The sequence below is a fragment of the Rutilus rutilus genome (genome assembly GCF_951802725.1).
Source record: "Rutilus rutilus genome assembly, chromosome: 25".
Lineage (NCBI taxonomy): Eukaryota > Metazoa > Chordata > Actinopteri > Cypriniformes > Leuciscidae > Rutilus > Rutilus rutilus.
In genome coordinates, this window is record NC_140229.1 from 21605931 (window position 1) to 21815378 (window position 209448).

General features: G+C 38.4%; 4 protein-coding genes across 10 annotated transcripts; all 4 read left to right on the forward strand.

The window, feature by feature from the left end:
- Positions 1-41516: 41516 nt before the first annotated feature.
- Positions 41517-53626, forward strand: LOC311285085 (keratin, type I cytoskeletal 18). Its single transcript, XM_084400530.1, has 9 exons — positions 41517-41557; positions 43025-43422; positions 44622-44704; positions 44787-44943; positions 46231-46395; positions 47836-47961; positions 49413-49630; positions 51075-51106; positions 53128-53626. The coding sequence occupies exons 2-9, from the start codon at positions 43030-43032 to the stop codon at positions 53241-53243; spliced, it is 1290 nt and encodes a 429-aa protein (XP_084256656.1). The 5' UTR covers positions 41517-41557; positions 43025-43029; the 3' UTR covers positions 53244-53626.
- A 14606-nt stretch (positions 53627-68232) lies between these two features.
- Positions 68233-94655, forward strand: rc3h2 (ring finger and CCCH-type domains 2). Of its 6 annotated transcripts, none has more exons than XM_084400526.1 (19): positions 68233-68505; positions 73761-74064; positions 74653-74770; positions 76706-76939; positions 79280-79455; positions 79854-80054; positions 80842-80974; positions 81065-81183; positions 82577-82689; positions 82935-83150; positions 83792-83952; positions 84031-84413; positions 85804-85968; positions 86344-86496; positions 87870-88083; positions 88167-88251; positions 89203-89380; positions 89468-89604; positions 90842-94655. In XM_084400526.1, exons 2-19 carry the CDS (start codon positions 73834-73836, stop codon positions 90960-90962), a joined length of 3138 nt encoding a protein of 1045 aa, XP_084256652.1. In that variant the 5' UTR covers positions 68233-68505; positions 73761-73833; the 3' UTR covers positions 90963-94655. The 6 variants fall into 6 exon arrangements, with proteins under 6 accessions (XP_084256652.1, XP_084256655.1, XP_084256650.1 ...); XM_084400529.1 differs by having other exon boundaries at positions 85804-85938; XM_084400524.1 differs by having other exon boundaries at positions 68367-68505; positions 73761-74073.
- A 1523-nt stretch (positions 94656-96178) lies between these two features.
- On the forward strand, positions 96179-202650 carry rabgap1 (RAB GTPase activating protein 1). 2 transcript variants are annotated; one of them, XM_084400521.1, is made up of 27 exons: positions 96179-96316; positions 118311-118516; positions 121730-121759; positions 124243-124471; positions 124976-125183; positions 125273-125447; positions 126757-126914; positions 129482-129592; positions 129970-130036; positions 132645-132747; positions 133820-133989; positions 134242-134401; positions 134540-134633; positions 143238-143388; positions 172239-172352; positions 176248-176322; positions 176555-176680; positions 178276-178419; positions 179173-179214; positions 179582-179710; positions 183928-184020; positions 188566-188676; positions 188822-188926; positions 191533-191616; positions 196973-197044; positions 199727-199924; positions 201374-202650. In XM_084400521.1, the coding sequence occupies exons 2-27, from the start codon at positions 118367-118369 to the stop codon at positions 201494-201496; spliced, it is 3222 nt and encodes a 1073-aa protein (XP_084256647.1). In that variant the 5' UTR covers positions 96179-96316; positions 118311-118366; the 3' UTR covers positions 201497-202650. The 2 variants fall into 2 exon arrangements, with proteins under 2 accessions (XP_084256647.1, XP_084256648.1); XM_084400522.1 differs by lacking the exon at positions 121730-121759 and having other exon boundaries at positions 96221-96316.
- On the forward strand, positions 157216-158401 carry LOC311285087 (putative G-protein coupled receptor 21). Its single transcript, XM_084400535.1, has one exon. The coding sequence runs from the start codon at positions 157302-157304 to the stop codon at positions 158325-158327; it is 1026 nt and encodes a 341-aa protein (XP_084256661.1). The 5' UTR covers positions 157216-157301; the 3' UTR covers positions 158328-158401.
- Positions 202651-209448: the final 6798 nt, after the last annotated feature.

Sequence of the window (209448 nt, forward strand, 5' to 3'; positions counted from 1 at the left end):
CACGTTTGAGCTTCAGCAAGAACCAATGAGGTTCATTCTCGTGTTACGCAGCGCGTTTGAGCTTCAGCAAGAACCATTGAGGTTCATTCTCGTGTTACGCAGCGCGTTTGAGCTTCAGCAAGAACCATTGAGGTTCATTCTCGTGTTACGCAGCACGTTTGAGCTTCAGCAAGAACCAATGAGGTTCATTCTCGTGTTACGCAGCACGTTTGAGCTTCAGCAAGAACCAATAAGGTTCATTCTCGTGTTACGCAGCACGTTTGAGCTTCAGCAAGAACCAATGAGGTTCATTCTCGTGTTACGCAGCACGTTTGAGCTTCAGCAAGAACCAATAAGGTTCATTCTCGTGTTACGCAGCACGTTTGAGCTTCAGCAAGAACCAATGAGGTTCATTCTCGTGTTATGGGCCTTTCACACAGGACGCGGTATGCGCGGCGCTGCGCTATAAAACCCATTAATTTCAATGGCCTGCGCCGCGCAAGGACGTTTTGTTGCTGCGTCGACCAAAGCGCAAGCGCAGCGGTGCGCATCATTGGCGTGCTCACGCGCACGCCGCGGTCAAAGTTCAAAATAGTTCAACTTTTGCCGCTGCGCTCTGTGACGATTACCAGCGCGGCCAATAGAATCGGGGGATCCAAACAAGCACGGAAATCAAAATGGATGAACGGTTAGTACTGTGTATATATATAATTTGTTTTTTAGTTTCAGGTTTAATGTTTGAATAAATGTTTTATTCTAAAAAAGAGCTGACTTCATGATTCTTGCTTGATTCAGATATTAAAGTATAAAATCGCGTTGTATCTGAAGGGCAACGCTGAACCCAGCAGCAAGCGCCGCGCATACCGCGTCCTGTGTGAAAGGCCCATTACGCAGCACGTTTGAGCTTCAGCAAGAACCATTGAGGTTCATTCTCGTCTTACGCAGCACGTTTGAGCTTCAGCAAGAACCATTGAGGTTCATTCTCGTCTTACGCAGCACGTTTGAGCTTCTGTTTATATTCACTGATCAATGTTTATATGTGAATAAAAGCCTAAATTAAATTTGTTTGTATAAATTAATAGCCATGTTAATTAAGTATATCAATAAAAATAAGCTTTTTAATAATTACATTAGATATACAAAATAATCTGCGTATATGGAGGGGTTGTTTTACAAATATTGTGTTGGAGAACATAATATCCTTCGAGCCAAAAATGTTGAGACCCCACTGTTCTAGGGAAATTATTTTGTTTCTGTTTTTCTGTGGTGAAAGTTTGCTCCATGTAAACAGCTATTTGTTATGACTGTTTAGGCTATTATTAAAGATGTTTTAAATATTTTTTATATATTGAATAAAGATTGAGAAAAATAAATAGATTTAAAAAAAAAAAAAGATATAGTTTACCATACATTTTCTTCAAATTGAAAATAGCCACAGAAGGCATGTTGTAAATTATTTTTTTATTTTTATTTTTTTACAAAAATATTAGCAGTCAAAACTGTTTTCATTATTATTATTGTTATATAATTTTACAATTTTACTGTTTTTTGGATTAGATAAATGCAGCCTTGGTGTGCAGAAGAGACTTCTTTCAAAAATATGAAATGTTTTTGACAGGTACTGTATATCGGCAGATATTGTAAAATTTTGCATATTTATTCCAGTGTGATGCCTGTACCCACAGACTTCCATTAGGTCCATTACTCTCAAAATCTGTTGGTTTATAAACTGACAGATGATTCTGTTCTAATCGACAGCATGCCACAAAAAGCATAAACTTTAATTGATTCTGGAGATTAAACACAATTATGAATTTACCCCTAGCTTCCACAGTATGTGCGTGTGTTTTTGCTCTGTGTTCACCCTTAAAGCTTGTTATAAAGGTGCTTTCTTTCATTCACCTGGGCTGCTGTTCTGGCCAGACACCACCTCCTGTCTAAGTCCAGCAGTATGGTGTGTGTTTTAAAACCAGATTGTGGCTGTGTAGTGTCATGGACCTCAGGGGCTGGAGACTCGGCCCCCTTGGGTAAAGGCCAATTTCCCCCAGAGCTCCCTCCTCACTTCCTTACCAGCCCCCGGAGCAGGACTGTCTGAACAACACGACAAGTTCAAAGAGTCAGTAGTGCACTGCCACAGAGCAGCACAGGTCAATTGGCCCTACAGGCAACAGCACTGCAGCCTTAAGAAAATAAACCTGTGTGCAAAGCTCCATTTTTCAGAATATTTTTATAACAAGTTTTCATGTTAACCTTTATGACATGCAGGTAAAAGGCCCTTACTGTCCCGGTAAAATGATGCTCATTTTCTATAAACTAATGTGGAGAGTTTTCTGGGGGGTCCCACATGTGAAATTTAATCAAACTGTGGAACTAAATCTGTTCTTTTTTCCCCCCTCCCTCATATGTGCAAATTTACTCAAGAGTCCTCTTGCCCCATACAAGTCAAACGTCATTCTGGATGAAACTCGTACTCTTTCAAGAACAAAAGTAAACTGATGTCAGATTGCAGCCTGAGAGGCAAAGCTGAATTTGCTCTGACGTTTTCTTGGCTAGAAAGTCCGAATAGAGCAGAGCCAGTTTTGTGCCAGTTACAGAGGAATTATGGGATAGGAGCCCTGCGGGTATCAGATCAAGGGATATATGACACATACTAAGAGTACCAGTTTAAACACTGTGGCAAAACAATAACTATACTGATAATAACAAGATTTGTAAGCTATAAAACAATGTCGCCTTGAAAATGTTCAAATTACAGCAGGGTCGTCGCTAAAATTACCAGGGCCTGGGATCAATTTTAATGGGGTCTTCCTTGCTCATCAGAGATGACCCCACTTTACAGTAAAGCTTGATTTGAGATGAAATAAAACAAACCATGAGAGGTCATCCAATACAGTGATCTAACTGCACATGGAAAGCCTGATGTGAAAAACTCTACACACAATTTTACATAAAATATTGTTAATTGGCCTAATTGTAGAATTCCTGGTTGCAAGGCATCATATTAATTTGGGATTATAAGTATCTCGTCTGTGTATATCAGCTGTTTACGGCTTCAGTGACACAATCCAATCAGAATAGAGAGTTGAAACTGTCACTTTTAAATATAAAAGTCTTCTCTTTGGTAAATGTAGATGGAAACACAAGCTATTTCTTTTGAATTTTTTTTTTTTTTTTTTTGGTTAATATGTGACATTGATTCACTTAGTGGAAAATATTTGACATTTAACTGGACTGCTGTACCATGCCGGAAGATTTCACCCGAGAACGCAGTGATAGATGTAAGAACTGAGAAATGATTTAAAACTTCACCCTTATAACCAGAGCTGCAAAAGCAAAAAGACAAAATATTCATCCTGGCAGTCATAATTTTTATGCTTAGCCAGCGAAGGCCAACTTTTTCCTCTTGGACTCACAATTAGGCCAAATGCATGTCAATCATTATTTGCAAGCATTACTAAACTGCTGCTCAAACTAAGGGTTAGTGATTTGATAATTACAAATCATACAACTTAAGTAGAGCTTCAGATTCAAATGTAGTGTACATTAAAAACCACTCTAAAACCAAGACCAGCTTGGCCAGTCTGCAGTTTTTTTATTTAAAATTTTTTTGGCTTGGTATTTTGTTTAAATCCATAAGTAAGCATTTTCCTCTGAACATTTATTTGTAATACTGCACTGTAAAAAATTATATGATTAATAACTTATGACAACATATGTTTTTACATTGCTTTAACTCATCAAAAGAAGTTAAGCAATTTTCAACTAAATTATACAAGATACATTTTTTAAAAGTCAGTTTGATGTAATTTAATTTGAAGTGACTTAAACACCCAAGTTGACTCAAAGTACTCAAAAATGTAAGGCATTTTATTTTTACGGTGTGTTTACTACTTAAGGGATATTCTGAAGAACATTATGATGCAAACAACATTGGACCCCATTGACTTTAATTGTATGGACCAAAAAAAAAAAAAAAAAAAGACTGAATATCCAATATAATATCCAATAATTTGGATATTTTCCAAAATATCTTTTTTTTATGTTACACATAAGTCATACAGATTTTATGGAATGACATTTTTTGCTGAACTACCCCTTTAAAGACTAGCAAGTCAAGCACCATTGTTGTCATAGAGCCAAAAGTGTCTTAACTGCAAAATTTCCTCTAGATATCCTAAGGTGCGGTCCGATCCACAGACTCCCTCAGGAAACCTCACCAGCGGTGACGGTGACCCGGGCCGCTTCGCAGGTCCGCGCAGGGAGGCCTGAGTCTGGAGGCAGGGTCCGGGGGCTCGTGGCAGCGCTAGTTCAGACCTCAACAAAGGAAATGGAGGTCAGTGTTGGTCGACTCGGCCCCGGCGCAGGAAGCATGCTTTGGCAGCGGAAAGAAATACAATACTGGACTTTCACAAAGCAACAGCCCGCACGGGAGTCCACGGTGCTAAAACACTCAAACAAACTAGCTCATTCTCGTCCCTAAACTGTCAATATTCCTATTGTTCGCCACAGACTTTGACAGGATCGGATAAATATTTGAGGCGGTGATGTGCACAAACCGCTTGTTGCCTAGCGTAACCTTATCATCCAGTCATCGGGCCACATGTATGCGAGCCAGGGGACATGATGTTATGAAGCGTGAGCTGTGACCTGTTCTGAGGCCTCACAGAACCAGGACCTGCCGCCTGTGTGATATGTTGAAACAACCTATCGATTGTGGTTTTGTCTTGGTGTATGCGGCTAACTGTAGTTTTAACTCCTTGTTGCGTCTGTTTTGCAGCAAGACCGCATGTTATATGTTTACTTGAAGCTTTCTCCTTGTCTCTGATTTGGCGTGTTGAGAGGCGCTTTCATGTTTCCACTTAAAATGGCCTCTCACTCGAGTGGCTTTGAACTCACATGCAGGTCTAAGTAAAATACACAGGCTGCCACAGTCTGTAGACTAGCGCTCCAGATGTCACTGTGTGGAACAATACATGCATATTGCAGGATAACGCACCACTTGATCCATACCATAACTATAATGGGCCCTGCTTTTTAATGGGATTAATGTCATGTGTTTGACAAGGCAGAGTGATTTTACTCATGAACACATGCAAAACTCAAATGGCAGTTGGCAGAATACAAGAAACACACTGAACACCTTGACAGTCTCCAACAAAAAAAGGACTGTTTGTAATAAGGTACAACAGTAAGATGCTCATACAATGGTACCAGACGATTACCGAAGTCACACAGCATGGTATTTAGGCTACATGGTACTTTAATTGTACACTAAACAATAAAGGTAACATGGTGATACCGTGGATTTTTGGATATCTACAATAGTACCAGCATAGTATTCTTTTGAAATACCATGTACATATCATGGTACATGATGGAGGGGAACGGGATATTGTGGCCACAAGTTGTTAACGAATTAGTACAACGTGGTTAGTACCACGATTGATCTAAAACCAGGGAATTCATTTATAAGCATGGCTGCAAATTAATAATTTGTGGGAATTCATCTTAAATTGTGGCTATGATATCTATCTGTTATGTATCTGTCTGCTTTTCTTCAGAGCACCCATTTTACATTGCAGATCCATCAAGACACCATTTCTTTTTATACTTTGTGCCCTATCAGTGGTGTTCTGAAATGAGGAAGCAAAGTTAATTAAATGTAAATTCATGTCCCAGTTACACTTCATTTTGTTGTAATGATTTGGTTGTGAGACAGCATTCACCAGACAGAGTGAGAATCCAATCGCAGTTTATTAACAAATGTAATCCAAGGTCATAGTCCATACCAGGCAGAGGGTCAAGCACATGTAAACAGTCCTAAATACAAATCCAATCCACAGAGGAAGACAGGAACATGAAATCCAAAAACACAGAAAAAAATTAATATAAAGACCCCAAGAACTGCTCAAAATGCTGACAGAGTGTGAACTCAAACAAGACTTCATAATGAATGAAGGCAAAAGGCATTTAAATAGACAGGGTGATGATCAAATGAAACAAGACACAGCTGAAACAGATAAACTAATAATGAGCAGAAGATTCTGGGAAATGAAGTCCAGGAATAATGGAAATGGTAAGGGACTAGACTGCCATCAGTTGACACATGATGGCACCTGCAGCTGACAGATGTAACAGTTGTCATATTTTCCAGGTTAAAAGGAAAAACCAAATACAAATCTATTTTGTATTTTTAAATTGACTATGTATGTTCTATTTATTAAAACCAAGTATAGATCTCATTAACAGTAGCAATTTAAACAATATATTTTATTTGTGAACTGATTTTCGGCTGTTCTTTTTAATAGTCAACTCATTTTTGGAAAACCAGTCATCAAGCTCCGTATCTGTAATTTCACCAGCTGATTGCTCACTAAAAAACCCCACAGTCATCATGTTTTCAGGTCATTTCAAGTTTAATTTTGAGTGACATAAAGCGGTGATATCTAAGTGGGTGAGTTGTTTACTTATAGGCCTAATTCATGTTCATTCAGATTGATTCGCAAATGCGCACGAAAACAAGAGTCGGGATTTATCACATGAACCAATCATATCCAATCATAGCTCGATGGAGGCATTGCCTCCTCTCACTTGACTTCCCCCCCATTCATTCTCAATTACCCCCCACCAAACCCAGGGACTGCATTAGGGGATCTGTTAAAAGTCAATGGACTCAGGGGAGGCAAGAGAGATGCGGACACCTGCTGTAACTTTACCTGCTGGTGTCGCTGTTGGACAGTGTTGCTTCAGACATGTAGGGATTTATACAGTGATTTATAAAAAAATTTAAATGTTTTTTTAAAGTTTAAAAGTTGTAGTCCCCAGTTATTGTAATTGAATGGGAATTTCATTCTGAAGTTTCTTCAAAATTTCTCCTATTGTGTTTCACCGAAGAAGAAAAAAGATGTGAAAGAAAGAGGTGAGTAAATAATGACAAAATTGAGATTTTTTTGGGTGTACTGTCCCTTTAAGATGCTCTTCTACTCTATGGATGAATATTCTCTTCTACTATATGGATGGATATTTACATTGTAGAAAAAATATTGTGGTTAGAATGATTAAGATATTAAATAGATTCATTAATGTAAAATAAGAGAATGTAGTAGGATAGTGCTTGTTTAACAAGCAAATTCCACCCAGCTTTAACCTCAGCTGACTGACACATTTGTGTTCGCGCACCATCCCTTGTCCTCCAGTGGTGGTCTGATGTAACTGATGTCTACTTAGCTCGTTGCATTCCAAACGGCAGGTTTTTCTGTTTAGAAAAGGCTCGTGACAGCCTCGATTGAGCTATCCACTTAGGAGGTTTTTCTTTTTTTCTTTCTTTTTTATACAACCAAAATTGGTGCTAAAACCTGGACAAGACAGCACAGGTGTGTACCATTTTTGACCACACCTGAGCAACGGTAGAAAACGCTCATATTTTGCTTGTTTATTAATCGCGCGCACTGCCGCACTCGTAACCGTTATGTTGGCGCGAACAAGCGCGTTTTGAAATGAAAAGGTGTCAGTTTATGACCGCTTGTTTATTTTCTGAATTGGCTGCATAATGCGACATTGCGCGGGGCTGTTAACGTTTTTGGAAAGTGTGTCAGTGCGTCTCAAATCTTTTGTAAACCGATACTGAAGTAGGCCTATGTGATGACACGCGAGTCGTATAAACGCATCCCGACCTTCCTGCAGGTGTCGCCACACTTTTCCAGAAATAGTTGCAGAGCGGGTTGCACCCTAACATGACCGTTTTTACATGGCAACTGCGCTGAGTCCTCTGGAGTGTACGCATGCTTTGAATGCAACAAGCCTGGCTGGAGGCTCCATACTTGACTTCATATTGTATATAGATAGATAAACAAATAGTGGAGTGATTGATTGCTCATTAAAAGAGGTTCCAGTGAATGACAGGCCCAGCTGTTGACAGCTGAGGGGATGTGGAGTAGGGCAGCAGATGAGGGCATGGGGCTCAGGATTTGAAAAGGAGGAAAACGGGCCCAGCAGTGCAGATCCTCTTGGGCCAGCCCTGTGTTTGTTTTGGCTCGTGACCAGCCTCCCATTTCTCCTTCTGAGATACAGCTTTCAGGACTATTTACAGCCCTGGTTCGTGCAAGCACCAAATCCTTTTCTCTTTTTTTTCTCTCTCACTCCTTACCCTCATTTCTTGTCAGAAGGGCAGTGTTATATACGGCATTGTTTGTTGAAACTTCAACCTCGATTCATTGGTTTCGCTCAATGAAGGGAGAATAATCACGGTATCCCATGGGCAAGACTTGGCCGATGATGAACTGAGATGTTCAGGGGATAGTTCATCCAGAAATTAAACTCCTTGTCATCATTTATTCACCCTCATGTCATTGCTGTTTTTTCTCGGAGCTATTTCTTTCCCAGTTCACTTTTTCACATAACGACAGTTCACAGTGACCACAAAAAAAAAAAGGAAAGTGCTTCAAAAAGAAAAAAGCCAAGAACAAAGTTGTTCTTGTGCACTATATTCCAAGTCTTCTGAAGTCATACATCATTATGTGAGAAATTGAGTTAGTTATTTAATGAAAATCCTCCCCTCCCCCTCCAAACACAAAGGAAATTGTTAAAATGTCAGAGCAGCTTCTTTTCCATTCAACAAAAAATGCTTGCTAATCAGGTGTCAATTAAAAACCACAACCACGTGGCGCATTACACCACTGTGAAAAGATTTTAAATACAGTGCACATGTAAAATTTTATGGTGCTTTAAAGGTATTTTTCTCCGTCTTTTTAGGTTACACAAGAAAATAATAACATCATACAGGTTTGGAACGACATGGTGGTTAAATAATGATAACATAAATTATTTTTAGATGCATTGCAATTAAACTCGCCATACTCTTGAGAGAATCCTGTGGACTATCTTTCCATCCACTCCTTTGATTTTTCTTTTTCTTTCTGAGATGGAGTTACATCATTCAGGCTCTCCAGCCAATGCATGCAATCATCAAACCAGCCTCTGCAGTTTTTTTATTCAAACTATTCACTGTCTTTTTGTCCATGCCGACACATTCCTGGAGGGTTATTTCCTTGATTTCTCCAAACATCTTGGCACCGTCTTGCAAGCAACAGCATATATTTGCTTCTCCCAAGCAAACGGGATCTCATGTCAGCTCACTGGTTGGCACTCCACCGAATGCTTCCTGAAGGCAGTTGCTCATTTCCCATACGTATCTGCCTACATGTCATTTTAATGCATTTGTGTATGTGGTTTCAGGGCTTTTGGAGAGAGCGTGAAGGGGAGGAGGTGCAGGATGGAGACATTCTTCTTCTGTGCGCTCATCTAAACAGATTGAGTTAAAAGCCGTACTGAGCGGTGCGGCCGAGCTCCTTTGGTGGTACGTATCTGACTCTGCTCGGAGCTGGGCTTGAGTTTCCTATGGATGTCAAGGTGTGTTAAGCTTTCCCTTCAACTCGAGTTTCTTGGGCCGTGGTGGGCCGTCAGTCACTGTGGACCACCTCCCACTCCAACCCTGGATCTGATCCACACGCTGCTGAGCTCTGGGAGTCCCAGACCCTTCACCTTCTATTGTCCATTTTCATGACTTTCTTTATCTAATGTTTCAATAGTTGACCATGGTCCCAATCCATCTCTCCACCTACAAATACTGTATGTATGCGTCAAACTGATTCATGTAAGATATATGGACATGGTTTTAGATGTTTTGCAATTACACTCTTAAAAATATATATACATGGTTCCATGTTGCGCCACTGTCACTTCTTTACTGCACTGTTAAATAATAAGAAAAACTTTATTTTAAATAATGAATCAATTAATAAATCTTAGACTTAATTACATCTGAAGTTAGAATTTCTGAAAATCTTTTTTTGTTGAATTCATTTTAAATGAATTTTTTTTTCAGCATGGTTTGAACCTTAACAAGCTTGCCATTTATTTTTAAAGAAACACATTCAAATTAATTAAAATAAACAAATAAATATATAACACATTTTTAAATAAAGTTCCACCCTGATGAAAACAGCAAAATAATAAAGAAAGAAAGAAAGAAAGAAAGAAAGAAAGAAAGAAAGAAAGAAAGAAAGAAAGAACACTTATTAAAAGAAATATGCATAGTTGGTGGCCAGCATCCTACCCATCCAAAGTTCCTTGGTTAACCAGTTTCACCAGATAGACCATGCTGGTCAACCAACTAGACCAGCACTGAACCAGACCATAATAAAGTTCTTGCATGAATTCTGTAGTCAATAATTTGTTCCTGTAAATCTCATTGTTGATCCCCAAAATAACACATTTAAACGTTTTTTCTTTTGAAAAATGTCTTCATGCCTTCAAATAGCTTGAATGTAACTCTACACCCTTGCCACATTTAGTATACATGGTTCTATGAATATGCAAATGAGCCCCGCCTCCACTCACTCACACCTGGGCTGCGTTCAGCCCCGACAAAACGTTGCACAACGTTTTTTAAACAGAAACGGTGATGCGTTGAACACACTGTTCTGATGACGCAAGAGTTGCAACTATGGCAGCTGAGAAGGCCATTCTTTGTGTTCTTTGTAAATAATTTTCTGAGCCTGATGAAGTCGGTATAAATATGTGTTTAATACTACAAAATATGCCCGATGTCACAGTTACTGCATTGCCGCCCAGAACAAAAGAGAATATCCCAATCGAGTGAAGGGATTGCTGAAACTGAAATGGAAGCACACATCTTACCTAATTCAGACTAAAACACATCTATTTAGCCTCACATACTGACTTTATTTGTAGTTCATACTGTTTTAATACCCTGTATTTTCTTTCTCATTTTTAGGAAAAGCACTTAATTACCATTGTTTATTTCTATACCAAATGTCATACACTTGCAATGAAGCTAAAAATATAAACAACTACATCATTATGTTGATATCCTATATTTTTTACAATAAAACTTACGACAAACATGTCTTCTAATATCCTCAGTTGTTGCGTATACCGAGCTGCATCGAACACATTTGTAAATGACTTTCCTTGAACCCATTGTGCGAGTTCACTTTAATACCGCGTGCTTTATATACATGTTGCTGCTGATTGGACTGCAGTTCTGACACACCCACCAAACAAGAGAAAACGTATCTCAAACCCCGTTGCACACCGGTGCACGCCGTTTCCAGGAAACATGCCGTTCAACCCGGAAACCGTAGCAAAACGTTGCGCACCGTTTTGAACTTGAACGTGCCCCAGCTCAGAGATCCACTCGTTGACGATCACACATTGACCTGATTGGTTACAAGGTAGTTTGTGACATCAGAAACACCAGCGATTTCAAACCGCGTTTTTTAGACTGTCTTTGATTCACTGCAGTTTTAAGGAGAAAATGCTCAGCAATGCTGTTGACTTATGAATTTGCACATGGTTTGTCTTAAAGCATATTAAAAACACCACATAGACATATAAACAACGTTAAAAACATGATTTTTTTTTTTACCACAGGAGGACTTTTTTTTTTTAACCTTCTCATGTGTTTACACCTTGTCATCATTTTCTTTTTTGTACCTTCCTATAACTTCCAGGTTTTATTGACTCATACGGTCTTGACCGCCACGTCATTCATTGCTTCTGTGGAGTTTTCCAGCTGTATTGGCTCTGCGACATTATTTAGTGGTTCTTCCATTCAACAGAACCGTCGTGTTTCCGCGTGCTGCCTGGACGTCCAAGTAAAGCCACGAGTCAAAGGAGGTGTGTTTGTTCCAGGGAACCACAGGATAGTGTGCGTCGGAAGAATCCTGTTTACTGCTGAAAGCCACACTGCTGCAGCTGCTCACTGGGAACAAGCGGCAAATCCAGGGAAGTCAAGCGCTTAGTCACTGGTTGGACGACACAATAGTCTTGGCGCTTGACATGAGAATGCGAAAGGATCTGGATTCTCCAGCGCATTGTCTGGAGAGACCTCTGCACACTGTAATGAAGTATGAATTCCTCTGTTTATGATGGATTCACTCAGCCATCCTGGAAATCAAAAGAAGGATGTGAGGATCGGTTCATGATCTCGCTGTGTGTCGGTGTGTTAAAGGTTCAGATTATATTTACACTGCAGACCTCATCCAGTGACAGGAAGGCTGGAAGTGTTTAGCTGGTAGAAGGATCCTGAATCCAATTCAGTTTTGTCACTCAATGTAAAGGTCAGTGCTTTTGACATGATTACAACCATATTCATCAGGTCTCATGACTTCATTCTTGTTTACCGTGACCTTCCTACCCTTTCCACTTCCACCGGCTATTTAGATTAACGCCGAATGACAACAGATCTTATTGCGATCTTTGCCGTAACAACTAACAGAACTTGACTTGCAAATGGCGGTCGACCCATATGGGTTTCTCATAAACATAATTGCTGAAACTAAATGAACGTTTATTTGACTCAAATTCATTCAAGAATATTCAAGGGGGGAAAACGGCAGACTTCTATATTCCATCATAAAGTAAAGACAAACCTCTCCTTTTAATTCACAAGTAAGTATTTGAATTGGCCACACCCCACAGGAATTTTCCCATTTCTTCTTTGTCTTGAAAAACTTTTCTAGTTCAAAATTGCACTCGTATGAATGACTTTCAATTCATCTTAATGCTTCTTGCAGGATTGTCACTAATAAATGGTGGGACTACTTGTTGGGGACGAACGCGGCCCCTCCTCTCCCCTCCACACCCAGTACAACAGAGAAAAAGGTGCCCAATAGCAACATAAATTCACGGACCGAGAATTCCCAGCAATGGCCGTGAATCCTTACATTTGAATTCAAATCACAATTCTGCTTCCTGTTTACTACTTCCATACAATTCTGGATGTCTTACAGCCTTGTTAAGTGTAGTTTGATGGTTCATGGGGCATGATTAAATGTTCATTTAAAATTATTGTCTTAACTTGTTCAATTGTCAGCCCTGGTCTATACATTAAAGTCATTAAAGTCTAGTTATTTTTATAGTAATGCCGACAGAAGAAAGAACAAGTGCATTGTTAACCCTCTGGTGGTCTTCACGTGTCAGTCAAAAATTACCGAATTGTTTTTTATTTCAATGAAATGAATGTACTATATTTTAGTCTGATAATGTTTTTTTATTTAATATTTTGTATTTTTAGGGGATTTTATGGTACTAAATTATATAATATGCTGTAGTTATAATCCATTTATTCACTTTTTTTTGGGGGGGTGATTTTTGCCTTTATTGTGATAGGATAGTATAGAGTGGACAGGAAGCGAGGTGGGAGAGAGACGGGGGACGGGCTCGGGAAAGGTCCACGAGCCGGGATTCGAACTCGGGTCGCCCGAAGCACAACGGCGCCATATGTCAGCACGCTGCCCATGAGGCTATCGGTGCAGATATTTATTCACTTTTTGAGCATAAACCTGAAAATGAAATTTCCAACTTAAACTGTCGTAAATCTTGAATGCTTTAGAGCACAGACTTAAGTTTGATCTATTTTCAAAGACAACACTTGGCATATTATTGCTGAAAACTTAAAAGTTACAGAATTTGACGTTTATTGTTATGAAAAATGCACAAAACTACTATTTGCAATTTTGATATGAAATGTATATTTTCAAAAACACGTTTTACTCTAAAACTGCAAGAAAAGCAAAACCATAAATCTAAATCAGTTGTGTTCTAAATTTAAGCTTGATATCTCAAAGACATTAGCATTCAGTAAGATTTTATTTGGCCGCAGTACCAAAAGTTTTCACTAGATGAAATTCATCTCTCATTCATTTCCAATGCGGTCATTTTTGACCATTTAACCTTTTTGAATCATGTCCATGATTTTTTTATTGTGTTCACATAGCAAGTGCCAAAACCGTTCGTACAAGTCAAAAATTTGAACAAAAAACAAAACGTATACATTTTTGGTAAAAAATGACTGAAAAGCACCCATATGTAGAATTCAGAAACCCTGGATGTTAGCAACACCGGTGGCCGTTAAGTGAACTGCAGCCGACAACTTACTGCTCATCTTCTCACACGGTGCACACATAACATACAAGAGACTCAATGTCCCGATATACTCACAGCTGTTGTTGTTGTTATTGAAGTTGGAAATAACTTTGCAGTGATATACTTTTGTTTTAACAAACATCCAGAAATCATCCACACTGCTGAGAGCGACGTTTATATGAATGTAAATGCTGCACGCTTTCCTCTAATATATAGATATTAGGAGATATCAGACTCAAGAGAGAGATGAATGAGCACAATGCTTTATTGAACTGTGTCCAGAGCAGTCTAGTATATAGACAACAAACTATGAGAAATGCAAGTATAATTCTTCAGTTCTGAGGATTGCAGGTGAAGATAGAGGAGGTGGCTTCAACTGGTAAGTATATTTTAGTCCCAGACAGCAACATAGTGTAGTTGGCCCTGATCCTGCCCACATCTGGTACACATGGATTCCACACGGCCCAGACGTGGGCCGGATCTGGGCCGACACTATGTTGCTGTCCGGTGTTGCCGTTAGAGTGAATGAATAACAATCAATGTCTTTGTCTTACAGGATTGCAGGAACGCCGGCGGGACGCTGGAGGTGGAGAACAGACGAGGGAACTAGTAGACAGGATCTTGGAGAAATCTTAGAGGATAACTATCTCAGGTGGACCAGACAATAAGTGTGACTGAGGTGTGTGCTCAAATACTGTGCGCTGATCAAGTGCAGGAGGAATGCTGGGAATTGTAGTTTTGAGTGATATGGCCATGTGTGTGTGAATGGAGTATGGAGTGCATGAGGGAACCGCAGACAGGTGAAGTCCCTTTAAATAAGTCATATTTTTAATATAATCATTTGAATATTTTACAGTGATAGTTTCTAAAAAATTAGTATTTTTGTTTTCCGTGCTTTGTCCCAGTGGGTTTGGTTAAGCATTTTCAATTAAGTGCATCACTATCGGGCATCTAGCCAATGCAATCAATGACTATATAAAATTTGCTGTCAAACACTTCTGAGGTGAGATTAGTTCACCAGTGTATGGACATGAGCGGCACAGACAGTAGCTGAGGTTTGAAGCAGACCCGCACATTGAAAGCGAGTCCCCGGTTCATGCCAGGCAACTGTGTGGTTCGGGTGTTTTGTGTGAACACTGATGTGATGTGATGTGAATGAGAGATGAAGTCCAGTCCACCCGTCCAACTTCCTGAACACAAATAAGCACCTCACTTCCACGTTTGCCTTGCCTGTTAGTGTCCAGCCGTACACAACCCAATTACAACCACCATGGCTTTAATTGTGTATGCGGTGAGTTTGCGAATACTAAGTAAAATAACTTTTTGCAAAGAAAAATAAACGACAGGGGATTTTTCCTGGGAGGAAACCTTTAGTTTACTATATGACATGTTTCTTAATAGTGCTAAAGTGTTCTGTGTTCTTTAAATAAACAATGGGGAGTTTTGCATAGAGGGGCATGAAAGAATGCAGGATTTCACTGCTCCTCGCACACATGTCAGCAATTTGGCTGCCTTGTGTATTTTGGATGTTAAAAAAAAAAGCAGCATTTCAAAGTAAACGAAAGAGGGAGAGTCTTATCCGCCTGGCAGCTGCGCTCGGTACCAAATTGCTTTCAGCTGATACTCTGCTGCTCAAACTTGCTTGGGTAATGTCAAGTGATGCATTGCAATACTGAGAAAACAACACAGACAAAAATAAATAAGGGGAGAGAAAATGGTGGAAAGTTCCTATGCTTATCCTTGGGCTTCACCTCTGAGACCCCTGTTGTGCATTGTCCATCTAGACAAGCAGTAGACGAAAAGACAACCTTAGACCTGGACAGGAGTACGAGGCATTTCTTTTGCAATGACAGTGATGCACTTTAAAAATGGCACATGCAAATATATATTTGCAAACATTTTAGTAAACAGATTGTGTAATTTATGACATAAAAATACAGTTGACATTTTTTTTTTAGTTTGTAGTGATATCATTAAAGGCACACTATGCAAGATTTGTACCTTAATATAACAGCTGGCAGAACCAGCAATGCAGGTTTGAGAGGTGGCGCCCCGACAAATCTCGCGAGAATCACGACTTGCCTTACGGCACGACGTCACATACATCAACAACATATCAAGCAGCCTCTATGGAAGACACTAGCACGCATTTCAGACGTGAATCATGGCAGAGTCGACGAAGAAAATGAAGAAAGTGCGGTCGGACGAGTGCAGAGACGGCTCTGCGTGAGTGATATAACAGTAACGTTAAATACAAGTACTCCAGTTTGAGAAAAACGGAAACTGCATAGTGTGCCTTTAACATTTCAATAACAGATAAGTTCGATACCAGTGTCACTCAGGTAAATACCTAATTTTGTGGATTAATGTTATATACAATGTCAATCTTCAGTCATTTTTCTAAATAAAAAATATAGTAGCTTGATTTTATCATTTTTTTTCCAGACACCCCTTTGTTTGTAAATTACAAATTTTAATTAATAATAATTACTGTTCTAAAGTCTGGAATAATTCAAATATATTTATTATTTATAAGATCAAAAGTACTGTAAAAAAAAAAAAAAAAAAACATAATATTGTAACATTATTATATTATAAAATAATCGTTTTTTATTTAAATATATTTTAAAATGTATTTTATATCTGTGATGTCAAAGCTGAATTTTTAGGATCTTTACTGCAGTCTTCAGTGTCACGTGATCCCTCAGAAATCATATATATATATATATATATATATATATAATTGATAAATATGATCTCGTCAATTCATAAAATTAGAACCACTGGAGTCACATGGACTATTTTAACGATGTCTTGGTGACCTTTCTGGGCCTTGAAAGTGGTAATAATGTAACAGTTTATAGGGCAGGGGTGTCAAACTCTCCTGAAGGGCCACAACCCTGCAGAGTTTAGCTCCAACCCTAATTAAACACACTTGATCCAGCTAATCAAGGTCTTCAGGATTACTAGAAACTTCCAGGCAGGTGTTTTTGGAGCTGGTTGGAGCTAAACTCTGCAGGACAGTGGCCCTCCAGGAACTGAGTTTGACACCCCTGCTATAGGGGATCAGAAAGCTCTTGGATTTCATCAAAAATATCTTCATTTGTGTTCCGAAGATGAACGAATGTCTGACTGGCTCGGAACGTCATGAGGGGGAGTAGGCTAATGACAGAATTTTTGGGTGAACTGAACCTTTAACATATGCTTACTATAGTAAGGTAGGTTACTACTCTGGAAGGTGCTATACCACCCCACAGTTGGGTTATTCGTTGGGTTATTTTTAACCCAACATTTTTAAGTGAGTACTGAGATCAACATCAAGTAAGAAACGAGAAGTGGGCCCCTTTAATGTTGGTCTATGGGATTCTCTCCCCTGTTTTATCATTCGCCAGGTGATACTCGTAAGTGGTGATGTTCATTGCACAAGTCACCCCTGCCCATAGGCCCATATTACCTCATTATGAGCTCTTCAAAGCTCTGAAGTAAAGCTCCTTTGCAATTAGTAATTGTTTTTGCACAATTATAAAAAGGACTACATGTTTTCTTTCAGCTCTGATATCTCCATATTCTTCCAGTTCCTGTATTCCCACCCACAAAAGACCTTGAAATGTATCCTTTGGAGTGAAGCCACCCACCATGCAACATGCTTTTGGAAAATCATCGAATCAACTTAGTTTCTCCTTCAAACCTGACAAGCATTGGTTAGGAAAATGGATTCAGCAAATTTGCACCCTCATCGTTCTACTAACTTCCAGTCTGACACAGTGTGCAAAGTCCTTCCCAGTGTGCTGTTGTTTATACTGTCAGAGCCGAGGAATCTGGAAGCATTTGGTGGGTTCGCTCGCTGGGAACTATCAGACGATTTCTTTTTAAACTATTTTGATATCAGCTCTGTGGAGAGTTGACTTGCGCATGAGAAACGAGACCTTCTGGGCTCTAAGGCCTGGCTGCGCTGCAAGAATAAACACAACAACAGGATGAAACCACAGCCGGACTGGGACTTTCAAGAGAGGGAACGCGTCACACAGCTGTTACGTAGTTTCATCATCCATCACTGTGGGTGTTACGTACAGGACTGGTGGATCGGGATGGCACTGCGTTTGTGGTGATATCTTGGTTTCAATTATCCAAGCCATAAAGGTCCAATGGCAATCAGGATATTGGAAGGTCCTCTGGCCTACGGCAATTACGACTGCTTAACTTCGAACTCCGCCACACGCTCAGACACGTAACGGTCCTAAAACGAGCAAGTCTGTTCCTTGTGACCTATTACCCAAATGTGTTTATTCTGGGAGCCGCCATTGCCCTGGCCACGATCCCACTTTGGAGCTAATGGGTGAAATTCCCTGCATAAGTTTTTGTGAAATAATTGATCACATGTGAGTGTGCCGGTGCGTGTTTCCTCCATTTTGAAGGTGATATCATGCGGTCAGAGTTTTCCTGTGATACTGTGATTGCTTCCTTGGCCGTGGCCAGGGCATTGAGATGGCGGCATTACGCCACGGCACTGGATCGCTCTTATCAAAGTGTGCCGTTATCACTAGCGCAAACTGCCCTGGACTGTGGCCACATGGATTCAGCAAGTATGCAGTGTCTGCCATCAACATTACGTGGCAGGGAAATTTGACTACAATTAAGTTTGAAGGCCTGCAAGATGTTTTCAAGACAAAAATCAAGGGGGAAAATTTCGAGTAGGGACGTCCAGCTGTTGCTCTTGCGCACGTGTTGGCTCTTTCAAATGAACACAGTGTTGCTTTATACAAGTAAACTTTTCTCCGAGCCAAAGAAATCACAACTTGATAAATACTATGGAGACTTCAAAGGGTTTGCTTCAGAAGGAATCACTTCTTTGGTCGAAGCGGCAAGTCAAGTTCCTGGCTAAGTTTCTGGCTGTATTCACTCAGTACTCCGTCCAAACAGTTATTTGAATCGGATTTTTTCGTCCATCTTCATCTGTTCATCTTGTTTTGTATACATCTAGTAAAACCACGGAGTACTACAGCACAATCTTGACTCCTCTCCAACACTGAGTGAAGGACCTTCTGCATTAATCTAACTGCTTTATTTTTCGTATTTTGACAAATTTGTGTTTCCAGGAAGTGGCTGAGGTCAGCGCAGCATCTGTTGCTACTTATGTCCAAGATGCATGCGTTGCTTTGTGTTGGTTGCCAGGGAAACCATGTCTGCACAATCACCTCTGAATGGTCACATCTTCAAAGACCTCATGAGACCGTCAAGCCGGATGATTCTTTCTGACCAAACAGCAGTACTAAGGGTATGTTAATGTAACTGTCTGATTTCACTGCATATTTACTAATCAAGAGATCATTTGAAAATTGTATTCACCCTCATTCATTCAAAGAAAGAATGCTTTTTTTAATCTATACAATGAAAGCCATAGGGCTCCAGTGTTGTTTTGGACTCCATTGACTTTGAGTGTATAAAAAAATAAACCTTCTCAAACATTCTTCAAAGTATCTCCTTTTGTGCTCCACAGATGAAAGAAAGTCATTGTTTGGAACATGAGGGTGAATATTTTAAGGTCAACTTCCTTAGTTATCTTGTTTTACAAAAAATGGGTAAAAAGACATCATGATTGAAAAAAGAAAACATGACATACAATTATGAAATAGGAATTCCAAGACGAAAGAAAAAAAAAGTGCCTGTGGATGGCACAGTTAAAGTTTTACTGTTTTCTTGTGAGAAACTTCTGTGAGAAATGAATACAGGATGAATTGAATTTTTTATTCAATGTTAAGGGAAACATTGCTTTTTTACTAATATACAGTCAAGCTCAAAAGTTTACATACACCTTCCAGAATCTGGAAAATGTTAATAATTTTCACAAAAAAGAGGGATCATACAAAATGATAAATGTTTTTTTTTTTTTTTTAGTACTTTCCTGAATAAGATATTTTACATAAAATATGTTTACATATAGTTCACAAGACAAATAAAAGTTGAATTTATAAAAATGACCCTGTTCAAAAGTTTACATACCCTTGATTCTTAATACTTGTTTGTCCCTTGTTTGTCCTGAGCAGTTAAACTGCCCAACGTTCTTCAGAAAAATCATCCAGGTCCTGCAAAGTTTTCCAGCATCTTTTGCATATTTGAACCCTTTCCAGGGACTCGAAAATAACTATTAAAAAAGGTTCAAACATTCACTGATGCTACAGAAGGAAACACTATGCATTAAGAGCCGGGGGGTGAAAACTTGTAAGTATCTTCTGTTGCTTCCGAAGGGCAGTACTACTTTTTATATATATATATATATATATATATATATATATATATATATATATGTATTTAAACAAAATAAGAAAAATTTGGACACATATTTATCCTGTTCATAAGTTTTCACACTTTTGTGTGAAACAAAAGTTTCGTGGACTATGTAAACATCTTTTATGTAAAATATCTTATTAAGAACAGTACTAAATAAAACATAACATGCATTTTGTATGATCCCTCTTATTTTGTTCAAATAATTTACATTTTGCAGATTCTGCAAGGGGTATGTAAACTTTTGAGCATGACTATACATATACATCCCATTTAAAGGTTTTAAAAAATTTTTTTGTTATGCTGGTTGAAAGTCTCCTCATATATAGCAATCACTCTGTTAAGCGGTCTAAATGTAATTTTTTTACTTTTAGTAGCACTGTGGTGGCAGGTTTGCACAACATTTACATGTCCTGGTTGTATTAACCATTTCAACAACATCACAGACTGATCCCGTCTAAAAGAACGAGTTGTTTTATAGAGGCTCATTTTATGGCTCTATCGACAGGCTAATGAATTCAAGATCTGTGCTTGACAACACTGGCTCACTCAGCTGATGCCTCAGTTAGCTTATTAATTTACTTTTTGGCAGGATCCACAAACTGTGCTTTCGTCTTTCCACTCTTGAACTGAAATGTATGCACTTCCACACAGGAAACCCTTCTGGGCTCTGCCAGTACTTGTCACCAAGGGAACATCTCGAAAACCGATTTATCAGTTTTGGCAGATCGGTCTGTCTCAAGGATGTACATCTGTGGTTTCCTACTGGCACGGTCCATTCTGTATCCTGATGAAGGCTAATGAACTAATGAATCAATGTTACAGGCATTCCATTGATTAGTGCAGCGAACTGAAAGACGCTTTTGAATCTGATCTGGGTTCTTCTCTGGAAGGAGAACCCATATTCAGGAAGATGCTAACGCTAGGTTTGCGTTCTGGGGGCGGACATAGCAATGTGTTGTGCTAACAGGGCATTCTCCTTGTTGTGAGAGGACCACCCCTACACTAGTTTCCCCCAAAACTCAACCAGATGTGTAATGAGCTTCGCTACGCTAGTAGTAGTAATTATTTTCACCTGTCCTATGACAGTCTCCCGTGTAGATGCTAATATGTGCAGCCCCACCGCGGCCCTCTGTTGCTCCTCAGAGACCGCATGAACCTCGCAAACTTCGCTCTCATTTCCTTGTGTGTCATTGGCCCAGAGCTACGCCTCTTTTGAGAGACAAGCTGAGAAAAGTCGGTCACCAACGTGAGCTCAGTCCTGCCAACTGCCTACATCAGATTCTTTTTTCTGACTCTCTTTTTTTTTTTTTTTTGCAGTGCTATTTTCCATCTCCATTCGACAACATGAGGATTTGATTTACCCTTTCCTTCTAAGCCCCCATCTTGCTCATTTTTACCTTACAGCTGTTGTTTTGGATTAGCGAAATAGCTGCTGTCAAACAGGACAATCTTTCTCCAGCGCCACCCACTAAGCCACTGGAATTGACAGGCGAATGTCAAGACACGTCAAGGGTTCCTGCAGTGACCGTGGACACCAGTGTCCTATTCATTGCCAGGTAGCGGATCGAAGCTGGTGTGCTGTTCACACCTTCCTGTGGTTTGTTACACACTGTGAGGAATGTCGTAAATTCTGTGCTTTCTTCCTCACCTCTTGTACCTCCTGCGCACACCCTGTTTTCCTGTCCCATAGACTGAGGATAACAACTGAGTTTCGACAGCTTTAATTCCTTTGTCATTGACGTACAAGCCTACATGCTATTTTTGTGTGGTATTTAAAAAAAAGAAAAGATTTTTCCAAAAAGCATTCCAGTTACTGGGACAAAAACAATGAATTAACATCCATTTCAATTTGAAGTGTGACTAATGTCATCAAATTTACATGGTTGTAAAGTGCCTAATATAAAATGCCTCATTCATTCATTCAAATATAATAGCAATTTCCTCCAAGTCATACCTCCGTGCTTTCGTTATTACGACATTGTCACACAGATCAAAAACATAACAGAAATTTAGGAACCGTAAACCCAAATGTCTACATATGAATTCAAAATAATGAAAAATATCCATTTCTATCACAACTAAATATTTTGTTACATAAATGATGTACTACAAGAAAGCTGTATGATTGACTTTACATTTCACTACAAACTTGCTTTTTGCTTACTGAGCTCTAGATTATAGATATATAATATTATAGTGTCTATTAAAGAACAGTAATTCCACCATGTTTCAAAAATCGACACGCCCCTTCCAACATCACTCGCAACTCGTGCATCGTCAAGAATTCCAAGTTTCCTACTTGTAAATAAGACTTCATTGAGCCACTTGTAAATATGATATAACTCCACTTGAAGGGCAAATAATACCTAACAGGTTTCCTTAATACTCCCTTCATCTTCCATTGGTCAGAAAAACTGATGGCCCCATCCCAAACTCACGCCATTGGTTGGACCACTGTTGCTATGCTAATGCGCAAACAAATGGAGCAATGTTTTAAAAGTGAGTAATGAGCTGCTTCCCAGACCCAGTACCAAATTGAACCTTAAGCCCTTGTGATCTTCCTCTGAAGCCACACTTTCGTGACGTAATGCCGTTTTGACTGCCGGGTAGAAGTTTGGCTCGGCAAAAGTGCGCATCAAGGGCGCATATCGGCCGCAAAGGGACGCTCGCGAGCACCCTTCTGAAACCTAAAATGGCAAATGGGACACCCTGTGGTCTTGTGGATTTAACGAACACACGCAAGGCAGCAGCCATTGTAAGTCTACAAGACCTCAAGTGCACATGAACGAAGGCCGTCCCAATTCAAAGGCTTCTTTGAACGCAGCCTACAAATGTGTCCCTTGTTTCTGGGGCTGCGAATGATAGAACAAGTGGATCCTTCACAGTTATAGCCTATCCCAAGATTCACTATACGCCAGTGATGACTGGATTTTTTTGAGAGAGAAAATTCTGGATACCAACATACAAATGGCTTACTTATTGTTGTCTTTGGGATAGGAAAAAGGTATTTTAAAATGAAAAAATTCAACAATGTTTAATGATGTAATTAAACAACTTTAAACATAGTTTATTTTTTTCGCTATTACCGAAGTGAGATCATAACATTACAACCAGCAGCTTGATGGCAAAGTAATAGTTTTCATTAAACACGAAGTCTGTTTCACATGTGCAAAACTGCAAACAGTATGCACATTTACCACATTTTCAAACTAAAATAAACACGTGTGCAAAGATTGTAGCTTTAATCAATGAAATAGTGAGTGTAATGATGTTTCTGTTGACCAGCTTCTCTTTTTTTTAATCTGTTGCAGATTAACGTACAGTTGGAAGACGTCACAGATGAGTGGACATTGGAGCTAATTATTTTTAGGGTAGCTACTGCAGACATTACTGGTTGATGGTTGATATCCAGTATGTTTGCTTATTCTTCATGGTGACCCTAATACAACAGAGTGACATTGAACAAAGCATGATGAATGGCCCCTGCTGATGGCTTCCAGAGTTGAGCTGTGATTGGATCAAGAGTTTCGCCAGGTGTTAAAGGGATTCTTTGCCTAAAAGTGAAAACTCTGTCATCATTTACTCACTGTCATTTTGTTCCAAAAGGATAAGAATATATATATTTTTACGAATGTTTCAGCTGTTTTGTTCATGTTATGAAAGTCAATGGGACCCAAAGCTCCAAGGACATAAAGATAGTATGGAAATATATAACTCAACTCACAGTAAAAGTTATTTTCATGATTTTTTGTCACAACTTTATATCTTTTGTCAAATCAACTTAGATAATTAATGTGGTTCAGATAACATCATATTTTGAGTTTCTATTTATTAAACCAATCTCCCTCATTGTATTAACGTAAACTTTTAATTTCAATGAACTCAAAACTTTAAGGCGACCAGGTAACTTCCTTTTTTAAGTTAAACCAACAAAAATAAATTAGTGTATCGCTGTAGAAAAAAAAAAGTTGCTTCCTTAAATTAAGTACAATCAACTTGGATTTTTAAGTCATTTCAACTTAAATTACATTAAACTTAACTTATTTTGATGAGTTAAAGCAATGTAAAACATGTTATCATAACTTATTGATAATATCATTTTTTACAGTCTTTATTCACTCTCAAGTCAAATCAAAACATGCAACAAATGCACACAAAGACGATTCAAAAATTCAATGTCAATTATCGTTAAACCACTTTGGTTCTCACACATTGTGCATTTGAGGTTTGCATTGCCATATTTGATGTAGTCTGTGTAACCATGTGTTGAACAATTTATGGAGTTTGACACTTGGTCATTATGTTCTTTCATTGTATGGAAGTTTCCTTTAGTTTTACACTGAATTAAGAAAGTCAAACAGGTTTGGAATGCCATGAGGGCGAGTAAATGCTACTCTTTTTGTTATCATAGTTGCTGTTGCTCTTGCAAACATCTGCAGATCTTCCCTCCTGTCCTCTTTCTTCTGCTGCCCCTGTGGCCCCTGGATGGAGTGAAGACGTAGCCAGGCCTCACTTGCGCGCAGGTTTCCTTTAAGAGACAATGGGAGGGACGTTCCAGGGCTGAGGGGGCAGATTTATTGCAGAGGAAACAGAAACGGGTGTCAGAGAGAACAATAGGGGATTCACACAGCAGTGGTGTCCCTAGAACAGACACTTACTTTTAACCAGGACTCTTTCCCCTTAGCCAGGAACTCCCTTCCTCGAACAGCCAGTCAGAGAGAGCAGGAGGGACCCAGAGAAAAGAGAGATCAACATCTGACAGGGGGTCTGCCGCAGACCTGACAGCACACGCCTGTAGGTCATCACACACTGATATATGGGTTCAGCAGCCCCCCCGTGGAGACAGTGGGGTTCCTGTCTGTACTGGCCTGCTGCCCATTTCTTGATATTGAGATGCACCGCCCATCTCAGTTACTGCAATGTGTCTGATTGCACTCAAGAGCGCCCCTGCTGTCAGATATCAGAACTGACTGGCACACACAAAGACATATACATGTCCCCCAAAAAGTAAGCAATTGTCAAAAATGTATTCGTCACTGCATTAGATAATGAAGAATCAAACTTTTTTTCTTTTTTTTTTGTGGATAATCTTAATGCACTTTTTCAAGTCAAACATTTCACAAAAAGTTTAGGTTTAAATGATAAAACATCACTGTTCAAAATAAAAATTGTGTGGACAGCTCATGCAATGTGGTTACACTAATAGGACGCCTGTGATGTCCACTTAAACTCACTGCAACACAGCTGCTTAAAAGTAACAGCAAAAAGTGAAGCTCTAGCATTACTTGTTTGTAGATGGCACTTGGTTTGATAGTTACTGATACAAAATAAAAAGTGTGATATTATAAATTATGTGGTTCTTTTTTAATTTTGGTGTATTTAAAACTTAAAAAAAAAATTTTTCCATTAACGTTAATTAAATACATAAGTTAACATGAACTATTAATTAAAATATATATTTTTTTAAATAACATTTATTAATCTTAGTTAATGTTAATTTCAACATGCACAATTATTAAAATCCAAAGTTGTATCTGTTAACTATTTAAAGGGGTGGTTGATTATGATTCACTTTTCTAACTTTAGTTAGTGTGTAATGTTGCTGTTTGAGCATAAACAACATCTGCAAAGTTACAACGCTCAAAGTTCAAAGCAAAGGAAGATATTTGCTTTTAAAGAAACGGCTGGTAGGGACTACACGAGATTCCTCCCGGGTTAGTCACATCACCAAGCTTAAAATTTACATAACCTCGCCTCCAGGAACGCAGTTCATGTTGAGAAGAGGAAGAGTTGTTGTAGTCGAGCACATTTGTGAGTCTGCTCAAGCTGTCGCATCCGTCTTTTCACATGCAATATAGTACATAACACAAATGCAATAGCATGTCACTATAGGCATCTTACAACAGTTCCCACACGAGCGATTGTATAGATTATAATGACAGAATATGCTAATTGAAGATAGTTAACTCCACATCAGCAACATAAAATCATCAACTAACCATTCAGAAACATCCTGTTGCATTCTACATGTTGTCACTTCTTCTTGAGTCTCTCCATAATCGTCCGACTCCAGTTTAAACATAAAAGGCGGAACATTTTCTGACATTTTAGTGCTTGTCTGTGAGGTAATACACACAAGCTCTTGAAGCTCCGCCCTCTGTGCTGGGAGTAGCGGCTCATTTGCATTTAAAGGGACAAACACGAAACTACACGTTTTTACTGACCCTCAAAAAGGAACAAATTTAACATGCTGTAAAAAATTATCTGTGGGGTATTTTGAGCTAAAACTTAACATACACACTCTGGGGACAAAAGAGACTTATTTTACTTATTGTAAAAAGGGGCATTATACCACTCCTTTAATGGACAATAACAGCTGCATTTTTAAATATTGTTAATAAAGAATAATAAATACTGTAGCAAATGTATTGCTCACTGTTAGTTAATTTTAGTTGAAGGCACACTGAAGTGCTTTGAAACGCGCAGCATTATTCGATGTGTTGACGCAATCTCCACTAAACAGGAATACAGGGCGGGACATATTGAACAGCTCCTCCCCTTTAAAAAAAATGTGTTAATATCATTTAGTTTATATCACAGCTCGACCAGAGCCGTTGAGCTCGGTAAAGCCACAGTTTCTTTCTAATCTCTAACCGTTTCTCCTCCTAATCTCCCTTAAAATTCAGCATTCTGTGCAGAATTCAAATGTGTCCGATACGTTTTCTGGTCTGCGCGACTCGACTTCAAACCAGACTTCATTCGCCCCAATGAAAAGCATATTTACACTGCCTGAATCGTTCCCTATCCCCTATATAGTGCACTATGTGCCATTCTCTATAGAAAATAGTAATAGTGTGAACTAGTGAACGATTTCAGCCGCAGCTTCAGCATCTATTTATAACGAAGGGGGCGGGACACTATAGATTCCAGAGAGCATTTGATTGGACAGAAAATCTGATGAGAAGCTGAAGTGCAGAGTGATGTCATCAAAATCATTTATCCATATTGGCGGAAGTGAGACTGTAAGATGTGAATGCTTATGTCTTAGCTATATGCAAATTGTGCCATTGTTTTGGAGCACACTAACTTATATATAACATATTCATACTAAAAGCCAAAAAACTTTTGATTTCATGGGGACTTTAATGCAGTAACTATGGCATGGGATCATAATATTGTAAAGTGTACCATTATGCCATTCATGTAGAAAGATGCACAGCATTTAATCACATTTAAAGCAAAAAAATATTAAAAAAATGTCAGTGCTAAATTTGTATGTCTAAAAGTGAATATAGTTCTTCCTAATTGTAGCCTATTTCTATATAATTTTAACCATTAAATATAGCCTATATGTTTTTGGGGTGAGTTGAGGGGGTGCCAAAGGGCAAGAAGCGACACAAGTCCATCCTTCTCACAAGCTGCAGGAATTGCATAGACCGTAGCGCCTACTATAGCTTTCCATCTGACATTTTTCATATTCCCATTATGACGGAGAGGTAATTGTTGTTCTCCACGCGAGACAAGCGGCTTCTAACGAGCACGCGCCCGCCGAGGGAAAAAGGTGATATAAATGCATAAGATTATGTTGTTTCATTAAGTTCGTCTCCCTTCTCTTTCACAATGCGTTAACAGCCATTCAGAGCATAAAGCGGCGTAAATATAGTGTTTAGTGTTGTTGGCTGGTAATTGAAACTTTTTTTATTCGGCTTTTGTGTCTGCGGCGGTGATTGGCAGACTCGAGTGCGCGCGGATGAAACGGCTGCAGTGTTAATGAATAGCGCGCTGATTGCAGGATCCCGAGCTGTAAATTAGCAGTGCCGCCACGCTGACGTGCAATTACCGGCCCCCCTTCATGCATATTCATCACCCTCTTTTGCATATTGATCAACAACTTCAGCTCTCCCCACCAACAGCTAGAAAGGACTTGAAGAATTCTTTGGTCGGAAGTCGAAGGTATTTCTCCTGGGGTTCATAATTGGTGGTAACAAGACTTTTGCATCCCACAAAGCCTGTTTCATGCGACATTTAAGTTCCAGCTCTTTTCCATACGCTTCTAATGAGCACATTACAGGTCACTGTGAAGAAATATTTCGGAAGCGCACCACAATTATTTCAGTCCAAATATGCTCGCACAATAACCTGGCATTTGTATTACGAGTTTAAATATAAAACATTTATAACCCAAATGATGCTCTTATCACAATTAGCCTGCATTCAGTTACAATTAGGCCTAGCCTACATAATTTTGGCAGCAGTTAATTATTTTATTTACTAAATAAAGTTGACAACAGCAAATGTGGTTTATAGTTGACGCATAATACAATTAAAAAGCAACTATGGGTGCACATTTATCTTCAGAACTGTATCTTACCAACTAATGCGTTTTAAAAATGGCGCGCAAAAAGAAATCATTTGGATGTATTTTACATATACCATAATGCTATTTTTGACTTTGCTACTCTAGGCTTTGCATTAATAAGTAGAAATGTTGTTTTCTCATTTAAACTATGAATAGGCATAATCATTTCCTCTGCAGGCCGATTTAAAATTGATTAAAACCAAGAAAAAATGGTTAATCTCTATATGATTGTGTTATCACACACCACTTAGGCCTAGTCACTGAAAGTCATACATTCAATCTGAAAATGGGAAAGAATAGATCGAGGAAACATTTAGTAATAGTGGGAAAATAGAAATTCTGCCAAGAGCCGTATTGTGCAATCTAGAAGAGTCAGAATCAGTGGCCTTCTGTAGGTTGGGAACAGGCTTTAAAACAATGTGGTTGGTTATAATTACAGTTATCATAATGGGATTTTTTTTTTTTTTTTCTGCATTCATACATTCATCATCACACCCAGTGTTTCCTGCATCGACGAATCTCCATGCACACAGCAAAAGAAATCCCATTTTACCCGAATTGTGAGCTTAAGTAGTCAGTCCGATTCACTCAAGTATATGAATCGTTCAAAAAGAATCGCATACTCGCGGCTTACCTGTCAGGTTGAATCAGTCTGACAAATCCTTCACTGAATGACTCACTCGATTAGAGCGGTTCCTGAAACAACATCTGGGTCAAAGTCCAAGTGCATTATTTCCTTTTAAAATAATTTGATAAATTCATGACAAATATCAATCTATTCTATAAAATCTATTTAGTTTGAATTCATTTTTAGTACATTTAAATAACCTACATATTATTTTATGTTTTATTATCTTAAACCTCCAAAATGTCAGGTGGTGCAACAGTCCGAACAAATGAACGGATTAAGAAAACTATTTAAAATGGTGTTTTAATAATATAAATTAGATTTGAAACTTTTAATATAAACAAATTTTATAAATATCAGTAGCCTATACTGTAAAAAAAAGTTGCTGCCTTAAATTTTTAAGTACAATCAACTTGGATGTTTAAGTCATTCCAACTTAAATTACATTAAACAGACTTAAGAGTTGAATCTTATATAACTTATAAAAATTTAAAGCAATGTAAAAATATATGTTGTCAACTTTTTTTAAATTTTATTTTTAAAAACTGTAGAGATAATTTGAAAACCTTTTGTCCAGCAATTTGTATATTCTCAAATGTCAGATTGGCACAAATGCAAACACTGCTCTTTTATTATGAATTTAATAACAGTAAAGAGGATAATGCATCATCCAGAGGAGCCCAACTGATCCTTGTGGCAGAGTGAAAAGGTTTGTATATCTCTCTCAAATACTGGTAAAAGCTGCTGATTTCATGTAAGTATATGGTACACTTTCCATGTCAGGTGGTACAACTATATACAACTATTTGGTTGTACCGCCTGACATAAAAACAGTAATACAAATGATTTAAACACTTTGAAATGTTATTTAACAACTGAAACTTGTTTAAGCACATTGTTCATGACTCAAAGATATGCATTACATCAGTTTTAAGCTTTATTTGTCAATCACCCATCTACATTTTCTTGTAAAACTAATATTTAAAAAACATTACAGTCTAATTTTGTATTGATATCACACATCTATTTAAAAGTGTATTTAATGAAAATAAAAGCACTTCTTCTATGTTTCCACAGTAATATATTAGCATTTAAAAAAATATTTGTTCTGAAGTATAACAGAAACATTGTTCACTGTGTCATGTTAAAGAGTGATTTTTAATGTTATATTGCCAATTTCTGTAAAAAATATTTCTGCAATTAGTTATAACAACTTATAATTTGTTGAGATAACTTCAATATCCACCTTAACTAAACTTAATATTTTAATTCAAGCACAAACACATACTTTTTTTAAGTTGAAACAACATATTATTTCTTATTCTGTTGTTAAATTTTAAGTTGTGATAAATAATCGCAAAAATCATTTTTATACAGTGTTCTAAAGGCAGCGTGAATATAGGTGTCATTTTTCACAAATATTTGGAAATGAAAGAAATAACCAGCTCTAAATATAATGCTATTGTCATTTGCTCATTAAATTCTTATCTGAAACAACAAACATGCCATCTGCAAAACTAAGCATGAGCCTTTGGAAGCTTACAAGAATAACTTGGCCAGGCCGTATCACACTAAAAATCCTACGATTAACCATAGCCTCATATTTTAAGCAACTCAAATTTTTCTCCTTTTGACTTTAGGCCATTTTTGAAGGCATACTTCTCCTTGATTATCTCTCTCAGTCTTTTAACAATTTCCCAAAGCTTTTCACTATCGCCTGTGCGGTTTTTTTTTTAATACCCAGGGTTCACATCGCTCGAAGGATGGAAAATGATATTAAAAGCAGTGGTTTTAAAAGCCGCTGTAAGCTGGCCAGCGGTTAAAGTGTTCACACACTCTCTAGATAGCGATCTCTCCCTCAGACATGTCCATTCACATTTCGACTGCCTCTGTTGGGCCTTTTGAAGCACAAAAGCAACCTGTGCTTTGGGAGAGGAAACACAAACTTGCATGAAAAGAAGAAGAAAAAAAAAAGTAATGAGCGAAAGGCAAATGCAGGTGCTGACCCCCAGTGTAATACACATCTGTTCGTATCTGTTTGCAATTTCACCACTGGTGATCTTTATCATTGATTCAATTGAGCTATGAACTGCAGTCTCTGGCTCAGGCTTTCCTGGCCGATCGCACTGGCAGCTATTCAAAGGACCTGAACTGTGTTCTGAGCCTGTGAAAACGTTTCCACTTCCCCCTCGATGGGCTCTGGATATCAGCAGACTAATTCTGCTAAGTGGTCACTGTGTGCAGTTTGGAAGACAAACAGTAAACACCCTGGCAGCATCTGTGCGCGTAAACACTGGGTAAGCGTAAGCGCTGCAGCCGGTCAAACAGGAAAGAATGACTTAAGATAAAATGAGGGGAAAGATAAGAAAAAATGCACTAACTACAACAGTTTGGCCACGAAATTGAGAGTGGAAGAGAGGCTGATAATGCTTTCCATGTATAGGGTCCAAAAGCCTGAGACCTCTAGTGAAAGTGCCTCTATTTTGCCTTTTGCGTCAGATTATGTCAACTTGTAGTATATTAAAAATGTACAATCCTTGTATTTTTCTTTTAATTCAGTCAAGAGGTCAGGCAGTGAGGTATTGATCTTCTATTGGTCACACGTCTTCACGTGTCCATGAGACCGTAGGGTGTCCCATTTGTCATTTTAGGATTCAGAAGGGTGCTCGAGAGCGCCCCCTTTGTGGCCGATAAGCACCCTCGATGGGCACTGAAGCGAGCTCCCCTCTTCCCGACAGTCAAAGCGGCATTACGTTACGAAAGTGCAAACTCAAAGGGTGTTTAAGGTCCCATTTGGGACAGGGTGTACATCAGATATAGAACGGGACATCAGTCTATTGTCGGGAATTCGTCATGTCGCTTTAGGTCACTGCATCCAGTGTAAACAGCATCACTGATTATAATGGGTTTGCTTTTGTCATGTCATGCCACTCGCGTCTGGTGTTCGGAATCGCCCCCTATACCCTCATTCACTCTTCCCTACATTTGTCCATTAATATAGTCCACTTGAAGGAGTGAATGAAAACGAGTGAGTGAATTTAGACACTGAGTGCGCCGGAAGGGCGGCCTCTTTTGCATAGTTTGTGCTGTTTAATAATCATTTGAAACTTAGCCAACTGGAAGCTCCAGTAGTAATGAAAAGATGAATCTTGAACTCTGCCATGGAAACTAGCATGTATAAACCTTAATTAAACAAATTAATAATCCATTTAAACCCGTATAATATTACGCTGTAGCCACATTGAACCAGTGGTTTGTAAAACAGATGGATGGATGATTCAGCTTCGGGCGCCATCTTCTGGTCAGATGCAGGAATTTATTCAACGCTGACTCTCACAGTGCATTATGGGTATTTTCTAGCTGTTGAGCATACATCGGTTGTACACTTGTTGCGGTGCATTGTGGGATTGAATGAGTGCACTCTATAGCGTCCACTATGGTTGCGGACACCAATTGGCTGTCCCCGCAAATAGGGTCCTATTAATAGAGAATATTATCCAGAATATCAGCACATCTGAAAGATTTGTTTGAGCTGCGCCACAGGCGTGAATTCGCATTTCCTTCAACGTTTTGTCGTTAAAAAACAAACAAGCAAGCCCAGCCCAGGTTAGAAAAAGTAACGCAAAAAAGTAACATAAGGCATTACTTTCCATAAAAAGTAACTAGTTACTCAATTAGTTACTTTTTAGCATTACTGCATTACTTTTATAAGTAACTTTCCTGTTCGTAACTATTTAACATTTTGGCAAATTGGTGGTAAATTCATACAATCTATCCAATCCAGTCTCATGATCTATTTTGCGAGTTGGTGTAAATATTTGATAAGATTTACAATCTGCTTTCATAGGAAAACGTAACTGTCACGAGGTGGCGATTTCATATGAATTCGTACAATATACAAACCGCTAGATTGTACGAAAACGTACGGATGAGATTGTACGGATTCATACGAGTTAGGTTTAAAGACCTAGAAATAATGTAGAATCATAAACATTTCATATTCATGCTGCATCATAAGTTATAACGTTTCTTATTTTTGATGTTCAAAACCTCAAAGCTTTCATCTTTAAATGTAAAAGAATCATTTGCACTAAACCGTACGTCCAAACTTTTCAAGAGCATCTTAGTCCTGTGAATCATCATTCAAGTTTCATCACTATCCGTGGCCAGTCTCTTGATTTGAAGTAAAACACTGTTATTGGTCAGAGGGGAAAGTGAGAGGGAGGCTGCAGGGGTCTGTCCGGGCTAATCAAGTGTGACAGAGGTCAGCAGAGGTCAAGTGGGGTCAAAGGCTGCATCCTGACTTTGCACTGACGGATCAGTCTATTATTGATTTAGCTGATTTCACTGACCTCACACTGATGCACTTTTATATATTTGATGTGTCCACTTTTCTTTTTTTTAGGTGGCATTATTTGACACGACCTGCCAGGAATAATGCTTCATGCTTTGGGGTTTTTAGCGTTCCTATGGAAACATCACAATCTAATGGCAATTCATAACTATTTGATGTTTTGATGAATTCGTACGATCTCACTGTTAAGTTTTCGCACGATCTGTTCACACCCCGGTGACGGATATGTTTAGAGGTGGGGTTAAGGGGTGGTCCTTCATCATTACTCTTTTTCTAAAAATCATCTTACAAATTTATACTTACAAGTTTTTCTGTGAGATCAGGTTGAAACTACTCTTAGTGGACATACCGTATTCCCACTTAAAGGGATAGTTCATCCAAAAATGAAAATTCTGTCATCAATTACTCACCGTCAGGTTGTCCCAAACCTGTATGAATTTTGAACACAAAAGAAGAGATTTTGAAGAATATGGGTAATCAAACAGTTGATGGACCCCACTGACTTCCATAGTATGGAAAAGGATACTATGGAAGTCAATGGGGTCCATCAGCTGTCTGGTTACCCACATTCTTCAGAATATCTTCTTTTGTGTTCAATATGCACACAACCTGACGGTGAGTAAATGATGACAGAATTTTCATTTTTGGGTGAACTATCCCTTTAAATCACAGTCACACTTAGCATTATCTAAATGTCATTGCATTATAAATATGGAAAGTATTCACTGCAAACCAATGATTTTTCTAGTCGTTTTTGCAATGACTTTTAATCGGCTGTTGTCAAGGTGATTTTTAGTGGATGTCTGAAGTCAGTTCTCCTCAAGGTCATGTTATGGTTCATAGTTCCTCACATTAACTATGAACATAATCCACGAATATCCAACAACCTGATTTTTTCACAGAATTTTTAACCGTTTTTCAATTGTTTTATCGTTTGAAACCAAGCAAACCAAAGTGTGCTTGTGCTGTCTTCCTAAAAATAAATTATTTTTATTTTTTGCCGGAAGAGAGCAGATCAGACAAAAATATGAACTGTATGACTGTTGAACAGTCGATTATAGAGAATGAAGTGATGCTGGATCAGCACAAAGGACAGATACATGAACACAGTGAGTGTCTTTAGCTGCAGGACTGAAGCTCGTGAGGGACCCCTGCTGGTTCTGCTTGGGCATTGACTTTTTTTGTAGTAGTAGTAGGCTTATAAAACACAGTGTAAGTGCTTTTTCAGCACAATACATGCCATGCCTACTTATCAAGATATGGATTTTTAAAACAACATCAATCACAATGTATCATAATTACAACTAATCAATTTCCTGAAAGCTAGAGCTATAGAATATATATACAATACAATATACAATATATATATAAGAAAGTTAAATAGAACAAAGCACACTAATAATTGTACACTTTCATGCTTTTTATGAATTATCTTAAAGGATTAGTCCACCCAAAAATGTAAATGATCCCATAATTTACTCGCCCTCAAGCCATCCCAGGTGTATATGACTTTCTTCTTTCAGGCGACACAATTCTGAGTTATATTAAACATATCCTGGCTCTTCCAAGCTTTATAATGGGAGTGAATTTAGATTTTGAATCCCAAAAAGCACATCCATCCATCATAAAAGTAATCCATACAGCTCCAGGGGGTTATTAAAGGCCTTCTGAAGTGAAGTGATGTGTTTTTGTTAAAAAATATCCGTATTTAAAACTGTATAAACTATAATCACTGGCTTCAGGTAACAGCCGTACGCGAGTCGAGTTCCGGCAGAAGAGTGACCGCTGACCATATACACCTTGGATGGCTTGAGGGTGAGTAAATTATGGGATCATTTTGGGGATAATACTGGAATAATTCATTTTTGGTGAACTAACCCTTAATTCATAAACAGTCTTGATCTTACTATGCAAATTTAGGCGTGAGCCATAACCAATCATCATTGTGTCTTTGAGTAAAGCACTTTTAAACAAAACCAAACATATCTGCTTTCTGTACATGAAGGGGATTATAATATAAAACAAACAAACAGTGAATGAATGAGTATGTGAAGATATAATAATTTATTAGGCTAGTAAAGATTAAAGATGTTACTCATAAAATTACTCAAAAAAGAGGACAAACCAGTATCAAACAGTTGTAGTTTTTCTAAAATAAACAAAATTAAATGATCTAAAATGAATTACTAAATTAAATTAAATAATATTTAAACTTCTCAAAACGAGCCCACCAAATCAGACTGTTGTTGATATATCAGAAATGCACTATTTCTTTCATCCACAAGGTGGCGTTGTTGTCCTGAGCATTTCTTCCCAGTTCAATTTATGTTTCTACACGCAAATTTATATTATATTAGATTATATTCTTCTACTGAATACTATACACAACTCCATTACCCATTCACATTGTATAATATCTTGAAATGCCTATCTTAAAATTAAAGTTGTTGGCTGCCAAAAGCACAGTCTCCTGTTTCCTTTTATACAATAACCTGATGCCTGCGACATTCAAAGTGACTAGTGTAGTATGACTTCTTGCCAGATATTTAACACTGGATACAGGCACAGTAGCAAAGCAAGGTGATCTTTGACTTCTCTACTCCCTCTATGGTAAACTTACCCCGTTCGCCTTCAGCTGAGACTTAAAACATAAAGCGTTTTGCTTCAACAGTTCACCACTCCTCAACCTACCCACATCATTTACGTTTTCTCTTGTACTTCACTGATAAACATGTAAATGTGAGGTGTGGACAGACAGTTCATAACTCAACACTGAGCGCTCAATATATCAGTATAAAACATGTCCTTTTTCAGAGAAATGTGAAATGTGTGCCCAAAATGTGAGGCAAATATAACAGGAACATGCCTAAAAAGAAGTGCAGACAGACACAGAGTGGTTTTATTTGCGTGTGTGTGTTCAGACTGACTCCTCTTTATGGCACCTCTGTATTGAGTTTGCTTTATCTTGTCTCTCGCATGTTTGTCTTTAACCTGTCATCATAAGCCGTGTCCCATCTCTTGTTGAGATACCGTGAGTGAATTATGTGCTAAAGGATTAGCTCATCCTGAAAATGACAATTCTGCAGTTATTTACTCATGCTTGTGCCGTTCCGTGCCGTTTCTTTTTTTTCCGTGGAACACAAAAGGTGAATCTCGGAAGAAATTCTTGGGAACTCTTTTCCATATAATGAAAGAGGATGGAGACTGGAGCTTTCAAGCTTCACAAAGACAGAAAGCACCATAAACATACCAAGAAATTCAATTCAAGTTTTCTGAAGTTATTCAATTGCTTTGTCTGAGGAACAAACTGGAATATAAGTCGCTTTTACTCATAGTCTTCCCCTCCAGTTGTTAACAGCTGCTCCTGGATCAATGAGTCTGTGAGTTGAACTCGAGAACTGGATCAATTTAATTCAAGAACGAATTGTTCAGACCAGTTTTGCTTCATTGAAAAGATATTATTCCTTCAGTAATTGAAAATTGAGGGTTTGTTTACATGACAACAATGTACTAAAAGGAAAAGTTTTTCCTTTGAGTTTTCCGCATACAGACGACAATGTTGTCAAAACGATCCCCATTCAGACGGATCTGCGAAAAACAACTAAAAACCCTGTATTATTCATGCCAGGCCAGTTGGTGGCGATGTCACTTTCTAAATAAATACTACACCAGAGCCCGTCTACGGAGAGCCTGCCCACTCCCTATTAAGTCCTATTGTACCGTATTTTGGTTGTAGTTCCACCAGAGTTCCACTGGGGGCGATCGCCATGAGTGCAAAATGAATGGGAGTCTATGGGGCTAGACGGCTAAATTTGTCTCTTTCACCCGATTGCCGTTGAGAAATCTCAGATCTGATTGTAGATTTTGCAAGTTCAACATGGGTTATAGGTCGAAAGTTGAATGAACGAGTACTTATGTCCTTTTGATTTCTTACAGGTTGAGTTGTTGTTGCCCATAACACGCTAGCATTCTGCTAATGAACGCTGATTGGTCAGTGAAGGACTGATTACGACCAGAGATACCGCTTGATGGCATCGTGTCATCCGCAGCGGGACCAGAAACAAACAAAACAAAAACTCTTCTAGCACGTGTGTTTACCTGTGTCAGCTGTGTTGTTGATGCCTCGAGTGAAAAGAAAGTGCAGAGCGCGAAAGCACCAAAGTGACTGAAGGATTGCCGTTAAGCAGTATCTCTGGTCGTACATGTGTATGACGTCATTGACACTTTAAAAGACTTTTTAAAGCAAATAAGTGACTCAAAAAAATCTAACACCCAGCAATGTGTAATTTATTTGCATCTCCTTTCGAATACAATATTCAAATTACTAGACAAAAAATTATATCCTGAGAAAAGTGGATTTTTATTGGTATAACGCCATAGACCTCCATTCATTCTGCACTCGTCCTGTGAGCGCCCTCATATGGAATCAGAGAGGAACTGCAACCAGTTCAGAAGCCGGAAGTGTACTGAGAGTGAAACTTCTCGCCATATTAGACATTCTCTGACTACACGCAGACTGAACACGTAACACGCATGCGCATGACGTCAGCGTTTTCACACATACATGTTTTTGTAGTCTACGCCGGGACTTTATCGTTTTCAAAAACTTGCACTTTGAGGCGCTGTTTACACGACACCGTTTTGAACTAAAACTTTATGCGTTTTGGCCGTTCGTTTACACGACAGCGGTGTTTTGGGTGCCTGAAAACGCAAACTTTTGAAAACGGGTTTCAAAGAGCAAGTTTTTGAGAACGGTCTCCGTGTAAACAACGAAAACCCGAATCTCTGAAGACGATGACGTCTTGCACACGCGTATTACGTGTTCAGTCTATAGTGTTTCATCGCCATCTACTGGCCTGGAAGCAGAATACAGCGGCTTCAGTAGTTTTCGCGGATCCGTGTGAACGGGGATCGTTTTGACAGTGTCGCCTGTACGCGGAAAACTCAAAGGAAAAACATCTCCGTTTTAAGAAGATCGTTGTCGTGTAAACGTACCCTGAAACGCGTTTTCAAAAGTGTTTTCAGGCCCCCAAAACACCATTGTCGTGTAAATGAATGGCCAAAACGAATTTTTTTTTTCTTCTGTTTTTAGTTTTTAGTGTCGTGTAAACAGCCCCTGAGTTAAGATCAACTAAAACTATTAAATATAATTTCTGTCAAATTAAATAGATGAAATAAATACAATAAAATAAATAGGCTATTAGATGAAAAACTTAACCTTTGCAAACCAGTCAAATCTGAAGTACTAAATGGCTAAAACTAAAATTTAATTAAATAAAAAATAATAATAAAAGTACCACATAACAATATTACTAAAGCTAAAATTATAATGAAAACTGAAACAAGTAAAAAGATTGCTAACACTTTATTTCAATGGTAACTTTGCAACATGCCATTTAACTCCCATTAGAGTATTAGTAGAGTATTAATAGACTGTTAGGGTTAGGGTTGGGGTTCGGGTTAGTAGAATAAGTGTATTTGCAAAGTTATTAGTTAGTAGAATGTATGTAGTTGTAGTAGTAGAATGTCTGAAGTGGACCATTGAGTGTTACCAATGTTTTACCAAAAGATCATTCAAAATATTAATACATATTATAACAACTGGATAACATGAATATCAAAATTTTCAGTGTATCACAACTTCAATTTTGGTCCGTTCCTTGCACAAAACTTTCAGAAGACAGAAGCAAAATATACTTTGTGGTGGGTTTTATTTTTTTGGAGCCTGACAGACACCTTTACTTTCATCATGTGGAGAAAAGTGGCCAGAATATTCTTCAAAAATGCATGTAACTTTTATTTTTGTGTGAGCCGTTCCTTTAAGGACTGTCAAAACTCTTTTCGTTGTAGTACTGAAATGTTGTACTCCAGTAAAAGTTGTAGGAAGGGATTCAATATGACAAATAAGTCATGCTCCTGGCATTACAGAACAAAGACTCTGGGATGAATGTGAGCCAAACATATGTTGAGTAATTACTCCGACAGAAAGAACCCGTGATCTACCTGAGCTGCTCGAAAAGCTCGTATACTGTATGAATTGCTCCTAATTTGTCTTTCTTTTCCATCCCTTGCAATGTCTCCATGCTGCGGATCCATTCGCCCACCCATGGTGCCGTAAAAGAGCAAGAGAGATGATCAAATAGTGAATTCCCTATATAAGAAATTTAGTCAGTAAAATTGGATCAGTTTTAATCACTTAAAAATATTATGAAAATATTTTGTTTTCGTGTTTTTTATGGATTACATGAAGTCAATTTTAATAAATGCATGAAGATCAATTATAATATAATAAATAATGTATAGCCTAATAAAATATTATAAATAAAACTAAATTATTATAATTAAATTATAGGCGAGTTTTGCATCGACAAGCATTTTCTTTTCTCAAGACCATGCAGTGTTGGGTAAGTTACTCTAAAAAAGTATTACTATACTAATTACTCTCTCTGAAAAGTATTGGATTATTACGAATTATTTTCTAAATCCATATCAACCTCGACCAGTTGAACAATACACAGGAAAGTACACTTTAATTTTTTTTTTTATATACATCTGCATAAATTATCCTTCAACTGACCAAAGTATTTCTAAGGGAGAAGGTTACATCAAAAACACACATATTTACATTAAATTTTGATGTTAAATCCACTGTAGTTTTATATAAATTGTTTTGTAGTCTAGCAGTATTTAATGCAATTACACAAGTAATCCCTTACTATACTGTTTAAGGGGAAAGTAATTAAATTACAGTAATACTTAGCAATTAATTACACCCAACACTGCTTAAGATAATGTAAAAATCTCTACTGTACTGAACCAAATCTTTATATACTCTTTCACCATTGCTCATACTTAGAAACCCTGAACCTCAGTGTGAGAGAGAGGATCAGGAATGTCACTGCGGTGAGCGTCCATGTCAGAATGTGTGTTTACAGGCACGTAGGAAATGGACTAGGCAACATGTAACCTGAAACACACATGGATGTGTGAATCGAATCAATCGTGGTGCCATCTGAGAGTTCAGAGAGTCCAGAGATCTGGATACTTATTGTGTTTAGAGCTGACACAAAAGATCTCTGTTTGCTACTCAGCTCCTGTTCCCAGGACACAGTTTGAGAGAAGGATTACACCAGTGTTGTGCACATTTAAAAGGTGTTAACCAGAGCAGCTTGACTTAATCGGACTGTGCGTATCATATAGCCTATATTTATTGCAAACTTTAAGAAAAGGCGAATGGTTCTTCCCTGCTGGAAAATAGCTTTGTTTTGGAATATGATATAGCTGTTCAAAGCTTGATTTTTAACCACGATTCCTGTTCAAAACTTGCAGGTTTGTAATAATGTAATGTGCTTTTTTTTAAGCAGTGGAAGTCAATGGTAACCAAAATGGTTTGATTACCAACTTTCTTCAAAATATCTTCTATGTTTCCACAGAAGGTATAAAGTCATACAGCTTTGAAACATCAAGACGGTGAATAAATGATGACAGAATTTTTATTTTATTTTTTTTATTTTTTATTAAGCACATAAATACAGGACAGCCATATTCAGTCTCTGTGTGAACGTAGCCTCTGTAAATTAGGCCAGGCCACCATCATTTTTGTTCAGTAGAGCACAGTTTGATAAGCAAACTACTGAAAAGATAGGCTATCCTTCAGATCTAGTTCAGAGAGATAAGCATAGTATAATATAGTATAGTAGACATTGTTCTGGCTCATAGATCTTGTCCTGCAGGCACATAGAGCAGCCTTTGTTTTTTCATTCTCTTTGTTCACGTTACATCAGAAACCTGTTGAATATTTAAAGCCATGATCTCTGGTGTCTTGAGTAACAGCGATGTGAAGAACTGCAGATAGAGAGAGAGTCAGGTTGACTCCGCCCACAGGTGTTCAGGTGCTGTAAGCCCCGCCCCCTGTCCTGAGCTCTATATGAGGACACCGTTAAGAACTGACCACAGCTTAACGCTGTACACATCCCTCACCACAGGAGCCCTTCAACAGGTATGAATCATCTTAAACTTATTCTCTTGTAAAAAATAACCACATATAAATCAACTTTTAATTTTAATATTATACATTTGGACTTTGGAATTATACAGTAGTCAACATTTGAAGTGGATGTTCCTAAGACAAGAACGGGTATTGTTCAAAATTCATGTATAATATTGATGAAAGGTTTTGATCCACTTCAAATGTTGACTACTTGTATATGTTATGATTCACATTAAATGTGGTACTTTTATTAATATTCACTTACATAGATTTAAATTGAAGAAATTATAAGTGACTATGTAATTCTAAATTCTTGGGTGCATGGTTTGAGAAAAAGTTTCCTTTTTAATTGATATCTATGAGTTATACAAACCTCACATTTGGTTCATTGTTTGATGTGCCAACATAAAATAACAGTAGAGTGTCCATTTACATGTCATGTGATCTTTATCGTTCAGTTAAGTTTTGTGCATTGCTTGATGCCCTTAATATTTCACTAAGTAGAAAACATAAACAGTTAAATGTTTGTTCAAGCATTTCAACAGAAGTATTATAAAACAACTGATGTCTATTGCTATAGTTGGACTGGGTAAGACTTGTTTCCTCAGCATTGGTTCAGTTTCTGCTACTGATCTGAGATCTATTTCACCCCCCAAAAAACCCTTATATGATTTGAACATTACTTATTTGAAAAAATAAATACATAAAATTATATATATGTATCTCATTACTGGGACTTCAAATGTGGTTAATTGTCATGCTAATAATGTCACATTGCAAAATGGTCTTATATTTTATATATATGCACACATTATTTTTATTTTTTTTATATAACCGGACATTACTTTGTCAGATTCACCCCTGACATTACTGAGTTGGGATTCTGGTCCCAGATCAGCATGAAAAACTCAGCCCAGAGCTCTTTTACAGAAGCAAGCTGTCAGACGGTTATCACTTTATGGCAGGAGATAAATGGATTAGGAAGGTGTGAACCAACTCTCTTAAGCAGCCCAGAGTTGAGAAGTCATTTTTTACTGAGTTTGGACGTTTACTTCTAGATGTAAAATCCAGCGTGGGGGAGCAATGGAAAATTCTTGGTTTGAAAAGTCCATTTGTATGAAGAGCATTTTTAAGCTGGGAGTCTTGAGGTTAGGTGGAGATGTGTGATGTTCTTCTACACCACATATGATTTTCTTTGCATAATGTTGTTACTAGTTTTTTTCAGCAAAAGGTTTCTGGCTATGATGGAGGTTTTAGGCTTATTTTTATTCTAAAAGCACACATTACATTTACGGTTGTATACCTTAGTGTACATTTTGATATAGTGTTAGTATATATTTAAATTAAACAATGTTGTGCAATCCATTTCTTATATGGTGATATTTTACAAGGATATTATTCAACTTTTTGGTGATAGACATTCATCAAAAACACTGAGCATTCATGTGTGACATACTGTAATACTTCTCCTTTCAGAGGTCATGGCGTCCAGTTTCTCAGTACGGAGTTTCTCTCTGGGCCGGCAGCCCTCTTTCTCCAGCATGTCTCTGAGGGACAGCGGACGAGCCCGGTCCAAAGCCTCCGTCTCGTTCGCTGCCTCCAAGCCCCTGTCTCGCTCGTCCTCATTGAGCATGTCAGATCTGAACGGTCTGAGCAACCTGTCCCACAACGGCCTTCATGGTAACAGCACCAATGAGAAAGAGGCCATGCAAAGCCTCAACAGCCGACTGGCCAACTACCTAGACAAGGTTCGCACTCTGGAGAAGTCCAACGCTGACCTGGAGCTGAGGATCAAACAGCTGATGCTGGACCGTGTGCCGAAAGGCCACGATATTGATTCCATGATGGCCCAAGCCCATGCCCTTGAACAGGAAGTATGTGGACAATGTCCTTAAGGCCTTTTGAACATAAAAACATGCATGACTCATACTGTGTAGGTATACACATGCTCTGAAAGTCTGCTCTGCAATGTTTCTGATCATTGGCCATAACAGACAGACATAGTTAAATGATTACCTACCGTCAGACTAAACAGTTACCTTTTAACAAAGCAGGAAAGTACCTAATACTTAAATCTGAATAAATAGCTTTGTAAAAGGGGTCGTCTAATGGTTGAAACACTCGGCCGGTTCCCCAATGGTACTACTGTAAGTTCAAACAGCACCACGAACTGGTGAATTAAGTTCACCTCACCATTGTGTCCCTTTAGAAAAGCAACATAATCCTGAGATCCTCCATGTGTGGCGTCTATGACAGGACTGTCCAATCCTGCTCCTGGACGGGAACCTTCCCCCAGGGTTTTGTTTCTACCTGCTCCAACACACATGCCCGAAGGTTTTGAGTGATCATAAAGACCTTGATTAGCTGGTTCGGCTGTGTTTAATTAGGGGTGGAGACGAGGGGTGCTTCTCATTTCTTATCCTCACTTCCTTTCCTCACTTCCTAACTCCACTCCCCTTGGAATGCAAGGAAAGGAAATGAGGACGGATTAATTGAAGGAAAGCCTATTTGTATATTGGAATATTCTTGATCACTCAAGCGTCACTTCAAAGCGTCATCAGCTGTGCTCAAGGGATCTGCACTTTCTTTTGTTAATGTTTGGTTTAGAAATTCATAATAAATAATACCATAATAAAGCAAGATGCCCTGTTGAAATATGTGAGATGTAGCTTTATATTATCTGCAAAGGTAAAACATCAATTAAAATTATTGGGACAGATGTGAAAGGGGAGGAGAAATCGTTACTCTGTAGTTACTCTGGAAGCTTCCTCACTCCTCGTTCCTCGCTTTCTTGCGGTGCAATTGGAGAATTAAGATGTCCTTCAAGTTGACTAACTTTGATTGGTTTCCGGGTCACAGGCTAGACCAAGGAAACACGGAAGCATCCATTTGAATATTGAGAAGCACCCAAACCCTGCATGAAGCTGACTTTCCAGGAGCAGGATTGGATACCCCTAGTTGTAATTATGCCAGGCGTAATAATTAATTACACTCTCACTATAATAATTTGATTTGTGCTTTCAATAATGTGTTTGAGATGAAGGCATTCATCTTCTCATGCTGTACCTTACAGTTAAGGAAGAAGACCCTGGAGAACGCTCGGATCATGCTTGAGATCGATAATGCCAAGCTGGCTGCAGATGATTTCAGAATCAAGTGAGTGCGCGCACCTCTCGAAACCTCTTCTAAACATCTGTTGAGGAACTTTAGGAGGCATGTACTGGATGTGTGCTTGCAGATGGGAGACGGAGAGCGCGATGTGTCAGTCGGTGGAGCGCGACTGTGTGGCCCTGAAGAAAGCCAAGTCAGACCATGACCAGATCATCGCCTCGCTCCGTGGAGACCTGGACAGCCTGAAAGAGGAACTCTACTTCCTGAAGAAGAATCATGAGGAGGTAAGGACGTGGAAACAGAGTGATGAATCCTGCACCTTATAGAGAAGCAACTGCCTCTCCACAGTGCAAAATTCCCTCAGTCTACAAACTTGTTAGACTAGGGGTAGCATGTTAGTGTACATTAAGAGTAGGACGTGAACCAGTCCAGAGTTCAATGGTTTTCCATTCCTTCCAACTTTCTGTTAATGTAATGCCCCTTTTCTGCATACATTCATGGAATGGATGGTTACCTCTGTGACAGGCTTGTCTCAAACCCTTGAAGAGTGTCAAGCGGTGACCTCTGTTGGCTTTGATAGACAAGGACAAGGAATCACTTGTAACCCAATCCATGTCGTTCTTTTGTCAAATGAAATCTAAGATGTCCCTCGTAGCTAACCTCCTGGCATGAAGTCAAATGCTGAAACTTGCTTTACACAAATACACAAAGATGCAAATGCTTGGCCAACAAATTCCAAGTGCAAAGAAGCAGTACAAATACTAATACTTGAATTCTTGTGTTACTTTGAAAGTAACAAGTCCCAGTACTTAAGAGGGAAATAGAGTTACCATTAAAGATCTGTGCCATTACACCAGATTAAGGTATTCAGGTAGCTAGCTATAAACATGTCTAGTTTAACTAACTTGCTCAGCAAGATTCTCTTCAAACTGCAGCTCTGAAATGACAATAGTTGACGTGAAAAAGACAAGTACTTAATAACAGTCTGTGATAATGGCCATTATGTTTTGTTGTGAATTGCATTGGAAAATAATACAGTATGTGTTTGTTGGACTTGCAATTGTTGCTGGCGCATTGACATAGAAAATAAATAATGTTCAGGAAGTACAGTACCATTCTCATACTTTCTCACGCATACTGTACACTCAGGGTATATTTGGACAGAAGGGCGTGGTGTCACGGTTGTAGAATATTCAAAATATATCTGGAGTGTTTGTCTGTTTTTGTGAGAGGCACATTGCATGCTCCCTTTGTGAGTAACATAAGATAAACTCTATTAAATATTCATTGAGAAGACCTTAATAATGAAGTAACTTCCACCCACCGTGTGCCACCACGTGGTATCAAATTCCCAAAATTCACTCTGCAGTCTCATATCACCACACAAACCACAACCCAATGTTCAAACACAAAATTCACACACATTTACCAGACACAAACTTAAATGTCTCATTAGTCCAAGACTAACAGTTGTTATTAGTTCCACAGAATATTATCACACAATTAGTTTAGTCTCGTGCCACATCCTTGTCTCTATGATTCTCTCATTAGTTTTTCCACTGTCTCTGCAGGAATTGGACAGCCTGAGGGCCCGGGTTGCTCAAGAGGAAGTCAGTGTGGAGGTGGATGCGGCCCGTGGGCCAGAGCTGGGGACGGTTCTTTCTGACCTCAGGTTTCAGTATGAAGGCATTGTCCAGAAGAACAAGGAAGACGCTGAGAACTGGTACCGTAAAAAGGTTGGTGCTCCCATGGGAACAGGGTCATAAACAGTACCTTGTCTGCCAGCCCCCATTTAGAGTTTCCTATAGACCCAGATGACATTTCACCTGGTACAACCATGTGCTTTTGACCAGTTTTAATGGTATATGGTATTTTTGTACACTAAAGCATGGTATTTACATGTTACTCCAAAGTATTTTAAAGTACTATGACATTACCATGGTAATATGATGATATTTTTGGAAAGTGAAGGTAAGGTACTTATGCAAAAAAATACTTTATCTAGAGGCCAAATGCAAAGACAAAATCTTTTCGATTCACATCGTCGTCAGAGTTGAAGGGAAGGTACTTCGAAAATACTGTGGTATTATTACCATGTTTTTCGAATATGGAGCCACTTTAATATCATGTTTTTTTTTTTTTTTGTAAGCTAAAGCATGGTATTTATATATAGTACTTCAAGGTACTTCCCCAAAATACTTTTGGACATTAAACTATTGCAATACCATGGTATTTTTGGTATATGTAACCATAGTATTTACGTATGGTGTTTAAAAAATACTTATTACCATGTTTTTTAATATGGAACCAAAATAATGTTGTTGGTTTTAATACATGTTGGCTATGGTATTTACGAGTTATTTTAAGGTACTTCAAAAATACTGTGATATTACCATGTTTTTTTATATTTTTTTATATGGAGACACTTTAATATCATGGTTTTTATAGCATGGTATTTATATGGTACTTCAAGGTACTTCCAAAATACTTTTGGACATGAAACTATTTTAATATACCATGGTATTTTTGGTGCGTGTAACCATAGTATTTACATATGGTGCTTTAAACATACTGTGTTATTACCATGGTTTTTTTTTTTATATGGAATTTTCACATACATGTGAACTATGGTACAGTATATAGCCTACTGTATAGTTATTTCAAGGTACTTCAAAAATACTGTGGTATTAACATGTTTTTTGGACATAAAAACCGTACCATGATATATTTTTTTTGTGTATGAAACCAAGGTATTTACATGGTACTCCAAGGTATTTAAAAAATACCTTTGGACACAGAACCATGGTAATACCATGGTATTGTTGGTAATTGAAACCATGAAATTTCCGTACAGTAGTTTAGAAATACAGTGGTATTACTATGTTTTTATGACATGGTAGCTTGGCATTTTTAGTATGTTTAACCAAGATATTTATATTAAGTACTTCAAAAATACTTTTGGATATGGAACCATGGTTTCATTTGAATGTATTTCATAAAATTTGAAAATGAATATGGTAATCATCTTTATGGTAAATGGTACCATGTTATTATAACTGAATTGGTGCTGCAGTGCAACAAACCTCCAGCAGGATAGATCACTTTGGACTGTTGCATGGTGGTCTTGTATGCAGAACACTTTTGTAACCCATTTCCCTGTATATGTGTGTGTTTAGCTGGAGATGGTGCATATGCAGGTGCGTGAGAGTAATGAAGCGCTGAGAGGGTCTCAGAGTGAACTTACCGAGAGGCAGCGCTTTCTGCAGACACTGGAAGTGGAACTGGAGAGCCTTCACAAACAGGTCAGAACCAGGCAGGAGGAACCTTTTAAGTACCATTTCTGTTCCCTGAGTGAACCTCTAGAGCCGTGGCCAATGCAGATACAGTTACAGCTTACCACTGGAAAGTGAAACCCTGCCCTTTATGTCGAGACTATTTGAATGACCCAGGCCATAAATGCTCCATCACATGCCATTACTTGCTTTCACGAGTCAAATGTGCGATGCAAGAAGCACAGACACAGTTTGTTGTTGGATTATGTCGAAACCCTACTTAAAGTAAATCTCCAAAGAGGAACTCTTCCATCAGAACGTTCAATCAGAAACAGGTTTGCTTGTTTTCATGACCTTTGAGTCTCTTGCCAGTCCAGGATCACTCCCAGCATCTCAGATGTAGTAGCTATCAACAGGTCACGCTTGTGTAAATAAGCCAAGATGTGAGTTCACATGGGGGTTGTTTTGTAGTTTCTCTGCTGGTACTGTTATATTTTAAGGGTGAAAGTAGGTGCATTAAGCCATTGTACCTTTTAATGCCCTAATTCTGTCATCTGCCCTCAATTCTGTCCAAACCTGGATGACTTTCTTTCCCCTGTGGAACACAAAAGGACAATGAAAGCAGATAGTGCATTAAAGTTTTGCAGGAATAGTGGCCTGTAAGTGTATAAACGGTTTCCTCCTCATCAGCATGTGAGCAGTAGTTAAATAAGCCTCATTGTCTGGACGGTTCACCTTATCACTACCTGGTGGTTGGCAGTTTAAACATGATTACATGTAAAATAAATAGTATCGATGTATTTATTTACTTATGGAATAGCTTAATTTCCATGGTAATTATTCACCAAACACACACCCACATTTACATGTATTTTGGGATGTAACAGTTTATATCATGCAACGATTCCTTTTGAAACCAAGCATTAATATATGTATATATTAACACATTAAATCAACAGCCATATCAGGGCAAAAATGCCCCGTACGAGTTTCATATATTTATATATGATATGATAAGAAATATCGTACGAGTAAAGAGTGCAACATCATATGAGTGCTGTTTTTGTCCCGAATAGCAAATGTCATACTGATTTTACACAACAGTTTAATAAATAAGAAGTTAAGATTGTGTTTTAGACACAATATTGTCTGCTTTTGCTAAATTTTCCAACGGAAATATTACCTATAATTCCAGAGCAGAACTGTTGAATGGAAGCTTGTTTCTGCCACAGAATAAACAATTGTTATCTTTTTATCTCACAATTCTGACTTTTTTTTTATCACAATTTTTCTTCAGAATTGGGGGATATAAACTCGTAATTGCCGGTTATAAAGGGAGGACAGAAAATGTTTGGGAAAAGAGATGGAAACAGGATTCCAATTTAAACTTGAATCTCCCACTTGACCACCACTGCTCCATGTGTTAATGTGTGTGCTAACCAACGAAGTGTTAGGCTTCAACTAACAAATTCCCCTGACAGGTGTCGGCTCTGGAGGGTAACCTGGGTGAGACGGGGCAGAAGTACACCATAGAGATGGAGCGACTGCAGGCGACCCTGGCCCAGCTGGAGGAAAACCTGTCGCAGCTGCGCCTGGACATGCAGCGCAACAAGACGGACTACGAGCAGCTCCTGCGCATCAAGCAGAACCTGGAGATGGAGATCGCCACCTACAGGAGGCTGCTGGAGGGGGAGGAAACGTGAGCGCAACGGCTTCTGTTAGCTTAACTTGTAGTGCTGTCAATCGATTAAAATAAATCATTAATCACACATTTTCTGTTATTTATTACGATTAATCGCGTATAAATACAATATTTTTATATTGTAATAACTTCACATTAAATTTCCCAATTAATGTAGAAACAACATTGTTTAATGGCATCTATTCCTATGTACTATGAATGAAGGCCAGTATCACTGATATCACTGAGCTACTGATGTCTCTATTAAATGTATTTTTTCATTAGTTTTAGCTATTCAACATTAAAGCTGAAAGCCATAATTTTTTACATTTAATAGACTTTAAAAAAAAATAGTTTTTGATTTAAGAGAACGTAAAACAATCTTCACATAAACTATACATTGTAGGCTATATGCATAAACTATCAATTAAAAATTATCCTTATTAAAGCTACTAAAGTTATTTAGCCAAGAGCAGCGAGTGATTTTCTCTTTGTCTTTTGTTCTTTGATTAACATTAACGACACAGACAGCAGCAGGTTTATTAGGCTGCTGTCACTTTAAGAGCTGACGCACATGACGCAGATCTGACACGCATCCTATTCCCTCACAACTCTTTATGCTCAGTTAAGACTTTTGAAACTAATTTAAGGCTGTACTCTCCAAAAGATGAGGGCAAAGATACTGACCAAAAACTGACATTTTGACATAATCAAACCAAGCGGCAACCTTCCAGTTTCTCTCTTGAATCCAACACAGTGACTTAAACTGCAATTCATCGACTGGCCACTAGAGACAGGCTCCAAAAGAGAGTCAATCCCATAGACCCCCCATGTTAATATGCCCTACTTTACAGCAGAAAAAAAAATGTTTACAGCCTGGTATAAAAAGTGGTTTTGGTCTATATAGCTAATTTTGCTCTTCATGAAACCTGTGAGAGGGGTGAATTATTTTATAACTCATCCGTTTAAATTATATTAAGCCTTAAAGTTCTGCATAATTAAGGGCGTGGCCACTTGAGTGACAGGTGGATTGCTCTGCTGTCACTACTAGCCGTCACCTCAGCTAAGCCGCCTCTTTGCCCATTTTCGATTATCCGTTTCGATTGTCTGTATTATTTTACAGTCTATGGTTCAAACGCGAAAAAGAGCTGTTTCGGGTGAGTGAACCCAGTGAGCCGCCAGTAGTGATTTAAGTTCTCTTTCGCGTTTTAATGGTTTAATAGCATTTGAATGAATGATAGCGTGACTATATAATGCAACGCAGCCAAAGGATGCCAGGGAAAAACGGATGTTGCATTAATTGTGTTAAAAATTTCATTGCGCTAAAAATAATCGCAAAATGAACAAAATTGTCATTATTTACTCACCGTAATGTCAGCTGCTGGTATGTTTTGTGACACTGATTTTTGCAGCTTAATGATTGTTTTGATACTTAATTCATGTTTCTTGTTTTATTTCACAGGGTTAAAGAGATTCCTCCTCCACCCCCCAAGAGTGAGTCCTGTCACACGCTACATTCAGCAAACACTACTACAAATATGCACAAACTAATCTTGCATTCAACAAACATTTGAGAAAATTTGCATAGCTCTAACAAATATTGGCATAATAAAATTGTTATAAGCAATATCACACTCGCAATAGTGCTGTTGTTCCTGCCGCCTCATGCCTACTACAGACAAAACACAGAAATGGATGTCTTTTCCTCAAGTCATAAAACTACAAAGTGTTGTTTACAATAGAAAATGATGGTAACAGGATGACATATTATTACGATTTTTTTCTACTGACAAACATCACAAAACATAAGATAAGGGATAAAAAGGGGAGACCTTTGGATGATGGTATTATTATGAAGGGGAAAAAACATACAGAAAAAAAGAAAGAAAAATATGAGCTTTTATTTACACACACATACACATGCACTACCTTTTAAAAGTTTGGGGTCAGTAAGATATTTTTTTTATCGTCTTGAAAGAAGTCTCTCATGTTCACCAATGCTTCATTTATTTGATTAAAAAAACAGTAAAAACAGTAATATTGTGAAACATTACAATTCAAAATAATAATTCAAAATTATTAAAAACTAATTTCCATTTTAATAATGATTTATTTCTTATTATTTTCAAAGTCGAAAACAGGTGTGCCTCTTAACATTTTTGTGGAAAATGTGATGCATTTTTCCAGGATTCTTTGATGAATAGAAAGTTCAAAAGAACAGCATTTATTTGAAAAAGAAATACATTTTTATCAATTTAATGTGGACTTGCAGAAGTAATAATTTCTTTAAAACATAAATCTTACTAACCCCAAAACTTTAGAACAGTAGTGTATTTGTTTTCATCAAAATGTGCATATTTTTTAGTTAAATAAAATAAAGCAGCAGTAAAGAAAATAATTTTTCGTTTAAAAACGGCTATAATAACAAATAAAAGTCTGCATCATCTATTTACTGTTAATGTTTTTTTCTGTATTTATATGAGACACACAAATGTGTGGAAGCTTGTTTTTGCCACGGAATAAAAACATTTTCCTTTTTTCCTCGTAATTCAGACTTTTATTTTGCAATTCTGACTCTTTTTTTCTCGCAATTCTGACTTTTTTCTCGCAATAGTGATTTTTTTCCTCGTAATTCTGACTGTTATTTTGCAATTCTGACTTTTTTCCTCGTAATTCGGACTTTTATTTTGCAATTCTGACTCTTTTTTTCTCGCAATTCTGACTTTTTTCTCGCAAGTGATTTTTTTTCCTCGTAATTCTGACTTTTATTTTGCAATTCTGACTTTTTTCCTCTAATTCTGACTTTTATTTTGCAATTCTGACTCTTTTTTTCTCGCAATTCTGACTTTTTTCTCGCAATAGTGATTTTTTTCCTCGTAATTCTGACTGTTATTTTGCAATTCTGACTTTTTTCCTCGTAATTCGGACTTTTATTTTGCAATTCTGACTCTTTTTTTCTCGCAATTCTGACTTTTTTCTCGCAAGTGATTTTTTTTCCTCGTAATTCTGACTTTTATTTTGCAATTCTGACTTTTTTCCTCTAATTCTGACTTTTATTTTGTAATTCTGACTTTTTTTCTCGCAATTCTGACTTTTTTTCTCGTAATTCTGACTTTTTTTCTTGCAACTGCGTGTTATAAAGTCAGAATTGCGAGAATAAAAAGTTGCAATTACGTTTTTTATTTTTTATTCAGTGGCGGAAACAAGCTTCCATACTTTCAGCAGAAAGACTGATATTCGGCAGCAGTGTGAAAGCGAGCCTGCTGCTCAAGTATACTTTAAGCTATCTTGAACTGTTGGGTAAACATTCATCAGATATCCGAGCGTGGCTCTGGAATGTTCTGGGAGTGCGTTTGTCCTCTCACCTGGGCTCCACAGCGGCTGTGACTGAAAACTAATGACACATTAAACACTGCCAAACAGAGCAGCCTCTCATAACAGAGCCGTCCACAGCAACACAGAGCGAAAGGAATCTGACATATCGCTAACATCTCTCTCTGTCTTTCTATCCACAGAGGAGCCTGACGTTCGTACCCGTAAGATAGTGAAGGTGGTAACGCAAACCATGATCAATGGTAAAGTGGTGGACGAATCCAGTGAAGTTGAACAGATTGAAGAGACAAAGAAGTAAAACAAGAACAAGACCGTCTGTGTGATTCTCCGTATAAAAGCCTCTATTGTCCATTTAGGAGCCACATTACCTTTGGGCCCCACGGGGCCCCTGAGTTTTGTTTCATTCCCAGTCTTTCAAAGAGATCGTCTTTCCTTTCTCAAGCAACAAAAGAGCTGAAATTACTAGGAAAGCCATCAGAATAAGAGCTGAAACTGAGGATGAAACAAGTGCTCCTGTTATTGCTTTTAGGAACTTATCAGACCAAAACACTTTATTCTTTCTGCATGCAATATTTATTTCTAAATAGACTAGAGTGAGGAGGAAGTTATCACCTTAAGAGTTTGCTTATCTGTCATTTCTTTCACTCTTTATCCATAATAAAACTATTACATGCAAACTGCGTTTGTTGTGCCATTTATGACTTTCACAAGACTTGTATCCAAAGCATACAGTGGGAATTGAACCCATTTATTCACATATATAAACACCAGATAATAATATTTCAAAATTAAATGTATTGTATCATATTTATTTGCATCCATTTTCAGGATACAGTTATTTGCAGAAACACTATTAATATTCATTTACATAATATGTAAAGTTACCATATCATTGGCAATGATTTCAACTTTTCAACATGTTCTGAGAAGTTATCTTTAGATGGACTGGTTTTTATCAGCTTCTATAACACAGACTCATTTTTCAATTTCCCTTTTTACCATTTTGAATTCATTTATTCTTCATTTGTTTAAATTCTGTCAAATTAGTGCAAGGTTCTCATGTTTCAGCTGCTCAAAAAAAGTAGTAGGCTAATAATAATAATATCTGTCACAACAAGCGTGGCCAGCTTAATCCGTATATAGATCAAGAATGAGATGCATGACGGATAATCAATAAACACGAGTTTTAATAAAAAAAATATTACTCCTTATGCAGTCCTGCTGCACTCATTCAGTTCAATATAATCAGTTATTGAGTTCACTTAACTTTTTTCTATTAAGTACAAGGACCTTTCAGTAATATTTGAGTGAAATAAACTCATTTCATTTGGTTAATTGCACTGTTCGGGTTTACAGCGAGGGCAACGTTAAGAAAACACAAGGGTGAAATGTCTCATTCAAATCCTCTTTGGTCATCTTCCTCTTTTTGTCTTCTGTAGGATATATAAAAAGTATGGATTTGCATGGCAGGGAAGGAAAAAAATAATTTAGGCAAATACAAAATACTGTACTGTGACAACAAGTATGATGGAACTAGAAAATAATACCTTGATGTAGAAATACTTGCTGTATGCAGTATACAGGGGAACTTTTGAATTGTGATTTGAATGTAAAACCTTGCAAACCTGTAAATCAAGTAGTTGGTTCACATCAGGACAACAAAGCTATTCATTTCGGCCTATCAAAGTTTACTGTACTGGACTTGACATTTGCTCTTGTGCTATTACTATAGAGATTTTTAAGTAATGATCTCAGAGGGACACAGCTAGAAATAAAATGGCTGTAGGCTTCTTATTCTTTCACATGGCACAATTTGAGAATTATGGTAAATTGGATCTGTGGAAACCCCTTCCTGATTGGTGACGCCATCCTGCTTGTCCTCAGCTTCACCTAAATGGACTCATTCAGATGATTTGATCTGTTGGCCAGTGAACGCAGCGGCGGATAGGCTGGTGAGGATTGAAGAGCGGTTTGGCATTCGGGGCCGTCTAGAGACTTCGGCAATGTGAACTGATCCCTGCAATGATCTGTCAGTGCAGAACAACAGGATGTTCACTAAGAAGCCTGTCCTGAATCCATTTAGGAGTCTATACTGGAACGCTCTGTTTAATGCCTTATAGGTCCATGAGGGTTTGATTATAGATTTTTTTCTCGTTTTTTTGTTTGTTTTTACTTCTGTTTATACTTTTACTTGATTAATGTTATTTATATTACTGCAATTATTGTTATTTATGTTAAATATTATTTAAATATATATTTTTTTAAGTTTAATTTTATTCACAATATTTACTTTAATTATAAAAAATAATAAAATAAAATAAAATAAAATAAAATCCTGGTTCTTTTGGCCAGTAAGCAACAACCTGTTTTTTACTTTTATTATTTTATTCCTGCTTTTTTACTTTTTACTTCTTGTTTTTATTATTTTTTAGTGCTGTCAATTAATTGCATATAACAAAAAAGTTTGATGCTGAAAATTCAGCTTTGCATCACAGAAATAAATGATAATTTAAAGTATAATAAATTGAAAACCAATTATTTTAAATTGTAACAATATATCACAATATTACATTATTTTCTGTATTTTTGATCAAATAAATGCAGGCTTGATGAGCAGAAGAAACTTCTTTCAAAAACATAAAAAATAGTAATGTTTCCAAACTTTTGGCCTGTACTGTATATATACTTTTTGTTTTTATTTCACTAGCAATGCTTGCTTTTTCTCAGTTTTTTCCAGTTCTTTTGACAGTAAGCAATCACCTAGCAACCACACAGCAATGGTCAAAACCATTTCGAACACCTTAGAAACCACATAGAAACCCTTGCAAACACTCAGAACACCCTATAGCATTGTGGTGATGAATTTGGCATGGGAAAACACCACTCATTTTTTTTTGTAAGTGAAGATAATTTTCTTAAATGTTTTGCATCATAATAACGCTCTAAAAAACCTTTTCTTGGACAGGAACCCCTGTTGTTAGCCAAAAGTTGGGAAAAATGATGGCTGAGAACATGTATTTCACTAACCACTTCCAACTCAAAGCAATTTTGCTGTTGCCCACACTGACACTGTCTCTATGGATACTAAACAGGGTCAAAAATGATCAGTGCAATCATGATGTTTCTTTTGAAGAAACATCCACTGAAACATGATTCTTCAAGAGGGGATTTGTAGGAATAAAGTGAATGTACTTTCCCTTACACACCCTGATCCTAAAACATACAAACTGACACGCATGATGCCTCAAAAGCTGACTTACACATCTGTCAAACTCCTCCATCTCCAATAGCTTCACACAGCTTGTCAGTTCCCTATATGCTGGGATTTTTGTAGGTGCGCTGTTGAATCTGACTTTTTCATGTTGTCTCTTGAAACTGTCCTGCTTGGACTGATGTATCTGTATTCTAACGCTCATTATTGATGAGAGCTGCCGCAAAGTCTCCATCTCAATGCCAGAATTTCTGGATTTAGTTCAGCGATATCTTAAGGGCACAACTGGATTCCAAAACTTGGGGGGAAAAGTGCAAATGCAAAAATGTTAAGCATGAAAACATAATAAACAGGTACATGCCTAATAATACAGCTGCAAGCAGCAATTACAGGGCCAAGCACATCAATGAATGCACATTATGGGTTGAGTACATGTTTATGGTCACAGCACTTGATTATGATTTGAGGAAAAGGCTATGAACAGATTCATCATTATTTAAAGGTCCCATTCCATGGATTATTTTTATTATTTTATAATGTTTCCAGGGGTGCCCTTATAATGTTAGTATGTTTTTTAGATCAAAAATTGTTATAATTTAGAAATAAAAGGCATATTTCCTAGCCTGATTTCATTCCCTGGTTTGAACGCTCTGTTTGAAGGGGCGTGTCTGCTGTGAGACTTCAGTGTAAACGCCCTCTGCTGTGATTGGCTGACATGCTTGCATATGAAATATCTGGCATTACATGTGGAACTATCTGGAAAACTTTTACTATTACAGCTATTATACGTTTCTACTATTACAGCTATCTGGATTAACGAATCGTGAGAAGTTTTTTAAGTATTTAGATCTATTCCCATCACATAAAAGTTTGCAGTGATGAGCACTGAGCAGATGACAGTCTGTTGATCGCGTGAAAGATCTTATCATTGCAACGCAGTTTCTGCACTCTCACTAATGATTTCACCAATGCAAACATGAGGTATATAAATACAGTAAGAGCTTCGTTGTGCAGTGTAACAGCGTCATTGATTTCATAACGAGTTTTGGCAAGTGTCCAGATAAACTCGCGCTGTGTGATTGATAGCTTGGGCGATTGGAAAGGGATTGTTCTTTGATCGCTTTCTGTATATTAATCACAATTTAAGTAAGATTATTTTCATCCTACTAAGAGAAACGAACGATGTGAAGAGTGATCGCTACTTCCATATTAAATCACTACTTACCGCTTGCTGGAATATAGTTGAAATAGTCCCCTTCGTCAGTATGAAACGCTGAGAGAAGCCTGCTTGATATTATTCCAGGTTAGAAAAACAGTCCGTGGTGAAATGGACAGAGCAAACTAACAACTTCGAATTAAACTTTTGCAGTATCCGATTATAGATAAACATCAACCACGTCTGTTGACATTTCGCCATCAATACGCCTGTGTTCCTGTGGGCGGAGGTTACGGTTCTAGTGACATCATTAAAGCAGGATGTAGAGGGGTGTAGTCCAATCCAGCCGTTTTTTGTAGTCAACTTCTGTTAAATAAAATATCTCGCTTGGCACTGAACTTTGAGCTTTATAATTTTACAGATATTATTTATACTCTAACAACAACATTACACACTAACTAAAGTTTGAAACATGGGATCACATAGAACGGGACCTTTAAGGCTACGTTTACGCGGAAACGATCTGAAGAGAAAACGCAAAAGTGATCACTTTTTATTCTGCGTTTAGACGAGCGTTATGGGGTGGAAATCTGCGTGCATATGGTGACGCAAAAGTGTGTGAAATTCAATGTAGTATGCACTCCAGGCGGCTAGGTGGCAATGTGAAGCACTGATCGTGCCTTCACTGTCTAGCAGACTTTTGCGGTTTTACCGTTTAGACGGAAACGCGACGGTGGAGCGTTTTTAAGATTTCCACTCTGGAGGGTGGTTTCACTTTTTTGCGTTTTTAAGCCCCAAAAACGCTGTCGCCGTCTAAACGAAAGGCACATCTGATAAAATATTTTTACGTTTTCACCCGCGAGCGTTCTCGTGTAAACAGGGCCTAAAACTCACTGTAATATAATTTTGGGGTTTAAATTTTTGATTGTATATACTCCCATTCAAAAGTTTCAAATAATTTAATTAGAAAATAGAATAGTATAGAAAATGAACATTCAAAAGAACAGTAAATAGAATCATCTATAGAATCAATTTACTGAATCCTTGCTGAATAAAATTATAAAAAAAAAAATTAAACACCTTTTACTGACCCCAAACTTTTGAAAGTTTGTCAATATGTAAAGCGTTGTCTTAGATATTGCCTCAATTCTTGTTTGCCGTCTTTGTCAGAAAATGTATTAATTAAGATTCAGCGTCAAACACTAAAAATTCATTAGGTGAATTTTTTGTGAGTCTGAATATAATGAGAGTCCATTTTAATGAAGATTCAGTCACCATGTTGTCACAGAAAAATGGTAAACAAATCCATTCAAGAAAAACATTGCAAGCTTAAAAAATGTGTTTCAGCAAACCCACAGATATACAGTACGCCTACATGAAACGAAGAAACCTGACTAAGATTGTGGTCCTTGTTTTATGTTCCTGTTTGATGTAATCACCATATTCATTGATGTTATCTCGTTAACTTATGTTTTCACATCAGGAGATTGGGGTTGGGTGCGTTTGAAGCCAGTCTGTTTCCTTAAAATGTGCCTTCATACTAAAACGCCGTCTGTTTAGCTTTTGATTGACTCTGTAAAGTCTGACTTGAACAATAGTAATAACAGGGCTGCGACTCACGCAATTGACACTGTCTCACGCAACACGTCCATTTTCTCACGCAGTGAATAATCTCAAAGCAAAGAGGAAACTGACACTGATGGACAATAACAGAGCAGGTTACTTTTGAAATGAAACAAAGTCCAAAAAAAAAAAAAAAAAAAATTATTACGAAATTTAAACAATAAATTTAGTTTTGGCGCACTTTAATGTGACGTGCCAGATCGCTAGCAAGCGGCACGTGAACTGATTATCTCTAAACTCTTTAATACTACAGCACCAAATAAACATTAATGAACATTTAGAAGGAATGCTGAAAAATACAGTAAAACTTACCGAAATGTATCATGTAATCGATAAATAAGTCGGTGTTTTTCAACCGCGGAAAGGTCAATAAAACACCTGGAAAAAAAGATAACATTTACCTCAGGAAAAGCCATTTAATGCGCATAGCATGTTAGTTAGCTAGAAAAAATAACTAGAGAGAAGTGTTTTGCTCAATATATGCACTATATTGCATATTTATTATATTTTTATTCATATCATTACAAAATTGCCTATAATGATGTTAGGCCTATTATAAAATACCACATTTTTAATTTGAGTTGTTAATTTTAACCTTTAATAATAATACCAGCTGACATGCCACATGTTTACAGCATTATTAGGTGAGATTTTTTTCCTTGAGAAAAATTAACATGTATCCACTGTACCTGATATTTATCCAATTGAATCATATTGAATCAAGATCAGAATCAAATCGAAAGCTTGTGAATTGAAATCGTGAAATTTGTGTCAAGGACTAATAAAAACAGTAGGCTACCAATCATAGTACGATGTAAACATTGTAACATGTTGTCACTAAACTTAATGAAATTCTGTTTACCAAATGTTTTGACAATCACAATACACTTATTGTGAAGCAATTTTTTTTTTTTTTTGCAAATTCCCCCCTCCCTCCCTCCATAATTCTCACTCCAAGCTAAACTCAAAAGTTGGCAACCCTGGTAATAATAATTCTAAACGGCACTCATCTTTCTTAAGTCATCTTGTTTAGTACAATGCGCTTGTATGAACTTCTGCCAATATGCTATATGACAATTTTTTTAATATGATATGCAAGAGTGAGGGAGACATTTAGTTTAGCATGTGAGCACAGCTGCAAAGTTCATATGAAAGCTAAATGACGCACGCTAACCAGTGAAGCAAACATAATTAATATGCGTTAAATAAAATCACTTACCGTGACACAAGCAAGCATGTACCGGTGAGATGCAACAGGTACTGTAATCATTTACTCTCCTGCGGCCCTGAAATGAGACAATAACAGTGTTTGTCAAGGCTATTACGGTTTGCTAATGGAAAGTGCTGAACTTTATGAGGGAAATACCCAACATCTATCCATATTGCCCTGTCAAAACAACACTTAGAATAAGGACTATAATACAAAAAACCCACAAATTACTGTTGCTAAAGAGCTTTAAGCCTTTAAAAACCACTGGAGTTGTTAGCTCCACCACTAAGATTAGCACAGGCTTACGCTATGATAACAGTCTTACATAAGCACAGTCTAGACAGATGTGCAGGATAAACCATTATTTCATGTTTTTCTGAAAATTGTAGGTCCACTCTGTAACTCTGTTCCAAAAGTTACCTCAGCTTTTCAAAGCATGTAGGTGAAGTAGGCCTACACACTGCAAAGGTTTGGGAATGACAACCACATTTTATGAAGTGAATCCAGCCGCAACAATGTTTAGGTGTCTCATTGTAAACAAGACAGATGAATGCCAACAGTTTAACCTCAGTTTAACAGTTTTTTTGTTGACAGAAATATTATACGCCATAGTCCAAAAGACACTAGAAATATATGGTGAAAATAGTAAGAGTAGCATGCTAGTATGCTGTTCTGAATTCAGCCATACTTTTTTAACAGTAGCAAATGCGTTTCTTAGCAAATACCTACTAGACTGTATTTGATTTTCTAGCCAGTTTCCCTCTGAAATTTCTCATGGGTTTGTCACATAGGCTAGTAGTTTTAGATTTTTGAGTAAAAATGATCATTAGCCTTTTTAGCAACCACAGCAACATAGCGACATTAGCTATCTGAGGAGATTACTGACTAAATTTACCACACACATGTGAGTTTACATGCTTGATTAATGTATAGAAACTTATTACCAACATGTTTTTTTACTTATTACCAACAAGTGTGTAAGTTTATTTTTTTTTATTGACTACTATTTTGTATGACATTCATGGGGTGTATCTTCCCCAAAAGTGTAAACATTGAGCACCATGAATTTCTTTCTTCATGCTGAACAAAAAAGATATATATATACAGTGCCCTCCACAATTATTGGCACCCCTGTTTAAGATGTGGTCGTGGACTTCTAAAAATTCTCCTTTTTTTTAAACAACATAGAACCCAAATGCAAAGAAAGAGAAAAATCCAACCTTTCATTTAAGTACATTACTTTGGTGGTAAAAAAAAATCACACATTTAGAAAGAAAAAAACCTTGAAATCATGTGTCCCACAATTATTGGCACCCCTAACAATTCCGCTGAAAAATTTAATTGATTTTTTTTTAAATATATTTTTCTGTAATTGCTAAAGTTGGTCAGGGTATCTAGGAACTTTTAATCAGTAATTCATGACTTCCTGTTTCCCTGGGGTATAAATATGACGTGACACAGAGGCCTAATTCTCTTACCCATTTGTCAACATGGCAAAGACAAGAGAACACACCATTCAAGTAAGGCAGATGTGTGTCAACCTTCATAAGTCAGACAATGGCTGCAAGAAAATAGCATCTCGCCTTAACTTGCCCGTATCTACAGCCAGAGGAATCATTAAGAAGTTTAAAACAACTGGAACAGTGACAAACAAGGCTGGAAGAGGTCCCAAGTTTATCTTGCCACAATGCACATTGAGGAGGATGGTAAGAGAAGTAAAAAAAAAGTCCTAAGCTCACTGTCACAGAATTGCATCAAAGAGTGGCATCTTGGGGTCACAAAGTCTCCAAAACAACCATCAGACGCTCTCTACATGCCAACAAGCTGTTTGGGAGGCATGCAAGGAAAAAGCCTTTTCTCACTAACACTCACAAACTTAAACGTCTGGAGTTTGCTAAGCGGCACTGGGACTTCAACTGGGATCGTGTGCTTTGGTCAGATGAGACTAAGATTGAGCTTTTTGGCAACAAACACTCTAAGTGGGTCTGGCGTAAAACAAAAGATGAGTATGCCGAAAAGCACCTCATGCCCACCGTGAAGTATGGTGGAGGATCTGTGATGCTGTGGACCTGTTTCTCTTCCAAAGGCCCTGGGAACCTTGTTAGTGTGCATGGCATTATGAACGCTTGAACTACCAGGACATTTTAACTAAAAACCTGATGGCCTCTGCCAGAAAGCTGAAGATGGGTCGTCATTGGGTCTTTCAGCAGGATAATGATCCAAAACATGTGGCGAAATCTACACAAAAATGGTTCAGCAGTCACAAACTCAAGGTCCTCCCATGGCCATCTCAGTCCCCAGACCTCAACCCAATCGAAAACCTGTGGGGCGAGCTAAAGAGGAGAGAGCATAAGAGAGGACCCAGGACACTGGATGATCTAGAAAGATTGTGCAAAGAAGAATGGTCAAAGATCCCTCTCTCTGTGTTCTCCAATCTTGTGAAATGTTATAGGAGGAGATTAAGTGCTGTCTTGTTGGCAAAAGGGGGTTGTACAAAGTATTAACACACTGTAAAAAGTGAACAGTTGGATCAACTTAAAAAAATTACTTCAATTGGTAACACCTAAAGAAATTAAGTTTTCTCAACTTAAATTATCACGTTTTTCACGATAAAACGTGATAATTTAAGTTGATCCAACTGTTCACTTTTTACAGTGCATCAGGGGTGCCAATAATTGTGGGACACATGATTTCAATGTTTTTTTTTTTTCTAAATGTGTTTTTTTTTAACCACCAAAGTAATGTACTTAAATAAAAGGTTGGATTTTTCTCTTTTTTTGCATTTGGGTTCTATGTTGTTTAAAAAAAAGGAGAATTTTTAGAAGTCCACGACCACATCTTGGGGGTGCCAATATTTGTGGAGGGCACTGTATATATATATATATAAAGATACCCCACTGACTTCCAAACTGTGACTATGGAAGTCAATGGGGCCCATTAACCGACCTTCATTCTTCAAAATATCTTCTTTTGTGTTCAGCGGAAGAAAGAAATTCATACAGGTTTGAAACAGCTTGAAGGTGAGTAGGCTTAATGATGACAGAATTAACATTTTTGGGCGAACTATCCCTTTAAATCAGAGGTATCATTTATTTTGTGAACAAAACGTGCAAGGAAATAGGGGTGTAACGATACCCTAATTTCACGATTCGATACATATCACGATACTGAACTCACGATACGATATTATTGCGAAACTCCAAGACATATAATAAAAGGTTAAGAAAAAATGTACTGTTGATTAAATACTAAATTTGATATAACATTGTGGGTGTAAATGAACAGGCTTGGACAACGGTGACACCAGAATAAATATATTCATGATTCTGAACCTGAAAATACAGAATTATTTTAGACGAATATGCTTGAACTCTGTCACTGGCTAGATATATTTAAAATAATGTAGGCCACTTACTGGTAACATAAGACTTATAACATAAGCATTATCAGGACCCACTAATATTCCCCCATTATTATACATTATATTCAACATAATATGTTATAGTTTAATGTAGTACTGACTCTGAAAACTTCAATTTTTTCTCACAGGGTAATTTTTATTTTGGGTGAACTATCCACGATACATGATGCTAACCCTAACACTAACCCTAACGATATATTGTTACACCCCTAACCTTATTTTAACCCAAAACCACTGCACAAACTTATTGGAACTAACAGAGAATTAACTTACAAAAACACATCATAACTGAACAGCTGTCGTTCTTCTCACATTTAATAAAATAAAAGGGGCAGCGACTATTCATAGCTCTGATTTCTCTGCACACTGTATGTCTCTTATGAGTTCCTGAATGTTTCCCCACCTGAAAAACCAGTCCTGAAGGGCTTAATGGAAATCAAGAAAACCAGTGGCCCTCGCATGATCACACAAAGGACCACTAATAGCAACTAGAGTCTCTTCACCGTGAAGTTTAAAAGAGAAAGATCTCTTAGCAATCCATCAGATACATGCAAGGGATTAGAGAGATTTGCTCTAATGATTTACCTATGGCAGTGCACATCCTTCAAGCACAAGACAACAAATGCAAAGGTGTGTTCTCTGTCAAATCGGGTATAGGTAACACTAAACTCCTCAAAGCGATTGTCTTCAAACGCGGTAGATGTGTGTCATTAGCGTTCCAGTGACATTCTGTTCTCCACCTGATTTGAGTGGCCCTATAATTATCTCTTGTCCAGCTGTGAATGCCTTTGCTTAGCTAATGACACATTGTCACTGAAATCTTATTCCAGATGAATAATGGGTTTGGAAAGTGGTCGTGGACACGTGAGGCACTCACAGAAAAACAAAGTCTTTTTACTTGCCTATTAAGTTTCAGATCTTACACTGAAATGTAGTTTTCTCTGATGCTTTTAAATCTGAGCCCAGAATGTTTTCTGAAAAACAGTTTTTAGAAAAACAAGTAGATAAACTTTAATGATAATGCAAAATGTGGAGTATAACACCTCCAGAGTTAATAGATGATTTCTTATGTTTTTGAATCTGAATATTATAGGATGATAGGATGAAAAAATAGATGACTGGATGTCCCATTGCAGTACAAAACCAACGTAGTTGTAAACTAGTGTACTCAAAGTTGACTATTTAAAAATACTTAAAAGTATACTTTTACATAGGCTAAAAAGTTGGCATAAGTATTGAAGAAGTACATTTACAATTACAAGTATTCTTCTAGTACATATATTCTATGTTATATATGTAATATATCGTTCTATATTAGGATGCTTACTACATAAAGTATTGTTCACCATAAAGTAAGGTCACCATAGTCGAAGAGCGCCCTCTTGTGTTTAAATAAAACATCTCTCAAACTTTTCTAAAATATTATATGGGTAATTCCTGGGATTTGATGATATTTTAACTTGGATTTTTTATTTTTTTTTATTAATTTTCTAAATACCCCACATCATTAAGCACATATCAAACCTCCAAACAGATCATATTTTTCCACCTCAGGCATTAAATACCTTATTATTTTTTATTTTAGATTTTAAAACCTTTTATTCTCAACCCTGTAACGGACTAAATGGAATTGGTTTAAAAACGATTTTACACAAAACATCTTCCTACTGCTCATGTGTCGCTCATAACAATTTAATAATTACAAATGTAACATTTGTGATCATTTTCACATTTAATGGGACTGAGGTTAAAAAATTGTAATCGTCTTCTCAATTTCTCTCCAAAAAATGAACGTGACAAGGATAGTGTGACGGTGTTGAAGACATGTTTGAAGGGAGAATGTGCCTTCAATTTTATATTTTATATTTTGTCTCTCTATCATATTGTGCCCTTCTTTCAGTGTTTCTTTTCATAGTGTCGGCCCAGATCTGGCCCACATCTGGTACACATGGATTCCAGTTGTCGTGATTTTAGTAAGTATATTTTTACTAAAACCATGACTATTTAATCTTTTTTGTAAGAAAATTTCTCAAAAATAAAGTGAAAAACTCCCTGTCACAAGTTTTCAACCCCGAAACAATGAGAAATATCAATACAGTGACAGGGTTGAGTGTGACGGGGTTGAGGTTTTCTACTCAAAATGCCCACTGCTCCTCATGCAGTGTAGGAGAGTTGACCACATATGGCAGCAATGAAATACATTATATATACAGTACTTATGGATTAAAATACAATTTTGAAAAATAATAATGTTCCATCTTAATTTTGATGGGGTTGAGTTCTTAAGCTTTGCAGCACCCTCCCTGACTATAATACGCCTCAAATATATAAATAAAAAGTATGAAACTACTTATCATCTGCACCACTGTTAAAGAGACCTGAATGATGTAATTTCTGGTAAATGATGTCACATATGGGTGGAATCTAAATTAGAATGTTTGGTTTGAAGGGACTGAGGGACATAAAATTATAGTCTGTTCTTATAAAATATGTTGCCAATTTTTTAAATAATATTTTTCACAAGAAAGTTACACAATATTGTTAAAAATTACACACAGTGTACATTTTGTTAAATATTTTCTGATAAATGACATGAGAAAATACTTAGTGTACGATAGAAATAAGACATTATGGTAAAAAATATTTAAAAGCAATAATTATTTTTATCCATTATAACTGACATATTATATATATATATGTTTGATAGAAAATAAGAAAAATAAAATAGCTCGTAAAATTTTAGGCTTGACCTCTTGAGGTGTAGGATCAAATATTTATTTCCTAAGCCTCGTTTCATTGACTATAATGTTAAAATTTTTACGAATTTTTTGTGGAAAAAGAGTTTCATTATTGCAAATCAGTAGTAGAAGTATAGGAAACTAAAAGACGCATGCTAGATTTAGCTAAAATTATGAACGACAAAATAATCTACACTACAGTAATTGATTAATTGACAATATTTAAATTTTTGGGTGAACTATCCCTTTAAATGCGGTAATTAATCAACATGACCGTAGTGTCTTTTTCTGGCCAGACGGTGTCGCCCAACGTCCTTATCAATAATGTCTCCCTCACTTGGGCTTTTCTGTAATACAAATGAAAAGTGAGTGAATGGGGGTAAACGTGTTAACATGGTGACTGTCTTGAAGACCGAACTGTTTTTCTTTTCACAAAATATGAATATCCTCAACTAGAACAGTAATGCAAAATACATGTGGGTTCAGGAGAGACCATTCCGCTAGGCTGTTTGCTTAAAAAAAGACCATTACTTTTGTCAGGGTTTTATAAAATAGAACATAAATTATTTATAGCATACATTTGCATCACATATCTCCCCAGTATTGTGTATGCCATGTCGCGTTGTAGGCTATAAATGGGGTCTATTTGCTATCTCTGTGAGCTATCAACATCGAACTCAATCTATAGTGATCTCAAATCAGCAGTGAAGCAGGTTCAGAAAGTGTGCATGAAAAAGAGTCAAGGATTCTTTCATTTGCAAAAGTCGAGGAAGACCATAGGCTACAGTAGATTCCCATGAAGAGGATGCTCTTTATATTGAGGCATATTAACCATTTCAAGAATATTTTCGAGTTTACTAATATGTCCAATGCTCATTACATTTCTTATTTCACCAAGAGACATATAAGGTGCATGAACAAACAGATTCGCATGATCTACTGACGTTCAACTAAAGCATTTCTGTCTCTTTAAAATACATGCAGCCTACGCCTCGAAAAGCGGCTCGTTCCGGCTTTGCCCCTTTACATCTTTATCCTTGCCCCTTACATGAAAATAGTACCGTGTAGCCTACAATAATCAACAGCAACATCCAGTAGCACATTCTGTTGAAAACCAGCACTGTTTCAGGATCTAACCGAGTCATTTTATGTTTAAACGTGCACATCCACAGCTCAATCCATGATGCGAGCATCTGTGGCGGAGTGATATCGATTCTGAATCTCACTGCTCGACGGTTCTTTGAAATTGCGAATCCTACTATGGCGAAGGCTTGGCTAATGAATATTAATTAGGAAATAAGAAGGTTGCTTGGTAACTTTGGAGAGTAAAGCTGGGAATCGTAAGGAATGTATAAGGATTCTGGTTCCATTCATGATTATTTTATTACCTTTGAGGGGGGAAAAGGACATTGCAATTGTTATATCTGCTGCACTCAGTCCATCCAAATGGAAATATTTCAGATTTCAGCAGACGAGATATGATTTCCCAGACTTTTTAGAGGTAGCATACATTCAAAATATGTATTTAAAACAAATGCTAAACAAACAAACAACGTGGATACATATTTATATATTTAAAATAATAGCCTAGCCTACTGATTAGCCTACGACGAAATATATCTTGAACTAGGCCTACACCTTTCTCATATTGTACAACCAATAAACAATACTGATTTCAATCTCACGACCTCAAGTATCACTTCACGTAAGCCTACAAGTTTCAGTAACATTACATTATTCATTTCGAGTAGGAAATGACGAACGTATTAAGCTTATGGTCCAATAGTTGAGTAAGAAAAATGTGTTCCCCCCCAACCCTATAGCGGAGGGCTTGGCTCATGAATATTGATTAGATAACGCAGACGTCATGCTGTTGTGTTCCAATGGCACAGGCCTGGCTTTTTAATATTAAAAAGGAACACTTCGTCATAGTAGTTTTGGTATATTCGCTGACGGTCATGGGAGTGTACCTGCTCATGCCGAACATGTCGCGCTGTCAGGGAATGCGCTCCCAAATCTCTGGAAATTAAATATGTTATTTTATGTGATGTCTGGACGGAACAAAAGGACGCCCAAAAAAAAAATTCGGGAAAACTAGTTCGGCTCAGCTGTGAATAATTTAATGCGATGAAGAATTTGGGCTTGATGGCGAAGTGCACATAAACTATGGACGATTATGATGATACTCTGTATCGCCTACGGTAAGTCGCGCGACTTTTTATTGGGAAGTATATAATTGAGGATCGCTGCTGGTGTGGCGCGCGCTGCTTTCGAGATGCGCGCGAAATGCTTATGCAACATCATCCCTATAATAAAATTATTTTCAAACTTTTTTTTCTATGAAAGCAAATAGGCAGTGATTCATGAGCAACAGCATGCCAATGTTGCCTTGTTTTAAGTTTGTTGCACAGCTAGTTATTTGCTCAAGAAGTTTCGCGAATGCCTTTTGCGTTTGGAGTGATGCGCATTGCATATCATATTAGATATAATTTCATTCGTTTATTTCAACGTCTAATCGAATGCTTGGTCAAGGATATGAATTACAGATCATTGATTTGCATGATGGTTTTGTGAACCAGATGATCAAGATAGAGTGTATCTGCTCTAGCCTAGTATAAGTTCTATAGGTGCACAGATGTCAGTAAAGTTGTAGGCTACAACACCATCAAGCACAATTCGCGCTCAAAAATACTTCCGCGTCTTGCAGAACAATTGATTCTTCCACGTTTCATTCATCCGATCCACCCAAAGTATTAGATCATGTTCATTTTCCATTGAAACTAATAACGATGCTCGCATTTCTTCACGTTTATAAAATACAGTATACAGAAACACATTTCAGACAATAGACAGTAGGCTAAACGTAGTTTCAGTTTCATTATTCAATGTAAGAGCCGCAAATGCACTCTCAATTATGACCGATACGTTTTCTACATGATTCAATTCTTAGAAAGTAATATTAAACAATAATAATTTATTGACTTGAATAAAACTAGTTGATGTAATTCCATATTTTACAGTGATGGTCATTTGCAGGCATATGCATGGCTAACAGTCAATATGAATAAAAAATAAATATGATATATTTCAGCTGGAGGCATGAGACCACAGGTAATGAAACAAGTGAGTTAGACAACAATAACAGTTATGGAGAACTCTCACTGAGAAGTTGACTCATCTCATTGCAACTTAATTGTTCAGTCGGATGTGTGGTTGTCCGAGGGGGAAAACTGTACGTGCAGAAGTATGAAGTATCGGGGGTGACAAGGATAGGATGTTCCCACTTTGAGATCCCAAGATATACTGGTGCGCACATTTGCACCCATTACTCCCCAGCATTCCTGGGGTCAGGTTCTGAGCCTGCATGTCGATATATTAGAGCAAGTGCTTTCCACGAAGCACAAGGGACCATCCATCAAGGGACTAGTACACCAGGTGCAAATTGGCTTGATGGAAGTGATCATTTTATGGGCTGAGTTGTGGTCTATCTATTACGGTGATGTTGGTTGAGATGTGGGTTAAATCAGAGGGTTGGAATAACTCTAAATATTTATAACTTTGCATATGATATACACGTATATAGCTGACAATTTAGGAGTTCAGCAGTGTGCAGTTTTACTTCCCCTTAACTTTTAGCCCACGATGAATAGGCTAATATATAATATATTGTGTTTTACAGTACAGTAGTAAATAACTTTCAAACGGTTTCCTGTTTGAGGTCAGATTTTCTATTTTCTTCAGCCCCCGCGCGTCACATGGTCACAAGACAGTGAAGTTGTTTCCTGTTTATGGCTTTTTCAACATGTTCCACACACGACGTGCTCTGTTCAAACAAACCCATTTTAGCCTGTATTATTTTAAAATGTAGTAGGCTATTTTAACGTCACTGCTGCGTCATTTTGGCCTCATTACATATAAGAATCGAGTCGCCAAATTATTGATATGTAATTATTTTGTAATTATAAAGGTAACGTGTAACGCGCGCACAATGCAAATTGTGTCGATGATGTTCCCTCGCGCGGTTGGGGTGTCTGTGTGGGCGCGCGTAGCTAAATAACAGAATTCCCTCGTGCAGATGCTCCCCGTGACCATGAATCACTGAATCACGCCCCGAAACCCTCCACCGCAACTATATTCAGAACCCACGGACACGTTTTGTCACACGCGTGAAACCCAGAGACGTTAAATTCAGCAGCAGCGTGGAAACATGACTCGCGCGAGCAGATTCAAGCTACGCTGTGGATGTTTCGCGCGCGCGGTCACTTACATGGTGCGTAATTGAATTCATTTTTTAATGTAGCCTATTTATGTACGCCTACTTACTATCTTAAAGTGTTACTTTATTCATCGTATTTATTTTCTAATGTTGCATATGAATTGTTCACAATATTGTTTAAATGTAATGCAGTATACATTGCATTTTCTATTAGGATATTGCTTTGTGTTTAATGATTCACTTCACATAACTAAGTTTCTAATAATATTTGTGACGATTTCCTTTTACCTTACAGTTTATACAGTTTATAAAAAAATGTCATGCCTTTAGATTATCTATGGCTGTTGTTGTTTTTTGTACTTTTAAGAGTGTGATGAATAAAATGTACTGAAAGAGAGGAGTGCCCACATGGCCACATGCACGAGTCTCTCTCTGACAAATGATTGATTCTCAACAGCAGTGGGGGCCCTTGCATAATTTTGCATGACATGGTAGTCCTGACTCCTGACAGGGTGTGGAGTGTCACCGACGCTTTTCTTGGAGGAACAGACATCAACTGAGGGGCTTCGTCCATGTAGCAGGTGCTAGAACAGCAGTTACGTGACAGCTGAAGCTCTGTCCCAGCCAACAAAAATATACTCTAAGAACGTTTAGCTAACATTCCCTCGAACCCTCTGGTAGTCTTCACGTGTCAGTCAAAAATTAGCCTACCTTTTTTATTATTTCAACTAAATGATTGTAGGCCTACTATATTTTAGTTCGATAATGTTTTTTATTTAATATTTTGTTTTGTTTTTAGGGGATTTTATGGTACTAAATTATATTTATGCAGTAGTTATAATCTATTTATTCACTTTTTTGAGCATGGACATGAAAATTAAATTTCCAACTTCCAACTGTCATAAATCTTGAGTGCACAGACCAAGTTAGGTTTCTTTTTAAAGACGACACTTGGCAGATTATTGCTGAACTTGAAAAAAGTTATAAAGTTTTACATTTATTGTTATGAAAAATGCACAAAAATACAATTTTCAATTTTTATATGAAGTATATATTTCCAAAACATGTTTTACTCTGAAACCGTGAGAAAATCAAAGCCATAAATCTAAGTTGATATCTCAAAAAATTAGCTTTCAGTAAGATTTTGTTTGGGCGCAGTACCAAAAGTTTCCAATAGATGAAATTCGTCTCCCATTAGTTTCCTATGCGGTCATTTTTTACCGCGAACGATACATGTACAAGACCATTTAACCTTTTCGAATCATGTCCATGATTTTTTTGTGTGTGTGTGTTTACACAGCAAGTGCCAAACACTTTGCCAAGTTTCCAGCAGTTCCATATTAATAACATCATAAAGAAGTTCAGAGAACATTCTAAGAATGTTTCCTCTCTACATCACGTTAACATATATCACATATTAACAGTAATAAGAATGTTCCATAAACATTATTTTAAGAACGTTATGCCCAAACATTTACACAGCCTTTAAAAAACGTTAAAGGAAAGTATGGGAAAGTTCCCTGTAAGCCGGGGTTAGAGCTGCACGATTAATCATTAAAAGATCGCGATCGCGATCCAAACACCCACATGATCTTATTCCTAAATGATCACGATTCGCCTGCATCTATTAAACCTTAAAATTCTGTTCTTTCTTCGCTGATCCAGAGAGAGCAGTTATCCACAGAAGTACTGATAAAAGTTTATACTTTGGATATAAACACTGATGTCAAAATAGAGCAAATCACCTTTTGAGAGTAACTTGACGCTTCAAATAACAATTGTATCGTTACATTGTTACACCAGTAGGTGGCGACAAGTGACTGTTAAAAAAATGATTTGTCACTGAATCATTTATTCAAAAGATTTGTTCAAAAACTCTGATTCATCCACTGATGAAACAAGTTGTCTTTATGAGTCATTGAATCATTAATTTAATCCTTTTTTTTTTTAAATAATTCATTCAAATTAATTCATGCAACATTTTTAAACAGCCATTCACTGTAGCAATTAACATTTTGTCAGAACCTCTAGGAAGTTGCTTGTTATTTTGTTTAGTTGTCTGTTCAGAATGGTGAGAGAATCGTGATCTCTTAAAAAAAAAAAAGAAAAAAAAAAAGGGATTCTCAATTTTCCCAGAATTGTGCCGCTCTAGCTGGAGTGTAGTGTCCAAGTAGGGGAATGAATGATTTATTTTACCTCTGTAATTTTACACCTTCCGACAAGAGCCATCCATGAGCAGCTGGTGAAGATAAAGTCAATTTTCAACTGTCCTTTTTATATGTTCCCCTCCCTGACATTTTGCCCGGTGTTTGTGAAATGTGTTTAATGTGGAGTTTTAATCAACGGCTGATGGCTGTTTGTAAATCACTCTTATCTGCTCCACCTTCTGTCCTTCAGGAAGTCCCTGAAAAGCAGCAAAGTCTGAGAGAAGTTCAGAAACACATAGAGGGATCCAGAAAAAGAGTGAGAGAGGGCTTGAGTGAATGGAGATGTGAAGAACGTGAAAGAGTCTGAGAGCAAGACAGTTTTTTCCTGCAGTGCAGCTGACAGGTGATGGCAATGAGAAATGACATCAGGGAAGGGGGAAGTGAGAGCGAAAGATCATTTTTAAAGAGAAAATTAGTGCCATAATGCTATGGTGTTGCTAAGTGGTTGCTAATGGTGTTCTGGGTGGTTGCTATGTGGTTGCTAAGATGTTTTGAGTGGTTGCTTACTGGAACAGGTAAAATACACGGGTATTTTACGAGTGAGTCATTGAATCGTTCATTCAAACCGATTCTTTGAAATAATTAATTCAGATTTATTAAACATTTTAAATAGACTGCAGTAATTAACATTTTGTCAGAACCTCTTGTAAATTACATGTTATTTTGTTTAGATGTCTGTTCAGACTTGTGGGAGAATCGTGATCTCTGTTTGAATCGTAGTACGAATTGTACATAACGTAAAAAAGTTCTTTACACCAATTTCATGCACGATTAGTGAATGAAGGTACACTAATGAAGGTGAAGGTTCACGCCATGTCGTAAGTACCATATCCAACGGGAAAAGAGCGCAATTACAACTTGTAAACTGGGAATTTTCAGAGAGCTCCTACACCACGTGACTGCTGTACCAGCTGACTAGGCGTTGATGGTGTTGCTCAGAGTGCAACATCACGGGTGTTGTCATCTCGAAATCACGGTAATTACGACATGGCGTGAAAGCATCATGAGACCCGATGTGTTCTTCTCTCTGCAGGTGTGTTTAAGGCGCTGGGGCGTGGCAGCATGCGATCTCCCCGAGCGTGATAGTTCCCCCTGGAGGTCACAGGATGCCGGTGCAGGCAGCTCAATGGACTGAGTTTCTATCCTGCCCCATCTGCTACAATGAGTTTGACGCCTGCAGCCACAAGCCCATCAGCCTGGGCTGCTCGCACACCGTCTGCAAGACCTGCCTGCACAAACTGCACCGCAAGGCCTGTCCTTTTGACCAGACGGCCATTAGCACTGACATTGATGTGCTGCCTGTCAACTGTGCCCTCCTGCAGCTGGTGGGGGCGCCGGTGAGTGAGGCATGTTGGGAGATTGATAGGATTGCTGTTGAGTTTTTGTGTAGATCAGGTCAATCCAGTGTTGTTGTCTTTCAGGGCTGTGAAGCTTAAAATCAATTTTTTATCGTTTTATTTTCAGTGTCTTTAATGGGCATGAAGTTTTAAAAAATACATACATACATACCAGTCAAAAGGTTTGGATCAGTAAGATTTTTAATGTTTTTAAAAGAAGTCTCTTCTGCTCACCAAGGCTGGATTTATTTGATCAAAAATACAATAACAATACAGTAAAAAATATTACAATTTAAAATAACTGTTTTCTATCATAATATATTTTAAAATGTAATTTATTCCTGTGATTCAGCATCATTACTCCAGTCTTCAGTGTCACATGATCCTTCAGAAATCAATCATATATATATATATATATCAAATCCCCATGAATTTCTTATGTTTTATTTTTACAATGCAATATTTTAATTTAGCTTCAGGTCATTTTCACCAGTGGTCAGAAAAGTTATGCTTTTTACAGTGACATAGACACACAGTAGAAATCTACTGGCAGGGCTTCATATCTGCCAATGTTTATTTTCCCTGCAGGTTCCAGAGGGAGAGATCGTAAGTGTCGGCAGTGCTGAAGACACGAGACATTATGAAGTGTGCAGGATGTGTGTGGAGGAGCTGGCGCTGTATCTCAAACCAATCAGTGGAGGAAAAGGTGAGAGTGTGGAGAGAATGAAACAGGTACGATGTCAAGAACAACCCCTGTGAGGGCTGCATTATTGTTTAGGTTTGCGGCTGAATGAGCTCAGATTAGAACAGCGCAACGTTTCCTGTTGTTCAGCGGGTACGTGTGCTCGATCTGTCTGTGGTTGGTGATATTTGCGTCAGTGGGAAAAACAAAACAAAAAAAACAGTGAAACCCAAAAGGCCACTTCTTAAACAAAAGAAAAACATGCCGCTATTTTATTTGTTTACAGTATACACATATGCTTAGCAATTCTTAACAAAAGCAGTAAACAGTAAAAACACACCCAGTGCATTTTTACATATCAGTCACTTATGTTTCACTGAGTAATTTCACGCTGTGTTGACTGTTGAACACTAGAACGGCTCTTTGTGGGCCAATAAAACACTTCGTGAGCAGTAAAGCTTCAGGAAACTGGTGGAAAAGTCTGTTTCAGGGCTCAATTGACTGTTTTATTTGAGTAACAATAAAAGTTACTCCTCACAGCAGACTAGTGGGGCGCCAAAGGCTAAAGCTCTTATACTCCTCATTGACGAGCTTTGAGCTCATATCAGAGCTCCTCTGCCAAGCCTCCACTATATTACTGTGTGCTGTAGTCATAAGACTCTCGGGATGTTTAGCAGCTCCTGGAAGTAAGAATAGTAGTAGATATTGTTGTAGATAGCGCATTAGTTGTAGATTAACTAAAAAACTATAAACTGAAAGGCGGTGCTGAGTAACTGATTACATGTAAACTGGATTACGTAAGTACTTGTAATTAGATTAAATTACATTATACTGGGAATCAGAACACAGTAACTTTTCTATTGATTACATGATTACATGTTATTCTTACAATGACAGTAAATTATTCATAATTCATTGATTCTACTTCTTCGTTATATTTAAAGTTTTCCTTTCTATAAAAGTCTACTGCTTATATACGCTCGGAAGGTCTTCCAGGTGTGTGAGAATAATTGCACACATATTTTGTCTTTCAAACACATAAAAATGTACAAATTTACATAATTTCATATTTACATGCAATGCAGAGATTCCCCAACTTTTTTTTGTCAGCTGAACCTCTTTTCCCTGAAATATTTACTTGAAGGGCTTCAAGTATTTAGATAATTTTTTTGTAATTTATTTATTTTGATTGTTTGATTGTTACATTACCCTGACGTAATGTAATATTTAATGCACTTCATGTTGTTGATAACAAAGAATGGAATTTTTCTCTTTGTATTCTTATATCAATATGGTACCAGATTACCCTATTCAAATCAATGTGATAAACGAGTTATGTCAGAAGTAATCTAAAAAGTAATCAAAAAGTAGTCAGAATACATGACCTAAAATAAGTAATCTGATTACTTTACTAACTACAAATTTTGTCGTGTAATTTGGAATCATTAACTGACTACACTAAGTAATCTACCCAGCAATTGAATTGCCATTTAATTGCATCAAGGATATTTTGACTTCAGACCAACATGCATATGTATATGTATATGATTATGTATTAAAAATCATGCAGGTATTTTATATGCAATAAATGCAATGAAATTCACTGAAAAATAGTAAATGTTTACAACATACACAAATGTTTAGCAATGCTTAATTAAAAACAGTAAAATGATTTCAAACAAAAGAAATAGAGCAAAGAGCATACAAATAGTACATTATACATACATATATATATATATATACACACACACAAATACATACTTAAAATACTTTAAACAAGAAATTACTTGAATACATTTTTAAGTTTAATGTAACTTATTTAAAGTTAAATATGCATGTTACAGCCGCACAGAATACTTGATATTTATGGACTGTGGATTGACTTCTTGATAAGATCATAAATATATAGCTTTGAGTCATGCATATAAAAGTAAGTGTGTGTTTTTCTGTCCCACACAGGTGTAGTGACCCTCAGTCAGAGCGCGCTCAGTAGACCCATGCAGAGGAAGCTGGTGACCCTGGTGAACTGTCAGCTGGTCGAGGAGGAGGGGCGTATGCGTGCGGTGCGGGCGTGCAGGTCTCTGGGAGAGCGCACTGTCACTGAACTGATCCTGCAGCACCAGAACCCACAGCAGCTCTCCGCCAACCTATGGGCCGCCGTGCGGGCACGCGGCTGCCAGTTCCTCGGACCTGGTGAGTTCTGTGTTACCACGTGTGTAACATCTCTAGCCCTGCTTCATTTTATTATTCCTCATTAAAAGGGTCATGACATTAAAAATCAAATTTGCCTCGATCTTTTGACATATAAGAGGTCTTGTACCATTAAACATCCTGCAAGTTTCGTAGCTTAAAACATCCTTATTGTAAACAAAGCATTTATTTAATCAAGCTCCAAAAATGATGTTTTATTAACAAAGTTTGAGCAAGTTCAGATAATCTACTCAGTCAGCGCAATGAGGCCTATATATAAAACACTGACTCACCTCTGTTCCACAACAGTTGCGTCAAAAGCAAATAGAGCCTTTATAATAACTGACGCTGTGTACACTGGATACAGTATACAGATGCGAGTTCAGTTTCTGATGGACTTCACACACTTGAGTCTGCCGACAACAGGACAAATGGAAGAGTGAAAGAACAATCGCTTTGACGCGTCCAGTTTAAACAGATTGTTTGTGTCTCTGTACAGACTCGAGAAGGAGTAAGCAACACAAGTGTATTGTTTATCTTGATGGCGTCCCGGATCGTGTCGAATGATTATATGTTTGTTCAGAGCATTTTCTTTTGTAAATGAGGCACAATGTAATGGAGAGTTCGCAAAGAAGCTTTAGTTGAAAGATGAAGCAGCAACTGTGTTGAATCTGACAGCAGCTGCATCACAAACCATAAGTAAATGATTTCATAATGCTTTGTCTGGAAATTACGGTTATATATGGATAAGGTTTTCAAAACACTTACTCGCGTTCGATAGTGAGTGTGCGTTGATACTATTTCCTATGCAATGACGTTAGCCAATCATAACAGTAGCCGTTTACTGAAAAAAAATGACAAAAACATCCCTTAAAAACATATCATTTCAGACAAAGGGTTGAAAATAATCATTTTTCCAAATGAGTGTAAAAAAAAAAAAAACGTATTAACATATTACGTAAGTGAACCTCAAGGAACATATAAAAAACATCAAGTCATGACCCCTTTAAAGATATATCATTAAAGATACAGACCTGGTTATTTTTGGCATATTTCGGGTTATCTACAACTTAGTGCAAATTTATATCCAATATTACAATTTATGACATGACCAGAAAAAAGTAAATCTGATTCCTTTAATTCATTTATCTCTAAGAGGATACTGTGAAGTTGAATTAGACATCTTCACATTATCTTTATGGCTGTCTGGGTCGACTTTGTTTTTCAAAGGCCAATGCTGATAGTTATGTCTAGAGAGTAAAGTATAATGCAGATAACGCATAGTAAAATCCAATGACAGTGAATCAGATTTACACATCTCAGAAAAACAGATATGGTTTATTATTCATTGACAAGTCTATCGGTAGGTTAGTAAGCTAAGGGGAAAATGTCTATTTGTCCCATTTTCCCCAAGTTGTTATAGTGTATTAATAGTTTTTATGTAGTTTTTTAAAATAATGTGATATATACACTACCAATGAAAAGTTTGGGGTCAGAAAGATTTTTTTTGTTGAGAAATTAATAATTGTATTCAATAAGGATGCATTAAATTGATCAAAAGTGACAGTAAAGACATGCATAATGTTGCAAAAGATTTATATTTCAAATGAATGCTGGTCTTTTGAACTTTCTATCCTCAAAAGAATCAAAGAATCCTCATGGTTTCCAAAAAATATTAAGCAGCACAACTGTGTCCAACATTAATAATAATAATAATAAATCTTTCTTGATTATCAAATCAGCATATTAGAATGATTTCTGAAGGATCATGTGACACTGAAGAGTAATAATGTGGAAAATTCAGCTTTGATCACAGGAATAAATGACATTTTACCATATGTTAAAATAAAAAAACGATTATTTTAATCAAATCAAATAAATGTAGCCTTGATGAGCATAAAAAAAAAAAACATTAAAATATCAAACCGACCTCAAACTTTTGATTGGTGCTGTATATATATAAATATACTGTATATATATATTTTTTTTTTTTTTACATTTTAATTTTAATTAGGCGATTCTAATAATCTCAAAATGCCCATATATGGTTTGGTTAATCAGCCTGCTGATAATGCAGTCTGTCACTAGATGCAAAAAAGTTGTAAATAACCCAAAATATTCCTTTAATGTATGTGAAGGGAATGTCCACATATGCATTTGTGCTTGGCTGTCAATGATGATTACTCATAGGGCAGATTCTGAATGTGAAAACATGTGATCTCCATTTGAGTTTTCTAGTCTGAGAACATCCAAGGCATAAATCCATTCCTTTGACATGACCAAGCACGCACTGATCACAGCACTAACTATCTGTCTTTGTCCATATATGTATATGTATATCAGCCATGCAGGAGGACGCTTTGAAGCTGGTGCTGCTGGCTCTGGAGGACGGCTCGGCTCTCTCCAGGAAGGTTCTGGTGCTGTTTGTGGTGCAGAAACTGGAAGCGCGGTTCCCTCAGGCGTCTAAGACCAGCATTGGTCACGTGGTTCAGCTGTTGTACCGTGCCTCCTGCTTTAAGGTCAGAGCTAAAATCAGCTTCACGCAGCGATTGCGCTAAAACCGCTGATCACTTAACAGCCATTACTCTCAGTATGAAGCCCCTGACGGCATGAATAGAGCGGAAAAGAGTTATCTAATGTGTTAAGCCTGACGTAACTTGATATTATGTGGATATAAAGTGCTTGGCAATGGGAATATCTAATTCAGTCTTGATATGCATCTAAACAGCTTGATGTTTGTAAATGAGCTGGAATATTTCACTGAGGCTTGATTTACTGTGGCACCTTATGAAATAAATCATCTTAATGAGATCATTTACATCGAACATCAATCAGTGTTGCTTATTTGGAGAATTCGAGTGTGTTAATTATAGGGGCTTGTACACAAACAGCCATTCCTCTTTATTTTTTCTTTCAGGTGACCAAACGTGATGAAGACTCCTCACTCATGCAGCTCAAAGAGGAGTTTCGCACTTACGAAGCCCTGCGCCGCGAGCACGACGCTCAGATCGTTCACATCGCCATGGAAGCGGGACTGCGTATCTCACCCGAGCAGTGGTCGTCTCTGCTGTACGGGGATCTCATGCACAAATCTCACATGCAGTCCATCATAGACAAGGTACTGCTTGTATATTGCACAAATCATCAAAATAATAATATAACAATCAAATATGTAATATAATATAATATTATAATATATTATAATATTTACTGGAGTAATACCCATTATTCCAATCTTCAGTGTCACATGATCCTTCAGAAATCATTCTAATATGATGATTTGATGTTCAAGAAACATTTCTGATTATTATCATAAATGTTAAAACCAGTTGTGCTGCTTCATATTTTTGTGGAAACCACAATAAAAAAACAATAATTCAGGATTATTTTATGAATAGGAAGTTCAATGAACAGTATTTTTTCGAAATATAAATCTTTTGTAACAATATAAATGTATTCACTTTTGATCAATTTAATGTGTCCTTGTTGAGTAAAAGTATTCATTTCTTTCTTTTTTCTACAATCTTTCACAAAAAGTATTTTCAATCATAATAATATTTCACAATATTACCATATTTTGATCAGATAAATGCAGCCTTGTTGAGAGACTTCAAAAACATTAAAGAAACGTAAATATTCGAAATTTTTGACTTTTGAATCGTATTAAATAATAATAATAATAACAAATATTAATAGATAATATAGTACAGAAAACTGGAATTTATAGAATATATATTTATGTATTTGTATTTTTTATATACTACTATTTATATATAATTAGTTGGTATAAATGTTAATAAATAATTCTCTTTTTGGTTTAGCTATATATATATATAGCTATAGGCACTTTTGTCTCTTTGGTGCAAATCTGAATTCATTTGTCCTTTTCCACCCCAACGCCACAGCTTCAATCCCCAGAATCCTTTGCAAAGAGCGTGCAGGAGCTCACCATAATCCTGCAGAGAACAGGAGACCCAGCCAACCTCAACAGCCTCAGAGCTCCTCTCGAGCGGCTGGCCGGCATCGACCACAACCCTGGTGAGGACTCGCACTCGCACTTCCACAGGGGTGCAAACACAATCAGATTACAGAGCAATAACCTGTGTGTGTGTGTGTGTGTTTGTGTAGATGCGGCCGCTCCATCCTGGGCAGAGCTGGAGAGCGTGTTATTGGCCGTGAAGGTTGTTGTCCACGGGCTGGTGGAATTCATCCAAAACTTCAGCAAGAAGAGCAATGAAAGCCCTCAGGTACGGCCTGATCTCTCATTACACTGTTTCAGGGTGGATTCTGCTCAATACATTTATTCTACATCACTTTAAAGGCACAGTATGTAAGTTTCGCCGATAGAGGTCACTTATTTAAAACAATAACAAAGGCGTACGTTGATGACGCCGCGAATGAGCATGAAATCATGGGAGTTGTCGTCTTCACCTCCACAGCCAATGGGAATACATCCGATGGGACTCATGTTCATGGATGAGCTAATGTATTCAAGTTTTATTAATGTTACTGTGGTATGAAGCAGGGCGGGGCCGAGAGCCGTGGGAGCGGAACGATGCCGGTGGAGCGAATGCTAATGAGAGACAGATACCTGCGCGACACACCAGTCTCGCGCCACATGGGCTCTGGAGGTTTTTTATGCTTACATGCCGCAGCCGCCCACTGCCGCTCCTTTCGTTTTGTTGTTTATGTTTATTTTACGATTAAAGTTTAACTTTTGCCGGTTCCCGCCTCATTCTTCCCTGAACTTGAACTTTGTTACAATTGCGTTTGATCACTTAAAATCACATTATTTTATTTTATTTTAATGAAAGAGCCTACGGAAGTAAAACTGGAAATCGAGGGTAACGTGGATATGACGTCATTGACAGGTGATGCAATGATACTGTATTTAAACACTGCTGGAAACATTTGGGAAAAAGTACAGAAGTCAACAAATCATATAACATTGTTCAAGTGGTTTTGGGATATTTTAATCCAAAAATCTCTCGTATTGTGTCTTTAAGTACAGCTTCCCGAAATGCAAAAAGCTTTGAAATTATGTCAATGTAATCAGGAAATTCAAACATTAAATGTGGTTTCAATACGGTTTAATGTAGTGGATGATAGATATACCTGTCATACCGCTATAGAGGTTTTGTTAAAAGATAACGTAACGCTTACCAAAATGTAAACATTTAGATCTGTCAAAAATAATGTGTTAATTTCTGCAATTAATATTTTCTGTTTAACGCGATAAAAAATGAATTCATTAGCACAGCATCAGTTTTTACCTTCCTTGCATCCTTTGACTGGTTTTACAGTAAAAACATGAATAATTTCATGTATTGAATGTATTTTAGAAATGTATGTTCATGTATAAATGTATTTCTGGGTCTCCAAATGATGGAGCAGGTCACAAATTATCACAGCCATAATTTAATATCTCTATACTTATACAGTACGTCAACAGTTGACCCATTTATATCTATTATTATTTCACCAAAGGCATTCTGAAAGAAGCTTCTGACACAATTTTGATACTTGAATAAATCAAATCCATTAAGTTTCCTGAGCTATTAAAGAGCAATCTATTACCAGTTTATTGTTTACATTTTTTGGCTGATCCTGGAAGTTTTCTATGCTGTTCTCTTTGTCCAGGCTCAACCCAACAGCAAGTACAAGACGAGTATGTGCAGGGACTTACGGCAGCAGGGCGGCTGTCCGAGGGGGGCCAGTTGCACTTTTGCCCACACGCAGGAAGAGCTTGAGAAGTGAGAACACACACACACGCACAAACGCACACACACACACGTTGGGTTTTCATGATTTTTATACTGTAAAAACTGTATATTATATTCCCTAACCTCACCCAAAGACCTGTTCCTCATTCTTATTCAAGCTCACCCACACAATCCCATCAACACAACAGCACACTTTGCAGAATTCTGGCATGACTGTGCCTGGATCTGCCTTCCCTCCTTCCCTTCCTCACGTTCTCTCTACATCTTTCTTTTAGGCACAGAATGAGGAATAGGAAAGCCAGTGGGGTGGTGAGGCCCTTCCTGTCAGTTCCAGCAGTTATGCCAAAAGCCAGCACCAAAGGGTCAGAGGTGAAGAGCCATGAGAAAGAGGACGCGTCTCCCACTCAGCTCATCCCGAGAGGAGGAGACCACCAGGAGGACAAAATGCTGCTCAATGGTGCTAACGGACTGCCTGCGATCAGCCTAGAACAGTAAGTTCTGTTTGCCAAGGCAAGCCTCACTGTTACTAAAGCTCATACTTACCGCAACAGATTTGAACAAACTTTGGTGCTTAACGCCGGCAGCATTTGTGCTACAGCCTTGAATGATGACTCAAATCATTGTTGAGGAGAGGTGTACTATTACTTTACAACGCGGCCGTCAAACTTTTTGGCGAAAATCACACTTTTGATGCCAAAATAAGGAATGTGTGTCATTTGTGTAGATCATTTGTAATCTGCTATTCTGCAATACATTCAGGTCTTCCTGGAGTTTTGCGCCACAATAAATAGCGCTATGGTTTAACGTTTAAAAGCAATTAAGACCGTCATAAATGTTAGTATTGTTGTAATTTTACTGTAAACATCGTCTGTAAAATTATTATTATTATAAATACTTAAAATCACAGTACTATAATATTATTAATCGAGTAATATATTTATGTATTGCTTTATTTAAATGTATAATTGAATATAATAATAATAATGATATTTAGTTTCCTTTTTTAAAAAGGAACTGAATGTGTTAACATGCTAACGATGAAAAATGAAAAAAAGAAGTAGTATTGAATTGAGAGCCAAAATGTATTTCTTTGTCCATCTTTGATTCTTATGGAAGCTGTTTCTTTTCCCAGAAATCCCATCAATCACAGCCAGTCTTCTGTGAAAGCTTTGGTAAGAGAGGTAGAGGAAGGTCTCCTCAAACACGGTCCTGTCCTCACGAGAGCTCACCCTGAGATTTACCACTCTCAGGACCAGAGAACATACGACCTGTCACCCTACCACCAAACTGCCAGTAAGCGACAAACCCTGTATCTCTCTTGTGGCATAATATCCTCCATTACACTCCCTCACTTCTGTTTTTCCTCCACAGTTCCTCCTCATAGGTCGTGCAGTGCTCGCTTCCGTCGTTCCAGCAACGTGCCTGAGTCCATGTTACCCCCTTCAATGGGCCCTCTGTACTCAGATCAGCACCCCTCTATTCCTCCTCCGGACAGATTAGGCCCCGGCCCTTATGGGCCCCCCTCCACCTACACCTCTATGTCCCCCGCTCACGCACACGGCATGTACACCCCCGTCTACGACAGCAGGCGCGCGTGGAGGCCGGCGCTGTATCCCAGGGAGGGAGGGAGAAGTAACTCTCTCCCTCCTGAGGTTTTCCATTCCACCGTCTACCAGGCCCCGCTCCGGGAGCGCTACAACTCGCTGGACAGCCCCTACAGCAGCACAGCGGAGCAGAGAGCGGCAATGCACAGGGCACGTTTCATTATCTCATGTCTTATGGGCAGTGTTGGGGGTAGTAACGCATTACAAGTAACGTGAGTTACATAATCAGATTACTTTTTTCAGGTAACGAGTAAAGTAACGCATTACTTTTAAATTTACAGCAAATATCGGACTTTTTCAAATAGGTTACGCAAGTTACTTCGTTTTCTCATTTATTGACTGGCACCTCTCCTGTCCCCATGTTGAGAGAAATCAGGAGCAAGTGTAGAGGCGTTGTGTGCGCTGTGTAAACATACAAAGTTCTGTCATGAAACTCTAGATGGTCCTTATCTCAATCTGCTTGCAATCACATCATTCTCTATAGGGCACAGCTGATTGGTTCCTGCTGTATCAGTAGCCAATGAGCTGCTCAAACTTTAAATACTTGGTCAGCATTTGCTGTAGCAGTTGCAGCGTGCTTTCAGAAACTCTCCACCTTCCCCAGCTCCACCTGTATAGATCTGCTACTGGTAATTCATGTACGCTATTGTACAGTAGCAGTGTGTCGTGTGTGTATTGGCAGTAGCAAGTCCCACCAAGACCAAACATATCAACATTACCATCCATTACCATGCCAAACACTCATAGAGTTATCATGACAGAAATAATGGTTATTGTTGTTCTAGACTAAATGTGAGCATGCATTTACTCATCTCACTTGCACATACAATAGACAGTTAAATGCAAACTCAGAATATATAACAAACACCTGCAGTAATTCGATATGTTAAACAACACAAATATGCTTTATGTAATTAATCTCATTACCTTTGATGATCAAATTCAACCATTGAATAAGCAAAAATGACTTTTTTTTGTTTATTTTATCGCTGAAGTAAGAGTGTTGAACTTTCTACTACTGCGTCATTTCACTTTTGGTGTGAAAGAGCCTTTACATTTGGAAAAAACATTGAACAAATTTTTTTTTTTTATTAAAAAACAAACAAGCAAGCAAGCTCAGCCCAGGTGAGAAAGAGTAACGCAAAAGTAACGTAACACATTTCTTTCCATAAAAAGTTACTAAGTAATGCAATTAGTAACTTCTATAGGGAGTAACTTAATATTGTAATGCATTACTTTTATAAGTAACTTTCCCCAACACTGTTTATTGGCTCTTTTATGTAAAAAGAGTGTCAGGTGGAATTTTTACTTCCATGTTAATTTGAGCTGTAACCAATGGCACCCGTCAGCAGCTGAGTGTGACAAGACATCTTGTCGGTCACTCGGTTTCTGTTGTGATAGGTTTAGAAAAAAAACAACAACAACATTATTTGCATACCGCTGGTTGCTCAAAAATTACACCCTTCACTTTTAAATGTAAAGTAGGTTTCATCATGAGAATAGAGAAGTTTAAAACTTATTTTCTGTCTTTTGTATATAGGACGCATATGCCCGTGTTCCGCTTGGCTATGAGGAACTCTATCGCCATAAACAGGAACAGTGGGCACATCACCACGGCAACATGAACAGGCCCTCCCAGTCCTCTCCGGTTTTCACTGTGGATGTGTGTCCAGAGGTACGGCCCAGTGATATGGTGTTTTTAGAGGTGTGTATCCTGGGAAAACTACAACACATGTCTGCACCGTGCTAAAGTGGTGTTAAATCAGATTTGCTGTTTCTTCAAATAATAACTTTGGCAATAAAGCTGCAGTCGCCCCTTCTGAGGTGTGTTAAGCTATTTTAAGTGGGTCTGTTGCTCAGCAACTGATAAATCCAAAGCAAGAAGCAGTTCTGTCCTGAAAATTGTGTGTGCGCACAAGCGCTTTGAAACGCATGAACTCTCAGAGAAAGATTTGGCACCACAGAGGCTGAGTCACTTTGCATTGTTTCTTTCCACCCCCATTTTTTAATTTTGGCAGCCTGTTGCACACGGGTGGGTGTGAGATAGAATGTTGTCATCTCTCTCTTTCTCCTCCTTTAGCATCCTGAGGGTGTAGGTGGTGGGCGTATGACTTGTAAGTGTCATGGTGGAGAAGAGAGTCTTGCCCACTATTCGCCCTGGTCGTGCAGCAGCATCAGCCCGTTTGAGTCAGTGCCCCACCATTTGTCAACCCACTCCTGTTCCAAACAGCTAGTAAGTGGTCGCTTTAGAACACATTTACTTTTACATTTGCTTACTCAATAACACATTTCTGTTGTTTCCTTTAAAGTGCATCAAACTGAATATAAAACAGGTACGAGAGGAGTCACTTCAGATCACATTTACAAATATATTAGTATATAATGAAATACTTTTAAATTTGCTTTAACAAATCCCTTTTGATTCCCTCAAAGTGAATTAAAAATGAATGTGTAGAGAGTAGAGTACTACTGGAGTCACTTCAGATCGCATTCACACTGATTCATTCTTAAATTAGCTTACCGGTAACACTTTCCTATTGTTTCCATCAAACTTTATCAACATAAATGTGTGGCATAAGTGGAGTCACTTTAGATTCACACTGATATACTTTTAAATTTGCTTACCATATAAGTTACTAATAATTCTCTCAAACTGAATTAAAAATGAACGTGTAGAGAGCACAACTGGAGTCACTTCAGATCACATTCACACTGATTCATTCTTAAATTAGCTTACTCTGTAACATTTCTCTATTGTTTCCATCAAACTGAATCAACATAAATGTGTTGCATAAGTGGAGTCACTTTAGATTCACACTGATTTACTTATAAATGGACTTACTTAAAAATGAACATGTACTGTAGCAGGTACAAGAGGAGTCACTTTAGATAATATTCACATTGCTTTATTTCTAATTTTACATACTCTACAACACTTGCCTATTGATTAACACAATCTGAACTAAAAACGAATTAGCAGATACAAATGGAGTCACTTCAAATAACATTCACACTGATTTACTCTTAAAATGTTCTTACCCAGTAACACATTCCTGTTAATTCCCTCAAACTGAATCAATATTCCTTCAAACTGAATTAAAATACTATGAATGTGTAACAGGTGTAAGTGGAGTCACTTCAGATCACATTTGCACTGATTTACACTTAAATATGCTTACCATATAATACATTTACATTTTCTCAAACTGAATTAAAAATGAATATGAAACAGGCACAAGTGGAGTCACTGCACATCACATTCACACTGAATTAAAAATGAATGTGTAGCAGATATAAATGGAGTCACTGCACATCACACTGAATCACTCTTCGATTACTCTGCAACACATTTCTGTCGATTCACTTAAACTGATTCAGAAATAAATGTGCTGCAGGTAAATTTACACATTTGGCAAACACTTTTATACAAAGTGCTACATACCCTTTTGTAAAATTAAATAACGTATTTCACATTTTTGCTGTGATAATTGTAAATAAATGGTCAGTTTCAGAAATGACCTCTATATCATGACACTACACGAAGCAGTGCTTCATAAATGTGATGGTGATATGGCTCCTAATGGATATCTAATTATCTGTCCTCAGGACGAGGAGAGTGGTGGCAAGCGGTGGCTGCACATGTTCGAACCCTACAGGCGACTGAAAGAAGAAGATCCCATCATTCCTTTTGGAGAGGGGCCCATCATCTCTAAATGGGGAGCCATCTCCCGAGCTTCCCGCACTGGCTTTCACACCACTGACCCGGTCCAGGCCACCGCATCGCAGGGGTGCGCCGGCACCACATCAATCAACTTCAGAGGTTAGACCTTTTTTGGTTTGCTATGCTATTGACTCTGAATTCCTTTGGCTTTGAGAGTGATTTGTGTTTTCCTTTCTTTACAGACTATGGCTGCCATATTGGTCACAGTGACCTCAGATGGGGCCCCCGTGGTTCTGATTCCTCTAGTCACTCCAGCTTTCTAGAGAGGTACCAAACTAAAAATCTCATAGATTTGCATTGAAGGAGGCACCTGAGCCATATATAGAGACTTGGGAGTGGGTTCTTTAGACTTGGTCCAGTGAACAACCACATAGCAATGTCATGCATGTATAAATTATTATTAGTGTCCTTTGTACATTCATTTTACTGTATTGTTGGGAACATTGTACAAGTAGTCTTCAAAGTGTTTCCCAGTTTTCACCCCCATCCCACCCCGCCGTAGTCGTCTCACTGTACCATTCTAAAAATAGAGCAGCAGCCGGAACACAGCTCCACTCGTTTAGTGTTTGCAAAGCTCTTACACACAGCAGTGAGGACTTATATTTAATAGTGTCTCCTTAAGTAAGTCCTTATCCAGGGCCATATTGTAGCATTTAATTTTTTTTCCAATGAAATCAACTTAGTTAGTCAATGTCTTTTGCACCACTACTTTAGCCGTGCATTTCCCTGAAAATAATTGCACACCTTAGAATGTTAGTCAACCAATCAGATTCAAGCATTCAACAGCCCCGTAGTATAAGACATTATAAATGTCACTTTTAATTGATTTGATGCATCCTTGCTGAATAAAAATGTATTTCTTTACAAAAACCTGAATCTTACTGATATAAACTTTTGAACAGTAGTGTATATGCAATTATTGATAAAAAATAAAACATGCATTTCACACTTTCATTTTATACCTTATAGATGAATCTACCTTTCATTTCCAAAGAAATAAATCCTGTTTTTCCTCTGATATGTCCTCTAATAATTTAACATTGTTTTTTGGTGTCAATGATGATTACTCATAGGGCAGATTCTGAGTGGGAGAACACCTCTCACCTGATCTCAAAATTGAGTTTCTAGTCTGAGAACACCAAACAACAGAGCCGACTGATTTGTGTGCTGAAGTGTAGGTATGTTTCAGAGCTCAGTGTGTGTGTTTGTCTCTCTCAGCGATCAGCTGGCCGTGTCCGGGCTGCATGTAAGGCGTAATTCCTTCAGCAGCGGGTCAAAGCAGGGCATAGATCTGCTGGAGAAGGATGGGACGGAGAGTGAGCCTGACAGAGACATCGAGCTGGAGCTTTCCGCGCTGGACATGGAGGACACTGAGACACAGGACTGCAACTCTGAGGTAACATTTAGACTCAGACTTGAAAGCCTACATTGCATTTGGCGGTTTTTGTTTTGTTTAGTGTTTAACTGCTTGTATAATCTAAAGGACTCAATTGAAACGCAAAGCCGCTCCCAGAACACCCACCTCTCTGCTGTCTTCGGTGATCCAGCATCCAGTTCTCAGTTGGAAAACAATCTGCCTGAAAGAATGGACAACCACCTTATGAAGAAGATGGCATTCAGGTAAGCAGAGCTTTGTTGACACTGCACACAAATCTGATTCGGTTTTCAAATCCCTATTTTTAGGGCTGACTGTTTGCTTGTCATTTTTCAAGTAATGAAATCGGATCAGTTTGATTGTAGTCAATATCCAGTGCATCTATTGGTTGCTGTTGTAATGATGTAAGGATTCTTTCGCATACACCAACTCTCAGCACTGTCATTTTATTGTCATTTTATCTTCACTTTTTCCCAGTTATGTTATAGTTTTTATTGTTATTTTAGAATTAGTTTTAGTTTGATGTGACTGGCTGAGGAACACACCACAAATGAACATGTTTTTGAACAAGTTTCGGATTAATGATCTGTTCACACCAAGTCTGAATTTTTGACACAAAAAACATTAAATGTATTATTATTACTGCATAGACCTAACAGTATGCAAATTAATTAACTCTTTCCCCACCAGCATTTTTGAAAAAAGTTGCCAGCCAGCACCAGCATTTTTGATCATTTTGATGAAAGTTTTATGGCCCCCAGAATATTTAGTTGTATGAATATCTGAATATGCTATATCAAAAGAAAGAACAGACCCTGTGCTTTTAAACAAACAACTGTTTTATTCTAGCTTCATGCATTCTTTTTTTATCAACACTTTTATCAACACTATCAAGCAACATTTTGAGCAAAAAGCTGAGAAAATCGTGTTTTTGTCAAAGACTACATCCTGACCGGATTCAGAACGATGATCAAAACATAGATTGAGTTCATCAACACCCCTAATGCTTGCACAGTCCTTTAGCTCGTCCTGGATTGACATTTAATTCGGCAGCATTAGGCAGTTTTGATTTATATGCTGTTTAATGTTGATGATCCGTTTATTTTACATATGCATATGATTACATATGCAATCGCTTGTTTCTGTTTCTTCAGCTGTTTTTTGATCAGGAGATTCTGTACTCTTTCAGAAGATGCCTAATAGCGCCCCCTGTCGTATAACAGTGAAACCACAGAAACCCGGGAAAATTCCGTCAATGGCGGGGAAACGTTGTTTAATAAATGACAGAAAATTGCGTCAATGGCAGGAAAAGAGTTAACATGACTGAGGCTAAAAAGGAAAATGTATAATTGTGTGAATGCAAAAACCTTTGAGATCAACAACATATAATTGTGGGAAGCATTTTCTCTTCCCTTTTAATAGTTGATAATTTATTTGTATTAATAAGAGCTATAATTTATTATTTCTCTTATGCCATTACAGAAAGACCCTCTCTCCTGGAGGCCTCAATATGGGGAAGATGCAGATGAGGACGTGCTCGCCCAGGCCCGGAGACCCCCCGCGACCCAGTCCAGGACCTGAGATGCTGCTAAACGGGAACTGAGGCCGGCTGGACACACCAGCCCTCCTCATGTTCTAATTCCATGGGGTCATGCCAAGAATCCACCATCCTCCTTAGGTAGAAGGTAGAGTTGCCCTTATAGGAGTCAATCGAGGCAGCAAGACGCAGCCGAAAGCCTTCTGTATTCATGTGTTCTCTTCATAAGAGCTAGCTATGCCCTGTAATTGTAATCACTCATCATCCGTTCAGAGTCAGTTTGTTTTTCTTAATCACTGCTTGTGGATGAATGTTCACTTTGAGTCACAACTCCACCTCAGGTAACTCTTGATGTCAGCCAATCAGAACCCTCTCCAAGCCAGGAAACCAATTACCCATGTCCCGTAACTCTGTACAGAAGTGACGGTTCTCACTAGCTTTTAGCTCACTGTGGAAACCATAATCTGCTGTATAAAAACTATATAGTGGACTCTTCCAGTATATCAAGAATAACCAAGGTGCTTGGAATCTATAGTACTTGCATTATTAATATTATTGCAGTGTTAGCCACTGAAATGTTATGTGCATGAATTATTTGTTGGGCATCATTGTTTGAAACCACCGTTCATTGATCATTGGTTAAATGTATGTATAGATTGTGGTATAGGTCTGATATCTCTAAGAGACATTTCATAGGCAATCAGTCAATATTTTGTACTACTACTAAAAAGAACAGTTCACCCAAAAACGAAAATTCTTTCATTCTGTCATAATTTACTCACCTTTATATCGTTCCAAACCTGTAGGATTCAAATAATGTATTTTTCATATAATGAAAGGAAATGGAAACAGGCTCTCCAAATTCAGGTGTTATTCTACTTTCAAATTCAGTGCATCAAGATGTGTCTCACCAGCTTTGACAATGTCGATTGGTCACGAGAACTCTGGCGGAAAAAAACACTTTGCAGTGTTGTAGACTAAACCAGCTCATTTGAGTCTGAGTCCAGGCCAAGACCTGAGTAGATTGAGTCCGTGTCAAGAGCAAGACTAGAAGAGGCTAGAGTTTTAGTCAAGACAGAGACCAGAAGAGACTCAAGTCTTAATCAAGACCCTGACCACAAAAGGGTCAAGCCCGAGTCAAGAGAGAGACCAGAAGAGGGATGAGTCCAAGTCGAGACAGAGACCACAAAAGGGTCAAGATTGAGACCAGAACAGGGTCGAGTGTGAGTCAAGAACGAGTCCAGGAGAGGGTTGAGTCTGAGTCAAGACAGAGACCAGAAGAGGGATGAGTCCAAGTTGAGACAGAGACCACAAAAGGGTCAAGATTGTAACCGGAACAGGGTTGAGTCTGAATCAAGACAGAGACCAGAAGAGGGATGAGTCCAAATAAAGACAGAGACCACAAAAGGGTCAAGCCCGAGACAAGACCAAGAGAGTTAAGTCTGAGTCAAGAGAGAGACCACAAAAGCGAGACTGAGTCAAGACTGAGATCACAAAAGGAACGAGTCTGAGCCAAGAAGAGACCACAGTCAGTGCACAAACATATAGCACCGCTGCGCTTCAGGCGACCTGAGTTCGAGTCCCGGCTCGTGGACCTTTCCTGCTCCTGTCCCCCTCTCTCGCTTGCCCACTTCGCTTCCTGTCTACTTACTGTCCTATCATTATAAAGGCAAAAATTGCAAAAAAAAGAGAGCAAAAAAGACAGAGACCACAAAAGGTCTGAGTCAAGACCGAGACCAGAAGAGGGTCTAGTCTGAGTCAAGACCAAGAACAGGACAGGCTCACGTTAGAGTCCAGACACCAGAAGTGGGTTGAGTCCAAGCCAATACTTTAATGCTGAATTTTGATCATTTTTGGGTGAACTGTTCCTTTAATAGCTACAAGCAACAAACAGCACAATAGAATTTTAGAGTTCAGTCTCGTTTGAAGATGTGAGATTGTGTTTAGTGTGTACGAAATGCTGATTACAGTGACAGGTCCCATTTGTTGTTTACAGTGGTCCAAAAGTAACCTCATTTTCATTGCTTCTGTTTCTGTTTCGTCAGACAATTAGACTTAGTTTAAATCCCCCCCCCAAAGTTCCTGTTTTCCTTTATTTGATTTCAAAACATTGCTAACTTCCATGAAGTTGTTGTTGGAATATTTTGTATCCTTTTTTAATTGTTTGGTCAGCATTTTGAAAGTACTATCAACCCAACCCAATGCTGGTGTTTTGTGCACTATAGTGCTCCTGAAAGGAGATGAAAACTGTGTTACATCACTTAGAAAAATCTCTCCTGTAAACAGCATTTATTTGATTCAGTGTCTAATTTATGACGGGATTGTTTTGTTGAATGTTTTTCTCCCTTCACTGACTTCTCCTTTGTTAAATGTATTGCCTGGACCAGTTAAGTGTACATGTATATGTTTGTATTTGTGTACGAATGTGCACATGTCTTTGTTAAGCCTGAACAAAATATGAATATGAATGCATTATCACTTAAGACTGTTAATCACGGTTTTACTTATGTGATATATTAGTGTTTTTCCACTGAAACGAGTAATGAGGAGTGAAATCTTCCTGGTCATTAAATCTCATTTTGCCTCCTGCCGTCGAAGTGTTTTTCAACAGGGGATGTTACAGCTGCACCTTCCAGCAAAGATATTGTTTTTTTGTTGCAAAAAAAGAAATTTGTTAATTTTCTGTCCTAGCAAGCGCAACATCTTGTTGGTTTAGTGTTCATGTAGAGAAATTTGCCTTTATTTTTTATGTTTGGCCTCATCTGATATGAGAGTTTAAAAAAATGGTGCTGGGTTGGTAACGATACGAGTTTTAATCCGTTTTAATTTCCTCGCTAGTTGTCAAAAACATGACTTTTTCCTTTTTTATCACCCGTTTGCGACGCAGCAAAGCCTTATTAGTACACGTTTGACTCGTTTATCTGCCCAGCTCAGCCCTGTATCGTGCATGTTGCCTTTGGCAAAGAGGTTCTTTGGCAAAGGAAGTATGATTGTGTAGTTGTGTCACACAACATCCCAGCGCTGTGAGTGTCCTGCACTGTATCTTACATTACGCTCACTTCCTCTAGCGCTTACTGTCTGCTCTTATGGATTAATATCAGGATTATGATTGTTGTTTTATATCCATAGTTCTGTAGTTTTTTTTCCCTTGGAAATGTCATTTTTGTTTGCATTTAAATTTTAAAAATTTGCTTAGCTGTAATAATGGGGCAGGACGTGTTTGGTTGTGATGATGCTTGATTTTGTCCTGTGCGCAACTGCAAAAACGAACTGATGTGTTGGATATTTTTACGTCTGTATTAGACATTTTCTTTGCAAATCTATTGTTCGATTCAATTGTAAATGAATAGAAGATGGGCATCCGTCATTTTATACAACCAGAGCCATCATTCGATGGACATACTGCACATTTTTATGATGTATAATCAGATATATGAGGCTGTTTATGGTCACAGAGAGAAAGATTCTAAAAGTCAGGAATATCTTTTGATGAAATAATAGTAGAGATTATTTATATTGCATTTGTTTCTTTTTAAAGACCACCGGGCAAGGATTTCCCTTTTGCTTGTGGCAATGCAAGAAAGAATATATAGAAATGTAGCCAACGCACAGTGGATTCTTACTGTTTGGGTTGTTTGTTTGTTATTGCTCTTGTATCTTGGCTAAGCTTTGCTCTGATATATAGGGCAAGCTGCTGAGATGAATCTAAAGGCCATGACATGTAGTTGCATGCCAAGATAATAAACAGTTACATCATCACTTGAGTGTTCAGACTCTTTCTTACCTCGAGGATGCAGTTTTATGAATTAGCATGACATCTGCTGGTGTGCTGTGGTACGACGTGTTATGGTTGGCCTCTTGACTGCAATATCCTGAACAAGCTTAAGAGTCTGAAATAGTCATTGGTTTTTTAAAGATTAAGATTTTTTTTTTTTTTTTTTTTTTTTATGTACACTTGTACACACATGTAATTATGTAATGTAATCCCACTTCACTTTGGTGTATTTGTGTTCTGTGTTTATTTGACAAACATAAAAAAGTATCGATTTTTTCATTTCCCCATTCATCCAATTATATATATATATATTTATTTATATATAAAAAAAAAAAAAAATACCTGAAGACCCCGAACATCCTGAGAGGGACTTTTTTTCATGCCAACATACAATATCATTCCAATTTATTTTAGTTTTTGTTTGTAGAACTATAGCAAGTGTCAACCCTGACGACATGAAGTCATATGCCATTTAGATGAAGGGAACATTCATTTTACTTTTTTTTTTTACTTTTCAGCAAATGTAATTTGGGGTCAAAAAGATATAGCTTATAAGGGTCAAAGGTGTGAAAATGAAAAGGCGTCACAATGCTCTGAACTTTAAAATAGATTTCCTTGTAGTTTGTAGCAATGGGGAAAAAAACCTGTTCATTTCAGTTAAATATCTGGTTGATTATGAAAGTAAAATTAAAGCTTCCTAGGTTGTGAAACAAAACAAATGGTAGAGGAACTTCTCTTAAAGAGGAAGGAAAGTTGATCCAAGCCAATGTTGAAACATCACAACCTGGGAGAGTTGAAAGGAACAGCCTTGCACATTCATATTCGGCTATAGTTTTTGCAGCTAATATGTTACTATTGTTAAACTTTCAAAATCAAATGAATATAGGCTATATTAAATTTAGGAAATATAAGTAGGAAAGTAGGAAATATGCACTTTCAGCACTTATATCTGCATGATCCATGCATTTTATACACAAGATATAGATGTAGATAAAATGTAGGCTACTTTTTCAAAATGTACTTGTACAACTTTTTGTGATAGGCTATAGATGCTATGTTTAGAATAGCATTGTAACATTCAAGGCTACTGCACAGTATGCACATTTTCTGCATACTTATGCATAGAGTACCCGGATGAGCTACTACATTAAAATGTGCAGTATGCAACAAAGCACACTGCATGCAAACTTGAATCCCACAATGTAACGTGCTGCTCAATTTGCATTTAATATCACATCAGCTTTGATTTTGTTTTTGACTCATTGCTTAATTTGACAGCCAAATGTTTCGATATTTTATGCACATTAAAAATGTAAAACGGTTATTTTCTAAATGATAAACGGACTCTACTCAGTCAGGTAAACATAATAACACAAAGCGACTTCATTTGACAGCAATGTAGCATGTTGAAATGTTTACTTTTCTTCCAAAACCTTTTATATAGGCTACTATTATTAAATACCATAATGCAGAATTCCTTGGATACGCTGAGATTCGACTCCATCCCGAACATTGCCGAAGCGTGCGGCAGCGCATGCGCAGTTCTAGCGGGGTTTGGTTTGTGTTTACAGCAGCACTGTTGCTGGCTAATGTTCAGCGCTGTTATGTCAAGACTCTCTGGAATAAAAAGCTTTTGTGGAAACAGGTAGGATGAGTGGCAGCGATGCTCACCACCGTGCTTTTATCTACTCTACACGTCCGTTTCTTTATTCAGCAGTTTTGTCTTTTTAAGAGGAAAATATTACACCATATATGCAGATTATGATTTGATGCTAGCATGCTACAGTGTGTTAGCCCGTTAAAGGCCGTGTGCTGATGCATGACACAAAACCTGCAAAGATCTGCTGTCTGCACAGCTCACATACCCACCTTTGTGACAGATTCAGTTTTATACGAAGAACAATAGAAAATCAAGGACATTGTTTGTGCATTTATGTCGAAGCCATAAAAGATTTAATTTTAGGAGTTGTTCGCCTTCTCACAGTAGAAATGCATCATTTGCGATAGATGCAAACATTGATGTATTTCTAAGTTTTAGGGCATTTGAGAATGCAATTGTTCTGAATTTAGTTGGATGTGCTTTGATGATCATGTGTTTGATTGCAGTAGCTGTTGATGGGGAATTTGATTCAGATTCATTGTTATCCATTCACCAAAAAGATCTTTCACTGTTCAGTGGCTCTTTTTGTATTCCGCCAGTAGGTGGCGACAGTTGACTGTCTTTCCGTGTGTAATAAGCAAGTCATTGAATCATGCACTCAAGTGATTCCTTCGTTCATGACCGAAACACGTTTTATTATTATCCTTTATTTAGGGATGCACAGTATATCTGTCACCATATCGGTATCAACGATAGATGTTCATTTTTAATGTAATCGTTGTCGACCCGATAAGTAAATTAGGCCGATATATTAAATCCGATAGATAATGGATTATTTCGTTCAGGTGAGACTCTTCAGACGCACACTGTTCAACATGATGGTTTGAATTGCTCTAAATATGATTGGAATCACTTTGAAAAGGAAAATACAGTAAAGTGCTACATGTGCAGTGCAAGTCTGTCATATAGGCTACATAAAATTATAATGACAACACGACTGTTAAAAGAATGTTGTGAATTCCTTGTTTGTCCTTGTTTTAGTGCGTGTTACGGGAAGAGCGCATTCAAACCTTCATGATTAGCACAGTCAAGGTCGCTTGTGCATTGCAATTTGTAATGTTATGTTTAATTTGTAATGTGTGTGTATATATATACAGTATATGATTTATCTCATAGGCCTATACTAGGATGCGTTTTAAGTTAATAAACGCTGTAGTAAAGCTCTCCAGTCTGGTGACCATCTTTAGCTTCAGTGCATGCAGCTCAAATGGCAATGCACAACATTAATAATGATGATTGGGACTGTTGTGTACATAACATTATAATGAGAACACTATTGTAATATTGCATTGTGCCTGTTTCAGGGAAGAGCACGTCCACAACAGGAGTTACACAATCTGACTGACACATAACTTAGTTCAAGTTCACTTGTGTATTCGCATAATTTTGTGCAGATATAAGTTGTAATATTTTGTTGCATAAATAACTGATTTATCTCATATAGGTTTCATTGAGTTAATTAACCCACTGACAGAAGCGATCATTATCACTTCAGCTTCATCGTGTGCTGTTATTTGAAACAGTGATATTAATTTAAGATGTTTCCTTTTCAAAAAACAAACAAACATTGATGCATTATTAATAATAACTCATACTTTTTTCTCGTATTATTTTTATAAACAATATGTTTTAATTAAAACCATTTCATTATTGTCTGGGCGTAGTCTAGGCTATTCCATTTTATTTATCTATAGGCACATGCATTTTTATTTTTTAAATGTGTTGTCCAATGACTTATTTGCATTATTTAGGATTTGCATTATTTTATTTCTTTGTAAGGTAATTTTTTTTTTTTATAAAGAAATTTGGGACATGGCTTTTAATGGTGAGATTTTTGCTTTTGTTATTAGGCTCTCAAAAAAGTATATAAAAATTTGGATTTAGATTTATCGGCCAATATATTAGTTCTGTCAGGATCACTATCGTCAAATACGATTGACAATTAGCATACAGTTAGGATTGGCTGTATGGTTCTGTTCTGGGCAAGAACTCCATGCGCATCCATGCAGCCTAGCGTGGATAAGAGCAGGGAGAGCAGCAATAACCCCCTCTTAGGGTAAACAGAACAGAACCAACATGTATTACAGATATCATTAATTTTAATGTACAACACAATTAGAGAATTTTAGTCTGATTCAGGGGGAATCAGAATGCCAAATCCTGACTGACGAGAGGAGGAGCTGGGGATGGAGGAGGGTAATTAGCTCCTGAGAAACGCGATAGTAGCTGATAATACTGAAGGAGCTTACAGTGATAGGCATCGTATTCCTATAGGTAGACATGGATCAGCTGAGGGTCAGCTGATGCGAGCTTGACTATCGTGACCTGCCAGAACTGACGCTACGCTTAATTTAACGGCTTTCAAATATAAAGAATTATCGGTATCGGCCAAAATGTTCATATCGGTGCATCCCTACCGTTATCATGACAACAAAACTGCCTAGCAGGACTAAGAGCATTTGTTAATGTCAATAAGTAGCCTACTTGTTCAGTGCTGCTCCAAGTCTTATTTAGACTTACTTTGACGTTCAGTGTTCGTTTTAAAATTATACTCATGACAATTCTTTGTTTTCATTCTTCAAAAAGAAGTTTGAAGACACTTTCAGTTAGAATTGCAACTTCAGTGTCTACTATAAAGCAGCTCTCCAGTGTGTTCATGGTTTTACTCTAGTCTCAAATTTACTTTGGCAGGAATAAGAGATTAATTTTCAATTTTATGAAAGCTTCAAAAGGGAAGGATGAGCCAGTGGACTCCAGACTAACAATGGCACCGGTGCCACAAGTTCTACAGATGGTGGCATCAGCACCTGATTTGGTACCACTAGGGTGGTGGTGGAGGGGGTTTTGTCAATATTTAAAGGGTTAATTCACCCAAAAATGTAAATTCTGTCATCATTTATTCACCCTTATGTCGTTCCAAATTCGTAAGACTTTCGTTCATCTTCGCAACACGAATGAAGATATTTTTAATGAAATATGAGAAATATTAGAAATATCTGAAATTTTCCTCATTGGTTCTTGCAGAAGCTCAACAGTGCTGCGTAACACGAGAATGAACCTCATTGGTTCTTACAGAAGCTCAAACGGTGCTGCGTAACACGAGAATGAACCTCATTGGTTCTTACAGAAGCTCAAACGTGCTGCGTAACACGAGAATGAACCTCATTGGTTCTTACAGAAGCTCAAACGGTGCTGCGTAACACGAGAATGAACCTCATTGGTTCTTGCAGAAGCTCAAACGTGCTGCGTAACACGAGAATGAACCTCATTGGTTCTTGCAGAAGCTCAAACGGTGCTGCGTAACACGAGAATGAACCTCATTGGTTCTTGCAGAAGCTCAAACGTGCTGCGTAACACGAGAATGAACCTCATTGGTTCTTACAGAAGCTCAAACGGTGCTGCGTAACACAAGAATGAACCTCATTGGTTCTTACAGAAGCTCAAACGTGCTGTGTAACACGAGAATGAACCTCATTGGTTCTTGCAGAAGCTCAAACGTGCTGCGTAACACGAGAATGAACCTCATTGGTTCTTGCAGAAGCTCAACGGTGCTGCGTAACACAAGAATGAACCTCATTGGTTCTTACAGAAGCTCAAACGTGCTGTGTAACACGAGAATGAACCTCATTGGTTCTTGCAGAAGCTCAAACGTGCTGCGTAACACGAGAATGAACCTCATTGGTTCTTGCAGAAGCTCAACGGTGCTGCGTAACACGAGAATGAACCTCATTGGTTCTTACAGAAGCTCAAACGGTGCTGCGTAACACGAGAATGAACCTCATTGGTTCTTGCAGAAGCTCAACGGTGCTGCGTAACACGAGAATGAACCTCATTGGTTCTTGCAGAAGCTCAAACGTGCTGCGTAACACGAGAATGAACCTCATTGGTTCTTGCAGAAGCTCAAACGTGCTGCGTAACACGAGAATGAACCTCATTGGTTCTTGCAGAAGCTCAAACGGTGCTGCATAACACGAGAATGAACCTCATTGGTTCTTGCAGAAGCTCAAACGGTGCTGCTTAACACGAGAATGAACCTCATTGGTTCTTTCTGAAGCTCAAACGGTGCTGCGTAACACGAGAATGAACCTCATTGGTTCTTGCAGAAGCTCAAACGGTGCTGCGTAACACGAGAATGAACCTCATTGGTTCTTGCAGAAGCTCAAACGGTGCTGCTTAACACGAGAATGAACCTCATTGGTTCTTGCAGAAGCTCAAACGTGCTGCGTAACACGAGAATGAACCTCATTGGTTCTTGCTGAAGCTCAAACGTGCTGCGTAACACGAGAATGAACCTCATTGGTTCTTGCTAAAGCTCAAACGTGCTGCGTAACATGAGAATGAACCTCATTGGTTCTTGCTGAAGCTCAAACGGTGCTGCTTAACACGAGAATGAACCTCATTGGTTCTTGCAGAAGCTCAAACGGTGCTGCGTAACACGAGAATGAACCTCATTGGTTCTTGCAGAAGCTCAAACGGTGCTGCGTAACACGAGAATGAACCTCATTGGTTCTTGCAGAAGCTCAAACGGTGCTGCTTAACACGAGAATGAACCTCATTGGTTCTTGCTGAAGCTCAAACGGTGCTGCTTAACACGAGAATGAACCTCATTGGTTCTTTCTGAAGCTCAAACGGTGCTGCGTAACACGAGAATGAACCTCATTGGTTCTTGCAGAAGCTCAAACGGTGCTGCGTAACACGAGAATGAACCTCATTGGTTCTTGCAGAAGCTCAAACGGTGCTGCTTAACACGAGAATGAACCTCATTGGTTCTTGCAGAAGCTCAAACGTGCTGCGTAACACGAGAATGAACCTCATTGGTTCTTGCTGAAGCTCAAACGTGCTGCGTAACACGAGAATGAACCTCATTGGTTCTTGCTAAAGCTCAAACGTGCTGCGTAACATGAGAATGAACCTCATTGGTTCTTGCAGAAGCTCAAACGTGCTGCGTAACACGAGAATGAACCTCATTGGTTCTTGCTAAAGCTCAAACGTGCTGCGTAACACGAGAATGAACCTCATTGGTTCTTGCTGAAGCTCAAACGGTGCTGCGTAACACGAGAATGAACCTCATTGGTTCTTGCTAAAGCTCAAACGTGCTGCGTAACACGAGAATGAACCTCATTGGTTCTTGCTGAAGCTCAAACGGTGCTGCGTAACACGAGAATGAACCTCATTGGTTCTTGCAGAAGTTCAAACGTGCTGCGTAACACGAGAATGAACCTCATTGGTTCTTGCTGAAGCTCAAACGGTGCTGCTTAACACGAGAATGAACCTCATTGGTTCTTGCTAAAGCTCAAACGTGCTGCGTAACACGAGAATGAACCTCATTGGTTCTTGCTGAAGCTCAAACGTGCTGCGTAACACGAGAATGAACCTCATTGGTTCTTGCTGAAGTTCAAACGTGCTGCGTAACACGAGAATGAACCTCATTGGTTCTTGCTGAAGCTCAAACGGTGCTGCTTAACACGAGAATGAACCTCATTGGTTCTTGCTAAAGCTCAAACGTGCTGCGTAACACGAGAATGAACCTCATTGGTTCTTGCTAAAGCTCAAACGTGCTGCGTAACACGAGAATGAACCTTATTGGTTCTTGCTGAAGCTCAAACGTGCTGCGTAACACGAGAATGAACCTCATTGGTTCTTGCTAAAGCTCAAACGTGCTGCGTAACACGAGAATGAACCTCATTGGTTCTTGCAGAAGCTCAAACGTGCTGCGTAACACGAGAATGAACCTCATTGGTTCTTGCTAAAGCTCAAACGTGCTGCGTAACACGAGAATGAACCTCATTGGTTCTTGCTGAAGCTCAAACGTGCTGCGTAACACGAGAATGAACCTCATTGGTTCTTGCTAAAGCTCAAACGTGCTGCGTAACATGAGAATGAACCTCATTGGTTCTTGCTGAAGCTCAAACGTGCTGCGTAACACGAGAATGAACCTCATTGGTTCTTGCTAAAGCTCAAACGTGCTGCGTAACATGAGAATGAACCTCATTGGTTCTTGCTGAAGCTCAAACGGTGCTGCTTAACACGAGAATGAACCTCATTGGTTCTTGCAGAAGCTCAAACGTGCTGCGTAACACGAGAATGAACCTCATTGGTTCTTGCTAAAGCTCAAACGTGCTGCGTAACACGAGAATGAACCTCATTGGTTCTTGCTGAAGCTCAAACGGTGCTGCGTAACACGAGAATGAACCTCATCGGTTCTTGCAGAAGCTCAAACGTGCTGCGTAACACGAGAATGAACCTCATTGGTTCTTGCAGAAGCTCAAACGTGCTGCGTAACACGAGAATGAACCTCATTGGTTCTTGCAGAAGCTCAAACGTGCTGCGTAACACGAGAATGAACCTCATTGGTTCTTGCAGAAGCTCAAACGTGCTGCGTAACACGAGAATGAACCTCATTGGTTCTTGCAGAAGCTCAAACGTGCTGCGTAACACGAGAATGAACCTCATTGGTTCTTGCTGAAGCTCAAACGTGCTGCGTAACGCGAGAATGAACCTCATTGGTTCTTACACGTCAAGCAACCATGCTCAAGCTGCCGTTTACCATATCTGATGTGTGCTTTGATGAATGTTTAAATGTGAATAAAAGGCTCATTTAAGCCTCTTCATCATATAATGCAATTGTATCTCTTCAGAAAATTCAGACTAAACTATTCAATTCATATGGATTAGTTTTACAATCTTTTTATGAACTTTTTGAAGCGTCAAAGTGGTAGTTGCGTAGACTGTCAATGGAGGGACAGAAATCTCAGATTTCTTCAAAAATATCTTCATTTGTGTTCTGAAGATGAACAAAAGTCTTGCAGGTCTGGACCGACATGAGGGTGAGTAAAGGATGACATAATTTTCATTTTTGGGGTGAACTATACCTTCAACAAAAACAGCTGCATTTAACAATGAACGACTTCAAGGCAATATTTTGTTCATACAGTTCAATAGTTAGTTCATACAGCTGAATGAACATATTCAAGCAACTATTTTAATCTCCTGAAGGAACAAAACATTTCAGGATTCACACGTGTAAGCAATTGCTGCTGTAAAAAGTCCCAAAAAGAACCATAGTAAACACCTTTTCTTATTAGGCCTACGCTGCATAAACTTTATCTTTTGTGATAAATAATATCATTAGGTAAAAGTTCATAGATATATTAGTTATGGTTATTATTTTTTGGTTAAAATTAGATCAGTTGATTAATCGGAAAAAGAATCGATTGAAAAAATAATCATTAGTTCCAGCCCTAAATGTGACCATTTAGTCTCAGTCTGGAGCCCTGGCAACAATTTGTTGATTCAAAAGTTTCTCTCAAAAACACTTATTTAGTCATTAAGAATAAATCGTATTAAGTGACATCAGTAATTGTAACACAACAACATTTCTCCACCCAGAGGCAGACCTGTTTCTTACCGACAGCAGTTAGTTCAGATATCATAACAGTGCCAACATTAATTCAGGTTGCATAACATTAGCCTTGTTGTCTTAGGAGGAACTGTCTGTCTAGTACGAAAGAGCCTCCAGCCACACCTTATGATTTAAACCCAGATTGGTGTTTCATCAACATGTTTTCATCCGCTCATTCTCGAGCCACACAACTTATAAACGTTCTGCTCAAGAATCATTTTATATTCTTAATACATTATAATTCCCAGTGTACTTGTGTTCCTCAATAATAAACATCCCCCTCAGTGGATGTTATGTTGCCAAGGCAGCATTTGCGAGTCGCTCAAGGGTCTATGCCTTCATATGGGAAAAATATCTGACTTGCAGCACCACTGCTTCCATGATCACATATTCGACATCAAGTAGAACAGTATCCTAAATCACAAGGTTAGTGTGCGTGGGGAAGTCGGTCAGGTGTGAGCGGAGGACTGGGGGGAAAAAACCCAGTTGATGACCATGTGTCTAACGGCACAATGACAGATGCTTCTCATCTCTTGAGAATGTGAGACAGCTGGCTCGTGTGCAACCGCACCCTGACTCAATATCAGTGACAGGCTCGTGCTTCATTTGGACATCTGAACTATCCATTACAAACCCATCTTGATGGGCGTTTCTTTTTGTTTTGTTTATTAAGTAACTGTTCAGTGCAGTTTTATAGGCAAATATCCTCATACTATTAGTTATCGGTTATTAGTGCAAACTCGAAAGCAACACTTACTGCTCACTTAATATGGATCACTAGCTGTTTCCTTGTATTATTCCCCTCTTTCTCTTTCATTCTGCCTCTCCCTATTTTGTTTTGTCTTTTACTTTTTTCCTCCAGAGTCTGTCAACAAAGTTTTATTCACGTGACTATAAAGGATTACAGTATTGCTAAAGCGTTTGACCATACCTTAATAGCACAGGCTTGGCAAATAGGTGGATCTCATTTTTCACACCCCTAATCTACGGTTTCATCAGCTAAGATTACTGATCTTACCTGCTTCCCTCTCCTGTATTTTTCTCTCCATATGGGAAGTGAATTGGTGTTTAGCAGCCACAGGGCTTACAGCAAGATCACTCTGCTTAATGATACAGTGTGGCTCTATACTGCATCTGTTCTTTGCCTTTTAATTCCCTTCTTATTCTCAGTACATCGCAGAGGAGAGTACAGTGCAGTACAAGGAGAGGACAGGAAATGATTGGGAGTAGGGAAAAATAATGTGTGAAATCTGACACCAAGCAGAGAAATACAGACTACTGTCCTGGCACTGTAGACAGCCTCAGTGATTATTACAATTGATTTATTATGAAATGGCTTTTTTTTTTTTTTAACCATGAAATGCCCTTACTTTGACTTGATTAAGTGTTTCCTGTTTGGTTTGTAGTCCAGCAGTAAGAGTTCAAACTGCTGGCATGCTTTTGACCAGGTAGGTGTGCGGTTGCTATGGTGAACGAACACTTTCTCAGAATAGACGACGACTTCTGAGAGAAACCCCACTGCCTCCCTCAGTCTACCTGTCTCTCTCTCTGCCTCAGTCTACCTGTCTCTCTCTCTGCCTCAGTCTACCTGTCTCTCTCTCTGCCTCAGTCTACCTGTCTCTCTGCCTCCCTCAGTCTTACCTGTCTCTCTCTCTGCCTCAGTCTACCTGTCTCTCTCTCTGCCTCAGTCTACCTGTCTCTCTCTCTGCCTCAGTCTACCTGTCTCTCTGCCTCCCTCAGTCTTACCTGTCTCTCTCTCTGCCTCAGTCTACCTGTCTCTCTCTCTGCCTCCCTCAGTCTCACCTGTCTCTCTCTCTGCCTCAGTCCACCTGTCTCTCTGCCTCCCTCAGTCTCACCTGTCTCTCTCTCTGCCTCAGTCTACCTGTCTCTCTCTCTGCCTCAGTCTACCTGTCTCTCTGCCTCCCTCAGTCTTACCTGTCTCTCTCTCTGCCTCAGTCTACCTGTCTCTCTCTCTGCCTCCCTCAGTCTCACCTGTCTCTCTCTCTGCCTCAGTCCACCTGTCTCTCTGCCTCCCTCAGTCTCACCTGTCTCTCTCTCTGCCTCAGTCTACCTGTCTCTCTCTCTGCCTCAGTCTACCTGTCTCTCTCTCTGCCTCAGTCTACCTGTCTCTCTGCCTCCCTCAGTCTTACCTGTCTCTCTCTCTGCCTCAGTCTACCTGTCTCTCTCTCTGCCTCCCTCAGTCTCACCTGTCTCTCTCTCTGCCTCAGTCCACCTGTCTCTCTGCCTCCCTCAGTCTCACCTGTCTCTCTGCCTCCCTCAGTCTCACCTGTCTCTCTGCCTCCCTCAGTCCACCTGTCTCTCTGCCTCCCTCAGTCTTACCTGTCTCTCTCTCTGCCTCAGTCTACCTGTCTCTCTCTCTGCCTCAGTCTACCTGTCTCTCTCTCTGCCTCAGTCTACCTGTCTCTCTGCCTCCCTCAGTCTTACCTGTCTCTCTCTCTGCCTCAGTCTACCTGTCTCTCTCTCTGCCTCAGTCTACCTGTCTCTCTGCCTCCCTCAGTCTTACCTGTCTCTCTCTCTGCCTCAGTCTACCTGTCTCTCTCTCTGCCTCCCTCAGTCTCACCTGTCTCTCTCTCTGCCTCAGTCCACCTGTCTCTCTGCCTCCCTCAGTCTCACCTGTCTCTCTCTCTGCCTCAGTCTACCTGTCTCTCTCTCTGCCTCAGTCTACCTGTCTCTCTCTCTGCCTCAGTCCACCTGTCTCTCTGCCTCCCTCAGTCTCACCTGTCTCTCTCTCTGCCTCAGTCTCACCTGTCTCTCCCTCTGCCTCAGTCTACCTGTCTCTCCCTCTGCCTCAGTCTACCTGTCTCTCCCTCTGCCTCAGTCTACCTGTCTCTCCCTCTGCCTCAGTCTACCTGTCTCTCTCTCTGCCTCAGTCTACCTGTCTCTCCCTCTGCCTCAGTCTACCTGTCTCTCTCTCTGCCTCAGTCTGCCTGTCTCTCCCTCTGCCTCAGTCTACCTGTCTCTCTCTCTGCCTCAGTCTACCTGTCTCTCTCTCTGCCTCAGTCTGCCTGTCTCTCTCTCTGCCTCAGTCTAACTTTCTCTCTCTCTGCCTCAGTCTCGCCTGTCTCTCTCTCTGTCTACCTGTCTCTCTCTCTGCCTCAGTCTGCCTGTCTCTCTCTCTGCCTCAGTCTAACTTTCTCTCTCTCTGCTTCAGTCTCGCCTGTCTCTCTCTCTGCCTCAGTCTACCTGTCTCTCTCTCTGCCTCAGTCTACCTGTCTCTCTCTCTGCCTCAGTCTCACCTGTCTCTCTCTCTGCCTCAGTCTCTCACCTGTCTCTCTGCCTGCCTCAGTCTACCTGTCTCTCTCTCTGCCTCAGTCTCACCTGTCTCTCTCTCTGCCTCAGTCTCACCTGTCTCTCCCTGCCTCAGTCTCACCTGTCTCTCTCTCTGCCTCAGTCTACCTGTCTCTCTCTCTGCCTCAGTCTCAGAAGTGCTCTTTTGGTTTTCAACTGTGATAACTAATGTGGACGGCATGGTAGCACACCGGTTCGAGCCCCGGCTGAGGTGGAGTTTGCATGTTCTCCCTGTGTCAGCGTGGGTCTCCTCCAGGTGCTCCGGTTTCCGACGTAAAACGTGTGCCAAATCGTGTGTGTGAAGCTGACCCTTCAAATGAGCGGGAAAGAGAGAGAGAACTGTGGAAACGAATGCGCTTACTAGGCATGTCAATTTTCACAAATTCCCATGATCGATCGTCGGCTAAATTAACGATTAATTAATTGATTAATTGTTAGCCTTAATACTAGGGCTGCACGATACTGGGAAAATATGCGATATGCGATATTGTTGTTGAGTATTGCGATAACGATATTTCTTGCCATATAATATTTCCCTAGAGAAATGCTATTTTTATTAAGTTTTTTTTATCATTTATATGTAATGATCATACTAAAATAAACAGGTAGGCTAATAGATATTCTTCTGGTCTTCAGAAGTATATCTCAGTTATTTCATAAGGAGTTAAACGTTACACATGCAACACTTTGATTAATGGTTGTCTGTAGCTGCGTTTACATGGACACTTATAATTGGATTGACGGTTCAATCAGACTAAAAAACCTTCATGTAAACACCTTAATCGATCCGATTGAGCTCGATCCGAATGAAATTTCGATCCGATTGAAAGGGTTGGTTTATTCCTTTTGTAATCCGATCGAGAGAACATGTAAACACTTGATCGGATTGAAAACCGAAACTGAAAGGACTGCGCATGTGCAATGACGATAAATAGCGTAATGACGTATGACGCGCGGAACGAGCTGTTCTTCCTGTTGAATAAAGTGTCATATAAATAAGTGTCCCATCATTCTAAAATTCTCATTTCACTCAGCGTCTGTGAAGTGAAGCAGGACAACGTCCCACCAGTCCTTGTTTTGGATTCTTGTTTGGGAGGGGCATTTTTACTGCGTGATAAATATATAAGCAGCACGACACAATGTTTTATTACAATATTGTTCTCTTTATAATGTTATGTAATATGACAGTCCCAATCATAGTCATTATTAGTCGTGCATTGCCGTTTTAGCTGCGCACGCTGAAGCTGATCACAGCACGTTTTACTAGATCGTTAATTCTTAACCAAATGCATCCTATATGAGTTAAATCAGATATAGATAGGCCTACACAAAATAAACACAATATTACAACTTACATTTGCACAAAACAAAAGACTGCGAATGCACACGCAAACTTAGTCATGATGGTGTAAAATGGTCCCGAACATAGCTCCGGCATGAAACTACTTAATCGACCATCAATAAGTTTGATCGATTTAATGCATTATCGACAATTAATCGATTGTCGATTAATCGTTAACATCCCTAGCGCTCACTCAAAGAACCATTTGGTTCGCTGTTCTGTTGAGTTTCACACCTCAAGCGAACCACCCCAGAGTTTGTTTGCAATCTGGCCGAGACCACCTCGTTCAGGCGGTCTCAGAGCGATTGTTTTGGTGCGGATCCGAGCGCGATTGCCGTGTTCACACATGCCTAAACTGACCAAACCAAGAGAGAAAACACCAGATTCTGAAACAAACTCTCAGGTGTGAAATCTTCCTTAAGGCTGATTTATACTTCTGCGCCGGACCTACGCCGTAGGCAACGCGTTGGTTTTAATTTATACTTCTGCGTCGTTGTCCGCGATGACGCGCAATTACTCATGCAGAGGGAGCACGAGGGAGGGGTTCTAGCAGACCAATCACAGCGCTTGCGTCCGCGTAGAATTGAGGTGCACGTCAGGGTACACTGAAGAGTACGCGCGTAACACACAGCCTACGACGTAGCTACGGCGTGAGTTCGACGCAGAAGTATAAATTGGGCTTTAGTCTCACCTGTCTCTCAGTCTGCCTCACTCTCTGCCTCGATCTTCCTGTCTCTCAGTCTGTCGGTCTTTCTCTCAGTGCCTCATTCTGACTATCTCTGCCACAGTCTACCTTTTTATCACCATGTCTCCTCCTGTCTATCTCTCCCTGCCCCTCTCTGTCTTACTCTTAGACTCCGACTTTGTGTGTCTCTTTCTCTCATTGCCTCAGTCCACTTGTCTTTTTCTGCCTCCGTGTGACCATCATTCTCTTTCAGCCACAAGCTGGTCTCAGACTACAGGACTGGAGTTTTTAAATCTTAACCAATTTTGAAATCTGGTTGCATCTCACACACAAGAGAATCTTCACAGATTTTCTTCTTTAAAATCTCAAACCCGCACACACTACAAGATTTGAAAATCTCCAAGATATTCTTAAGATTATCAAGCCAGATTTACGGGTAAGCGGATGTAAACAAAATGGATACTGTGTCGCGGCAACTTGCTAGACATTATACGAGGAGGCAGTCGTGGTGTTGCCACATTTCGACCAGCCGTTCCTGCATCTCTGTTGTCCACTGGACCTGGACCTGCTTGTTGTTTCGTGGTCGCCATTTCAAAAGTTCCTTCACTTATGCCTCCTTGTCCCGAATGTCGGGAGCCTGGATTTCAGTCTCTCTGCCTCAGTCAGTTCACCTCCCTCTCTCTGTGCATCAATTTGCCTCTGTTTATCTCTCCTCCTCTTTTCTTTTTCCTCTTTGTTTTGCCCCAAGAGAGTCTAAAACACCATATTGTGTTTCACTCCTCATTTGGCTGTTTCGTCCTGAGGCAGAGAGAGAGAGAAGGGAAGACAGACAAGGCATCCATTATAACAGCGCGAGAACAGACCATCAGTGTGAAGGAGCATCCTGTGTGTCTGCTCCACACAAATCCACGCAGATATCAGCGAACATGGCTATGAAGTCAGTCGTCTGTGTGTGTAAGGAGCCACTCTTCTATCTTAACCAGTAGCACAAATCCACACGACTCTTTGTAGGAGCTCTTTGAGGCTTGTGTACTGCTGGTTTCTGGTCATTGCTCCCCAGGGTGTATCACTGAGCCTGGTCTCCATTAGGACAGAGCACAATGTGCCCAGTCAGGAAGACCAAAGCTTCACAAAGGAACAACCTGCCATTCAATGTCCTCTCTTACAGTATCCCTGCAGGCTGAACCCACTGACCTGTGAATCAACGCACATCTCTCCTGCTACATTTTGTGTAAAGGAATAGTTCACCTACAAATACTGTCATTTACTCACCCTCATAATTTACTCAACACAGAAGGAGTTATTCAGCTGAATGTACAATCTGCTCTTTTTCATACATACATACTACTACTACTACTACTACTACTACTAATAATACAATGATATACAATAACGATTACAATACAATAACACTGCAATGTCCAGAAATCAATTCAAATAGTAGATTGTCTAATTTTAGTCATGTTTAACATGTAAGTTTCATTCTTACATCTACTATTATACAATATTATTAGTCCTGACTCCTGAGATTCTTCACATCAGTGAATAAATGCTATAGATTCGCATAGAATGCCCGTGTGCCTTAAAGCAACGGATCGTAGTTGAACTGTGATCTTTACAGATCAAGCCACACGGTTCGGCACGCATGTGATTTGCAGATTAATCTAAGTTTAACCATCATAGATTTTAAACCATTCCAGCGCAAGAAGCAGCGAAAAAAAAAACGTGCGCTGTTATCTGTCCACACAGCCGCACAAACAGATAGTGTGCTAACAACGAATTGATTCCTCTTTCGCGTCTCTTTGCGCTTTTTGTTGTCAAAATATCCGTCTCTGCAAGTATTCTCGTAAACGCAGTCGGTTATGTCTTAAGTGAACGTAAACAGTTGAGAAAGAAATCAGATATCATTATATTGGATCAGTGCATTCTGTCTGAAAGTGACAGCAGCCTATAAATACCTGCTGCGGTCTATTTCATAAATGTTATTCAAACAACAAAACAACTTTAGCAAAGATTGATCTATATTTAATTTACAGTGTTATTTTACATTTAATTATTACATTTCTGTACCTGAATAATACTGTTAGCTCTTTTAGATTGTATGCTTGTAATTAGTGAATTTGTTCTTGGTTTATTACTGACTGTTCACTTGTCTTTAATAATATTTGAACTTATTTGTTAGGCTAGTTTTTTTTGTGTGTGCTGTGGTATCTAAGTACTTAAAGTGTGCTTTAAATAATAAATGGAGAGCAAAATTACATTTGCCCTATGTTTTTTTTTTGTTTTTTTTTGCTAATATGAAAAATGAGCCGATCCGTGACTCAATATGAGTCCGAACCGTAACATAACCCGAACGGTGAGTTCTGTGATCTGTTGCACCACTAGTTGTGTTGCAGTATCCTCTGTGATTCCCGCTGGTACTGAACAGGCTTTCAGTTTCATTTCAGTTTGCATAAGTTGGTATTGACGAGTGATCAACAGAGCCAATTATACAACAGCAAAAACAAACTTTTGTTACATGCAAATGCATGTTGAGTCAGTCAAACTGCCAAGTCAGAGCTGAGCACAAGTTGTTTCAGTTTGTTTAACTCACCCGAACTGGGCAAGAATTTTCAAAATGTCATTATTTGCCTGGCATTCTGGTGGTGAAAGCTTATAGTGGCTTATTACATTTGAAGTAACATTTTTCAAACATTTCTTTGACTTAGGTTAAGTAAAATGGCTGGATCTCTTTAGTTTCCTATTGAGTATAACTGTCAAAACCGGTGTGCCCAAAAAGTTCCCTGGCTTCAAAGAATGGATTTTTATTTTTCCACATTCATCACTAACAATGGATTACATAATTAGCAGTATCAGCTTATATATATATATATATGGAAGAAAATTTTTTTTTTGGTGACAACTACGTTAAATTCGTAGTTTTTACAATTCCAAATGTTTAGGTGACACTTGACAATAAGGATATTTTTCTCAACCTTATGCAAAAGCTCACATAAAATAGTAATATAAGTTTTTCTATTTTTGGACATATGGGTCAAACATTTATAGTTTAACATTAACATTAAAAGGATAGTTCACCCAAAAACGAAATTTCTGTCATCATTTACTCACTGTTACGAGCCCTCTTAAAAGTCTAGGGGTTAAAGAAGGCAGGTAACAAAAAGTTAAGGAGAGAACACAGACACACTCCCATTTCCAGGTCCCAGTTCAACAAACAAGTCCACAAGAGCTTAGCGGAAATTTTTTTTTGTTTTTCAAAATCATAAGTGGGGATAGCATAAAGCTTCGGGAAGGGAACAAGGCCAAAATAACAAACAAAAGATCAATCTTTCTAGAAGGAGGTTAGAAATAACTTACCTGGAAAAGATAAGAAACCCAAAATAAAATACAGTATACTTCCCTTACTCCCTTACTGTCTAATAAACAGGAGAAAACGGGTATATTCACGAACAAAATTGGCGTCTACCACCCTAGCAAAGATACATTCCACAAAAAAGATATATATAACAGGTTTTAATATGAGAACACTTAGTGTGAGCCACTAACCCACTTTCACTATACACTTCAACAAACTAGAGGGATCAACGACTCTCTGGGGATCTGGAGACAGGTGATCTCTGTGTGGAGGAAATATCTCTCCAAGAGAAGGTACTGCAGGTCTTTAGGGTGTGTTCACACTTGGCATGTTTGGTTCGTTTAAAACGAACCCTGGAGCGATTGCTCTGTTTGTGCGGTTTATTTGAATAAGTGTGAACGCTGCCACCTGAACCCTGGTGAACACCAAACAAGAGGACTGAAATCGCTAAAAGAATGAGTCTCGGTCCGCTTCCAAATGAACTCTGATGCGGTTCGAATGAAATATGAATGCCAGACAGACCAAAGACATGAAAATGAACCAAAAATGGGACATGATGTCACAAGATAAGACCCTTAAAATGTTAAAGCATGCCGTTTTTTTTTTCTCGCCATAGTCATCACGACTATGCCCATCACATGGGACGTTGCTCATCACAGTTCAGTTCAGGCGTCTCCTCGCAGCAGATCTTCATTTGAGTGACGGAGGGATTCCTGACGCTGCTTTGACTCCTTTACACATTTTATAAGCTCTTCACGAGTTCTCAGCTGCTCAAAATACCATCATATGTAGCTACGCACACACAGCAAGCATTTAGCCCAGAACACAGCATTGTTTTGGATGTTCCGTAAGTTCTCGAAATATATATGTAATAAAAGATGACCAATCAGGTTGTGAATGCCTTTAAGTTCGGTATCTTTAGTTTCGGTGTATAAATGCCACTGTGAACGCTAAGTGGACCAGGACTACAGGTTTTTTTTTTTTTTTTTGGCCCAGACCAAATGAACCAAGCGAACTGAACTACAAGTGTGAACACACCCCTAAACTCCAGCACTCCTCAACAGAGCCAATCAGAGCGGTCAGAGCCAGTCACGCACATCTCACACAAACAAAAACGAATAAACAATATGACTCAAAGTTGTTCCAAACCTGTATGAATTTCTTATGCTGAACACAAATGAATATGGGTAACCAAACAGGCCCAGGGCCTAGGGCTGCAACAAACGATTATTTTGATAATCGAATAATCTAACGATTATTAGAACGATTAATCGACTATTCATCGATTATTTCGCCGACTAATCAGTACGTTTGGAACGATTATTCAGCCTTTTCAATTAGTTAAAACACGGAATTATACATATTCTAACTATAATATAAAAAAAGAAAATCACTTCAGCTTTTGAAATGGTTGTTTTAATGAACTTCGAGCAACTAAACAGGTCATTCTCTTTAAGTTTTCAGATTTCTGTCCAACTCAAATCACACACAAATGCTCTCTAAGCATTGTTTAAATATTCTGTTCTCTTTCAATAGAAAAAAAATAAACAAAAAAAATTATCAGCTGCATTACAGACACACTTAAACTGCAAACAATTATTATAAGAATCGTTTTTTTTTTTAATTGATATGACAATTGAGCTGAGCTGAGCTGACACAGACATTCTCATTCACCTTTTAATTTACAGTATAAAAAATGAGCTGACATGATATTCTTCATAACATCTCCTTTTGTAAGTCTTCATGAATATGTAACAAAATACAGGCAAGGGATAAGACTGTAATAACGTTACCTAATAGAGCTACAATAATAAAAACAGCCCCGACTCCTAAGCTCGATCAAGCTTTATTCTATGCAAAAATGAATCATCACATTACTGTAATTATATTATTATTGTTAATATTATTGCTATTATTAGTAGTATTGCATTCTCTAAAAAGAGATTTACTGCTAGTTATTTAGCTTCAGCTGGAGAATATTCATCTCTCACCGGCTCGTCTCGTGCCGGGTTTTTCCTCTTTAAGTGTTTTAACATGCATGTTGTGCTCCCGTGAAAAGCAAGTTCCGCCTTGCATGTATTGCATACGACAGCATTCTTGGTTTGCAGTTTTGTGAAACTTTACACACCTTACTAGTTCGGATTCGTTTGCACTCCGTCATAATTCGCGCTGTGTTTTCTTCTACCGCAATAGCATTTGTAACGGCTGCATTACACTCTAGCGCTACAGCGCCGTAGCGGTCAAATCGCGATATTGCAGGCCCTTACATTAGGTCACGTGGGATCAAACGACTACTCGACAACAAAGATATTTGTCGACAATTTTTTATTGTCGACGTTGTCGACAATGTCGACTAATCGTTTCAGCCCTACCAGGGCCTATAGTATTTTTTTCCATTCTGTGGCCCATCAACTGTTTTGTTATCCATATTCTTCAAAATATCTTTCCTCCATGCTGGTGGAATGCTCTCCCCACCCTCATCCGGAATGCAGAATCCCTGGCAACATTCAAAAGACAGCTGAAAACCCATCTCTTCCGTGAGCACTTAAAAAAAAAAAAACTTTCCTTTTCCTTTAAATCCTCGCTTATCGGGCTTATGCTACTCTGACCAATGCCTGACCTTCGTATTTTGAGCTTTTCTTGCGTTGTTTTTGCCTCTCCACGATGACTAATTTGCCTAATTTGTAAGTCGCTTTGGACAAAAGCGTCTGCTAAATGACTAAATGTAAATGTGTTCAGCATATAATTATTGTTAATAATTAGCTCTGAATAGGCTATACACTGCTGTTCGAAAGTTTGGGGTCAGTCAGATTTTGTTTTTGAAAGGAATTAAAGGGATAGTTCACCCAAAAATGAAAATTCTGTCATCATTTACTCACCCTCAAGTTGTTCCAAACCTGTATGAGTTTCTTTGTTCTGCTGAACACAAAGGAAGATAATTGGAAGAACGTTTGTAATCAACAGATCTCGGTCCCCATTGACTACCATAGTAGGAAAAAAATATACTATGGTTGTCAATGGGGACCGAGATCTGTTTGGTCACAAACATTCTTCCAAATATCTTCCTTTGTGTTCAGCAGAACAAAGAAACTCATACAGGTTTGGAACAACTTGAGGGTGAGTAAACAATGATAGAATTTTCATTTTTGGGTAAACTATCCCTTTAATACTCGTTTTCAACAAGGATGCATTTATTGATCAAATGTTACAGTAAATATTTTTTATAATGTTACAAAAATTCTTTTGAGCTTCTTGATGAACATAAGAGACTTCTCAAATACATTCAACAACCTTAACTTTTGAACGGTAGGCTAGTGTAACTCTGAACAGTAAGATGTATACACCCAAAGCCTTTCATGAACACAAATGGCATTTTTTTTAAACGTGGCTTTACTTTATGGAGCAATATGAGCATTGTTTTTTTGAGAAGCATTGGTCTCCTGAATTATTTCTAGCTGTAGCCTAAATTCTCTTGAGACGGCCCCATTGAATGTCTTCAGGAGAACTGCCTGTTATCTGCAGATCTTGAAACACTTGCCACAGGCCTGTAACTCACTGTTGTGACTCGAATTTGTTTCAACATCTCCTTTGTGCAGGACTTCTGGGATTGTATCACATTGGAGCACATTGTATGTGTGTGTCTGTGTGAATCACACAGAGGTTCGACACTTCCTCCAAATGGCGCAGCTGCTTTTGTTCGTGTTTTCATGTCTGGACCTGTACGGTCCCATTATTTCCCTTCCATATCCAAATATAGTTCAGCGCTGACCCTCTGCCAAACCCTCTCAGCTTGTCCAGATATACACACAGGTACAGATCTCATAAACACAACTGTTTTTTCAATAGCCTTCTCTTCTTTTGCAGTTGAACTGTAAAGTTTGCTGCTATTTCTTTGGAATTTAAAACGTTTGCATAACGATAATGCCAATCTTAGATCTTGCGTTTGTTTTGACCAAAAGTTTTGTACCCGGTCACATGCGTGGTAATGTAAACAGCACTTGGCGTTGGGCGGCGCCACCGTTTACAATCCACAGCAGCACCAACTTTGTTTGCCATTTGACTGTTGCCGTGGAGATAACATGGATTTTTGCATTTTGTGTACAGTTGGCTGCTGTAGAACAGAGCCACGACTGTTTCCATCATAACACTGACTAATAAACTTTTGGCAGATATACACGTTTAAAATGCTTTATTTTTTTAGGAAAATGGATTAAAAACACTAATGGCTCATGTTAATGAGATAATATCACTAATACCAAAGTTTTTTTTTCTCCATTTCAGTCACCTGATGGAGTTTGGGTTCCTTGTTGCTTAGTTCAGACGAGACCACTTTGGCAAGTTTACTTGAGTTTATTGAACACAATTTATCTTTGGCGGTATGGTTCCTTATTGGGGTTCGTAATGATATGACGTAACGCCTGAAAATAGTCCCCAGCTCAGTAACTTCCAACATGACCGGGACTAAGTTTGTCTAACCTATTAGACCTATTTTCAGGTGCTGCGTCATATCATTACGCCTGCTGGACTCATGGTACGGCAGCAAAGTTTCTTGATTATTACGCAGGAATGAGAGTATAGTTCCTAGCCATATCAGCCTAGAAAATCGCAACTTTTCATTTTCCGTCGGTCTTAGTACACGATGTAACTACAGAAGAGTCAAGTTTTAAATAGGAAAAATATAGAAACTCTTTGGTCATTTTTTTTGAGAGAGATGCTAATGGTCCTGTCCGATTCAATGATCTATGCTAAGCTATGCTAAAAGTGGTACCGCCAGACCCGGAGATCGGCTGAATGGATTCGAAAATGGGAAAACTCAACTGTTTAACTCTGGGGGAGTTGTAAAATGAGCCTATTTCCAAAAAAAGTGGAGTATCCCTATAAGGCCCCGATATACTTAAAGCGAAATCGAAGTACGAACTGATGTGGCGTCATTTCGAACAAAATCAGGTCAAAACAAACATCGTTTTGCAAGTTCAAAACAGCTTGCCAAAGCGAACTTTTCGGAAAGTTTGCTAAGACTGGTAAACACATTTGTGCTACCATTGGTCCGTGGCGATTATGTAATAGGCAGGTGTGCGCGGAGGCTCCGCCTTCTCTCACGTGGAATGTTTTCTGCTTCGTTTCTCCTTTTTAAGCCGCCGAGGTCAGTTGTTCGCGAGTAAAAACATGAACACACTGGAGAGCTGCTTTATAGTCGAAAATGAAGTTGTACTTGTAAACGAACTACTCAAACGTACTAAAAATGTAAAACGTACTGCTCAAACGAGACAGACACAGTTGTTCATGTTTAATATGGTAAAGCTTCTTGATTTTAAATAATCTATTGTATAAAGTGTTATATAAATAAACGTGACGTGACTTTACTAGAGTGACGAATTGCAGAGCTCGTGCAAACATATCCACGTTGGCAAGATGCTTTTCTTATGCTTTAAAAAAAAACAGCAAGTATTTTAATAATAAGACAAATCATTTACAAGTTTGACTAAACGCACATATAGCGCTGCAGTTTCTAATAACAGGTGATTTTATTTTCTTGCCGGTTGGTTTGGTGACTGTTCGTTTTGGACCTTTGCTGTATCCCCATAATATGAGTACCTATTTCCATTTACCAAACTTTATCTGCCATTTCTTTATCATTTTACAATATTTTCCTCGCACACATCTCTGCCTTTAGCCAACCTTTTTGTAAAGGTTTTGAGTTTAATTTGCTTTGCAGACACCATGTGTCCATAAATAGCTTTGCATGGGAATGCTGCCATTTGTAGAACAGTTTGAGATGATTGAAACTTGAAGCGTGAAGAACCACAAACTTTATTTGTAGTTCAAGCTCCTCTCATGTTTTTTTTTTTCCTTTCCTCATTGCTTTTTCATCTCTTTGTTTTCCAGGTAATTTTGCTCATTAAACCGCCATTCATGAGCGCGTCTGGCTTGATTTAGCAGTCATGGATGACAAGGCCTCGGTGGGGAAAATTAGCGTGTCCTCCGACTCTGTGTCCACCCTCAACAGTGAGGACTTTGTCCTGGTGTCCCGCCTGGGGGATGACACCCCCTCCACTAATAATGGTAGCGATGATGAAAAGACAGGACTGAAGGTAAGAGTAGACAGAAAATGGAGAGGGAGATCTTCTACTTTGGGAACTATTGATGTGTGATTCTTCAATTAAGGGTTGATTGGTGTGATGGAAATTAGATCAGTATTGGGGATTTTTCACAAAAGTAGAGAAATGATAGAAAATTAAGAGAAATTATAGAAAACTGTAACACTCTTAACCTCTGGTGGTCTTCGCGTGTCAGTCAAAAATGTCTGTCAAAATTAATTTCAATGCAATGAATGTACTATATTTTAGTTCGATAATGTTTTTTATTTAATATTTTATGAATTTTTTGGTACTAAATTATATTTATGCTGTAGTTATAATTAGGGATGGGCATTTTTCAAAAATATTGCATTCGAATATTCGGGCTCATAAAATTCGAATATTCGAATATTCGTTTATTTAAATTACGTTTCACGAAAAAGACGTTATTTTTTAAGTTTTTTTTTTTTTTTTTTTTTTTTACCATTTCTGAAGAAGCTTACGATTAGGCAATATACACAACAAGCTTACAATATGTTACAAGTTTTCTTTTAATTGAAAACATTAAACAGTAGGAAAATGTGTAAACAAAAAAATATAAAGAACAAAAGGATGCTCAAGCAGCGCGAACGGAAAAAAACGCCTAATAAAGCAGAGAAAAGCAGATTGCGCCAGTTATCGTACAGAACGTACACATACACTCGAGTCAGCATATGATTATCGTGTTTATATTGTTTCACGTTTATGTTGAGAAAAACAATAATATCCACATGCAGGCGCGGCGCCAGCAATTTCTGCTCGAGTGAGAAAACGCGCTGCGCTGACAGACGTTTCAGAGAAACAAAGATAACGGTCTTCTAGTTCTAACAGCACGAAACTTAAAGGAAGAATATTTCTCAAAATCATTTTGCTATTAGATAAGTTATCATCTCGGATCACTCGCACTACAGCTGCGCTTACCTGCAGTAGTGATGCAGTGATGGACAGCTGTCTTTCCTCAGTCGACTGCTGTTTGGGTTTCATGTGATTTCTCATTGTGGTGATGATATTATAACTCCAGATTAATTAATTAATTTGATCAAAAGTAATTCCATTTTGTAAAATCATTTAGTAACCTCATTTTCGACTAGTAATTCCAAACTTCGCGAGGCAGACGACGACATTATGATCAAATACAAACAACTTGTTAAACACGCGCCACAGTGCCATCCAGTGCATTTAATTATAACTGCGAGTTAGTGCTTGGGGATTTATCAGGGATTCACTGCATTTACGACCCGCAAAGTATTACGGCTTCAAAAAAAATAAAAAATAAAAAATAAAAAAATAACGGCTTCATAAATTCGATAAAATTCGAATAGTATTTTATTTTTCGAATAATAATTACAGATCGAATATTCGAAAATTCGAATATTCGTGCACATCCCTAGTTATAATCCATTTATTCACTTTTTGAGCATAGACCTGAAAATGATATTTCCAACTTAAAACTGTCGTAAATCTTGAATGCTTTAGAGCACAGACGTAAGTTTGATCTTTTTTCAAAGACGACACTTGGCAGATTATTGCGGAAATGAAAAAAGTTTTAAAAAGTGAACTTAAAAAAAGTTACAGAATTGTACATTTATTGTTATGAAAAATGCATAAAAATGCTATTTTCAATTTTTATATGAAATATATATTTTCAAAAACACATTTTACTCTAAAACTGCAAGAAAATCAAAGTCATAATTCTAAACGAGCTGTTTTCTAAGTTTGAGCTTGATATCTCAACAAATTAGCTTTGGCCGCAGTACCAAAAGTTTCCACTAGCTGAAATTCATCTTCCATTGCGGTCATTTATTGACTGTGTGACTATTATTTTCAAGCCCATTTAACCTTTATGAATCATGTCTATGATTTTCTTTGTGTTCACACAACAAGTGCCAAAACCTTTACCAAGAAAACAAAAAAAAAACAAAAAAATCTGAAAAATCTAAACTTTTTTTTTTTTTTTTTACAGACGAACACCAGAGGGAATGAGAAATTAGTCAATTAAACTGACAATAAAAAATGAAAGCTATTAACTATCCTTAGAAGTTGTATGATTTTTTAAAATCATCTTAGGGGACAGAAAAGTTCCCCTGATTGAAGAATCACCTCATTAAGGTAATTAGCGAGTAAAGTTTGCACCACCTGTCTAGTTCAAAGGTGCTGATGAGATTTTAAATGTTCACATCTATCCTGACAGTCACTGTCAAGAGGACAGGCACACTACACACTTTATCTTGTCACCCTCATTCCATGTTTTTCTGCTTAGCCTATTCCCTGACTCCATTTCTCACATTACGCCACACCACACGAATGCCGCCGAGACTTACGTCCAGCTCTCCAGTATCTCTTGATTTTTTTTTTTTCTTCAAACACAACAGAGTGTTCTTTGGCCACCTCTCACTTTCTACACATGCACTTTCAGCCATATGTACAAACGTTCAATTCCTTAATTCCATAGTGCCATGGTGGCCCACAGTAGGATGTTGCATCCATACAGGTCTCATTCATTCATGGACCAGAATTCAACTACGGCGCTCCAGTCTCTTCCCTCTTTTCAGATCTTGCGGTCATGATGCTTGTATGTTCATTGCACCGTCACTCCTTTGCTTTCTGCTTTAATGGATTTGTTTATTTCAAGTCTGTTCAGTCATATTTGCATTTGATCATGGCTATGGACCAGCCAACTTCTAAAATGTTGTTCTTTTTCCTATTGTGCTTGTCTTCATTTGTCACATTCAGTATTTAAGGAATGGTTCACACAAAATTAGCACTTCAACATTTACAACCTGTTTACAGTAATTATTTTTTCACTATAAAAAAAAAAAACCCTACCAAGAAATAGTTACTTAAAGGAGTTTAAAATGCATGGAAAAGAGCAGTGTGAGTATTCTTCAAAATCATTCTGTGTGTGTGTGTGTTCCTTGGTAGAAAGAAAAGTCAAATTGGTTTGGAATGACATGAGGGTGGGTATATTTGGCTGAAACATTTGCTATTGCCACAAGAGGGCATCATCACTTTTTATGTAGCAATGTTCCTATTCTGTGGCAGGTAAAAGCGAAGACGTTTCTTCTGGTTGTCATTTTCTTTTATAATCTGTCGGTCATGATGTGGAGAACGTTCTCTCTCAGTTAACCCATTCATCACCATTCTCTCACCCCTGTGGGCATCTCTTAAAACACTCTGTTTGTTACACAGGTGATTTCTGAGGAAGGGGTCAGCTTTAAGGTCAGTCTTTATCTACTCCTCTCTCTTTCTCTGTGGTGATACTGTGTCTTTGTGCCTTGTTTCTGATTGGCTGATCAGTTTGATTGGCGGCTTCACTGGCCTGTACAGCAGCTGCGTGTGGGATATAAGCGGGACTGTGATAATGTGATTGTGCAGTGCTCAGTAGAATGTTTATAGGCTTGTTTTGTGTCTGGTGCTTTCACTGTTTACCTCATTCCAGGCCTCTTAGTCCATTTAGTCCCAACAGTGTACAGCAGTCTATGCTAGATACCCCTGGCTTGTATGCTAAATCTCTTTTGTCAATTTTTAAAGAAAACTGAATAACTATTTTAAGTTATTTCGTGGAGGTCACTTGCCAAATCATCTGCTCTCGCTGAACTTCCTGGCATTGGCATATGCAATTCTTGCTTGTTCAGAGATCTTTCCTTTCAGTCGCCGTCATCTTGGCTGTAATGAACACAAATCACACCCTCTGTCTCTTCAGCTAATCACAATAACAGGAATCTGAAGAAATCTGCTGATTCACGAACTTCCTGAAGTGAATCCAAATAAAAACCTTACACTGATCATATTGATTTTTAAATCCAATGTGAAATTAAAAGCTTTCATTTTTGTTATTTATAGGGCTGTCAATCAATTACATATTTAGACTGAATAAATGACGTATGGGAATGAATTAATTGCAATTAATCATATATCAGTCCCTAAAGGCCCCAATATACTTAATGCGAAATTGAGGATTGAACTGGTGACATCATTTCAAACAAAATCAGGCCAAAACGAAGTTTGTTTTCAGGAGTTAGAAACAGCTTGTGAAAATGAACTTTCTAGAAAAGTAAGGTAAACACCATCAAACTACCATTGGTCCATGATGTAATGGTAGGTTGTGGCTCTGAGGCTCCGCCTCCATTGATGTGGAAATCATCTCCAGTTCATTTCTTCTGTTCAGTCTGTGGAGGTCAGATGAACTTGAGCATATTTACATATTCATCTAAACGTGGCCCGTGTCAGGATGTTGCTTGACAGTATAGTGCCGCTCGGATATCTCAAACTTCTTTTTACCCTTAAGTAGAGCTGGGCGATTTATTTTAATTTTTTTTAAAAATCTGTTTTATTTTTTTTTTAATAAAAAAACTCGATTTACGATTCGATTCGATATTATTTATACTGAATTTGGATTGAGCTAATAAAACAACAAAAAATCCTGAGGTAATTTATGCCTGGTTCAGATTACACGATTTTGACTCCTAAAAATCTTGTCATGTCCTGGACAAGAAACATGTCAGACTACACGTTGTTTTCCGACCAGTCATCGCGAGCCGTCTCACACACTCATTCACTCGCACATATACACAAGCTCACTCATATAGCCTACATGCACTCACTCACACACACACACACACACGCACGCACGCACGCACGCACTCTCGCGCACACACACAGTCACACACTCCCGACGAACACACACTCTAACTCACTCACTCGCGCGCCGTCGTCGTGGAGGACCGTTAAAAAATTAAACATGCTAGTCTTTTTGTGGTGATGTCGTGAAGCATCCAGGGCTGCGCTGCAGGGAGCGTGCTACGGAAACCCTGAAGGAAGATTTGGCGAATGCAAAATGTATGTATTGTACGCTATAATGAAGAGGGGGAGAAAAAATATATTAAAAAAAACGATTTTTTGAAAATATGAATCGATTTGACCTACCAACTCGATTTTTAAATCAAATCGATTTTTTTCCCAGCCCTACCCTTAAGTGAAAAAGAACTTCACCGTGTGTATATTGGGGCCTTAAATGTGCACATTTAGACTCACAACTTTGGTCCTTGATACTGTTGCATGTTAAATTGACAGCCCTAATGTTCAGCTAATAGGCTTTACACCATGTCTACACTGAACACGAGTGACAAACGCAGAAAGCATTACAATCATTGATTCTGTCTACACTGGATGCAGCGCGGTGTGACGAGACAAGTCACCGACAGGAAACCGATGCCCGGTTCTATTTCCTACATACTCCATTTGCTTGCGCTACAACAGGACAAATGGTTTTGGAAGGCCTGCTTTGACACGTCCTCCTGACGCTGTGGTGTTACCGGTGTTAGTCGCGGTAGAGGCCAAATTGAATATTTCACATATGAAAACAAGGCTGTGAGGGATAGACGTACAGTCTGTTCAGTGGGTTACTTAAATTTGTTGTCCATTGCAGATGACACAATGAAAATACTTTATTTTTTAAACTCCTAATGCACAATAAACTTTTTTTTTTTTTGTGTGTGATAATGGTTACAACCTTCTGACAGTACAACATACATGTTTGTCCCTCACAGCCGAAATGTTTAATATGCAGTTTTCCTCTGATTAATCTTTATGGCCTGGTACTGTCCAGTCTGTTCATGCTATTGAGCCTATATGTGTTTCAGATGAGTCGTGGAATGACTGTACTGATGAGTCTGTGTGTGTGTGTGTGTGTGTGTGTTCAGATCGTGGGGAACGGCAGTGAGCAGGAGTTACAGCAGGAGCTGGAAGATGTGCTGATGGACCCTTCGGTGACTGAACTGGTGGGCGGACCAGACCAACTGATAGGGGGTGACCACGGCTATCCCACCACAGCTGCGCCATCACGGTCCGGCCCGATGCCCCCTAAACTTCAGATAGTGCTGCCCGTTCAGGGAGCTCAGGAGAGCGAACTCAACGAGAGATCTTACAGGGGTAAAAAATACAAAAATCTCCCTGCTACTGTACAGAACATCTGCAAACTAGAGTGAAATGAATACCTGAACATGACATGGTGCTTACCATGGAATTAAATGGGGTACATTTTGATTTCATGTTGATTTTACATGCCTGTTCACAAGCAAGTCTGTTATCACTTGTGATACCACATTTCAAAGCCATTTTTTGTGTGTGTGTGTGTGTGTTCAGAAAATTAAAAAATAGCCAATAGTAAAATATTGTCTTGTTTTTTGTCATAGAAAAGTAGAGTCAGTGTGATGCACATGCAGGTAGTGCCATCTGCTGGTCATTTATCGAGGTGCATATACAGTATATATGTAGGCACTATTTATTTTGGTGTACAAAAATAATTTGAAACATTTAAGCAGAAACATCCAGATTAAAAGAATTTTAAGATTATGAGAAGGTGTGTCCAAAATGTTGACATTTAATTTAGAGTCTTCTGATTGAGTGTGTCTCTCCGCCCATCTCTTCCTGTAGATGAGCCCTCTGACTCGAGTCCTGGTACTCCTATCCCGGACGAGGACAGCGTGGTGTTCAGTAAGCTGACGTATTTAGGCTGCGCATCAGTGAACGCCCCGCGCAGTGAAGTGGAGGCCCTGCGTATGGTCAGCATCCTCCGCAGCCAGTGCCAGATGCCCCTGGACGTCACCCTCTCCGTGCCCGGAGTCTCAGAGGGCACCGTCAGGTACGATGTGAAGCTAACTGGAAACATATTGGTTTAAACACCGCAAGAGATGATCCATCAAAGCGTCTTGCTCTTGAATATTCCATCAGGCTGCTGGACCCTCAGACCAGCACTGAGATTGCCAACTACCCCATTTATAAGATCCTCTTTTGTGTTCGCGGCCACGACGGCACGCCGGAGAGCGACTGCTTCGCCTTCACCGAGAGCCACTACAACTCCGAGATCTTCCGCATCCACGTCTTCCGCTGTGAGATCCAGGAGGCGGTGAGACACACACAATTGCTCTCTACACATGGACTGGTTAAGGAAGTTAATGAGGGAATTTTTGTCAAGAAATGTCCAGGTCATATTTCACTCTGAAATATAAAAATAAAAATAATGATAATAATAATATTTTATAAAAATGATATTTAAAATATATTTTGCATAGTAAAAACTTTGCCTTTTTTAGGACCATTAAGAATTATTTGCAATGTGACATTATTTTCATGACAATTAAGCAGATTTTCCAATGTTCAGTATTGTTGTGACTGGGGAAAAAATAATTTATTAATATTTTTAAAATCCATTTTGTTTCACTGTATTTAATACTGTTTTTAGAAAAAAATAATTAAGGTTTTTGGTATTATGGTAACAAGCATTTTTTTTTTTTTTATAATAATGGAAATTCTGGGCGACAATGTATTTTAATTGTGATAAAAATCACAACGATAAAAATGTTCTATTGATTTTGGGGTCAAATATAATCTGGACCTGTTCTCCGTGAGATACGTGCTTGTATCATGAATTTTTTTCTTGCTGATAGAATGCTTGCAGTTTTCTGGTTTAGTCTAAAGGGGGCGCACATGTTTTTAGTATTTGTTCTGTGATCAAACCTTTTGTTTCCTCTCTGTGTGTCAAGCTTAGCTGTGAAGTTAAATTTATCCCAAAATGATCTGGTTCCTCTTTTACAGACATGCTTGGCTTTAGGGAGAACACAGCCATGCAGACAAATCCGTTATTGTTATTTAAATTCATTTATTATTATGCATGATACGATGCAGCCTTGAACGGTGTAACTTAGATATTCCACAAATAAAATAGGCTGTATAACAAACCTTTTATAGTACAAAACTATTAAAGTCGTCATAGAACGCAAAACCGCTTAAGCACATCCTGGACGTAGAATGATGCGCTTCAACGTAACCTGAGCAATTAGACTCATAGACTCATTCTCACTTCACATTCAAATATTTATAGCTGTTCATTTATGATGAACAGTGATGAAACAGCGATGATGGCTGTGATGGAGTCAAATATTTTTGACTTCGAAACCAGTGGAGAAACACTAGTCCTGTGGTTCTCCGCTAATTTGTCCTTGGAGCCCACAGTACCCTATAACAATATCCCAAAACATATGAACACTGATCCTGAAGGATATTATTTCTATTTCTATCTTTGTGTGTTAATGAGTGTGTTGATAACCTGAGAACAGCGCGACTGTGAGTCACTGTAATACACCCTGTGTCACTGTAGACTGTTTTGACTCCAATCACTGAGATGTGTGTGTGTGTGTGTGTGTGTGTGTTTGTAGGTCAGCCGGATACTCTACAGCTTTGCCACAGCTTTCCGCCGATCAGCCAATAAAGCGCCACTCTCAGCCAAGGGTCCGCCCCTTACGCCAGACAGCGACGTCTTCACCTTCACCGTCAGTCTGGAGATCAAAGAGGATGATGGGAAGGGCACGTTTAGGTGAATCGCCTTGCCTCTCTCCCTCCATTAAAGTTCATTCAGGTCTCCCGATTCCTCCCCGCACGTATCCGCGTTTAACCCCGGAGGTCTCGTCTCTAACGGCATAATTGAATTAGGTGTTATTTTCTGCTGTCCAGCCTTCGGAAGTAATCAGCCCTGTTTTGATGAAGGAAACGATAAAAATAGAAAAATCTGCAGTTCCTCCACCTCTTCTTCTCTTTCTCTGAAGTGTCGACACATGCTTCCTGTCATTTATCATCCCTTACATCTTCGCCTCATTCCTCCGCCCTGCACAGAGCTCTATTAACACAGATTTGCTGCAGACCTGCAGTGGAAAGAGCTCGCTTCAAAGGAAACATTACCTTTCTCGACTCGTTAACGTTATCTGTAAAGAAGCATTGTTCAGTGTAACACGCCCTGACACACAGATCCCCTGTGTGTGAAATAGGGCTGGGTAAAAAATATCGATTTCTCGATTTTAATCGGTTCTCATTTTTACGAACCGATATCGATTCTTAAATCCCAAGAATTTAAGAATCGTGGCTCAAGAGAAGCAGCAGCGCGGAGTGCACATGATCTTCTCTTCCGCCTTAATAATACCAGTTGCTGCGCGAAATAAACATGAATGAGCATCTGAAAGTGTGTTAAAAGGTAGAGTACAACTTATCGAAATCGTAAATCAGCTTGTAAACAATGTCATGTAACGTCACATTTACCTCAGAAAAACCATATCCCATACCATAAACTCGTTAGTCACTAGTAACTCTAGAGAGGAGCATTTTGCTAAATATATGCACCATATTACATATTCATTATAATTTTTTATATTCTTACATTTTTAATGCATGTTTGAATAAATCTGGCAGGTTTTTATGACAGCCACCATTTAAATGTTTATATTTCATATAACTTTATTATTATAAAAATAAATAAAAGTGTAATTTAAGTGTTTGTATACAAATCAGTAAATTTTTACCTTCAATATTATAGTAGGCTAATGAAGGCTGTAGGCTACAACTGACTCCCATAGTTTACAGCATTAGTTAAGAGATTTGTTTTCCTTGAGAAAATTTGCCATGTATTGTACCTGATATCCAAAATAATCAATATTGAATCGAATCGAATCAAAATCGAATCGAATTGCAAGCTTTGTGAATCGAAATCGAATCGAATTGCGAAATTTGTGTCAATATCCTAGCCTGGCTAACGTCAGACCTCATGTTAATTTTCTCGTATTTGAGGCGTGGTTTACGAATGCCCAGAGCCGTTTATTGGGCGCTACGAATGTCTATCAAATGCGCCTGTACGTAGCTCATAGCCAATCGTTTCAATTATACCAGATGACGTATGTAGAGTGACAGAAATTCGACGAGGAAGAAGACGAAATAAACTTGCGTTCTAAACTGCTTAGAACACTATCTAAGGCTGCATCGAAAGGTAACTTCGCGTCTGCTGCCATGTTGGATCCATAGATATAAACAAACTGCTTCGGTGTGTCGCATAGACGTCGTCATCGTCTTGCTGCTCCCTCCTCATTCTGTGATTGGTTCCCTTTTTGAGGGGAAAATCTGGTCCATGGTGTCCAGGCTGCCTAGCAGCGTGAATAAAATCGCACTGCGCGCAAGGCAGCATGGGGAAACCCAGGCTATCAATACCCAGCCCTAGTGTGAAATATTATAATTTTGAATATTAATTATAATTTTACAGTTAAATTAAAAATAGAGCAGTTTGAATACCTTTTAGTGGCCTATATAGTGTTTACACTGTAATGCTGCACAGAAAAGGCAAAAAGAGAGAAAAGTATTTAAAGAAAGGGCTAAAGTGCCCAAAATAACCTCAGTGTCTCCATCAGCATGAGCTTGATGCTCCAGAGAGACTGTCCCTGTTATAAATGGACTGCAAGTCACTTTGGATAAAAACAACAGGAGAAAATGACAGAATTACCTTGAAAGGTCCTTTCGCTCCATTGGGATGCAGTTTTACAAAGATTTAGTTTTAGTCTTCGCTTTTGCTAAGACTGTTCGAAATATATATGTGCTGCCATTTAGATTTAGATTTTTTTTAAATGAAAACAAACTTTTATTCAGCAAGGACACATTAAATTAATCAAAAGTGACAGTTAAAGACATTTACATTACAAAACAAATCTGTTCTTTTGAACTTTCTATTCATCACAGAAAATGCAAACATTTATCACGGTTTCCACATAAATATTAAGCAGCTTTTTACTGCATTTCACTTCTTTCAAAAGCATAAAAAAATCGTATCAACTGCAATTGACTAAAAATAATCTACTTTTTAATCTACAAAAATCATAATTTTTGATCAAAATGTCACATCATTTTCAAAAACAAGGTTTTATCTTCAATTTATGATAATTTCATTTAAAAAAAAAAAGTTTTACAACAATAATGAGCATCTGATGAGAATCACCATTGAGAATAATGTGAATATCTCCAGATATTTGGAAAATATGCTTAAGCGTCATCAAAATAATAACTAAATCTTTGTCATTTTGAGGTGAAATCTGGGAGATTCACCCTAAAAACGTTCTTTGTGTCCATCAGTGCCGTATCAAAGGACAAGGACAGACAGAGCTTTAAACTGCGGCCTGGCATGGACAAAAAGATCGTGATCTACGTTCAGCAGACGTCCAACAAAGAGTTGGCAATCGAGAGGTACGTGCTTTACACAGTGACACAGGCTCTCTCCACTGAGAGGACATCCTCATCCAGAAGAGCCCCGTGTCTCCCGTTACAGCCAATAATTCTCATTTATTAATGATTAATGATAAACATGCACTGAATTATGTGTTTTTTGAGCTTAAGTGTTCCTTTCGGGCCATGAGAAAATGGAGGATGGTTTTTCTCCATGGTGACTGATGTTGTGTTGAACTGAAGCCAACCCTTCCTGAATGCACAGCTGTGCTTTTCTGTTTATATATGTTTCCTCAAGCTCAGCGCGCTCAGATGGGTGTGCGACCGTGCAGCTTTACAGTTAATATGCGGAGTTCCTCTGTGGTTCTGTTGCAGTGAGGAACGTGTTTGTGTTTCAGGTGTTTTGGTCTGCTCTTGAGCCCGGGGAAGAACGTAAAGAACAGTGATATGCACCTGCTCGACCTGGTAGGTGGCGCAAGACAAACCTTCAGCTCTAGTTTTGACTAGATTAACTCCACTTATCCGTAGGGCTGGGCAATATGGCAAAATAATCAAATCTAGATTTTTTTTTTCCCAGAACGATTGACCAATTCACGATTTCATAACTACAATATGATTCAAGTCACATTCTCTTCATTAACCATCAGGTTAAAAAAAAATAATTCTATTCAAAATGCATCACACCCGAAGTGATCAACATATGAACACTGATCCTAAAGAATAGAATAAACATCATACCTGAATGCAAATCCTTCCCAGCTAACACGAAGTACCAGCTACATCATTTATTGGTACTTTTTGATCATTTTATATTTCAATTTAATTAATTACTAATTGACAACGTAACTAGTAATTACATTTGCTCTTTATATAGTGAAGTGATACACCGCATGCGTCTTCTCATTTGCACACAGCAAACACAGAATAACAGCTGAAAGGATTGGAAAGTTCAGTGAAGAGAAGTTAAATGACACCGTAAAATAATGACACTGACATATAGCCTGAAAATTACTCATCTGACAGGCACTCTTTACTTAAACTGCGTCTGACAGAAGAGTCAACAGCTGTCACGCATGTATTTCAAAATAAGAGTCTTGCAAACCGGTTGAGAAACACTGCTTTATCCTAGATTTGAATCAAACTCTGATCACAATGTAGATCAAATTACACACATGACACTAAAATAATGTGAAAATAAACTAAATAACAGAATGTAGCAAAACATTTGAATGTATATTGCATTCAACAAAACTAATTGCATAAAATATAATCATATGTGGACTTTTGGTGATGTCCTTTTACTGTTTTAAACTAAATTATATGGTAATTCAAAGTTTTTACTTGCAAAAACAGTATTTTTAAAAGTAAAATTACATATAATGCAATGGTCATCTATTTATTTATTTATTTTCATTTTTATATGCCACAATTAACAGGTTTTCACAGTAATATGTTTCTTTCTGTATTTTCTTTTACAATTTTAGCTGTTAAAGGAAATAATTCATTACAAAAAAAGTAAATTTGTCATGTTAAAATACATTTTAATGTTAATGAACACATCTGAAATTACAAATTGTTGCTAAAAATAGCAAAATTCTAAATTAATTCTGTATTAATTTTACCAAATGTGACTTAGTTTTTTTGTAACTAATAATACACTTAAGGTTCTCTATTCTAAGAAAAGAAAATGAAAATAATGTCTGCATCCAAATTAATTAAAAAAAATATTGTATATTATGACTTCTTGTGTTTGTGTGCTTGGTTTTATTGTATTTTATATGATATTTGTATTTTTGTAATTTAATTTTTGCCATGAAAATAGCCTTAGATGCTGACATGGCATTAAATAAATCTATCTATCTATCTATCTATCTATCTATCTATCTATCTATCTATCTATCTATCTATCTATCTATCTATCTATCTATCTATCTATCTATCTATTTATCTGTATCTATCTATTTATCTGTATCTATCTATCTATTTATCTGTATCTATCTATCTATCTATCTATCTATCTATCTATCTATCTATCTATCTATCTGTATCTATCTATCTATCTATCTATCTATCTATCTATCTATCTATCTATCTATCTATCTATCTATCTATCTATTTATCTGTATCTATCTATCTATCTATCTATCTATCTATCTATCTATCTATCTATCTATCTATCAGTCTATCTATCTATCTATCTATCTATCTGTATCTATCTATCTATCTATCTATCTATCTATCTATCTATCTATCTATCTATCTATCTATTTATCTGTATCTATCTATCTATCTATCTATCTATCTATCTATCTATCTATCTATCTATCTATCTATCTATCAGTCTATCTATCTATCTATCAGTCTATCTATCTATCTATCTATCTATCTATCTGTATCTATCTATCTATCTATCTATCTATCTATCTATCTATCTATCTATCTATCTATCTATCTATCTATCTATCTATCTATCTATCTATCTATCTATCTATCTATCTATCTATCTATCTATCTATCTATCAGTCTATCGGTCTATCTATCGGCAGCCAAATGAGTGTATCAGGCTACATAATTTCAAGGCCCTGACCGAATCGGTCGACTTTTACCTGCATATCCTTCACTGACTTTTTAGGAAAGTCTGCAGGATTCTTGATTTGTAAAATGTTATGAATTCCATTTCTCTGGAAGTCTGTGTATTTTTTTTTTTTCTGTGGTCAGTGACCAAGCAAGAGGACACATGTGAGACAAGTGGCCAAACATTTCTTTGGGAATAACAGACAAAATGTTTTAGGTGAAATGCGTCCTATAGCTACAACTAAACCGTGTAACATTTCAGTTGTGAAACAGCTCTTGCTTGGCCCATGTGATGATGTTCTCATGAGTCTGGAAGTGTTGTCCTCCATCATGTTAGTTCTGTAGGCAGTGCCAGTGATCAGCAGTGAGGATTTTGGCTGGGACTGCCCACAGTTGGTTAATTCATTGTGAATGAACCACAGTTTCTGTGATCTCATGATTATGTTTGACTTTATTTTTGTTTTATCCTCTCTTTGTCTTGGCTCTCCTCATCTCTTAGGAATCAATGGGCAAGAGTTCTGATGGGAAGTCTTACATCATCACAGGGAGCTGGAATCCCAACACTCCTCAGTTTCAGGCCGTGAATGAGGAGACGCCTAAAGGTACAGACCCATACACATGCTCAGTTTGCAGGAGATTATTTTCCAAATCATTGTTTGAGGTCTTCTGATGCTGATATTTTTGGAAAATTGGAATTCAAACCATAAGTGATCTGGAGAAGTTGCATTTAGCCATTGAGCCCCAAAAATGTGGAACATTCCTACTGAAATTAGACGGGCTTCAAACATTCAGATTTTAAAATCATACACTCTTAGAGCGCTGCCTGCCCAATCAGGTTAGAGCACTGTTGTACAGTAAAGCAATACTGTTTACCATACAGGTTTATGTTCGAACGCGGCTCAACCAATCAGAATCAAGGACCGGAACTATCTGTTTAATAATAGTATTTATTCTCCTCCATTTCACACTTTTTTTTTTTTTTTTTTTTTTTGTCACTTTAAATGTTTAAAAGTTTTTTTTTCGCTAAGGTTTGAAGATATTTAATAATAAAAATTATTATATTTACAAAACATACATCTTATTTGTATAACACCTTATAATTATTAACACTTATAATTATTTGTAGTATTAAATAAATACATTTTATTTGTATAGCAACTTTCATGCAGTGAATGCAGTTCAAAGTACTTAATGATAAAATTAGAAATTATTATTATTAATAATAATAAATAAAAATACATTTAATTTGTTTAGCTCATTTTTTACATTGATTTAAAAAAACAAAACAAATTGTTAAAATATTATTGTTTTTGTTGATGCAATTAATAATATATAATGCTAATAATAATAGTAATAATAATAATAATAATTGTAAAAAAAAAAAATCCTGATGTTTGAAGTTCTTTATCTGCATTAGTTTCTATTCACATAGAATAGAGTTTTATTTAATCTTAAAAATAAATTTTATTATAATAATTTTGTAATTTCATTATTATTATTTAATTTTTCTAAGAACAACTACAGCAGTAATAATGAAATGACAATTATTATTGTTATTATTATTAGACAAACTTTATTGGAATTCAAGAAATGATTGTGAATGACATTATGCATGAACTCTAATACGAGTACGCTTTGATGACCGTCTGCTGTTGTTTTACTTGTGTGACACAGATAAGTTCATGTACATGACGACAGCGGTGGACCTGGTGATCACAGAGGTGGAGGAGCCCGTGAGGTTCCTGCTGGAGACACGGGTTCGAGTCTGCTCACCCAGCGAGAGGCTCTTCTGGCCCTTCAGCAAACGCAGTTACACGGAGACCTACTATCTCAAACTCAGACAGGTGAGGACGAGCACAGATCAGGGCTTTTTGATGGAGAACCAAAAAATATGTGCCTCAAAACTCACAGAGTTTGCTAAGTACAGTTAAGCTAACAAGACTCAAGTTTTGGCCAAAATGTCACACTTCTGCTTTCAACAATTTCAGCCGTCATTCCCATTAGGAGGACTGCGTGCTCGCTAGGTTTTGAGACAAGGACATAGTATGAACGAGCATATGGAGACTTTGGTTTGTAAAAGATTACTCTGCTCTCAGATGGAGAACAAGGAGAGGAAGAGTAACTCAGACACGCTGTATGAAGTGGTGAGTCTAGAGAGCGAGGCGGAGAGAGAGAGGAGGAAGACCACAGCGAGCCCCGGCATCCTGACGGCCGGCTCTATGGTGCCCTCCCCTCCGGAGGATGATGAGGAGGAAGGTGAGCGGCCCTCGGCTGTCATTCACATCGTCATCTACATGACCTCAAGAGTCCTGCAGGAATTCATATACTTTAGCATGTGTGAAGATTTTCCTGAACCTCAGAAACGTGTCTCTTTCTCTCCCACTGTCCTCGCAGACAATGATGAGCCGTTATTGAGTGGATCTGGAGACGTGTCTAAGGAATGTGGCGAAAAGATTCTGGAAACTTGGGGAGATTTACTGTCTAAATGGTGAGTGCTTTGAAAACAAGTGGAAATGAAGGCTCAGGGTTGAAATGTGTGAAAGTGAAGAAATTTACAACAGAAAATTGTTATTATTAAATATATTACCATATTGGCAACACTTTACAATAAGGTTTCAATTGTTAACATTAGTTAACTACATTAACATGAACTAACAATGAGCAATGATTCTTAATGTTAATTTACACATTTACTAATACATTTTCCAAAGCTGTATCTGTTAACGACTGTGAACTAACATGAACATGAAATTTTTTATTAACTAACATTAGCAAAAGTTTCTACCGTTCAAAAGTTTGGGGTTCGATAAGATTTTTTGAAAGAGTCTCGTATGCTCATTAAGACTGCATGTATTTGATCAAGAATACAGTAACATAATAATGTGAATATTATTACAATTGAAAGTAACTGTTTTCTATTTTAAAAAGTAATTTATTCCTGTGGCCAAAGCTGAATTTTCAGCATCATTGCTCCAGTCTTCAGTGTCACATGATCCTTCAGAAATCATTCTAATATGATTTGATGCTCAAGAAACATTTCTGATTATTATCAATGTTGAAAACAGTTGTGCTGCTTCAACCGAGACACTGATTTCATAACAGTTCAATAAACAAATAGTTAAAATTAAGTCACTTACATTTTAGATGCAAAATAGTTCCAAACAAAGATCACGGCAGAACCATAACGCATCTCACAGGAACACTCCGCCGTGTTTCATTACTGAATGATTCAGCGTTTTGAACGAATCGGTTGAGTCAAAGATTCATTTACCCACTCATTAACTGCCTCATTCTAAATAAATCAGCCGTTTGAACGAATCGTTTGAATGAATGACTCAATGACTCGCCCATTAAGACGGTCGCCTGCCGCCACCTACTGGTGGTTTAGTTTCAAAGTATAATTCTTTTCAACAATTCTTATTTGTATATTAAAAAAATATTTTAAACAATCTCATTATCTCATTTAATACAGTTGTAATTTTTCAATGTAAATTATTTAATTTGATTGGTAACAGCCTAGTGTCTTATTATTCTAACTGAATGTATTGATCAAATTTAAAGGTGCTGTATGTAGTTTTCAGCGACCTCTAGCGGTGATGTTTCAGATTGCAACCAATAAGTTTACAATCGCGTGCTCTTGCGCGTGCTCCCATTTATGAGCGAGCACTGTGGTACCTTCAGACTAAGACGAAGAAAGCATCACACAACATGCTGGAAACTAAGGTAAACTCCCACTGCAGTAATAGGCTACTTTTATCAGCTTCACATTGAACTAATGCTCCATGCTCGTACCATGATAAGTATGGAACCCTATCAACCGTGCCGAATTTTGCCACTGCAAGCACCACTTCACATTTTCTTAAAGAAATGTACATTCTAGGTTTGTAGATAAGGTTTCTCCATGATTCAAATGCCCTGCCGATGTTGAGCCGTGTTTTTTCATCCGAAGTTCATGCGATTCACGTCTGGCCTTACGAGCTTCAGCAGAAAAAAACTTTTTTATTTTTTTTATCAATATGTGGAGTTTGTGTTGGAGTCTGTGTTGTGCTGGGAGCAGGTCGTTTCTTAGTGTTATCAGACATGTCATAAGTTGCATAAGTCATAAGTCCATGTCATAAGTTGCAGTGTCGTCGCTGTTGAGTGCAAAGTCAGTAGGCTAGACTAGGCCAGAGGCTCGGGAGCGCGCGTGCAGGTCACGTCACTGGATTTCGCGGTAAATCCGACCCGGCACCTTCACATAAAAATAAGAATACTTGCTTTCCGAGGTAATAGCAAAACCCGCAAAGTGGATCATTTTAATGTGAGATTACAACCCGTTCACACACAGGCAATAAAAAAAGGATTCATTTTAGTAGAAAAGTTACATACAGCACCTTTAAAGGGATACTCCACTTTTTTTGGAAATAGGCTCATTTTACAACTCCCCCAGAGTTAAACAGTTGAGTTTTACCGTTTTCGAATCCATTCAGTCGATCTCCGGGTCTGGCGGTACCACTTTTAGCATAGCTTAGCATAGATCATTGAATCGGACAAGACCATTAGCATCGCTCTCAAAAAAAATGACCAAAGAGTTTCGATATTTTTCCTATTTAAAACTTGACTCTTCTGTAGTTACATCGTGTACTAAGACGACGGAAAATGAAAAGTTGCGATTTTCTAGGCTGATATGGCTAGGAACTATACTCTCATTCCTGCGTAATAATCAAGAAACGGTGCTGCCGTACCATGAGTCCAGCAGGCGTAATGATATGATGCAGCGCCTGAAAATAGGTCTAATAGGTTAGACAAACTTAGCCCCGGTCACGTTGGAAGTTACTGAGCTGGGGACTATTTTCAGGCGCTGTGTCATATCATTACGCCTGCTGCACCCATGGTACGGCAACAAAGTTTCTTGATTATTACGCAGGAATGAGAGTATAGTTCCTAGCCATATCAGCCTAGAAAATCGCAACTTTTCATTTTCCGTCGGTCTTAGTACACGATGTAACTACAGAAGAGTCAAGTTTTAAATAGGAAAAATATCGAAACTCTTTGGTCATTTTTTTGAGAGAGATGCTAATGGTCCTGTCCGATTCAATGATCTATGCTAAGCTATGCTAAAAGTGGTACCGCCAGACCGGAGATCGGCTGAATGGATTCGAAAACGGTAAAACTCAACTGTTTAACTCTGGGGGAGTTGTAAAATGAGTATCCCTTTAAGAATTTGAAATGAAAGATGGAGCATACATTTAATACAATTTGGGAAAAAATGTCCTTTATAAAGGTAAAAAAATTATTCTGATATGAGTGTTTTCCAACAGTGATGTAATGAAACACTGACAATTTAAGTTTGAAGGGAGTAAAGCCTCTGTTTAGGCTATTAAGGAAATGTAATTTTGCCAAAAGAAGAACTTTTATTTTAAATAAATGTTCATTTTAAATCAGCCTACTTCATTGTGATATGTTACCATATTATCATGCTTAATGCCCCCCCCCTTTCTTTGAGCACAATGCTGTTGTTTAAGAGCCGTGGCACGGATACAAAGCTTGTACAGATTCCTGTAGAGATTAATAGTTGCACATTAGCATATGCACATTTAGATTAGAGGTTGTCTTGTCCGCCTCTTTCTTCCTGACAGTGTTGAACTGCTGCCTTATGCCTTCTATGCAGAGAAGTGCCAGAAAACAGGCCGAAAATCAAGAGCGCCCGTCCCACACAATCTTCTTTTTTTTTTCTATCTCCAACCATAAAAATATCTCTACATGCACACACACACACACACACCATTTCTAATTTAAGAAGTCATTCATGGGAGGGAAATGAGAGAGATATTTTAATGTAGAGCTCTAGAAGAGACTGGGGGATGAGGGAATGGTCAAATACAGATAAGGGTCTTATTAAGATTATTTCCCGCTCCCATTACTCTTATTGTTGTTAATCAAAACCTCGAGATGAATTCAATTAAAAGCCCCAGGAATTTAATTACAGGCTTGCGACTGTCTCTGCACCCTGAAGAACACAGCTGTCTCTTTGTGTGTGTTGTGCTCACATCTGCATCTAGTCCCTAATTTTCCTCCTCTTTAAGCCCTTGGCTTTCCTTGTTTGGAAGATGAGATTTACAGTCATTCTGTTGTTAAAGGGCTCATGACATGGATTTTTAATTCTTTTAATATGTTCCTTGAGGTTCACTTATAATGTTAATGAAGTTTTATATATATATGCGGAAAAACAATTATTTTCAACCTTCATTTTGACGTCATTGCACAGGAAACAGTATCAACGCACACTCGCCATTGAGCACGAGTAAGTGTTTTGAAAACATTATCCATATAAAACCATAATTTACAGACAAAGCATTATGAAATCTTTTACTTATGGTTTGTGATGCAGCTGCTGTCAGATTCAATACAGTTGCTGCTTCATCTTTCAACTAAAGCTTCTTTGCGAACTCTCCATTGTGCCTCGTTTACAAAAGAAAATGCTCTGAACAAACATATAATCCTTCGACACAATCCGGGACGCCATCAAAATAAACAATACACTTGTTTTCGACTCTGGGATACTTCTCGAGTCTGTACAGAGACGCAAACAATCTGTTTAAACTGGACACGTCAAAGCGGTTGTTCTTTCACTCTTCCATTTGTCCTGTTGTCGGCAGACTCAAGTGTGTGAAGTCCATCAGAAACTGAACACGCATCTGTATACTGTATCCAGTGTAGACAGCGTCAGTTATTATAATGGATCTATTTGCTTTTGACGTGACGCTCACGTCCGGTTTAGGCAAATGTCAGCGGTTAAGCGACAGTGGGCGGGGCCTATGATGTAATGATGTATAACTATTCGTCAGTGTCTTTTGGAGGCGGTCATATGCAAATGTGTTTGCCCGTGTGATGTCACAGATATCTCAATATCAAAACAAGCTATTTTTGGAGTTCGATTAAATAAATGCTTTGTTTATAATGAGGATGTTTTAAGCTATAAAACTTGTAGGATGTTTTATTGGTACAAAGACCATTTATATGTCAAAAGATCAAGGCAAATTAGATTTTTTATGTCTTGACCCCTTTAAATTAATTGACTAAAGTGCTTTGTATTGATCACCCTTGTATTTTTTTCACAAAGTATTTTTCAAACCATTTTAACTCTAAACTTCTCTAGTTTGGAAAATGGACCGTAAATATGAAAACTACTGGTAGTGTAAATACAATGTGAGTCATGCTTCGTTTCAGCGGTGTTCTGGGTGGTTGGACCCAAAGTTAAAAAAATAACTCAAAGATTTTCAAACTGGGTCCACAATGGGAATGATCGAGAGTTCATGGGAAATTTGAGAATAAGATCAGAGTTAACATATTAAAAGTTTTTTAATGCATATGCTTACAATATATATTTTAAAAACACTTACTGTTATTTTCTGATTATTTTAATTCCTTTCTGTGTAAAGCACTTGAATTGCCATAGTTTATGAAATGTGCTATATAAATAAACTTGCCTTGCCTTACTGCTTTGGAAAAATATTTTAGTTAAATATTTAGTAATATTTATATTAATTTATAATGTTATGTATTTTTATATATAAAAATACATTTAATTTAAAAATGTTTTTTATTCTGATTTATCTATCTAATTTTGTATTTATAATAATAATATACGGTCAACTTAACATTGAAGACTGGAGTAATGGCTGCTGAAAAATTAAAATAATATATAATAAATTATATTAAGAAAAGTTTAGATAAATAAATGAAGGCTTGGTGAGCATAAGAGACTTCTAACAAAAAACTTTAAAAAAATCTTCAAACTTTCCAAATCTGCTTAAAAATGGGTCACTATGCATGAAAATGTACGGATGCCTTTCATCGAATTTGTGGCATAAAGCGTTTTGGTTGGTCAGGTTAATTAAATACATTACATTCATAGTAATCGATTCACACACATGACATTTGTGAATAAAATCCCTTTGTGTGAGATAAATAGGTCAAATAAGTGACTGCACTGCTGCTGGAGCCCCGACCTTTGATGTTAGTGCTTCCCTGTTCAAGGACATTTGGTTTAAGGGCCTGGGGCCGTATTCACAAATAATTTTAAGGCTAAAAGTAGCTCCTAACTGGTGAATTTAGGAGCAACTCCTAAAAATAATGGGCGTGTCACTCGTAACTTTAGGACTCCTAATTTTTTTGACTAAGAGTAATTCACGAAGCATTTTAGCCCTAAAAGTAGCACCTAAGCCTGGGACAGCTTAAAAGAAGTCGAGAGGACTCCTAACTCACTAAGACCTATTCACAAACCGCTTTTTGGGGCATTTCACATTGCGATGTTTTGAAATGCGTATGCGGCGGCTACAGGAGCTTCCAATCGCGAGGGAACAATTTTGCATTGTAGGCATAATGCAATAACGCCACCAACAACAAGCAAAACTAGGCTAATGATCATTGCATGTAAACTAATTGTAACGTTTCATTTTGAATCAAATTAAAATGTTCTTCTCTTTGCTAACGTAGGCAGAGGCATATAGTGACAGATTAATTCAATAATGTTGCAAAGATATTGCATCAATCCATATGTTTCATTAGGCTACTAGCTATTTGCCTTACTCTTTATTCATTTAGGCTATTTATTCAGTTGTTCATCATCTTCCGTCCTTCGCACTACTTGTGTAGCGCACGCATTCTCAGACCTGTCAGCTGTCACTCATCATCGTAGGGGAGGTGTTTGGAATCATTCCCGCGTTACAATCATCAGCCAATCAAGGTGGTCACTTCAGTCAAGCTCGTGCATGAGTAATGACGTCATCCATAGCAACGAAGACTCACTCTTAGTTTAGGAGTTGTCATTTTTCTTTACTAAGAGTAGGTCTGAAAAGCGTTGTGAATAACTTTTAAGAGAAAACTAAGATAAAATGCTTTGTGAATACGGCCCCTGGTGTATATTGCATTAATAAACACATTTGCTATTTCCTACAACAACAACAAAAAAAACACTTTTCTACTGACTTTGTATTTGCACAACACGTGTCTCACGCTTATGACAGTATAACGTCATGTCATAAATAAAACAATGTGTTGCACTGAACAAAGTTCTTATTAGAGGAAACAGTTTGCAGTTATAATCCCAATTGAGTTTGTCAGTTTAGAGTGATTGGCAGAGTCAAATCCGTCGTAGAAATCCCAGAGGGGAGGTTTGTGCACACTACAACACAATGGAAATATGCATTTTCCTTTTAATCAGCAAGGAAAATGGGCACCAGCGACATTTAAGACATTCCATAAACAAATACAAATAAATGCTGGTAAACATGCAGACCACATTCAGAGATTGTGCCTCTAGCAGGTTAACATGGTCTTATATAAGCATATCTTTAGTAAAAGGTCCTATATGCAATCAGAATGTCACTTCTGTCTGTGAGGCAGAACGAGTATCACTAATTCATACTTTATATAGTCTCCATGCAGTAATATTTACTGTTTTTACTGTATTTTTGGTTAAATAAATGCCTTGGTGAGTGTAAGAGACTTCTTTCAGAAACATTGAATCTTAAATTAAATCTTACCAACCCCAAACTTTTGAATATTAGTGTAATATTCTGCGTAATAGTTTTCTCAGACAGTATAAATGGGTCACTATACATGAAAATGTTGTTTTGGACCCCAATGGCTTTCATTGCATGGACAAAAACATCAGAATGTACGAATGATCATACGTTGGTAAATGTGGTGGCCGAAAACAATCGTCATTTTAAATATCACGCCCCTAAAAATTCACGTTTTAGAAGCCTTGCCCCTGGAGTTTACGACATGCCGAAACGTAACACGACCAAGGAGAGGAAGGAATCTCATGAAAGAGAAATTGGTCTTACTCCAAAAACACCTGTTAAAGGGATACTCCACTTTTTTCGGAAATATGCTCATTTTACATCTCCCCCAGAGTTAAACAGTTGAGTTTTACCGTTTTAGAATCCATTCAGCCGAACTCCGGGTCTGACGGTACCACTTTTAGCATAGCTTAGCACAGATCATTGATTCTGATGAGTCCAGTAGCATTTCTTTGAAAATGACCAAAGAGTTTCAATATTTTTCCTATTTAAAACTTGACTCTTCTGTAGTTAAACCGTGTACTAAGATCGACGGAAAATGAAAAGTTGCGATTTTCTAAGCCTATATGGCTAGGAACTACTCTCATTCCGGCGTAATAATCAAGGAACTGTGCGGCTGTACCATGAGTGCAGCAGGCGTAATGATATGACGCAGCGCCTGAAAACTTAGTCCCGGTCACGTTGGAAGAAGTTACCGAGCTGGGGACTATTTTCAGGCGCTGCGTCATATCACTACGCCTGCTGCACCCATGGTACAGCCGCACAGTTCCTTGATTATTACGCCGGAATGAGAGTATAGTTCCTAGCCATATAGGCTTAGAAAATCGCAACTTTTCATTTTCCGTCGATCTTAGTACACGGTTTAACTACAGAAGAGTCAAGTTTTAAATAGGAAAAATATTGAAACTCTTTGGTCATTTTGAAAGAAATGCTACTGGACTCATCAGAATCAATGATCTGTGCTAAGCTATGCTAAAAGTGGTACCGTCAGAACCGGAGTTCGGCTGAATGGATTCTAAAATGGTAAAACTCAACTGTTTAACTCTGGGGGAGATGTAAAATGAGCTTATTTCCGAAAAAAGTGGAGTATCCCTTTAACCTCATAATTGTAAATGTATAATAAATACCGATAAATAAAACAAAATATTTACAAACATTATAAATACTAATTTAGTTGTTTAATGGTTAATAATCAATTATTGAGCTTCGGTTGTCGGACTCGACATTACAATGCATTACAATGCTGCACGCGAGTTCACGCGAACTAAAAAACTCGCGTGCACGAGCTGAGACCTGATGTGAGATTTGATTGTGGCCACCGCTCACATCCATATTGATAAATGCCAAGTTCCTTTCATAAATGAGGCCCATTGTGGGTTAATACGAAGTTACAAGTTCACAACACGTACAAAAAATACCCTCAGTGTTTCACAGTGCAGACACAAAACGGACTGTCTTAAAACGTACGTGTTGTAATTAATTTGTAACCATGAGTCCCTGTTGGTTTTGTAATGTTTGATCAGGCATCTGAACTTGGCCGTGCGACCCAAACAGCTGCCGGCGCTGGTCCGCAGTGGTGTCCCGGAGGCCTTGAGAGGGGAAGTGTGGCAGCTACTGGCTGGATGTCATAACAATGACCATCTGGTGGAGGAGTACCGTACACTTATCACTAAGGTAGGCATACAGCTCCCATCCTCATTTTCACTGCACCAGAGGCATCAAATGAGGCAAAGCAAAGGTGTGACTCTAATGCATCTTCTCCATTATTAGTACTTTGTTTGGTTGGATGAATAATTCAATGAATAATACATCCAAATGATTTTTCAACCTCTAACCTTGAGTAGGCCTATGCCTTAAGCTATTTGTTGAGGAGAGATGTGGTATTACTTTTCCTAAGCTGTTGGACTTTTGATTTTTGTTTGAGAATAACTGGGATGGTTAAAACACCGTCAGAAATGACTAAAGTTCATTGTAATAAATGGCAAGAGCATCTCCAGTATTTGTAGATGAGGTTACAAGTTAAAGAATGTATATGTCTTCGTGTATTCATAATAGGCGTATTACATGTATCAATGTCTCAGAATTAAAGCTGAATCTGAATATGGATCTAAATGTGCATTCACATTTACTGTTGTGAAATCCAGTCATTTGATCAGGAATTTCGTGTGAGGGCGAAAGATTTCCACAGATTTCGCAAAGGGTTCAAGTTGGTCAAATGAATTTGCTACGTTTATGAACAGAAAGCTGCTTGGTTTGAACATGACTGCATGTGAGCTGTGCTTCATTTGATTTTGATAATGTGACCCCCTCTTTAATCTAAACATCTCCTTTATATTTGGACACTTGTGAAGAAAGTTTGCACGGCAGAGGCCACAGGATGGGATCAGTACATGTTGCAAGCCAGACTCAAATTCTAGTCATCCTAATGAGCTCCACAGCTCAATGCATCATGTGTCTAACAGGCTTGTCAAGTATTTTTGGACTATGCTGTTCACAGTTTTTAGCATTAAAGTAGTACATGCTTTACTTAATTTGACCAACACATTTCCATTCCGATATGAAGTGCCATCTTTCCAGATTTAAAGAATTTGTTTTGGACCGCAAAACAGTTTCTTGGAAAAAGGCTATAATTACGTTTCCACTGTACAAGGAAGAGAGGACACATGACACTCTATCATGAGGTACTCTGCATTAATGAATGGAGACGGCCCAGAGATCCTGAGAGCCGCTCGATAGCCAAGTAATGGCTGATGCATTTGATATGATTAGCAGTAGCATTGGATTGTTAATGGCTGAATAATGTGGATGAGAAAGCAGGGTTGTTTTCTTTCTTAAACCTCTTTGTCTATTCAGAGTAGGGATGCTAACGATTAATCGAAGATCGATTATTTTTTGATAACAATTCAATCATTTTACTTTAAAAGTTCATTAAAATTTAAACAATACAAAGTCTTTGAACACGGAAAGCAATCGAAATTTAGTAAGCATGTCAAGTTTAATTATATTTCCCCAAAAAAATTATTATTTCATACTATATTGGGCTCTGCGCTTTGAAAGGGCGTTGGGACACAAGCAGGACAGAGCCCATTTCTTGTCTCATACATGAATGTTTTCTCCCAATATTTCAAAGCAAGACTTTTATATTATCATCTGTGGAAGGCCATAAAATGTTCGTTCAATCATTGCATTCTGTCTGAATGAAATGATAGCATGTGTTCCCTATCAGTCACCGTGTGTTTGCATGCCTGTTCACGCAGACATCTTACGTCAGACAGAGGGAGAATGCCAGACAAACAGTTGTTTACATTGGTTATTGTAGTACTGTTACTAGGGCTGCACAATATATAGAAATTATCGAAATATCGCAAATGTATATATCGTGATCATGAACAAAAGACAAAGAGAAAATCACTCACTGCTCTTGGCTAAATAAATTTTGTCAGAATTCTGACTTTATATGACGCAATTGCGACTTTATTTCACGCAACTCTGACTTTATATCTCAGAATTGCGAGATATAAAGTCAGATTTGCATGAAATAAAGTCACAATTGCATGTTATAAAGTCAGAATTGCGAGATGTAAACTCGCAATTGTGAGATAAAAAGTCGCAATTATCTTTTAAAATGTTTTATTCAGAGTTAGAGGGTTACCTGTTAGATTATAGCCACTTCTCCAGACACCACTACAATACTGGGCCTAGCCCAAACCATGAAAAACATCCCAAGACCATTATCCCACCTTCAACACTTCAACATTGCTCCATATAATTTTGCCTACAGTATATAGTGTAGCAAGGTAGTCTTCGGAATTTGTAATAATTTAATAATTAAATTTTAGGGGACCCCCCCAAGAGTCCTAAGTCATTTCGAACCCTGCTTTAAATGGTGATAATGTTACTAGCAAACATTGCAATTGTGTTTTAAAATAAAACACGGCGCATTCAGCGGTCTCCGTGACAGGATATGAAACTATAAAGCCAACGATAATCTTGTTTTAGCAATGTATGCAATTATCGCTGTTTAAAGTAAAATTATCCCAAATGTAACTAGGCACACTCGCTTAATTTTATTGTGGTAAAAATATAAATATTAAATATTAAAAGTGAGGAAGCTGGCGTTTTGAGTGCCATTTGCACATCTGGTCATACTGGTGACTATGTCACTGCTGTAGATGAATCTTAGGGGCTGTTTACAGGACACCGTTTTCAACAAAAAACGTAAAAATTGTATGCGTTTTGGCCGTTTGTTTACATGACAACAGTGCCTGAAAACGTAAACTTTTGAAAACGGGTTTCAAAGTGCAAGTCTTCGTGTAAATAACAAAAACATCAATCTCTGAAGACGACGACGTCTTGCAAATGCGTGTTACATGTTCAGTCTATAGTGTTTCATCGCCATCTACTGGCCTGGAAGCAGAATACAGCGGCTTTAGTCGTTTTCGCGGATCCGTGTTAATGGGGATCATTTTAACAATGGTGTCGCCTGTACGCGGAAAACTCAAAGGAAAAACTTGTCTGTTTTAAGAATATATTGTTGTCATGTAAACGTACTCTTGGATTATTAAGGTTAATGATTAATTGATTAATCGATGGCTAATTTAAATGATGATCGATCATGGGAATTTGTGTAAATTGACATCCATAATTCAGAGCCTGGACATGTTAATGTAATGCGACTTCGCATCCAAAATAAGTGCAAAAGTTTTGAACCTTGGTGTTTTTCATTCGAAGTGTTTTGATTCTGTACATGCTTTACTTTAGAAAACATAAATAAAGCAGCAGAAGCATCATTTATTCACTATATCTTCCTGTTAAGCCGTTCTGCATGTGAACTCAGTATGTGCGTGTATAGCCGTGCTACAAGACCCCTTGTTTTAACCCGAGGCATGCATGTCAATGTACTGTATCTTGTCAATCATTTCACCATGTCCCCGAGGTGCCTTACAGTGGTTTGGTTATTTTCATGAAAACAGGAGCTTTTACCGTGCTAAAGTTTCGTCCTTTTCCCAAACAACATTGAAGAGCACTATTCTCAGAAATCTGTGAGCCTGTAGCCTGTCCCGTTTGTGCCTTAATGTGATTTTTGTCTCTAATGTGATAGCTGGTTGTCCCTTGTTAAGGCCTTGCTCTTCACTGCACTTCACAATGTTCATTATGGCTTCCTTTATTTTATGTGACTAGAAAAGGCTTGAATTTCACCCACTGGACACAAGTCAAAGGACGTTCACGCTGGCAGTGATTTGCAACGACAGAAGCGACCGTAAATCGTGCTTTTTTTTGGTGAGAGATGGTGATTGGAAGTGAAATAAGCGAGGCGACTTTCAGAGCCATTCAAAACAAAGCAATACAAATGGTGAAATGGAAAAGGTTATGTGGAAAATTTACCATCAGAAGAAGTCTCTAGAAAACTATTCTTTCCTAGAAATCAATGTAGTGACAAATTATTAATAAATATAACTAAAATGAAATGAAAATCATGTGTAGTTTCACAGATATATAATATATGATATATGTGTGCAAGCAAATATTGTAGAAACATTTGGGATGCCCAATATATTGGTACCATATTGGCTGATATTTGTTTATTTAACTTATTTATTAAGTCGCAAATTGAAATTGAAAGTCTATGCCAGGGTACTGGAGAGGAGAATCGGGCCGATAGTAGAACCTCGGATTCAGGAGGAACAGTGTGGTTTTCGTCCCGGTCGTGGAACACTGGACCAGCTCTATACCCTCTACAGGGTGCTGGAGGGCTCATGGGAGTTTGCCCAACCAATCCACATGTGCTTTGTGGATTTGGAGAAGGCATTCGACTGTGTCCCTCGCGGCGGCCTGTGGAGGGTGCTCCGGGAGTATGGGGTCCGGGGCCCTTTGCTAAGGGCTATTCGGTCCCTGTACGACCGGAGCAGGAGCTTGGTTCGTATTGCCAGCAGTAAGTCAGACTTGTTCCCGGTGCGTGTTGGACTCCGGCAGGGCTGCCCTTTGTCGCCGGTTCTGTTCATAATTTTTATGGACAGAATTTCTAGGCGCAGCCAGGGGCCGGAGGGGGTCAGGTTTGGGGACCACACGATTTCATCTCTGCTCTTTGCGGATGATGTTGTCGTGTTGGCCTCATCAAGCCAGGACCTCCAGCATGCACTGGGACGGTTTGCAGCCGAGTGTGAAGCGGCTGGGATGAAAATCAGCACCTCCAAATCCGAGGCCATGGTCCTCAGTCGGAAAAGGGTGGTTTGCCCGCTTCAGGTTGGTGGAGAGCTCCTGCCTCAAGTGGAGGAGTTTAAGTATCTTGGGGTCTTGTTCACGAGTGAGGGAAGGATGGAACGGGAGATTGACAGGCGGATCGGTGCAGCTTCTGCAGTAATGCGGTCCCTGTACCGGTCTGTCGTGGTGAAGAAGGAGCTGAGCCGCAAGGCAAAGCTCTCGATTTACCAGTCAATCTACGTTCCTACTCTCACCTATGGTCATGAGCTGTGGGTCATGACCGAAAGGACAAGATCCCGGATACAAGCGGCCGAAATGAGCTTTCTCCGCAGGGTGGCTGGGCGATCCCTTAGAGATAGGGTGAGAAGCTCGGTCACTCGGGAGGAGCTCAGAGTAGAGCCGCTGCTCCTCCACATCGAGAGGGGTCAGTTGAGGTGGCTCGGGCATCTTTTCCGGATGCCTCCTGGACGCCTTCCCGGGAAGGTGTTCCGGGCATGTCCCACCGGGAGGAGACCCCGGGGAAGACCTAGGACACGCTGGAGAGACTATGTCTCCCGGCTGGCCTGGGAACGCCTCGGTGTCCCCCCGGAAGAGCTGGAGGAAGTGTCTAGGGAGAGGGAAGTCTGGGCATCCCTGCTTAGACTGCTGCCCCCGCGACCCGGCTCCGGATAAAGCGGTAGAAGATGGATGGATGGATGGAACTTATTTATTTAAATGTAATGGTGTCCGCTGATATTGGATATTTCATTGCGTATTTGACTTTCACATTACGTTTGCTGCTGTCAAGTGCTCATTTAAAGTAATTTTTTAAATTTCAATAATAATTTAATATCTTTGTTAAATGTCTTTAGAAGATATTTGACTTTCAAACTTTGATACAGTGAATGACATGATTGCTAACTTGTAGCATTTACAATTGATTTAAGTTTTAGGGTATTTTACTTTCTTTTTTTTCTTTTTTTATCACGAGTGTCTCACCTAAATGTTTGCACATTTAAAATTATAGCTAACCCTACATAAAATGGTGTGAGAAACTTAAATTGAATTGATTTATTTGAACAAAAAAACGAAACTCGAAAATAGTGCAGTCAGGTTTAATTTTGTGTCGTTCATCAAACCTCAAACTACAAGCCAAACAGATGTTCAGTCGTTTTAATGAATTAAGCGTTCATTGATTACAATCTTCACTGATACCAAAATAACTAACATCTTCTAAAGAACTCTGGCTTTCAGCTCTTTTAGGCGTCTCTCTACTTTATTCTACTGTTCTCGCTAGACGCTTGATTGTTATCAAGTGAGTTTGTTCATAACGTTTCTCTTTTTGACCCAATATAAAATTTTGCACTGGTAGATCATCCCTTATACAAAGTATAACCGGTAAGGGATGAAGGCTGTTTTAAATATGTCTTCATAGCAACTGCTGCTGTCTTTCCTGTAAATCGCATCACTGATTCTGAACGTGAACGAAAGCGTGCAGCTCCAGAAGCAATGTGGTGATGCGAAGCCATTTTTGTGTGTCGTATTAAGAGAGGGAGAGTGAGAGAAAACACATTATAGCATGTTTGTGATATTACACTCTGAGAGCAAGATTTCACCTAATTGACTTGAGCTGTTGATCTGTGTGGATTCATTTACTCATTAAACCCACATTGCTATAGTGAATGAATGCTTGTGGGAATTCCTCGCATTATAAGCACAGAGCTTATGGGAAAAGAGTAAAATCATGCACAATATCTGCAATCCTGTGCCGAAATTCAAGCCCTGCTAGAGTTGGGCGCAGAGGCTTCAGTTTTTTTGAGTTAAGCTACATACTCTCACAGCGATTTCACTGGGCAATGCCGTGTCAGCTGTCATTATGTAAAGAAAACATCCCGCAGCGCTGAGGTCCCAGGTGGCTTCAAGATGTTCCCCTCTCCCACCCACCCGAAAGTCCAAATAAACTTGATGTACACACTGAGTGTGTGAGAGATTGTTAGGACAACAGCCATGCTGAGCAGCTCCTGCACGTATATGTATGTTTCTCAAGCCATACTGAGCTAAACAAACCCACATTTGTATCACTAAAGGCCTTCTATAGAAAGAAACTCGTGCACAACTTCAACTCGTTCCTTTTTCCGCCATTCGTCACTATTATGGCTTAGGTTTTGTATGTCTTGTACACAGAGTTTCATTACATGAAAACATGGATAATATCCATGAAAATGTCCTGAGCCCAACTCTGCCAATGCCGAAGACCTGCACATGTTTATGTAGTGATCCAGAGTTATCATTTGTGTTTAGAAAGAATTGGTCATGACAAGAGCAGGTTTTGCCAGTTCTTGCGACACATGGAGTTGAATGAGTACTGTGAATTCTCAAGGATTTCTTTGTTCATGGGTTAGGGAAAATCGCTTGTAAAAGGAATGGTTCTGAGTTTTCTCTAAATGGTCAAATCCAACAATGTGGCACTAATTAAGTGAAGAGTACTTTACTTAGAAGACTTCACCGACTTCTTAGAAATAATCAGCATTTGATATTCATTGTGCCATTGAGGGGTAGTGTAGCCTATCCTAAAATATCATACTAAAACCTTAAGGGCCGTTCACACCAAGAACGATAAATATAGCGAGCGATAACTATATTTTCATCCACACCAACGAACAATAGCGGTTCGTTTATTCTACTTTATTTATTCTGTTTATTCTAATCGTTCAGCAACTGGGAAAAAAATTGTTACGAAAGTGATCCCAACGATATCGTTTCTCTATATTGTTATCGTTATAGCTGTGGTGTGAACTCTGCTATTCTTTAATATTGAGAATGATTTTTAGAACTATATCTTTATCGTTATCTTTATAGTTGGTGTTAACGGGCCTTTATCCATCTTTTATTTGACAAAAAAGAGAGAGAAAAAAAGCTAAACTCTTTAATCTCACCTTCAGAAACCCAAACATATTGCAAACTTTGGGACAAGCAGAATAATATCAGTTACAGATTTAATTTTTTGTGCATGAAATTTGAAAAAAAAAGTTAACTGTTACATGTATAAACATATTATATATAATATAATGATATTAAATAAATAATAAAGTAGTGTTTTTTAAATTTAAATTATATTATTTATTGTGTATTACTATTGTAGTTACACTATTTTACATGCACTGTAATATTTTTAGTATTGTTACATTTCCTTTCACACACGTGCTCTATTGTTAGAGGAGATTATAAAAGACGGACCGGCTGCAGCCTTCGCTAAGCTGACTCACAGACAGCCTTTATATTGAGGTCTTGTTTCCACTCAGCTAGTTATCACAGACCTGCACTTTCCACCGTCTGGCCTCCTAGGGCCCTGCACTCTGATAGAAGAGGACTAAAGCGATCCCTCATAGGGTTTGAGTGAAAGCTAAACCGCAACCCACACGTTCCTCTCACATTGCATAATTAGTAATTAATGATAGTTTTTTTAACCTTATAGCCAATTCAGAAGCTACAGCTGACGCTAATATTTTTTCAATAATGACAGATGTTGAACCAGTCAAATTATGATGTGTGTTTTTTTTTTTTTAAACAACAAATGCTTCCCATCTTCCTTATGCTTTGCTTTGTATGTGTGCGTTTGTGGTTGATGCCTGGGAACCATGGTGAATCATTTCTTAAAAGCGTTATACAAAGAATAGCCATGCTCTCAGAGTTTTGCCATTGTGTTTAATTCAATGGAGGCATTGAACAGGCCCACATTTCTATTTTGAGTTGTTATCACGGAACTGGCAGGCTGCTCTATAGTTCAACGCCTTACAGCAAGTTAAGCAACAAAGTGACATTGATGAAACAGTCTGTCTCTGCTTCCAATAAACATTTTAGTGAGAAATATAGTATTTCCAGTGTTTTGAGAGACAGGCCTCCCTCTGAAATATCAGGGCCAAATGGCTGGAGTAAGATGAGTGTTGATTCTCACCAGGGCTGGGTCATAAATACATGACATGTCTTAACACCAGGGCTTGAGCGATGACAGGTTTGATTTAGTTTTTACCGAGTGCCTTCACCTTTTCCATGTATTACTCAAGTACTGCCACTCTTTCTAACCCCAACAACTTTTCTTTTATTTACACTTGTTGCCATGGGAGTCATGGCCGCCATGACGGGTACAGTACCAGTGCTGTTACAATGTGAGGTTTATGAAAATGACAGCTGGTTGGGTGTGAAATGGTTAAATTAGACATTTGGAAAAATGTCTGTATGTGTATATAAAACAGAGCAAAGATACAAGTGAAATAAGCTTTGTTTTTCAGGTAGGCTAAATCTGTATTCAGGTACAGACACTGAATAATCAAATGTGAAATAACACTGCATATAGACTTCACTGTATAAATTAAATATAATTAGGGCTGTCCCCGACTATGGATTTTCATAGTCGAATCAGAATCGTCATATCTTGCCTATAGTCGACTAATAGTCGAATCATGTATATGGGGGCGGGGCTTTAACGTTTCAAAGCCGCGATGTACAGAAAATCACACAAAGATGTAGAAGAAAATGTATAAAAACATTGTGGATCAATAAAACTAAGAAATAGCATGAATAACTCCAGAAAGGCCACACTGCAGACAGGATTTGCATTTCACATGCAGATCAAATTAAATCGGCTAAAATTAAATCAGCCTACAGCACAACATTGATGCACCGAAAAAATAAACAATTAATTTACTAAATTAAATTAGAACAGAATATCTTTCTAATAAATAAAAATACAAACCGAAATAAATCAGAATCAAGTTACAAGATGAGCAAATATGTGCAAAATGCCTAAAGTGCAGAGGAACATATATTCAAAACACAATTAAGCCACAAATAGTTAGATTAGATAACCCTGACAGATTAATAAATTAAATTAAAATAAAGAAATTATTAAAATAACGATAGTAGCCAGAATTTTCAACCTTGTCTTTTTAACTGCAGAAACAACAATAAATGCTAAACTGGAGTGGCAGTCTTTTTAGCTAAAAATGTTCACAGCATCCAAAAATCAAATTAATACCGGCTGAAAAGTTTTGAAATCACTTGTACCCTATCTGACCGAGAGAACAAATCCAGTCTTTCACTCTGTCTGTCCCCGTTGGAGTGTTTTCAAATTGTGCGCGCGGATAAAATACATTCTAACGTGAAACCCAGTCTATGCGTGAAACGTGTTAACGTTGGCCGGCAGAAGTGCGATCATGGTTTTCCTGATGCTAAATCCAGCCTTGGAGAATATCCTTTCTGATGGTGTACATCCACACTTTAGATTTTCTTATCCCAGACATTGTTAAAGATTTAAATCCTTGCCGCGAAGACGCTCCTCTGTCGGTCACGGATTGAAAGTGAAACTTAAATCTGTCACGGGGTGTTTGGATTTATTCACGCACGTTAAAAAATATTTATTAAAAGCTTCTTTCTTTGCACATTTTTATATACAGCATTATCATAATAGGCTGAATATTAACGTATTGACATAAAAGCTAGTTCTATGTGAAATCAGACATTGAGCGCCCTTCATATAGCCAAAGTGGCATGATCCTCGTTTCATAACACCTCTGCGAAGACTCGACCGTGAGATCGGTAGCCGAATCAGGCTCCTCCTATCGAATCTTCGACTATTCGGGGTCACCCCTAATTATAATTAATTAATACAATTTATCTTTATTAAAGCTACAAAAATCATTTTCTATTTCTAAAGAAATGCACGGATCCAATATAATGATACGCATCTGTTTTCTTTCTCAATTGTTTACAACACATAACCGTCTGTGTTTACAAGATTACTCGCCGAGACGGGCATTTTGCCGGCCTTTGTCCAAAAGAAGAGAAAGAGGCCTGAATTCGCGAGTTCCAGTCTTCTTGCGCTTGATGTTTAAACTGACAGGACTTAAAAACACATGCAAATGATAAACTTTGACTCTGTGATGGTTAAACTTTGCAGTTAATCCGCGAATCACATGCGTTCCGTACCGGGCGCCGGCTGCCCCGCACAGATCAACTACAATCCTTAACTTGGATTGGAATGACATGACGTTGAGGAATCGATGACAGAACTTTAATACTTTACTATCCATTTAATACTTTAGGGTTAGGTTAGAAATTTGAACAAAAACTCCTGAATTGTGAGCAAACGTCATGGTTATGTTTGATTTTCATCCTGAACAACTAACAATCTAATGTTCTCCAGCTAGAAGACCAGTGTAAGACTGGTCCAGCTAAGACTTTGCTTTAAATAGATCCAAATATGCTCTAAACTAGTGCTACGTGATGCTTTCAGTGGTGATGTCACAAATCCAATCAGAAGTTGGCATGGAGCCTATTTCAGTCTGTCCCCATTCATATGGCTTCTATTTTTGTTAATGGGATAAGTATATTTTATTAGATCGTCTGCAATCGACATGGTAACAAGCATCTTATTTTGTGGCCTTCTCTCACTCTGAACCCTTCTGCGCACCCGAACATGTTTGATGGGCTGCATTTCTTCGGCTCATACTATTACCAGATGTTCCCTTGTCCATAAACACAGACACAGAGGTCAGACATACACACCGATTTCTCTAGACACTCCTCACACACCACCCCATGCGGTGAATAAAAACAAACGGCTAACACAAAGCCTGGTCTGTTAGTCTGCGGCAGCCTGCACCTCTTCGCACTTCAAGTACCGGAATTCTAAACACGCCACAATAAAAATCCATCTCAGCGCCAGGCGTGACTTAACAAAATAGGGAACAGATAATCTTGAGCTTCACTGCGTTCAATAGGAGACCTTTAATATAGCAAATGCTAGCATACATGTCTGTACAAAAAGAGTGTCTCTGCTCTGTGGGGTTGATGTCACTCTGAACGGCCTAGACCCAGGGGATTGTGAAGGGTTTATGGAGGAAGACTGTGGGTGGTCTATATGGCAGGTCTCTGCTACAGTGAACTCCAGGTCTATGGGGCTGAGAGTTTAGCGGACTACTGATATGAACCAAACCTGCTGTCTCACTCTGTGAAGCAATGAGTATGTGCTGTTTGTGTTCGCTGTGTTTTCACCGAGCAGCTGAGTCAGGCTGGACTTGGCTAACACTTTTCCATCACTATGGGCACAGCCTTTCTCTTATCTCTTCTCCTATAGCAGATGACCCTAGTCAGATCAGGTGACCTGTTTCATTTGACACGTACGAAAACAAGGATGTGAGGGATAGGAGTATAGCGGATACTTGTTCTGTCTTAACGTTAAAACAAAATTGTTTGTAACCCGTTTTACCTCTGCAGTGATGTATCGTGTTTGAATGTGTAAGTGAAGAAGTATTTTGAACTAGAATTTTTTTTTTTTATCTACATGATTGAATTATTTCAAATTAGGACCAGAAATAAAAAATAAAAAAAGTAACAATTGTGGACCATATGGTCCTAGGTCACACCTTAATCGCATCATAACCCATATTGTTTAGAGTAGGCGGTCGGCAGAGAATTTGTGGGGAAACCGTTTCAGTGGTCCACCACAATGATCGACATGTCATTAAAGAAACTGTAAGTCTGACTTTTACAGCTTCATTTTTGTCAAATTAAATATGCCTCATGCATTCCTCTTTATCTCTTCCTTTCCTCCTCATTGTTCTCTTCCTAATGGATGAGCCCAGTGTTGTCTGCTCCCCACCTTTCAAGTTGGGCCTATTTTTAGCCCCTCGTGTGCCTGACTGAGGGGATGCGTGAAAGTGGGAACTGTGTGTGTTCACTGGTTTTGGCAGTGACAGAGTGAAAGGAGACTGACAGGGTGCCATGGTTTTAATATTACCATGGTGACAGGGAACAGAAACTGATAAATATGATATAAATGGAAAAAGGTCCATTTGTGTTAGGGAAACACCTAGAGTTCAGTGAATCTGTGTGGCGACTTTTACTAAAACCAGACTGGCACAAAGCATATCACGATAACCTTAGTATTTCGACTGCTCACATGCGTTGATGTTGGCTACATGCCAATCTCTTATGTCACCATCTTTAGTTTGAACCCAATTTAGGGTTAAATTAGCATGTAGGATGCAACTGACTTAATGCTTCCTAATGTGTATCGAAGAACACTGAAATGTTACGTAAATAGGAGCCACAACACTGCATAAAACGGGTATAATTTCATGTAAGATGACATGAAAAGTTTGTTGTTCTAATAAGAAATGTATTTGTCTTTGTAAATGTATATATTCTGACCTTCTGCTGTTGTTTTGCATGAGTCCGCATAGACGGGAGAAAGAGAGAGTGTGTGGGAGGCGTGTTGCATTGTGATTGGAATAGAAGGAAAAGGTAGGACTGAGCAAGTAATATGAGTTTTACAGTAGAAAGTGTGTTTAGGGAGTCTAAAAAATCTGAAGGGAAAGCATTTTTTAAATATTATTTGTAAGAAATTGAGTGGTGGGTACAAGTGGGGTGAAGGAGAAGCTCATGCTTCGACATCTGCTCAGTGGCTAGAGCCAAGGGTGGGAGGAGTTTGAGTGCTCCTGCTGCAGCGGAGGGAGGGAGGGAGGGAGGGAGGGAGGGAAGGAAAGAGCGGAATGCATCAGTGCCACAGAAAAGAGAGAGAGAGAGAGACTGCTCTCTGCATCACACCACTCTATCCTTCATTTACATTCCAGACGCTGGCTCCTCTCTGGAGAGCCCCTTCTCCGTTTGAAATGCCAATCACCACTTGCTGTTTCTTCATCCTGGATCACACGTACTTCCTCCTCATTGATGTGAGGGAGCTGGGAGCCCGGCACGTGCTGAAGAGATTCCCCACTCTTCATTCGATTGACGACTGACAACTGAAGTTTCTGCAAATACATCACTCCTTTTTGGGATTTGTAGGAATAGACAATTTGACTACGTTCTTGTGAGGAATCTTCAGTGCTCTTTCGCTGTGCGTGATCCTCCGGACTAAAGACTGTTTGAGAGCGACTGGGACTTCTGTGATTAGAGTGGCAAGGACTCCGCTTCCTCTGCTTTTTTCCTTGTGCAGGTCCTGTGCCGGCAGCTGCCTGCCCTGCTCCGGCACAGCTGTGCTTCTCCCCGGAAAGGTGGGGGACTGATAAAAGAAGAGGGTTTATTTGTCCTGTACTGCTGCTGTGGTTTCATCCAGAATTTAAGCTAGACTGACCACCTGCCCCCACAATAGAAGCTGTATGATTCAGTTTGTTTTACTCAGTAAGTGACTCTCCCCAGGATACCGTCACTGTGTGTGTGTTGGTGAAAGGATTGGTGTGGACGCAGAGGACTAGCGACTCATGATGTTGCTGCTGATATGGAAGGCACCTGGCACGGACACCTCCCCCATGTCTATCAGGGGCAGCCGTACTGTGGGCAGCCTTTGCTAAGCTAGGCCCCCAAGGAACTAGCACCCTAATTGTGTGCCCGAGCGCACCCTGAACAAGATGAACACCACTGAGTTGAACAATAGCACAGAACCCTTCTGTCTGCTGGACATTGGCTACTCTCAGATCTTTAACACCTGCCTGCTGGAAGTAGCTGTTATTTTCTTCTTGACAGTGCTCATCATCTCTGGGAACCTGGTGGTTATATTTGTTTTCCACTGTGCCCCGCTACTCAGCCACCATACCACTAGCTCCTTTATACAGACTATGGCATACGCAGACTTCCTGGTTGGGGTCAGCTGTCTTATCCCCTCTTTGTCTCTCCTGCAACATCTGGGTTTGAACGAGAAACTCACCTGCATGGTCTTCAGCTACATGGTCTGCGTGTTGAAAAGTGTCTCCATGGCCTCTCTGGCATGCGTTAGTGTTGACCGTTATGTTGCCATCACCCGACCTCTTTCCTACACAGCTCTGGTCACACCCTGCCGTCTTCGCACTTGCATTACCCTTATTTGGCTGTACTCAGCGCTCATCTTTTTGCCCTCTTTTTTTGGTTGGGGCAAGCCGGGATACCACGGTGATGTATTTAAATCATGCTCCTCCTGGGACACCCAGCCCCTTTTTACTGCCTTTATTGTTGCGGCCCTCTATGCACCAGCTGCTTTTACAGTTTGTTTCACTTATGCCCATATCTTTCGGATCTGTCGGCAACACACTCGGCAGATCAGTCAGCGGAGAGCTCGCTTTGGCCCACAGGATCCTGAGCCAGGTGAGCAAGCTTGCACGGACAAACGCTACGCCACCGTACTCTTCCGTATCACCAGTGTGTTCTACCTGCTTTGGCTTCCCTACATCATTTACTTTTTACTGGAGAGCGCAGGGATATACCACCATGCCATTGCCTCATTCCTGACCACATGGCTGGCCATTAGCAATAGTTTTTGCAACTGTCTCATTTACAGCCTGTCTAACAGCGGCTTCCGCAAAGGCCTCAAGCGCCTCTGCCTGCTTTGTCTGCAACGCACCGACACCAAGAAGCCCCTAGGAGATCCACCAGTGCCTCCGCGCCCTGTGTGCCATGTGTAACGCCATCGTTTGGCAAGATAGTGAGCTTTATGTTGATGGCAAGGGCCTTGACAATTAAGTGGATCCTGAAGATTGGTTTCGGCATCTGTGCACTATCCTAGTTCGGTCCCGGTGTTCTGAATGAGGCTAGATGACAACGATCCGTCTGCCTTTATGTATAGCTGCAGGATTACCCAGTAGGAAGAAATGTACCTTTGACCTTGGTCATTAGAGATGAAGTGGACAACTATGTGAGAGTGGGCTATTCTCATTGGTGTTTTGAGATATACCATTCTCAGCAGTTTTTGCTCCAACGATAAATTAAGCAATGAGGAAAGGAGATAAATCTAATTCTGTGAGACAGACTAAGTCTTTTAGATTGCATTAAATATTGTCTGTATGCAAAAACAATTTTTATTTATGACAATAATGCAAAGATGGAGTTGCGCTCAGCAAATGTCTTATTAAAAGAAGACAAGCTCATGTCTTTCAGCTAGCTGATCTTTTAGACTTTGTGGTGAATTTACCTGCCTCTGTGGACTTTTAGTTCTGCTCGTGTTGTCAGCACAGCGAGTAACCAATAGTCTCTGTTTCTCCAGTTAACTTGCTCACGTCTGTGTAAATGTAAGAAGAAAAGAAGGATCCGCTAGACTGATGTAAAATCTGAAGAATTATTGACTAAATGTTAAAATGATCTGACAGAGACTCTGCAAAGATTAAGAGCATTCCCAAGGGCTGACCTGGTTTCGGACTCATAATCTAAGTTATATTTTTACTAGTAATATTCAATTCTTGCCTCGTATTTTCCGAGGATGATCTGATCACTACCCTGCTCTCAGTGGAGGAATGTGTTTGCTAGATCTGCAGTGTTTCTTGTCTATGAATCAGTGACAAGTCTTGACCTTCAGCAATCACAATTGGAATTTTTCTAAAGCCCTTTTCCCAAAGAGCAGAATTCTACTCTTGCCCCTAAGAAATGCCACGATTACACGGTCTTCCTATATTCTGCTTATTTAAAGCCATGAAGGGATTACATAACCACGCCTCCAGTCAGAGGACATCATCCTTTAAAAACGCAGTAATACAACAGCAAACGGATGGCACATTGTACCTGATTCCTTTCTAACCCTTGATCGCACTGGAGATGAACTTCCTTGCTGAAACAAACATTCTACCACCCCAGCATCAACTCCAATTCTACAGGCTAACCATCCCGCAAATCATTCTGAAAGGTCTATTTAACTACTTGGAGTATTTTGTCTGATTCATAATTGGATTTCAGTTTGATTTGAATGTCTCCTGGACAGAATGACACTTGGACTTTCTTTCCCTCTGCCCTGCAGTTTCAATCCTCTCTTGCCATGCTTGGTTTGCTTCCACGGGTTACAATGTGTCCAAACGCACAATCGCACTTAAAATATTGCATAATGCAGTTAAGCACAACACAGAATCACATGGCCGTAATAGATGTTAGTTGCTTAATTCTACATTTGGGCCCTTAAGATGAACAACGCCGCAGTGGTGAAGGTTGCTGACGTGGACAAGAACCAAAAAAGCTTGTTGTGTTCAACTCAAGGTGTATTAGGACACTTGGATAAAATGGTCAGAAGAAAATCTACTAAAACAGTGATATCTGGATGCAGAGGTCAAAGTTTAAAGTTTCAGTTGGCAAATGCTTCTGGAGAGTCCTGCATGTGCACAGACACACACACACACACACACACACACAAAAAGCATAAAAACATTAAACTGCATCTTTCAGCGCTGTACTATTTATCTTTATGACACTCTTGAGAAGCGTAATACACAGATTCTGTACATAATTCATATGTGGAGGTGCCAAGAAAATAGAGGGCATTGAAAATCATGCCCTTTGTAATTTTTTTTTCATGCTGTGACTATGATTATAAATTCACTCATTTGGATGGTACTGTTTAAAATACTTTCTTAAGCGAATAGCTTTGTCCTTATAGCTGACCAAAGTAACAATATTTATTGATGTTCTCTGATGGAATTGTTTTTTATATATACACACATACATACATACATACATACATACAGGAACCACAAAATGTAATAAGATTGAAAATACTCGTTGAATGGATTGATTATTTGTAGTATGTAAGGCGTTTATTATATCAAATACAGTCTGCATTCCTCTTTGTATTTAATCTAATAGTATTTATGAACTTTACCTTCTCTTAAATTGTTTTAAGAGAAAACATTTTTTCCTTTGGAGGAGAGGGTTATATACTGTGGCATATTCCCAACACATTTTGTATGGAACCATGGGGAAAAAATGCTCAAATTTGATCACCAAAACCAGTAGCTTGACTGTTATAAATTGGATTAAGAAATGGATCTAGTTGTTATGCCACGTCACTTCAGTTAATGACTGAATTGCCTAAAGGTTGAAGTTTTCATAACTGTAATACTGTGACGTGAAGAATTGTCTTACGACTTCAAAAAAAGTGTCTCTTTAAGTGTTTAATCAAGCTTTTGATAGGTGACATGTAAAGTCTGAACTGCCATGTCATGGCAGGTTGCTGTGCAATACTTCTACTCACTAGAGAGTGATAGAAAACATATCACACATAAAAGAAAAAGGGCTTTTAATTTTTTTCTAGCTTGTTTGTTCAAATGTAGATCTTGATCTTGTTTCCTCTGGCTGTGTGCTGTTTTTGAACCAGAGCAGTTTAGCCATTTTACCCATCCATTGCTTTATTGATCGCACATGACCGTGTGTGTGCGCACACGTGCATGGATGTGTATGCGCTTTAAACAGAATAAAGGTTCGTGTCTATTCCAGGGACTTGTTTTTAGCATTCGTCTTGATTGCTTTTAGGACTTTTTAATGACCCTGGACCTCTGGACTCACCCAGGACTGCATCCTCTCTCTTGTCTTAAGAAACAGTCCATGTATTCAACTAAAGGAATCAAATTAAATGAAACGGCCATGCTCGAGAAGCAAAACATTTGCTTGTTTATAAACCATTTGGATTGGTTGAGTTTTCAGAAACCATACATTTTTGCTCTCATTTGACTGATTCTGATGTCTTTCTCATTGGTCGCCAGCCAATTCTTTCTATATAAATGAAATCAAAATTGTAGTTGGTTTTTCTGCATAAATTACTGAGAAAATCCAGATCTTGAAGCATGCGTATCTGTTCATTTTCAGATGCTGTAGATATTGTCTTCTAAGGTTGTTTCTACATACCTCTTAGTGTCTGAAGGATATTGTAAGTGGGATTGTACATTGGTTTTATGTACTACATGGATATGAAATTGAATGGATTTTTGAGGCTCTAATGCTGCCCAATCAGGTGTGAGCATTGCATGTTTTGCTTTGTAGATGATGGTACTTCTGTCATGGGTAAAAGTTGGAGAAATGATTTGAACTTTTGGGACATTTTGATGCCAGAGAGCTTTTTTTGTTTGTTTGTTTGTTTTTTGTTCTCCTTATGATGCCAAAGTATTCTTTTTTCCTTTCCTGTGGGAAAACTGCTCTGTTCTTGAAATCAAAGTCAAGGGCTAGTGCTCTCAAGGGAGAAAATCTCCCAATATGACTTGCTCTCCGCTGTGCCATATTAGGACGCAGGACCCAACCGGCCCCTGCCATCGCAGAAAATGGAGGGCTGAGCTGGAACAGTGTGTGTGTTCTCTCCCTGAGGAACACACTTCATCGCCCACACACACACACACACACACACACACAAAAACTACCCTCCTTTACCTCATCTTGATTGTGCTAGGCATCTTTGAGTTTATTCATGTATGTTTTAACAATCCGTTAAATTGCTGAGCCAGACTCCTTAATGAATTGCTCATGATCTTGCCCTCCTTAGCGGGTCTGATTTTTTTTTTTATTTGATTAACTGGAGAGAATAGTTTTTCGCCTTTCACCTTAAATCATTCCAAATTGTATTTAGTTTCTTATCATGAGTGAACACTTTGCCTAAGAGGATATGAAAGCACTGCAAAGTTTTTTGTGATTTAACAGCATTTTGAACTGAAGTTGCTGAAATCTGCTTCTCTGTATTTTCTTCAGCATTTCAACAAATTGTCTGGTGTGTGTGTAGGGCTGTAGCTGAGGTACTGGTGTAGTGTACCACAAATTTTGTAATGATGTCTTGTTTTAGAAAATAATTGTCAATAATATATTTATATTCTGGTATATCTGCACTGAGGAAATAAATGTGATCTTATCCTATCTTATTTGAACGCTTGTCATTGTAAGGAGAAATGTATGGTTGAGTGAGTAGTGTGTGTGTGTGTGTATGATCGATGAATTACTTTTTAATGTAAATGTATGTGCTAGTATGCATTTCTGACAGTACATTAATAAACTGTTGGTACATGCTTGCATTAGCACTTGTTCGTCACGTGCACACATCCACGATTTAACGTCAAAAGTACACGTCGGTGTAATGCATTGGAAAACATTTGCTGACGCTTTTAAGCCTTGCCAACTTAAACATTTGGTTTTCTGTGACATTGGAAAAACAGGATTGTCTTTGTTTTTATAAGTGCTGTAAGTTTCTCATGACCTTATTTGATGTTGCATAAAATTGCTGTGTTCACCAAATTTAACAATTATCTAGGTTTTCTTTGCATGTCTAGACAAGGTTTCGTCAAGCTATAAGACCATCCCAATTGCAAAGCATCAATTTAAACAGGTTTAAAACACAAATCAAAAAGCTTTTTACTCTGCAGTAATATTTGTCTTGCACGTTTCCTAACTAGGAGTGACAAGTTTCCAGCGATAAGTCATTTGTCTGTCTAACCTGCCGCTCGGCACAACGAGCACAGCCTAGTTAATGTTTAATATACAATTATGTGGAGCTGAATTTTGAAGCAGTGAGATTTCACAGTGGACGGACTTCCCAATACAACACCACAGAAAGAGATACCAAGCGACCAGCAAAATGTCCTGGTTAGGACCTGGGCTGTGTGATATATCTACAATATATTTGCAATAATTTTTTCTGTTAATTATAAGAATTAAGCGGTTTAATTTACAATTTTATGATGTTATTATTTAGCCTTTGTTTCATAAAGACCATGTCATTAGACTAGTTTCCCCATCCTTATTTGTCATATACCATGAGTGTAAAGACATGTTTGCTGCTCATTCATTCTACGGATTCATTTAGAAACTAAAATCCAGGAAACAACCCTGGTTTAGCAGAGAAGTACGTGCTCTAAGAAGGGAGTGTAGAAGGGCAGAAAGAAAATGGAAAAAGGATAAATTGCTAACTATTGCAAAATGATTTGTCCAAATTTCAAGTGGTTGCTCTGCAAAGGTCCAAATGCTTTAAAAACTTGATTTCTCAGAACTGTCCAAAGATTCTGTTCTCCACTGTCAACTCTACACTTAATCCTCCCATTGTGGGGTTGGTCTTAATCACAGTCAAGTTGTGAGAAACAAAATCGGATGTATTAAATCTTAGATTTTAGCATATCTATCACAGAAACTCTGGTACTTACATATGAGTCTGACTAACTTTCAAAAATGTTATCCTACTTAATACTCGGAGTTGTTGGATATTATCTACATCTTAAGATTGAACACGTCTTTATGCTTTTCCAACTGCTTTGGTCAAGGACGTGTTGGATTAGGAGATCCAGTTCTTTTACAAAAAAATGTTTTGTTCCATCTTGTTTTAAACATGCTGTGGGTCATCCGTTGCTTAAAAAAGCACACTTTGATCCATCTTATTGAAAGTGTTGGAGAAGGCTGTTTAGAATTTTTTTTTTTTTTTTTTTTTGATGATGATGATGATGATTTGGTGTTCAAGAAACATTTAGAATTATCACTGTTGAAAACAGTTGTGCTGCTTAATATTTTTGTGGAAACCCTTATACAAATAAATGTTGTTCAATAAGCTTTCTTTTCATCAAAGAATCTTGAACAAAAAAAAGTATCATGGTTTTAAAACAACTGTTTTCAACATTAATAATAATAATAATAATAATAAGCATGATTAATATTTGAGCACCAATAATTGATAATAATTGAGTAGCAGATTAAAATGATTTCTGTAGGATCATGTGACACGTAATGATGATGATAAATTCAGCTTTGCTTTAGGAATAAATTCCAATAAATTAATTAATTGAAATATTACTGTTTTTATTGTATTTTTGAACAAATAAATGCAGACTTGGTGAGGACAAGAGACGACTTTATTTATTTAAAATATAAAAAATATCCTAATTTAAAATTGACTGCTAGTGTATTTCTGTGCATTATTTAATTGGTGCATTTAAATGAAAAAAATATCCATTTTCTGTCTTTGTGTTTATTTACTGAAAAGTGTGGAAGACATTACTTAATTATTTTAACAAGATTCTTAGTGTTTTACTTCTTGCATTAAACATTTTAAATCTGTGTGGCTACAATGGCTGTTTGGTTAAATTGATGGTTACTCAGATTAAAAGCACTCTTAAGTCTGCGGCGATAGCCTCGTGGGCAGCGCCGACATATAGCGCGGTTGTGCTTCGGGCGACCCGAGTTCGAGTCCCGGCTCGTGGACCTTTCCCGACTTTTCTCTCTCTCCCACTTCGCTTCCTGTCTGCTTCCTGTCCTATCATAGAAAAGGCAAAAATAAATCAAAAAAAAAAAAAAAAACTTTTAAGTAATTTCAAAGTAAATACATACGTGTATCAAACATCATCAGACGGAAAATGTGTTCAGTGTAACACTGTGTCCTAACTTAGTTTCCACAAAGACTGTTTACATAATACAGTGTACAATTGTACAATCTCATTAAATCTTTCTTTAGTCCCTAATGTATTCTAACAGCCCCCGGTGATCGCTGACTCTCCCAGACATGTGCCCAGTGGGTGAGATGTTGAAAGGAAAAGGATGTGGACCCTCCCTGCCTCCGTCTGTGAGGGAGTGGATTGCAGTCAACCCACCAGCTCACCCAGCCTCAGTCTCTTACTCGCTTTCATCAAGCTCACTACACTTTTTATAATCAGCCTCCCCCCAAGAAAAACAAAATGCCATTTTCGCTCATTGTTGCCGATCAGAATAAACGACCGTAAACAATGGTCAGGAAAAAAAGTACAGTACTTCCTGCGGAAGCAACCTTCCTTCACCACACACACACACACACACACACACACAATCTCACCATCACAGTCAAAACCCAACACAAGTTGTGCTCCGCACTCACGCGAAAGGTTCTCAGATGTCTTATGTCACCATGATTTTCTTAGCACTTTTCAGGGTCCAGGATGACTTTCCCCAATGCCGGCAGAACATAAATATGGCTCCTCAGGTACTGTGTCTTCCCAGCAAACCCTGAACAACTCCTCCTGGAGTAGCTAGACGGAGGCTGAGAACGAGAGTTCAGATACCTTCTGAAAAAATTAATTCGTCCATTAAGTCTTTGTTTATTATTCACCTTTTCCTGCTATTATTTGCATTCTTTCTTTTCTTTAACTCCTCTTGGAAGGAAGAAATTTGTACCTCTTAAAGGGATACTCCACTTTTTTGGGAAATAGGCTCATTTTACAACTCCCCCAGAGTTAAACAGTTGAGTTTTACCGTTTTCGAATCCATTCAGCCGATCTCCGGGTCTGGCGGTACCGCTTTTAGCATAGCTTAGCATAGATAATTGAATCAGACAGGACCATTAGCATCTCTCTCAAAAAAATGACCAAAGCGTTTCTATATTTTTCCTATTTAAAACTTGACTCTTCTGTAGTTACATCGTGTACTAAGACCGACGGAACATGTAAAGTTGCGATTTTCTAGGCTGATATGGCTAGGAACTATACTCTCATTCCTGCGTAATAATCAAGAAACTTTGCTGCCGTACCATGGGTCCAGCAGGCGTAATGATATGACGCAGCGCCTGAACAAAAAATTATATTACTTGATATTTATAAATTAATAATTGATGACATCCGTAAAAAACAATAATAATAATAATAATAAAAAACACTTTACCTTAAAATATATATTAAAAAAAAAAAAAATTTGGGGGGGGGGAAATCATTTCTTGATAGTTGTACCACTTTCTTTTTCTTTTCTTTTTTTGTGTGAAAATTATATCAAACCATTTGAAATTACATTCCTTGGCATATGCATTTTAAAGTAGATTTTTTTTTTTTTTTTTGACCTTCTAATTTGTTTTGTCCCCCTTCAGGTAGTTACGGGCACCTACATCATTTATCAGACATTAGTTTGTGACTTTTTGGCATTAAGTCCATCAGTCCAGATCTGCTTTCCATCCATTTTCTCACCCCAATAGTTGATTTCTCTAATCTGAGACTAAACTACTAAACTTCTGAACCCATTCTGATCTTCCTCAGAGACACGCTTTAGGTCCGGTCAGACTGGCCTGACTATGCTCTGATCTCGGACTGAGCTATTTTTAGCTTCTTCTAGTCCGCCGGATTCACCATAACCCCTGTATGGTGTACAAGTTTCTTCTTAGACCCTTTTCCATTCTCTTCTCATCTTACTAGCTTGTTTGAGCAGTGGGTCAGTTTGCCTCTGCCTGAGTTTGCATAGCAGCTGAGCTACTGGCTGCGGATGCATTATTTAGTGGCTCCTCTCTTCCACATAAACATAGCATCAATTATAGAAAGAGAGGGCAATTAATCTTTGAAAAGGGGGTATGCTTACTAAGGCAGGAATCCGCTGTTAGCACAAGTGTGTGGGCGCTTCCGAGCGACTTGCACGCGTACACACCAGTCTGTTTTGGGTTTCTTCGGAAGAAGAAATAAAAAATATTTCCCTGAAGATAATTTCCTGGCCTTTAGTTTCAGTACCTTTGTCAGCAGGTGGCAATTGACTTGTATTACATGTGGGATGGTGTGAATTAGGTAGGTAGGAGGCCCAAACCTACAACGCATATGGCGACTTTTCTGTGCGAGTCTGGAAAAATACTGACAGAATCAGTGGATCAAGGCGATGACAACTCTTTTGCTTTCACCACCTTGTTCCATTCCTTCTGTCACCATTTTTTCAGTGTGATGGAAGAAAGGCGGTGCGTGACGACCGATATTAATCATGCATTTTGGAGAAGATTGTAGTCTTGTGCTGGAGAGCAGATGAATAAAACATGGTGTCCTTAATTCAGGCTGAACCCCACCGTCCATACATGCTCAGCCAAAGAGAGCTGGGAAAACTAGAGGAGACCAGTGCCAAATGTAACTATTTTGTGTATCTAGTGTAAAATAGATAGAAAAGGGGGGTAAAATAGTAAAAGTCCAATAAAAATACACACTTGTGCCAAAATTTATGACCATTGATGATAAATGATCATAAAAACAAAACTGAAAAGACAAAAATGTCCATAAGGACGCACAAGGGTCAAATAAACATTGATTTTTGTTTTGTTTTTTATTGCTGAATTATGAGTGTTGAACTTGCTTCTCCTGCGTCCTGTTCTTCTGCATGCACCCTCTTTTTTTTAGGAAGTAACGTAATAATGTAACACTGGAGGAGACTCCCCATTTCTACGAGGATGAACGCTTTGTCTGGTGTTCATGTAGTCAGACATTCAAACTGTGATCGTGGTTATTGCATTTTATAGTAAAATAAATGTTATGAAACGGATAGTTCCGGTCCTTGATTCTGATTGGTTGAGCCGCGTTCGAAGCCGTTGTAAATTACTCAACAAACACACACCTGTGACCGCATTACATTAGTGTTACTGCGCAACTGCCGTTTGTGATGCTTTGTTGCTGCATGTGTTGGAACTACATTGTTTGGCGGAGGAATAAATGTGTTATAACGTTATATTTTTTGTTGCTGGTGTTTATTTTATGAATAAAATAAATATTAAAATTAATATTTTTATGGAGTAACCGTTTTATAAAAGCAATAAGCCCCTCGAAGCCGTGTTTTACAGTGGATTTAGAACAGCTATGGGGAACTCCGCTCCGCGTCGTGCCTAACAACACCCCTTAGCTGTTATAAACCCACTGTAAAACACGGCTTCGAGGGGCTTATTGCTTAAGTGATCTGCAGAACCATGAGAGTAGAGATTTCTGTAGTCGTAGATTTTGCCCATGCTCAGGCAAGTGTGTATGTGTGTTAGACAGGCAGTAATGAGTCATTACTCTACTTCTCTTGCATCTGTGATAATAATGAGCACATTTAATAATCATTTTAATTCTGATAGATAGTTAGTATGATTGTATCATGTGACTTCCCTCCTCACGTAAAGGGTCTTTAACATTGCCCAAGGCGGTTACAAGTCAAATGAGGACTTGCATGGAAATAGCAGGGTTGTAGGAATCCGACATGAGCATTATGGGGTGACACTATGAGCACATTAAGGAAGTAGGACTTCACTCTTCCCGGAACTGATGTTGGAATTTAGTCCACTGTCTTTGCTGTACTGTGCAAGTAACTTTTTGGGTTTATAATAACTGACAGCCATGGGCATGATGTAATATTTTGCATTATTGTCTTTTAAAATGCAGTTTTCCCTCAAGCTTCCGTTACTCCATAAATAGAGCGCCTATAAATAGATGTTGTATAATCTAGATTGAGTTTTGTGACACGCATTGCTAAACTGTTTAACAGATTGTTAACAGAAATAAACATAACACAACACAGCCTTTGTTTACGACACTTGCTCTTAGATTTGGGAGCAAAATTTAACATCCAAAGTGATTTAATTCAGCATATTTGTGCCAACACGAGCAGGCTTTGATCTAACGGGTATAATAATAGATGGATGGGAAAACTAAAGTGCGACAGAAATAGGAACGGTTGTCCATTAACAGTCTGCGGCCCCAGGCGCTCATGGTTTGTTTATTATGAGAGCGATCTAGTTGAATGCGATCTAGTTTTTTGCAACAGTCTATCTAGACTGAATTGTTGTTGTTCTGAAAACTTTACATGGTGAGGAGATTATATGACTAGAAATGTTAGCAGTTCCTGATTTCTGACCAGTAGGTTTTAGGGGCTGGTTTAGAAACATGCTTATTGCCTGCATAATGGCCAAGTTACAGCATGGGCTGACCGTCAAAACGAACCAACCAAACTTTGGTTACACCAACATACGTAAAGCTTAATAAAATGTGAACATTTGCTCTCTTCTGTTATTCATCATCCTATTCGGCAACATTTCAGATAATTCAAATCCACAGGAAATTGCAGTATAATCCTAAATTAATTGGATAAATTGAAATTGGAACACGGTGAACTCCAGTGGAGTGATGTTTCTCTGGTCAGGTAAAGTAACATCTCCTCCTGAGTTGGAGTCTCCATGTCTCTATATGTGACCCATGCACAGGCTAATTTTGAGCTACAGGCAAAACGAGTGAAAAATTAAAATTTTGATCGATTTTGAGGTTTTTACAAAAACGTTAAGCCCTCGTCTAGCTTTCCCAGTGCTCCAAATAGCGATTGAACATCTGAAAGTATCTTTATTTGTGTGTTTTCTGAGAGGAGTACCTTTCCTTTGTCCATGAAAAATGCAGTTTTTCTCTGCTCGCTTCTCGACTGGCGCCTCCCCTCAGCACAAGTTTGGTATCGTTTTAAAGCGCAGTATTCCAACTTTGGGAATATTCCTGGCGAATTCTCGATGGCCAATGATATGCTGATGTAAACAAAACGCTCTTACTCGCACCGACTGACAGAGCCGTAACGTGCGCGCAAAGACGCCTCTCACATCCTCAATCTCAAATTTGTCAAGTCTTGGTTTGAACATGTGGAAGTATGAGAAATGCATTTTTAGCCGACTTCCCCTGTAAAGTTATGCTGGTTCACTAGATAGACTAGCAACCAATCTGTCTTCAACCAGCCCTGTGGTCTCTTCAGTTATTAAGAACTGTGATCAGTATCTCTGAGGCTCAAAAGAAAGCCTATATTTAGGTTGAGCAGCACAGCGATATATGATTTAGCTGGAAATTGTACCGTCACATGCTTTTTTTTTAGGGAGCATAATGTAATAGTTGAACTGCTGAGAGCTGTACTTTGACTGAAGACATCTGAGTTGTGCATGGGGATCTCGCAAACTGAGAAATCTCTAGGATCTTTGGTCTTTGCTAGATGGCCTCCAGTGTTTGGCTAACGTACATGTGACCATATCTCATATCTTACAACCTCTGACACTCGAACACACACAGCTTCTGGGATATTCAACATACTCTGTGTCTGTGATGCTGAAGGACACGCTCTTGAGCACACACAGATAAATTTCCACCTCGATTTGTCCACATTGCTCTTTGGGAATAAGAACACCCTGTTCCAGTCGACAGGTCTTGAGGCACTACATTCTTAAACCTGTGGTTTCAAAAGGGGGGGTTGCAGTGATGCCAAAGAAATAGAGATCGACCGATATAGATTTTTTTTTTTTACCGATAACTAGTGATATGTGATTTTCAAAATCATGCTTTATATATATATATATATATATATATAAGCATTCATTTTAAACTAGTTTTAAAAGGTTTATGTGTTGTGTGATAGGCTAAAGAGAATGGAACACGCTGGAATATTTGATGTAATACGCAAAAATCATCAGAAAAATAAACAAAACAGCAAATACATCATCGCAATTACCAAGTCCATCTCATTTGGCATGTTATCAGAATTATTCATGTTTTTGTCGGTCTCTAGATTATGATATACCTGCTGTTTTTATCTATGCGTTTACACAGAACGTCTCTCGCTAAGATAATAATTTTTTTTTTTTATAGAGCTGTAATTATTTAGATGTTTATTAGCTAAATAAATGTAATATAGTAGATGTTTTAAACAAGTGGATCGTGTTAAAAGCTGCATACTGTACGGTGTCATTTCCTGAGCATCAACCCAGAGTGAACCGCACTATGAACGCCATTTTACTAGACTAATGGTGAGCACAAACAACAGAGAGAGAAAATTAATTCAGCACTTTTATTTCCAGCATGCACTCATTCATGGCTGTTTTATTTAAATCATGTAAAGTTACGTCTTTATTGGGACATGACTTGACGAACTCTGTGAGAGCCAAGTTTAAACTACATAACAAGCTTTTATGTAACATTTCTTATTCGTGCATATCTCATTTGTGCATTAATAGCTGTTATGTTAAATAATGTTTATTAATTAAGGGATGCAAGTTATTTTACCTTTGAACACCATTGTTGACTCATCTCCCCTCAGACGCAATGCTTTCATGGCGGTCTTGTGTGCAATTCTTAAAACGGCCACAAGATGGTGACGTTTATCGGTGAATCCGATATTACAAAACCGATACCTGATTATGGGAAAATGCTTAAATATCGGGAAAACGATATATCGGTCAATCTCTACATAGAACTAATTCTTAAAACGGCCACAAGATGGCGGATTATAATATCGGATTATTGGTGTATCCGATATTTCAAAACCTATACCAGATTATGTGAAAATGCTTAAATATCGGGGTAAAATATCGGAGAAACAATATATCGATCGATCTCTACATAGAACAATTGTTTTGGGTTCCCCAAAGAACCTTTTGGTGAACTGTTGTTAAAAAAACGTTTTTTTTTTTTCATAGTGTAAAAAAAACTTTTTTTTAACTTTTTTCCACTATAATTAACCTTTTGTTGAATGAAAAGGTTCAATGGATGTTAAAGGCTCTTCGTGGAACCATAGATGCAAATATAATTATTTTTTTGTTTTTAAATAGTGTGTGTGTGTTTTGTCCATGCCCTACCCATTGCCCCCTAGTGGATAGGAGTGAAAAGTGAATGGAGACCAGCCTGGTTCAACCATTGCCAAGAGTTTGGGATGGGATGATCTGTTTGTTCAAACAAAGACAGATGGAGGGAGTCATTATTTTTACACTTGCGTTTTGTTATGATAGAGAGTGGCACAGAAATCACACACTTTATCTTTAAATTGTATTTTGTTTGGATGTTACACATTGGATATTAGCGATACCTTATGATAACATTTCTCTGAATCTCTCGCTTGTCTTTTACTAGGAATCTCCACAGGACAGTGCCATCACTCGTGACATTAACCGTACGTTTCCTGCACACGACTACTTCAAAGACACCGGCGGTGATGGGCAGGACTCTCTCTATAAGATCTGTAAGGTGAGCCGGTGACCTGACTGCCATTTGCTTTCAATTTGTCTGCTCAGCTCAGATTCTGCACTTTTGTTCTGCTCCTGTTCATTTAGCATCTCCAGCTCTGCAAAATCAATTTCCTACCATTAAGAAAAGTTAAATTAAGTTTGTTCCAGTTTCTTTATAACCTTTCATTTTATAACTTTTTTTAGGCTCATAGGAAATGTTACATGTATAAAAACACTGGATGGATGGATAAATGGATGGGTATATAGCAGGATGCATTAATAAATAGTTATAGATGGATGGATATCTAGATGGATGGATGGGTATATAGCAGGATGCATTAATAAATAGTTATAGATGGATGGATATCTAGATGGATGGATGGATAAATGGATGGGTATATAGCAGGATGCATTAATAAATAGTTATAGATGGATGGATATCTAGATGGATGGATGGATAAATGGATGGGTATATAGCAGGATGCATTAATAAATAGTTATAGATGGATGGATATCTAGATGGATGGATGGATAAATGGATGGGTATATAGCAGGATGCATTAATAAATAGTTACAGATGGATGGATATCTAGATGGATGGATGGATAAATGGATGGGTATATAGCAGGATGCATTAATAAATAGTTATAGATGGATGGATATCTAGATGGATGGATGGATAAATGGATGGGTATATAGCAGGATGCATTAATAAATAGTTATGGATGGATGGATATCTAGATGGATGGATGGATGGATAAATGGATGGGTATATAGCAGGATGCATTAATAAATAGTTATAGATGGATGGATGGATGATATCTAGATGGATGGATTGATTAATGGATGGATGGATAAAGATGAATATAGATCTTTGGATGGAGATATAAATGGTTGGATGGATGGATAGATATGTAGATGGATGCATGGATGGATGATAGATATATACATGGATGAATGAATAGGTATAGAAGGATGGATGATATCTAGATGGCTGGATATATAGATGGATAAATGGATGGATAAAGATGAATGTATAGATGTTTGGATGGAGATATAAAATGGATGGATGGATATGGATATGGATTGGTGGGTGTATTGATAATTGGATGGATAGATAAATAGGTCGATGTATAGATGGTTGGGTGTATATAGTGATGGATGTATAAATGTATATATAGCGAGATTGATATAGATATCGCTGGATTTATGGATATATGGATTGGAAATTAAATGAACTGACAGCTCTCATTCAAATAGAGGGAGCTGATACTGACAGAAGGGCACAGCTAAATGTGACATTTATTATAATGAGATTGTGACATTATTTTTAAGTTCATTAAAATTAAAAGTTGTTATAATATGTTTTAAGCCTATTAAATGTTAAAAATTGTGGCTTTTAATTATACTGTAAAAAATATTTTGAATAGAGGCATCAGTAGCACTACTGGTATCAGTAGCCGCGTTTCCACTGTCGGGCCAGGGCCGGGCCAGGGCTTTAAACGGGCCGTGCCGGGCTAATAGCCTCGGGCCAATAGCACCGGGCATGCGTTTCCACTGTCGGGCCAGAAGCTCCACAGCGCTTCACTAAAACACGCCCGTAACACGCCTCTCTGGGACAACGTCACACTAACCCATCATTTCACCAACAAATGGAAGTTTTATAAGAAAACTAATCAGAAATCACTGGAAACAGCGTTGAAAACAAACACGATAAAAGCGGCCGTTTGCTAGCTTTTTTTGTTTGTTTGTTTGTTTAGCAGCTAGCACAGTTGAATATTTAAAACCCAAGCATCGATGTTTTACCACAGGTTTACAATAAAAAGTGATACATTGATCATAATGAATTAATTTATGTAAAAATTGCACATTAGTCACTCAGAAATAAATTACCGTTAGGTCTATTTCACAAAAGAAAGAGGACACACTTACTTTTTCAGTCGCGTCTGTTTCTTTATCTGGTAACTTAGTTACAGGACATATTTACATCACATTTAGAAAAAATGATCATTTCTACAAATATATGCCATACGACCTGAGGAGCTTTAGCACTCTCTCGACTCCCATACAGATATTTTCAGTCAGAGAAACAGAGGAAGCTCCCGAAAAAAAAAAGTTACTTTATTTTTTGATAGTCCGGTTTAAAGAGACGAGACGTAGGTTATGACAGATAAAATAAAAACATGAATGTGATAGCCTTTAAGATTGGTCTGATTTCTTCAAGCGTTCGCTATGTTTTTTTTTTTTACTATGCGTATCTTCAAGCGTTTACTATGTTTACTATGGTAACGGCTAGCGCGCATAGTCTTTTGCATCACAAACAGAAGGCATTCAAACATGAACGCGATTTAAATTATTTTATTTTTAAGTCTTTAATGCTGACAGAATCATCCGGCGCTGGTAAACTCCTCCTCTGTTGGTAACCACTCCTCTAGCCCGAGCTGGCCCGCTTTGGCCCAAGGTATTCGACGGGCCAGAAATCCTGGCCGTTGGCCTCGAGTAAGCCCCGATCAAGCCCCGGAAGTGACAGTGGAAACACGACTGGCCCTGGCACGCACTAGCACGGCCCGGCCCTGGCCCGACAGTGGAAACGCGGCTAGTGATACTGACTTTCATTCACAGTACTTAGTAAAAAGATAGATCATTTTAACATATGTATTACAATATAAAAATATATATTCAAAAAAGGTATGTTAGGTGTAATTAATCATAATAAGTTACAGAAAAACGTGTGAAAAGTTAGTTATTTTTTTTTATTGATTGACAGCAATGCAACAATGCAGTAGTATGTGTAGATTCATCACAATCTGTATTCATGTTTTGAACATCCACAATCAATTGGCTTTTTCAAAGCATATAAAGATGGTGGAAGTTCAGTAACCCAAATCACCTGTTTACGCAAAACACAAAAAGCTCAGATTTTCTCCCAAAAAATAATGAGGTCAGTGGTTTTAATATGAAAGCCACAACTGATGAGGGGAATGAGGAGATCGATGGTTAGGTTTCCATCTTTGGGCGTCTCTTAATAATTCACCAGCCCTCTCTCCGACTGTTACCGGCATCATTCACAGAGCACCATAGATTTCTCATATTGACTACACAGTTTGATTCAGTGCTCTCAGTCCACAGTTCACAGAGTTTATTAGCACTGCAGTTTATGATTGTCACAACATTAGCTGGCATGTTAGCACTTTCAGAGGTATGTAGGTCAATCTGGAAGATTCTGAGGTATAGGATTTAAAGGGATAGTTCACCCAAAAATGTAATTCAGCCATCATTTACTCGCCCTCATGTCGTTCCAAACCTGTAAGACTTTCATTCAACTTCGGAACACAAATGAAATCTGAGAGATTCCTGTCCCGCCATTGACAGTCCACGCAACTACCACTTTGACGCTTCAAAAAGTTAATTAAGAGATCATAAAAACAATCCATATGAGTTGAGCGGTTTCATCCGAATTCTATGAAGAGGCACGACCGCTTTATATGATAAACAGATTGAATTTAGGTTTTTATTCACATATAAACTTTCCTCAAAGGACACATCAGATATGGTTAACGGAAGCTTGCTTAACTCTTGCTCTTTATTAAATTTTTGAAGCGACAAAGTGTGTTGCGCAGCTGTCAGTGGAGGGACAGAAAGCACTCAGATTTCCTTTCAAATATCTTCATTTGTGTTTCGAAGATGAATGAAAGTCTTACGGGTTTGCGACGACATGAGTGTGAGTAATTGATGAACACGTTCAAATCTTTGGTTGAACTAACCCTTTAAATGTGAATGATTCTTTCCGCGTCTGTAATTTTTTTTTTATCATATTATAATAACCAGTTATTTTCATCTAAATTGCTACCAAGCAATTTATAGCATTATCACCCATGATTCCAATGTAACCTTCTGTATCCTCCATCCTGCAGGCGTACTCTGTATATGATGAAGAAATTGGTTACTGTCAAGGACAGTCCTTCCTTGCCGCTGTGCTGCTACTACATGTGAGTGTCACGGACTCTTAAACCAAAGCATCTACAACATCTATAACATTTAATATAATGGCATATTTGTGTATTTGCACTTGCAAAATATTTTACTTAGTCAAGTAAACTCCTTGGTTTGAACTAATGCATGTGGCATCATCCTTTGAGATGAGAGGTGGTGCCATCTAGTGGAGATTCCCTGTCGTGGGGTTTGTGATCATTGATGGTTTGCGGCCTCCTTTGTGTGCAGATGCCAGAGGAGCAGGCGTTCAGCGTGCTGGTCAAGATCATGTTTGAGTACGGTCTCAGGGAGCTCTTCAAGCAGAACTTTGAAGACCTGCACTGCAAGTTCTTCCAGCTGGAGAGACTCATGCAGGTTAGTGTTACAAACTATGCGTATTAGTTGATGTATTCGGTTACAAATAATGACAGAATTTGCTAAAGGAAGGACAAAATAAGATCACATTTTAAATAAGCGGTTTAAATATCCAAATGTGCTATTCTTCCTGTTGAAGAATTAGTCTCTGATGTATACTACACTACATAAAAAAGAAGAATATTTTGTCATCTTTAAAGTAAGATAAAGTCTCCTCAGAAGTACAACTACACTATATATTAAGATATTAATGCTTTTTGAATGTAAGTCTATTTCGTCACATACTGTGTACTGTAATTCAAAAGTTTGGAGCTGTAAAGATTTCTTATTCTTCTGCTCACCAAGGCTGCATTTATTTTATAAAAAAATACAGAAAAAACTATAATATTTTGAAATATTATTACAATTTCAAATAACTGTTTTCCACTTGAATATATTTTAAACAGTAATTTATTCCTGTGATGCAAAGCTGAATTTTCAGTATCATTACTCTAGTCTTTAGTATCACATGATCCTTCAGAAATCATTCTAATATGTAGATTTGATGCTCAAGAAACATTTATTATCATTATCAATGTTAAAAACAGTTGTGCTAATTAACACAAAGTTCTGTCATGAAACTCTAGATGGCTCAGGCTGATTGGTTCCTGCTGTATCAGTAGCCAATGAGCTGCTCAACCTTTAAAACTTGTTCAGTAATTGCTGTAGCAGTTGCAGCGTGCTTTCAGAAACCCTCCACCTTTCCCAGCTCCACCTGTGTAGATCTGCTACTGGTAATTCATGTACGCTATTGTACAGCAGCAGCATGTCTTGCTTGCTCACAGCAGCGTGTCGTGTCGTGTCGTGTGTGTGACCACATATCCATTGCCATGTCACCCTGTAGCCCAAGACTGGTTGCCCACTGAAGCTAAGCAGGGCTGAGCCTGGTTAGTACCTGGATGGGAGACCTCCTGAGAAAACCAGGTTGCTGCTGGAAGAGGTGTTAGTGAGGCCAGCAGGGGGTGCTCACCCTGTGGTCTGTGTGGGTCCTAATGCCCCAGTATAGTGACGGGGACACTATACTGTCAAAGAGCACCGTCCTTCGGATGAGACGTAAAACCGAGGTCCTGACTCTCTGTGGTCATTAAAAATCCCAGGATGTCTTTCGAAAGAGTAGGGGTGTAACCCCGGCATCCTGGCCAAATTTGCCCAGTGGCCTCTGTCCATCATGGCCTCCTAATCATCCTCATATACTGATTGGCTTCATCACTGTCTCCTCTCCACCAGTAAGCTGGTGTGTGGTGAGCGTTCTGGCGCAATATGGCTGCCGTCGCATCATCCAAGTGGATGCTGCACATTGGTGGTGGTTGAGGAGATCCCCCCCTTCTATGTAAAGCGCTTTGAGTGCTGAGAAAAGCGCTATATAAATGTAATGAATTATTATTTATTATTATATCAACATGGTCATACCCATTACCATGCCAAACACTCTGAGAGTTGTCATGACAGAAATATTTTTGTGGAAACCATGATACATTGAATAAGTGGAACGTTGTATTGACCAATCAGCATCCGCGACCGGTACTATAAGTGGCTTCTGCCTCTCTGTGTTGTAGGAATGCATTCCAGACCTGTACGCACACTTCCTGAACCTGGGTTTGGAAGCACACATGTACGCCTCCCAGTGGTTCCTCACACTCTTCACAGCCAAATTCCCTCTTTACATGGTCTTTCACATCATAGACCTTCTGCTGTGTGAGGTAATATTTCATTCTTACCTGCTTTACCTCATTTGTTACTTTACCCACTTTACCTGTTAATTTGGAGTTAATGGTTTCCTGTTCTTTACTATCTCATGGACTCAACTTGATTTTTATCGTTTTTAACCATCTTTTGTCATTTTGATATTACCATACTGATTTCTGTAATTGTATGTCACATTAATGTATTTTACAATGTTTTAGAGTATGAAAATGAAAAATAAGCAAATGAAGAAAAAATCACAGATTTGATCAAACCAATGCAAATTCTCACTGATGTTTGTGCTGATGTCGTCTCACCAAAATCTGTCACTTCTGGGAGGATAATGTCATTAACTTTTAAAACGTCAATGTCATGTAATGAAATGTCATTAAAACTATTATAACGTGATGTAAATATTGAGGACAAAAGAATAGTCCTATAAATAATTACCAGATAAAACAACAATTACAAGACAACAAGTTTAGCTTGTGACATTTCCATAGGAGAAAGAAAACAAATACCTGAAAAATAAACGCCTGAAATATTTAAATTGCTAGTTTGTCAGAGGATAAGTTGATGCAGCACCTGAGAACATGACAATACTGCAACATCTAATCAAGACAACATTATTTTGAATTTCAACTAATATGATTTTCTTTGACAATATTTGATCTAATATAATAAAACATGAAGTGGGCATGAAAATGTACTTGATCATAATAGGAATGACCCATTTTTCCTCCTCTTAATCTTGTATTCTTTCCTTTCAGGGCATCAGTGTAATTTTCAATGTGGCTCTTGCGTTATTGAAGGTAAGGAAATGCTTACGAAATCATTTGCAACTTTTCATCTTTTTTTTCTTCTTCCGATTTTCTTTTTTTAACCAAGAAAGCAAAGAAAATACAGGCCTGTGCTGTTTCCTGAAAATTAACCTGCAAAGCTTCATCACCATGTCACAGCTATTAAAAGAATGTTAAGATGTAATAAGCACACACAATAATTAGTAGCTACACTACATTGTGATCAGATGTTTCTTAGTGCTCTCATCCAACCCTATAGGAAGAGAGACAATCTACCAGTGACCACATCACACCTCGACAGCAGAAATTGAGCAACGTTAACACGAGCTTTACTGTCTGACTCTAGAAACATTCTGAAAGGCTCTCTGTCTGTCCACAGACGTCTAAAGATGACCTGATACAGGCGGACTTTGAGGGCGCGCTGAAGTTCTTTCGAGTGCCAGTGCCCAAGCGCTATCGCTCTGAGGAGAACGCCAAGAAGCTCATGGAGCTAGCGTGCAGTATGAAGGTAACCGGCACATGTTCAGGCTTTCAAGTGCTTTCAAAAGTATTTCATGTGATGATCATGGAATTTAAAATGCTGTTTTTATTTTTATTTGTTAAGTTGCTAGTGTAAAAATTGGGCAAATGAGAGAGCATTTTTCTCTTCATCAGTGTCCCCAAAAATGGCAAAAGCAGTGATTTTTGACTCCTGAATGCACTTCTGCTGGGTGCCAGAGCCACTGAGTGCTTCACCATCTGTTTTACTAGTGTAAATGTGCTTTTCATTTAGTTCTTGCTGTGAATAGACCACTCAACGCAAGTCGCACAGCTTTTTTGCGCTGTGTTTTATGGGACAGTAAGTGTGTGGATGTAATTCTCTGGATTGACCAGAGGAGGACACTGCAGGGGTAAAAAAGAGACCCATGATAAAAAAAAGTTATTGGTTCTTGTTTTTATTGTATTACAGCATCTGTCCTCACGTGTTATTTATACATCTACTGTATTTAAAAAAAAAAATTATATACTTTTTTTCTTAACAAATCATATCATCTCCATAAAAAAGGAAAGGTAAATGAATACTTGCATTTACTCTCCCTCATGTTGTTCCAAACCAATAAGAATTTGGTTCATCCTCTGAACCCTATTTTTAATATCTGTATCTTTTTTTTCCCCATCCATTAAAAGTCCACGCAACCAAAACTTTCACATCAACACATTAAAAAGTACATAAAGACATCAATCATGAATGGAGCAGTTTAATCCAAGTCTATCACTTTGTAGGATAAACAGATTTAACCTTTTATTCACATATAAACATTGATCAGCGACATACATAGAGCACATCAAATATGGTAAACAGAAGCTAAACGTGAATATCAAAGTTGAATTTTTGGGTGAACAAGCCCTTATTTTCAGTGTCCTGAGTCTTTTGAACGCCACTGTATCTGTCTACCTTTGCGCTTTGATCCCTGTATCAGTTCCTCATTGCCGTCAAAACATGACTGATTGAGTTTCTTTTGGGTCTTGCTGCTTTTCCTCCAAATACAAGCTAACCTTTATTCCCTTTTCCCCTCAGTCACGCCATCCCACCACAACACTGAAAGCTCACTTTCACTGCTGAGTTTGGGTGTGTTTGTGTGCTCTTTCAATACGAGGGGCCCAGCGTTAGAAAATCAGAAGCCCACGGCCCCTTCCTCGGTTTAACACCAGTCGCGATCAAAAGCGCTTTCACAGACTACGACACTTCATTTCACTGCATCCGGGCCTAATTGTTCCCTGGGGTGTCGCTGAAAACACGCTGACTGATGAACTACTCTTGACATTGAGGGCTTTTATATGGATCTCATTTCATCTGTGGGAGCATTACGGATTAAATATGGAACAGAGCCGGTTCTGTGTCCTAGAGCTAGTCAGATATGGCGCAGTGCTAAATAGAGCTCATTTACAAACCTGCACGTACCTGCGGCTCTTGCATCGGTTTCACGCTCTTCTTCTGAGAAATGGCTGATGCTGAACACACAAAACACACTCAGTCTCACAGAAAATGGGGTCATTCGATGAAAATGAGCCAGTATTGAGCTGCAGGTGGATAAATGTGGCACGGCTTGTGTCCAGTGTGCATGAACAGAAATCCGGTTAAATCAATTAGTGCTTAGTCTTGTTGCAATTGGATAAATTAGCTTGTTCAGAGCAAGTTTCACAGTTTTAAAGTCATAAAACTTCATGCTAGTTGATTCTTGACTATCGACATCAAGTCTGGTCCACTTTGGAGCAGATAATTACCAAGAGCTGAAAGGAAGGGGGGCCCGTCTGACAGACATGTGAAGTGACCAACACCTATGTGGTACTTTACGAATGTTCCTTGACGGAGTAAAATTGCGTAGAAGTCAGCCAATACGATTGAATTTTAAGAGTTTAAGATCTTGTTAGGGCCGGGCGATATACCAGTAGACCTGATAAACTGGTACAAATTTGTTAACCGGTAGAGATTTTGGATTATTGTCTCTATCACGGTTACCCTGGAAACCCAGAGTTCTCGCGAGAGCACAAGTTGAATTTGCTCAGCGAGTCACTCTGGCGTCGAGTAATGATGCTCATTAACTATGCCCTTGTAGCCGAGCTGCACCAATCAAATCGGTGTATCTGATATAGGTGGGCCAGAGGTGAGATGACGACAGCGCTGTGACGTCGAAGTCATTAGTAAACTTTGCAAGATGGCTATGGATGTTGTTTGAAACGGCTTTGGCCGCTACAATGAACGAGTTAGACTTGGCTTTTTATCTAAAAGAGGAACAGCGTCTTGCTGCTCAAATCGTTCCTTTGCAAGAAGGGCGTTTTTGCTGTTTTGCCGACCGGACATGGCAAGAGTATAATCTACCAGTTAGCTCCGCTGGTAGCTAAGCGTATGAGGCTTGTTGTGATTGGTCGTAGTGTTATCCAATTGCGTGCAGTGAGATTTTCAAATGCATGCTTGGTGCCGCCCCTCGAGCTGGCCGAGTTTCATTACTCAATGCCAGACCCTTAATCTTTTGGATTTGGGTCTGGATTTCCAGGCTATATCACGGTTGCGCTCATGTGACATTGCAGTGCTGCATTTTCGCAAAACTTTATCCTTTTAATTCATCTTTAAACCTTTCCAATTTAAACTTTCAATTGATTTTAAACTGTTTAAGTGCAATAAGAAGTGAAAGAGAACTTAATTCAAAATGTCAGTTTTTGCCAGTATTCACGTAAACGCAGTTGGTTATCCTAAATTAACGTAATAGTTGGTGAAAAATTGGATTTGTGTAAATATATTGGATCTGTGCATTAGGTCTTAAAGTGACAGCAGCATCATATACCTGCTGCTGTCGGCGTTCTTAATATTAATAAAAAATAAAGATTCTTGACTGAATTACTTTTGTAGCTTTAATAAGAATCATTGTATATATATACTTCATACAGACTCATACATTATTCAGTTTCTGTAGTAGAGCTGCACGATTCTGGATAAATTGAGAATCTTTTTTTTTGTTAAAAATAGAGATCACAATTCTCCCACGATTCTGAATACATAAACAAAATAACAAGTAAGTTTGAATGAATGATTCAATGACTCACTAGTCACTTCAGTGTTTTTTAATGAATCTCTTGAATGAACAATTCAATGACGAATATATATTTTTTAACAGTCACTTGTCGCCATCTACTGGCACAATGATGAAATTGATGCAATCTTTAGTTGAAGCATCAATTTATTTTCAAAGGTGATTTACTCTATTTTGATTGCTACCATATACATCAGTGTTTATATCCTTACTATAAACTTTTATCCCAGTACTTCTGTGATAATTTGAATTATTGTAAGACCGAAATAATCCTTTGTCATTTTATTTAAAATTAGTTTTATTGTTTAGAATTTATTACTGGCTGTGTAAGGTCTTCAGTAAGTTTGAGGAGTTTGTATTTATATTAATTAGACTATCAGTTTTTGCTTTGGTATCAAAAGTGGCATTGAGAATTGCGAGATTTAAATTTTTTCTACAATTATGGCATAAAAAAATCCTTATTTCCACCAAAAAAAAAAAAAAAAAAAAAAAAAAACAATATTGAGAAATGTTTTCATAAAATAAAATAGCTTGTATCAGAATTTGTCATTTCGCTGACCCCTATCTCTTGTCGTATTTGAGCAGAAATTAAGGTATTTATAATATGTTATCTATATTTATTTTATTTTTATTTGTAATATATGGTCCATCTATTGAAAGTCTACACAACAAAAAAATTTACACATCAAAAACATTCATAAAAACAAAAGTTATCCATATAAATCATGCAATCTAATCCAAGTCTTCAGAAGAGATATTATTGCTTTATATTGTAAACAGATTTAATTAACTAGTGTTAGTTTTGCTTTGGTATCAAAATTGGTTATAGACTAGTAATTACTACTAGAGTAACTAGTATTAGGCCCAGTTTTTTCTTTGGTATCAAAATTATTAAGAATTGTGAAATTTCAATGTAATCTAAAATGTATGCATCGTAACCTTGTTTGCAACAAAAATGGCTATATCATAAAATACATTAGTCGTGAAATAAAATAGCTATAACGGTTTTGGTCATATCATCGACCCCTAGCTCTTATCGTGTTTTGGCTTATCGCCATTTGATCTTTGTGGACTTGTTAAACTATGCCCTGTGTCCCTGGGCTACACTTTATCATGTCAATACTCTCTTCTGTGTCTTTGTTTTTGAATGTCGCAGATCAGTCAGAAGAAGCTGAAGAAGTATGAGAAAGAATACCACACCATTCGAGAGCAACAGGAACAGCAGGAGGCGCCCATCGAGAGATATGAGGTACATTTATTTTGAGTCTGTTTGACTGTCTGACCGCATGAAGCGTCTCTGTCGGATTTACACATCTGCATTCATGACCGTGCGCATGAATATTTACATGGCTCTTTAGGTTGCGCGTGCGTTTGCCCATATGCGTGTAATCTAGCCGTTAGATTTCGTTTTACCCCGCAATCAGAACTAGTTTTCTCTTCAGCGCTGAGCTCAAACTCATTTTCTTTCATTTCCATCCTGTATCTTGTGCCATTAGCATATGTGCTTTATGCTTATAATGAGCAGCGATGTGAAACGAGGTTACCGCTGGGCTCATAGATGATGAAAAAATGGCCAGATGGATTCCTGATAACGGCGGCCTGCCAGTCAACTGTTAGCCTGAGCCCAGCTCACGAGGAATTACTCTGATCAGGAACTGTCAGTCATGCCTGAATGTCTACACACACACACACACACACACACACAGTAAAAATTCAGTTTGAATTCTCTACAACAAAACATTGGCTCCTAAATACCACAATTAGATAATAGTTTGCTAGAGTTGCCCAGATCTTGCGTTAGTTCAACGGCATTAAACTTCTAATTAGAACTGTTAATAGAAAACGCAACTACAAATAAGAAGACATACTTACATGTTGTGATCCAACAACAGATTGTCCCGACAAAGTGCTTCATTTCAGGAGAAGCTTTTATGTGTAGCCTGCACCGTGGTTCTGGAAGCCAACTGCCACAGAGAGGCCCCAGAGATGTTTCAGTAGCAGCACCACTGCTCTGAATGTACCGGCAGGTGGAGGCGTAAAAATGAAGTGACGTGATGAAGTCAAAAGTTCAGTGTTTATTCCAATAAGTGAAAAACAAAGGTTTTCCAATAGAGTGCAAATGGTATTTACAGTGAAAATCCAAAAGAGACAAAAATAAATAAATGAACTGTTCAAAGTTATTCGCAAACAAACTTTTGGCTATGCCAATAAATTGACCCAAAATAGAGCAACAACTACAAACCAACTCAACTCAATGAGCTTCCTAACAACACTGAGGCCCTCTTAAAAAGGCTAAGCCCCTCCTACTTGGACTAAACCATTTAGTAATTAAAGGTAATAAATACATTTAAGTAGATTATAAATAAAATAATAAAATAGATTAAACAGTAACAAAGAGATAAACTGTTAGAATAATACAAAATGTATAAACATTTGAAACAAAACAAACTTAATTCATTATTAATGTTTAACAATGTTTAACGAAGAATCAAACAGAACACCAATATCCCCCTCACACATGAGAACAGTTAACTGTGCCTTCTTTTGGCGGGAAAGAGATATTCAAAAATGGTGGCAGTTACTGTGACCGGGTTTTGTCTGTTTGCTATGGGAAAATGTTCCAGTACGTAAGTATGACAATTTATATTATTCAAGTGGTTAATTTAACCCCCTGAGGTCGGCGGTATCGCCGGCGATACCAGCTCGCTTTTTTTTATCAGTGTAAAAGAAACTCATAAATACTCTGTTGACTTTGATTTTCCATAGGAGTTTCATACATCAATCGATTCTGTTAAATGTGTATTATTTTTCTGTATACTCACAATAAAAACAAAGTGTTGTGCTTTTCGCCAAATTAAGAAAAATAATCACGGAGCGAGTTCTGCCTTCTCTCTGTCCGTGTAGTCCATTCTGAAACGCGTCCGAAAATGAATCATAACTCAGCGAATACTTCTCACACAGGCACGTGATATATGTCTTTATGAAGCTTGAAATCTCTTCTTTTAAATGAAGTAATTAATAAAAAAAACAAATGTTTTCAACTCATGTAATCCGTTTGAAAGCAAGGAGAGGTACCGTTTTTTCCTTCTGCCTAATTATCTCTATAATGAACTGAGGCCGCCCCGCCCCCGGCGCTATTGACATGGTAAATAGTTTAGGTGATCTATGCTTCGCACCCGCCCCCCGATCAATGCCTTGAAAACACGAAGTTTCATCAGATCAGATTCACTGATAGTTCATCGCGTTTAGAGAGGATGGCGCGTTTCTCCGGTAAAGACGCCGTTCAGATGATCCTGGACAGCGAGGAATAACTCACCTTGGCTTTTCCTCAGAGGAAGATTGTAACTCAGACGAACGGGGAACTCAGTGAACTCAAGTGGTCTAGTGGTAGAACATTTGCCTAGCGTGTCAGAGGTTCTGAGTTCGAATCCGCACTCATATAGTTTTTTTTTTTTTATATATATACACATATATATGTGTGTGTGTGTATGCACATATATATATATTTGTATAAGCAACGTATTAAACTGCAAATTAGCATTTATATTCCTTATAATAAAAATGAAAGACCTATGTTACAGACATATGAAAGACAACATTTCGTTGATTAGTTCTGGATAGATTATACATTTTTACTGTAAAATATCTGCCACCTCAAATAAGCTTTTATTTGCCAATTTTTTTGTCAAAAATAATCAAATAAGCAATCAATCCTTAACTTTGAAATATGTATGATAAAATGTATACTTTAGTTTGTACAAAGAAAGATTACACTTGAATTGTTGTTTATTTAAATATTTACAAGGTAGATGTAAATAAACTATTAAAAGGTAAATATAAGCCTTTTCTTTAAATAATTTTTATTGTGTTTTATTAGTGACAAATTTGGGGAGAGGATAAATATTCCAAAACTGAAAATACAGTATGAGAATTAACTGCACAATTACTAGACATGTTTTCCTTGGCTATTATAGGCCAATTTGCAAGCACAATATGTGGAAAAATAAAAAAGAATTGAGATGCTTCCAACTGTTGCTCTTGCATTCTTGTGGCTCAGTGACTTACCTGAATGAATGGCTCATTAAGTATGCGGTCCTCAGGTGTGAACCACACCTAAATATGCATGATCGTCGACGCCCACTCGAATATTGCCTTTCCAAACAGAAAGTGCTTTGCAAAATTCAAATCAATGTATTGTGTTATGTGAAGGATTAGGCAGGGTGATTTTCACGTAATTTTGAAGAAAAAACACTAGGCGATGACATCCATTAGACAAAAGTCTTATTGGCACATATTTAGTGTGTGTTTTGTGGTCTTATTTCAGAAACTTTAGTTTTTAGTTTTTTCAATAACCACGCATAAACATTATTCTCTCAAAAATGCAGACATGTACATTCTTGTTGCTCACATATTATGGTAGCCCTGTTTGTGCTAAATAGTGTGTAATTTTTTTTTGCCATTACTATGTTTATAAGCAACTGAAAAAAGCACAAATGTCAGGGCATGTCAGAACATCTCAAGGACCCCAAAAACACCTTAGACCCCAGAGGGTTAAAACAATAAACATTTAACATGGTAAGGGTTAGACATGGTGAGGACAGAAACAACACTAAACAATACACAATCAGTGACACACACATATCTGCGTTAACTGGTGTTAAAATTTGCGCAAAACAGATAATGTGTTATGATGTTAGTATGAAAAGTGTATGTTCTCGCTGTCATAATAAGAGTCCTTTTACAAAATAAGAGTCTCTAGTCACAGAGCCTCACTGTGACACCGTGGTGTGTTCTTCGTAAAATGTGCAGCGCACAGATAAACATTACACACAAACTAAAGTTTAAACGTGGATAAGCACCCCTTTAAAGGGACAGCAGCTTAATAAACCTGCTGCTGGGATTTTAATCTAAATCAAACAACAAAGGACAAATAAATCAGTCACTGCTCTTGACCGAAAGACTTTTGTAACGTTTATAAAGATTTTTATTTTTAATTTAATTTATTCAATTTATACAGTTAAGACTGTGCAGTGTTATTTTACATTTGATTACTTTAAAACTCTGTACCTGAAAACTACTGTTAGCACAACCTGAAAAGCACCGTTTATTGCTTTTTATTGTTTTTATTTGTGCTATTTGTATATGGATTATTTGTTTGGATTTTATTACTATGTAGGCTACTTGTCTTTACTATACTTGTTTATTTTTACTAACAATTTTTTTGGATTTGTTTTAGTTAATGATAGTTAATGCATTAATGCGTTTCCAATGGTTTTTTAAAAGTTTTTAAAGGCCTACAATATGAATGTGGAAAACTTTACATACTTATTTATAAATGTATTCCTCTTGTATTAATAATATCAAGTTAACTAATTTACATGTCAATCCACTCTTTGTTGTATTACCTAAATTCAGTCACATTCTCCACTTAAATACATAAGCTTATAAATATTTCTGTGCATGTATTATAACCAACGCCTTTATGAGATCAAGGAAACGTTTATATAATGTTAACAGGTTTGGGACTGTTACAGTATGGCATTAACACACATACACATGCACAATACAAACACACACTCGCTATTTAACAGGCTCTTAGTACAATAGCCGGAGGACTGAAAGTCCAGTCAGTGTGTTAATTGCTTTCTGACATATTTCCCTCTAACTGGTCAATTTTTAATCAGGTTTCTTCTCCAAGGTTCCTCGTACTCCCAGCACAGTTAACCATTATAGTGACTGTCACAAGACAATGACTGAGTCACACACCCGCTCACGCTCTGTGTCTGCTCTGTAGAGAGAAAACCGGCGGCTACAGGACGCTAACATGCGCTTGGAACAGGAAAATGACGATTTGGCTCACGAGCTGGTCAGCAGTAAGATCGCCCTGAGGAAAGACCTGGACAACGTAAGTCTTTCAGGCAGTTTGCCACTTTTGAGGGCATTTTAAAAGTTTGTTCTCATTCCAGGTCTAGCTTTAGCGCTTGGTGACATTCACACATGCCTGTGGCCTCTGGTGCAAATGTTAACACACTCTGTCCTTTTTCCTTCAGGCTGAGGAGAAAGCTGACGCACTCAACAAAGAGCTTCTCATAACTAAGCAGAAACTGGTGGACTCTGAAGATGAGAAGAGACGATTGGAGGAAGAGTCTGCACAGGTCGGACACCTCCACTACCATCCAAAACCTTCCTCTACTACTGGTCAAAAAAAAAAAAACAGTATTTAAGGGCACGTCCTGAGTTAGATGCGTTCCTGGGTCAACATATTTTGTTGATCCTGGAACAAAATTCCTGTCTGAAGATTAGTCAGGTTCTGCATATTGAAGGTGTTCAGAAGTGTTGAACTATTCTTGGTGTCTTTTTCTTCACTATACACTCCAATTCACCCATTTAAAAATCTAAAATAATACATATTAATTATAATAAAAATAAATGTAATAAATAAAATATATTTTCTAAACGCCACCTGAATGCAAAATATATGTAAAATATTTTTTGTAAGAAGTTAAATTACCCATATGCTTCAGAAATAGCTAATGTCAATGATTTCAGCTATGTTTAAAAAAAGTTGAATTGCCAAATTCCCAGTGAAGGACTACACTACCCACAATCCTCAAGTGATTTCCACCAATCAGAGAAGTCACTTTTACCATGAAACGTTTGTGTGGTGCTTTCTCAAAGAAAATTACATTTAAAAAAGACATAAAATCCCAGATTAAGCTTTATTGGATAATTTAATTTAATTTATATATATATATATATATTTATTTTTTTATTATATAAGGCTATATACAGTGAGGAAAATAAGTATTTGAACACCCTGCTATTTTGCAAGTTCTCCCACTTAGAAATCATGGAGGGGTCTGAAATTGTCATTGTAGGTGCATGTCCACTGTGAGAGACATAATCTAAAAAAAAAAATCCAGAAATCACAATATATGATTTTTTAACTATTTATTTGTATGATACAGCTGCAAATAAGTATTTGAACACCTGAGAAAATCAATGTTAATATTTGGTACAGTAGCCTTTGTTTGCAATTACAGAGGTCAAACGTTTCCTGTAGTTTTTCACCAGGTTTGCACACACTGCAGGAGGGATTTTGGCCCACTCCTCCACACAGATCTTCTCTAGATCAGTCAGGTTTCTGGGCTGTCGCTGAGAAACACGGAGTTTGAGCTCCCTCCAGAGATTCTCTATTGGGTTTAGGTCTGGAGACTGGCTAGGCCACGCCAGAACCTTGATATGCTTCTTACAGAGCCACTCCTTGGTTATCCTGGCTGTGTGCTTCGGGTCATTGTCATGTTGGAAGACCCAGCTCGACCCATCTTCAATGCTCTAACTGAGGGAAGGAGGTTGTTCCCAAAATCTTGCAATACATGGCCCCGGTCATCCTCTCCTTAATACAGTGCAGTCGCCCTGTCCCATGTGCAGAAAAACACCCCCAAAGCATGATGCTACCACCCCCATGCTTCACAGTAGGGATGGTGTTCTTGGGATGGTACTCATCATTCTTCTTCCTCCAAACACGTTTAGTGGAATTATGACCAAAAAGTTATATTTTGGTCTCATCTGACCACATGACTTTCTCCCATGACTCCTCTGGATCATCCAAATGGTCATTGGCAAACTTAAGACGGGCCTTGACATGTGCTGGTTTAAGCAAGGGAACCTTCCGTGCCATGCATGATTTCAAACCATGACGTCTTAGTGTATTACCAACAGTAACCTTGGAAACGGTGGTCCCAGCTCTTTTCAGGTCATTGACCAGCTCCTCCCGTGTAGTTCTGGGCTGATTTCTCACCTTTCTTAGGATCATTGAGACCCCACGAGGTGAGATCTTGCATGGAGCCCCAGTCCGAGGGAGATTGACAGTCATGTTTAGCTTCTTCCATTTTCTAATGATTGCTCCAACAGTGGACCTTTTTTCACCAAGCTGCTTGGTAATTTCCCCGTAGCCCTTTCCAGCCTTGTGGAGGTGTACAATTTTGTCTCTAGTGTCTTTGGACAGCTCTTTGGTCTTGGCCATGTTAGTAGTTGGATTCTTACTGATTGTATGAGGTGGACAGGTGTCTTTATGCTAATAACGACCTCAAACAGGTGCATCTAATTTAGGATAATAAATGGAGTGGAGGTGGACATTTTAAAGGCAGACTAACAGGTATTTGAGGGTCAGAATTCTAGCTGATAGACAGGTGTTCAAATACTTATTTGCAGCTGTATCATACAAATAAATAGTTAAAAAATCATATATTGTGATTTCTGGATTTTTTTTTTTAGATTATGTCTCTCACAGTGGACATGCACCTACGATGACAATTTCAGACCCCTCCATGATTTCCAAGTGGGAGAACTTGCAAAATAGCAGGGTGTTCAAATACTTATTTTCCTCACTGTATATTCTTACATTGGCACAAGAAACATAAATTACGTATGTCTTTTGTTTGGTAGTGTATTTCCTAATAACCCCATAATGTGATACATTCATATATATTGTCTATATTTTGGATGGAGTGTTATCGGGGAATGATCCCTGGAGAGGGCAGACTCCCGGTATGCTGGATTTGTGCTAGAGTAGATTGCTCTGGCGCCTCTGAGACAAGTCTTACGTTAGTACAGCCTGTGGACACAGTTGTCCTTAGATAGACAGGAGATATGTCTCCCAGAGGGGACACTTGGGTCAAATATAGTGTTGTTGTGAAATGACGAATTACTTTTTAAACGAAAAAGAGTGTTTAACTTGCATCTACGTCTGTGTTTTCAGCTGAAGGAGATGTGTCGGAGAGAACTGGATAAATCTGAGTCTGAGATCAAGAAGAATGGCTCCATCATTGGAGAATACAAACAGGTACACACACACACACACACACACACACTCCAGTGAGCATGGTCTGCAGTTTCTATTTGAGATTGCTCTGATTCTAATGGCCTTCTATCACTATAATGAAGACCAATATCCCTCCATTTGCTGCATTAAACCCTAAATCAGTTTAAATGTCCCAGTCTCTGTCATATCTCATCTTTAAACACCCCATCGCCCTGTTAAATTACCTTCACAAAACACTTAACTGAGACTCTCTATAAATGCGCATCAGTTTTACAGTAGGGGTTTCTCTTGCCCCGCCAAATGTTTGCCTAATTTATTTTTTGCTTTAGTTTTATGTGTGTGACTTACAGTGCTTTCAAGGTATACATTTTATCAGTTCATGCATTCCCTGGGAATCAAACCCAAGACTTTTATCCCTATACTGTTATTAGTGGGCTCTTTACCTTTTACTTTTGCTTCATGCATCATAACTTAACTCATCCTCAAGGAAAAGAGCCCATTAGTCTGTAGCAGACTCCCTACAATACATCTGTTGTTTTTAAGGGACCAGGCACTGACGCTGTGCAGGCACACATTTGATCATTTTCATCTTTTTCTTCTGCTGCTGCTCCTGGCTGGGAGTCTATGGCAATGCTTTGAACCGGGTAGTTAAAAGTTTGGCACAATGATTAGGGTGGCTTTCAGTATCCCAGCTGGCAAGTGTGGTATCAATAGCTGCTTTTCCACCGTCGGGCCAGTGTGTGAACCAGGGCTAACAACGTGCCGGGCGCGAACAAAAGCCTTGGATCTCGAGCTGCAAGGCTGAAATCAAGCTGTGGTTCGCTTAGTTAAAACCCGCCCTTAACCCGCCTCCCTAGAACAACTTCACACAACCACACCATTCCACCAGCTGATCGCAAACTGAACATGACAGAAGCAAACGTTTGGATGTTACACTCCAGCATCGATGTTTGACCAATGATTTAGGATAAAACATTTTTTTACAGGGGCAGTAATGTTTTATTTGTGTCAGGAGTGCACATCAGTCATTCTGAATAAAACTGTTATTAATCATTTTCTTACATAAAAAAAGAACACATACTTATTCAGTCGTGCCTGCTTTCATTTATTTATGATCGCAGCAATGCACAGCAATACACATTTAGAAAAATATTGATCAAATATATGTGTACATCACATCACTTGCACATCATTTTCAATCAAATTAATGCGATGCACAATTTTAAACTGATTAACTTTTTAAGAAATGGTTGCTGCTTCTCCTTCAATTGTTTTTTTAATCTTTACCAAAACTGGCTCAGACCAAACTTTTCTACATAAAAACCTAGCTGGCAAAGACACCAAACAGGATGTGAGGCAATAACAACTGTGATGCATATTGACATAAAACATTAGATGTATTGTTGTTGTTACATTGGTTGCAATGTTCCCTAATGGACAAAAGATATTGAGCTGTAAATAATGATAACTAACTTTAAATGGCTTTGACCAAACAAATCTATTCATCCTTCCAATGTCCAAATGTTGTGCTTGGCCTCAGCTGCGTTTTATTGTAGTTTGGGCCTTTTTTGACACATTTATTGACAAGTGAGTAGAGAGAAGGCAGGAAATGATGAAGGGAAAAGTGCAAGTTTTGTAAGCCTGTGCATGTGTACCAACCACTAAGCCATGGCTCCAACCATTTCTAAGTCTTACATTTACATTTCCCACAAGAAATAAGCCAAAAGAGCTGTTAATAGAGCACAGTAAATAGACCAAAGGGCTCAATATGCTCCTGTAAACATATAAGTCCAAACTGGAGCAGTTGAACATGCTTGTGTGTGGATAAGAGCTGATCTGATGTCTGAGTGTAGAGGAGAGGCTGGCCTGAAAGTGCTGTATTAGAGCATCTCTGTAAAAATAGTTGAGCTGCTGTCCCTGCAGAGCTCATTTTAATGGGGCCGCTGACAGCATGATTCATGGTGGAGCATGATAATGGTGTCCTTTGAGCTGAACCAGCTCTCTCTCTCTCTCTCTCACACACACACACACTCACACTCACGCTCTTACAATGAGCATCAAAGGCCTGCAGGTATCATGCTGGACAGCTTCCCGGTGTGAAATGAACACACATTCACTCATTAGTGTGAGGAGGACAGGTTTAACACATCTGCCGTGAGGAAAAAACAAAGCTAGAACAAAATTCAAATTCTATGAAATGTTTTTTTTAGGCCTAGTTCATTTCAGACGTCTGCACAAATGCACAACTGCACAAATGAATAATTGATTCACATCTGACTTTGCTATGCATCACAAAATGTGTCTTGTCTTTAAGTAAAAGTCTCTGTTTGATTAAAAAATATGTCCCATCCATTCATATCTGTTCAGTTAATGTGTAGCTCGGACTTATTCTCAAAATGTAGATGCAATCGTTCTATTAATGCTTGTCAATCAGCAAGAATAAAACCTCTGGCCTGTTTAGAGACATGACTGATGCCTCAGCTTTTGTCTTGTTGAGGAGAGCTACAGCATGCTACTACTTTTCTAAGTGATCAGGCTTACAGTTTTGTTTGGTGGATGACAAGAGAGGCGAAAAATCAATGTCACTTGATGTTGATAATTAATAGTGGAGAGCAACATGAAGTTTTGGGAAGATAGGAGAGTGGAACACAGGGCAGAATCAAATCTGCATGAAATTTATTTTACAGTGTCCTTGTTACATGTATTTACCATAGTAATAACAGTAAATTATGTATAATTACATGCAACTAACCCTCAACCAAATCCTAATCCTACCCTAACCCTATAGTAAGTACATGTAGTATTAATATTACTCAGTACTTAAATATATAATTACACTGTAACAGTAGGCACGTTTCCATTAAAGATTCGCGCAAAACTTTTGCGATTTATTTATTTATTTTCTAAATATCGACAAAAAACTATTGCGAAATGATGGCGTTTCCATTAACCGATGTTATGCGACTAAAACGTCATTTTTTTCCTCTCGCGATAAGTCATTCCAAAACTCATGGCAACGGACGTTGGTAAGTTTATATATATATCACAGCCACGTACTGCACTAGACATTATTATTATTAATGGAAGGAAACGTAGGTGTGTTATCCAAGCATTAATGGCAAGGAAAGACCCATACTGTGTCTGTGAGCGGCACATGAGGTGTTTCTGGGTTTTTCTCACTCATTTCTGCTCCGAGGTCTTGATTGTGGCATTTCTTTGAGGTTTAGAATCCAGTATTTCTGTCATTCTTTCTTCTCAAGAACTGTCTCGTATTCTAACACATCGCGCCTTCTAAGTCAGGTGACTGTAAATGCGCAAAAACTGTTTCCATTGCAGTTTTGCAAAATATTCCTTTTTCGAATTCCCTGAAAAACCACCTCATGCGAGCGCAAAAACTTTTTTGCGATAAATGGGAGTTTTTGCGAAATTGACGTGTTTCCATTGAGCGTATTTTCAATTCGCAATTTCAATTTGCGCAATTTGAAGGGTAATGGAAACGCGGCTAATGACACCTTAAAATAAAGTGTAACTAAACCTACTGTATCAACCAGCATCAAACCTAAGCCCATTGCTGGAAAGTGGAGTAGATTGCATATTTTTATACTTTATTTTGAGTTGTGTTTTTAGAAAAGGCGCCACTGAGCGTGATGTCATATTATGGACATTGCAATGTCCATTGAAATTACATTTACACATGTTGTGCTTCTCAATCGGAAGACTGCATCCTAGTAAGACTGCGAACCTCGACTGCCACATCATCAAGCCCCGACAAAGGATATATCAATTTGAAGAACCTTTTGAAGGCATTTGGCTTATTTTTAAGGATGCATCAAGTGTGTCCTTCGCAATCACCCACAATCCTTAGCACACATTCCAAATCACAAAAAAAGAATGTTTGGAAAATGAATCAGCACTGAGCTCGTCCCATTTTACTACGTAATGCAAGACAAAAAAAAAAAAAATTTTGGAGATGAAGGGATTATGTTTTGTTCTGCTGTAAATTAATCACATAATGTTCAACTGTGCGTAATGTAAACCCTCAGGAGACCACAGACGGTTGGAATTACCTGTACTGCCTTAACAGAAGATAATATAAAGGATTTTTCATATTATAAATGTAATAGTATTTTCCGTAGACTGTTAAAAATAAAATAAAATAAAAAGTACGACGATGTAAAATGACAGAAACCATCTTCAGAAAAAAATAGTTTGAAGCGTAATTCGATTTTTTTTATAGAGGGTGTGGTTTATGACCTATACTACACCCTGCCACCAGGGGGCGGTGAAATGCTGAGGCTTCACTTTTCAAGACTTGTGCAGCAGGCTTGGTATTTTCGGGCGGAAACATTTGTATAGCATTTAACTTACCGTTTAATGCTGAGGAGGGCTCTAGCCTCCAAAGGACTGGACTAGGAAAGACACAGCCTCTCTAGGATACAGCCTTGCATTTGAGAAGCACCTATTCTCAAACTAGTTTCACTGTGACTTATGTACGCGCACACTTCCGCAGATTTTTCTAGTTCTCTTTACACTCAGCTAGCACATGCGCTAGTTTTTCGTGCACTAATTAGTTTGTCCACAAGGTGGCAACACTGACCCAGGCTGTTGTTTCACTCTCTAAAAAAGAAACAGAACATCAACAACAACAAACAACTGATTGTGTGAGATGCATCTAACTCTAGTTTAAGACATTTTTGTCACTTCTGGAGAGAAATAGCTCAGACACTGGTTAAGAATAAAACTTGCTGTGTCGAGCACCTGTGTTCGTTCATGATATTAAATGGAGTACACTTTGAAAGGCTACATTTTTGGCGTACAGATACAGTAAGTTTTGGTGTCAAAATTATACTTTGGGCTTTAACCACTGTGTCATGGCTCAGATGTAAAACAGATTTTCTCAACAGTAATATTCTGCGGCTGCTTGCTCATTCATTCATTATTCATTTGAAGCTACATTCTCCCTGATGAAGAATGCATGTTTAATAAGGGTCTTCACCAGATTAAGCCATGCTGTGACCGCGTTGATCCAACGACACGTGCGAAGGAGTGATGCCCGGTTGGGAAAGGATGCTTGAACCCCATTGGATTTACTGTAGGTACTGTAGCGCTCGGTCTGAGACGTCCTCCTCACCTGAGCTGTGTGGCGCGGTCAGTGCACTTCCTGTAAGAGGATGCTGGGAGTTCACTCACACAGAGGGGAAATGTGATATCCTGTAAGAGGAGAGATAGATGGAAAGATTGTATGTTCCAGTCATGATGATTGACCTTTTACCGTAAGCCTCGTTCTCCCTCCTCTTCTTGAGCGGAAAGCATGTGTAGTGCATTGGTGTGAGCCAGATCGTTACTGACCCTTGACCTCTGTGCGTTTGTGTCTCAGATCTGCTCTCAGCTCAGCGAACGACTGGAGAAACAGCAGACGGCCAACAGAGGAGAGATAGAGAAGATCCGGGTGGGTGATGACACACACACACACACACACACACACACACACACACACACACACACACACACACACACACACACACACAGACAGAAGTCCATAGCTTGATGCAGGAATGTGTTGATTATGGCTAATTACTTAATATTACTGCTGCACTGCTATTATAAACATATACAACATTCATACTGCATATTTAATCTAGAATTTTAGCACTCACTGTGGCATCAATATGTGGCATCACACATTATAGTGTAGATTTATTAAAATCCCAATAAAAAAAATGTCCATGTTGTTTTAGGCTAGTGAAAGAACACATTCACAATACACCTTTATTGCACTTTATTTGCGTCTGTAGATTTCAATTACAAGACAAATCTTTAAAAGCTATTTTCACAAAACAAGTTTTTTTTCTAATGAACAGACTGAGCCACAAATCTCCACTTTATGTACACAAAAATGTAGTTTATTCTTTTATTCCTATCTGTATTCTGAAGGGGTTTATTCATGTCATTCGCTGGATTTGAGATGACAATTTATTCCTTAAAAACATGGGGATTTATTTTCTAAATTAAAAATCCTCTCTAAAAACAAGAAACAAGAATTTTGAATCTGGCTTTATCCAGTGTTCAGGTTTCAGTTCTTAAAATCTATGCAAGTTTGTGCATATTTAATCACATAATGCCTCATTTGCATATTTAAACATAACATTTCAGAGAACGTGTAATACAAAAACAATGTTTGCGATTCTTAAGGCGAGACACTACAGGTGAATAGGGTAAAACTTTTAACTAGCGGATATCACCATGAAACGTTCCCAGTTGATTACCTACATTAAGATGAGAAAAAAATGTATTACAAGTTTTCTGTAATTTAATGTTTAAATATGCAAATTAGGCAATATCTAATTAAATATGCGCTAATTTGCATATATATATATAAAAAAAACCGAAATCTGAGTATTGGATAAAACCAGGTTAAAAAATGTTTTTTCATTGTGTTCACATATTAGATGGGAAAAAAATACAGAGGGATTTATGGATATCTGCTTTTGTTATCCTGTAAATCAGAATACACTGTCAATAGCCTTAAAAAAAAAAATTTCGCCATGTTTTTTGGAATAAAATGTTATATAAATCAGGCTAGGAATAATATATTTACAAATCCCTCTGTAAATGTCTTCATAATATAACTAGGTACAAGTCTGGAAAGTTTGGTGTATATAGGTGCTACTGAAGTGGAGATTTCAGACTTGGAGTATGAGAGAAAAGTCATTTTGAGAAAACGGGCTTTAAAGATTTATCATCAGCCAATGAGATTGCGCATTCAGCCCTTTTACTTTCACGATTGGTTGCTGATAAAAAGGAAGTGACCATATTTGGATCCGACAGCATTGTACAGGGGAGAGAGAGCTTTCCAGCGGTGCATGTTATGACGGAGCAGACCGCGATCGCGGAGCGGCATGTTGATTAAGAACGCCAACTTTTGTTGAATTTATGAGAAATCTACAGACGCAAACAGACAAAGTGTAATAAAATAAAGACCTAAATGTGTATTTCGGACTTTTTTTCACCACAGGTCTGAAAGAAGACATGTTATTGAAGACAAATATCCAAAAATCTCAAAATTGACCAGTAAAAAAACCCCGATGTTTTTGCCTGCCGTGTCTCGCCTTAATGGAATGAATCACCTTTCCCCTATTCACCTCGAGTATCTCGCCTCAAAGAAAGTATATAGAAATTATTGCAAAAAGTGTTTTTGGCTGATTGTACTTTACCATGTTTCATAGCTATAGAAATATATACATTCATTATTATTTAGGTAATATTGATTTAGCGATTATGTGAGAGACTGGCAATTATGTTGGAAATCAGTTGTCTAAGAAAATAATATATACAGTTTATCATCAATTATTATTATACAATAATATTTGACCATAGAATACTGTGATCGACCAGTCAGAATCAAGTATTCCCGATCAATGAGTAACAATATATCAATAATATCACCCTAATCTGACTCTAACGACAATAGGCTCTATGCACGATCGCTTCCGCGTTTTGTCTCAGCCCGCCCAGTTACATCCGGTGCTGCGTCAGAAGCCGTTTTTGCATTAGGTGGAGATAATGGCAAATTACACTCGCTGTTTACAAGAACTTCCAGCGGTTAACGAGAATGATGTCAACAATATTGTGAGGCAGTTAACTGTCACAGATAAGAGTAAGAAAGAGAAGTTCTTTAAATTATAAATTTCGAGCTACATCGACAACTTTGAGGGTGAGTATTCTCTCATATCGCTCGAAATCCGACTAGCGAATCAGTTTCTAAAATCGTTGTCTCCGTTTCTGAGAAAATGAATTTTATTGAAGTGAATTGTCCTATAGAACGCGCTATGCGGAAGTAAAGACGCTGGCTGAGATCCTACCGGAAACACGTCAGCAGCGTTCGTGCATAGAGCCTATTAAAACAAGTGTAACACACTCTCTTCCTTTAACTCATTTCAATATGTAAATGATTTGGTAAATAGCCGTCTAATAAGCAAGATAATGTACGACCTGCGCCTCATTATTGCTTTGCTGGTTGTCCTGATCTCCTGCTGTGCTTTATTTAGAGTTAATAACCAGCCGAGTTATGCCTGTAGTTTGGTCATCTCCAGGCTTGTGAGGTTTAACGTGTGTGTGTGTGTGTGTGCAGATGAAGGTGGAGGGCTGTGAGAAGTGCAGTATTCTCTTCAGTAAGGAGGGTCGTCTGAAGGCTCTCAGCGCTCCTAAAGAAGGCAGTGAGGAGGACATGGACGAGGAGAAGGAGGCGCTGAAGAACCAGCTGAGAGAGATGGAGCTGGAGCTCGCACAGACCAAACTACAGCTGGTGGAGGCCGAGTGCAAGATACAGGTGCACACTCACACACACACACACACTACAGCTTTCAGTGTGTTTACTGGCTTTAGGACATAGGGGATCTTTTAGACTGTCCTGTGATTGGACACAGATACACATCCATCAGTGATCTGTTCAATAATACAGACAGATACAATAATAATACAAATGTTTTAACCCTGTTAAATGAGTTTCTTATATTAGTAATAATTCATATGAAGTGCCTGTTATTGGGATGCAGCTTGGTGGCGTCTCCATTATTAGCAAAATAAGGCTTGAAAGTTTAACAGATTATCAATAAAACTCAGGTTGTTCCAAACCTATAAGACTTTCGTTCATCTTAGACACAAATTATGATTTTTTTTTTCTGAAAGCTGAGAGATTTCTCGACTTCCACTAAAAGTCCATTCCACAAAACATTGATGCTTCAACATTGAAGTTCATAAAGTAAAAGAAGTTCATTGTAAAAGTAATCCATATGAATGGTCTGGTAAGTCTTCTGAAGAAGAGAAGAAAATGATAAATAAAAAGATTGAATTTAGGCTTATAAATATTGAAGAAAGCACATACTTTTGAGGCACGTGAGAACCAATGACGCTTGTTCTCAAGCATGTTTGGGCGTCTATTTACCATATTTAATATGGTATGGTATTAATATTTTGGAGGTTACACTAAATATATGAGCTATTTTCCACCATTTGATACTGTATGTTTGCACATATCAACATTATGAAAACCTGATTTAAAAAAAAAAATGACCCAAAATGTCCCAAACCTCTTGATGGGAGTAACATCACAACATTTATTTCCATCAAGAGGTGCATATATTTTTGGTGAAGATCTTGTATTGACAATGCAAGAGTCCATCACTCTGTAAAGTCTCCTCCAGCACATCCCAAAGACTCTCAATGAAGTTAAGATCTGGACTCTGAGGAGCCAATTCATGTGTGAAAATGATTCTTCATGATCCTCACAACCATTCCTTCACAATCTGATCCTGATGAATCTTGACATTGTCATCCTGGAATATGGCCACGATGCGTCTTCCTACATGGTTGTTAAAGAAATGAAAATCTACACAATCCCATCAATTAGGGTTAGAAGAACTGTTACCAAACATATAACATGCTAAAAACATTGCAATAATGATCCAATCAAAGACTCTTACCCAGACCGCAACATAATGTCGGCCCACATCCGGGCCGTGTGGAATCTACGTGTACCGGATGTGGGCCGACACTATTTTGCGGTCTGGGTAAGCATTTGCCTATTTAAATCCTATTCCTAACAACAACTCTTTTTTTGGGGGGGCAGGGCAGTTTATACACACACACACACACATTGTTAAAGATCTGGTCAATTAAATCTCGTAGATTTGACCTTCACTTCAAATCTCGTAGATTTGAGTTCACAAGTTCACCTGAAGTCACTTTGAATAAAGCGTGAGCTTAATGTCTTCTTTAGGATCTGGAGCATCATCTGGGTCTGGCTATAAACGAAGTCCAAGCAGCCAAAAAGACGTGGTTCAACAGGACGTTAACCTCCATCAAGACTGTGACAGGAGCGCAAGGCAAAGAGAGCGTCTAACAGGGCCGCATCATCATCTCCCCCGCAGCCGGAACAGTGCGAACAACATGCGACTTCTCTCTCTCCTTTTTTTTTTTTTTCCTTTTGTAAAAACTTTACTTCTAGGGTACCAGAAGTAAACACCCCCATTTGAAACACAAGTACTTACTTACTGAAAAACAAGACTTTAACGCTAGTGTTTCTACTACTGATGTTAAGCAAAGGACTGGGGCGTATAGCTGACTGAACTGTCTTCTGGGGGATATTAACATTTCTATCTACTGACCTACTCAAGACTACTTGCACAAACACAGTCCGAGTCAACATAAGGTACGTGTGCGGCCGGAAAACTAGCGTGACTTCCGTTATTGTGACAGGAGACGTGTTGATGGTGTGCATGTGTACGACTGAGGTCCCCTTTTATTGTACAGTGTATGCGTGCGTGTGTGTGTGTGTGTGTGTGTTGGCCAATATTGTGGTTCTCTGAGGAAGACTAAAAACAGGAAGTAGACAGGTAGCACACTGTACAGTGAACGTTTAATTAGATTCCTCTTCAAACCACTAGTTGGCGCCCTTCTGATATTAGCGAAAGCAAATGGTATATGATGGGATACAGGCATTGTGAATATGAAGGGCTGCTTGTGTATCTGAAAGGTTAAAGGTCGCTGTTGATCATGGCTAACAGGAAGCACTTATGCAGTGAGCACACGCTCTGATCGGAAAGCACATCTGGAGGTAACGGAACCTGTGTGTGTGTGTGTGTGTGTGTGTGTGTAACGGACTCTCTGAGGGGAAGGTCTTTGCACCTTACAGTCATATTTATATTGATATCAAGCTTGCTCGAGTTATTGTCGTTGTTAAAGAAGGCCCTTGAGCCTCTTAAGACAAATAGGCCGTTCTAAAAGGCACTGGGTTGTAAATAAAAAGGCATATGATTTGTTTTTTTGGGATTAATTTTATATTTCAACTATTTGGTAACTGTACTAATGTTGCCTAATTGTACTGTGCTACAGATTATTACTCATGTTTTGCTTTTGTCTTAAATTTCAAACTGCTGTCTCATCATTACATGCCAAATGTACCTTTTACCCAGCATTACATGCGTGTGGACATGGTAATAGTGTAGGATGCGTTGTATACTTCCATGAATTTCAGTATAAACCTCTGAACACGTGTCTCCTGCCGTCTTGTGTCTGTTCTTCATGTGGTTGAGTTACATTTGTTTCCTGGACTCATTTAACATTTTACTTGTATATTTTCAAAACATCAACATGAACAAAGTTATAACAATTGGAGGGAAAAAATCAGCTTATGTCAACATGCATGACTTATTTTATCACATTTAAAAAATAAAACATTCTCATTACAGAAATATTCTCATCAATAATTTACAGCTGTTTGATCACCTGAACTGGACACTAACATACATGAATATTTACATGCAGTGTAGACTCCAACATACTGTACCACCTGATCAATTACAACAGGACATGCTGTTATCAGACACCACAGTCAGTCATTTAGTAAGAATGCATTTCAATTCTTACAATCCCTAAACACAAGAGGAGGAAGGTATCTTTCACTGAGGTTACAAATCAAAATTCAATTATCCAGGCTAACATTTGTGTGAGTATAAAGCCACCAGATGTGCAGCTCCCACATGAGACATTTAAACGCTAAATTAACCAAATTACAATTCATTTCCATAGTAAACATTGCAACATCAGTAAAAAGGGGGATGACAAATGAAACAATTCATATAAATAATTCAATTTATATTTTAAATACTTAGATGCATAACATATTTACTCAAGCATGACCAGATTTCTGAAATGAAAACCATCGATGAGGTAATTTCTTATCTATGAATTAAAAACGGGGGACAATTCAGGATTTGTGTATTTAAATCAAAAGAAATGTAATGCTTTGATAAACTAGATTGTCATACATCCCTATGTAATTATATGAATCAAACAACATTTATAAATATTTGAATGTACTTTAATACAATACACTTAATACTTAAGTACAGTATGTTAAGCATTGGGGTAAGATGATTTTTAATTTTGTCATTTCATCTGAATAACAACATTTGTGAGATTTATTCAGTCAAAACAGTTTTGAGGTTAACTGATCTAACTTTGTGTCTCTGGAAAATAGTGATCAATTACATTGCATTATGTTGAATATTAAAGTTTTGTGTCTATTTGTTAATGAGGGATTTGTGGACATCAACGTTTCGGGATTTGTGGAGTAAAAGCTCAGCCAGGGCCATCTTGCCCCTATTTTAATATTTGACATTTTGTGCAATAACAAAATTAGCACATATTTCTATTTATTTCCTATAACGCATTGTCTGATCATATCTAAATGTGTTGAGTTTAAAAGGAAATTCACATTGTTCTTGACGGGGGCATTTTCCCAATTGTAACCCTTTAAAATATTTGTTAACATGCTCCTGAATATTAATTACTTTAACCCAGTAAGCCCAACATATCGGCTGAAAGGACTTTGCTCATTAGTTGGCGAATCAAGAAATCCTGCTATTGTGGCGGCACCGGTCATGAATGAATATTTATGAACACATGCTACTTGACTTCCCGCAAGGTTTCCATTCCAAGTCTGTAGGCTACGACTCAATTAACTGCTCTATAGACCTTATTCAGAGCGATGAATAAGAGCCATGACGGGTATGAAAGCGAGGCTGTTGCTAAGTTCCGGTTCACAGGTTTCCTCAATACTGTATTTCAACCAGCTTCGATAGACTTAACCACTGATCATGTGACAAGAAAACAGTCATAGTGAAATGGCTGTCCTACAGCACGTCTTGTAATGTCATTAAGCTTGTTTATAAGCATGGAATGTTAACTCTTTAAAAAGGCACATGGTCCAGTAAAATTATCGCCCTGGGATGATGTGCTAAACATGTCTGGGAATCCTGTTACTGGGAGTTACCTGGCATCAGTACAAACCTAAACGTCAGCGCTGATGAAACCAAACTCCACAGCTCACTTGTCACTCGTTAGTGGACTAATTTGGAGGAAGGGAACAGGGGGAACGTTGATACACTAATTTACCCAGAGCCTGACCAGTTCATGCTTGAATACCTCAACCCAGCCCCAGTGTGCCTCCAACTCTGCCCAGGTTTCGCTGACACGGGCCTGGTGTTCTGCTTGCTCAGTCATCCAAAATAGCTTCCAAAGGAGGTGAGGAGCAGCTGCAGGAGGGGGGGGGGATCTGCAATGGTTTTCCCAGATGAGAGGTGTCCAATAAACAGCTGGGATCTCTTACATTCTGGCAACATGTATTATGTCCAGTGTCATGCTCAAATACTTGGTCTTACCTCACCATGGCTCAATGCATGTTAACAGCTCAGAGGAGGCCAGTCTTATGGGTCTGTTCCTGGTCCTTCTTCCGCCTCAGACCTGACTTTGGTGTGGAAGGACCTCAATGTAAAGCAAGAACTTGGCTGTAGGACACCGTAGAGCTGATTTCTTACTAAAAGTGTAGTAAGATGAGGAGCAGGACTCCTGTCATTTCATCAGTGCCTGTCATCCAACACCAACATTCCCCAGGATGTTCTATCCACACTGATCCCATCTCAAGTGTGGGTTACCAGAGACTGACAAGACTAACCCTTTCAAACCCCATGGACCCACACATGTATCACACAGACATCTCAAACTCCCTTATCTGATGAGTTGAGAGCACTCAGTCACTCTTGCAATCCCAAACCAGTCAAGTGATTGGGCTACAGTTTGTCGTTGCCAAAGACCTAAAACATCTCTGACGTCATCTAATCTCATGGAATTTCATACACTCCAGTCAGCGTGATTTACAGGACCGCTCTCCTTGCTGGACATGATTTGTATGGATTAGCATTCTTCAGATCACTTATTTCACCCTTGCTGCAAGGCAGAAGCTTGTCGCCCTGCTCATATTACAGACCCATCAATGTTAAAGTGCGCACTTTACACAACTAATCTCAGACTAGGTGCGTCAGTTATAAGATCATTCCCATCCCAGACAATTATTATCCCAGAATTAGGCCCTGTCCCAAATGGCACACTTCATATGCACTTACGGTCTTGTGGACTTACAATGGCTGCCGTGTGCGCGTGTCCATTAAGTCCACGAGACCGCAGGGTGTCCCATTTGTCATTTTAGGTTTCAGAAGGGTGCTCACGAGCGCCCCCTTTGCGGTCGATATGCCTATTTTGCCAGACTTCTCCACGACAGTCAAGGCAGCGTTACATCACGAAAGTGGGGACTTGTAGGAAGATCGCAAGTGTTTAGGGTACAATTTGGGACAGGGCCTTACAAGTCATGTGACAACATGAATGAATTCTGGTAATTTTTGTGCAAAGATTTGCACAGAATGGAAAAACACATAGCACCACAAACCCTCATTGTCTTCCGAGTCCACACTTTCATGAAGTAATGCTGCTTTGACTGTCAGGGACAAAGTGTGGGCAGAAGTGCCTGCAAAGGGGGAACTTGTGAGCATTCTTCTGAAACCTAAAATGGCAAAAGGTCATCGTGGAGTTAATGGACACACGCATGCAGTGGCTAGAGTAAAGATCCTTGCACACTGAGTCCGAAATTTTTGCATGCGTTTTTTCGTATTCGTGATTCGGTGGCTCTAAATTGTCAAAACACCATTCAAAATGCTTGCTACGGATGCGAAAAACACCGAAAATCGAACCGGAACCGAATTTTTTTATGTCGGACGAAAGTTTCGGAGGCAGTGTGCAAGCGTGATTGACATAACGTGAGGTCGTATTTATTTTTTAACGTGCGAAAATTTCGGATGCGAATTTCGGACTCAGTGTGCAAGGGCCTTAAGGGTCCCTTCACACAGAACAAGTTTTTGCATTCCACTGTTCTGCTTTTCCGTTAACGTGCAAGACCAGGGGTCTCCAACCCTTCCTGCATACTCAGGTCTAACCCTGCTTCAAGACACCTGCCTGAAATGTTCAACACTGAGCACCTTGATTCGCTGCTTCAGGTGTGATTGGGGTGGAGCTGAACTCTGCAGGACAGCAGCGACGTCCCAGTTCAGAGGCTGCATCCTTTAAAGGACACATTCGAAGCCTGATTGTGTCACAGTGGCACGACGGAGGTTGTCCCAAATCGAAGGCTCCTCCAAAGGAGTCCTTCGTTTCCCGGGCAATGATTTTTTTTTTGTTGAGAAATTACTAATTATACTTTTAAACGCAAGTATTGGGTTTCAATTTACTCAAATATAAACAACTTTAAAGTGATTCAAATGTCGACTTATCTTACTAAGTGATGTGATTTTACATAGTTTATACTCTTATGTACATAAATGGACCATGGTGAACATATTTAGACAGGTTGTGAAGCCTGTAATGTTTTCAGACAGTTTAACATAACTTTCAAAAAAGTCCTGTACAAAGTTACTGTCACTCATCAACAGCAGCTGTCACAGTTGCTAGGCAACAAGAGCCATCCTCTGTAGGCTAGACCGCCACGTTTAACAACGCGTTCTCGTGCATGAGACTTTTTAAAAAACATGTTTCTAGGCCTTGATTGATTTTTTTTATTCCACTACCCTGCATCTCGCATTTTTAAATGCAAAAACACGTTCTTTGTGTATAGCCACGAAGTCCACAAGACTGCAAATGCACTTGAATTGTGTCAACTGGGACAGGGCCAAGGATGTTTAAGAGCTTGCTCTCCTTGCTGACCCAGCACTCCCTCGCCCTTCTGTCACGCTCTTTCAACTCACAATTTCATTGGCTGTTGCTCATTGCTGCCCTCTGTCTTATTGGAGACAGTGCACATACCCAACAACTGGTTGGCTAGATTAAAACAAGCATGAATTTTATTTTTAGCATATTCACCATCTCTGATCAATAACGGACAAATTCCACGAACTGGGACATCTAGTTAGAAATTCAAAATACGAAACTGCAACAAGCTTCTGTCTTGTAGTGCACTAGACATAAAGACAGAATGGACACAGAACAAAATACACCACACATCAAAAAGTTTTTATATATTTATTTAAAAAAGAAAAGTTTACACTTTATAGAGATTTAGCACTTTATTTTAAAAGCATAAATTATGGCAAAAAAAGTGACAGACAAACCACTATAGTATTTTCACAACTAATAGTTTATAATTTGATACCACGGCTAGCAAACATCTACTGCTGTCATGTTCAAGCACTGCTCGCTCACAGAAGTTGTGCACAATCATCACTTCACATTATATTGTTACCCTTTATAATATCTCAAATCTAGATCATTTTTTCTTTATATAATTTGTCAAGTTACATAAAAGTTGTGATATGGATAACTGAGAATCCCGCAGACCGCTTTCATTCGCAGTCTGACTCAGGAGTATTTACAGAATCATGGAAGAGCTCACAAGCAAGGATTTGCCAATGCTCGTAAGTTACAAATAAAATTAAATAAACGTAAACAATGGGCATAAGCACACACACCCCAAAAAAACACACACACAATCACATGAATATTTTTTTTTTTTTATCATATAGGTAAATAATTCATTTCAGTGTATTTGGATGCGTCTACAAAGATGCAGTTAGCTCTTCTATGAAAGTACATTCTACTACATAAATACATTCCAAACCTAAACATGGCTCTATTGCTGGTTCAGTCTACGGGGACTTCGGCGTCCCGGCTCGCGGGTGAACCAGCTCAAATGACGGCCGTCCCCATCTGCCCCGCTTCATACGCAGGAGGAGATCGGAGACGAGGAGAAAACATTACCTTCAGCAATTCATTTTGCAAAGCTTGCTCAATCTGAAACCGGATCTATATCTCTGTACTTGCATCGCAAGCTCGCAAATTGAATTTCCAGCTTTTCTCAACTCTAGTGCCACACACAAGTCCCTTTCTTTCACGACAGGACAAATATTCCATCACTTAAGTCTGCTCGTATTGATTAAGCACCAACGTTATAAAGTGTCTCTAATCTAATGGTTATCAATCTGTTGCAAAGTGAGAGTATTAAATGAAAAATGCCAAATCTAATCAGTTAATCATCATTTATCTTGATACATGAAACTACAATATATGGTGTTTGGACAAAAGATTTTAAATGGTGTATTGGTTCTATCAGAGGCAACAGTCCAATCAACCATTCAGTGCCAATGCTGTGATTTTAATCCAGATTTCTTTCTAAAAATGAAGAGTTTTTGCTACTGTATTGGACAGAGAAAGTGAAGACACTGGCGACTTGAACCTGCATTACTCATGTGAGCTCCAAGATGTCTCTAGCACATATATTAACTGCTGCGTCATGGCTCTGACAAATTAACCAAAGTGTGCTAAAACAGGAGAAGCGGAAAGTTGCGTTTAACATCTACCTGAGTAGAGCCGATGAAGTGGCGTACAATCTTATGCGTATCTTGGGGCCCCGCCCACTTACAGTGACATCATACACGAGTCGGCAAACGGGATCGGAAATGAAACGAACTTTTGATGGCTCCCAGGAAATCAAGCCTGGTTTATTTTAATCAGATGTTCTCTTGCGGATCTTTTGTTGGAATCACCTCAACACTTAATTTGACAGGAGATGCAGCTGTGTCTTCTCCCATCCCTCGCTACGATAGACCACTGAGATTCAATCGCAGCTGATGAGCAGAATTATAACCTAAACTGAACTAAAATATGAGTTCTAACAACACATTTATGAAGACCATCTGGCTGTCGGGAAGCAGGCTGGCATGAAGAGAGACATATTTGCACTTCAGGAGAAGATTTTGATGCTTTTTAAGCACTGCAGCAACAATGCAGCTACATCTGATGTTTATAAAGACGTAAACATATAAAGGCTGTTATATGTTTATAAAGTTTATAAAGGCTGCGTTCACACTGGCACAAAAAAAATCTTTTTTTTTACTCACATCTGACACATATTGGAATTTGTTGCATACGTGTAAACAGAAAAATCTGCACGAGATCAGATTTTTCACATTT

What these genes read in the sequence shown, in the direction of transcription:
- LOC311285087 (XM_084400535.1), top strand. Translation starts at nt 157,302, where the DNA reads ATGAACACCACTGAGTTGAACAATAGCACAGAACCCTTCTGTCTGCTG.
- rabgap1 (XM_084400521.1), top strand. Translation starts at nt 118,367, where the DNA reads ATGGATGACAAGGCCTCGGTGGGGAAAATTAGCGTGTCCTCCGACTCT. An exon ending in GGAGGATGATGAGGAGGAAG is followed by an intron (nt 134,402 to 134,539) that starts GTGAGCGGCCCT and finishes CTGTCCTCGCAG; the next exon opens with ACAATGATGAGCCGTTATTG. An exon ending in AGGCCGAGTGCAAGATACAG is followed by an intron (nt 199,925 to 201,373) that starts GTGCACACTCAC and finishes TGTCTTCTTTAG; the next exon opens with GATCTGGAGCATCATCTGGG.
- rc3h2 (XM_084400524.1), top strand. Translation starts at nt 73,834, where the DNA reads ATGCCGGTGCAGGCAGCTCAATGGACTGAGTTTCTATCCTGCCCCATC. An exon ending in TGGGGGCGCCGGTGAGTGAG is followed by an intron (nt 74,074 to 74,652) that starts GCATGTTGGGAG and finishes TTTTCCCTGCAG; the next exon opens with GTTCCAGAGGGAGAGATCGT. An exon ending in ACCAATCAGTGGAGGAAAAG is followed by an intron (nt 74,771 to 76,705) that starts GTGAGAGTGTGG and finishes TGTCCCACACAG; the next exon opens with GTGTAGTGACCCTCAGTCAG.
- LOC311285085 (XM_084400530.1), top strand. Translation starts at nt 43,030, where the DNA reads ATGGCGTCCAGTTTCTCAGTACGGAGTTTCTCTCTGGGCCGGCAGCCC. An exon ending in TGGAGAGCCTTCACAAACAG is followed by an intron (nt 47,962 to 49,412) that starts GTCAGAACCAGG and finishes TTCCCCTGACAG; the next exon opens with GTGTCGGCTCTGGAGGGTAA. An exon ending in CTGCTGGAGGGGGAGGAAAC is followed by an intron (nt 49,631 to 51,074) that starts GTGAGCGCAACG and finishes TTTATTTCACAG; the next exon opens with GGTTAAAGAGATTCCTCCTC.